Source organism: Cimex lectularius, unplaced genomic scaffold (genome assembly GCF_000648675.2).
Source record: "Cimex lectularius strain Harlan isolate CLEC.00 unplaced genomic scaffold, Clec_2.1 scaffold6, whole genome shotgun sequence".
Lineage (NCBI taxonomy): Eukaryota > Metazoa > Arthropoda > Insecta > Hemiptera > Cimicidae > Cimex > Cimex lectularius.
The window spans coordinates 2,607,539-2,844,737 of record NW_019392677.1 but is presented as its reverse complement, the minus strand read 5'-3'; the positions used below and the strand labels follow the sequence as shown (position 1 = coordinate 2,844,737).

Genomic DNA, 237,199 nt, shown 5'->3' with positions numbered 1-237,199 from the left:
ATTTCGACTGACTGATAAAAACGTTTTGAAGAATATTTAAATATCATGAATTTAGCTCTAATGCTTTTCATGTTGTCTATAAATCCAATAAGACAAGTTGTGTAAAGAATATCAAAGCTAAGAAAAAAATTAAGAACCACATTATGGAAAATATAAATCTCTTGGAATGATGTTGATCGGTCTGCTAGCAGTGGGTACGCACGTTTTTAGTTAATCCGCTTTAGGTTACTTCTTGTCTTCTATTGGGGGCAGATTTTGGTGTTCAGCAGCGAGTCAATGGTGATTCTACTGTCAGTACTACTACTACTAGAGTACTATTCTTATTTTTTGTAAATTTTTAGACTATCTACCCACTCTAGAGCTTTCACTATAGCCAGTTGCTCAGCCTGGTTGTTAAAGCACTGGCCACTCAACCGGAATACCTGTTCAATAATCTGCATGTTCTCTCCGAAGGCAACAAATGCGTAGCCTACACGCCATCTTTGCTGCCGTCAGTATAAAGCGGCAGTGGACACGCGACCTGTTGGGTAGACCCCACGTACTCCATTGGATGATCCTTCCCCTCGTGCCAAATTTTGTTTTATTTGAAATTTTGAACATATCTTCAATTTTACTTGTAATATAAAAAATAAATTCTGTTGTAAAAAAAATTGTTTTAAGCAAACAAATATGAAGGGGCTATGCAAGTTTCTTGTAATATAGTAATAATTTGGTGAATTTTTGGACAGTAAAACAATTTTTAAGATGAAAAATCGACTGTACAAATATGTACACATGATTAATATATCACACAGCACAACACTAGCACTAATGCCAGCACTACACCGGTAGAACACATGCTTTGAGGAGCCAGCCATTGCTGCCACTCAGTGTGTATGATTAAGGGTCAAGGAGGTCCCGAGGCCAACGTCGGTTGAGGCGACGTGGTGGTTTGTCAGGATGGGAATGAGTGCATAGGGCTCGAGCAGTATAGTTAGGATGGTTCGAAAGGTTGGTATGGAAGGTTTGGAATCTGGACCGGATTAGTTCGTTGACAAAAGGAATGTTGAGGTCTTTGTGGATAGTGAGGTTAGTGACATAATAAGGTGCTTGGACAATTTGTCTAAGGACTTTCGATCGGAAAGACTGGATGCGCTGGATATTGGAAGGCTTGGCAGTGCCCCACAGTCCCACTCCGTATGTCCATATTGGTCTTAGTAAAGTCTTGTACAGTGTTAGCCTTGTCTTAATTGTTAAAGTCGATTTCCGTCTTAAAAGTCTTCGTAGTAGTCCAAATCTTGTATTAAGTTGCTGTTTTTTAGTCTTGTGTGGGGATTCCACGTCAGTCTGCTGTCGAGATATAGCCCCCAGGTATTTGACTTGAGTGGAAACTGGTATCTCTTTGTTGCTGATGTTTGTTGTTGAAGCAGGGCAAGACAGCTTTTTCAGCGTAAAAGTACACTGAGTGCATTTTTCTTCGTTCAGTCTTGTCCTCCATTTTTTACACCAGTCTTCGATAAGCTCAAGGTGTTTCTGGATGTTGGAGGTAGCTTGGACAGGATTCGAGTTAGAAAATAGGATTGCGGTGTCGTCCGCGTAGGTGGTGATAATAATGTCAGGATGTGTTGTATAAATGATGTATAGGACAGGACCAAGGATACTACCTTGCGGTACACCGGCCTGTGTGTTTGACTTCTGAGCATTCATTACCGCACCTCACTCTGAAACAGCGATCAATTAGGTAAATTTCAATAAAAGGTAATAATGAAAGGGTAGGAAGCGCTTAAGTTTAAAAAGTATGCCTGGATGCCAGACCCTGTCGAAAGACTGTGCTATGTCTAAGATCGCGCCCAGGCAATACTCCTTTTTTCTAGGGCCGATGAGATGGTTCGACTACTCTAAAGATTAAAAGTAAAATGTAGAAAAACACTATTAGAATAATTCAACTTATAGGAAGTAATAAATAATAATAATAATAAATATCTTTATTTTCATTTATACAACATCACAAGGGTTTTAACTCTTCATTAGCTTACTATTCGTTTTCTTTCTGCATTAACACATTATTTGAATTATGTCTAGCCAATTATACTGCATATTGAACCACTATCAATTTACTCTTTGGATTGTAAAGTTTCAAATGGTACCTGAAAACATGGTTTTAAATTAGCATGTATATTATGCATTGAAAAATCATGAACCAAGATTTGGGTAAAATATCGTGGCAAGTTCATTATTTTAATTCTCAATTTTAAGCCAACTCGAATGACTAGAATTGTCAACACATGATATCAACAAATTCCATCAGAACCTAAAAAGTTTCTCCTAAAAATCATATGACTTTTTGGCTAACATAAAGGCAAAATAAACAAAAAATACATTAAGTTTGGCTTATCAAAATTTTTAGTAATAGGAAAATTCCCCATAAAATTTTAAAATCAGATATGGCTAATTGTGCAATGCATCGGCTACTCGATAATTGCGAATTATTTTTCAAAATTCACAAAAGATCGCTCAACTGTGCCGGAGATATGACGGAGATGATGGGCTTGGTTTTAGGATTGTACAACGAGGACGCAGATGTTCACGGGGAGCAGAAGACATTCACAAAATCTCTGACTAATTATGACAAAGGAGTGGATCATAGGTGGTGTTTAATTAATTTAAAAACTTTACAAAAATGGTGGAGGGAAGTCCCGAGAGGTTGGGGAATCGGTAATTTATTTACATTTAATTTAAAAAAAAAACCACTTTTATTTTTAAAAATCAAACTGGAGTACAAACAGCTTTTGCAAGTTTTGGGAGGTCCTTCTTGGTATTTAGCCTCATTTGTAGCAGCTGCTACTATTGGACAAAATTGTCTTTTATTCCAGTCGTGTTCCTTCTAATGGTTGGTAACGATTATTTTTTGTAAAACGCGACGGTTTTTGTAATTGCGCTATTAGCAGTTTGCTTCATTATATATGTACTTTATAATATTATTTTTATTCTTCAATTAAAAATGAAGGCTTCTCTGAGGTCGTAATAGCTATGGAAAAGCAGTCCGTGCGTCTTAAGGCTTATGATGTACAAACCGAGTAAAGGGATCAAGCCGATTAGTGTAGCATAACATGTGTTCATTCGCATACTTAACCACAGCCAAAATACGATTTGTTAGTTCCTACCTAAACGGCTTTAATGAATATCTGAAAATAACAGTTTTTACTTAACGGAAAAATTCAATGGTTTGCTCATAGGACCTTTCTCTCCACCATTCAGCCCCAGTGCCGGTATAAGCCCGACTGGTGCTGAACTGAAGTTACCTGAACTTAAACTTAAAATTATCTATAACAAAAACATCGTAGATTGTCCGAATTGTTGAAAGTGTCTGGGCCAGTTCCGAAAGCAGGCGAGGTGAGGATATTCTATGGCTTAGATCCTAAATATGCGGCCGTGGCAGTCGTCGGTCTAGGAGACGAATGTGTCAGCTACAACGAAGACGAAGAAATAGACGAATGGAAGGAGGCTATACGTACCGGGGCAGCTCATGGGGTCCAAGCCCTTCAGCATCTCCACATGAGGACGATTTCTGTCGAGGGATTCTCTCACGCCGAATCTTCAGCAGAAGGTGAGTCGGTTTTCTTAAATCGCTGGCATTTTTAAACTGGTTCGGTTAAAGGAGCCGCGATGGGAGTATGGATGTACCAAGAGTTAAAAAACCCGTTGGATCAAAAAATTATCCCGAGACTGGAACTGTACGACGACTGCGACTACACCGGTTGGCAGATTGGTTTGCAGAAGGCTGCGGCTCAGAATCTCGCTAGACAAATGGCAGAAACACCGGCCAATATGCTCACACCTATAACGTTCGCGCAAGCTGCTGTCGAAGTGTTATGCAAAGCTGGAGTCAGTGTAGAAGTTAAGGTATTTTCAACTAAATTGAGTTTTTAGCAACCAGTCATCAATGAGTACCAACGTATTAGAGAGCGCACTATTTTGGTGTAATCTACCTTTGAATGTTTCTAAAAATGTTAAGAATAGTATTTACAAAGTTTAGGATAGTGTACAATGATTGATATTCAATTTTCTATCAGTGAATTTAATTTTTATATGTTTTAACATTAACATTCAATTGCAGGTACGAAATTGGTCAAAAATCATGAGAATGGAAGCGTTTTTGATGGCAGCGAGAGGATCTTGCGAGCCTCCAATATTTTTAGAGACTAGTTATTATGGATGCGACCCAGACGTGCAACCAGTTGTATTAGTCGGAAAAGGGGTCACTTTCGACAGCGGTGGCCTCTGCTTAAAGTCGTGCCCAGAAATGAAGAATATGAGGGGTGAGATGTCGGGTGCGGCCGTCGTAGTCGCAGTCCTCAGGGCTGCTTCTGCCCTCCAGCTTCCCATTAACATTCGAGGCCTCGTGCCCCTCTACGAAAATCTTCCGGGTTCTTGCGCCATGAAGCCAGGAGACTTGATAAGAGCGCAAAACGGTAAAACTATAATGGTCGATTATACTGATTTCGACGGGAGGCTGGCTCTCGCCGATGCACTTTCCTACGCGTCAGTCTACAACCCCAGGTTTGTCCTCGACGTCGGGACCTTATCGAAAGAAATGACAGACCTTTTGGGAGCTGCTGCTACAGGCTGTTTCAGCAACAATGACCGACTATTCGAAAACATGAGGGTTGCCGCTATGCACACGGGTGACAGGGTTTGGAGACTCCCTCTGTGGCAGCACTACACTTCAAAGGTGTGTTTGTATTTTTTTAAAATATTTTTATTGCGGTGGATCCCAGGAACTGGAGGAGTGCCCTTGAACACTGCAGCTATACAGTTTACTGTACTCCTTCTTGGCTCCATTTTTTGGGAGCTTCCCTGTGTGAATTGAGTACCCAGTATGCCGGTGTTCTTGCAACGAAGAAACTCATTTTCGAAGGGGTTCGGGACCAAATTCAGGGTCGCCGAGATCCGATCCTGTCCCTGATATTCCATTGATGAGTGCCGTTTCAATTTTCATTGCGGCCACCGGTCCCCTTAGGCGTCAGAAAAAAGACCAGACGCGACCATGGGAATCGAACCCACGGCCGCGGGATCGACTAGCCGAAGCCTTAATCACTCGGCAACCACGGTCCCCGTGCTTGTACTGCACAGCTATATTCATAAACTTTTACAACCCAAACTTTAATTTAAACTAAATCAATCCGAGGAACAAAACATTTCTCCGATAAAATTTAATTTTTTTTCTGATAGGTGACGACGTCAGATATTTCGGATGTCGTTGATAAACAAATATACGGACTCCCCTGCGCCTGTGCTGGATTCCTCAACGAATTCGTCCCCGGGGTTGACTGGATACATTTGGACACCTACGGAGTCAACTTGTCTGCCGGATATATGTATCCGTACCTGAGAAAAGGCATGTCCGGGAGACCAACGAGAACCATAATAGAATTCCTAGCGCAGTTGGCCTGTGTCTCACATCAAGATGCTACGGAAGGATAAGCGAGAGATTTTGACCTAACTGGTACACAGCACACCGGCTTTTTGGAGTACATATTCAAATTTCTCCATTTAATTTTATTTGCCGACTAAAACTATCAATATGGTTTTCTATGATAGTTACAAAATTTACATGTCAACTTTTAACTTTTACTTATGTTTAATGGCCCATTAAAATCTCTGATTTTGCTTGTTTTTTAATGAAATTTTGTCTGGTTTTATTATATACTGTTTAAGCTAACTTAAAAAATAGTAAGGATTTTATCCCTTCATTTGGAGAATTAGGAGAATTATATAAATAATATATGAATTATGGAGTACACTTATTGAGATATTTTGACCAAAGGTCCGTCCAGCAAGTGTACGCGTTATGGACCACATATCCTTCTCTTGAGCGCAAAGAATATTGAATAGGATCCTTTTTTATTGTGGTATAATTGTGTGGCATGAGGGGCTCCTGTACAAATTAAAGCGTGTCCTTCCAAATACTCTCGCTTAATCATCCGCTCTTATCTAACAGAGTGGTTCTTTCGGGTCCGACAGGATCAGATTACTCCGAACTCTCTGGCCGCGGGAGTACCGAAGGGCAGAGTGCTCGAACCAATCCTCTCGTTTATACTGCAGTTGTTCCCACTAAACCATTCTTGCGTTGTTTACCGATGACACTATACTATCCTCTAACCCTGATCCTGTGGTTAAATACCACATGTATAGCAGATATGTGTAGACTGTAGACAATGGAAAAATGAAGATAAATGAAAGCAAGTGCGTTCATGTCACTACGAAACAAATCTCCTCTCACGTATTACAACAACGTTCCTATCCCAAAATCCGACTGCTTTCGATATTCTTGGATTCCATCATATTTAAGGTGGGATCAGCACATACGACTGAAACTACAACACCTAAACAGGCGCTTCGGTTAGGTCTACAACCTTAGAGGACGACAATCCAAGCTTTCGACGAAAAACAAATTTATAAAACGCTATTACAAACGATAGAACTTACTAGTTATCGTGGTCCGCTTGACCAATGAATATCTTTCAATGAATTAAGGTTTTTAGTTAAGATAAAAAAGTCAGTGTCACGAGCGGGATTCGAACCCACGATCTTCGCCTAGATACGCTGCTGCTCTACCACTTGAGCTATCGTGACCTCGATCCACTAGGACACTAACTTCCCATCTTAACCCAACCTTTTTCAAATGTCGTGTAATCTATTTGATTCTCGGCGACAAATGAAATGGCCACGGAGAGCTTTAGTGAAAGTATACTTAATTTTAACTTATTAAATTGGTTTAAGTAAGTTTTCGAGGTTATTAAGTTGGTAAGTTTTCGTGGTCCACTTGACCAATTAATATCTTTCAATTGATTAAGGTTTTTAGTTTAGAAATGGCAAAAAGGAGGGAAAATTAAAAAAAAAGTGGGGTTGAGATGGGGAGATGGGAGGTTGATGTCCGAGTGGATAGAGGTCAGGATAGCTCAAGTGGTAGAGCTGCGGCGTATGTAGCCGAAGAACGTGGGTTCGAATCCCGCTCATGACACTGACTTTTTTTCTCAACTAAAAACCTCAATTCGTTGAAAGATACGGTAGAACTGTGGGGCACGGTTAAGTCTTTCAAAGTCTCCAATCCTTTCAGCCTAAAGTCCTCAGGCCAATTATAAATGCTTCGTATAAACTACCCTTCAGAACGACCTTAAAATCCCATTTATGCAAAACATAATCCCTCAAAAATTTACTAACTTCCACGATAATCTCTCCCATCACCCCAATAGTCTCTCCGAGCTTTTGTCCCACAGAACCCATCCCTACAATCCCGTAAGGCGACTTTAAGAGGAAATGGCCTCGCGACCTCCTTTCTGAGAAGATGTTATATAGATACCTTAAAAATAGTTCCATTATCTAAGGTTTTGGTTGAGAAGAAAAAGCTTCACGAGCGGGAGGATAACTTTTTCATCTTAACCAAAACCTTAGATAAAACATATAATGAATTGAACAAATTAATAGGTCATTCACGACTGCTAGACATGTATGGATTGCTAAAACATAGGATTTTATAAGGAGTTGTTAATTTATTCATTGTGAATCAGAATAATAATAAATTATGGAATACACATATTGAGATATTTGGCCAAAGCCTGTTAGGGCAAATTTTGTCACACAGAATTTCCGCCTGAAGTTGGTGTTATTGGGAAACAACAGAGAAACCAAAAGAACCATTTATCTTGAGAGCTCTACCACTCCTTCTAAAAACCACAAGTTTTGAATTATTAAGGTAGACTGTTAAGTTCCACCTTGCACAGTACTGAATAACACATCGGAATACACCGTAGTACCTATATCTATAAGCATATCGTCTATGAGCAACGAAAAACGAATAGGACTCAAAAGATTCTTTGTTTAACGATCGAGCTCATCTGAAAACCATTCTGATGTATATTCTATATGCTTATGCACAGCCGAATCACCATACAATCTTTACAAGATATGGCCTAATTTGGCGGAAATCTCTACGCTACATAGTTTCAAAAATTCCTATCAATATTGTCACAGGCGCCGTTAAAAAAGTCGAATAAACAATAGAGGTTTTGCCATTTCTTCAACAACTCAAGTTTTATGAGGTTTATCAGTACAAATATGCCTAAGGTCGAGCGGCATTAGGTCATTAGAGGTGATAAATATATATTTCAATACGACTCAAATACATTCCAGAAAAAAATTTAATCACTGCGTCAATGCAGCTACTGCCTCTGTAATTAACTACATTTGGTATCTCCAGTAAACTGCTACCTGAAATGACGATCTTTTCACATAATAAGCTTTTGGTGGTTGCATTTTGGATGAAAAGAAAGAACAAAAACAAGCAAAAAAATTGGTCCACCAGGCGTTGAAAGAGTGGAGCAGAATCTGGTAGCGTGAGGCAATGATAAAAAAGCACGTGGCTCTGAGACTTGCTAAGTTGAGGGCAAGAAGAAAAAACGGTTTTTGTATCGTTGAGTAAATAAAACTCTCGACACGACACGCAAGAATGACACAATTACACAGAAGACAAACACTTTGAGCCCTGAAGATGATCTCAATAAAGCTCGAAACGTTGGCACGATAAAGAAAATGTTTTTCTGAAACCTACATCACACCAGACCGCATCTCACGATTTCTAAATAAATAGTAAATAAAACATTTTCACGAATTATTAGTGAGTTGCTAATGAAATAAACTAAAACTAAAATACTAAAGTACACTGCAACAATAACATTGTAATTTCAAAAATTTAACATTTCCGATGTTAAAGCTCTTTGGTGCGATATTACCAAACATATTCATTATATCGCAGTTAGATTCTGTTATGTAGCATTTAACCCTTGGCTAACCCGGTAATTTAAAAAAAACCTTAAACTTTATATCTTATAATAATTGGGACCAACATTAAAAAACATTTTCAATAATTATACTTTTTATCTAAGGTCTTGGTTGAGATGAAAATGCTAGTGTCACGGGCGGGATTCGAACCCACGACCTGCAGTTCAACCAGTACCAAGCTCTAATAGCTCATGTGATTAGAGCTGCAGCATATGAGTCGAAGGTCATAGTAGCACACTAGGTTTTTCATCTCAACCAAGACATTAGATAAAAATTATAATTATTGAAAATGTTTTTTAATGTTGGTCCCAATTATTATAAGATATAAAGTTTAAGGTTTTTTTTAAATTAGCGGGTTAGCCAAGGGACTCATACGCCGCAGCTCTAATCCCATGAGCTATTAGAGCTTGGTACTAGTTGAGCTGAAGGTCGTGGGTTCGAATCCTGCCTGTGACACTAGCATTTTCATCTCAACCAAGACGTTATATGTTATATAAGATAAATAATATATAGGCGTGACTACTAATAAATACGTCCTCTTTTTTGTTATTCACGTATTTTTTTTGTTTTTTTGTTCATTTTGTTTTGGGTTTTAATATATTATAAAATTTAGCTAAGCACAAGTGCAGGTGTAAATAAATAAATAAAATTGAAAAAAGTAGAAATTAAATTTTTAACTTTGTTTTAATGTTCACATATCATAGTCGGTAAATAGAAAAATGGTAGAAGTAACATGAGAACTATTGCCAAATTTGGCTAGTCCCAAACGAGCAAAGCTTTTATCTAACATTTGTTTTTTTCCTATTGTCAAAATTATTATTGACAAAATTATTTAAAAAATAAATCTAGAAATAAATACAATTTTAAGTATTTAAAATGTAATTTTTTATCATATGATATTTGTTATGAAATTATCTCGCCTTGTTGGTCTAGGTTTAATTTTTTCTTTTGTCTGGCCGACACCCATATATCCAACTAATTTAAAGAGAGGAAAAAACGGAGAGTCCAGCTCCACTCAGCTCAAGTATCCCTTTTTCGTCGGTATTCATAAGATAAAGGTTTTTGACCCTATGCCTATCTTATGCGCCGGGATGATCGTGGCAGAAGACAAGGTGTTGTGTACTTGCCATTGCATTATGTTCTGGGATAACTCACAGAAGAAATTCCAACTCAAGCGATGGCATTTGATCAAAGTGACAGGCGGTACAATCTCTTTCTCGAATCCTGAAAACTCTTCTCAAACGAAATCCATACGTTCTTGGCGAACACATCCGAGGTGCACCGCGAGATTTGACTATGATTTTGGGTTGGTGGATCTCGAAGAGCCTTTTCACATATCGACTAATCTGGTAGATGTAGCTCCTTTATTCAGTTCACCATTGTCACAAAATGAAATCAAGAGCATGAATGAGGCTTCTGAATGTACTGCCATCTCCTGGGATAGAATCCAGATTGGCCTAGCTTTATTAGAGACATCGGTTGACATCATTCAAGGAAACGACTGCAAAAACCTGCTGTGCTCAATGAAAAATTCCTTTTGCGCATTAAACATTCCTCCGACAAGTGGATCCTGTTCCATACAAAAGAAGGGAGATTTCATCCCTTGCATGGACACGGGTGGAATCGTTGTTTGCCGTCAGAAAGCAGTTGGTTTACTGGTCAGGCGATTCTCCTGTTCTGAAGAGGGCTTACCGGATATGGTCGCATTTGCTTTTCCTTTAACAGAGTTCATTAAAAACGAAAGCCCAATTAATTATAGCTTTATAAATAAGATAATACTGTACTTTATTTTATCTACAGCTGTTTATAGCTGTCAATTATTTTTTAACTAAAGTGTCCTTTTTTACATTTGTATTAAAGTGTGGAAGTTATTTTCACTGAATAGCCCATTATTTTTTTGTGTGACTATTGTTATAGACAAATCATAAATTTATAAACTTAAAATAATAAAATTTGTATTTATTTTAGGTTTTTCTTATTTCTAGTATCAATATTTTTATAAATAATAATTCTCAATTATTAAATTCTCTTTTGCACATATTAATCTCTTTTTTTAATAAATAATTAAATTTCTCTCTCACTCTCTCTCTCTCTCTCTCTCTCTCTCTCTCTCTCTCTCTCTCTTAATTGTTTCTTCCTTTCCAGCTTGGGAAAGTTGTTGTGATGAGGGGACGTGGATGTCCTGAAATATATGTTATATAAAAAAAGTGATTGTTTTGTTCGATATTTTTAAAAAACTTGACCATCTTTTAAACACTAATAAATCCTAGTCCTTTTAATATACAATAAATCCATTAATACAGATTGCCTATCTCCTCCTCATATCAATGGCTCTCCTATTAATTTTTGTTGGGAAGTTAAAAATCTTGGCATTATATTTAACTTCAAGCTTTACTCAAGCTTTTATTCTCTTAGATGACTTAGCTTTTCCACTCCACAGAAACTAGAATTATCCATATTAAATCCATCATAATTCCATTACTGTCTTACTGTAGCATTCTTTTTCACTTTCCTTATATTCTCAATCTGCTCACCTCCTTCAAATTGCTTATCATTCCTGCATTTAGTACTGATGTTGTTTTAAACCAAGAGATCATATTTTTTCCTATATTAACATACATCTTAACATAACATCTTAAAAATTACATCAAATAAATGTCCTCAATATATATAAACTTTTTTCCCACATTCCTTATCCAAATATCCAAACTATGGAATTTGCTTCATTCTCAGAGAGATGATAGTTTTACTGTTTCGAATGTTCTCTATAATCGAAATTCTATAGCTGTTGGGATCAAGCAATGGCTTCAAAAAGTTAGAAATATTAATGTCAGTTTATGCACTGTAAGGCGAAACTTTCAGAAGCTGGATTATGTGTGAGAAGGACTGCTACCAGTCCTGAACTTCTGACATGGCACCTAAACAGCTCAGTTGTTTTGCAAGAAATCACATCAATTGATCTGAGCAAGAGTCGACTCTCATCTTACATCTACATTGAGCCGTCGCTTTGCATTTGAATGCATGTTTCTTCCTCCGTAATAATCTGCAGATGGGATCATTGTCCTTTCCTCAGATGCCAGTGACTGTCCTATCACTCCTCTGAATTTTTCTTTTAAAATATCCAGCAAGCAAGAAAAAATAAAAATTATACCGACTGCATGTATTTACTATAAAAAAAACCTCTGAGTATAATTATTGGTGTTATGATTTGGGCAGGCATTTCTAGTGTTTGCACTTGATCTTCATCAAGGGTTCCCTAACAGCTGCGCGTTCCATTGAAGATATGTTAACAGAATTTATTCCTTATAACTAATTAACAACTGTTTTATTTTCACGCATGACAATGCAAGGCCATTGGTGACTACTTTGAACTGACTTCAATTCAAAGTTTGGAGTAGTCAGCATTTAGTCTCGACCTAAACCCTATCAAACACCTTTGGGAAGTTGTCAAAGGGGGTAAAAAGTCGCCCAGTGAATCCAGAGAATTTACAAGAATTGACAATGGCTACATTCAAAACTTAATAAAATCGATGCCACGTCGAATGCAAGTGGTGATCAATGCAAGAGGAAGAAATACTCTATACTGAATTAAATATTTTTTTCATTGTTTCCATATATTTTTTAGTAAAATTGTTTTACTCAGTTTTATTCATTATTTGGTAATGGTCATGAGGGTACTAGAAAGTAGGGTTCTTGCTCCCCAGGCACTGCAGCCTTCTGGCTTATTGTACTAGTTCCCTAGTTCAGTGCAATAGGCTCAATCCTTCTTCTTAGATGTATCAGGTCGCTGCAATTTCATTCCCAAGATTTTTTTTATGTGTTAGGTTAAATCTCCATTGAGCCGTTCCTTTGCATTCGAAGATGATATGGGTGGCTGTTTCTTCCTCCGTAATCATCTGCAGATGGGATCATTTTTGTATACACCCATGTTCTGTAGATGTTTTCTCAATGTCAGTGATTGGTTAATAGTCCTATCACTCCTCTGAATTTTTTAATTTAGTTATGTGTTATATTTATCTTTAAAAATATCCAATAAGGAAGAAAAAAATAAAAATGATAACGATTGCAAGTATTTATTGTAAAAAAAAACACTCTCAGTGTATATAATTTCGCAATTATTGTTAAATAAAGCATTCTATTGTTATTATGAAGTATTATATGTCTGTATATGTTTAGTTTAATGTTCTACTAAGATTTTTATGTATTATTCTTTCAATTTCTGGATAAACCTGATTGTTTGAAATCAAATGGTCGCGCCTTAACGAACCATTTCAGATTGAGAGGTTGGGAGTTCGGCTTTGAATTACCCTCAATTTTATTAATATTATTCTCATCGAGTAAAAATAAATAAATAATTTATAAACTGGAGGATTTATTATTTTTTTAACGAGTTGTTCTGTTTTGTTTTTAATGTGTTTAAGGTTTCGATATGTTATTTGACTGATATTATTCAGATCTTCATTTGTTTCATACTGTAAATATTATTGTGAAACGGTAACAATTGACTTGTCCGCTATTTCTTTTTTTGCTTTTCTTTTTTTGTAATTTATCGCATCTGGGTGTAAATCGAGCATATTATCCGTTCCTTTTCGGCTGTGGAGGGGCTGGATCTGGAAGGCGAAAATGTCAAATCGAGATTTTGAAAAAAGTGAAAAAAAGTTTGTGAAAAGCCCCCTTGGCAAGGGGATCAGAGGAACGGGCAAATAAACGCACAATAGAACGGACCGAATGTGTATTTAATCGCGCCCGTGTCGAATGAGAAAAGCGCAATAAAACGGCCGAAGGTTGTTGTCGACGATTTAGAGCGCAGACCTTGACGTCTCCTCTGTTGTCTCATTTCAGGTTTGACGGGCGTTAAACTATATAATTTTAACTCCGACTCGGATCATTTTTCCTCTTTTAGAGGCGATTTCGAGCCGAGTTTCTTTCTCGTCGGGCCTCCGGCTGATTTCGACGAGGCTGCCGTCTCCGCTCCGGATCGGCCCCTTCGCCACTTCCATAAGGTGAGTACCTCCTTAGGGTGGGAGTTTTTTCTTTCTCTATTTTATTTAAAATTATTTATTTTACTTATTCCCCTTGAACATCGCCGTCTTTTTTGACCGGTGGAAACGGCTTTTCCGTTTTTCCGGGAGGGTTTTCCGATAATTTTTCGCTCGCGGTCCGATGGCGTTTTCCAGCAGGTTTTCCCCAGCCACCGCTCTTCGGCCATTCCATTTAATTTTTATTAATAAAAACCAATTGCCAATATTTTTTTAACAATCAGTTTTCCACTTTATATCCCAGTTTTTCAAACCAATTTTCCCCTTTTGTGGCGCGACCTTATAAAGAATTTATAAATAACCACAACTCCAACCAATTCTACAGATTCATTCACTGCTGTTAATTTACGTACCATACAACAGGGGAGAACTACAAACCCAATAAAATAACTTATATAATTTTAAAAAAACAAAACAAAAAAAAAACAGCTAATTTACTTGTCCGTACTTCACAAGGTTATTTGGAAAGTGTCAATTATACATTTAAACGCAAATTTATTCCTTGTATCAGTCGCCTTCTTTCTTTAATAATTTAAGTTTACTAATCAGACATTAGCCATAATGGAAAATTTTGACCTTTGTGAATTCCATTAATTTGAGACATCTGACTGATGAGTTATATCTCCCTCCATTGCCAAGCAATACTTAGAGTAAATAGTTCTAACACTGGTAAAACATTTGATATAGAAATTACTTTGTAGGATGCGAGGAGTTTTCAAACTCATGCTGAACCAATGTTGAGTCACTTATTGAGTCAGTATTCACTCACAGGTTTGTTGAACAACTCAAACCTGTCAGTGATGAGCCTAGTAATTGACCCAATGACGGTTGGATATAAATTGCTTTATATAGCTTCACCAGGTTGATCAGATTTGCATAAGGTGGTGCAGTAAATAGTTCTAACATCCGTAAAACATTTGAGATGGAAATTGCTTTATAAAGTTGATGCTGAGTGTTTGCGTTGGAGTTGGTGAACTCTTGCTGAACCAGCATCGGGTAGTTCAACAAACCGCTGAAGACGGACCCAATATGTGGCCCATTGCCGGTTTAATATGAATTGCTTTGTAACTTCACCAGGTTTGGATTTCTCAAGATGGTGAATGCAGTTTATATGTTTGGTGTTGTTTTGTCATTAATTATGATTTTTCGGAAATCGTGAGAAGCAATTGTCATTAATCAAACGTTGAAATTTTTGAACTTATTATTTATGATAATTATTAATAATTTACTACCCAAGCTGAAAACGTGGTACAGTAAATAGTTCTGGCACTGGTAAACAATTTGAGATAGAAATTGCTTTATAGAATTGATACTGGGTCTTGGTTTGCAAGTCTATGTACTCATGCTGAACCAGCTTTGGGTTCACGCAAGGATTTGTTGAACTACTCAAACGCGTGAGTGATAAAGAGCCCAATAGGTGACCGAATGATGATTCAATATGAAATCCTCAGGTTGATCGGATTAAAACAGTTACGGCATGAATAAAATCGATATTGTATATCTCAAGATGGTAGGTGTTGAAATTTGTCTGTCAGGTTCTTTTGTTATTAATTTAACAGTTACAATTTTTATGAGGGTATTTCAACTATGAGATTATATGAACATTCATAGTTCTGACACTGGTGAAACATTTGAGATAGTAATTGCTTTAAAGAGTTGATGCTACGAGTTGGTCTGCACGTCAGTGAACTCATGCTGAACCGACATTGGGTAGTTCAAAAGAACCCACAAATGAAGATGAACTCATTGTGTGGACCAATGCTGGTTCATGAGTTCACCGACTCGCTGTAAAGCAGCTATGAAAAGAATAAAATCCATCTCAGGACGGTTGAAATATATTTATCTAGTTCGTGTTGTTTTGTCAGTAATTACATAGTGAAATTTTTGAATTGATTATTTATGAAGATATTGCATAAACATACAGTCAGGAAGTTACAATTTCTGAATGAATAGCTTTATATATGTTTGCTGTTTGAAAATGTCAGGCTGATTGTGATTGATCATTACCCTTCTCAATGTTTTCTCTCTTTCAATAAAAGAATTATTCTTTTATAAAAACAATTTACTCAGTAAAATGGAGATGTTATTTGATTTTTATTGATCTGCATGATATGGTAAATAGAATTTATTTTGATAAAATCTATGAATTTATCGTGACTAAAGATTGGACTTAAATTGTTTCTGGTGTTTATTGTTTTTGCTTTTATTTATGTGTGTGGAAAGTGTAGAAGTGAGTGAAAAAAATGGTCTAGTGTTGATCGGTTAACCATCTTTGTATGGTGAAATTTTCATATAGCCAAAAATAGTGAAAACGAAATGCATTTTGATTTTATTTGTGTGGGCTGAAAATAGTTTCATAAAAAGGATGATTCTACTCAAAAACTGTTTCACACAAACGTATTAATGATAAAATCATCCAGATGGAAGTGAGTTTTGTCAGGATGATCAACTTTAAATTTTCTCTTATTAGGTGTTTACATACTGTATGGATCGGTGAATGCAAAGGTTTAGGTGTTGAACTAGTGCTTATAATGTAACGTAATGTAAAGATCCAGAGACCCTGTATTCGTACCCCGATATACTTATAAATGTGCTTTTTCAAAAACACCGGCGTGCTGAGGGTATATTAAGTACAACCTCATAGTTCAAGGTTCTATGTGATATCTTATTGAACAATCTCACAATTTGTTAACGGAAAAATTATATACTTGTAACTATGTATAAACAGTAATTGACAGTTTGCACAAGTCTGCTAATAAATTAGTCTAATATTTATATGATCTATCAGACAGAAATGGCTGTCTTGTTTTCTCAGGATGATAGGACTTTTATTTTATCCGGTATAAACTATTTTCGCTAGTAGAAGAGAAACCAGTGAAATTTATTGTATCTTAAAATAGAAGTGAAACTGTTCGTTTATTTTGAATTTTTGATTAGGTAGCCTGGCTAGTAAGAGCAAATGTGCTTAATTAATTGTTGACAACTTTTGGGCATTGTGAATCCTGTCGTCTCATATCGGTCTGATTTGCATCTACGACCAAAAGTTATTTACTTTACCCCGTTATATACAGCAAATGTTATTTTCTCAGTCTAAAAACATCAGGTATATATATTTAATGTTGATAAAATCTGACAGATGGATAACAACTGCATAGTATTCTCACCATGTTTGACCTTCGATTTTGTCTGTATTATATTGCTCATTCTCACCGATTGAAATTTCGTGTAGGCAAAATAGATATGAAATTTGTAAGTTAGAGTGTTATCTTTGAGGTTTCGGTTGAACTGATTTCAAACTGTGTTTTCTTAGTTGGGATATATAATAATAAACACATCATTATTACAACAATATAACACATTATTGTTATTATAATTATATTATTGTGTCTGATAACCTAATTTACAAATTCCATCAGTTCTCAATGTAAGCCTTTCTCTAGGAGGTCCGAAGTCGTCGAATGTAATGTACAATATGCTGCAAGTGCCTTTAATCAGTTCTCTAGGAATATAAGTGACGATAGTTTGTAGAAATCATGTTTTCTTTCATCATTGTAAGCCTTTCTCACTGAAAAAATTATTTCCTTTTAACTATGTAATTTAAACCATAATAAAAATTACACTTAATAGGAACTATAAAAGATTTCTAATATGGACGGTAGAATGATTGTCTACTTTGTCAATTCGATGGACCTTGGAATTTTTCTAATAACATTTCTATATTTCTAACATTATTTTGGTGTTCTTTGTAAGTACGAATAAACAAAAAATATCAACCGCCGTTCATTATTTCATGGTGAAATGTACGCACATTAAAATATGAATGAAATTTATAAATATATTTAACTTGATCTTTTAATTTGAATCGTGTATTTCTGATTAGTTATGCTAATTAGAAAGATCATTTTGAGCTGCCTACTTTTGCTGTGTTGTTTATCTGACACTTTTTTGGCATTTTCCCATCTTCAGTCTCGGGCAATTAAACAACACAAATATCCCACACTGAAGATGACCAAAACACATCTGACAGACCATCACAGCGAGGGTAAACTGACGAAAATGATACGTAGTGACCTAATTACAGGTTCATCACCCTACAGACTGCACAGAAAAATCTCACAGTTGTTAAGGAAGAGCATGTTTACAGTGACTGCTCAGTCAGGAGTTATCAATGTTCATAAATAGGATTGAAATGGATTAAATTCATGAGATGCAATAATAGCAGTTTTTCAGAATGACGTATCTCGCAATTTATCTGATTCACATTGGTTTGTTGTGTTTGTGGCTAGTTGTTCATAAAAAAAAAAAAACAAAAAAACAACAACCTAGCATTCATTCTTGTATTTTTGTGCATAAAATAAGAGTGAAATTTGTGCAAGCTTAGTTGTAATCTTTGAAGTTGTAGTTGATTATTTGAGAGCATGTTGTAGATAAAAATCTATTACTCAGATAAATGAACTTTTATGACAAATTCTGACGTTTGTGAATTCTATTAGTACTTAACATTTGATGTCTGACCATCTATTACTTTATATTCCCTCCCTCACATTTTCAGTGAACAATTTTAAAAAAATTTAATTTAATTTTTTTAAATCTACAACTGTGAATTTACCAACTATAATAGAGATGGCTTGGTTATATTTATCAGCCTGGCACAGTAAATATTTTTAATTTATACAGTATATCAATAATGACCAGAAAAAGTCATAAATAAATTATAGTCATATTTTTTTCTATTTTTCTATTTAAAAGTAAATAAAAATATTTTAAAAAGTAATTGTTTTATGAAAAAAAGTGAATGTTTTATTCTTCGTATCCTCGCCTCATCAATTTTCTCTATCTGGCATTATATATTTTTCAACTGAGGAAATTTCGTACCTTCACTATTATTTTAATATACTTATTTCTTTGTCAACAAGTGCAGACAGAGTATCCATGCCGTATTGTTTATTTTTTATTGAGTACATTTATATCCACATTATTATAATATTGCTTATAAATGTAATTAACTGTATTATTATTATTATTGTCAATAAATAAGTTTTTTATTTATAATTTCACTTTATATGTTTATAGTTGTAATTTGCTAAGTAAGTTTTATCTGTGCCTTTATTTTCATTTTTTAAAAATTAAAAAGCATATTATAAAGGCCTTATTTTCTGGAGTGGACAACACTCACACAAAACCAATATGACACCACAAGAATAGTACCACACTTTATGCCCTGCAGAAGACGCGAATAAAGGTTGAAATATAAAGGTGTTTTTCTAAACTACTTCTTGACCACTCCTCACTTCAATAAATTGTGAAAAAACAGGTCTCTAAGAAGTACACATTTATTAAAGTTTTTTTATGTATTTTGATCAGGATTTCAATTTTATCTGATGTTACACAGTTTAAGGATACTTTGTAGATTGTCTGGTGTTGATTCTTAATTAGTGAAATTCAATGTTGCCAAAAAATAGAAGTGCAACTCGTGCGTTTGCTTTAAAATCTTGATTAGAAAGGCAAATAGTTCCAACGATGATGTATTCTTTTGAATGGAAATGTGTTTTGTCAGAGCGATGAGACTTGGATTTTGACTGAATATGTTTACATACTGTGTATGCATTCTATTTATAAGAGTGGAGTCTTTGAATATTTCATACACAATTTTTTTCTGATATGAAGAGGCTATAATTTAAAAAAAAGCAAAACAAAAAGCATATTGCATAATAAATGCCATTAGTTGATGATGAAATACCAAATTATAAAAAAACAAAAAAAAACAGTAAACAAATAGATAAAGTGGAAAACTTACTAATAGAACTAAGGGGACTTAACTAAAGATTTATCAGATTTTCGGAATGTGTATTTATAACAACTACTTTTATTATCAACTGGGATCTTGAGCATAAAGTTGAACAGATCCAATTAAATCTTAAAGTTAAAAATGTTTTTACTCATATATTTACCAAATAAAATTTCATGCTGAAAGTGCATATATTTTTGAGCATGAATGTACTTATTAGCATGAAATAAAGTGAAAACCATTGTTTTATTGTTAACTGACAAATACTTATACAATTTTTTACCCTAGGGTTTGTAGATTAGATACATATTCATGTGTATAAATTGAAATTAATTTACCCTCAAATTTTACACCAACTAAAAGCCAATAATGATTTCATGAAAGCATAAATATAAAAAAAATTCATAGGCTGATTAGAATGAATTGGTTGAAATGGCAAGGAAACAGATTTTGTGATTAATTATTTGAGGAAAATGATCTAATCTGATCTAGCGTTCTTAGAAATGTTATTCATTTATCTGTATTTATTAAATCTACTTTAAACTTATTGGCTGTTTGATTGTCTGAGGTTCTGTCTATTCTTTGCTTTCCTTCTCATTGAGACAGGTTTGAACTCAGTAATATTATTTGTGCTTGTTTGAATTGTACATTACAATTAAACTGATCGATTTATTTTATATGTAATTTGTACTTAAATATCAAGTAAATGGTAAGCATTTAGAAAATATGTTAGAATTAAGAAAGAATAATTTATCTGAAGCCATGAAATATTGTTTCTTTGAATTGAAAGAGTTTTAGGTATTTTTGGGATTTTTAAAGAGTGCTATTGTTACACATAATTTACATTGTTACTTATAATTTTGATCTCATTATTGATGAATGCACATTTTGATTAAAATAGAAATGTTATCTTAAGTGATAGCATGTGTGTTTTTTAAAAGAGATATCGTGACAGTGTAATTTTTTGTACATAAACTTTTGGGGCCAAGATTATGTGGGCTACTTGCAAAATACTAAAGGTATAAAGGATACTAAATTAAATTTTTTATCTATTTACAATTAATTTGTAATTTTGATATAATAAGCTGAATTACATGCCTTTTGTACTTGTAATAGTATTGATTAACTTCGCTATTACTGCCTGAATAACTTAATTATGTCACAGTTTGTGAAGGTCAATAGGTTAATTTTTGTCATTGAAAAGTTAAATCATGGCTATTACTTGTACAATAGGATTGTAAATAAATTACAATACTATTAGAAAAAAAAATTAAAATTAAACCATAAATTATATTTGTACTACATAGATTAACTAACTTATAAATCTGTTACAGGATTCAGAAGCAGAGTATCTCTCTCATCAAAATGCTTCTACTACTACACTTTACTCTTTACTCTAGAGAAAATCTGAACTGATTATTTAGGCTAGGTAGAATAACGTTTGCAACTAATTTTCAAAAATTAGTCGGTAGTTTTTGTATAGATAAACAGGATCAAATTTATCAATAAAAAAACAAACAGTGCTTTCATTTTGAAGTAGACAGTGTGTTAATCTTTGACTGAATTTAACACAGCGGTTGTACTTCGAATTTGTGGCTGGCGATGCAATGAGCAGTAGTCACCGAACTTACAGAAGGACATGTAACAATAATTTAAGTGTAGACAAAACAGGGAATAACAGCGGGACAACTGGTTTGTTTAGCGACTGTGATGAAAGCCGAGGTGGTTTCACATCGGCAGTTGGCTGTCGCTTGACATTACCATCAATAAGTAACAGAACCAATTATAACAGAACCAAATTTCCTAGAGATATTATCTGTAATAGGTAATAATTTATATATTTGATTTTTAAGTGGTTTTATTTGTGTTTAATTTTTTTTTTCTTTAGTGTGTTTTCTTCTCCTAGAGAACCAATTTGTATACAGAAGCCTTTAAAGTCACCTAGACCTAGAACAACCGCTTTAAAAACGGGGTCTAGCCTTGGACAGACTTCTTCAAAGGTATTTTAAGACTAATGAAAAAACAAAAACAATTACTAATTAACTTGAAATTAAATTTGGTCGTAAAATAATTACAGGTGTCGCTTCCCAAAGTGACAGGTAGAGGGAGGCGTGGGGAATCCCCAGTGGAGATAGGAGGGGACAAGAAGTCCTCCCCACCGCCCAACGATTCATCGCAGCCGGTGGAAGAGGAATTATCGGACAAGAAAGAGGGTAAGGGAAAAAACCGGAGGGTCAGAAAGAAGGACGACAATGAAGAAGTACAGTCTGAAAATGATGGCGGAGGAGCCGGGGGAACAGCAATGCTTTCTGTCAACCCTGAGCTTTCTGAGAAGCAAGCTGAGGGTGCTGACCCCGAAGTTGATGTTGGCAGTGAAAAAATGTCAACCCATAAAGAGAAGGCACAGGAAGAGGATGAGGAGAAAGCTATAGGAGTTTCTCCAGATGGAAGGTGAGTTATTATTTATATTTCCAAATTAATTAAATAACTGACTTTATATTTATTTCTGTAAAGGTTCCTTAAATTTGAGGATGAGATTGGGAGGGGTAGTTTTAAAACTGTATATAAAGGTTTAGACACACAAACGGGAGTAGCTGTAGCATGGTGCGAGTTGCAAGTTAGTAGATAAATTTATTATTTGTATACTCTTGAATTAATGTTCATACATAAAATTTATACAAGAATTATATTAACAATTACTTGCAGTTAATACCGCTTGTAAAAATAATTTCAGGAAAAAAAATTGAATAAAAGTGAACGGCAGAGGTTTAGAGAAGAGGCTGAAATGTTGAAGGGTTTACAGCATCCGAACATCGTCAGGTTTTATGACTATTGGGAAGTGACATTAACAAAACGGAAATATATTGTTCTTGTCACAGAACTAATGACTTCTGGGACACTTAAAACGTAAGGATTATTCATTAACTTGATGCGAAGCAAGCTGAATAATCATGGAATTTAATTTTATTATATAATAGATTGACAATTAATTTTCCATTATTTATTTTATTACATTTTTCTTATTGCTCACAATATGGAGAAAGAAAATAATTCATGTTTATTTCCAGCTGCTTCACATGAAAAATATTTAAATAGTGTGCTGAGAGATGATGAGAATGTGATAAATTCAATACTGAAGAACTAAGTTTGTACTAATGATGATTTTGTCTTATATAATTTATTTAGGTATCTTCGGCGTTTCAAAAAGATTAACCCAAAAGTACTGAAATCTTGGTGTCGCCAGATCCTCAAAGGATTACTTTTCCTTCACAGCCGTTCACCTCCTATAATTCACAGGGATTTGAAGTGTGACAATATTTTCATAACGGGGACATCGGGGAGTGTCAAAATTGGGGACTTGGGTCTTGCGACGTTAAAAAATAGATCATTTGCTAAGTCTGTGATTGGTAAGCATTTTTCTTATAATTATTACATTATCGTGCAATTTTTTGTGAAACGATTCAATTTTTTGTTTTTGTTACAGGAACACCGGAATTTATGGCACCTGAAATGTATGAAGAACACTATGATGAGAATGTTGATGTTTATGCTTTTGGCATGTGCATGTTAGAAATGGCAACTTCCGAATATCCTTATTCTGAATGCTCTGGTCCTGCTCAAATTTATAAAAAAGTGATAAGTGTAAGTCCATTTTTTTTTTCATAAGATCAAATGGTGTGAAAATCATTTTTCATTTTGCATTTAGGGCATTAAGCCACAGAGTTTTGATAAGGTTGAAAATCCAGAAGTTAGAGAGATAATAGAACAGTGTATACGACTGAAAAGGGAGGAACGTCCTGGAATCAAGGAACTTCTGAACCATGTCTTCTTTGCTGATGACATTGGTTTAAAGCTCGATCTTGTTTCGAGGTAATAAACTAGCTGATGATTTATTCTTTATATCAATAACTTTTACTACTTTAAAATGTATAGGGAAGAAGCTATAGCTGGAGATAGTTCTAAAGTTGAATTTAGACTAAGGGTTTTAGATCCAAAGAAAAGGAGTAATAAGTATAAAGAGAATGAAGCAATTCAGTTTGATTTTGATGTAGAAATGGATAATGCAGAGGAAGTTGCTAAAGAAATGGTTCGTTCATTTGAACAGTTGGTAAATATAATTAAATAAAAATACAATTTAAATTTATCTTTATGTTTCAGGCCAAAGGTGGTATTATTAATGATGATGATGCTCGCACAGTAGAAAAAATGCTTATAGCCCAAATAACATCTTTAAAGAAAGCGAGAGAAGATAGAAAACACCAAATTGAATGTGGTTGGTATATTTTATACATTTGTAATATTTATAATAAAAAATAAATGTGTATCAATAATTTTGTATGTTATTTTGATAAATATATTTTACAGCTTATGATGATGAGGCTGGTGTTATTGATGTAAGTGTTCATTTAATTTTTATATGCTGTGTACAACTGAAATTGATGATTTATTGCTTAATTTTAGGTGCATGGAGTTATGGCTGAAGGAACATACAGCATTTCAGAGCCAATAATGATACATGCAGACAGAGTCGTTCAAGAAGGGATGATGATGTCACCCTCTCAGCAAGAAAATTTTCTCCAAACACCAAACTTAAATCAATTTATTATTGATGAAAGACAATATGATATGTCAAGATCTGCTGGGGTCACTCCCCTTTTAGGGCAGTTGCCCACGGAGGCCAACTTCTCTTTGGATCAAGATGTTCACAGGATTTCCACTAGTCAACCGCCTGCGATGCAATTACAGTACGATCAGCAGTCCCAGGTGACACAGGATAATATGCAGCAGAGGATTTCTACTGTTCAGCAGCCGGTCCTGTCCCAGGTTCCACCTGAACACATGATTCAACCTTCTCAGGTGCAAGTGTCCACTCAACAGGAAAACATCCAGAGGGTGTCAACAGTTCAAACTCCACAGGTAATGACAGAAAATGTGCAGAGGGTATCTACTGTTCAGCCTCCTCAGTATGACATACAAATGGGCAATGACCCTATGCACATAATGACTTCACAGCACCAAACAATCCAGCAGCCGCAGCATTATGAAATTTCTCAAATTCAACAGGTACAAACACCTTTACAACAGTATGACAATCAACAGATGCAACAGGAAAGCATGCAGCGTATATCAACTGTTCAGCCTCCACAGTTGACACAACCGATATCGCAGATGACTCAAGTTCAACAAGATATCCAACAACAAAGAATTTCAACAGTGCATCCACCACAAGTGCAGCAGTTGAATACTGACAATTTACAACAGAGAATTTCTACTGTCCAGCCTCCTCAAATGCAACAGTATGATCAAGATATCCATCAAAGGATGTCCACTGTACAACCTCCCCAAATGCATCATTTTAATCAACAATATGAAATGCCTCAAGTGCAACAAAATGAAAATGTCCACAGGATGTCAACTGTGCAGGCACCCCAAGTTCAACAGATCCAGTCATCTCAAATTCAATATGAATCAAATGTACAGAATGACATGCAGCACCGAATATCAACAATACAACCGCCTCAACAGTATGATTTACAACAGATGTCACAAGATGCTCACCGTGTATCTTCTGTTCAGCCTCCTCAAGTTCAACAATTGCCACAGACAATGCAAAATGACTCAATGCAACAGAGAATATCAACTGTACAAGCACCTCAAGTATCTCAACTTCAACAAGGTTATTCTACGCCTCAAGGAGACAATTATCAGAGGGTGCCTGTAGTTCAGTCATCACAGTGTCAACAGCAGGTTCCTGATTGTATGCAGCATAGGGTGTCTACAGTTCAGCAACCTCAAATACAACATTACGAGCAACCCCAACAGCTTCACCAAGATGGAATGCAACAGAGGATGTCAGTAGTACAGCCTCCTCAGATGCAGCAGTATGAAACACATACAATGAATCTTCCTCAAATGCAACTTTTTGATACGCAACAGATGCAACAACCTCAGATTCCTCAATATGATAATAAACAGCAGACCCAACAAATTCAACAGCCTCAAATGTCACAATACGATGCTCAGCTACAGCAATCGCAGATGCAACAACAAATTCAGTCAGTGAATCAACAACAGATTCAAGCTGATCGTGTACATATTATGTCTTCAGTTCAAGTGCCACATGAACAACCCCAACGTATGTCAACAGTACAACCTCCCCAAATGGAACAAATTCAGCAGCACATGGCGCAAGACCAAATGCAGTGTATGACTTCTGTTCAACAACCACATCACCAACAACAGTTATCACAAGAACAGGTGCGTAGTATGTCAACTGTGCAAGCTCCTCAGATTATTCATGAACAAGTACGGAGCCTCTCAACTGTTCATCCTCCTCAAATTACTACAGAACAAATTCGTAGCATGTCTACTGTTCAACCACCTCATATACAACAAGAACAAATGAGAAGCATGTCAACTGTGCAGCCCCCGCAGCAGTTAACACAGGAACATGTGAGAAATTTGTCTACTGTACAACCTCCACAAATCACACAGGACCAGGTTCGAAGTATGTCAACTGTGCAGCCTCCTCATTTGCAACAAGAACAAATACACAGCATGCCAACAGTACAGCAATCACGTATACAACAAGAACAAGTACGCAGCATGTCTACAATTCAATCATCTCAGGTGCCAGTAGAACAAGTTCGTACTATAGCGAGCACACCTCAGATGCCACAAGAGTCTCAAGTTAGGAGTCTACCAGCAATGCAGCAACAACCACAAATTCCACAAGAACATGTTCGAAGTATGTCAACTGTCCATCCTCCACAAATTCAACCAGAGCAAGTAAGGAGTATGTCAACAGTACAGCCTCCTACAAATATTCAGGCTCAGATGAACCACGAACATGTTCAACACATGCAGATGCAGGACCAAATTCAGCTGACTTCTCATATACAGTCAGACATTCAAATGCAGCAACAAATTCAACAGGACCCAATGCATAGAGCATCGACAGTTCGAAGTACTCCATTACCTCCTGAACAAATGCAAGGAATGCCATCTGTCCAACAGTCTCAAATGCCTCCCATTCAACCGACACAGATTACACCAGAACACATGCATCAAATAAGCAATGTTCAAGTACAGCAAATACAACAACCTCAAATTCAAAACCAGACATTTGAAAATAACCAGCAGATCCAGTTAGACAACAACCAGATGCAGCAAATGATTTCATCTGTTCAGCATCCTCAGTATGATTCACAAACATCTCAGTTGGTTTCTCAAATCCAACAGTCTCAAATACCTTCCCAACAGCAGCAACATATTCAAGCAGAGATGCAACAGAGGATGTCTTCTGTGCAACCTCCACAGCTGTATGATATACAGCAGTTAGGAATACAACACCAATATCAAGACATGCATCGTATTTCCACCGTGCAAGCACCCAATTTAGATCCTTCACCACTTACTAACACAGTGCAGCCACCTAACATGTTATTAATGCCACAGCAAGTCGATCAAACTTTAAAGGACCAGATTACACCCCTTTTAGAAATGCCCAGGATGGAAAGTGGGGGAGTCTCCCCTATGGTCGCATCTGAACCGACAACAATCTCCTACACAAGTATGAGTTCTAGTCAACAACAGCCATCGGAACATTTTCCTATTCAGAATACATCCGAATCCACTACACCTCAGAGCCAGGAGACTTTACCATCTTTTCCGTTGCAACAGCAACAGTCATGCCAAACTTACCAAACCATTTCTCAGCAACAACAGCAGCAGCCACAAATGTTGGCACAACATTTTCCCACTCAGCAAATAATTCAAGAGCAACAGATCATGAATAAAGACTCTCCTGTTTATCATACTGTAAGTTTTAATAAGAAAATAATAAAAAAAAAAGCGTATTATTAAATAAATTGTTTGACTTTACAGCAACAAATGGATATGAGGCATGGTTTTCAACCATTGCCGAATGAACAGGTCCAACAAATCAAAGCTGCAGCCATTTCAGGCCAGGTTGGTTTTTGGTTAATTTCAATGTAAAAAGAGTAACTATAAAATCTAAAATCAACTTTACACAAAAGGGTGCAAAAGGACAGAGGAGTATAAGCACTGTTCTACCTCCTTCCACGCAAACTATCAGTGAGCATGAAGCAAACCTAAGAAGACACTCTGCTGAAGCTATCCCAGCACACTCGGATCTACCCAAAGCAGATGCCGTGGACACAACAGCGGAACAGGTTCGTAAACTTGTCATTTTTTTAAGCTAATTGGATTTATTCATTCTTTAAATAGAGAAGAACATTATCACAAAATTACAATTATGTACTTGGGTAGAAAAATTAATAATTATGCAACATCCATACTGAGTTCACAGAAGTGGGAAATTAGTTCCATTTCACATTAATGACACATTTTATAAAGTGAAAAACAATGGTGTATTGTTACTAATTGGTTATAAATAAATTTTGTTAATACATATATATAATTTTTTTTAAATTCATAAAACCAAATCAATTAAGTTGTTTAAAATTATGAAATTGTCCACAAAAGTTAGATTTTTATCATAAATAGTTTTTAACAATAATAAGTTTACTGTACAAGTTTTTAAGTTATTGGTTTTGTTATTCAAATTTGTGAATTGTTTTGCTTCTGTGAACTCAGCAGTGAAATATTTTTTTTACTTTACTATACATTCTTTTCTAACATTTCTTACAATTTTATTTTCACAAGGTGCTTCATGAGTTAAGTCTGCCTAAACTTGATTTTTCCCCAAATAGAACATAAATGCTTATATTCACACAAATGTATATTGCCTATTTAAAAAAGCCATTTTAATTGCATCAAAAAAGCAGCATGAATTACATTAAGATCTTTTAATCTAGAAAAGTATAATCGACTGAAATGTTTTATCTTTCAATCTAAATTTTATCACACAGATTAAAGAACTTACAGTCACCATTCTAGATACTTTTCGTAACAAAAGCTTTCTATTCAATGACAGTCTTATCAGTCCCATGCTATTTAACTCCGATTTGTTTAAATATTTTCAGTTTGATGTAACTAGGTTTTTTTTGTTCAATTTAATTGGTGACAAAAGTTTGGATGATTTTTCTTTGATAACTCGATAAAATGTTAACTAAATCCTGTAATCAGAATTCGATGGTTTGGTTCCTTTGTAATTTATATTACTTGAAGTTGTTTATGGGGAGACTTAAATTTGGTGCCATAAGTTTAAAATAGTTTTAGAATTTACTGTATCAAGACCTGGTAAAAAGAAACTGCTAGTTCAATTTTTTAAACCCTTGGATCCAAAAAATGTCAACTTAAAATTTAAAAAATTACTGCTCAAATTTAACTGCTAGAGGTGTATCCTTTCAAGAGTTGGTCTTCTTGAAAATACTTAGATACTTTTTCATCGCATTCTTTGTTTACAAATTACAATTTAATAATTTGTTAGTTGTGAGGAGCGGTCAGTAATAAAATATTTTAGTAAAAACATCTTTTTCATTTTCCCCCCTGATATTTCGACCTTTATTTGGGTCATCTTCAGGGCATGGGTAAGATACAAAACATTAATTGAAAAATACAATACAGGTGTAAACATAAATTTTGAACTAAGTATTTCAGGTCGAAACATCAGCTAAAAAAAGGGTATTTTTTTAAAATACTGTCCTAAAATCTTACTGCTCCTCATGTCTTTAACAAATTATTGAACAACTGGTCAATAAAAAATAAAAAAGTTACAATTTAACTTAGTCCCTGACTGGGGAACTCTAAAGCAACTCCTGTCAATTGAGTAATTAATTTTCAATTTCACACTCACATGCCTGCACATTCATATTTTTTTTAGTTTTTCTACTATTCTCAAATTTCCATTCTTTTTCTTCTATGAAAGTTTAATTATACCATATGTGTGTTGTAAATCAAACTTTATAAATAGAAAATATGTATCAATATAGTTCTTTTGTACATGGATCATGTAAAATAAATTTATTACAAAATCAAATGTTTATAGATGATAAAATATAATAATATTTTAATAAAGTATAATAATAATTATTAGTATGTATGTAGTATTTAGTGACTGTTAATAAGTTAATCTCAACACAGCACACAACCGTGACACATCTGCACAGAAAACACACATTTTGAGCCCTGAAGATGATCTCAATAAAGATTGAAACGTTGGTGTGATAAAGAAAATGTTTTTCTAAGCCTACATCATACCAGAATGCATCTCATGATCTCTTAATAGTCATTATTGGTATAATTATTAAATTATATTTATTAGTTTATTAATTACTATTATATATTTAATGATTTTCCTCTCTTATTTAATTTAGTATGTTTAATTTATTTTTATGCTGGGACATTTAAATCTTAATTTGTACATTCATTTTGACGCGAATTATGCCAAATTTTGAACTTTTTTTTGTTTATTTAAGAAGAGGATCCAAAGCCCAGATTAAAATTTATTTTCTTCTTCTTCTGTAATTATCATCCAATACTTATTTACATGTCAGTTTACAATTTTTTTTCTTCAAGGCAGTGAGGCCATATTAAATGTAAGAATGACAAAAGAGGAGGATTAATATTTTTGTCAAGAAATGTTAGACAGAGTGTATTAATCATAAATTAGTCTTCCAAATAAAATATTTTAATTAAAGCAGCAATGATTTTGTTTATTTCATTAAATATTTACTTGCAAGGATAAGAACAAAAGATATGTTCACGATAATGTTCTTCAAAATAATGCGTAGCCTAACGGCTCTGATGTAAATTGTTCTTACAGGGGTCAGAAGAAGCAAATGGTGCCTCTACACAGGATGGGTGATTATTCAATATAATATATTATAAATATATAACTGAAAGTACATTACTTTAAAATAGGAAACAAAAATTTGAATTGTGTTTTGGTGATGAAAAAAAAAAAAAAAATCAATTGCACCTTACTTTCTGTCATTATTTTAAATTATACAGAGCGATAGAAAATTTTTGTTTTTGTGTGCTTGCCAATGAACAGGGATCAAAGTGGTGGAGCTGGTGTGAAAAAAGGTCCTGTAAAACGACGCAGCAGAGCGAATGGGCCAAAACTGAGTGTACTATCTGCCTCTGAAGGAAATGTTGAGTGCCAGCTTGAAACTGGAAAGCAGAAGACGATTACGTTCAAGTTTTCTATGGAAGATGTTGTTCCTATTGATATCTCCAATGACCTCGTAAGTATACGAGAATGATAATAAAATGGCAGAAGGGTGATTGAAAGTGATTGTTTAAAGAATATATTTTAACCACTCTTAGAACAGATGACTCAATGTTAATCTTGACCTACAAAATAAAATCAATTTTAATCGTAGTGCCTGGTTATGGTGGAAATTTTGAATGCACATATTGCTTATTTACTGCTTTCAGTTCCATTCTGTAATTATTAATTTTTTGTACAAAAAATTTGAGATAAAAAGTCATGTATAGGATTGTAACCCATGGTCTTTGGTATCTGACGCTTTAACCGCCTGAGCCACTCATTGATCCCTGAGACATAGACTTTTCTATCACAACATATAATGTTTGCACAATTCCCTTTTTTTATTATCTTCTTCATTGTCTTTATTAAATGATTTTAATAATTATTAAATTTATTAAATATATTAATATATCACTTTGATGGTTTTGGTCTGTATTAAGTTTACCAAACTCTATCATGCATAATATGTAAAGAACATATTCTCATGCAATTGCACATTTTTTGCTAACTTCAACTGCAATGAAACTAAGACAGAAATTTAAATAATGGAAATGATATTCTTTTGATCCTACTTTATTTTGCACGCTTTACATTTTATTACTCAAAATTGCATGTTTTCAATTTTTTTTGATGATTTATGCATTTTTATCCTTAAAAACAATGTGTAAATACTTAATTTTAATGTGTAACAGTTTTAAGTAAACTGATATAAAGCAAAATTGGAGACTGCGATGGCTGAGTGGTTAGGGTGTCAGACTCATATTTGCCACGCTAGTGGTTCTGCGTTTGAATCCTAGCAGAGCCCTTGGCTTTTTAATTGATAATAGTATTAAAAATGCGTTATAAAATGGTTTGACTCCTCATCCACAACACCCCGTTCCTTTGAATGCAAGCCATAAATTAAAAAACATTGTGCAATATTAACTCTGCACTGTGCAGAGAAAAAATATGGCACAATAAAATTAAACTTGCTCAAATTTTTGTTCAATAATTGAGCAAACTTCGATAATCCTCACCTAACTAGGGGGTCTGCGGTGAAAGAACAATTAATAATTACAAACATAAACGTAGAATGAATAAATAAAATCAAAAATTAATGAGTAGTGAAAATGAAAGTTTTTTATTTTGCAGCACCAGTCATGTATTGACTTGCTTTAGCTATGAAACCGTGAAACAAATATCAGCCTCTTTTAAGAAAGTTTTGGATGAATTTGTTCAAATTATTAATTATATTGAAGTCAAGACTTTTCACTGTACTACATGACACTATGGGAAGCCTTCAGGTGGCTGTCTTATGGGAAAGCACTTTAATGATTATAGGAATTACGTTCTGTAGTCTTACCTCTTTTTATGGTCCTCAATGTCAAATCGGCCAAAGTGATGAGAAATAGCAATGTATACTGTATTTATCAGATAGTTTCTTTAAAATGAATGCGATGAGTCTATCTTTGCATGGGAAGAGTATCACAACTTTCGATGCTAATGGCAGTTCTCGACTTTAAAAAAAAAATCCAATTTTGGGTTGAATCTGATGAGAAGAGATGTTTTCCTGTGTTAAATGATTTTTTAAAAGGAAACAACTGGAGCTTGCGAACTGCACTTTGATTTCCCAACAGCTCAAGATACAATGCTGCAAGACCATGAATGAATGGTCGAACCATTTTCAGTTTTGGCAAAGCTAACTATATATCATCAAGTGAATATGAATGTTTAATAGACATTACACTCCACTTTCAAATCTACTTTCGAGTCCGATACCCCCATTTTTGGCTGCATCTGTAAAAAAAAAATTTTTTCAACCACTGAAAAAGCAAAACGTGTTCTTCCATTTGCCACAACTTACCCATGCGAATCCGGATTTTGTATCGATACAGCCATCTTAAGTAAAACTGAAACTGTTGAGATGCTGAATGTGTGTCCAGCTATAAAAAATTAAACACATCATATTCAAACTGTACAGGCTAAAACAACCTCATTTTTCCCATTAAAGCATTAATTATAATGTTCAAATTTAGTTTTCAATTTTGTGTTCCGGATTTTTTAAATTAAAGTTAAAAATGTCATTTCATAGTGATATCTCTCGCCATCACTTAATTAGGAATAGACTGGCTAATTTATAAAATTTCAATGTACTATGTTACTATAAGACTCTAATTTTAAATACTTAAATGCGAGGGGTCATTCCTAGATTTTGTTCTGTGAAAGGGGTCTACTGGCCAAAAAGTTTGGGAAGCCCTGCTCTGTACTGTTAAAAAGTATATATTGTGCAATATAATTCGTATAGGGAAAAACTGTAAAGCGAAGGAAATCCTCTCTCTCTCTCAGCAGGCAGGATTTGAGGAGAATTATAGGCCTCTACACAATGCCTTCTTAACTATCATCTGAAGATGATGGGTAAAGCTGATACGGAAACATGCTGGCTCTGTCAGGAGGAACTAGAGTACTCGACACATATCCTTTGTGAATGTAAAGCATTAGCCCATTTAGAGTACAGTAACTTTGGCAGAAAATTTCTTATACCAAGGAAAATGTTATACGGAATAGTGCACTTTCCAAGGTATATAAGCTAGAAAAAGAACTGTCTTCTGCATTGTTGTTGATTGTTGATTCTCACTTACAAAGCGAGTAACTAAAAATTGACATATTTGTATATCCGTTGTAGAGCCCGAGGAAGGTGAAATAAAACACCGAAAGCTTGGCTTGGTTTCATTACTTGGACCACATCCCTGATCCTGCTAAATATATTGAGTATAGTGGCTAATCCTTTACATCATCAAATTGTTTTATGTTTGATATATGTTGCATATTTCTCACTTCACTTTTATCAATTTCATAAGCAGAGCAGAACCATGTAAAAAATGTTGTTAGAAGTACCTTAAGTTTAAAAGTGGTAGTTACAGGGCTACCAGGATTCCAAGACCAATGGCAAAATTGTTGTTTTCATAGAATAGTTTAAAAAATTACTTCCAGTTGAAAAAATTGAAACAACCTTAGCCAGTAGCACTTTTGCCCTTTCTGAAGTGGCTCTAGGAATTTTGAATGGGATTAAGTAGCGGGTGAAGTGGAGGGAGAGTTTACAAAAAAAAAAAAAAAAATGGGAGGACGCAGGTTGTGCATGTGCTCACCCAGAAGGATAGGTGGCACGCTCAAGTTGCGTTAAACAAACATGTTAAAAATCAGCATAATCGATGTATATAAAATAAACTGCATCATAAGACAAGAATTAATTTTGTTATGAAATCAATCTTATGTTAAAAGGAAATGTTTTACCTTTATTACACTTTTTTTCACATTTTTAGGTTTTTATTGCGTTTTTGAATTTCGAGGCTTTCGTTACAATTTTGAAGGTTTTTTAATGCACGAAAATTCGGTTTTTAGTAATACTTTTTCAACAATAAATGCAAATAATTTTTTTTTTTTTTGGGGGGGGGAACCGCGGTAGCCGAGCGGTTAACGTGAGAGACTCTCCGCTCATAGACGCTGCAGTTGTTGGTTCGATTCCCACCGTCCCACGTCTTTTTTTCACGATCACTTCCCCCCATTATGAATACACATATAATAATCACCTTGGCTAAATATATATCGATCATAAGGCCATTAAAAAAAAAAATTTTTTTTTGAAAATGACAGTAAATGCATTAATTTATTAATTTGTTTCTTAAGAAATTCTCATCTTAAATGCTTTAGGTACACCTTATTGTACCTACAATATATATTTTATAAAACATCCTTTATGAAAAATAAATATTTAAAAAAAATTAAATTAAATTTTTTCCCCCAACAGGTGCAGAGGAAACTTCTGGGCTCTTCTCAGGCCGATCTCTTAGTGGAGCAGTTAAATGAAGTTATTCGGCAGTTGAAAGAACATCCGACAAAACTCCCAATTCTTGAACCACCTCCAAGCCCTGCAAGAAAACCACCATCATCTAGGGTAAGTACATTTATATTTTTCTCCATGTTGTTTACATTTTATGAGAATGCTTCTGTTGTTATTTATGTCAATGTTTCATAATAACGCCTAGCTAAGGGATATTATTAACAGTGGAAATAATAAAAAAAAAACTATAATTAAAACAATGCATTATATAATTGTTCAGATAGCGTATAAATAATCTCAGAATAAATGGCATTTAGATTGCAGGCAACAAGAATTTAGTTAAAAGTTTTTCAGACCAATTTTTCTTTAATGTTAAAAGTTAAAAGTATTATTGGATGAAAATGATGTTCTACTCATTGTTTTCATCCAATGAATTGTTATACTCTTTCCACCTTAATTATTTTAATCAAAAGTCCCACCATGTGTTGCCTTGAAAGTAAGGTCATACAAGTCAAGTTAATGTAAAATAGATAAAATTGTAAGCACTGCTGTTGTCAAATTTTGTTTGTTTTTGATTAATTTGAATTACGATATATATAACGTTATCTTCTACAATGTTTTATTGCAATTTAAATTTTTGTTCAAATTTATGTACATCCTGAGTGATAAAGGGTTAATTAGAAGTTTTTTAAATTTATTGACCCAAGCTAATAAAAATAAATAAATAAATAAATAAAATAAATTAAAAAAGAAAAAACTGTCTAAACCTTAAAGTTGCTATATTTTCATTACGGCAATTACTAGTTCTATTATAGTTTCCGCTGTTAATTTTACAACTTACCGGCAGAAGGAAATATGTGTTTACAAGTTATTACCTATTTTTCCCGTAACTTTTCCTTTATTTTCTCATATGTATCACAAAACATTTAAACACTTTCAGTTGAAACCAGTTATGTAATATTAATTTTATTATGTAATAAATATCAATAAAATAATGGACTCTGAAATACAAAGATAGAGGTGTAAGTTTGAGAGGTAATATTGTAGGTGCGGCATTGGTCGTTGACAAGGCACAGGGCTCTTGTCACTCCGCACAGGCACTTCAGATCGGTGAGTCCGCAATTCGTGACATAAAAAGCGAACGAGAAGTGAAAAAAAATAAACAAAAGGAAAAACATTGAAAGTGAAATGAGCAAGACTATGCTTTAACACGCTCTATATCTGCCTTCATTATATTCTGCCTATAATTAGTGTTTAATAATTATCATAGATAAATCGTATCTGTTGATAATCTGATTGCGCACAGTTGGTTGAAAAAATATATGAAAAAGTGGTTTCTTTGTCAGCGGCATATTTACCTGGTTGGCTGATGGTTACCAATGATGAAAGAAACCATCTAAATTAATTTATTAATACTGTAATTATTTATAGGGCAGTTTCATAGGTAGATTTTATATAGCATAAGTATATGTTTTAGTAAGTAGTTGAAGTAGTATAATTCAATAAAAAAATTTTTTTATAAGATTAGGTATATTTATAAAGTTTTGATTGTAACAGAGTAGATAGTTCTGTTTGTCTTCTCACCAAAATATTGATTAAAGTTAAAATTCCAAGTATTTTGAAGGCTCAATAAATTTTTTTGTTTAAAACAGAAGTGTTACCTTTTAAAAAGGCAATCACAAGAATTCTTCATATAAAAGTAATGAACATAATAGGAAAATGTCTAATCCAAAAATTGTCTTAGTGTATTCATAGCATTAGTCGATTATGGATAAATTGAGGATGCCTAATTTAAAATAATATATTTAGACTTAGAGTAGTTTAACATTTTGTCTTTATTTATTATTTTGGTGCCATAAGCCAAACAGGAGAGCTGAACATAGAACCAGTATCACAACTTACGCCTTGCATTGCTCATTTTCTTGACATAACTTGTTAATTTTGTACAGTCAGTTATCATATGGGGAAAAGTGGAAATTTGCTTTTCAGTTCACTATAGTATTTTGCCATTTATCATTAATGTTTATAAATATGCAAGTTTTTCTACAGTATTTCCACTAGATTTTCCATTGAAGATTGCCTAGTTTAGGAAATTTCTTTTAAAATTTTGATATCTAATGATTTTAATCGTAGTTCAAGCACATAAATCTTTTGCTAACATCCTTTTATTCCAGTATTTAAATTATTCAATATTTTATCACTTTTCCCATTTAATCAATATTAAACATATGAAAATTCCTTTCAATTGGTCTTCATTTTCTTAAAGTAGTTCTGATTGAAATAAAAATGTATATACCTAAATTAATGTTTATAATAATCGTCAAGAAAGTAATGAAGTATTTAGCTTTTACTGAAGCTTATAAATCACGTGTTTTTTTACTTTCCACGCTATGGAATTTGCATTGAGATTGAAAAGAAAAAATATTAAAAGAGCTTGCAATTGTCACTGTACTAATTTTACTTGTACTTTTTTTTCACTCTGCACAGCTCAAAAACAAAATTTCTTTTATTTGATGAGATTTTGTTGTTCGTAACATTGAAAGTAATGCCAATTCAAACATGAATAAATATTCTGTGTTCAGAATTATTCAAAACGTTTACCAATGGTGTAAAAATAAAATAACACGCTTCTGAATTTCTCTGTGGGTGGTAAGTATTTTATGGAAATAGTTATCTATTACTTCAGGTAATGTCGTAGATTTGCTAGAATATCTATCTTATTACTGATTTAAAAAAAAATTCAATTCTAAAGTAAATTATGCGAGTAAAGTAAATTGCATTCAAAATTGCTTAGTTCGGTTTGTTGATACAGCGAAAGCATTTTGGTTTATGGCGAATTCACGTTTAGTCGTTTGCCTTTCCAGAGTTTGTCTAACTGAAAAACAAGAGGTCGTTTCGGGAAAGAAGATGAAGAGTGTATTAAAACAAAAACTGTATATTTATACAATCTGTTGATCCTTTTATGACTGAATTGGAGAAGAGGTAAATCGGCTGTCAACTGACTTCAATAAAATGGATTTTCATATTATTTGTCAAATTTATTTTGGTTTATTGTAAATGGAAGAGCAAAATCTGCTGCCTGTTGATGCGATCTGTAATATGACAGCTTAAAGGATTAAGGCAACTGAGCTATTATTCACATTTCCAAAATTATTTTTAATTATTAGAAGTTTCACAGCTCACAAAAATCAGTGTTATTGTCAAATTAATAACTTTTATCACACTTAATCATTAATGTTAGCCTTTTCTTCAGGATGATGTAATACTTAGAAAATCGTAATAGAAGATTTTTTCCTTTTTTAATTAAAAATTGCAATATTTCAGTTTGGGTGATCCTATGGCATTTTTATTTTCAAGAAACATATATTTTATTTCTTGACATTGTATTAACATTTTAAAATAAGAGATTATTTAAAAAAAGTTGAATATTTCTTGAAAATGAAACGTTGAAATATTGTAATTTTTATTAAAAAAAAGTTCAAGGACAACAATAACATAAAATTAATAAATAAATGAAATGTTCATATACAGTATTTTATATAATGTATATGTAAATTTTAAATGTAAAATATAAATTTTTTTATATGTACAGAAACAACAGCTGAAAATGTCCCAACCACATTTCTCAAAAGCCACTGTTATAAAAAAAAATCCCTATAAACTACATACATAAAAATTGTCAGGAAGTTTCCCAACTTCATTAATTGGATATTCTAAATATTACATTTAATTATACTTTTTATGGTTGGGTTGAAAAAGCTAGTTTGACAAGTGGGATTCGAACCCATGACATTTAGCAGTGACACTTGAACTATCATGACTTCGATCCATTCGGACACCACTCCTCATCTCAGCCTACAACCTTTCAAATTTTTCCTCTTTTTGCAATATTTTCAAATATTGTGTTTGAATATTGTATTCAAATTCAATTCTTGGCGACATGTGAAATGGCCAAGTCGAAGTCACGATAGCTCAAGTGATAGAGCATCAGCGTATTTAGCCGAAGGTCGTGGGTGCGAATCCCCCTATTGAGACTAGCGTTTTCACCAGATCCAAGACTTTAGATAAAAAAAAGTATAATTAATTGAAATAATTAGCACAGTCAATTATGACTATTAAATAATATATAGATTAATATTTAATAACTTCAAAAGTAGCTTTTGAATATAAAAGGTAAGTATCTTAATCACACAGTCTGTCATATAATTGGTGAAATATTGTATTTTTTTTTGCAAAATTATCAGATGCATATACAACCATTAATTATCGGCATTCAATCAACAAATCTGCGCGCATATTGCTTTTCATGTTTCTGCAAAGAAATTCAGAGTACCAAAGAAGTGATAGTTAACACTCTCAGAATCACTTTATAACATTCAATGAACTATCATTAATTAATTAAATTATAATATTCTTTTAAAAGTTATCTTTTAGACTCTCAGAAACACTTTATAACATTCAATGAACTATCATTAATTAATTAAATTATAATATTCTTTTAAAAGTTATCTTTTAGTCGGCCCAAAGTCATTGCAAAATTTAACTATCTAATAGGCAAGCACAATTTGGTTTGCCTTGTGTTATTGCGAGTTTAGCAAAAAAAGATTTATGTTGTCACAATAAGACTGAATATGAAATATTTTGCAGTCAATAAAATTTACTGAATGTAATTTTTTTTTCCTGAAGACTAAACTCATCAGGTGCTTTTAACACTTTATCTTGTATAATTGTTAAATGACTATTGGTGAACGTTTTGAAGAGCACATTTTGAGTTGTATTATGGTAACTGCTGAAGAAAACTTCTTATATATTAAACTAAAATGTATACAACTGTTTTAGCTGGTGGCTTTTAAACAATTTTGTCCATAAGGATTGTTTTTAGGAATTGACTTGTCAATGAATTTCTTTAAAATTTCATTAATGGAATTTTGTTTTCATCTTTAACAAAAAAAAGGCATGTTGTTCAGCATGATTTCTGTTTGTCGAGCATGAACTAATTTTATTCGTATAGCTATATCATTTATAACGAACTAGTAATCAGAAGATTTAACAACCTTTTAATTGTCGCTCATTGATGGATATATCTTCAGCGCTGTTTGATATTTTACAGTTTTCAACATCTAACGGTCACTAAACCAATCTTTAGTCTGGAATGATTTTTTAGTTAGACTTTTTAGAAAAACAATAATAATCCTAATTTTAGAAAGTTTCTATACATATTTATGCATGGCATTATTCATTTCATTAACTTGTTTATATAGCAATTATATTTTTATAACTATTAAATGTGATATAGTCAGTTTCTGTTTATTTCTAATGATATTATTTGTGTTACCATTATTCTTAAGCCTGTTGAATAGTTATATTCTGTGTTTAAAAAATTTATAATTAATTATATACACATGCTTCTTGTTGAATAGTACTTTAACATAAAGATTTGGTTGAAGCCTTAGTAGAATTTTTTGTTTGAAGTTTTAAAATTTCAAAATCAGACTTACACTCATATAAAGTTTACATGTCATTCCAGCCTTTTAGATTGGACCGTCCTTAACAAAAATAACCGTGTTACAAAGGTTGCCTTCATTGTACTAGTGTAAATTTTGTTTAGCTACTTACTTTAAAAAAGATGTAGAGGTGGCAGTCATATTTTTCTAGGAGTTATTAGTGTCAAAAGACTATCTTATTCGTAAATATTATATTAAAACAAGAATTAAAAAAAGAAAAGAAGCTTTTTGATATTTATGAATTGTTGTGACTGCGCTCTAGTACTCTAGAGCACATTCAAGCATGAAATTGGTGATTTTTTATTTTATTTCAATTTTATTATTAAATCAAAATTCAAATAAGATAAGGTTTGGTGGCACTTTAACTAAACCATATATGTGGTGTGTGTGTGGTTTTTGCAGAAAGATGAAAGTCCTCCATCAGAGCTGGATACGAACGTCTCAAGTTCAAGCCCCAACAGTACCCCTGTATGTACATTAAACTAACTCATTAACTTTTATTATTACTATATAATTTTTTTTTGCGAATGAGTTTTATTGATATCTTTCCAATAACTGCTTTATCTTGTGTTAGACCCAGAATGTCCAAACATATTGATTTTTAATAACAATATCAGTAAATGGTAATTGGCTTAATTCTAAGCATTTACATGCTACTTCATTTTTTCTTAACAAAATATGAAACCTAACTAAATTGGGGATTTGTGGAGTTGGGGCGTGTTTTATTAAACAAATAAAAATATATATATTGTATATATCGTCTTCTTCTGTTGAATTTAATTAATTATAATAAGATGCTGAAAGAGTAGTGTTGAAACAAGACAACTGTTTTTCAAATTTATTTATGAAAAGCATTATTATTTATAAATTCCATAGCTAAACCTATATGAAGCCAGATAGAGGTATAAATCCAGTCTGTCATTCTTTAGGTTGTTTAATCAGGCCTGATTTCTTAAAACTGACAAAAAACAAACAAAAAATATACAAATAATTTTGCCAAGTTCATACATTGATTTGAGGATGATGCTTAATGTGTCAAACATGAGTTGACCATTTAGGTAGGGTCAATATTTTTTGTTTTTAGGCACACTGGATCTTTTGTTGAAAGATTCAGTTGTTAATAAATTTTATGATTGATGTATACCAATTTTACAGTTTTAGACATTTATGGACTCACTCTACATCTAATAAGTGTGAAGTTTGTTGTAGTCAGAAGAATATTTAAAAAAAAAATTAGTATATTGTACCAGCATGAATTTCATATTTCCAATACTCTTGTCAAGTTCTTACAAACAAAATGAAATTTAGTCTTGTGTCTGAATGTATAAAAACTGGTGAATTTATTTTATTAGCTTTTTTTTAATGAAAAGATAAAGTTTAAATGTTAAATAAACCATGGGAAGTCAACAAAATAAATAATTTAACGAGAAATTATAAACAAAAGGTACTTAATCTTAATCAGTTTGTACTACCATTTTATTTTATTTTGCAAGACGGCTTAATATAATCTCAAATCGTCCTGATGCTTATTCCATCTGTAATTTTTTCCCTTGTCATAGGTTGGTTTCATGGACTTTTTTCTTCGTATAATCATTGCTCATGAGCTTTAGTCTTTTAATGTTTGAAACATTGCAGAATTTAGCCTTGCCACTGTGTATTGCTTTTCTGTGACATATGTTGGTTGCAATGTTTCCCTATTTTTTTAAAATCCGCTTTAGAAAATTTTTATCATTGTTAATTCTGCTTTAATTGGTTCTGGGTTTCAATTTGAAATTTATATGGGTCGCAAAATGGTCTATGGGTTGTCAATATCTATTTTTTTTTTATCCTCTCATCATTCGTTCTGTTATAAAGTATTTATTTCATTCTGTTTCTATTTGACTTTAATTTCACTTGGTTATGGATTATAAATGATTGTGCTTGTTCCAAACTTCAGATTTTATTTTTAAATTTGTTGAAGTTCGTGCTTATTTTTTGCATGTACAAGGTTTTGGTAATAAACGTAGGTAATTTAAAATGAACAAGTAATAAAGATAAATAATGAATATTTGGCACCCCTTATTTGGCCAACTGACATATTTATAAGACAATAACATCTTCAAACATTACAGTTAGAATTTTCCTGATATGTATAAACATAAACAAGTTAACAAAAAGATTAATTAAATTTGATGTAAATTACATATACATATAGATGTACATTACATTATTAAGCACCTAAAAACCACAACATATTTATCAATAAATATGCCAAAAAATAATAGGTTGAAATAGATGGTAAGATATTTTTAATTTAAGAAATGAATTGTAAAACAGTGCTAATAAAATATGACAAATTCTTGGGTCTAGCACTTGTAGAATTTCAGTATCATTAAGTTACATGAATGATAATTTATATGAAAGAGTGTAATTTGTGCGATGTATCGATGAAATTGTTTATTTTGGTACAAATGTGTAAATCTTGTTTTATCTAAATTCATTTTCCAAAAGCTTTTACATTTACTTTGTTCTGTTTTATTTTTAATCAGTGAAATATGTCTTCCACCTATGTGTTTTTTCAAACCTCTTTGAGTTCAATTTTGTTCGTTTTGTTCATGTTTTTTCTTTTTTTCTTTTCCAGATGAGAAAAATATCTAGGTTTTTAGTTAGCCCTGTAGTTGAATCATCGACAAAAGTAAGGAAGCTAAAACTGAAGACTAATCTTTCTTTTCTTGTGTCTTAATAAATTATAACAATTTTTTTATTGTAATTACTTATGAAAATTCTTTAAACAAAATACATTTAATTATATAATTTTAGGTTGTTGCGCCAAAAGAAATATTAGAATCTGCTGAGCACCATGAATCTGACCATCTACCAACTTCTGGTGTGTGTAGTTTAAAACCAGACATAAACTGATTTTGCTTTGTATAATAATTCTTTCTATTTTAGTAGAAGCTGAGGAAAATGGAGGTGGAGGTGATGGAGATATGGGCTCTGGGGACACAGATATAAACACACACACAAAACTTTCACATCATAATTCTCTTGATAGTAGTAACAGGTTAGTGCTTATTTTAAATTCATCATTAATATGTGTAATAATGGTTTTTGGCATTTTAAAGAAATTAATGCTTTAATTTGTTACTTTGTTCACAAAAACTTTACAACACCTGAATTCAGTACAGCTCTAATTAGATGGTTAGGAATCCTTTTGCTGAAACAAGTAAAACAAGAAAACAAATTAAAGAAAATTTTGTTTTTTACCTGAGGCCTCTCAAATTTTCTAATTTGGTATTGAACATTGTCAGTACATAAGATATTTCTTGGATATGAAATACAGGAACCTTATTACAGTAGGACTAATGTCTGAAATCTTACAAAATTCTCTTCTTGGCAAATTGAAAATAACATAAGAAATCACTGTATATCATTGAAATTGATGGTGTCTTTTTTGACCATTTAAAATTAAAAGTTCAAAGGAGAGATTTTTATGTAGGTTATTAATGATTAGGCAATAGATTCAAGATTATTTCATTCAAGTTGAAATGGTAAATGTTGTTCTGGTATAAAAGTACCCAGCTTTGATAAATTAAAAAAAGTTGTCGAGCTTGAAAATGCTAGGCGATATCAGTACCAACTTGAAAAATAAATACTAATAATTTAAAATAATTAATACTTGAAATAAATTGAACTTTTCCCACATCTCAGCATACAGCTTCCGGTATGTAGAGAAGGGTTGCTCAATGAGTCCCACCTAATTGAAGGGTGCAACGCCTTGGCTCCATATATACTAATAATAATAAATAAATGTGCATGAGGTGAGATTGAATACAAACATCCAGGCTATTGCATTCGAAGTGGCAATGCTGATAAGCTTCACACTGTGCTCTATGTACCTTCTGCCAGATGGATTATTACACAGCAGTGAGGTTTCTGCCCTGATCAAGCATCTTCCACAACCGATTATGGTGTTGGGCGATTTCAATGCACACAACACCTAGTAGGGGTCACAGCGCACCGATTCTAGGGGCAGACCTAATTGGAGAAACAGGAATGGTCTTCCTAAACAACAGCACCGTTTATTGATTTTAGCACAGGAAGATTAGCAAAATTGACCTGTTTGCCTTACTATCCCTGGCAACTATGGTAGAGTGGACTCCATGTGGGAATCTCCACTTGAGTAACCACTTCCCATCCTGGGAGTTCAGTTGCGAGGGAGATGTACCGTGTTCTGGCTAGGTGGGTCTTGAAGCAAGCAAATTGGCCACTTTATCTTGGCCGCTGATGTTTCCTACCCTCACAGGGAATGTCAACAGAGATCTTCAACTCATTATTGAGAAGATCAACTGCGCCACAGGCTTATCGATGGACCTTTGGCCTCATGGGTTGACCTGTAGACCAGTACCGTGGCGGAGCGAGGACTACACTCGAGTGTATGTGGAGAAGAAGTGGGTTTTTTGGCGCTTTAGAAGACACCTGATGGAGGATAATTTGATTACATACAAAATTAAAAGAACCAGGGAGAGACGTATACTTTCTCAAGTCAAAAGGGAATCCCTTGCGAAGTATGTGGAGAGTATTCTCGTACTTTATCACTTAAGTACCAGGGAGGCCTGACAAAGGATCAGGGCTTTCTCTGACCGAACTAGAATTATTGAATAACTTAGCTATTGTTGCTGAATAGCAACATGCATAATTACCATCTTGTAAAAGCTATATAACGTATAATTATAAGAAAAGAATTATTAATATTGTATATATAAAAACTTTCAGTGGCCCAGTGACTATTGCAGATTTGCACCAAAAGCTAGTGCAGCTGACTTGCCAGCCATGTGAGCTTTCGCTGGGAGGGACGCCACCGTCCCACCCGGCCACACCACATGCTCAGTCCTCGTATGATACCTACATGCACACTCTGCAGCAGAAACTTGCTTCGATATCAATGGCAGGAGGACATGCAATTGTAAGTACAAGATTCACATTCCGTCAGTGAGTTATTGTAAAAAAATGGTTGTGCTTCCAGTCTGGAGCTTCCCCACAAAATACAGTCCATGGGCATAGTGGAGGGCCCTCAAGTGACGAAGCACTTGATACATCATCAGTATTATCAGTAGCAGGTAATAAGGGTTGGCTATTAAAATTTAAAAAGGGGCAATCTTTAGAACAAAAACAATTAAAAACAAAATAAATATATTTATTAAGTGTTTAAGAAATAATATTTTTCAGAAGCACAATTTTTTTTTTTAAATAAGCAGCCCTAATTCTCCTTCAGCATACAAATCTTTACAATAATTTGGGTGCGACAATTATTGGCAAGTCATTGGACATAACCAATAATATGTGCACTTGAATTATTGTAAAGATTTTGTAAGCTGAAGGGCTGCTTGAAATTATACAACTTAAAAAAGTCAACTGGTTGTAACTCTTTTAGAAATAATTGAGATGGGGTGAGTTATTCCAATCATTTTTTGAAAAATCTATGACCTACTCACAAAACTGTTGTTAGCAACAATCAGGATTTCGAGCATTAAATCAGATTGAAGAATTACAATGACTTGTAAATCCACTGTCAACACGACACTCCAATGAGAAGTTGGAATGTGGTGTTGTAATTCATGTTTTTTGCATGCTCAAAATTGAGGGGCATGAAAAACCAGCTTCTCATTGTAACGTCGCATTGGTGGTGGATTTACAAGTCTCTCCTACAGTTCACACCAAGGGATTTGTTTATAATTCTTCAACCAGATGATGAACATTTAATGCTCCTGATCATTGCAAACAGAACCATATCCTTTATATAAAGTTTTTGTAACTTTTCTTATCAAAAAAAGTAACCTATAAAATTTTTAAAAAGGAGCAATCTTTAGAACAAAAACAATTAAAAACAAAATAAATATATTTATTAAGTATTTAAGAAATAATATTTTTCAGAAGCAGAAATCAAATGTGAGGACACAATGGTCGCTGAAGGAAAAATGGTGACTTCGGTAAATTTACAAATTTTAAATATATTTTTACACTCAAAAGATTATTTTATTGTTTATTTTAAAGAATTTTCCAAGTTGTGTTGAATCAATTGTGGGCTCGCCAGTATCGAAAGAAGACAAAACTAAAAAAAATCCACCATCTGACCTCCAAAATCTTGAACAGGCAATTATTTTACTTACTAAAAATCTCTCTATACCTAATCAGTATCTTAATTTTAACATAGGATTGTATTTTAGGAGTTGGCCAAGCTGAGTAGTGGATATAAACGTGAAGGTGGCTCAAATAGTTCTCAGTTTTCTTTACATCTAACTGTAAGTTGACTTGGTGTAATAATTTAAATTGTAAAATTATTATTTTCCACTAACATATTCAACAGAAGGCATATTTTTCATAGATGAACACATTTCGATTTTTTTTTTTAAATATTTCGATTTATATATGCTCAAATCTGCACATGTACGTACATACAAGCATGTGCCGAGCTGAGTCTATTCGCTTTTCATAGTCCACTAATAGTTCCAGCTTTTATTATTTACAATAAACTGCCGGCAGACTCGAGAATCACCCAGTGTTGGCAGTCCAGTGACATAGCTCAGTCATATCTGTCCAGCCACCGAGGTTGTACTCCGGAGAGGGGGAGGGTGCTGTGACAGCCAAGTCAATCAGCACCCAATACATACAGTTCCATATCCATATTTTCTTTCTATTCCACGTTCTTTCCTATTTACATATTCATTCAATTCGGGTAGTGGAGTACTCGAAATTCCTCCATCCCCCTTTACACATATACAACCAACCTAATTGAGAATCGATGGGGGACGCTCCATTCGTGGTATCTCTCCAGCAGAAGCACTACAAGAGGGTCAACGGAAAACCTGTCATGGACCACAGTAACCATACTGAGTGAGTCTGTGAGACTAGGTAGGTAAAGCCACCATCGCCTTGAATCAGCCAAGCATATGTTAAATTGCATACTGTTCTGCCTTGTAAATGCTACAGTGTAGCAGGAGTCATCATGAAGTGGACGCACTCTCACAATACTCACATACCAAACCATTGTCAGTTGTATTACAGTATGTTCCAAGAACTTGGCTCGGTGGAGAGGATGACTTGGTTAACACAGCGAGATCTTTCTGGACGAGTACAGCCATTGCAACATGCCTCAACTATCGAGCTTATCAGGATGCTAAGAGAAATTCCTTGGCGTAGGTTCCATTTCACACACATATATTTCGCACGCATAACAATTGGAAGGATAACTGCTATTTCCTGGGATCTCCAGCTTCTATTTCTGGATTTGTAACTTTTTTTTGGCTATAGGGAATATTAATCTGCATGGCCTAGCCAGCTAGTGGGGCTACCACCTTAGGATGCATTAGCACACCTCTCACTTCTCGCTTCACCCTAGGGTTTTGCCCAGGTTGTGAGAGTGGGAAAGAAGTTCCCTAGGGGCGATAATCGTAGGGCATATGCGGATGGTGTGCTTATGCCAGTGTGGGTGTATTGTGTGGTATGTATGTTTCCCCCAGTTTGCATCAGGCTACCCATGACTTTGAGAAGACTCCTGGATCGGGCCGCTGATGAACCACAAGTCAGGGCAGCCCCCTAGGACTGAGCACAAGGAAGGATAGGCTCATGTGTGCAGTCACCCACACCCCTCAGACTTCCCTGGAGTCATTCAGCTCATGTAAAAGCCCCCCAGCAGACTCTGACGCCCTTGCCCGAGGGCAACTCTTTAACTATTTGCTTGGGACATAGCGTGTATATGATGTTATTGTATTGTGCCAGTGTAGGTGTGCGTAGTATGTGTTTTTGGACGCAGTTTACCCTCTTGCCTGGGAGCACATCTATTTTTTTAAATTACATTTTATTTCTTTTATTAGAGAATCAATTTTGGTTTACTCCCCCTGTTAGCTGTTTATTAGTGTGTAGGTTACTGTGGGACTTACACCCCAAAATCAATTTGTAATAATAATAAAATAAAGTTTTCTAAGTTAATAAAAAAGTTTTCTACATCTTTGAAAAACGTGCCTCCTGTCTATATTAATTAAATTATTATTGTTAAAATACTACGATCATATTTTTTTCCCCAATATTTAGGAAGGTGTGGATGATGGTGAACACAGTTCTCACGCTCCAGTTAGAAAAGTGTCGAGATTTCAAGTCAGTTCAGTACCTGAAACTGTTCCTCCTGCTGGTAAAAATTTGATTAAATGGATTTAAAATAATGGTTAGGATTTAAAACAATAATTATACTTTTTTATTTTTTATTTTAGATGTGTTACAATCTACTGGTCCCAATATTGCAAAAAGAGCAATAAGCAGTGTTCAACCACCTACCTCTCTCCCGGTGAGTAGTAATATCTAAAAAAAGATTTTTTTTCTTGTTCCTACACATGTTTGCAATTGGGTGTTTGAGTGGAATTTTTAGCTGTTTTTTATTTTTTCTTTATTTTGTCAATAGACTGCATGGCTATATGCTCCACTTCTAGCACCAATAGTAAATTTTATTGTTGTTAATTTTTTTCTTGGATATATCTACTGAAATATTTTACAAAGCATGTATGTTTTCAACTTAAAAAGGGGTTTTATGATTGTAATACTCAATTAAAATACTTTGCCATTCGCATGGGTTTTATTTTTTTCAATTCAGTTGTACATAAGGCAAAAGTGTGATCTCAGTGAAATATTGAGGAAAGGTAATGCATGTTTCTAAAGAGTTAAAAAAAATGGTTGTGGTTTTATTTTATTAATGATATGAAGGCAATTTATTTTAATTTTAATGTGATTATGGCATAGTATTAGCAACTATTTACATTTGGGAATCTGACACAATAAAAATATTCCTGCTTAAAACAAAGATTAAATGTAAGTTTATATTAATGTTTTATGAATGAATAAATTACAAATAAATGCAAAATAAACAATGAATTAAATGCAAATACACAAGTTTACAATCTAAATATTTACTGTTAAATATTATACTCAATTATTTAAACATAATTAAAATGTGGTGGTGATGTAATATTAGTTTATAATTTCTTAGATTGACTTAAAACAAACCGTTTTGCACAGTAAATTATTTAGGCATTATTGTTGATTCTCTTAAGGGTCACACATTTGATTAAATGGAAAATATATAATTTATTATAAGGAAAACAATGTGCTAAGAAAAATTGAAAAAAAAATTAATGAAAATAACAATTATAAAAACTCCTGTGCTTAACACTTGCATTGCCGTCAGTAAAAAAAAGCATGGTTGGTCGTTTTAGACCCAATTTTTTAAATGGAAAACTACAATAGTAAGGTGTTTTTGTTTTATTATATTTATTTATTAAAATTTTCATATGTAGGCGTGATAAAATTTTACTAATATTATTTGATTTTACATTACCTAACTATAACATTATAAATCTCTTAAACAACTTACACATACTTCCTTTTTGGTCACTACAATGTTTACCAGATATAAATTGCTTGTATTTATCATATTTGGTAATTATTTGGTATTTGGAAAGAACATTGACTGACAGACAAAAAAGTTTTGTTCTTTCTCTCTCCAAAATTCTTTCAAAATATCTGCACAAATAAAAACAAAAGTTTTTGCTTCAGTTTTATACCGAAACTGAATACAAACTGAAAAGTGGGAGCTTTGGGATAAATGGAACAACAAGATATTAAGCTTAACAGATTAGGGTGGGAGTAGTGAGGCTAAGCGTTTTTCCTACCTGAGAGTAAAGTACTGACTGTAAAGTAGACTGTAAACTTAAAATGTTTTATCGTTCGAAAAATTATAACACGGACCGTGATTGGCAGGTCCAAAAAAAGTAGGCATCTTTTTATCTACAAAATGAGCAGTAACAATTATTTGTTATAAAAAGTATAATGAATTGAAATAATTAAGTAGGCCAATTATGACTGCTAAACATACAAGGATTAATATAATTATTTTTATATTTGTTCAAAATTTCCAAAGAAAATTACTTCACATTTAGGAAAGACCAAATAGTGGAATATATTGGAAGGAAGATTAAATAAACAAATAAAATAAATAAAAAATAAGCACACAAGTAAAAAAAAAAATCTAGGTTTTGAAAGACTCACAACGGCTGTGCGAGTGTTAAGTATTTTCCATATTCTTAAGGTTTTTAGAGTTTTTAAAACCAAGACAAGGGGTTCGCATGTCAATACCTCAAACTACATACATTAAAACACCAGTAAATAAGCCTGCAATTTAATTACTTTAGATATTCATTACCCTGCTGAATGTTTTTGATCAAATGTGTGCATCTCAATGCTAGGAGCTTTAATTAAGAGAGATGATTATGTATTCACGAGTAAAGAAATTGCGATTCTGAGATTATTGTAATAAAACAATTGACAACAAAGCTACATGCAGGCTCAAACAAATTTTACCTTAATAAAAATATTAAGGCTGAACAGATTCCATGTGGCATGTCTGCACTGATGTGTTAAGACCTCATATTTATTAATTTATATAAAGTAAAAAAAAATATATTTTTAACAAGCAATTTACATACAAATACTAATACATGTGCACATTTTGCTGAACAATTTTCCATTGCACTGCAGTTGTACTATGCCTGTAGTCGATGAGATTTGAATCATTGTTAAGAACAAAGAAAAAAAAGTGTTCTTAAAAATGATTCCGACCGAATGAATCGATCCGTTGAATGAAATAAAAAGGGTGGACTCTGGCGTTGGCCAAGTGACGGGAACATTGCTGGAGACCGGACGAATTCGAGGCGAAAAGGGGTGGTTCAGAGTCAGAAGGATGGCAGAGGCGGCAGCCATGGCACAGAGAGGCGGCAGCCGAGGACCCTCGGCTCTGGTGAGATACCTTCTCGAAAATTGACTCCATACACTCCGTGGTTCTTCAGTAGTCAGCAGGTAAAAAACAGATTAGAAAAAAAAAGACTATTTGAAAGGAGGCGGATTAAGGGCATGAGTCCGTAACACTTTCTTGGCTTTAGAATATTGCTGTTTATTTGTTTAGGGGTGGTTATAATTCCTAATGTTTTTAATTAAAAAAGATACAGTTTGAAATTATTTTCATATATTTTAAAAATGTCAACTTATTTCACATTTCCTATAAATAATGTACATATATCAAAATGATAAAATGTTAAATAATAAACAGTGCATTACAGTCAGTCAGTACAGAAAATGGTAATAGTGTTAAAGATTTTGTCACAGTTTTTCAAAAATTTTTTTAATCAGGTTAATGGTTAATATTTTACAAATGTTTGTTATTTATTGCAAAGAAATGTCTTTATAGTGTTAACGTTTAAGTGAATTCTAACCACTCGTTAAAAAGAAAATATGAATAACAACACTAACTTACACATTTAAAGTATGTCATTTGATTATTTACATCTAATACTGCTAATTGAGTGAGAGGTTTAAAATAAAAAGATTTTATATTAGACTAATTTAATAAACAGTCATATACATTAAAAAAACTCCATTTTAAGATAATTAGGTAATTTAACATAATATAAACAGCATGTGTTTTTTTTTTGTAATAATAAATTATTTGAAGAGTTCTAAAGTTTGTAAGTTGTAAAATAAATCTGAGTACAATCTCCAGGATCCTTTTAATCAAGAAGAAGGTAAGTTTGTGTGGTTTTTAGATGCATGTAGTATTTGTTTTTGGTAAGTTTTTTTTTGAAAAGAGGAGATTCTTATGGTTTTGGAGGGGGGAAGCAGTTTTGTGAATGTAATCATTTGGTTGGAAGCTTTCTTTGTAGAAATTCTTTTAATTTATTTCCTATTTTTCATACTAACAATTGGGTTCGGTCAGTCGAGATTTTTTACATTAAAACTTTTTTTTTTCCAGGAACCTGAAGAGGAACCGATTAAAAACGAGACAAACAATGAAGAGCTGAGGACGCTGTTGCTCAGGTTTTTGTTTTTCTCATTATTTCTCATTATTATTCTTTCTTAACATTTTCAATCGTTCTAGGCAAAAAATGGAGTTGGAAGCTCTGCAAAAAAAACATAGAGAAGAGGTTGAAGCTTTATGCAGGCATCTCGCATCGACCACAAATTATGCTGGTAATTATCATTTCTAGTAAGTTTAAATATTTTTTTTTCTTTTTATTCGTTATTTTATATTTGTGTTATACAATTTTATTTTAATATTATTGCCAGGTGAGAAATGAAAAAAAGTGTTTTTAAATTCTCTTCAATTAATATAACGTGTTTTAGGTAACGGCCATGGAAGCATGGAAGGGTATTGTACAGCACCGCAGTCTCCTGAACAGTCATGCTCACGAGTAACTTCACCAAGCCTTTCGATGAATACTATTAATAAGACAGAATCAACTGATAAAAACTAACGCCTAGTCTTCTGAATTTCCCTTACTTCTCTCCTGATATATATTTGATTCCCTTCCCCCTTTATAGTTCGCTCAGACATATATTTAATAATATTGTTAATTTTATATATATATTTATTTAAAAGAAAGAATGTATATTAAATTTTTTAATTGTTTCTCATTTCTAATTCAAATATCCTGTATTTTTGTTGTTTAAATTTAAATTGTGAATGTAAGAAAGAAAGTGAGAACAAATTTAATTGAATAAACAGAGGTGTTTAAATAAATGAGCTTAACCGGATTTAAGAAAAAAATTATTTATTTAATATGATACAAAATAACTAGAAAATTGTTTATATGAGTATATCACACAATGTAATTAATTTAAAAAGCCTAGAATTTTACGCTTGTCTTATGCCTAGTCCAAAAGTATAAGTAAAGAACTGGGTTTTAAATACCCAAAAAATGTCATTTTAAATTATTTGAAATAGCAGAAAGATTTCCTGATGCTTACAGTTCAGTTTTTGTACTGCAAAATTGTAAATACAGGGGTCAAATTTTAGCTGCTGTTCTGCTTACACTTGCTTTCTTCTTTTTGCTGTTTATTTTTCAGGAGGTACTGAAAAACAACATTAGCAACAACGACGGAGAGAGCAAGAGCCCTTGTGTAGGTGTAATTTACAATACTGAAATTACAGAAAAAAAAAAACTGTGCCTAAAAATACACCCCTTGGATGTTTTGTTGGATTTGTATATGATATGTTTTTTCTTTTAATTTTTATTGATAAAATTAATTCAAGACTGAATGAAAAAAATAAATAAGAGAAGATATGAGGAAAGGTCTCTTTTTAGGAAAATATACATTTTCAAGTGACTTAGGAATTTTGGAAAAAAATAACTAAAGTATTATATTTGCAAAAAACTTTCTTCTACTGAATACCCTTTATAATTAGAAAATGTTATTTAAACAAAGTTTACAACATTGTATATAAATTAATTCCTCTTTTTTTCTAATTAAAATTTGAGTTTTTAAAACTTACTTGTATAAATTAATATATTCATTTATTTCAAGAGAAAAACCTAGTTTTGTGGAACATATATTTGAATTATATGGTCATTGTTTCATTTAGGCTTTATTTTACTGCATTATTAAATTCATTTACTGTAATATTGTTTATTGTTTTAATAAATTTAATTTAATGATTAAATTGAAATTCCATTATTTTCCTTGTACTGTAAATACGCATCGCATACGCTCGCTCGTACATTTACAGTTTAAAAAAATACAATGAAGGTGCAGAATTGTCAGCTATTAAAAACAAATTAATTTGAATTTATACAAGCATAAATCTGCACATGTATGTTTATATATACAAACATGTGCTGAGTTGAGCTTCTCGCAGTCCATAGGCAGTTCCAGCTTTTGTTATATACAGTTGACTGCCGGCAGTCTCGGTAATCACCCACCCAGGGTGTTGGCAGTCTGGGGGTAGATCTCGGTCTTATCCGCCCGGCCACTGGTTGGGCTCTCAACAGCTAGGTCAATTCAGGCCCAGCACATGCAGTTCCTAGATCCAAACGCATATGTACTCATGTTCATTCTTAAATACATTCATCCCTATTTATATACCATTCATAAAATAAGAGTGGTGGAGTACTTGATATTGTATCATCATCCTTTACACGTTTTACAACTAACAATTGAGGGTTGATGGGGTACTTAATATTCCACCATCTGCTCACAGACATTCACTCTAAAAATTCATTTACTCTCAATAAAAACTAGGTATATACACAACTTTTGTTACTATATACAACCCTGTAAGAATCGGAACAGCAACATTCCCAAGCACAATTCTCAAATTGGGTGGCATTCCTGCATGCTCTCTATATGGAGGCATTAATTAGGTGGGACACATTGAGAAACCTTTCTCTGCATGCTGGACACAAGCAGGCTTTGGCCCAAAAGTAAGTCTGTGCATCAACCTCGCATGGCTTATTCTTATCCGAGTGAGGATGACACTCCTTCTCTAGGATCCTCTGAGGGCCACCCATTGACTATCTTGATACATAAGAGCTCTGTCAACCCGACCACTTTTTTTTAATCATGTTATTTATTGCATTCTTAGTGTTGGAGGGCCGGAACGAGGTGGTTAAGAACGGAAATTGTAACATTTGGTAATTATTTAATTGTTAACTTGTACGATATGATTAAGAAACACTTGTAATAAAAAAAAGGGAACATGTTTAAATAAATGGAAATTAAAAAAAAAAGAATGTTTTCTAATTATATTTTAATAATAAAAAACACTTTGGTCATTAAATTTATTTTCATACTAAAATTATATTAAAAACTAATATTCAAGTAAATGTTAGGGGTTTTATAATTGTAACGTGTGTAATAAACTTAACAGTTTTTTTTTCTGTTGATGATTGGGTCGGCTAAGTGACATGGGTTAGATAATCCTAAAGTAAATAATATTTTCTGAAGGTCAATTCCTCTTAATTTTTAATACATTAAACTATAAATGTAATAATTCAATTTAAACTATTTCTATAATAATCATAATATTTTTTTTAAAATTAGCGTTGTTTTCTTTAAAAAAAATAATATTTTTGTAAGAGCAAGCTTTGGTTAACATGCTCATGAATTTTCCACTTTTCGATATCGTCCAGTTGAATAATTTCAACCGATTCTTAGGCAGATTTGTGAGAAATAGTCCTCAGAAATGGCAGGGATGAAAACTGGTCAACAACAGTGTCCAAAATAGACTTTGTAGCTTCTGAGAAGTTGATCACCATCCAGATGAGAAAAGCGTAGAAAAGAACAGACACCAGCTTGTCCAGGAACCACAGTCTAATAACAAAAACATTAAAACTTCTTACAAAAAACCCTTCAGTTCAGCATCTTCAAATTAGTTTTCAACTAGCTATTGATTTCATTTTGATCTATTATGATAGTAAATCATCTCTTAATCTTATTCCATATTTGTTAGATTCTTTTATTAAAAATAACGCTTAAGATGGCAAAGTTTGGCAACATTGTGATATTATTGGAAACTACAGGCATTTACAAGAGAGTATTTAAAAAATTAAAATTGAAAAGTTACAAGCATGTAAAGCATGTTTACAAAAGTGTTTACAAACTTACACAGCGAGGTTTCTACGACATCGAGGTAAGCTTTTGAGATCTTCCTTGAGCAAATACTGCCTTGCTCCGAGAATGCAAGACGTCAAGTAAGGGTCTACCTCTACCCTTTCAAAGTCCAAGTTGAAAACTTCTTTATCATTTTGTGACAAAGATTCTCGCATTCTTAAAATATTGTCATTTGAGAATTGCCACTGTCTGGTTGTAAAATATTGTAGAACTTCCAGGCCATCTTGGATCTTTTTTTGTACTTTCAGCATACTAATAAAAAAATAAATAAAAATAATTATTTAAAAATGAGATTAAAAATCTAAAGAAATGGACTTGCAATGTTTTCTGTGCAAATATAAAGAGGAGAAAGTCAATGAAATAAGCTGGAAGCCAGTGGAAGAAGATGACATTCATCTTGTGCACTGCCTTTGATTTGTAGATATTTCCGTTTGGATACCAAAGCATCCATTCGAAAGGGTTTTTCCAAGCACATATTTTTCCTCGTTCCAATACTTCTCCCCATGTTATCGGATGAGTTCCACTTTGTGTGAGGTTGTACACTGGTGTCGATTGAAATCTATATAAATAATAATTTTTTTATATTGGCGGTTGATATAAAATTTTTAAAAATTGACAAACTTGTCTTTATGTAGAGCAACATCTCTGGCAATGGCTATAATACCACTAATGGCCATGTCGACTGGTATCACTTCTGCGTTGTATTCACCATTACAGTGCATACTTCTAATCACACCCTTTCCTCCTCCGACCATAATACCCACTGGCCCGTTGAGGTTGTCCACCCAGCCTTCCAATGGGTCCCTCCAAGCCGGCGTTACTAAAAAGAATGATTTATAACAAAATAAAAAGCAATTAAATTTCTTTTTCAAAAAGTGTTACCAATTGATGGTCTGATTATACAGACTGGAAGTTCTGAGCTATAGCTATCCACCAGTGCTTCAGCTATTCGTTTAGAATATGTGTAAGTGTTTGGGTGGGGTTGGAGAAGACTATATACAAACTAAATGAGTTGAGCATAAAACTTGAAACAAGGAATACAAATTGTACCTACTCAGGTGCTATCTTTTCAAGCGTGGCGTCATCAAGCCAGTGGGTAAGTCTAATTATGTCTTTTGGGTCATGTGGAGGCTTGTAAACTTTTTCTTCCATTACATCAATATCACCATGACAAAATGCCGTTGACAGATGTAATACGACCTATAAATGTGAGAAGAGTTAATTTTTTGAAATACACAAGGAATGGCTGTGTTACATCAAGATTCTTCATCTTCTTGGACAGCTCAAGGACTCTCAAAGTGCCCTCAGTGTTCATGTTTATAGCATCTTTGAGTTTGGCGTCCAATTTTAAAGAAGCCGCTCCATGGACCACAATGTTAGTTTCATTTATCAGTCTCGCTTCGTCCTGTTGGCTTAAGCCGAGATTTTCCACTGCTACATCACCAGAAATTGCAACCAGTTTATTCAACTGATGTGGGCACTCTCTTCGTATTCTGCCAAAAAGCTGAAATATGTAATCTACTGTTTCAGTCACAAATATGAGAATACAGTTGAAATTGTAAAACATTGACATTTTAATAATTGTAATAGTAATTAGTTTCATTAGAAAGTTCAACAAATATTATATTAAATTTCTTGTTCTGTAAATCATACTCTATTACATTGAAATGTTATTTTAAATAGACTCACTGGTAGTTTGATGATGTCTTCAAGTCGTGAATCCGCGCCTTTACCTCTTTTGGAGCGCAGGAGAACATAAATCTTATCAAGTCCTGGGCAAGAGTACAAAAGTTTCTCAAGGAGTACTTTACCCATCAGCCCAGTTCCACCAGTCACAAATATACATTTTCCAAAATAGAAATCTGCCACAGGACTCTCCATGGCTGCGGAAAAAAAAAATCAGGGCTTGAGCATTGTGAAAGTTTTAGATATATTCACAGCAACAATGGTCAATTTCATTTTACATTATCGGTAGGAATATTGATGATTTTTTTGTAAACTTAATCTTGCCCTAAAGACCAAAAAAAATTTGTAAAAATAAATGATATTCTTGGTAATGATTTAAAATTAAAAGTTGGTGCCCCACAAGGTACAGTTTTAGGACCTATTCTATTCTTACTGTACATAACAACTTATTTAAAATTCCTCTAAATTCTGTGTCTTTTTGTTTTGCAGATGATATTGATTTTGTATTTGATAATACACCCATTGAAATTCTAATAACCTAAAAAAAAGGCTTAATTAAAAGCTTATAAAAGCATAGCTTGCATTAAATTTCTTGTCAATTAATATTTCAATTCAAATTTTGTATGAAATAAATAGATGAATATGGTGAGAAGTATGATATAAATACTTCTCAGTATGCTCAGGACTTGTTGAAGATGATGATGGATATAAGAAAGTGGGTGTTTTTGTTCCCTACCCAATACAGCCTTCTGGCTTATTGTACTTTCCTAGTTCATTGCAATTGACTTGATCCTTCTCCTAAGAAGTACTAGATCATTGATGTCATTGCTACAATTCCTTTCTCTGGATTTTCTTTGTATATAGGTTATGTCTCTAGCGGTTGCTTAGCATTTGAATATGGTGGCCATTTCTTCCTCCTCATTTCTTAATCTACAAATGGGATTATCGTTGAATATGCCCGCGTTGTTTACACGTTTCCACAGATGCCAGTGACCAGTAAATAGTCCTATCATTCGCCCTCTCTAACCGTAGCAATGAGCTTGACAGTCTTGTTCATATTGTACCTAGCACCTCTAGAGTTTATCTCTTCTTCTTTTGCTTTTTTGGATCCATTCCATGATGTAGGATGTTTGTTTTTATCCAAGAATAGGTTCAAGGCACATCCTCCTCTGGCTAGGGTGTCGGCTTTTTCATTATCAAAAATTCCCTTGTGTCCTGGTACCCAGGCTGTTGTGTTTCCCCAGGTTTTTTTTACACACTAATGTTTCATATCTGATCTTATGAGAATTTTTTTCTCAGTGTAATCTTTTTTAAGATTTTCCAAGACACAAATGTTAATGGCATGTATTTTAGACTGAAAGACCAAGGTGCACTTGCTTCTGTTTGGATATTTTGGGCTTGTACAGAAAATGCCTATTCCTGTTCCTTCACTTGTTTTGTGTCAGCTGTATACCAAATCAGCGAATCCGATTTCTTCCTAAAATCTTCTCCTTTGTAGACTGATGAGACTTCATAGGACGTTGTAAAGTGTTTTTGATATTATATAGTCAGTCCCCATTTCTAAGAATTGGCGTCTGATTTTATTAACTAATTTTTAATTGAAAGTATTTAGTTCCCATCCAGTTTGATAGTTTCTGGAGCATAAATAAGCTTTTCTTCTCTTCTCCTTTTATAAATATTTCCAATGGAGATAGGAGATAGCAGTGTTTCTAGTTCAATTGACTAGATTGTTTTTACTGCTATTTCCTGGTTGTTCAGTGAATGCTTTGATCTTAGGTTGTAAATAAATATGAAACTTTTTTAAACTTTATACAAAATTAATGTTTTATCACTCTGACCATTTTAAATTATCAATAGTAAATTGCAATAACACTAACATAATAAAAAGTTATAAATTACCATCTTATCAAATATGGTTTGTGTTGCATCATAATCAGTATTGTTTGTGTTTCAATAAACAAAGACCTTATAAGTAAAAAAAGTATAGTTTGAACCGATTGCCTAGTTTCCTAGAGTACCTAGACAACAGAACATCATAGATACATTTCACTGAGAATTTGTGGGGATGATAATGGGAAAGATTGATACAATCCATGTACCATAAATGAAGATGATTAAGATGGAATTAGATTAAACTAGATTATATTGGCATTTATTTTGTGGTTTCCCAGTTACAAATGTATTTTTAAAAATTTAAATTTAAAATGAATTGAAACAATTTGAAACATGAATTAAAATTAAGTAATTATTGATTATAACAAAAATCAATATTTAGTTAAGTATATTAATGATACAATATTTAATTTTCTAATAATAAAATATGCTTAAATTTTCTTAAACTGACATTAAATATATCCACTAATTTCGTGGTCCGCTTGACCAATTAATACATTACAATTAATTAAGGTTTTTAGTTGAGATGAAAAAAAGTTAATGGCACGAGAGGAATTCGAACCCACGATCTTCGGCTAGATACGCCGCTGCTCTACCACCTGAGCTATCGTGACCTCGATCCACTCGGACATCAACTCCCCATCTCAACCCCACCTTATGAGTTTTCCCTCCTTTTGCCATTTTTCATTTTTTTAAATTAAATATATCTATATTTTTAAACGAGTTAGCATATTTGTTGTTCTTGGTAACTAATTTGGCATAATTAGTTCTGTGGCAATGAATGGAGAATGTTATATGAATTCTAGAATGATAAGATAGAATATGAAAGTTAATTCGGTTAGGCATGGGCAATCAGTTAAGGAATGTAATAATTTCTATAAAATATGCAATAAAAATTTTCTTTCTGAACAGTTGTCACTCTCAGATCCAACATTAGCGATGAGTATGATGTATCTCTGTATTCTCCAATTGTTGTGTAAAGTATCAGGCGTAAAAATTGTTTTTAAACCCCTATGACAATCAATGGAGAATGTTGTATGAATTCTGGAATAATAAGATGGAACGTGAAAATTCAGTTAAGCAGTAATAGGCAGTTAGTTAAGGAATGTAATAATATGCAATCAAAGATTCCTTCTGTACCAAAGAATCATCAATTTCACATCTGGCAGCAATGATTATGGTGTACTCTGTACTCCAGTTGTTTTGTAATTTATCGGGCGGATCTTTTCTGAACCACTTCTATGCTGCAACGGGTGGATTGAAAGGGTGCACAATGAGGTGAAAAGTAATCTAATATGTACAATAAATCTAATAAAATCTCAAAGTAGAGGAAGGACTTTAAGATTTCCTGTTAGTAAAGCTAAGTAAGATGTAGATGTAGATGTAGATAATTTCAGGGTATAGTATATTGCGCCCTTTAAGTGCTATTGTATCCCCTGAGCTCTGCCTAAAGCACATTGGTGAGTCCTTTTTAATCAAGAAACTTGATTAATAGGCCCGGTTTCAATGGTTGAAGCTCTTCTACGGTCACATTATACATCCCAAAACATTTCCTCCTGCGGGCTAGTGTAGCTCCGCAGTTTGTTAGTAAATTTGTTTGTGTCTCTTCTGCCTCTTTGCAGAATCTGCATGTGCCATTTTGGATTATTCCAATCTTCTTTAAGTGTCTGTTTAATTTGCAGTGTCCTGTTAGGAATCCTATTAGGATTCACAGTTTATTCCTGCTTCCCTTGACACATTCTGTAATTTCTTTTCTTCCGAAATTGGTTAGAAGATGCTTGGATTGTCTGTGTCCAATGAGTGAATTCCATAGTTTCCTCATTTTCTTTTTGTCCTTCTGTCTGAGATACTCGTTAATAGTTGGGTTTCTATGCCACAGAAGGGTTCAGGTCCTGTCAGCTGTGTAGCAGCTCCTTGCCTTGCAAGGGTGTCCGCTTTCTCGTTGCCTTCTACTCCAATGTGTCCTGGGACCCAGCAGAGGCTGACTTTGTTCTGCATACCTAATATGTATAGTTCGGTTTTGCAGTTCAGCACCATCCTTGAACTAATGATATTTGAGCGTTGATGGCTACTTGACTATCTGGCATGATAGCTATATCCTTGTTTTTTACCCTTTACTTAGGTTGAGTTGGGTACATATTTTGGTTGCATGAATCTCAGCTTGGAAAATATTGGTGTATTTTCCCTTTGGTTCTGAGTATTTGGTTCCAGGTCCAAATACTCCTGCCCCTGTACCTTCTTGTGATCTAGATCCATTTGTGTACCAAAGGATGGTGCCATTCTTAAAAGAGGAAAGCTAAGTAAGTCACTAGTTTTTGAAATATTTTTTTAAAGCTCGTACTAGGAAAAAGTGAGAATACTAGTATAAATATGTACATATGAACAACTACACATTTTGAGCGTAATATTTCAGAGCAGTAGAGCTAGAAGGTGTTAAAAACGAAGTTGCTTCTTAGATTCAATTGCAACTAGGCAACTTTATTAATCGTTGGTCTCAACCGGTCACGTTTTATCCTTGATTCCATTCAGAACAATTAAAGGATATGTACGCGGCAATAAACGGTTTCATGAATAAAAAGGTGCTTGTTTCCGACGCTTTGCTCTCAGTTCATTACTTTCGATTTAAAAAAACTAGCTTCGACCTGTTCACGAACAAACCGGATTTTTCTCTAGGTAAATAGTTTACTTCCTGTGCAAAGGAATGTTCTGAAGCGTGAAGAGAAAAATGACAGTGGAAAAAGTAAAGCATAATAGTGATAAGCGTATTAACTGACAAAAATAGCTCAAAAACCAACCATTGGGGATATGGAAAAGCTGAATCATTTGACAGAAAACCGAGGATAATCGGTATACCAAGGTGGCAGGAGACGACTGGGTCCGTCCGCCACCACGCACACAGTATATCAGTATGCTTTTTGAATATTGTATATATAAAATAAATAAATTTATTCATGTTGGGAAGACGTCCAACTACACGCTGGTTGTCGCGGACGAGCGGTCAAACAACTTTATAATATTTTCTTTCATACCATTCTCAATTAAAAACCATGGGCTGTGCCGGGATTCGAACCCAGGACAACTTAGCTTTGTTTACCATAAAATGGTAATAACTTAATAATTAAAAACAAAACTGTACTGTAATTCCTTTTTTCTTTTACGTCTAGTTGCACATTGTCAATATGACACTACAAGAATAGAGTATGAAATACTTGGTTCAAAATTTATATTTACATCTTAAATTATATTTTTTTTCCAATCAACATATGTTTTGTAATTTTCCCAGGAGCTGAAGATGACCCAAAGGTCGAAACATCGGCAAAAAAATGTAAAAGTGTTTTTCTAAACTACCTCATTCTTGGCCGGTCCTCACGACTTCAACAAATTACGAAACAACAGACTACTAAGAAACACACATTCGAAATAATTTTGTATAAAAAAATCAGAAAGAGTCCAATTAAAAAAAGAAAAAGTCAGTTCGTTCGACAAGCCTCTGAGGACTACACTCCTTTTTAAGGACTTTACTCTTTGCTTACTTAAATGCTCAAATTTTTTGACTTTGTGAATTATTAATAATAGTTTCAAAGTCCTGTTGAAAGGTATACCTTCGCTTAAAACCCACTAAGACACGAGTTTTCCAATTTTATTTCAAATTGGCCTCGAGGTTTCTCGGGATTTAGCTGGTAACAACTGACTTATTACTAGTTTTGTTGAGAAAAGGAAGTTTTAAATTTAACAATAGCAATATAAAATTCCCATTAGATCCAACAAAATATGTATTTACCCAGGAAACTGCCTAAAAAAATAAATAAAATCAAAATAGAAGAACCTTTTTTTAACAATTTTTCATTAATAACCTGGAGGTCTCGAATTAAAAAGGAAGAATTATGATTTATTATATTTTTCAACAAGACAATAATTCAAAACGTGCAGTAAATTAATACTCTATAAAGCTCAAAAGCTCAACGATACCAAGCACTCAAATTTATTACTTTTAACAGGTTTTTTTTTTGGGGGGGGGGTAAACAGTATGAAAAAATGGAAAATAAAATTTATTAGTTCAATATGTATTTGTTGTTATATGTTCAATAAATATTTTGGACTTTCACCTCGAAGTGAAGTCATGATGTGCTGACCCTAGGTTCTATTCATCTACGGGATCGCGGTTGATCGGCATTCATCTCGGATATGGGGGACACGCCAAATGTCCAGGAGATCGTCGCTTCTATACCAACGGGCTCCAACAGGGTCTTTCGACAGGTTATTTCAGCCCCCAACACATGCAACTTATAATCTAGCCTAAAATTAACATCTATAATACAATCGCGCAAATAAGTACATTCATATGCACTCATTGTGGTTGGTTAGTCGGTAGAGTACTAGATAATCCTCCAACGACCTACGGACAATATTACTAAGTTTCCGCAATCTACCCTAAACTACAGTGCTGGAGGGGCGATGGTGACGCTATATTTCACCATCTCCCCTTCATTAATCACACTAATAAATACACTCACTCCGACAAAACACAGAACAACAAAACACATAAAACAGTTCTATACAATAAAAGAAAACCACGTCTTCTAAACAGTGGGACAAAGGAGCCAGAAACTCGCTACTGTGCTCGAGAACCATTCTTAAATTCGGCGGCATGCCTTTACGCTCTCTGTAAGGAGCCAAGGCATGACAAGCTTCTATTATTGGGACACATCGAACATTTCTCATAAGGGGCGCGAGGGGACCAGGAGCAGGTGCCCGTGTGTCAACCGCATAAGACCTATTCTTAATCGGGTAAAAACTATTCCTCGTTATCAACATAGTTGTTATTTTAGCTGAACGATTGACTGCATTGATATTGAATTCGTTTTTCATAATTAAATGTAAATTTGTAAAAGTTCTTGTTCTCATTAGAACTTTTCACTGTAGTTGTTACATAAACAATGATAGCATTGGGTCTCAATTAACAGGGGATGTTTTAGGAAAAAAAAGAGTAAAATGGCACTGCTGAGGAATAATTTTATGCCCCTTGAAAATTTCCGGATAGAGATCCCTCCGACGATCAGCTGATGTTAACGATTTTCCAACCCCCACTTCAGCGACCGCCCTCGAGTTGAGGGTTGCGGGGGTGGCAGTCTGTGTTTCACACACCGGCAAAACAACAACAAACCCGAAGTCACTATGGCTTCGCGAAACAAGTAAGTTTCGATTTTTTAATTTCTAATCTGGCCTTTTCCCACATTTATATTTCTACATTTTTGTCTCTGGTTTATTATAACAATTATAATAAATTATAATTTTAAACTTTCAAAGTAAATCCGGTGTTTATTTGTGTGAGTTTTTAGTGTATTTTCAAAAAAATAAAAACGACTAATTTGATCTTATTACAATTTTCTCTAAAACCATGAGTTTATCTTCTTATTACTAACAAAAGTTACTAGTTTTGTTGCAATTAATTAATGGAAACAGTAAAAGAATTGTCTAAAACAAATTTCTAACATAAAACACTATAAATTTATATAATAAAATAAATTATANCTTTAGTTTCATAGAAAAAAGAATTATTCCTCGACCCAACGCCATTATAAATCGAAAAAAATAGGGTGTATCAACTTCTATTTTCTACCCATTTAATTAGGAAACGATTAACTTTAACAAAAAAATTGTCTTATACAAAGCCCAAGTTAATTTTGGCTAGGAATCACGTGGTTGTGGTCAGATTTAACATAACTTCCTCATCTAGCTGGGAAATGACACTAACTTTGTTATTTTATGGGTATGCTTTTTGTAACAACAAGATGGTCCACCTCCTTTACTTCGAAAAAAAAAATTATATAAATAGTTGTTAAAAAAAAAAAAATATATATATATATATATTTTAAACAACTATTTACATAATTTTTTTTTCAAAGTAAAGGAGATGGGCCATCTTGTTGTTACAAAAAGCATACCCACAAAACAACAAAGTTAGTGTCCATCTTGGCCGTGTGGCTTGTCGGCAAGTAAACTTTTATTTTTTAAATATTATTTAAAAATAATACAAAATTATATATAAATAAACTTAAATTACAGCTGCAAAATGGTTATCTTTTAAAAGAAAATATGTAATGAAAAATTGAATAGGTTTTACAAAGGTGAGCCATATAATAAAATGTTGTAAAATAACCTAAGTAGTAACGTGTGTGTGTGGTGATTAGTGACCGTTAATCGATATTTATTTAGAAATCGTGAGATGCGGTCTGGTGTAATGTAGGTTTCAGAAAAACATTTTCTTTATCGTGCCAACGTTTCGATCTTTATTGAGATCATCTTCAGGGCCTGGGATTTTTTTACATTGTTTACATATAGCAATTACATTTTGGATGTGGAAAAAACTAAGTAGTAACTTATGTTTTACTTTTGTCTTTTAAAAATGTAGATGCTGATGATGGGGTGTAAATTCCCGAACGACGAATTTCCTGATTACACGAAATTTGGAAAATGGCAAAAAAGGAGGGAAAATTCGGAAGGTAGGTTGATATGGGAAGTTGGTGTCCGAGTGGATCGAAGTCACGATAGCTCAAGTGGTTAGGGCAACGGCGTATTGAGCCCGAAGGTCGTGGGTTCGAATCCCGCTTGTGACACTACCTTTTTCATTTCAACCAATACTTCACATAAAGATTAATTAATTGAAAGTTCTTTGGTCAATCGGAACGGAATTAAAATAAGTAATCAATTTTCTTTAAAAACCCCATGGAATTTTTTTTACACAAAAACCAAAAAGTTAAAAGAGAAAAAAATAAAGTAAATTAATTTAAATGATTAATAAACACAAATATAAGTTAAGATGTGAAAACAATGAAATATCAATTCAATCAAGTTCGACACGTGCTAGTTTTAAATATTTACTTTCCAAAAAAAAAAAAAAATAATTTCTATAAAATAATAATAGTTTTTAGCTCGAAGGTTTTGACGTTTAAGCCTAAATGCCACAGCCTATCCCGAAAAATGCATAATTATAAAATACGAAATCAAAGAACTTATCAGCAGGAATTCAACTTTCTCTTCTACAACAACAAAATAAAAATATGAGGAAAAAAAGAGAAAATATTATCTTAGAAGTAAAAAAAACACTTCCTTATTATAATTTTCTAAGATAGTTTCATTTAAATTTATAGTTTATTAATAATATGTATTTTATACATAGTACATTTATACTCTTGTTGATTGATATATTACGTGTATGTACGTGTTGTATAATGTTTAATTTGAATAGTTGAATGGTAAAAGTCACGAAAGTTAAAATGTAACAAGAGGAAATGAAAAAAGACCTATTTGTTGTAATTGTAGTAAGTGTATAATGATGTATAGTACATAATTGCAATAATGTGAAATCTTTCACTATTAAAATGAGAAAGTTCGTGATATAATTACATGTCACTAAGGCTTAACGATGGCTATAGCGTGCTAAGAAATGGGTCATAACTGAAAGTGGAATGAGCACCGGACCGTCTTCTTCCGGGAACCGTTTATCAACAGTTGCAAGCCAAGTGTCATTTAGCTTTCACGTCGATTTACTTTTTCACAATCATATTGCAATTCGGAAAGTATTCGGTATTCGAGTTCACTAAGACGGTTTGTCAGAGTGGGATTCAGACCTACTACTAACAACTCTGGTCCTTCGGAATTCTGGATATTCATCGAACCGAGATATGGAGAAACAGCGAAAGTGAAAGCCATAGGATTCCCTCTGCAATCTACGAGACGGCTTTTTCAGCCTTATCGATAAGGTCGTGTACGTTAAGAAAATGATGTCCTGCGCTCTTCGGTTCGACCATGGGGAAAGTTCATCTTTGTCAAACTCGACCCTAACTTATTAAGTATTCAAAGAACCCAAAATACCATTCTGGAGCTTAATCACGACAAGAAATGCCTCCAGCTTCCTAAAAATTACATCAATCAAAACTGGTCAAGATTTGATAAAAGCTGAAGTCCTCCAAAAACTTCCCAAAAAAGCTGTCGTATTTCTGAGTTCTTTATTTAATGCAATATTAAGTACTACTTTTCAATTAATTAATCTTTATGAAAGGTATTGGTTGAGATAAAAAAGTCAGCGTCACAAGCGGGATTCGAACCCACGACCTTCGGCTAAATACGCCGCTCCTCAACTGGTCACGATAGCTCAACTGGTAGAGCAGTGGCGTATTTAGCCGAGGGTCGTGGGTTCGAATCCCGCTCGTGACACTGACTTTTTTATCGCAACCAATCCTTTCATAAAGATTAATTAATTGAAAAGAAGTTATTCGGTCAATCGGACCACGAACTCTAATGAATTAAGTAACTACGAACTTTATTAGCTTTTATATTAAGCATTATTATTATTTATTATAAACAACCATCAAAAATTTAAAATCCTCTATCGTCTTACCGACCTACCTTAATGTTTTTAACCCGTTCCTTCTAAATTATTCGCAAAAGAATTATCTACATTGTTACTTCCAATAACATTTTACCAGACCACCAATTTGACTGTCATGCTCATTATTCTACTACTCATCAACTTCAAAGAGTTTCAGATTACATTACCTCACGTCTCGACCAGAAACTGAACGAGACTGGAGTGTTTTTTTAGATGCTTCTCAGGCTTTCGACAAGGCATGAAAGACTATTATACAAAAACTACCCCAGGTCCATAAGCTGATTATACAATCGAACCTGAAGGAGAGATTTTTTGCAGTAAACCAGGGATCAGAGACTTCCGAGATGAAAGAAGTGATTGCAGGTGTGCCACAGGGGTCGATTCTAGCTCCGCCGTTATATTCAATTTTTACTTCTGACATACCGACGAATCAGTATAGACACTGCCACAGACACTGATGACACGCTATTTTAACAAGTCACATCTCTTCTACACAAGCTTCCCTTACGTTTCAAAACCGCACATCAACAATGGAGCAATCTTTGGAAACCTTAAAGTCATATCAACTTTACACTCCGCCGTGAGATTTGTCCCAGGATATGCAATGATCTCTTCCTCAAACGGACAAAGTTAGCTATTTAAGACTTACATTTCATGCCCTTAAAATGCTTTACTACCTACTGAACCGACAATCAAAATTAACATTAAAAATATAACTTTCGATATACACTTACTTACTCAAACCTATTGGATGTACGGGTACGTTCATCATTTTTAAGATGGTTTTAAGTGATTCAGATTCGGCTAGAATCATAATTTTGTTGGAAGATTGAAGGAATCAAGCGTACGAGGCCAGGGTGCTTACCATTACCAGAACAACTGTCCGAAGAGCTTGCAGCTACCAACATACTCAAGAAGGCATCAAGTCGCCATCGTGTCAACAACCGTCTATGCCCTTGTTTTTCGCCTCACCTAAGCTATATATGGCTCTTTGCAGCTTCTTGGCTTGCATTTCTATAAAGCTTTTTGCTATGTTCTGTCTTTTGTCAATTAGACGGTCGCATCTCACTCCACCTGGCGAGCTCTTACTCACAGTATGTCACTGCATCCAGGATGGACCTCGCTCGGGATTTTAGGAGGAGAAGGAATAGGCTTTATGTTTCTTTCTTTCTCATAATCATAGACATCATACTGCGAAGGCACTGGCCTATGTTAGGCCGGCTAGATATGACGCGGCGTAAGGAGTCCATCAACAGTTGATTCATACATCCATCTCGTCCGGTCTCCAGCATGCCGCACTCCCACAATGGAGTGTCTTTTAGTCCAAATCCATGGAGCTTGGCTGAGAAGTCTTCATACAAGTCATGTCCAAGCGTATTTATGTGTCGAACAGCCGATAAGTATGCCTTCCTTTGGGCGTTTCCTAGCTGTGTTGCCATGCTCTCAGCCAAGAGGCGTCTTCTTCTGATCGAACGGGGACGCGGGGCTGGCATCCATTAGCCAATTCCCTAGCCTGGAGGTCCAGCGGGGTCGTCCAGCTATCACATGCAAGGCACTGAACAGCTCGGTTAAGTAAGAAATCACTCAAATTAGCCTGAGTAAGAATGACTAAATCTTGTTTTCGGAGGAGTCAAGGTTTCGTTTGAGGTCTTCTGACGGCCGAGTTTGGAGAACAGAGGAGCGATACAACCCCTCAACATTTTCACTACAGAGGTGATGGTGTTATGGTTTGGGCACACAATTCTATGGAAGGTCGCACAATCTTGATCTTCATCGGTTGTTCCCTAGCAGATGCATTGAAGATGTGTTACCAGAAGAAGTCATTCCTTATATGCCACTAATTGGCGACGGTTGTATTTTTATGCATGACAATTAAGACCCTACACAGCAAGCACCATTGGTGACTAGTTTAAATTCAATATTTGGAGTGGCGAGCATGTAGTCCCGATTTAAACACTATGGAACACCTATGGGACGAGTTGTCGAAGAGGGTAAAAGTAAAAAAGACTTAAAGGCTTAATAAAAACATGGCTTGCATCAAGTTACTTGTCAATTAGTATTAATAAAACATCGTTAATACATTTTTCCATTGTAAGTTGTGAATTATGGTGGATCATATTTCACCCAAAATTTTGTATGAAACAAAAAGATGAATTCGGTGATAAGTATGATGCAAATACTTCGCAGTATGCTCTGGCATTGATGATGATGATGGATACTAGAAAGTGAGTGTTTTTGTTTCCTACGCAGTACGGCCTTCTGGCTTGTACTTTCCTAGTTCATTGCTCGATCCTTCTCCTTAGAAGTATTAAGTTGCTACAATTCCTTTCCCTGAGTTTTCTTTGTATCTAAATTGAACAGTTGCTTCACATTTGAAATTGATATAGGTGGATGTTTCTCCCTCCTAATAGCATAACCGACTAATTGGGTCATCATTGAATATGCTTCATGAAAGAAGTTGTGTAGATTTTTTCTCAGATACCAGTGACTGATAGTCCAATCCCTCGGATAGGTCTCTCTAAATAAAGCAGTGAGTTGTTCGTCACTCTAGGTGGGAATTTTATTTTAGCATAAGCTTACTGTGACTCGCACCTTTAGAGTATCCACGTATCCTTCTACCTTTGTTGGATCCATTCTATGATGGATTCTATGTTTGCTTTTGTTATCCCAAGAATAGGTTCAGGGCCTATATATGGTCTTGCAGCTCTTCATCTGGTTAGTGTGTCTGCTTTTTCGCCCCAAAATTCCTTTGTGTACTGGTACCTAAGATGTCATCAGGCTGTTGTGTTCCCCTGGTTTTGGCTTGACCAAAACCATCAGGAGGAAAATAAGTTGGGAGTGAAGCATCCAAGACAAAAACACCTCTCTCTTTCCATGTATAATTGTACCGGGAAGCTTATTTGTAACGGTCCTGATTATTTACCGTACTTTGACAAGACAAGACAAAGGTTCTTATTCTATAACTTTGAGATTGATTATATAATAAACTAAATTAAGTAATAACTTGTTTCGATTATGTTTTGCTACAACACACAAGTGCTAGGTAATGGATATCGGACTTTCTTTTCGTTTAAATATCAATTAAGTGTCACACATAAACGAAGTGACAATTTCTCACAAGGCCGAATCGTCGATTTAAAAGTAAAAGCAACAGATTCTTCAGAAAACTGCAATTAACGAGAGCGGAAAGATTTCACTTTTTTCCTCGCGATGGCTATTTTGTAATTGTACAGAAAAAGTTTTTCTTGACACTTGAAAAGCGTTCAAGAGCCAACAACATATTAAACTTGTAAAGTGTTAATGCAGAAGTTTAGGTTCTACTATTCTAAAACAGAAGAAATTGTTAGAAATAATAAAGATGAAAATAAAGGTAAATAATAATAAAAGTAAAGAGATTTTTTCTGCATCTATTGATTCTATACCATGCGAGTGAGCTTTCCATTTAACGTATATATAAAGTATGTGCAACAGAGTTGAAACAAAAAGAGGACATCAACCTACGTATAAAGTAATAAATTAAAAGTAGAGTAGAGAGAAAGAAATTACAGTTGCTTAGGTATTTTTGTTTCAAGCATTGCATTTTTTACAAGTATTATTTTTTCTAATATAATTTTACGTCCTTTTTGGGGTTTATTTCACAACATTTATAAGAAAGCAGCAATTTTCAAAAAGTAATTATTGATTATGAAATATAAGTAGAGCGAGAAGAAAAAATTGCAATTGCTTAGGTATTTTTGTTTCAAACGTTTCATTTTTTTCAAGTATTTTTCTTTCTAATATAATTTTAAGTGTTTTTTATTTATTATGTTTTTTATTTCACATATTCGAAAGGTAATTATTGATCATAAATTGGAAGTAAAGCGAGAACAAAAAATTGCAATTGCTTAGATATTTTTGTTTCAAACTTTTCATTTTTTTCAAGTATTTTTCTTTCTAATATAATTTTAAGTGTTTTTTAGTTTATTTCACATATTTAAAAAGTAATTATTGATCATAAAATGTAAGTAGAGCGAGGAAAAAAAGTTGCAATTGCTTAGGTATTTTTGTTTCAAACTTTTCATTTTTTTCAAGTATTTTTCTTTCTAATATAATTTTAAGTGTTTTTTAGTTTATTTCACATATTCAAAAAGTAATTGTTGATCATAAAATGTAAGTAGAGCGAGAACAAAAAATTGCAATTGCTTAGGTATTATTGTTTCAAACTTCATTTTTTACAACTATTTTTTTTGTGTAATGTAATTTTAAGTCGTTTTTAGTTGATTTCACATGTTCAGAAAGTAATTATTGATTATAAATTATAAGTAGAGTAGAGGGAACAAAATTACAGCTGCCTAGGTATTTTTGTTTCAAGCATTGCACTTTTTACAAATAGTTTTTCTTAATATATTTTGAAGTCGTTTTTTTAGTTTATTTCACATGCTCAACAAGTAATTATTGATTATAAAATAAAAGTAGAGCGAGAAGAAAAAATTGCAATTGCTTAGGTATTTTTGTTTCAAGCTTTTCAGGTTTTAAAAGTATTTTTTTGTCATATAATTTTATGTCGTTTTTTTGTTTATTTCATATTTATAAGAAAGCAGCAATGTTCTAAAAGCAATTATTGATTATTTAGTGCTAAGCCAAATTTCCTTGATTCTAATTTACGTGTTATTGCTTATAATTAGTCTATTCCATCCAATCTCCTACTCAAGCATTCGTATTTGAATGATTGCGTGCAGGAATAGCGAAAAAAATTGTTTTGTCTTTGTTAGTGAACGACAATTCTGAAGATTATGCATACATATCAATTATTTCTCATGACCAATTAACAATGTAAATCATAGGCTTAGTTATAATTTAAAAAATTACATTGCTTTAGGATGTTTGCCCTGTATGAAAATTGCACAATGCTTATGTCCGATTTAGAAACTGGTCGACTTAAAATTACCCAGTTCTGAGGATTGTGTTCTCCGCGGCGGAGGATTTCACCGATTTTATGCGTAAGTGTTTTATTACTACGTGAAGACAGAGCAGAAGGTTGCAAGACGTTTACGAAATAGGTCTACAAGAAACCGAGAGAAAATGGGTCAAGACTCCGCCACGCTGAAAGAATTGACTTTTGCCTAATGTTTCAACGAAAAGGAGATGTCATTATCACGCCCGTTCCGCATCCCCTTGACTTTAATGGAATTGCACGGGACAAGTGCTGTCGGCATGTTCTGGAAGGCTATCTCGAGAATAAAATAAAAATCAGAATGGAGATTTATTCATCCCGTTGGCATTCCTGAAAGAAACCTTTTTTTAAACTTTGAAGGTTCTTAAGAAGTGCATAAGCTCAGCATTACGTTTAACTTGTGCCTCTCGCTGGATCTACTAATATTAAAATGCTAATGTATGCCGATGATGTAGCGCTTCAGTCCAAAAATCCGCGGTATCCAAAAATAAATATCTACTCGAGCAATTCTGCAAGATGTGGAGACCCGGTAAGCTTAGAAAAGTCCGAAATCATTTTCCATAACGGGACCGACAAGCGGCTGCAAAACAATGGATGTTTGGGCCAGACCATGTTGATATAGTAAATGTATATCAATATTTGAGTATGGACCTAGGTCCCACGGTTTTCCTTGAAAAAGCATGCGAAGAGAAAGGCAAAAGTTTGCTCTTCACCTAGTACGGAGTAGGACCTTTGAAGGCAGGGCATACCTTTTAAGGTAAAAATGGCAATCTACCAGGCCATACGGGCCAAATTATGCTACGGCCCGCATGTTTGGGGTTTTAAGGAGGTTAAAGAAGGCTACAAAATATATTTATTAAAAGGCTATTCAATCTGCCCGGATACGTGTCCACCTTCGTGATCCATCTGAAAACGGATTGGACTCTCTCTTTAAGGCCACTAGGACTATGTAACGAGCTTTAATATCTCCAAACCGCTTGTCAAAACTACTGGCTATCGAGTTAATTAAGGCGGAAACTATCTAGATGGGTTTGGCGATGAAGTTGGACGTCCCCATCCGTTTAAGTACTCTCCTAGTGCCAGTGAACTGCAAAACCAAATTAAACTTATTAGGTACGCAGAACAAAGCCAGCCTCTGCTGGTCCCAGGACACATGGGAGTGGAAGGGAACGAGAAAGCGGACTCCCTGCAAGGAAAGGGGCTGCTATACCGCTGATAGGAACCCTCACTATCAATGAGTACCTCAGACTGAAGGACAAAAAGAAAATGAAGGAACAATGGAATACACATTGGACACAAACAGTCCAAGAATCTCCTAACAAATTTCGAAAGGAAAGAAGTGATAGAATGTTTCAAAGGAAGCAGGAAAAACTGCGAATCCTAACAGGATTCTTAACAGGACACTGCAAACTGGACATTTAAAGAAAATTGGTATAATCCAAGACGGCACATGCAGATTCTGCAGAGAGGCAGAGGAGACTACAACGCACCTACTATCAAACTTTGGTGCAGCATTTGCACTCAGGAGGAAGTATTTTGGGACGTGTAATGTGACCATAGAAGAGATTCAACTTGACTAATCAAGTTCCTTGATGGAATAGGACTCACCGGTGTGCTATAGGCACAGAAGGGGGCGTACAATAGCTCTTAAAGGACGCAGTATTACACGCGACCAATACATCTACATCTACATCTAGTGTCAAAACTGAGGGAAGGCGCCAAGGCTTTCTTGGATAGACTCGCATGCTGTCACAGGGCGAAAATGTAAGATTTACTGTATGAAAGGACAAAGATGGCCAACCAGTATGGTTTGATAGAAGACGCAAGGGTGGACCTAACATGGCAAGATGTATATCAACCTGAAGGCAGAGACACTAAACCGTCTAGACAACTTAAAAGAACAGTATGAAGAAGACGGGAGGAGTTCCCCGTGCGCAATGCACGACAAAAAAGTATATGAGGTTACCTATGCGGAGTTCCGTTGGCAAACATGGTAAAATTTTATCTTTTTTAGATTTCTTTCTAAGGACGAAGCGATCTGGATGCTACGAAACGGCGGGCTATGCTGGCTAAATCCTTCGTGGCAGCCTGGAGATGCAGGAAGTATTACGTTAATGAATCTAATTTTTGAAAGTCGAAACAAAAATGACTTTTTATTCGATTATTTTGGTTGCTGCCAGAACTCTTGTCAAATTAAATTTACCTTATTAATAATATTTTATAAAATGTTCAAATATAAACTTTTGTATAGTCTCGCTGGTAAGTTAGGAGCGTTTTGGAACTTCACCATATTCGGCGGTTGTTCGGTACGACGTGTATGAAGGACACAGGAACGAAATAGCACAAAAAACATCCTCTGAAGAAAGCGAAATGCCGACTGACAAAACGAGAGGTTGGAGGAGATCAAGCTACAGTTCATGTACTTGCACAACTCACCATGAAGATTCATCAATATTATTTTGGTTAAAAAAATAGGAAGAGTCCAGTGGAATCGACTGATGTTACATGTACCAGGTGTTGTCGAAACCCCATCGCCTGTTGGCATTCCTACAGGGTAGGATTTAAGGTTGAGTTAGTAAACCCAAATGTAGAGGGTAAACTCGATCGAAAGCCTCTTGGACATAGAGAAAGAGTCCCGACCAGCATTCTTTCTTCTCTAGGGAGGATGATGTACACAACCCGATGGCTCTGTTGGTCATTGGAATGGTGACGCCTAAATCCAAATTGGTGGTCGGCAATTACCTTAGATGATTCGAGAGGGTATAAATTTCTTTATAAAGGAGTTTCAAGTAGTTTACCAAGAGTTAAGGACCTAAGTGTTTACGATTCTTAAGAAACATGCCGATCATACTTCATATGGGAATTTACATATTCCAGGGAAAATCAGCAACATCAGCGGCGAGATATTGAAATTATTTTACTATCACTTAAAGAAAAGTCTGTTTCGATTCAACAAAACAAGAAACGATCTAGGTATTGCATGCCCAGTGCATGACTAAATCATCATTGATAATCGTGACGCCTTCATAAACAATCGCTTCGCGTGTTTTAACGACCGGAATAAATACGTTTGTCACACTATCTTCTAATATCTCTAAATAAAATATTTTATTGCTTATTCCACAGCATAACATTTATAGTGCCAGAAGCATCACATCATTAGACCGAATTAGATCATTAATGAGAGAGAAAAACCAAAAATATTTAGATCGATCATGATCTAATTAAATGTTTTGTTTTAATTGAATAGTAATCATTTAATTTTGAAACACCTTATAGTCAATGGACAGCAAAATCCGACCAAACTTCCGCTGGTAAACAATATTTGGTATTTCACCGGTTCTTAGTATGTAAAAAAATTTAAAAAATCAATTATACACAAAATCACGAAGAGATGGATCGACATTTTACAGAGTAAACGCAAAATGATCGTGTTTATCATTTATTTTCAAGTATATTTCTTAAACAAAATAAAAGACATTCAGCTAGAAAATAAATCGAATAAAATCATGCCCCCACAACGTATGACCTGTGAGTGATTTATCGTTAAGTAATTTTATTACAAATAACATTAGGTTTTGTAGATTTATCGACCATCAAACAATGTTCACTTAGTTATCAGGGATGTGGTAAAATAAAATATTTTTAATTTTAAATCTTCGCCTAGCTTTCGGAACTTTATTGTACCTTCTTCAGGGCTCTACAAAAGGATATATTATACATTTTTAATTTTGTCCAATCAATATAAGTAAAAACATGACACACATTTTTGTACTTACTGATTTTTAGTCAGAAGTGAATAAACTTGAATTGTTTTATTTTCATGCTAACACTGAAATTTTTTTTCTCACTTTATTGAAAAGTTGAAGAAGAAAAATAGAGTGAGAAATTTTTTTTCAGAGTTACCATGAAAATAAAACCATTCAGATTTATTTACTTCTGACTAAAAATCTGAAAAACATTTCTCTCTTTATTTTTTCTTCACCTTTTCAATAAAGTGAGAACAAAAATGTCAGTGTTAGCTTGAAAATAAAACAATTCAAGTTTATTCACTTCTGACTAAAAATCAGTAAGTACAAAAATGTGTGTCATGTTTTTACATATATTGATTGAGAATTAAAAATATATAATATATCCTTTTGTAGAACCCTGAAGAAGGTACAATAAAATTCCGAAAGCTAGGCGAAGATTTAAAATTAAAAATATTTTATTTGACCACAACTAAGTGAACAAATAACATATTATATCTAATAGCTTAAAAACATCGTCATGGTTTCGTTAGGAGGGTCTTGATTTACTTAAAATTCCGTTCAATTTGAACATATACAAATTAAAATTTTAACTGCATAAAAAATATATCTCAATGGATATGCTTGTGTAATCTACCAATGCTGACCGGTCTTTTCCGTTGAGATACTCAAATATTTCTTCTCCAGTGAGTTGATCTGAGCCTAGACACTCCTTATCTTTGAGAACAACTGGACATACATCGATAAAATGGTACATGTCTTCCATAAACAATGATCACATTGGACATAATCCATCTTCATTTAAATAAAGTCTATGGAGCAATTTCAACCTTTCAACACGTACTTTTATGATTATTAGGAGATCGTGAGATGCGGTCTGGTGTGACGTATGTTTTAGAAAAACATTTTCTTTATCGTGCCATCGTTTCGATCTTTATTGAGATCATCTTCAGGGCTCAAAGTGTTTGTTTTCTGTGTAGATGTGCCATTTTTGTGTGTTCTGTGACACTTTCATCACGACACACAAGAATGACACATCTACACAGAAAACAAACACTTTGAGCCCTGAAGATGATCTCAATAAAGATCGAAACGTTGGCACGATAAAGGAAATGTTTTTCTGAAACCTACATCACACCAAACCGCATCTTTCGATCTCCAAATCATCATTGACTAACGGTCACTAAACACCACAAATTACGTTCACGGAATTAAAAGTGAAAAGTTTACTTAAATGGTTTTTATCTGAATCAAAATGGAAATTCAATTCCTTATAAAACATATTTTTTAATTCAACTATCATTTATAGGTGATTGCTTTATCTCCAAATTATACTTTATGTAATTTGTTAAACATTATCGGCCTATCATTAATATCAGTAAAGCTTATTCATGTCCCATACATGAAGATTCTTGAACTAGGACATGATCTGCGATTAATTCTAAAAATAATGGTACAAAACGTTTACAAGCACTAGTCTTTTTGCGCAAAACCAAGCATGTTTTCAAACGGCATAAGTGTGCAGTTATGCATTGAACTTTGTTTGTTTATTCACCGCCAATCGATGGGACATGTTTGCGTAGGATGCTGGGATTATATGAGCCTAATTGTGTTATGCGGGCCGATAACAATGGCAAACTCAACTGCTTCATCATTATGCACGATCCACTTTTACCTGTTAGAATATTGATCGTTTTCTTTGGTCAAACGCACGTGGTAAGCAAATAAGACGATGAATTTGTAATAATGAATATTGAATTGCTGAATGTCTTTGATAGAATAGACAAAAAACTTGTGACTTCTTTTTCAATATGTAATATGATTTTATTTGTTGAATAATCGTCCATTGTATTAAATTAAGTTTCGAAATCTGGAAAAAATCAAGTAGAAATATTTCAGTTTCAAAAACTTATAAGGAGACGTGGGATCACAAATTTCAATAAATTCTTTTTTTATATTAAGTTAAAAATATGACTATATCTGAAAATACTCGCTCGAGCTTTCATGCCAATGGGGGCTCTAGGAGCCGAGAAAAAACGAAGTAATTTTGATTTTTTTAAATATGGTCTGATATCTATTTTATGCATGTATTTCAAGCTTACTATTTTATTATTCGCTACTCGCACGATAAAGTCCGTCGGGTGTTTCTACACCTCAAACGCAACAAAGTTCGTATGAACCAGAAGCACAAAAAAACGAAAAATTTCGCGTAATTTTTCTGCTTTGGTTGGTTCATTATGTTTTTTCCCCTTTTTATGTATTTTGTTTGATTTTTAAGTTGAATTCTTCTTTTTTGCGCTTTTTTTATTAGATTAAATTTGGGTTTTCAAACTCGTGTATTGTTGTTCTTATTTTCGTTTTGTCTGTTAAGCGACGAAATTGGTTAAATTTTTCTGCTTTGGTTGTTCACTATGGTTTTTTGCCCCTTTTTATGTATTTTGTTTGATTTTTTACGTTGAATTCTTCTTTTTTGTGCTTTTTTTATTAGATTAAATTTGGGTTTTCAAACTCCTGTATTGTTGTTCTTATTTTCGTTTTGTCTGTTAAGCGACGAAATTGGTTACATTTTTTTGCTTTGGTTGTTCACTATGTTTTTTTGCCCCTTTTTATGTATTTTGTTTGATTTTTTACGTTGAATTCTTCTTTTTTGTGCTTTTTTTATTAGGCTAATTTTGGGTTTTCAAACTCCTGTATTGCTTTCTTATTTTGGAAATAAATTTTGTCTGGGGCAAAATGTTGAATTAGTAGATTAACTCCACTCCCCCCTTTTTCACTCAGTCACAATTTTTTTTCCATTTAGCATAAAATTTCTGCATTTTGGTTCGGTGGAGTAATTAAAGACCAGGATATATTGCTAGTTTATTAAACGAAGAGATTTCTACGAAATGTGACAAACTCTACCGTGCATTTTTCAAATGCGGTTGTAAATTTTTTACTAATTTTAAATTTACTAGTTTTTGAAAGATGTAGTGTTTGTTTTGTTACGAAAAATTAAATTGAACTTTCTAGAAGGGTGCCTCCTTAAAGGAAATTAACTCTGTTTTCAGTGCACATTTTGGATTTCCACAAGAACGGATAGTTCAAGAGCCTCGAGTAAATTTATGATAAAAACCGAAGATAGTTGAAATAAACAACATCAAATGTTGAATATCTGCGAAAGGGTTGAAATTCGGACCGTGGTTCATACAAACATTTTCGTTGCATTTGAGGTGTAGAAGCACCTGACCAACTTTGTCCTACTTTCATATACATAAAAAATTGTTACATATATTATCTATGACCATGACACCAGTATTGTCGTAAATAATATTTGAAAAGTGCCGGTGGCGAGCCTGTGCCGTTAGTGATTTCATTTTGAAATTTTGCATAACTTCTTCTGACTTCATGGTTTACTTGTTCTTTGTAGAGCGCGTAGAATTTCATTGTTTTTTTTAAATTCATTGAATGCACAGAAAATCTTATTTCTTTTTTTTTCTTTACTCCCACAAAATTCAATTTCTTCTTCTTTCATTCAAGTAAAATTTTTGCTACTCAGCTAATGCTTAAATCGAAAAGTTTTTAAATATTCTTATGTTTTAACAATGCACGTTTGCGTTCAACCGACTTGTCCGGAAAAAATTGTAAGGAAAAGGTCCAGGTTCCCGGTTCGAATCCAGCGGCCCTGAATCCAAACCCCAACATATTTACAAATGGCATTTTTTTAAACAACCCGAAAAAAATCAATCGTACCTGGAGGTTGATACGAACTCTGCAGAAATAAATAAAAATAAACAGGAGTTATATTTTAATACATCGTTCGTTGTTGTCTAGTTTCTCTGCTTATAATCATAATATCATCAATTATTGATAAAGACAGTCTGGAATCGTTCTGAAATTCAGATTCGGAATTTATTTAAATAATAGATTTACTGTACCAAGTTAAATTCTGATTATTGCTAAAAGAAGGTAAATTTAAAAGTGGTAGATGTGTAAAAATGAATATTTAATTATATTATCTGGACATGTTAATTTGTAATAAATCGACCAAATTTTTGTGTAGGGCACATAGCCATACAAATATTTTGAAATACTCTCTTTAAGTATGTCGGGTTCGAATGCAGGGCCGCTGGATTCGAACCCGGGACCTTTATCTTATGAGCTCCGTGTCAACTTCTAAACCGTTGCGGCCACAGACGCCCCCGAAAATGATCTCTGTTGTTTCCCCTTGCACGCTATTGACTATTAAAGACGTTTTATTTTTTATCAAATTCCTTAGAAAATATACAACAGTCATTAAAGGAAAAAATAAATTAAAAGGTCGTTATTCTCTAGTTTCTCTGCTTACAACCCTAATATAAACCAATTATTGATAAGAACCACTGGGTCGTCCTGAAATTCAAATACGGAATTTATTTAAATAAAAAAATAAAAAATAAGAAAAGCTAAATTTAAAAGTGGCAGATGTGTAAATATGAAGGTTTAATCTATCTTGTCGAAAGACTGTGAATTTGTAATATATCGGCTAAATTTTGGTGGAGGGGACATCAACGTACAAATATTTTGAAATAATCTCTGTTGTTTCCTCTTGCGCGCTATTGACTATTAAAGACGGTTTCTTTTTTATCGACTTCCTCAGAAAATATACATTAGTAAAAGAAAAAATAAATAAAAAGGTGTAATATTTTAATACAGCTATCGTGTTAAATTCGCAAGTATGGGAGGTTACTGTCTACTCGCCCTGCTTATAACCCTGATATTCACATCATCCGAGTGTTGTATTTTCTAGTCAATAGCACGATATTATTGACAAGGACCGACTGGAATCGTCCCGAACTTCTTTAAATAATAAAACCACTGTACGAAGTTAAACTAATGTTATTGCTAAGAAAATAAGAGTGATTTGTAAAAATGAAGGTTTATTTATAATTATCTCGTCGATGTGTTAGTAGAAAATGGCTACATTTTGAAGAGGGATCATCGCCGTACGAATCTTTTGAAATCACTATTTCCTCTTGCATGCCGTTGACTATTAAAGACTCTTTTTCTACAGAATTCCTCAGGAAATGTAAAATAGTCATTAAAGAAAAAAAAATGGTGAAGATTACTTGAGGAAAACCGATGATATTGATCAATTATGCAACGCCTATGATTTTTCCTCTTGTGTTGCATGTTAACACAGTTTAAAAATTTACTTACAAACAAACCCAAAACTTATAAACTTATAATACAGCGAGAGCCTCAAATTTGAAATTAAGCTTAGCTACTAGGAATGTTGCGTGTGTCCTCGAGAGTCAAAACGAGATGCTATTAAGCCGTAAGCACTTTGACCTTTCCTTCATCTCCCAGCTGGCTCGAAAACTAATTCTCACTTTAGAAAAAAATGGTTCTCCTAAATTGTTTTGTATTAATAATAAACTTAAAAGGTAAAATTTACTGTTGGATATTGAAAGTTTTTCACCATAGGAAGAAAATTTTAAAGGATGTTTTACACTAGGTAAAAATATAAATGATATTGATGTCTTATTTTTTTAAATCAAATAATACAGTTCTGAGTAAATATATGCAAAAGTTACTACAGGTAAAATTCGCCGGAATGAAAGGAGTTATTCACTGCCTAAACCTCAAATTCACATCATCCGACTACTTTTTTTTTTCAGTCAATAATCCAAATATCTAACCCCTTTCGAAACACTGTGTGGGGACAATCGATTTTTACAAGAGATCGTAAATTTTGCTTTACTTACTTCAATCAAGTAGTCGACGCTCCTGTAAAACAACGATTCACAGACTGAGAGAAAATAGGATGAAGGTCCTCCACCCCACTTAGAGGCCGAGGAGCCGATTACGACGGAAGGTAGAAGTGGGAGATCTCAAGAACCAGGCCGCAGTCTATGCTACCGCATAGATAAATATGTGAAATCACTACGGGTGGGACGCGTTTCTGATGGTATCTGGTCTGCCCTTTCTCGCCGGCTCTTGTACAATACACCCAGGACACACTCCGAGGAATTCTCCGTCATTTAAAATAATTATACGGAAAAGGAAAAACAAGCGACTGTAAGAGAATATGTAATAAGAAGACCTTTCGGGTGTTTGAGAATTGAATTTGAGCCGGATTCATCGTCGGAATAGACAAAAAGGGTTTCAACACGTTAAATTTTGTAATTGTGAAGAGGCCTATTAAAGATTGATTAATTTGTTATTCAAACAGTTAATTTAATAAAACCTACATTTACATAATACTTAGATGTAGGCTAATGCATAATGTAATTTTTTTTTATATAACATTTTAAAATCAGAACTTTAGTAAGGCAAAACTGAAAGATATTTTCATTTACCCGACAAAGGACGAAATATTTTCATAATTCTATTCGATTTCGTGGTCCGATTGACCAAATAACATCTTTCAATTAATTAATCTTTAAGTAAGGTATTGGTTGAGATAAAAAAGTCAGTGTCATGAGCGGGATTCGAACCCACGATCTTCGGCTAAATACGCCGCTGCTCTACCAATTGAGCTAACGTGACTTCGATCAACTCGGAACCGAAAATCGTGGGATCGAATCCCGCTCGTGACGCTGACTTTTTTATCTCAACAAATACCCTACATATTTTCGTAATTTTTTATCCGGAGAGTATAAAAGGTTTTTATTTTTATTTTTTATTTTATTTTACGAGGGTTCGCAACAGCAGAGGTTATATCAACCCTCGGGGTGCCGGTGTTTTTGAAAAAAAGCCCATTTGTAAGTATGTCGGGTTTGAATGCAGGGCCGCTGGATTCGAACCCAGGACCTTTACCTTATAGTGATGAGCGCCGTGTCAACGCCTAAACCGTTGCGGCCACCGACGCCCCTGTATAAAAGGTTTTGTACACTATGTAAAGGTAATCAACAAGTTATTAATGTTGCGTTTACATTTTAGGTCAACTATTAACATTAATTAAGGTTTTTTGGTTGAGATAAAAAAATCAATCAATCCCGCTCGTGCCATTGACTTTTTTATCTCAACCAAAAAACCTTAATTAATTGTAATATATTAATAGGTCAAGCGGACCACGAAATTAGTGAATTCAACTATTAACCTTTATACCTAGTTATCATGGAAAATAAAACGAACAAATACAAATGTTCGGTTTTTGTCTGTGAATGTATATACATGGTGGTTCGCTACTCATATGGCAAAATTTGACAGGTGCACATACAACAAAAAAGGCCGAAACGTGGCCCGATTCTCAACCTTTTCGCAGATATTCAATTTTCCCCCCAACTATTTACGGTTTTTGTCATAAATCTACTCGTAGTTCTTGAACGATTCAATTTTGGGGAGAAAACTTTGAAAAGAGAAGCACCCTTCTAGAACTTTTATTTAATTTTGGTCAAAAGCAAACAATCAATTTCTGAAAAACTGCTAAATTTAAAACGAGAAAAAACCTAAATTTCTAACCTCATTGGAAAATTTCACGGTAGAGGTTGAAGTTTTTCTGTGCATCTAATGAATTTTAGAAAACCGAATGAAATTCTACGCTCTCTAAAAAGAACTAGTAAACAATGAAGACAGAAGGTATGCAAATTTTAAAATGAAGTCAATAACGCCACAGCCTCGCCACCACCACTTTTCAAATATTATTTATGACAATATTGGTGTCATGGTCATAGATAATATATGTAACAATTTTTTATATATATGGAAGTACGACAAAGTTGTTCAGGTGTTTCTACACCTCAAATGCAACGAAAAAGTGCACAAAAAAAGGAAGAATTCAACGTAATTTTTCTTTTTTGTTTCTTCTTTCTTGTTTAGTGCTAGTAAACGATGAAGAGAGAAGAAATGAAAATTTCAACATGAAGTCGCTAACGCCACAGGCTCGCACCGGTACTTTTCAAATATTCTTTACGACTGGTGTCATACTCTTAGATAATATATGTAACAATTATTTTATTTTGGTTGGAACGTGCTGGTCACGCTGTGTTGGGATGTACGAAGTACGACAAAGTTGGTCAGGTGTTTCTTCACGAAAACGTTTGTATAACCACGGTCCGAATTTCAACCCTTTCGCAGATATTCGTCATTTGATGTTGATTGTTTCAACTATCTACGGTTTTCATCATAAATTTACTCGAGGCTCTTGAACTATCCGTTCTTGTGGAAATCCAAAAAGTGCACTGAAAAGAGTGTTAATTTCCTTTAAGGAGGCACTCTTCTAGAAAGTTCAATTTAATTTTTCGTAACAAAACAAACACTACATCTTTCAAAAACTGGTAAATTTAAAATGAGTAAAAAATTTACAACCGCATTTGAAAAATGCACGGTAGAGCTTGTCACATTTCGTAGAAATCTCTTCGTTTAATAAGCTAGCAATATATCCGTGTCTTTAATTACTCCACCCAACCAAAATGCAGAAATTTTATGCTAAATGGAAAAAAATTTGTGACTGAGTGAAAAAGGGGGGGGGAGTGGAGTTAATCTACTAATTCAACATTTTGCCCCGGGCAAAATTTATTTCCAAAATAAGAAAGCAATACAGAAGTTTGAAAACCCAAATTTATCTAATAAAAAAGCACAAAAAAGAATAAGACAACGTAAAAAATCAAACAAAATACATAAAAAGGGGCAAAAAACATAGTGAACAACCAAAGCAAAAAAATTTAACCAATTTCGTTGCTTAATAGACAAAACGAAAATAAGATCAATAATACAGGATTTTGAAAACCAAAATTTAATCTAATAAAAAAAGCACAAAAAAGAAGAATTCCACGAAAAAACCCAAACAAAAGACATAAAAAGGGGCAAAAAACATAGTGAACAACGAAAGCAGAAAAATTTGACTAATTTCTTGTCTTAACAGCCAAAACCAAAATAAGAACAACCATACGGGAGTTTGATTACCTACATTTAACCCAATAAGAAAACACAAAAAAGAAGAATTCAACTTAAAAATTAAGAACAGTGAAGAACCAAAGCAGAAAGAAACTTTTTGTCCTGTGCAAAATTTATTTTCCAAATTTAACTTAATAAAGAAAGCACAAAAAGAAAGAAAAAGGCAAATGAAAAAGAAACAGTAAACATAGCTAACAACCCCCCCCCCAAAAAAAAAAAAAAAAAATCTATAAGATCTCTACACTAAGCACAGACAAAAAAGGAAAAAAGAACAATATAGAAGTTGTAAAAACCAACTTTGAGCTAATAACCAAAGAATAGGCCAACATAAAAACCAAACAGTTCACGTAAAAGAGAGACAATATCGTGAACAATCAATTTAATTTGAATTTTTATCTTTTTGTGCTTTTTTTTAAAGTTAAAGTTGGGAAATAAATTTTGTCTAAGACTTTTTTCTGAAAATCCTTTTCCAAAATTTCTGATGTAGTAATTAAAGAAAAGGGTATACCGTTAAAAAGCTTATTAAACGAATAAGTTTTTATGAAATTTGACAAGCTCAACCGTGAATTTTTTCAGTGAGGTTGCAAATATGGTTTTTTTCTAATTTTAAATAAAGCAGTTTTTGAAACATTTAGTGTTTGTTTTGTTACCAAAAAGTAAGTTGAAAGTTTTAGAAGGGTACATTCTTACAGGATATTTAACGCTATTTCAACTCACTTTTTGGATTTACATAAACTTGAATAGTTCAAGAGCTACGAGTAGATTTATAACGAAAACTGATAGTTGAAAAAAACAAAATGTGTGGTGATTAGTGACCGTTAATCGATAATTATTCAGAAATCGTGAGATGCGGTCTAGTGAGATGTAGGTTTCAGAAAAATATTTTCTCTATCGTGCCAACGTTTCGATCTTTATTGAGATCATTATCAGAGCTCAGTGTTTGTCTTCTCTGTAATTGTGCCTGTTCCCTTGTGTAATTTTTCAAAAACAGCAAAATCTCACTGGCACTCTCAACACGACACGCAAGAATGGCATAATTACACAGAAGAAAACACTTTGAGCCCTGAAGATGATCTCAATAAAGATCGAAACGTTGGCACGATAAAGAAAATGTTTTTCTGAAACCTACATCACACCAGACCGCATCTCACGATTTCTGAATAAAACATAAAATGTTGAATATCTCCGAAAGGGTTGAGACTCGGAGCATAGTTTATACGGTGTTTTTTTTCATAATTGGGGCGTAGAATATGCTGGCAAAGTTGAATAGAGAAACACCCTGTGTAACCACACAGCCAAATAATAATAACCATAACAATATAACCATACAGCTAGGCACTTTCTGTCCTCGAACAGTCAATCTTGATAAAACTGTAATTATCGCTTGACCGAAGTGCAGTTTTTCTTTTTCGGTACCCCTCATACACCAGCCCAGAATTCTGTTCATTATATCAACACTTGTTGAAAAAATTAATCATTATGGATAATCTGTATGTCCGTTAAACCATGGTTTTATAGGCTACAATTAAAATTTGTAGTATACTATGTATATAAACTCGTATAAAAAAATGTATTTCCAGGGCTTATACATCCCAGTGTTTACAAAACAAATAACAGAGCCTATTCGTCCAAATATAGATTTTTTCACCTTCATGCCAGCAATTTATTATCTATCACGATGTTTAGAAAGGCATGTATTCTTGAATTTTTGTTTGTTGGTACAATGTAAGATAAAACAACAAAGCGGAATCAAGAAGGAAAGGGTTCGATGTTATGTTTACGATACCGTAATATTTTGAAGACCTTGCTGTGTCATGCTACAGGAGAATGATTTTATTTTTTACCAAGTCAATTTATTTCTTAACCCGTCAAATTCAAATGGACACCTCCAACCATGCCCTTGGCATTAGGAACAACCTCAACGCAGCCTTATTTGAACGGGAAAACCTTGACTCGCCCATCTTTTCATCTTCGCCAGTTTCGAATGATAAGGTTTCACAACACAAATGAAAAGTTGCAAACAGGTAGGAGCGAGCAGGAATGAGAAAATAGTTCAAGGAATACTCAAGTACCCTTGAAACGTCTTTTCAACTCTCAAAAGTATTTTATGAGAAAGTATTTTATGATTTTATTATAAAAAAATGGTACGCAGTACAAATATTTGGGACTGACTTCGACCCATCAGATCTTGTTCAAAGTTCATCTCAATTATAATTAATTAAGGTTTTTAGTTGAGATGAAAAAAAGTTAATGACACGAGCGGGATTCGAACCATTCATTTGTCGTCGAGAATCCAATCCGATTACACGCCATTTGAAAAATGGCAAAAAGGAGGAAAAACTCATAAGGTAGGGTTGAGATAGGAAGTTGAAGTCCGAGTGGATCGAGGTCACGATAGCTCAAGTGGTAGAGCAGCGGCGTATCTAGCCGAAGGTCGTGGGTTCGAATCCCGCTCGTGTCATTAACTTTTTTCATCTTAACTAAAAACCTTAATTAATTGCAATGTATTAATTGGTCAAGCGGACCACGAAATTAGTGAATTTGAAGTTCATCTCAATGAAAAGTTGACTGCACGTAAACTAAGCATAGGTTTAACCTGGAATGCTCTCATAAAAATTATCGTGTTCCTTAAATGCACAATATTGGTCTCCCTGAGGTGCTGACCCCAGGGTTTTATTTATCTTTATAGAGTGCTACTAATCCTTTTTTACACTCTTTAGTTTAAAAATTTATAAATATTTCATCCTTCCCAGAGCCAACTTGTCGAGAGAGTTAATTAGTCTCTTAAATTAATTAATTGATGAAGCAATCAATTTATGTAATTTCTTTTATCGTCGGTTACATAGCTCGAGTCTGGGGGGTGCGCCGCGCTCAACCATCCACGTTGTTCTACAGCCGTTCAGAGCCTCTGGAAGTTTCGGTCAAAGAGAAGGTGTGATCGACTGAATCTTAAAAACATGGATCTAACTCGAGAAGATCTTGCCAGGCAGAAAATTTGGGCAACGACGTACGTACTGTCCGTTACATAGCCCAAGTCCTAAATCCACGATGATCTACAGCGATTTAGGGCCACCGTACATCTCGATCGAAGAAGAAGGTACGGTGTTCAACGGCTAGAGACGATCGTTTTATTGCTTTCCTTCCTTCCTTGATTAGTCAAACGATCCTTAATGTAAGGGTGAGCTCTAAAAACAGTCATCGGAAGATATCTTGAGAGCCTATTCTCTCTCTAGGTGTCTTCCATCAAGTCTAGTCATCATCTACTACTATAGAGACATCGAGTAGGAAGGCGACCATTCGCAAATTGGCATCTTGCTTGGATATTGAAAATTGAGTGGTTGACTCCGCACAGAGTGGCGAATCCTGACGAAATTCTGTTCTGACGAGGATTTCGGACGTACTCGTTTGTACTACGTTTGTGCGCGTACAAACTTAATGAGTTTTATTTTCTTGAAAGTCCGTTGATCTATGGTTGATAGGTGGTGAGAAAACAGAGCATGTTAACCACTTATTTTCCACAAAAGACGAGAAAGGAGAGTTTCAAACTTATTGCTAGTCCCTTAAAAAAATGCATATTAATCCATGTATGCTTAGCGGTCATAATTGACCATATGAATGGTCCTTACGACATCGTGTTCTGACATGCCAAAGTAAACACTCTCATTGGCAAACAAGTATTTGTTTGTTCAGACAAACTAGTCAGAACAAAATTTCGTCATAATTCGTATCCTTAGTAACCGTAGTTACTCGTTAGTCACAGCCTTTTCAAACAAAGTCCGTTCAAGTATGGGATGGAATCAACTGTACCGAACTGACTATCGTACAGAATGGATCTTTGACTGCACTAGCGTACGTTGAGGAAGTCCTGGAATCTGCAGTCCTGTTCGTTTAATCTATTGGGAACAACTTTGTGACAATGCCTGTAGCTTGAGTTGTCGCCCATTACTTGGTGGATGGAGGAATTACAATCAATTGGCCAGCACGTTCTCCTGACATGAATCCTAGAGAACACTTATGAGACACGATAAAGAGGCGGTTAGACATCATTCGCCGCCTCCAAGAAGCGCTGAACAGCTTCAAACCGGTTTTGTTGAACAATGGGATTCTGTTTCACAATACAAAATCCGATAGCTTATTTGCTCTATGCCTAGGAGACTTAGTGCCGGAGGGATTAATACGTATTATTAAGAACAAAACAAGGCAATAAATAATTAGTTAAATTTAAATCATCACTAAATGATTTTCCGTTTGTTGGTGAATTTTCTTTGAAACAAAATATCGTTAACAAATTCAATTTCAATAACATACATATATTATCATCACATCACACAAAACATATAAAACAATGCATTATATTTCGTGGTCCGATTGACCAAATAACTTCTTTCAATTAATTAATCGTTTTATGTAAGGTATTGGTTGAAATGAAAAAGTTAGTGACACGAGTGGGATTAGAGCCCACGACCTTCGGCTCAATACGTCGCTGCTTTAACCACTTGCTGTCACGATAGCTCAAGTGGTTAGAGAACGGGCGTATTGAGCCGAAGGTCGTGGGTTCGAATCCCGCTCGTGAATCTAACTTTTTCATTTGAACCAATACAATATATAAAAAGATTAATTAATATAAAACACTCATTGCATTCCTCACATCAAACATTTCTACATAGTTAATTCTTCTACAGTTTGGCTTTCCTTTTACTAATTATCCCCTCTATATAATCCTGAAAAGATAATCAGGCAGAGCCATTACCCATTTTTACCCACTGTCGTCTCCTTTTACCTCAAAGAAGCCATATAAAAATGTTTTTCTTTCTCCTCCCTTCAAAATCCAAAGTATATAAACATAAAACATCGATATCTCACTGGCACTCTCAACACGACACAGAACAATGACACATCTTCACAAATACACAACAAATACTTTGAGCGAGTACAAACACTTTGAGTCTAAATTTTCTAGCATTGTATAAATTCATTTTTTCACATCCTACAAGTATTTGAATGATTTAAACAATGTTTATAAATCCCAAGCCCTGAAGATGATCTCAATAAAGATCGAAACGTTGGCACGATAAAGAAAATGTTTTTCTCAGCCTACGACACACAGACCGCATCTCACGACCTCCAAATAATAATAAAAGAGTTTTTTTAAATTAAAACTCATGAATTTATGAACTTATTTAATTTGTTTTATTTTAAAATAAGCTTGTTGTAATTAATTTAATAAAATACGAGAGGCCGGTTTTTTCTTTGGATGTATATTATAGAATTGAAAAATAAACGAACTATTGTTGTTGTAAACTACCATCATTAGTTATAAACAATACGTCTTTAGCCGTGCAAAATTGTTGTAGAACAATAGTCATGTTTGGAACAACTGGATGGCATTTCACTTCTTTTCAACTGAAACAATGATCTCGTGTCAATTTAACGATAGAAGTAGCGGCAATGACTGTACCGTATTCAGTCGTTTTCTTGTCGGATTCCTCCATATGTGTTTTCAGAATTTCTAGTTTTTCATTTGTTTTACTATTTTCTTTCCCGAGTAGTACAATTTCATTGCATGCATCACACACCCATGCAGGTCTCCTTTCAACGAGAATTTTTAACCAGTTCGCCCTAGTTTTGACCCTGCAACAACCATAGTGACATTTCTTATCAAACTTCGGGCATCCGAGAAACGTATCCGGTGTAACCGAGCATGCATCCCTGGTTCTCAGTATCACTCATGACGCTATATTTGTCTATGCAGTTATGTTTTTATGTATGTATGTATATAACTATATGTTTATGTATATATATATTTTTTTAACCTTTTAATTTTTTAAATAATTTTTTTTAACGCAGGGATGTGTCGGTCAAAGGATCGTCACCACATGCAACCACGCTCTGCTACCACTTTTATTATTACGGCTAACGCCAAGGTTCTTCAACCAGACAAAAACAATGGAAAACAATCAAACCAAAAAATGCACACCTTTACAATAATTTATTTACAATGAACAACTAAACAACAAAACCTTTCCCAAAGGGTGTAAATAAAATAAAATAAACAAATCTGCTGATGTAAGTCCAATTTGGCCGGTCGGGCCGTTCCCACGTGAGAGATGTCTTGCCGCCAGTGACAGTGAGTGTGGAGACGGGGCGGTGTCCACCTTCTAAGTCTGCTGCCAGCACTTTTCAAAAGGCGGAAGATGTTCGGTTTATTGCATGAGTTGTGTCCAGGCCTGGGCTAGCTCTCCCGTCCCCGCTTCGTTCCTCCTCGATCCCATCTCGCTTTGGCGGTTTGCCGGCCGGTGCGCTCTCCTCGTTGCGCGGGTTGTTCGTGATAACCGAATATATTTCTTGTACAATACACAACCGAGAAATGAAAGTAGATTTCTCTTCTCGAAAGTAAGTTCATGTTAATAATACTTACGGTATCAATCTATCAATCTATAACAAAGCTTTCATTTTATCTCGTATAGTATTCATAGGAAAGTTGCAACATTTCGATTAAGACATCTTAGTTGCTTAATAGTTAAATGCCGACCTATTGTCAAACATTGGTCCTAAATACACAAAAATAAGTCATTACGTCCGTATTATTTACATTAAATCCCGAGCTACATATGTATTTAAAAGTTATCTTGTTTAGTTTGGCAATGTTTGTCTATGGCTTTCCATTTTTTTTAAATACTTCTTTTGTAGCCTTTGAATGTAATACAAATATGATCACTGTACGTTTTTCTTATCACACGGTCACACTAATGCCAGCAGGGCACCCGGAGGATATGAGAAGACAGCTAGTGCTGGCACTCAGTGTGAGGGATTAAGGGGCAAGGAGGTCTCGAGGCAATCTTTGATCAAGGGGACGTGGCTTCGTTCTTGGGATAGGAAGCAGTATTGATAGGATGGATCGAGAGGTTGGTGTAAAACTTTTAGAATAGAGTACGGACCAGTTCGTTGACAACAGGAATGTTGAGGTCGCTGTGAGGTTAATGACGTAGTAAGGAACTTTGACGATTTGTCTGAGGATTTTTGATTGGAAGGATTGGATGCGCTGGATGTTGGATAGCTTGGCAGAACCCCACACTTCCACTCCGTATGTTCGAAGTGGTCCTAGGAGTCTTCGTAGTTGTGCAAGTGTTTTAAGTTTTATATGGGGATTTCACGCCAGTCTGCTGTCTAGTTATAGTCCTAAGTATTTGATTTGAGAGGAACTCGGTATTTCTTTGTTGTTGATGTACAGTGGAGGGCAAGTTTTTTTCATGAGTACGTTTTCCTTCATTCAGTCTTGTCCTCCAGTCTTCGATAAGCTCAAGATGTTCTTGGATATTGATAGCTTGAGTAGGATTCGTCCGCATAGGTTGCGACAATGGTATTGGGGTGTGCAGTAGGTCAGCAGTATAGATGTTATAAAGGATGGGACCAATAATGTTCCCTTGTGGGACGCCGGCTTATTTCGATCTGATGTAGAAATTAAATTTGTAAACTGAACAGGCGGAATTTTTAAACCGCTACAAAACGAAAAAAAGAGATGTTGAAAATAAAAACGATGTTAAACAACGACGACCAAAGAAAGAATAATCTGCCCTGTTTAGTAAATCAAAATTGTAGAAGATATTAAAGATTGTTGTGTTGTTACAAATAGATCCATTAGTTTCCGTAGTAAAAAATAAATTTATATAATGCTAGAAAATTTTAGATTGAAAAAATTATATAAATTCATTTTTTTTAAATCTCACATTTTCTAGAATTGTATAAATTCATTTTTCCCACATCCTACATGTATTTCAAAATGTAAAATATGTTTATAAATCCCAGGCTCTGAAGATGATCTCAAAAAAGATCGAAACGTTGGCATGATAAAGAAAATGTTTTTCTAAAACCTACGTCACACCAGACCGCACGTCACGATCTCCAAATAATAGAAAATAATTAAAAAAAACAACTAACTCACTCAACAAGTAGGCTCTGGAAAGGATGAAATTTAACTGATTTTCTTTATTTTTTAATCTCAAGAGGGGAAAACGATTGGTATATATAGTGTCCGGTTTTTGTCATATAGTTAATATAAATATATCATAAATATATTGAATATATATCTTTTCAGTTTTCAAACAATAGATAATAGTCTGAATTATTATTGAAAGAAAACACACTCAGTTTCTTCAAGTTTTATATTTTTAGAATAGGATAGACGATCTCCTTCGCTGTCAATTTAATTCGTAAAATCCTGAATCCTGAAACCAATGTTTTTTGTCCAAAAGAAGAAAAACAGGCGATTATGCAATGAATGAAACGAGGATTGAATTATATAGTAGTTCACTGTATCGAAAATCAAACAGAAAATCACAATATGTTAGTATATTTTAGCTAATGCCTCAAAGTAGAAATAAACCTCGGAAATGTCCGGAAATTTATTTGTTTATATGGTTTGCTAAATAATCATTTTCCTATTACAATTATGTATGTGACCATGTATTAATCTCATATCTCTTGTAAGTTCATAAGTCTACCTTTATGACCTAAACAGTAAAAATAAAAATCAATAATGAAGTCACTATTCTTTGGAAGAGAAATTGTTCATCTTTGACAAACTGTAAAGTGGGGAATTAACTCATTAACGAGATAATTATAACTGTTATATCGATGGTAATCGAGATCAACTGTTTTTAACAGCACTGGCAAAAACACGCGCCGTTTAAAAAAAACGATCTGTTGCTAATTATTTCCATTACACAATGCGAGAGAAACATGTCGCGAATGTTTCCCAATGTAAATAGGTCTTCTGTTATTTCATACGTGTAATTAACGGGTAACAATTTGTGTGGTAGTGAGATAACAATAAGGAAATGTCTGAGGATATCAAGCTCTGGGAGATTTCGCATAATCCTGCTGTACGGGGTTGGCGTTAAAACTAAAATTTCAAATAATTATACACAAAGATTGAAAAAATAAAACTTTCAAATAATTCTTCTCTTTGAGAAAAGCGTTAGAAATATTTATTCTGTTATCCTTCGTATTTCAAAAAATAAATTAAGCCCTAAAAGAATATATCTTGATTCAGAATTAAACGTTATTCTTAGGCGTGTCATAGACCATCAATTATATTGCACAATATTACGAATTGCGCAATATTTTTGATCGTTTAGGGTTAGTACTGAAGTTTGTACAATGATTGAACAAAGGTTTGAACGAATTTAATTTTTATTGCACCATGTAAGGCTAATATTGCGCAGTTTTTTTGGACTTACACGATAGCGGCAGCCAAATGTTGGTCTGCCATCTTGCAATACTAGGTCTTGCTCATGCGAAAAAATTGGCGTTTATGGGCCGTCAATATTACTACGCGATAATTTGGGATAATTGTGCAATGTTTCTGTAGGTCTAGGGTCGGCCTTAAGCGGTCCATAGACGGTCAATATTATTGTACACTATAGATTGCACAATAATTTGACGGTTGCCCCTTAACGTTCAATAATATTGTACAAAATTTTGTTTGTGAAATGAACTTGAATAGTTTGAAGGCGATATTGAAGTTAGTGCAATATTTTCCACTTGTTGATACTTCACAAACTGACTGATATTGCGCAATAATGCCAACAGACGGTGCAATATTTTCCAGGTTGTACAATATATTTTCAACTTTTCGTCAATCATGCAATGTATTGCACAAACTTTCAATATCGTCTACACACGATCAATTAAATTGCACAACCCAAAATATTGTGCAATAATATTGATCGTCTATGGGCCGCTTAAGATTCATTTGCTGAAAGAATTGATTTTTCGGTAATTTGATCATGAAACAATTTGTTAATTTACAAACAAATTTTCATTTTATACTTAGTCGTGATAGACTTTGAATGTGTTGATATTCTCAAAATCCAAAACCTCTTTTTTTTAAAAACACTTTAAAAAAAATTAACACATTACAGACCTACCAGTACTAACTCTCCTACTATAGTACTGACAGGAATTTTTCGGCTATTGTTAAAAAACAGAAAATTATAGTCTTTCGATGGGATGAAGGCGTGTTGCTAACGAGAGTTGATGTTTTAAGAGTTCTTTCATTGAAATAGTATTTGGGCTTTCAAATTTTCACCTCTCAACTTTCATTCAGCACCCCTCTCAGACTCAAGATTCACACTGCAAAATCTGCGCTAATTATATTTGGCAATCGTAAATTCAAGTTGTTTTTTTGGCTGTTTGCCGCTCTATACGTTATATTATTTTACTTACTTAATTCCTGTCGCTCATAGTGGAGCGCAGCGAAAGAACAAAGTTCGCCCACCCCTTTCTGTCAGCTGGACATCTCATGGCCTCTCTTCACGACTGCCTGACTGTCCTAAGTTCCCTTCCCAGTGATCGTATCCACCTTTGCCTCAGTCGATCAATCTTGCGTCGCCCTTGCGGGTTCCACTCAGGGGTACTTTTCTCGACCTAAGCGTATGGTCCAACCCAATTCCCTTTCTTTTGCATACTTCAGCTGGCCATTTCCAGAGCTTTACAAACTTATTTATTGAGGCCATCTCTAAGAATCCGCCGCAGGTAGCTGTATTGTTTACGGCGTCGTTGGCGTCAAGACACAAATTTTTTTAAGTCATCCAATAGAAACATTTTCTAATGAGATTTCGTGTTAATTATTCATGAAAGATCATAAAACACCATTAAGTGTTCCGATTTCATGAATCCGGTGATATGTTTCTTGTACACCATTGCTTGATGAATGTCTATATCTTATTTGGTAATGTTTATGTACGTGTGTGTTTTAGTTTTTTTAAGAATAATTTGTTTAAGCAAAACTTTCTCTTAACTGAGCAAACAGTTTGCCTAAAAGTAGACAAAGGCACACTTGGCTGTTGACGTTTAAAAATCGTTTCGTCAAAAATCTCAAGAAGCCAAGGAGAAATGGGCAAATAAAATGACAATCATTTTGCCAACACTTTTAGCTTTCCAGTGTCCGGATTAAAAACGGATGTTTTAATGTACTAATCAGTTTCCGGTACGCACTTTGAATTAATTAACCTATTACCAAATTGAACCGCTTTGTTCCGGCAGGAGGTTCTTTTTCCTTTTTCCGGTGCTCTCTTCTTTAGGCAGAGTTGACTTTTGTTCAGCTTTCTAAAAAAGTACGGTTAAGAAACTGCACGTCTCCTTCCTCTAACGAACAACAAACTCACATTAAAAAATTTCAACATTAATTTGTACCAACTACATGCTTGTCAAGTTGACAAATTTGTATGTAAACTGATAAATTGACAATAACGTTTCAATTAAAATAATCTTGAAGCATTTTGTTGTAAAATAACTAAGAGAGACGAATACCTAATTCACACAAGACCTAAATTGTCTTAAACAATAACATTTTATTATACAGATCATGTGAATCAAACAAAAATAAACGGAAATCTGAATAATATATTTAATGATTTATTGACAATATACAACCAATTTAAAAGGACAATAGAAGCCATCGTAGACATTCAAGAAAAAAACAAGACATCAGCGTAATGAATTAGCAACTTTAAACGTTTTAATGGAATCTGAATGGGCTAAATTATAATCGAAATGAAATTGCACAACTAATTAATAAGCTATATGTCGATATATTACGTTTACAGGAAATCAAAGTTCAATTTGCACGTCAGAAACTTCAGTACCCTACGCAAAGATTTCTTACATGGCCAAATTGCATACGGAGTTGTACGCATAATAGTCGGAAATGATATACCTTTATTTGAGGTTATTACAAACTTAAGTATACCAGCTAGTAACCATCAGAATTTTCTATACAGTTCACTAGTATATTCACCCCATGGTATATCGACCAAGAAGGTCTTACCTCAAGAGCTTTCCCATCAAACTACTTTGCTGGGAGATTTCAATGCTCACAACCATTATGAGTTGGGGATTGCTGTGGTTATAGTGGAAAATAGCTGAATCTTCCATGAACCTATGCAATTTAAACATATTAAATGATAGATCTGCCACTCATTTATGTTTTGGCTCTGGGAACACATCAGCTCCTTGACCTAGTCTGGCCCTCGATGATTCACACAGAAGTGATCGCTTTTTATTACTGATTATTCTACTAACGTACTCTATACAAGTCCGGCGATGAGAATATTCTCCCTAGATGGAAACATATCGGTGGGTTCTTATTCCATGGCTTCTTTGCAAACTCTGAAATATCTTTTTACCAATAGCTCTACGATGCAAGATACCTTAGACGAACTGAGACACCTTCAGCCACAAGGAATGCGTCTACTTTTCCTATGGACCCCAGACGATCCAAATTTTCCCGGTAATGAGAAGGCTGGTACAGCTGCTAAAGACACAGCTAGATTAGGACACCCCATTGTAGAATTAACCAGAAATGACATGATTGCAATCTTTAGAGATTTTTACAATGGCAAAAAGAATGGCACTCAGAGACAATAAACTGCGAGAAAGTAGATACAACAAAGGCATGGCCCTCGTTAGGTCGAGAAGAAGGGAGGTTTTCTTGAGCAAATTGTAAACTTGGCATTGTAGTTCACCAAGGGTCATCTAATAATGGCGACCCCCCCTCCACCGATATAATGGGTGTGCAATGATGTCAAGAATTAAGGACTAAACATATTTTGTTGTCGTGTCGTGCATATTATAATCTTAGAAAATTTATATAAATTTATTCCCTTCCGGGTACACCATATGAAATATTGGGAGATAACCAAGAGAATATTGCGAAACTATACCAATTTTGATCATTAAGATATGACACACTGTAGTATTGCCACCCAGAGTAATCACTACTACTAACTCTACCTACTGGAGTTAGTATATGAAGAGAAGATTTAGGACCCCTCTAGGTGAGTTGGTTCCCGGGTCAGTAGATGGTGTGCCTGGATGGGATCACTGTTTTCTTAATTCTTATGATGGTCGTATACACGTCCTCCCTGGGTAGGTGTCTCTTAGCAATAAGTGTAAGTGGCAATAAGTCGATAAGAAGTGTAATTAAAAAAAGTCCTTTTCAAGTCGAGACCAGTGTAATACTTCTCCCAACATTTCTTCATACACTTTGGTTACATGTGTTTTTAAGCACGATTTTGAGAAAGAAAGTCAGGAAAGCACGATTTAAGTTTAACAAGCGGGATTTTAAAAGTAATTGTAAGAAATTATTTGTACACACGTAAGTCTTTATAATTTCAACAGAATTAAGTCCTCAGCAGAATAATAGACTAGTGCACGCCATCTTTGGTGTTGGAATGGAGTCTGATCCTCTCTGAACACTCGCGATAGATCGCGCTTAGTAGTTAATCAGACCAAAGAAAATATTTAACAATCAGGAATTGGTTATATTTGATTGTTTTATTATTACTAGTACTAATCTTAGTTTTTTAAATTCTGATAAACTCAGTCAACTTCACAATGTTTTTGTAAATTTAATTGGTTTTAACAATAAAGTAATTATGGATCATGCTCTTCAGATACTGCATTTTGGAAAAGATCATTTTCACACATACCTGTCCGATTTTGACGGACTTTTAATTTAAATGTATTAATTACATTATAATGAATTTTTGGTTTCTTTTCTTTGCTGGTTCCTATTCATCCATGCCCCTAGGTGATATTTTAATGAAGAGCTCGAGTATTTTTCTCTTTATTAATGTACTGTAAGCCGAAACATCCTCAGCTGAAGAGGGATTTTTGGAATTAGCCCGAAATGCATTAATTTTAATAAATAGAAACAATATTGGAGTTGTTCAACAAAGTATCACCAATGTTCATGTTATACTATGACTCTGATGATGATGAAATTATCTCCATAACTTCAAGATCATAAAAAACGTCTTTACTAATTTATGTGTTGGCTATCAATTATTACTTATTTTTCTGTTATTTTAAATGTGATATAATATCTTTTTACCCCAAAAATTTTCCAACGCCTTCCCAAAAAGGTCATCATACTCATTATCCAACACATTGTACTACTTCATATAGGCCAATAAGTCTACTACCCACTTTGGGTAAAATTTTAGAAAAGCTCGTATTGAAAAGAATTCTTCCGATTCGAAATTATCTAAACATAATCCCCGACCATCAATTTGGTTTTCGCAACCATCTCTCAACTGTCCAACAGCGCCTTTGCGTGGAAGACATTAGTTCCTTCTCCCTTAAGATGGGCCAGTACCGTTCTGGGGCCTTTATTGATGAAAATAAAGCTTTCGATCGAGTTTGGCTTCCGGGCTTGCTGTTCATGCTCAAATTACCTCACTGACCGATTTTTCCAAGTCATCGAAGGCCATTCCATCTCTGCATATTTCCCTAACCATGCTGGTGTTCCTCAGGGTAGCATTCTGGCCCCCACACTATTCCTGGTGCTCACAGCTGACATGCCATCACATCCCGAAACCACCACATTCACATTTGCAGACGATACAGCAATTCTCTCTAGCAACTCCGACCTTGTCATTTCCACTCGAAACCTCTAAAAACACCTCATACTACTAGAGCCTTGGTGTAAAAAGAAAAGTATAACGTTTAACACAGACATTACCTTCACTCTCCGAAAAAAGATCTACCCCATGTTTTCTTAAATAATATTCCCTTCCCAACTGCGGACAAGGTGCGGTACCTCGGACTGTACATACGGACAAACGCCTGACGTGGAATCTTCACACACGATTGAAACGTCAGGAGGTTATGACACCATATAAAGCACTAGCACGACTTCTTGACAAACGTTCTAATTTACCTCTCAAAAATAACAAGCTGCTTTACAATACCATAGTTAAGCCGATATGGACTTACTGACTGAAGTGTGGGGTTCAGCCAAACACGCCATCCGCAGCATTCAAACTGCCCAGTCCTTAATCCTAAGAACAATACTAGATGCTCTATTTTATGTTTCGGACCTAACTTATAGACTTTCGGTCAAGATGAAATCCGTTCGCTACCGCAAATTTCACAAAATGCTCCCAACTACCGTAAATCAACACATCAGAAATCTCGCGTCCCGACGAATCCCCTCCAACCCTCCCCGCCGTCTGAAGAGACAATGGCCGCAAGATCTCCTAGGACGTGATGGTGATGATAGTGAAAGTGATACTGACACAAGTATCAATTAAACAAACAGTATTTTAGTATCACTGGAGTTTAATACCAATGGGTATTTTCTCCACTCTTTTTTTTAAATTTTGTATATATTTCCTTGCTCATTTTTACTTGTTACGCACTGGAAAGTGCAGGATAGTTGTAATGTACTACAAATTTAAAAAAAATTACCTAAAGGTCTGCCCACTGCATAACATACTAGGACCGTGTCAGGCACGAAAAAAATAACAAAAACGCTCCGGTCACTACTATGACCACTGCAACAGATGAACCGCGTTCTATACCCGTATGTAACGCGTATTTAAAAACGTTTCGTAGCCGTCCTGCTTCAGTCGCTGTCGTACATTTCTTTTTTAAAAACGCATCGTTTGTGAACTTTTGTTTTCTTGTATGGAGTGAATTTGTTAAATAAAGTATGGCTATTAGAAAATTATCTACGAGAATTGGTCATGATTACCATTATTTTGGTCGAGGAAGAGGAAAAAAAGAGACTAGTTGTTGTAAATTGTATAAAAACTCGTAATTACAAACATATTCTATTAGTTGTTCATCCTCCATTTTTATTAAGACACAAACAATCAAAATACGATAGAACACAAACACAGATCTCTTCGTCAAATGCAAGAACTTGTGCGGAACGGGACAGCAACACAGTAGGCCGGATGCGCACAACGGTCACGTGTCATACCCGGAGCGGGCCGACACCTGCAAAATATTATTGGCAGCCGATTTTTGACTGAACGCGCACGGCACGGTACGGTGTTGGCCGGTGACGGAACGGTGTAGTGAGCATTTTCTAATATTAAATGATGTAAAGAATATTTATTTGCATGTGTTGGTACGGTTACGGTCCTAGTATGATACGTTCTAGTGGGCAAAGACCTTAAGGGAATTTTTTGCAACCGGAACTAAAGACATATTTTCCTGGACAAACACCAAAATCCAAGAATTAATTGCCTCAGGGTGCCGGTGTTTCTAAAAAAAAGCCCATTTGTAAGTTTGTTGGGTTCGAATGCAGGGCCGCTGGATTCGAACCCGGGACCTTTACCTTACAGTGATGAGCGCCGTTGCAGCCACCGACGCCCCCTATTATATTGCTATTATTGAATTTTTCCTTATTCCACAGTCTGATTTTCACGTCTCTAACTTTATAAACATGCGATTTATTCAAAAGCGGAAGTTCAACTAAGTTCTAAACCGTGAATCTCGTCGTCCAGAGAATAGTAAACTAGTTTCCAATTTTAATTAACCACGAAGTTGAATTGGCTGACGCCCAACCTTGTCTCAAAGTTTGCTTCATTCAAAAGGTTGACTACCTGAGTGGTGAATCTATAAATTGTAGGTTTATGGCAGTTTAATAATGAATTTAAGTTTTTTCCTTGCAATTATCATGTTCCGAGTTTTAAAAAATATTCTTTATTAGCGTAAATGGGATGACTTTTAATTTAGTATGATCGTCTTAGTTTTGTACCTCATTTATACAAAGCAGACAATAACTGACAGATTGTACTGAAAATGAATAGAAAACAGAACGTAATTATTTAATATAATACCGACAAACTGTATTGCTTTTTTATAGATTTTCAGGCTGCTTTCGGTACCGATCGTAACCGATTAATGTTAAACCTTTATAATATAGGCAATACAGGAATTTCTTCTAAATTTATCAGTGTTTTGGAAAAAATGAATTCTGCAGCTTGTTCCGGCGTAAGTGATAAATGTGTTATTGTTGAATTGTTTCCAGTGGGCAGTGGGGTAAGGCAAGGAGGCCTTTTAAGCCCCATAATTTTTTCCTTGTTCTTAAGTGTTTTGCCAACGATCCTTGAAGCAGGAGCTAGGCCACGTTTCATCTTCCCTAAATCTAAATCTACCTCATTTACACATAGCAGTCAATAACTGGCAGATTGTACAAAAAATGAATAGAAAACAGAACGTAATTATTTAATATAATCCCGATTATAGATTCCGAAAAGCAGTATTGGTTTTTTTAATAAATTTTCAGGCACTTTCGATACTATTGATCGTAACGGGTTAAGGTTAAACCTTTACATTATAGGCATTTCTTCTAAATTTATTTTTGTTTTGGAAAAAATGAATTCTGCAGCTTGTTCCGGTGTAAGTGATAAATGTGGTATTGTTGAATTTTTTCCAGTGGGTAGAGGGGTAAGGCAAGGAGGCCTTTTAAGCCCCATAATTTTTTCCTTGTTCTTAAGTGATTTTCCAACGATCCTTGAAGCAGGAGCTTGGCCACGTTTCATCTTCCCTAAATCTAAATTATTCGGAAATCGTGAGATGCGGTCTGGTGTGACGTAGGTTTCAGAAAAAAAAAAATCTTTATCGTGCCAACGTTTCGATCTTTATTGAGATCACCTTCAGGGGCTGGGATTTATAAACATTGTTTACCATTTCTAAAAGTTACGTTTATGTTTTTTTTGTTGTATGTGTAATATTTTTGGATTGTTGGCAACAATGTTTGTAAATCCAGGCCCTGAAGATGATCTCAATAAAGATCGAAACCTTGGCAGGATAAAGAAAATGTTTTTCTGAAACTTACGTCACACCAGACCGCATCTCACGATTTCCGAATAATCATAGACTAACGGTCACTAACTGACAGATTGTACTGAAAATGAATAGAAATGCAGGTTGTTCCCCCGTAATTGGTATAGATGGTATTGTTAAACGTTTTCCATTGGGCAACGGGGTAAGGCAAGGATGCCTTTTAAGACCCATAATTTTTTCCTTGTTTTTAAGTGATTTGCTATCGATCCTTGAAGAAAGAGCTAGGCCACGTTTCGTCTTCCCTAAATCTACCTCATTTATACATAGCAGACAATTACTGACAGATTGTACTGAAAATGAATATATAACACAACGTAATTATTTAATATAATCCCGACTGATAAAATCTGGCCATTATTTGTTTATTTAATTTTACAAGTTTTTGGCATTTGCTCATAACGGATTCAGTCAAAACTAAAATACGTACAAAAATAGATAAATTGTATATAAAGATGAGACACAATAAATGTACAAAATATAAAAACGAGGTAGATCAAACATCAATAAACAAATGGCTTTTTACTCTAGCTCAGAGCTGCAAGCCGATTTAAAGATGAAATAACATCATTGAAAGAATCAGCAATATTTCCTGTTCTCAGCAGCCCCAGCATTATGGTCTCTGAGGATCCATAATTCGTCCTGTACAGCTCGACACTGAACACCTCATGGCGTCCTCAATTCCCTCGAAGGGATGTTAGGGGAAAAGCGATTCAAAATCTCAAGGGATTCAATGGATCATTGAGCACACTCAATCCAAAAGACATAAATGCCAGACTGAAAGACGCCAATTGGAGGGTCGAGAGTAGATCCTCATTTTCAATGGCAAGATAACAATGCCCCGTCTTATACATTAAATATTTAAGTGCCTTTGATTTGACCCTCTCAATAAGAGCTCTATCCTTTTCATAGTAAGGAGCCCACTATAGCTATAGCACCATGTTCCAATATGCTTTACATCCAATATAATACTCCATATTCCAATATAATTTACATTAAATTACTAAAAAAACTAAAATTTTCTAGTAAAATATAGGGATTCTCTGATGATACAGCTATACTTTTTCTAACAAGAATTATGATGATATAATAAAAATATTAATAATGAAAGAATAGTAATTGAAAAATAGTTACATAGTAATTTCTTACTGTTAAATACACTTAAAACTAAAATTGTTAAATTCAAAATCAAATCAATTTTGTCAAATCAAAACAACTTAAATCAAAACATTCTTGTGTAAATTCATTTAACTATAATTGCCTGATTATACTCTTTTCTAAACAAGTTAAATATTTGGGACTAATTTTTGATAGTAAATTAAACGTTGAGTTTCGTATTAATGCCTTGATGAAAAAATTAAAAAATTAAAGAAATATCCAGCTAGATTTAATGAGGTCTGTTTATTCTGTATTAGTACAATCGTTGATATCATATGGGGATCTCAGTTTTGGGTGGTACCACAAAACCTACACTTTCCCCAATAATTTTATTGCTCAAAGTTGTTTAATAAAAATATTGTTAATAAATATAGATAGGGATAATACAGGCGGCCGCAAGGCCTACTGAACCTCGACCTGAATAGATCTATTGTGCTCCTCTGTTATATATAACTCACTGGCCAGCCTCCACAGCTTTGGCAGCGGTTCCTTGGTGTAGTATCTTCCTTGTGGGTTTTTCTTGTATTAGTTGCAAGAACCGGCACATACATAGACCTTCTCAGAAACATAAAATGTCTTCTGCGGTCTCCTCCTCTTCCTGGCAGTATCTGCTCAGTGTTTCTTCTGTCCGTACTCCCATCCGATGAATGTGCTTTCTTAAGTGGCAGTGTCCTGTCTGGTTGGTCCCTACCCACAGGGACATCTTCCCTGTGGGCCCAGACAAAGTCCGACCATCAACCCTGATGCTTGGGGGTAACCAATAATGGAGGCTATATCCCTATTACCTTCCTTATCCTTCCTACCCCTTTCCTTTTCCCTCCCTCTCCCCCCTCTGCTTTGGCAGAGGATTCCTGGGTTACTGAACCCGCACCCCTCAGTGAACGGGTGCTTCAGTAGGGAAATCTCCCGGGTGGGCGATCAGTCCCACCTTAAAAATAATACTGAATCACGGGAGTGGAGTATCCAAGCGGCTCCACTAATTGAGGTTGGACTCGTGGTGGTCGTGGTTTGTACACAAATTGTAACTTAGCTGGAGGGTACCGGCCAACCGGAGCCGGAGATAGAGTGCCTTCTCTATCTCTCCGGGGGTGGTGAAAGGCATGTCTAAAAGGCTGTGCTGGAAACCACAAAACTGCCTTTTTTAAGGAACATGTATGGATATACCTTTTTTAGGCATTTCTGAACTTGGTTAGTATGGCACCATCTCGCTAGCCAAGGGATGTGACAAGTCTATGCATGTAAAATCTTCCTGGTGTTCTTTCAAGAACACTAGGCTTCTGAGAAGTCCCCTTGGGATTAAGTCCGAACGTTAAAGTCCTCATGGGTAGTAAAGATGGGAACATCTGTCCTGTTAGGAGTTCAACCGGAATCCTGGTTCGGTTGCGGTTGCCTAACAATAATTCTTTCGTAGTTTTGCGGATGGTTAGAACTGTAGTTTCTATGAAACTCTTCGCGTGCCGCTTGCTTGTGGTGTTGTTCCACCAGGTTTTGGACTCGTTAAGGATCCATTTGAACATGTATCCTCTTTTGTTACAGGCAGTTAAGCCGCAGTAGGGTTCTGGGCTCAGAGAGTCTACACATTGGCCCCCTTTTTTCCATCATGTCAACCTTTTTGTTGCCTCTATGCCCCGAATGTCCAGGGACCCATGCCAGGGTCAGGCCATTGGTGTCGCTGGCTTCCATCAGGGCCTCCATCCAGTTCCAAACACTTCTTGCCTTCGCCTCACATGAGACCCTAAGTGCTGCCTGAATATCAGAGAAAATGGCTATCTTCCGGGAATGCATTTCTATCCTTTTTATTTCTCTAGCTCATTGTACAATCGCTATGATTTCAGACGGAAAACTGTAGCATATTTACCTAGGTTTACGGTCAGTTCGGTTTTTGGGTTCAACCCTTAGACTCCAGCCCGTATCCTTGTCCATTTTGGAGCCGTCAGTAGAACAGTAGGAGTTTGCCTTTAGCAGTGTTAAATAAACATAGAAGGTACAACACAAAACAAGTCTACATTGATTTTAAAGCGTTGAAAGTGAAACAGTTACTTTTGATGTATTCATGTATTTGTACTTATAAGCATAAACATTTACCCATTATGGACTTAAATTACACTACAAGAGCAAATGCGTTAATAAAATTCATTGTTCCCAAAGTCAACACTTTCATGCATTAAAGCAATGCATATAATGTAGGATTAACATTTATGAATGTTTTTCAAAACAAAATTGATATAAATTCCTTTCCCTCATATGATCAATTTAATTTTTTTTCAAAAACATATAATTAAAGAAGAGAAAAAAGAAATATACTAATTTTTAAAGTAATACGTACTAATAAAATACATATTTAGGTTGTTAATTTTACATTATTTTGTTCTATATTATCTTTTTTTTTTCAGAAGAATGTATCAATGTACAACAAATAAATTGATTTTTATCGTGTCTTGTCCTCACTGGGATGAAAAATCATCAACTCATAAAAAATACTTTTGTTTCTCTCCTAAAAGCGTTCTTTGACAGAATATTTTTTATATGTAATATATTTTTATTCTAAAGTTTTATAATATGACTTTCAATTTTTCCCCAGAAATACCCTGTACTTTTGAAGAAGCTAAAAATAAGAAAGTTCATTTGTTTGTTGCGAACTGAGCCGATTCGAATAGCTGACTGAATGTTTGTGTGAAGTAAACTTTAAAGCACTTGTTTACACATTTCGAATTACCATTTTTAAATATTTATTTGCAAACATTCAATGAGCGAGAAAATGAAACAATGTTAGTAGGCAATTAGTGAAATTAAACACCAAAATGCTTGAAAGATTGCAGAACGAAAATACAATTAGTACTTTATTTTATATATACAATTTGTACAACTACCAGGATAAAGTATGACGTTAAATTTTACTCAAAATAAACACTATAACATAAAAAAAAGACATTTATAGGGTGTCCTTTTTAGATGCCGCGCTGAATTTCTCTTGACAATGACGCTATCAAAAAACAAACAATGTGCTTAAAATTTTTTAGTCTAGTTTCAAATTTTTCTTTTTTGGAGAAAAATTATACAGGGTACCTAAGGCCAAATTCAACTTCAAAATGTTATATTCGACACTATACATCATTACAAATCATTTTAAAAGAATGTTTTGCGCTGAAAACGATGGTGCATCGAATTTTAAATTATTAGCGCTTCTCAATAGAATATTAAACATTAATTAATTACGGTTTTTAGTTGAGATGAAAAAGTCAGTGTCACGAGCGGGATTCGAACCCACGATCTCCGGCTAGATACGCCGCTGCTTTAGTACTTGGGCTATCCTGACCTAGATCCACTCGGACACTAACTTCCCATCTCAACCCCACCTTTTGAATTTTCCTTCCTTTTTGCCATTTTTCATTTTTTTTAAATTTCAACTAAAAACCTTAATTAATTGAAAGATGTTAATTGGTCAAGCGGACCACTAAAACTAGTGAATTAAACGTTAATCTGCTCCCCGAGCTCTCTGCGGTATTCAAGTGCACAACTTGTAAAACCAACCAAGTCTGAGGAATCCTGGAATTAAGCATTGCGATCAAACACTCCAACTCTAGTAGTTTCTACAAAATGAACTCGAAACTCTGAAAGAATGGTAAACAGCCAAAAATTGTCAGACCTCCCTCGCGCAGAAGTTGCACAGTGAACAGCGCTTAACATAATCATCTCTCAAAGGGAAGTATTAGGTAGTTCACACCTTAGTTCGAAAAACAAGCTTAATCTAATAGAGGACAACTTTGACTTTTTATTGGTTAAATCGAAAAATGTCCGAATCAAGTTGTTTCTAGAGCTGAAATCTGGAGGATTTAAGAACCGTATCGGTACTATGTCCAAAATGTATGATTCAAAAGTCGAGAATTTAAAGAACCATTCTTCATGGTTGTTAAAGAAGAATGCAAAGTTAATATTAAAATCATGGGCTAGTGAATTGAATGCCTTAAAACGGAAAAAACATGATTATACAATTTACCATTATTTTTATCCCTACGAAACAGATTAACGGCACTTGCAGCATATAGTACAGTTCGAAGACTTTGGACCCCCACCTTAAACCAGCAATTAACGTTAATTATATGAGCTGCCGTAATTTTCGGAAATCTGTAGTCTGGCAGTATGAGTGTCCGGCTTAAATATGAAAGATTATTCGTTGGTGTAAACGAATAAAAGTGGCCCTTAGTTGCGCGTAAAATTTGCTAGGTGAAATAATTTAATAATTTAAATAAATTTAATTCGTAGGAATGTGTGGTGTTTAGTGACCTTTAGTCAATTGAGAGATCGTGAGATGCGGTCTGGTGTGACATAGGTTTTAGAAAAACATTTTCTTTACCGTTCCAACGTTTCGATCTTTATTGAGATCATCTTCAGGGCCTGGGATTATAAACATTGTTCGTATTTTACAAATATATGTAGGATGTGGAAAAAAATATAAATTTATACAATGCTAGAAAATTTTAGATTAAAAAAATTAATTTATACAATGCTAGAAAATTTTATATTAAAAAATTAATTTATACAATGCTAGAAAATTTTAGATTATAAAAAAAGAGTGAATTTATACAATGCTAGAAAATTTTAGATTAAAAAATTGATTTTATACAATAGTACAATTTTTTTTAGATTCAATCTAAGTATTCGTACTCACTGAAAGTGTACACGGAAAACAAACACTTTGAGTGAGTACGAAAACTTTGATTGTAAAAATTTTCTAGAATTGTATAAATTCATTTTTTTCCACATCCTACTTGTATTTGTAAAATTCAAACAATGTTTATAAATCCCAGGCCCTGAAGATGATCTCCATAAAGATCGAAACGTTGGCACGACAAAGAAAATGTTTTTCTAAAACCTACGTCACACCAGATCGCACCTCACGTCTCCAACTAATAATTCGTAGAATTTCCATTTGGAGAATTTTGTTAACTATGACGCTAGTTCGATTTTTGGCCGTCTGCTCCCAGTTTCACTGTTGTCAAATTAGTCACAACGCAGGAGGAGTCTTGCAAATTTAACAACGTGTAATTTCCCAATTGCGCCTTTCTGAATTAACGCAATTAACCATGATCAATTGGTATTTTTAAAGGTCCTGTGTAATTGAGTTAATTCACCTCAAACTAAATGGAATTGAAGGCATTACAGAAATTTGCCGTATGTTCGGACGAGAAAGCCGAAAACTTTTGAAATCCTAAAGCGTTTTTTCTCGTTTAGTTATTCGAAAAGGTTTATCCGCTCTGATTAGCCAACCTTGATATTAAACATCCTGATTGTGTTGTAATAAGATTGCAGTAGATCTTTTTTTAGACGCTACGAAAATTATTGGTTAACGACGGTCACGCGAAGGAAGACCACGAGATGGAAGAAAGAGCCATTTCAATCTTTAAAGTGAAAATGTTAGAAAGGATTTATGTAATAATCCAATACAGGACCTGCAAAGATGCCCAACCATAATTGCGTATAATTTTGGCAGATGCGGAAATTCTGTTTTATTCTACATTAGCTGTATTACACGTCGTTGCCCTGCAAGATAATAAAGAGTTTTATTTTACACTTTATGTTGTTATTCATACATTATTTTAGGTATGTATACAGCGCCCTTATTACAAGGCTGAATTTCTTTAGAACAGATTACCAAAAGAAACGAGATTTAATATTATTTAGTATAGTTTTAAATCTTTGCAGGTTAAGGTTTTTAGTTGAGATAAAAAAGTCAGCGTCACGAGCGGGATTCGAACTCACGATCTTCGGCTAGATACGCCGCTGCTCTACCACTTGAGCTATCGTGACCTCGATCCACTCTGACACGAATTTCCCATCTCAACCCAACCTTTCGAATTTTCCCTCCTTTTTGCCATTTTTCAAATGTCGTGTAATCTATTTGATTCTCGGCGACAAATGAAATGGCCCACAATGATAGAGTTATCAAAACTAAAAGGTTTTGGACAAATTCGTGGAGACCATTGAAAACTATGTTAAAAGTCCAATAAGACATGATCAATGCTTTCGTGAAATAAGCGTTTGAGTAGCGAGACTTCCAAATTTTTCAAAGCTGAAAAACATACTATGGTGATGCTAAAATACTATTTCCAAACCTAGAAACCATCAAATTTCAGAAAACTACTCCATTAAATATCCTTTCTAGTCGTGTAATTTCTTTTTTAATTACTTTGTCTAAAGATGACGAAATTGATGAAGGAAAGGAAAAACGTGGTTGAAATTGGTAAGGTGGAAACATAAATAATAATAAAAAATAAATAGCTTAAGGAAATTTTGAATTAATGAACTAAAAACGTTTTGAATCATAAAACTCTTTTATTCCGTGGAATAATAAACAATGATCCTGTAATCAAAGTTGCAGTCGTGTTGGTAATAAGTAAACACTTTCACTATTTCGGTTTCGAATTGAAAAAACGTTTAATCAATTCATTATTCATTCAAAATCTTAAGTTTTTTTTATTTTTTCCTCCTTACCAATCCTTCAACCACGTTTTTTTCCTTTCTTTTATCAATTTCTTCATCTTTGACAAAAGTAATTAAAAAAGCAATTACAACAATAAAAAGGATATTAAATGGAGTACGTTTTCTGAAATTCGCTGGGCTCCAGGTTTGGAAATATTAGTTTAGAATCACCATAGTAAGTTTTTCAACTGTCAAAAAAATTTTTTTTTTTCAAAGTTCTGGCTACTAAAAAGGCTTATTTCACCATCGTTTAAAGTTTAGTATTGATCACATCTTATTGGAAATTTAACGTAGTTTTCAAAGGTATCAACGGATTTGTCCAAAATCTTTCAGTTTTGGAGTTATCATTGTTTATTTAAAGCAAGGTCTTGAAATCTTAAAAAAACAGAAAAAGGGGAATAACTCCGAAACCGTTGAGATTCGGGCCATAGTTAATTAGAACATTTTGGTTCCATTTTGAATGTATAATCTATTGGCAAGGTTTGTAACACGAGGAGCCGACACCCTGTATAATGTGTAATTCTGGCAGAAAAAAAAACGAATAAGCAGAAAAGATGATGGAATGAGCAAACTTCATCGGCAAACAAGTACTTCATCCCACAGATCTCAACGAGAAATCTCACAATCTGTTAATAATTCGGACCTGAGCATAACCGTAACATTTTCTAACTGTGTCAATAGACCGAACGACAATAAATCTGGAGTTAGTGACCATCCAGATCGGTTGGACTATACGGCTCGTTAAGCCACCTTTATCTGGTCACGTTCTTGTCCCAGTGAGTATAATGATGTTCTACGACGACCAAGCGACCTTCTACTAATGCACCTATCCACCGGGAACGACCGAAACGATTTTTTTGCCACGGCCATTTGTTGGTTCCACGCTAACACACTTTACGGTTAGATTTTTATTGCTGGAACAGATCGGGTAGAATCGGCAATTTGGCGGCGCTTTAAAATAGTTACAAGTTTTAAAAAAATCTGCGGTTTTAGTTTTCACTTTGGAACGAACATATGCAAATATTGGTCTGTAACGTGTGATCAGCAGATTTTCAAATAAACGAATTTTACTCTTGGTTTGCTTTGAATTATTCATCGAGACAATATTTTCAATGTCAAGGTTTTCAGGCCTGAATTATTATTTACGAGGGGCTATGTGAGGTTTTGTACAAAAATAGAAGACAGAAGAGTTTTCAACCACTTTTACCTATCGTCCAGCCGGCAATTAAATTAGTTGATATTAACCTTCAACAATTTGGAAAATAATCTATGTTATTATTTTGTTTATAGTATAATATATAAGAAAAGTTATAATCATTGGAAAAAGTCTCCAATTTGTTCTCCGTTCCCATTATAATTTCGTACTAATTGTAAGTTATTATCAATATATTAATCCATTTATGTTGTCTAATTGACCATGTTAATTTTTTCAATTAATTATTATTTTTATCTAAGGTCTTGGTTGGGATGAAAAAGTTAGTGTCACGAGTGGGATTCGAACCCACGACCATCGGCTCAATACGCCGCTGCTTTAACCACTTGAGCTATCGTGACTTCGATCGTATTGAGCCGAAGGTCGTGGGTTCGAATCCCGCTCGTGACGCAAGCTTGTTCAACTCAACCAAGACCTTATATAAAAATAATAATTAATTGAAGTTATTATCAATGCTCTTGCCGATAAAAACTTCATTAATTTTCACGACTATTTTTACGTTTGATAGGATGGTGATTTTTTTTCAATTTGTCATATTCAAAGCAAAAATCGACATAAGCAATTTTCAAAGTGAAGATCTTCCAAAAATATAGTAGAAATAGTACCTTCGACTGGAAAAGACCGACATGTATTTCAGCCTTTAGGGGTTCGCAAGGCACCGAATTTTGAAATTTCTGCGAATTTTGTGTGTCATAAGCTGACGGTTTGTAGAAACGTTATTTTGTAGCAAGGTTTCTTTATTCTGTGTCTTTCACTGAAATCTATCCAATAATACATTATATATATTCAAACTTTCATTTTCCAACTACTTTTCCCTATCGTTCAGCCGGCAAGTAAATTAGATAATAACCCTTCATTAATTTCGGAAATGATCTAAGTTATTATTTTGTTTATACTATAATATATGTATAAGAAAAGTTATAAACATTTGTAAAAATTCTTCAATTTGTTCTACATTCCCATTATAATTATGTGTACTATTGGGTTGTCCGGAAAATAATGCAGGATTTTAAGTTTTCATTAAAAAAAATCTATATAAAATATTCTGTTTACGTTTACAGGATTACNCTTTAAAGTAACTAGTTTCTTTTTTTTTGTTTAATACCAAAATCCTGCATTATTTTCCGGACAACCCAATAATTGTAAGTTATCAATGCTCTTGCCCATAAAAACTTCATTAATATGTTTCATTAATTCTCTCAGTTATTTTTACGTTTGATAGGATGGTGGCAATTATTCATATTCAAAGAAAAAATCGCCATAAGCAAGTTTTTAAACTGTAGTCTTTTCAAAAATGTACCTTCGACTCGAAAAGACCGATAAATATTTTACATTTTTTCACTTTTCTTTTACGGTTGTTGCCTTTTTATATTTCCCTTGGGTTTCTTTTCAGGAACTAGACAACCATCAAAGTCAATTTATTTTTATTCATATCGATTTCGGGGACATCAGCCTCCTCTCATCAGTCAACATAATAAAAAACTATCTGAATATTTTAAGCAAACTATTTATATGACATTAGTTTTAATAACAATTTTTAAATTATTAGAATGCGAAAGGTATCTCCTTTTTCTCATTATTGTAATTTAAAAGTCTATCCAATAATATTTTATACCCAAACGTTGATAAGTATATTCTATTGCTTGAACTGTTTTGAAATTCAGATTGTATTATGTGTAATAATTAATTATCTAATAATTATATGTTTTAAAAAAGTAGTACAATTAATAATATCGGTAAGATGGCAATCAGGGTCAGTGAGGAGTCCGGCCACAGTGAAATGCAATGTGTTGTTTGAGCAATGCTTTTTTTTCTATTTTCCTTTCTAATATTTTTTATTCTCAATGATGAAAAGATATACAAATCACTATTTATATTTGTCTAAGGATCTACTAGTGCTTAATGACTTTTGCAACAATATTGTAACGTGTGTGGTGATTAGTGACCATTAATCGATAATTATTCAGAAATCGTGAGATGCGGTCTGGTGTGATGTAGGTTTCAGAAAAACATTTTCTTTATCGTGCCAACGTTTCGATCTTTATTGAGATCATCTTCAGGGCCTGGGATTTACAAACATTGTTTACATTTAAAAAATACATTTAGGATGTGGAAAAGTGAATTTATACAATGCAAAATATTGAAACGACTAAAAACAAACGTTTTTCTTATTAAATTAAAATTATAAATTATTGTAAACGTGAGAAATTAATTGTGTTCCATTATAGTTGGAACAATTATTTTTTAACTTTTGAAAGTAACATGTGGAGACCACAGTAGCCGAGTGGTTAGCGCGACAAATTGCTCGGCTCGTAGACCCCGCGGTCGTGGCTTCGATAGTTCGATTCCCACCATCCACGGCATCCTAAAAATTTCTACTCCCCCCCCCCCAAAAAAAACTAACTTTTTTAAAATGGTCTTTTACATTGTATTTCAGAAGATAGGAGGCGCCGGACGATGTCTAACTCGTATCTTTACCATGTCCTAGAACTGTTCCATAGGATTCATGCCAGAAGAACGTGCTGACCAATTCATTGTGGTAATCCCTGCATTCTCCAAGTAATGGACAACTCGAGCTACAATGCAGTTGAGCGTTATCAACCATTAACACGAATTTGCCCCCAATAAATGGAGCGAACGGGACCACAACTAATAGAAAAATTCCTCAATGTACCTTAGTGCAGTCGTAGGGGCATGGACGTTGATTCCAACCCAAACCATAACTGTCTTTGACTCACGCGTGGTACATGAAGAAAAGCGAATAGATGAACGGTGGAGTGAGTGCGGTGTTCAATCCTTTTAGAAAGATAGTTCCTACTCACATTAACTTGTTTTGCATCGATCCGGATTTCAAGCTTTTAGCTCATCATAAGGTTATAGAACTCCTTCAACCTGATGATGAGATAAAAACTCGAAATTCAGATCTTAAAAAGGAATGAAGCAAAGCGTTCACCACATGTCCAAACCCGTACTCATCTGTGAAGTTCCCCATAGATGAAGAGTCCAAGCGAGATGCTCATTTGCGAATAATCGCCTTTCTACCCGATCCCTGTCCAGTAGTCGATGCGGGAGGTGTAGAGTTTAGAGACTAGGCTATTTTCAAAAATCGTACCGTTTGGAGTTGACTGCTTATCAAGGGAGCATTAAATTACGGTTCTATAGTTTAGCACAAGCAAAAAAAGGATCGTCTCTAGCAGTAGTGCACCGCTGTAGACCATCGTGGAAGGTAGAGCCCGGCACCCCCAATAAGTGGGCTATGTACGTTGACCTAACCATGTACCCGGGCGAGATCTCGTCCTAAAACCATATATATTATGCAGGGTGGGCGACCAAGACCCGAGGGGTTAAATGTCTGGGTAGACTCGTACCTCATCCCTAAAAGGTCCGGGACTTGGTCGGCTCACGTATCCTGCATAAATCTCTTGGACTTGTTCACAAACCCCAAGATTTTGGACCTTTTTATCTCGGGGAGTGATTTGGTGATGTCCGCTCCTTCAAAGATTTCAAATCTGGACCTTGCATACCTATCACACTCTGCGAGGTAGTGCCTTGCCGTTTCTTCTTTTATTTCGCAAAAACGGCAAAAGGGATCTGGTAGAATACCTATTACGGAGGGGTGTCTTCTCAGTGGGCAGTGGCCCGTCAGGATACCTATCATCCTCCTAATTCCCTTCCTTGAGATAGAGAATAGCCATTTATATTCTGCTGGTTTGATCACCTTAACGAACTCTTTCGATTGCCTGTGTCCGGGGGATAAATTCCACTCCCTAAGGAATTGTTTCATGCCCAGTTATTAATACTCTCTTTCGCTGTGCTCATAGTCTCATGCTTTTAAGAAAACAATTAAAAATTAATTTTTTAACCATATTTATTGCTTCATCAATGAAAACAATCTAAAAACAAAAAATTAACTCACTCGACAAAAAGAAAAAATTCAATTTTTACAAGGCTTTAAAAGATCTACAAAGGAAGTAATGTTTTTAGTGCTAACTTATCAAATCATTGGACGACATAGATGCGTTCTTGGACTGATGATCTAGGAACCAGATATCCTGTCCACATGTGATAAAAAAAACCGCGTTTATTGCTCTAACTCTAAAGGTCTTAAATCATGGTACCGTTAAAAATTAATTAAATAGGAAATCCATCTAATAGGTTATTAACGATAGTCTTTTATTATATGCCTCATATTTAAAATCAGATCTCAACTGTATGCACTTGAACGGTCAAAGGCTTCGAATTAAGAAAAAAACAACAACCTGGAACGACCGGATCGTTGTTTTCTAAAAAAGACCCTCCTCATCATTTAGCCGACAAAGAGATTTTTGCTGGAATGTCCTGTTCCTGCGTCTTACCTGTCCTTGCACCAACCGGTTCATGTTGAATCTGGGCGAAATTCTCAATTTTTACATTTCGAATCACTGGAGGCTGCCAAAAGCTAATTGAATTCAGCAAGCCAAAAAGTGGTGAATTATAAAAAAAAAGAAAAAATAGTTAAATCAATAAGTTAGGTACAAAATATACCCCCCATAAATCTAATCAATAATTTATTTGTATTTGATTCTTCTTGTGCTCATCTTTATATTATATTTTGTTGAAGTCGTGAGTGCACAACACTTTCACACAAAACCAATATGACACCACAAGAATTGCACCACACTTGCCCTGAAGATGACCCGAAAGGTCGAAACGACGGCAAAAAAATGATAAAGGAATTTTTCTAAATTACCTCATCCTTGACCGCTCCTCACGACTTCATCAAATTAGGAAACAACGCATTTATATTATATAAAACTCCACCCTGTAATAAAAGTAACTTTTTTATTGTTGTATTGTCAAGCAGATGATCTTTGTATTTTTTCTTAGCGTGTACTATTATGGTGATGTTTTTGTTTGATAAGCCAATAAGAAAATGCTGAGTTTACTTTTTTATTTTTAACGTTTCGGCAATTTTTGTGTTATAATCGTGCAATTTTTTTAAATAAATATACCACGTTATATTTTTTTAGAAATAACTAGCATGGCTACAAAAGTTACCTTAAAGGGTGCTAAAAATTGTAACCACGCTGAACCGGCATTGAATCACTTGGTATGTCTTCACTCGCGGGTTCGTTGTTACATGTTATTACTAAAATTTTATTGTAACAATCATTATCTTGCTTTAGATTTTAAAAAGGTTTTACTCGTTGTTAAGCTTGGTTATTTTTATTTCTTATGTTACTTCAGAATAATTTATTCACACAAAATAATTAATCTTATTTTTTAAAATAGCATGAAGTTTTGCCATTTCACATGCTTTATTTGTAGGAGTTATCTGTTCTTTATGAGCAAAAATCAAGTTGACGGAGAAACAAGGATATTATCCAGGATAGAAAATACTTTTATCAACAGAGGTGATCGTTCAGTAACGTTGTCTTGGTACAAACGTTCAAAGTTTTTTTTTCACAGATCAATCAACAAGACTTCACGAAGAAGAAATTTTACTTGATGAAAAAGCGTTTCGTTTCACCATGCTAGCCCAACCTTCACCGAGACGGCAGATGTTTTGTGACTCGAGACGTACAGGTGTTCGAACCGTACTTCCACCCTTTGTTTCACTCAAAATACAACGCTAAGAGTTAGTTGTGTTTTCGAAACAAGCGAATGAATTTTCATGGGTCGATGTGTTTATACAGAACGAGTTAAAAATATCAACTATTGGCCAGTTGAGGATATAATTGAAAGAACCTTTAAACATCCTACCTTTCCTTATTACTTAAAGCGTTCGTCCGAATCAACCTTCGCCAATTTCGTTTTTTCCTTTTTCCCTACAAATCAAAACGGATTTTTTTCAATTGGGCAATGTGAAGCATAGTGGACGTAATCGCCTTCTTCCGACAGAACAATGGTCTCCGTTTATCCACGCCTTTCTGTGACACCTTAATGTGAAAAAAGAAGCATGGACGTTTTATAAATGATTTATCGAGTCTTTCAGATTGAGATTCATGGATAGCCAGTGATAAAAAGTACTTTTAACTTACTTAAACAAACCATTTATTTCTTACGAGGTATAAATATGACTTTTTTAAACGGATTTACCTAAATGATTCTCTCGGAAACATTCTTCACAACTTCCTATAAAGTCTCAACGGACTACAAAGGACAGCAAGAACACAGGAGAGCATCAGATACAATGATATGGTACACAGATGGCTCCAAAACAATCGAAGGAACGGATCAGGCGTTTTCTGTACAAGCCCAAAACATGAGCAATCAAACTCATTAGGGAAGAATACTTCGGTCTTTCAAACAGAAATACATGCCATCAATGCTTATGCTCTGGAAAATCATAAAAGAGGTTACACTGACAAAAAATCCTCATAAGATCTGATAGCCAAGCAGCCATTAAAGCATTAGCATGTAAAAGAATCACATCAAAATTAGTCAGTGAATGCATCCAAAATCTCCAAAACCTGGGGAAACACAACAACCTGATGATATCATGGGTGCCAGGGCACAGGGGAATTTTGGGTAACGACAAAGCAGACAGTCTGGACAGAGGAGGATCTGCTTGACCGTACTAGGCCCCAAACCTATACTTGGGTTAACAAAAACAAACATCGCAGAATGGATCCAAACAAAACAAAAGGAGAAGTGGATAAACTCTAGCAGTGCTAGACATAGTAAACTTATGGTGAAACAACCCTCATCAAGACTGGCAAAAGCATTGCTACAATAGGAGAGGGCCAAACTCAGAGAAGTGGTAGGACTACTAACCGGTCACTGGCATCTGAGAAAACATCTATACAACATGGGTATATACAACGATGATCCCATTTGCAGATTATGTAATAAGGAGGAAGAAACAGCCACTCATATCATCTTCGAATGCGAAGCAACAGCTCAATGGAGATTTAACCTAACGTACGGAAAAAACTTAGGGAATCAAATTGCAGCAGACAGTCAATGACCTGATACTTCTAAGGAGAACGATTGAGTCTGTTGCACTGAACTAAGGAACTAGGAAGGTACAATAAGGCAGAAGACTGCAGTGCCAGAGCAAACCTCGCTTCCTAGTATCCTTTTTACCATACCATACCTAAATTATTCGCTTTTTCTCCTTTAAAGATTGTTGCGGTGTTTCAGGGGTCTATTCTGGGTATGACCTTTTTTTAATGCATTTCAATGTTCCTTTACACCGACTATATCTGCTATACGTAACATTTTATAAATTATATCATTATTATTTTTTATACCATTATTTATTTATTAAGCATAAGAGAGATGTTAACAGAGAATAAGAAAATAGATAGAAAAAAATTTAACAAAAATATGTATTTCTTATGCCAACCCTCAATAAGAACATACGAAGTACAGAGGGTTGGAGTTGGTTAGTGTTACATTATATTAAGCAAAACAATATTTTTACGTCAGGTCATGATATGAGCAGATAAACTATAGTTCACACTTGTACAAACTGTTGATTGGAACAACAATTTTTTTTACATATTTTAACAAAATGAGAAGAACTTTAAATATTACAAATAACATGCTTTATTAAATAATTTTTGAATTTATTAACATTACTCAAGTCATAAAAAATTGAATTTAAATTGAAGTGCAGTTTTTAAACTAACAATGAAGGCACGTTTGGCAGAAAGTTCAGAATTAATTTTAGGCAGGAAATGTTTGATTTTTTAGATAAACGAGTAGTATACATATGCAAATTATAGCTATGTGTTTTAACTTTAAATGTATGAATGCGCCAAATAGAAAAACATTTACATTAAAGACATCAAATATTTTGAACAATTCTTCAGAACTAAATCTTGGAGGCACATTTCGTATAATTTTAATTACAATTTTTTGAGCAACACAAACGTTACGTTTTTTTACTGGTATTGCCCTATACTATCGCACCATATTGAGGGCATGATTGACATAAAGCAAAATATACAGTTTTTAGAGTGTGAGGATCAAGAATATTTCTCAATATTTTGAATTTATAAAATAATTTACGAATACGTTTGGTGAGAGTTTCTAGATGCATTTTAAATTTCATATTGCAATCGAACCAAATTCCTAAATATTTAGGAATTTGGTTCGATTGCAAATTAAGTTACAGTGATGAACGCCATGACAACGCCTTATCCTTTGCGGCCACCGACGCCCTCACCTTTTACTTTTCTGTCCTATTTAAATAATCGTTAGATCCAACTCATAGAAATGTACAAATTTACCTATATGAACGATTCAACACCATTACTGTAGTTAGAATTAGGCCTTTTATTAGTAAAAAAAATCTTTTATGACGGATTTAGGTGTTAAAAGCCGAAATCGAGAGTAATTTTCATCCTTTCTTGTACCACCAACGGAGCGTTTCCAGTAACACTAACCCAAATGATCAGGGGCCTTTACGCTGGGGCTGCACACAACACACACAACCACTTTCCTTCCTTCGACCAGGCCAACCGGCTTGTCTACAACATCGATGCTCATTTTACATGAGGAAGTAATCGTGGGTACAGTTTTAGATATAATGGCTGCAGAGTCTGCTTTACGTTAATTTATGACGAAGGCCAACAGAATTTTTTAATTGTATTTACTGTAGTTAACTCTTCTCAAAGAAAGAGGATAAAACTACCTTACACCTGACTGTTATTTACCATTAATTTGATGTGAAAATTATTGTATTGAGTTTTGTTAAATTAGTGTTTTCGTAGGTTAGAAAGGACTTTTAATAAACCAGAAGTAAATAAATCAAACCACAACACCTCAATTGATTATTCTTTTTATGTAAGGTCTTGGTTGAGATAAAAAAGTTAGTGTCACGAGCGGGATTCGAACCCACGACCTTCGGCTCAATACGCCGTGAATCGAAACGTCACGATAGCTCAAGTAGTTAAAGCAATAATTGAGCCGAAGGTCGTGGGTTCGAATCCCACTCGTGATACTAACTTTTTCATCTCAACCAATACCTTACATAAAAAGAATAATTAATTAAACTAATTAACATGGTCAATTAGAACACTAAACATAAATGGTTTAATCATTACAATGTTTAGACATAATATTCATATGGATAGAAGATAAAGAGGTTTTTTCAATACAACGAATATAAAGTTAAACAAGTTCAGGAAAAGTTCAGTTGGTTCAGTAAAATAATAATAGAGGAATTAAATAATTGTATGTGAAGGATGTCATTTGCGGATTATTCTGTCTAACGGTGGGTTTTTGCCATAGTTAGTATGGTAGCGTGGAATATAAAGAAGAAGGTCCTACGCTGTCTATGCTGATCAGAAGTAGTGGAGAAGTTAATATTGCTTAGAAGTTGAGGGCAGTCAATGTATAAATTAATAAGTTAAAAAAACTAAGTGGAATAGTAATCTTCGTTTTTTTTAACAGAATTAAGTTTAACCGTGATTGAAACTGGTCATAATCGGAAAGACTTATTCCCAGATTAAAGGCAACCACTCTTAAAAATTTATTTTGTACTCTATGAAGTTTACGATTTACCTGAGCAGTGTGTGGATTCCATACTGTAGAACAATATTCAAATCTCACCATAGAGGAATAAGCATTAGCATGTAAAAGAAACACAGCAAAATTAGTCAGTGAATGCATTCAAAATCTCCAAAACCTGGGGAAACACAACAACCTGATGATATCTTGGATGCCAGGGCACAGGGGAATTTTGGGTAACGACAAAGCAGACAGTCTGGCCAGAGGAGGATCTGCTTGACCATACTAGGCCCCAAACCTATACTTGGGATAACAAAAACAAACATAGAATCCTCCATCGCAGAATGTATCCAAACAAAACAAAAGGAGAAGTGGATAAACTCTAGCACTACTAGACATAGTAAACTTATGGCACAGAGGAATTTTGGGTAACGACAAAGCAGACAGTCTGGCCAGAGGAGGATCTGCTTGACCATACTAGGCCCCAAACCTATACTTGGGTTAACAAAAACAAACATAGAATCCTCCATCGCAGAATGGATCCAATCAAAACAAAAGGAGAAGTGGATAAACTTTAGCGGTGCTAGACATAGTAAACTTATGATGAAATAACCCTCACCAAGACTGGCAAAATCATTGCTGCAATTGGAAAGGGTCAAACTCAGAGGAGTGGTAGGACTACTAACCGGTCACTGGTATCTGAGAAAACATCTAAACAACATGGGCATATACAACTATGATCCCATCTGCAGATTATGTAATGAGGAGGAAACAGCCACCCTATCTTCTTCGAATGCGAAGCAACAGCTTAATGGATATTTAACCTAACGTACGGGAAAAACTTGGGGAATCAAACTGTAGCAGCGACAGTCAATGACCTGATACTTCTAAGGAGAAGGATTGCGTCTACTGCACTGAACTAAGGAACTAGGAAGGTAGTAGGTACAGTAAGCCAAAAGGCTTCAGTGCCGGGGGAACACAAACCCCGCTTCATAGTATCCTTTTTCACCTTACCATACCATATAGAAATAGAATAATGCCATGGAATTTACCTCTAAATCTTTTGAATATCGTGAGATAAAGCGTAGCGCTTTTAAATTTGCATGTTTTTAATGTAATCAATGTGTGTATTAAAATCTAATTTACAATTAAAGATTACACCAAGATCATTTGGTTGGTTTTTGAGGATAAATAGGAGCTGTTTATGTTATAATTCTAAGTGATACAAGAATTATATGTATAGAAACTCATTTTGTTTTAATTTTGATTTGAAGAGATTTGAGTACTACTTAAAGGCGAAATTAGGAGTTGAGGATAATGTCTACTCGAAAAAATGTGACAAACGGACAAATGCTATTCTCAACTGATTTCCTGGATGGACGAATGTCCATGAATGCCCAGCGTCAACTATTTTAAACATTCACACGACAGTGTAATAATAATAGAATGTATAATCGCTGCATTGCTGCGATTTGATCAAATCCACTGACCGAGTATTTATTGTTAAAGATGCTAACGTGGGGGGGGGGGTTCTGTAGATAGCGCTGATCCGTAAACGATCCTCGGCCGTACGGAAAGCCGGCTCCCGGCTGCCAGTCGGAAACGCGAATTCGTTGAGAAAGGTTTGTGCTCGCCGTCATCAGAAAAGAAACCCGCGAGAAAAGGCACGGCCCGACGATCCGTCACTTTTGGGCCTGATTATCACTGAACGCTAGTACACTTTAAAAAGTGAGTTCCGTTAATTTCTAAATCAAAGTAAATAAAAAAAATCGCACTGCAAAAAAAAAGAAAATATATAAATTGCTTGCAAAAGTTGACCATTTATTTGTTTTTGTATATGTATATCTTCATTCGTATGTTTTTTACTTTTATACTGTCACATATTTATACGTAATATATATGGTTCCGAGATAACATTAATCGCAAACGCTTCCGACATAGCGGATAGCGCAAATAGACGTCAATCAGTGCTGATCAAGTGATGTATTGACAAATTGGATGACAACACAATAAAAAAACTGTTTTTTCTGGTTGTCTATAACGCACATTTTGAAATCCCATTAAAAAAATTTGATGATTAAAGATTCATTTTCATAGAGTATAGGTATATATAAGAGTATAGGTATTGGAAAACAACCCTACGTTGAAAATAAACAGTTGGTTTTTTATAATAAAAATTTTGGAATTCGCCTATTCATTTGAGTTAAACTTTTCAGGGCGTAACAATAGATCGAATTTATCAGGTCTGTAAATTTATCGACAAACTAGAAAGTGTTGTAGTTGGGTTTGACCTTAGGTTAATAATTATATTTAGCAAGATCTTAATAAATTGACGTTAATTATGACTTAGGCATTTCTTGTTAATAGACTGACCCTGAGTTTTACCTTTTCCTCTTTGTTCTATCGCATACACGATAACAATTCTCACATGGTTTTTCGAAAAAGCATATCAAGTAAACTTGATGTTTAAGTTGTATTTAGTAGAACTGATTATTTTGGAACTGGCTCAGTTTGGTTTTGCAAAGAAAAAGGTCTGTAGGATGACATAATAATAATATTTTGTAATAAACTTGAAATAAGGTTTTAATTACTGGCCTTGCTTATTTTTGAATTGGCTTATTTTAGTTTTGAAAAAAAAAGTTCATACATAATTTGATTTGGAGTAATATGAAGGGATTTGTAAAAATGCCGGAGATTTTTGAATTTCATATAATGCGCCAATTTTTAATTTTTTTTTTTAAAGAAACAGTAATTCAGTTTGTTCGGATTATATTTGAATTGGAATTAGTAGAGTTTTTCCTTTGAGTTGTAATTTCTATGTCAAACTTGTTAAATGTAAAATCACACGTAAACCTGTTATTTTATTGACCACGAGCCGCCCATTGTTTTCATGTTGTGTCAATCAATATCTTCCTCTCTTCAAAAATATCGATTTTGATTCAAGCGTCATTCGAAACCCCTAGGCCGCGACGACATAAACACAAACGAATTGTTCGAAATTCAGAACTCATTTATTCCTTTTTTTTAAGAATAAAAAGAAATGAACAATTTCTTCTTTAATTCAGTTTTTGTGGACGAAATTGGTTGTTTTGATTTTCAAGATATTTTCACGAAGTAACCCCCTTGGGCGTAATTCGACGACTTTCTATTCAGGGTAAAAATATTTGTAACTTCAGTGCTTTTAACATACAGGTTTCTTTTAATTCGGTTATTTTCTCGAAGAGGAAAAAATTCAGATTGACAAATATTTATATAAGAAAATTTATCCTAAAACATTTTATAGACCGTTGAATAAGTTAAAGTTTAACTTTCAAGAATTTCTGAGTCATTTTAGTTATTATATTTTAGGACATCTTGGATAAACTTATTGATATAAAAGCTCAAACCTGCACATGCACGTATGTAGCTTTTTTAATTTACAATAAATTACCGGCAGGCCTCGAGAACGACACACCTCGGGTGTTGACAGTCTGGGGTCCGTCCTCTGCCTTATACGTCCTTCCAGCCACTGAGGTTGGACTCCGGGGGCTATCGACAGCTAGGCCTAAATACAAACCTATTCACACCGTCATTCTTAAATACGTTATTTACATACCATTCACTAAGTTTGGTTAGTGGAGCAATCGATATCCCTCCATCACCTATATACTTATTATAACTAACCTAATTGAGGGTCGATGGGTATTCAATATTCCACCAGCGGCCTACTCACACTACATATTCACGCCAATAAATACGTTCACTCTTAACTCTCACTGGACCCAAAACGATATATATAAAAACAGTTCGTGACTGAGTGACAGGCAACGCACAGACCAAACCGCTGGATCTAAAAAAATTCGGCAGTGCATTCCTATAATGACATCGATTTTTTTTTACAATATATAGACCGAAGTGAGCTGAAGAATGGAAGAATTTAAGAATCGAGACATTATGTTAGAAGGCCATACTAGCACTGCATCGCATTAGAAAGGTACATTAAAACAGCCTAGCGGGGATGAAGTCGCGGGTCGCTAGTATACAGTAAAACAACCTTTCCTCCAGGAACCCAAATATTCGCTGCTCTGGTCAAGCACAATTCTCATATCGGTTGGTATTCCTACTTGCTCTCTATATGGAGCCAAGGAATTACACCCTTCAATTAAATGGGACATATCGAGCAACTTTTCTATACATGCCGGACACAAACTGGCTTTTGCCCAAAAGTAAGTGCCCTTGGATCAACCTCGCATGGCCTATTCTAAATCGGGTGAGGATGATCCCACTCTTTCGAATCAGATCCTCCGAGAGCCATCTTGAGCTCTTGATTCATGAGAACTTGTTTGTCACTCAGGCTCATCGACGCTGTCAATTTCTTTTCATGTTCTTTATTACATTTTTAGCGTCAGAAGGCCGGATCGCAGCATTGCCGCCTCGTCCGCCTTTTTGGATCAATTTCATGACATATTCTGCATTTTGAAGTTTGTCGTTGATCGAGTTGTTTCTTTAAACAAATTTGAAAATAAATACGACTGAGCATTACGATTATTTTTTCTTTAAGAATTATTCAAACATTTTTTAAATCCGTTATATTTAGAGGTCTATTGAGCAAATTACATCTTCAATTAATTAATCTTTTTATGTAAGGTTTTGGTTGAAATGAAAAAGCCAGTGCCACGGGGATTCGAACCCACGACCTTCCGGTAAATACGCCGCTATTCTACAACTTGAGCTATCGTGTCTTCGATCCACTCGGACACCAACTCCCATCTCAACCTACAATCTTTCGAATTTTCTCTTTTTTTGCCATTTTCATATGTTGTGTAAACAGGATTCGATTCTCGGCGACATATAAAGTGGCCCACGTGGAGCTGTTTTTTTAAAATATTTTTTTAAATATTCTATAATTTAAATATTTGTATGCATTTAATGATGTATTCAACCAAACTAACATTAATTCCCGTCTACGCTCTTATTTCACAAAAAAGCAGCTTTAAGAGCACAAAAATGAAATTGTTAAAGATTTTTGTTGGTTACAAAGTTAATGATAATTATTGTTGCTTTCCTTACATCATTCAATTTTTTAAAATTCGTAATGTGTTTTACGTTGCTAAGTAAGTCTATAGTTATATATTATTTATAAATAGGCATTCTCTAGCCAATTAAAATGCTATTAATGTTATTATGCGAAACATGTGATAAGAGCAGGATGCCGGTCTGGAAAATGGCTATCGTAATCTTCATATGTTCACTTCCGTTGTTCATTAAGTTCCATCTTTATTTTAAATTGGTGTTTCTGTTCGATGTACATGAACGGACAATAATTAATGTAAAATGTGCCAAGAACCAAATGATCATAATCATTAGGAAACCAATATTCTTAAAAAATATATTGTCATATTACGTTTATCTGAGAACTGTTGTTTTCGGAATAATTGCAATTCAATTAAGTCAGGGTTATTGTAAAAAAATAGGTTGAAAAACGTGGAAAATTATAAAACAAACGGATTAAATATCTATAAAAATCTGACAGATTTTTATGTCTGTCGTCAACTTTATTGTCGGAAACTAATGCATCGTGTAAATAACATTTTCCAAGTTCGCATAGAAATCAAAGGAAAAGATCGTTTTTTTGGCGGATAATCTGCGCAGTGGTTGTCGTGCCGTAAACCCGTTCGCTTCTATGGAAGTACATCAAATTACACTTTTACCAACTCATCGCCGTTATTCGACATTTGCGATAGTATTTCTTTGATACTTTGCCTTTCAAGCACTCTAGGTTTCACTCTGAATAATTAGGTATTTCCTGTTTTGAAAATAGCGAGTTTTATGTAAAAACAACAAAAACTTTTTAAATTAATATATGAAAATCCAATTTGGGAAGAAAAGCATTTCTGGGCGGAGAGTTTACAAGAAAATTTGCGTTTTCCGAATAAAATTAGATTCTGTACCATGTTCTCGCAGAGTCGTTCGGCTTTTCGCCATCTTCAATCGTGCGCTAATAAATAATATTCTAACACTGATTTATTATAATTTAACAGAATCTCACAATATTTTAGATCCTCTATGCTGATCATTCGGAAAAATGATCTTTTAATCCATCGGTCTTAGCAGAGCTAAAGGGAGTAGAAGATTATACGAAAGGAACAGGAACTATCTGTAATTAATGAACTAATGAATGTGTCACCTTGTGATGACTTCATGCTACTGCAGTTATTATTGAGCACACTGATTCAGAAAAAAACAATGCTTTATACGCAAAAATCCCTGGATCCTTTATAACAAATTCTACCATATTCGTACCAACTGTATGTAATCATTTTTACATATACAGCATAACAACGTGTAAACCTATTTATTTATGTGTGGTGATTAGTGACCGTTAATCGATATTTATTTAGAAATCGTGAGATGCGGTCTGGTGTGATGTAGGTTTCCGAAAAACATTTTCTTTATCGTGCCAACGTTTCGATCTTTATTGAGATTATCTTCAGGGCCTGGGATTTACAAACATTGTTTACATATAACAATTACAATTGCATTGTATAAATTCACTTTTCTACATCCAAAATGTAATTGTTATATGTAAACAATGGTTGTAAATCCCAGACCCTGAAGATGATCTCAATAAAGATCGAAACGTTGGCACGATAAAGAAAATGTTTTTCTGAAACCTACATCACACCAGACCGCATCTCACGATTTCTAAATAAATATTGATTTATTATAATACGCGATATTTATTATAAATATGATATGAGATGCCGTCAAAATGATTTAATTGGGTGTAATGATGTCCGAATATATTGTTCAAGACGAGGTTTTCTTTTGGCCAACTTATCCTACGAAAGTCAGTCTCGGTCGTATGTACTGACTTTTGCTTTATCAAATAACAAATATACATTGTTAATAATGTGGAAATTGAAAAAATTGATTTTTCCTTAAGCTTGAGAGTCAAAAAATAATTGACAATGATTATAAAACACGATGATAAATGTAATACAAAAAGATAAGAAAATAACAGAATTGTTGAAAGAGGAAAACAAGAATAATTTTAACTGCTGATCCAGTGAGCGCTGTTAAATCCTTGTCACTGAGGAATTCACCACTGATATAACACGTAAAAACCATTAAATACCACTAACAGAACTGATATCTCCGAAAGCTCCAGAACTGGGCGAAAAAACGTTGCCACGCTGAAGCGTAAATTCGGCGCAGATATTTTGAGTCTCTTTTTTGGATGTCATTAAAGGACAAGAGAAACATCGCGTAATGTTGCCAATCGAGAAGACAATGATAATAACGAGACACAAATGTCACGTCATACTGACGAAGCCCAAATCTGACAACAAGCCTAAAAACGCCCCAACCATCTAGTAAAAATCACACCATTTCAAAGTACCTTTTTAGACATGTTACAAAACAGAGACCAAAATAGACTAATTGAACAGTAATAATTATTTCTCTCTAGATGTTCAAAATAAAAGATATTAAAACTTAGAATTTAGAGTCTCTGTTTTGAATTTAATTCAATACATCAAAAAGAATGCTCATCCAACTCAAATAAATAATTTGATCAGTAACAATGGTCGCAATTCAACATCAAGGACGGAATCTGTTGGTTGGTCCTATAGCTTACCTCGGTTACACATAACTATAAATACACGTCTTTTATTCTTAAAATAAATAATAAAATTACTTTTTTCCCTCAGGTACTTTGGAATATCACAGTTAAGATTAGATTATATTTTTCTAAATTGTACTTTATATAGTTAACTAAACTTACAAATGCTAACTTCCAACACAAGGGAGAGACATGAGACTCAGGTGGCTTTTCCGTTACAAGTGATCTACCGTTTGTTATAATTGTTTTTTGTAATCTGTTTTTGTAAATGATATAACATGCTTCTAACTGTGATATTTTGCTAAAATATATAGGCCCTGATGATGAAGAGACGATGATGAATCGTCGAAAGCCCGGCAAAGACTTAAAGAGTTTGTCGTTTCTGTTGTGACCTCACTGAAGATCATTTTGTTCAAGTTTAAAGAATTTGTCTGGATGCTATACTCTTTTTTTCATATTGACTACTGAACTGACCAATGCTCAAACGTTCTAAATGCGATTTATTTATTTACGGTTTCCCAATCACAAATGTATACAATAAAAGTATTAGTACAATAAAAGTAGTAAAAAAAAAGAAAAAAAAAGTCGGTGGGTGGCCGCAACGGTTTAGGCGTTGTCACGGCGCTCATCACTATAAGGTAAAGGCCCCGGGTTCGAATCCAGCGGCCCTGCATTCGAACCAGACCTACTTAGAAATGTGTTTTTTTGTCCAAAAACACCGTCACCCCGAGGGTTGATATAACCTCTGCTATTGCGAAACCTCGGAAAAAAACAAACAAAAAAACTATATAGTTAGCAATGATTAATTATAATAAAATTCAATATTGATTATATTTTAATTTTCTAATAATAAAATTTGCTTAGATCTGTTTAGGTGTTGAAGTTGTAAGCAGGCAGAAACAATCAATTATTTTCTAAGAATATTTTTAAATCATCTGCAAAAAATAAGGTCATAACGGACGGAAGAGAATCAGGGATATCGTTTATATAGATTTTAAACAGAAAAGGCCCTAAGTGCGACCCTTGAGGAATTCCACAAGTTGCTTGAAAACTATGCGACATTACTGATTTAAATTTTACTTTAAGCATTCGACCTTTTAAATAGGATGCAAAACAATGTAATAAGTTACCATGTATGCCTAATTTTCCTAATTTCTGTAGTAGAATCGTATGATCAACATTATCAAAATCTTTTGAAAAGTCAGTGTAAATACCATCAACTTGTAATTTGAATAATAACGTTTTTAAATATTGGGTTTAAGGTATTTAATATAATAATATATTTAATCGATTGATGACCAGTGCATTCTTTACGTTTTTTACAACTTCATAGATCTTAGATACAAATGATCTCTACAATATTCAATTTTTACAGCACAACTGTAAAGACATTTCCGCGTGATCCACTCAGATTTGTTGATTGGTGGTCGAAGAGGAATTCAGCTCGCGAAATTCCACGAGCGAAAATTCTTAGGTTTGTCCCTAGAAATTCCAAGCCACCAAATGTCAAAAGATTTGATTTATTCAAGTCATAGATACCTGGCCACTTTTTGCCGTTTTTATTAGTTCTAACCTAGTTTTTCTAGAAAAAAAACACAGCCACATTCAGGTTAAAGATTTTCCTGCTTTTAGAAGTTTCGTCACATTCGCTGTAAATTAAGGTCACCCAGAAATTACAAACAATTTTTTTTTTACCTTACGGTATAATAGAAAGGACTGTATTGTTATAAAACACGAGAATAAGAAGAACTCCATTTCAGATTACTTGGTCGTTCTGCTTAGAGTGTTTATTTTAAGTCTTTTTACCAAAATGTCACTTGATATAAATCAAATAATTGACAAATATCGAACAGGAGGTTGTTGATATTTTGATTTTTTCATCGTTTAAGATTGGCACAGGAATGGAAAATGGCCGAGTCCGCGATAAACGACAGTTTCCCGACTTTGGTTTCTTGAATTGCGTAATGGCACTTGTTTACTTATGATAGCAATTTGGAGATTTCCGCTTTGTAATTTCTACAAAGGAAGCTCGTACCCTCAATCAAACGGCCAGTTTTTTTGTTCAATTTATCTAGAAAACTGGTCAGATTGAGAAAAAAACCCTACGAAATTGGACATACCTATGGCAACATCATCTGTGACTATCCTAGCCTGCATATACTCTCCTCTTTGTGATTTTGCTACCTTCAGTGGTCATTATGTTAATTAACTGGAACGATAAGACGGGAAAACGGTTTGAAAGAAAATACATAAACATTACCCGCATTATCTCTTATCACCAAGAGTCATGCGATGCCTTGAAAAAAATGCTACACTTTAGTTTTACAATTCTGAGAAGAAGATTGCAATTATCTCTATTGCTCTATTGGCAATGGTACTACATTAGCCCAATGAAGCATAAATCGACAAAACACAAACGTAAAGCGAATAGGGTCAATTAACGCCTTATTGCACATCCTGATCACGTTCTAATCGAACTGCTTTGGGAAATGCCAGCCTTGGAGACACGTTCGTCCTCCACTTGAATTTATATTTGCTACTTCGAGCTTCAACTTTATAAATAAACTATTTACCGTAATTTCATATTTTATTATATTAATTGGGCCCTTACGCCAGTCATTCCGCGGTCTTAAACTGTTCTAGTTAGGATAGAAATAGGATCAATAATTATTAGTGAAGAGGTGTAAATTATCTTCTAATACCGCGAAACGTTTGACAGCCAATGCATTTTTTAACTACTTTTATTTATTATTTATAACCGTAAATGTTGGATTAAGTAAATATTTTTGATTTATACTGATTGTGCCGTTTGCCACAAATCAACAAATCTGAGGGGATCACGTGGAAATGTACAGTTGTGCTGTAAAAATAGGATATTGTAGAGATCATTTGTATCTAGCTATGAAGTAGTAAAAAACGTAAAGAATACATTGGCCATCAATCGCTTAATTATATTATTATATTAAATACCTTAAACCCAATTTACAATCTTTTTCCGAAGGACTACAGGTTGATTGTATTTACACTGGCTTTTCAAAAGCTTTTGATAATATTGATCATACGATTCTACTACAGACATTAGAAAAATTAGGCATACGTGGTAACTTAGAACATTAGTTTGTTTCTTATTTAGCAGGTCGAATGCTTAAATTAAAATTAAAATCAGTATTGTCGCTTAGTTTTCAAGCAACTTCCGGAGTTCCTCAAGGGTCGCCCCTAGGGCCTTTTTTGTTTAAAATCTATATAAACTATATCTCTAATTCTCTTCCATCCGTTATGACCTTATTTTTTGCGGAATATTTAAAAATATTCCTAGAAAAAAATTAATTGTTTCTGCCTGCTTACAACTTCAACATGCCTTAGTAAAATTTAATAATTCTTTTAAATTCTGACAAATGATCAGTTATGACTTTCGATAAAACAAAATATCCTATCATATTTAACTACGCTATATCAGACTCGCTCCTAATTTGGCGTGAAATTGTTAAAGATCTTGGCATCATTACTGACGGACAGATAAACTTTTACACACACATTAATAAAACTATCGCTAATTCAAATAACACTTTAGGATTTATTGCATGTCATACTAAATATTTCCATGATCCAGTTAAACTTAAAATTTTATACACTTCCACTGTATGACCAATGTTAGATTATTGTTCACCGCTTTAGGCTCCCTTTCAATCCACATTAAATCCTATCATTAAATATTAACCGTTATCGTTAATGCCAGATCTGAAATTGACGACTCTTCTGTACAGAAGGAATTTCTTTGATTGTATAAATTATTACATTCCTTAACTGATTGTCCAATACTCCTTAACCGAATTTCATGTTCCATCATTCCAAAAGTCAAATAACATTCCCCATCGATTGCCGTAGAACTAATTATGCCATATGCAGTTTTATACCAAGAACAACAAATTGGTTAAACTCGTTCAAAAATATAGGTATATTTAATGTCAGTTTAAGCAAATTTTATTGTTCGAAAATTAAATATTGTTTCATTCATATAATTCATAATGAATTTGATTATAATTAATACTTGATAATTGTATAGTGTTAATACTTTTCGAATTGTTTCTATTCATTCTAAATTGTTTTTTGTTTTTTTTATCATTATAAATATTTCTAAATTTATGTACAGTTATAAGCTATATAGTTTTAATATATAAATTTGTAATTGGAAAACCATAAATAAATAAATATAAGAGGGAGGACCTGCAAAATTAAATATGTCCAAACTAGATTGTCGTCAAATTTATTAGTACGAATTTAAACTTGGGCGAAGTACGGCCCAAACGGCGCATGATTAAAGTTTGGGGGTGGTAAGAATTAGCGAATGCACGGTGTAGCGATGGCTTCAGAGATTTCGATCTCGAAGACGGGAAGGGTCGCAGTAGGCCTAGACGACGACCAACTCAAACCGTTGATTAAAGAAAATTCACATAAGAAAAGACGGGAAATTGCGGAAGAGCTTAGTGTTGTCCACTCAACCGTTGTTCGCTATCAGGAGCAAATTGGTAAAGTAAAGAAGCTCGACAAGTGGGTACTGCACCAAGTAACCAAAGCCCAAAAGATATCGGACGCTTCGAAATTTGCACGTCTCCTCTGTTGCGCCACCAAAATGATCCATTTCTCGATCGAATTATCAAATAATGGTTTAGTGGTTGGCGTACAGGTTAGTGGTTGGGGAAGGATGAAGCGCCAAAACACTTCTTTCCGAAACCAAATCTGCACAGAAAAATAGTTGCGGTGACGGTTTGATGGGGTTGTTTACTATAATTTCTTCAATTATGGTGAAACTATCACAGCTGAGAAATACTGTCAGTAAACAGGAAACTGCAACGTCTTTGTCCAGCATGGTAAACCGTAAGGGGCCGATTCTTGTTCACGATAACACCAGGCCACATGTCGCATGTCCCCTGCGGAAACATAAGAACTTAGGGTATGAAACCTTACCGCCTTCAAACTTTCTAGTTCTTAGCTGCTTGGCATAGGGCGCAATGGATCGATAATAAACTAATACTTTAAAAAATAATAAATAAAATCTCAAAGCTCATCCTGTTTATTTTTTGTTTTCTGATTTCGAACATTTTTCCACCCGACCCTGGATGTAAAAATAAATTAAGGATAATGAGTGACGGAAAGTAATTAATAATAGATTTATTCATTTGAACTTACGACGTCAGAATGAGAAAACAATCTGAGGAAAAATGAAGGTCATAGTAAATTTCATTTCTGCAATTTTTCACTTACTAAACTTGAATATTCACAACTGCAGCTCCAAAACTAGTAACAATTAACTTCACGGATGTGGAATATTTTGATAAATTATTAACTTATTTTATATTTGATCTAAGAAAAATTAGTATATTAAGTTTTAAATCTGGAATATTTTCGAGCTTTATTTAAGTTGTACATGATCCAATAGATACTTTCAGTATATATCATTGTAATTTTTCTCTGAAGCTGTTTCTAATTTCTCAGGAACACAATTTTTTATTTATAGAATAGAATAGAAATTATATATTGGCGTTCTATACAAACTAAACACTAAATTGAAATAAATATAACAAAACCTAGGGCAAGACTTTTTTTCAATGCAAACGTACACTAAGTACATTTTTCGTCATTCAGTCTAGTCCTTCATTTTTTGCAACAGTCCTCGATAAGTCTAAGGTGTTCTTGGATGTTGGAGGTAGCTTGGATAGGAACCGCGTTACAGGACGAAATTGCGGTAACGTCGGTAGGTGGTGATTTCAACAGTAAGTCAACAGTATAAATAATATAAAGGATGAAAACAATAATGCTCCCTTGTGAAACGTCGTCTCTCTAATTTCCGAGAACAGTTGCCGCACCTCACTCACCTATAAGACTGCTGTCCGTTAGGTAGGATTTCTAGATAAAATAATAAGGAGTGCGCAGTTTATAAAACATACCCAGTTGCCAGCCCCTATCAAAAGCTTATGCTACATCTAGGAACGCACCACAAACAATACTCTTTATTCTTTAGAAGAGAGGAGATACTGTAGACAATGCTTGAACCCTTGTTGGATCGTAGCATGATGTGGAAGGAGCCGAATTGGTGAGAGGAGTTATTTTATGAGTATCTATGAAGCTATAAAATGAGTTTTTCAAGGATTTAAGAGATTGTAGTTAGAACGCTGAAAGGTCTATTGGGATGATTGTGGTTGGGAGTTTCTGAGCTTTAGAATAAGCAGCTAATAAATTTTTAATTAAGAAAACCATGGGGTCCATGAGGTCTGATATTCAGCCAAACTCAACTCCTTTCAGTCGAAAGCCATCTGAAAAATTACCAATGGACCGTTCCAACACAATTCTACATAAAAGCCTTGTAGCTCAACAGCTTACCACCCCGGCACATCCATAAAACGTTTTTGACTTGTAGCTGATCAACGTGATATTATTACATAACTTGTAAATAATGGTAATTACAGTGAAAGGACTTCATATCATAGACAAACTCGTCTTTTGTGCCAATACCATTTCATGCTTCATTTATTTCTGTAAATTAACAAAAAAATTCTATTACTTTCAATTAATTATTGCTTATGTAAGGTATTGGTTGAAATGAAAAAGCTAGTGTCACGAGCGGGATTCGAACCCACGACCTTCGGCTCAATACGCCGCTGCCCTAACCACTTGAGCTAACGTGACTTCGATCCACTCGGACACCAACTACCCATCTCAACTTACCTTTCGAATTTTCCCTCCTTTTGGATTTTTTTTGGAATTTCTATTACTTTATCTTGGATCTTATGAAAATCCGACAACCGTCGCTACTTTAATCAAAAAATATTTGAACAAAATATGAGTTGTATACAGGAAAATCACAACCAAAAATGAACAACGGCTTTATTTGAAAGCATAAAAAAACCCCTCAAATTACTTTAATAGAAATCGAGGTTTAATTTGACTTAGTTTCCATATATGCAAATGGGCACAGTGTACATTCGTTGGTTATGTGGCAAGTACCATTAAATGTCATTTAATTTAGATTTTATATTTGTAACGTCCTTTACTGTCTCTGCCGACTCATGATTGGTTTTTCATGTTTTATAATTAAAAAAGTAAAATTGTTTAACAGAAAATCAGTGTTCGGAAATATTTCAACTTCCGTCTGGTGGCACCCGAATTATGCCAGTTATCTTTCAACACAGTTAAGCGACAAATGGTTAGGGTTGGAGCAAGGACTAAGGAGACGTCTCATTTCTCCCACCCGGCACTAGAAAAAGGACGATTCTGCCTTTCTGTGGATACAGGGTGAATGACACCTGCAAACCTCAACGCGGAACAATCTTAACGTACCATTCCCAAATGGAAAGAAATAGAAGAAGGAAACTCGAGACGAAATTCATCATTCTCCTGACCCACTTACAATCATAATAGAAAGAAATATTCCCACGTTTGTTATTAAAGACAAACAATAAAATAGTAGAAGAAACTCTATTATGCAATAATGAAAACATAAACAACGAAATGCTATGAAGGATATAAAAACTGAAAATCTAGTCTTAATTGTCGTAATGCTTAAATCCTTCTCCGAACTTAGGGACGCATTGTGTATCGTCTCTTATCAAACTTATCACATGCTTTTAGCACCTCCATATCCTCAGTAGTTCCTAATTTTCTTCATTTAAAACACTACATTAAATAAGACGAATATAAGTTCCGAACAAAGAAGAAACAATTCTGACAAGACGACACACTTTTTACAATTTGTGAAAAGACCTTTACTAACAAAAATAACAAACCCTCACGATTGAAATGATCGGAGCGGCCAAGGTTGAACTTTGTAACTCCGACCGTACTTCATTTATTATTATAAATCGCATGACAGAAGAAAAAGTCGTGAATCACGGTCTAGAAAGATACGTGTGTAAACCAAGAGCCGTGAAAAGGAAATGGTGCAGGTAAAGTGTTGTATTGTGATATGGCACCGTTTTCCTTCAAATGTTTCCTTTCCTGGCGAAATTAGTTTTTACGATGAACCTCAATCAAAACGCCTTCCTTCAACTGCAAAATTACTTCACTATTGTAGCCAGAATTTGTCAACCTCCATTTGATTATACACTGGGGCTTTAACGTAAACTTATATACGTCGATATTTGGAATATCAGACCAAATTCATGCAACGCGAATACAAAAAGCATGTTGATGTCTGCTCAAATAGATTCAATTTTGATATATCTGGATAACCTTACAATTCAGCTCTTGGTAATGCCAAACAATTCAATAAATTTGAGTATTATGAATATTTTTTACGAAAAATATCTATTTCAGGTATAATGCGCATATGCATCTGTCAGCTTTTCAAGTGGGGAACTGACTTTAAGCTGTATCCCTAAAAAGCTAGCAGCGAGGCAAACTCCCTATACATCTTTCGCATAGACATATGAGTTACCGGCTTCCATAAATGAAAATGTATCGAACATAAATGTGTTTGTTACGGTTTTTTCAAAATATTTTTTTCTTCTGAAGTAGATGTTTTCCAATTTTAATGCTTTTGGGACTCGAATTTCCGTGTCGGTTGTGTAGAACAACATTTTGTAATAGAAGGACTTTAGAAGAAAAAAAAAAGATCTTAAATTCAAAAAATAATTGTATTTTGTAGTTCGTCTTTAATCGTTTTGAAAATAGATAATTTTTGCATCCCGCTTCAGATTAATTTATTTTCCCTCTTAAAAGGTGATTTTCTTTAACATGCGTTGACCGGTTTTTAATTAAATTCCTATGCTGCTTATTTCCTGTGGCCTATTTGAGAAAGTTTTGCGGACCAGTTTAAAATCAGGCAGGAGTTAAATAGAATAACCAATAAATTACAAAAAACAAAAAACTCTCTAATGGCAGGAAATTATTTCATAACTCGGTGCCAGATCGTTGGGTGGTTTTGGTCAACCACTATCACCGTTCATCGACTCAGTTAAAAGTGAAATAAGTTCTTCAGCGTCGTTCCTTTACCGTAAATTATATATACTAGGTACAGTTTATAATCAAGGCCGATTAAACGTTCAGCAATTACCGTTTAAAAAACTCAAATTCGAAATCGTCAATTTATATACCAGGCAGAATTGGAGCCTGAGGCTTAAAGAAAAGAAAGGAGAGGAAAGTTGGCAATTAAATAGAAAATAGGCACACATATTTTCCTTGTGTAAACACCGTGAAGAATTACAATTCTATTCCCCTTAGCAGTTTCATCGGAAACGTCATGATCTCTTCACGCACCATTTCACCGCTCATGCCCCTGCCGAAGGAAACATTGGCCCTAAAAAGAGTCGACTTTGTATCACAAAAAAATCCTAATGTTTTGGAGCTCCTGAAACCTGAAGGTAAAAAGTTTTTCTTTTTTCCTGACTAAATCTTTCCCGTAGTCGTACATCCTTTTGAAACATCCTTTATTATGTCACTCGTTCTTTGAAAACTATCCTAACAAATGACACGTTGCATAAGTTTCCTGTTTGAAAGAAGGATGCAAGTATTTCCAACTTCATTCAACGCAATTCGATTTTTTAAAAATCACTATAATCTCAATAAACATTTAGTGTAATTTTTGATAAGAAATAATTACTTTTAGAAAAAGAATGCTTAGTAATTATGTTTTTCTAACGAGCAAAACACGTCTTGGCTTAACAATGGCCTATTTTTAAGGAAAGACGATACAAATAAGAAAAATGTTTTAATCATTTGCGCAAACGGCGTAATTAACATCGACTTTGTTCTCCGATCCCATTATATTCTTGTGTGCTTGTTTGTTAGAAATGTCCTTGCATAAAAAAAGGAGCTTTGTAGTTTATTTCGGCCTTATTCTTCATACTAGTTTTACATCTTTCAACCAGCTTGTGGATTCAGTTTCCAGGGGAAAACCTTCTCAGATCATAATTAGTTTTCAAAGTGTTGTCCTTCCAAAACATTTGGTTGATGTGGCAAGTAGGATCCATCAAGGATATAAGGCCCCCTCTTCAATTTCTGCGAATTTGCCTTGCAACATGTTTTGCAAATGTTTTCTTGTACTATGGGTACCCTATACATAGTAGCACATATTACAAATGTGGTCGCAAGACTTTTTTTTCACTCGGTCAAACCACTAGCACTATTGCCAGCGTTGCACTCGGAAGACCAACGCCTTAGTAACCAGCCAATACTGGTATTCAGGGATCGTATCTCTCTGTTGTTGATGTACAATGGAGGGCAACGCTTTTTTTTCAATGCGAACGTACACTGAGTGCATTTTTCTTCATTTAGTATTGTCCTTCACTCTTTGTACATTCTTCGATGAGCTCAAGGTGTTTATGGATGTTGGAGGCAGTTGGGTAGGAAGCGCGTTAGAGGACGAAATTGCGGTAACGTCCGCAGGTGGTGATGCAATAGTAAGTCAACAGTCCTTTTAAAAAGATAGTTCCTACTCACGGAAGTTGGTTTCAACGATCCGGATTTCGAGCTTTTAGCTCATCATCAGGTTGTAGAACTCCTTCAACCTGATGAAGAGCTAAAGCTCGAAATCCGGATCGTTGAAGCCAACTTACTGTGAGTAGGAACTATCTTTTTAAAAGGGTTGAATACCGCACTCACTCCACCATTCATCATTTCTAGTAATTCAACAGTATAAATAACATAAAGGATGGAACCAATCTCTTTGATTTCAGACGGTTAGGTAGGATTTCAAGATAAGATAATAAGGAGTGGGCAGAAAGCGTTTAAGTTTATAAAACATGCCCAGTTGCCAGCCCTATCAAAAGCTCGTGCTACATCTAGGAATGCGGTAGCGTTGTAAGTGATGATGATGGTATTAGGGTGTAATATGTAAGACAGCAACATTTAAAACTCAAAATATTATTTTGCATGACATGTGAAGCTGGTTGTATAAACTATAATTAGGGACCTAATTGACATATTGAACAAAAAATAGTGTTGACTCCTTGGTGAGATTGCATAACAACTTGGCAATACGACTCTTTAGTCCCATAGTATGATTTTTCGACGTACACTTTACATAGCGGGTACATCATGGGTACACATGGCGTATACTTTAAGGAAATCATTAGATGTCCTATGGATGCAATTTGACCATACGAAAAAGGTTAAATTTCACTACGCTATTATTTAGTGTGCTGATTACCATTTAAACGATAAGTAGATCCAATTGTGTCTCAGAAGAAATGATATATGATTTTTTTCTTCTTGCTTTTGATCTTGAGGATTGATTAGGTCCCAACAATGATATAAATTGTATAAACAAAAGTGTTAATTACGGGCTGTTTTCTTTATTATCTTTTATTTGTATACTTACTGTAAGGGGTGAGGCGTTTAAATCATAAAATTTAGAGTTAATCCGTTATCTGTTATCACGCCATGTCGATCTAAATGAACCCATTAAATACGAAACACGCTATTAATTTTATCCGTTTGTTGAAGAAATTAAGTGTTAGTTTATTACATTTGAATCGATGCTTTCGGTTAAATTACCTCGGGACATGACGAATTCTGAGATGTAATTAATTTATGAATAGACCGCTTCTTTTGTGGGTGTGTATTTGAATGGGACATGGTCCCGGGATGGATTGCTTTCATATGTCATTTCATAAAAGGAACCACAAGTCACTTAACAACTCATTACCGTGTGAATTTCTTCAGGTCTGACAATAAGTGCTCCTGCTAGTGCGGTGGTTTTCAACGTGTAGTAATGACGTCGAGGAAGACATTAGGTGTCTCTGAAAGTTTTGAGTCCATTTTTTATTATAATTAATAAGTTAATCTTATGTATTTTTCAAAATTGTAAAGTGAAAGTTATACTATCACGTCGATCGAATATGAGATGTTAATTGTTTTCATGACATGAACAATGATCGTAATACATTGTCAGTTTTTCGTCGTTGTTAAATTTCTACTTTGCAATGAAACATGTTCTCAGGAGAATATTTTGGGTGTGATAGCACATCCTTAATTACAACAATTTCGGTCATGACACGCTATGCGAAGCTTTGGGTTGTCTAGGAAGAAAACAATTGATGGCTCCATTAAATTTGTCAAGTTGAGAACGGTATCTGATGGAATTGACCGTTTCGTTCTCAGGAAGCAATTCACAATTGAAGCGATCAACGATCCCACGACCTCCCCCTCCCTGGTTGCTGATTGTCGATTAGAGTGTCCGTTTGGCTTTCTCCTCCATCGATGTTTTATCATAATTAATACACTTTCCATTACATGTTTAATTGATTCATTCGTTAATTTCTATCGATTAACTAATGAAAGTATTTATGCATCCATCTAAATATCGTTAAGGAGCAGCTAACATTAACCCGGCGGGTAACCGTGACCGTGCAGTCAGTGTTACAACTGCTGCCGACGTGATTTGTCGGCTTCACTTCTTTCTTATTTTGCTTCAATCACAATCAGATAAATCACAACCAGCTTATTGCATGAAAAGTTGGCCATTTTACTGATGAAACTGGACTTAGTGGACAGGATCACTGTGGCGTCACGGCCACGAAACGGCCACTTCACTTCATAGTGTAAATCGACCCAGTCTTCAACTTTTTTCTTTTTGTTCTATTTTTTGAAATATTAATTTTCGCTTGGTTTCTGATAATTTTCTATCAAATTGATTCGAAACGATCATGCTAAAGATTTCTGTGTTTTGTCAGACTTTCCATTGTTGACAATCGATTATTATGAACTTTTTAAGACATCTTAAATTCCACATCTCGATTGTGTTCGAGGAGGAGAACGTTTTATTACAATTATGATTCACCTGGGATAGTGACAACAGGGAGATTTTTTATTATGTTGGATTTCGATACGGTCCGAGAAGAATAGGGGAAAAAAGGACCTCGACAGTGAAATCATCCAATTTCACGCCCCTGAGCTTACCTTGAAAATTCGAAGAATCCGTTTGTCATTGTCAAGTACTCATTTACGTTTAGAAAACGGGTGCCTCACCTATGTTATCTATATAATCTTAAAAATTAATTAAGATAATAGAACTAGATTATTCATAACAACAACGAACTGCCCAGTGATTACCCTGGTATTTGGTCTTTCTTTGGTATTACGAGGAGATAGGGGAAAAATCCAACTTCTAACTCTTCACTGGCCACTGAAACTGACTAACTCTAAATTCCAACTGAATCGTGACCAACTAAACATTGTCAACCCAACTCTATACAACTACTCACTCCGCCAGTGACTGACCAGTGACTAGGTTTTATGGGGGGGCGTTCTTCCCCATTGCAGCTACTAGGGCCCAAGAGTTGAACGGGCACGTAAATCAATAATTAGCAAACGCATTCTAAAATAATTTATTAGTAAAGAAACAAACTTTTTTCAGAATAAAAATTTCATCAACCATGAGCCATGCATTTACTTCCCCGTATACGTCCCGGATGACGTTTTCCCAACTTCCAACTGAAATTGCAAATCAAAATTATCGAGGTCTCGAATCGTTGAAAAATAATAACGTTATAAACTGTTGAAGTTTTCATCTGGTTTGACATATTTAAAAAGTAATGTGAGGGAGCTACTCTGTAAAGAAGTTGATCCAAAATGATCATTTGCAAATTTCATGATTTTTGTGCAAGTTAGTTTATGAGTAGACTGGAAATTTTCAGAACAAAAGTGGAACAAAAGAAAATTCTGTGCTAAATCTAAAAATGGGGTCAAAAATTGGTAAAAGTTTTGTTGGAGTGGAAACAATTCATGTTTTACGAAAAGCAACGAATTATTTCTTAAATAAACACTACAAAATCGTAATTGAACGGATTGACATAAAACCATGAGGTTCCTACTCCACTTTAGAGGTACTGTCGCCAACAATTTCCAACACGACAAGCTGACCACCTTGTATATACAACAAGCCTGTGTAAATTCTACCCAACATTTAATTCCATTAGAGTTCGTGGTTCGATTGACCGAATAACGTTTTTCAATTAATTAATTTTTATATAAGGCATTGGTTGAGATAAAAAAGTCAGTGTCACGAGAGGGCATGAAAAGTGGCAAAAAGAAGGGAAAATTCGAAAGTGGGGTTGAGATGGGAAGTAAATGCCCGAGAGGATCGAAGTCACGATAACTCAAGTTAGAGCAGCAGCGTATTTAGCCGAGGGACGTGGGTTCGAATCCCGCTAGTGACACTGACTTTTCTTATCTCAACCAATGCCTTATATAAAGATTATTAATTGACTAACATTTAATGTTCGTAGAAAAACTTTAGCCTTAATCATAAACTTTTATACTGAAAATATTTTATAAAAAGAAGTTATTTCAGAATAAGTCTATAACGTAATAATTATTGACCAGTGTTTAATCAAAGAGAAAATATATCGGACCTTCAGATATTTTCCTTTGTTTCAGAAAAGGCTATATGTTTTACGTTTTTGATTCCAATTAGAACTAAACAATATAATTAATGTGGTAATTGCAGTAAAACCTTGATGGTGATGACGTACGATGAAATATGAAGGTCATCAATAAAAACAATCCGCTGAAGACATTATTTAATTCATTACTTTTTACTTAAATAACAAAAGTAATTTAATATAGAATATCACCAGTATAGAAAAATAAGAATTTATATTTTTATACTAGCTTTTACCCGCGACTATGTTTTAATGTACCCCCATGCGGGACTATGTTTTAATGTACCTTTCTAATGCGATACAGTACTTTCTAATATAATGTCTCTTTTTTTCAAATTCTTCTCTTTTTCAGTTCACTTTGGTCTATTCATGGTAAAAAATTGTCCATATGATCCTCTTAGGGATGGAATTTCAAAATAAAATCTTTCTTATCAGCTATTCGTGTCATTGTAGGAATGCACTATCCAAATTTCTGCTATTTAGATCCAGGGGTTTGGTCTGTGCGATGTCTGTCAGTCAGTCACGGAACTTTTATATGTAAATGGGGTTGGAATTTCAATAAATTCTTTCTTAGCGGCTATCCATGTCATTATAGGAATGCAATGTCGAAATTTCAGCCCTTTAGATCCAGGGTCTGTGCGATGTCTGCCAGTGAGTCACGGAACTTTTTATGTATAGATGGGGATGGAATTTTAAAAAAATTCTTTCTTAGCGGCTATCCATATCATTGTAGGAATGCACTGTCGAAATTTCAGCCCTTTAGAGCCAGGGGTTTGGTCTGTGCATTGTCTTTGTCAGTCACGGAACTGGTTTATATACAGAGATTGTCATGTTTTGTCTTCAGTTTTTGCCTCTAAGATGTTTTCCCTCAGAGAAAATTATTTAGGCTGTGGTGTGAATTTCCTTTGTCAAGTAATTGTTTCACAGCGATTGAATTCAAAACTGCGTCGTAATCGCAAACAATGGGCAAGAAAATTAAAAAAATCTAAAAGACGAACTTGGCCGTCTGGCGGGACGGAGGGTCCGCCAACTTCGACATTCTTACACGTACGAGGCGAAAAGTAGAAAAAGAAGCAATAATAGCTAGGGAATCCGTAGATTCTCTTTCACCCAGGGCTAGGATTTAAACGTAAAGTGCAATTACTTAATACGGATTGCGTGCGATCGGCATGGGATTCCAGGGATCTTTCTACGCCTTCGCCACTCGGGGCTTGAGAACCGTCCAGAGGGCCGGCCGTGAATAATTCACAATGTTTACCCTATGATTATAACTGCCTAAGTCACGATCGGGTACCGTGTTTTTAAAATGATATCCTCGTCTTACCTTCTCCCAATCTTTTAACCATTTAAACAGCTTGTTTTCTTTTTGGAAATTTCACTTTTTAAACAACGATTTTCAGTTCCGTATGAATTAGAAATGAGAGAAACGGTGTTTTTAAATGAGTACTTTACGAGCAAAATAGGCTTTTAAGATGCAATGAATGTTCGAACGGCCAATTCAGGAATCTGCAGGTATGCAGGAAACTGAATGGTTTTTTATTAGTTTCTCACGGCGCTTATCATAATTTAAAAACTAGACAGCTTGTTAACTACTCCATTTCAATGCTTCATGCCAAGAGTGAGTGACAAGAAGGATTAAATAATTTTATTGAATAATGCATATCAGTAATAAAAATTTCAGAATTTTAATTTTACATAAGCTCAACTCTGCACATATTTATGAATACGTGCATGCATATAATTCAGCCGTATTTTGGAGTCCGGGGTCATATCTGGGTCGTATCCGCCTAGCCTAGGTTGGTCGGGCTCCAGGTTAACACTTAAGTCATTTCATCCCCCAATGCAATCAGATCCCAAATCCGTCCACACTCTCACTCTTAATTATTTAGATACCATTCATTAATTCGGGGAATTAGTTGATATTACTCAACTCTTAACTAACCTAATTGAGGTTGGTGGGTAGTCAATATTCCGCCTTCGACCTTGAACACCACACATTCACGCTAATAAATACATACTCTTTCAATACACGCCAGGTACACAAAACTATCTGTACTATAAACAAGAAAAGAACCTGTTTCCTTTAAAAACGGGAACAGGGGATCCAAATATTCGCTACAAGTACAGTTTTGATATTATGTGTACCGTTAATTATTGGGTTGTCCGGAAAATAATGCAGGATTTTGGTATTAAACAAAAAAAAAGAAACTAGTTACTTTAAAGCAATGTTCTTTAATCAAAATAATTTCCCATACTCTCAATACATTTCTCCCAACGTGTTGGTAACTTATTAATTCCGTCTGAGTAGAATTCAGAATTTTTAGAATTGATAAAGTCAATAAATGCATTTTCCAGTTCCGTTTGATTTTTGAATATTATGTGTTGTAAGTAGTGGTCCAGGTGTCTAAAAAAATGGTAGTCAGTAGGCGAGAGGTCCGGAGAGTAGGGTGGGTGAGGCAAAGTTTCATAGCCAAGCTCCAATAATTTTTGTGACGTTACACGTGACACATGTGGTCGAGCGTTGTCATGCAACAAAATGGGCCCTTTCCGATTGACCAAAGAGGGCTTCATTACTGCCAATTTCTGATGCATGGTATTAATTTGGTTACAGTATGATTCAGCATTGATGGTTTCGCCAGGATTTAAGAAGCTGTAGTGTATTAAACCAAATGAAGCCCACCATACCGTAACCATTACCTTTTTTTGATGAGTTGGGGGCTTTGGAAAATGTATTGGAGCTTCTCCTTTGTCGAGCCACTGTCCAGAATCCACTTTTCGTCACATGTAACAATTCTGGCCAGAAATGGGTCATTTTTGTTTCGACAAAGAAGTGATGCACAAACATCAAAGCGCTGATTTTTTTGGCGATCGTTTAATGAGTGTGGAACCCAATTTTCGAGTTTTTTCACTTTTCCAATCGCCTTGAGGTGGTCAGCGACGGTCGTTTTACTGACTTTGAGTTGCTCTGCAAGTTCTCGAACAGTTGTTTTGGGGTTTTCTTCCACCACTGATCGCAGAACATCATCATTAAGAGAGGAAGGCCTTCCACGACCTTCTTCATCTTCAAGGCTGAAATCTCCCTCCCGAAATTTTTTAAACCACCTTTGCACAGTGCACTCATTAACACAACCCTCGCCCCAGACTTGGTTAATGTTTCTAGCCGTTTGGGCTCCGCTTCGGCCGAGTTTAAACTCGTAAAAGAAAATCGTACGAAATTCTCGCTTTGACATTATAAGGATGACTGAATTATTTCCAAGTAGCGGAATGCTACAGAGGTAAACAAACAATATCATACAAATGAGTAATCCTGTAAACGTAAACAGAATATTTTATATAGATTTTTTTTAATGAAAACTTAAAATCCTGCATTATTTTCCGGACAACCCAATATTTCCGACATTAGTTGGCGTTCGTACCCGCTCTCTATATTGAGGCAAGAAAGATCTAATATCCTTTCTACCTTTGCCGGAAACATACGCGGGCTTCGGCCGCGTGTCAACATCGTATGGCCTATTCCTAATCGGATAAGAATCCCTTTTCCACGATTCAGATTTCCCGAACGGTTCTTGATTCGTACGAGTTTTTGTAAAAAAAATAAAAATTGATTTTTCGCGTCAGAAGGCCAGATCGCGGTGGTCGGGTAGGGAGATTGGGACGTCCCCTACAGACCTGTGTGCCCGAGTACCCAGACAACCACCTCCCTTCGGAGCATCTCTTTAACAAGAGCACGACGAAAGGATCCACATAAGACCTGTCACGGACACCATTAAGCTGGGAACAAACCTGAAGCAACGTAACGCGACGTGACCTGACGCCAATCCAATTTTACATAAGATTGTTCTATCCCTAATCATAGATTCGACAATTTGGGCCTTGAACTAGCTTTCTGATAAAAATTACAATTATAAAATTAATTAAATGATAAAAACCCACGTTTTAATTTTTTTAATTGCAGAACCTAGGGCCATGATGTGCCAAAAAAAAATTTCAGTTTGTTTATGGAACAAATAATATTCCATGATACGAATGCAACGTTATAAAATTATTGTACCAATCTTTCGATCTGATGAATCAGATATGCAAATGATCTTCAAGAACAATTTCCGCTCGGGGGTTGATCTGGGAGTTGGTGTCTGAACCGCCTTTGGGTCCGTTTTCACTCGCAGGCGTGTGCCGAAATTGTTTGAGTTGTTCAACAAACCCGCGGGTGAAGATGGAGCCAATAAGTGGCCCGATGCCGATTCTTCAACGACAGTTACGTGCTATTTCTCAATTGCTACGATATTCTTTGAAATCTCCGGATGTTTTAGATTATTTGTTCAAAATATCTTTATTATTTTATATTATTGTTGTAGTTTTGAGAATTTTCTTAATAACCCATGTAATAAAATACTACTTAAGCAATTCCATAAGCCAAACAAAACTCGGCAATATGACATTGATTTTTATTGAATCTAAGCTGGCTAGACTACATTAATTAAATAATTTATTGAAGTTATAGTTAGAAGGGCTCATCTGTAGTATAATGTTGTGGTTGATATCATTGTTTTAAGTAGTATTTAAAAATGTTAAAAAAATTGTATTTGTACATTGCATGCAGTTAAAAAAAACAATTGAAGATTATCATCATACTAAGAATCTTTTGTCTCGGCATGCAAAAACCGTTTAAGAGAATAAACTGGCCTTAGGTTCCTGAAAGTTCGGAAACCTTTTTGTTATTACAGAGATAATAGCGGATCCACAGGATAAAGTGTGTACGTGTGTATAGTTGAACATAAACGGCAGGGTTGTTAGAAAAACAAACGCCTGGATCTGAGAACGTAACAATCGTCGTTTAACACGCCAACGGCCCCACATTGCCGACGATTGTTTGCTTATCCGTTCCTCAACGTTAAGGCACATACCGAGCGATAATTGCAGGCTTATTTGACAATTTTATCGTATTGTTGACGTGCCGGAGGAAATAAATACAATGAAGGAAAAAGCCTTTTAACCAAAACGGGAGTCGTAAACTACATTTCTGCATTAATGAGATCACAAAACCCGAGACGATGAAAGCTAAACGATTCTGGTCAAAGAACACAAAAAGAAAATATCATTGTGTAATATTTTACGTAAATAATTCTTATAACCGAGCATCGTAATGAAATCGAGGCTTATTTCCCAGGTTTTACAATTATTTCCTGAAACGAGTTCTCATTGAAGTAAGATTTTCGAAATAAGTCCCTTTGTCTGTGAAGAGTCAAAAATGGTTATCTCTTCCAGCTTGCGAACGTTTTTATATTTTTACCTTGATAAATTGTTTTTATGCAAACTCTTGCATCCTACAAGCCATGCAATTTGATTCTCTAATAAAATGTTTTAACCTCTGATTGAATAACATATTTAATATTCTAATTACATAATCAATTAATATCCGAAAGAAAAAGAGCTAGAAACTTTTAGCAAAATACTGGATCAGTCATTGACAAACAAATGACTAACAACTTTTGACTACTATAATACTATGCATAGTCAATTCATTAGATTTCGTGGTCCGATTGACCTTATCACATCTTTCAATTAATTAACCTTTAAGTAAGGTATTGGTTCAGATAAAAAAGTCACTGTCACGAGCGGGATTCGAACCCACGACACTCGGCTAAATACGCCCCCGCTCTACCACTTGAGCTATCGTGACTTCGAACCGTATATAGTACTATAGTTACTACTATATGTCCTTTTTACATAGCCCGGCTGAATTTCATATAAATTTTCAAATATATATAAAAAATATATTTAATATTTTTTAGTCTAGTTTTAAATATTTACATTTTTTTGGAGAAAAATTGTACTTCACGCCCAATTTAACTTCAATATTTCAAATACGATCCCATACATCCGCACACATCATTTTAAAGGAATTTTTACGCTGAAAACAACGATGGAATCTAAAGTATTATTACTATGGAATATTACAGTAAGTAAGTATACTACTATGGAAGTGTACTATTATGGAATATTACTATTCTCTTCTACTAAAGTAAATATTAATTGCCTTTATTGTTTACATTCTGTCATTGTTTGTCAAATTCGCATTATGAGAGCAAATCTTAATTCCTGGAAGTAAATAAATTTTACAATAGTGCCTGTTTGTTACATTCAGTATTCCATTCAAAATGAACATACGAACACATTTTTCCTATCTTGCTCGCAATATGAGATACGGATCAGTTGCTATTCTATCACCAAGAAACAGGAGCTGAATATTACTGAATGTTTCTCTAAAATCCGAATTCCTCTCTCCGAAGTATTGGAACGGTTTTTTAAGTTTTTCAGCAAATAAAATTAGAAATGTACTACGGACTTAAAATTTTAGGCCGTATCGCTCTCCTCTTGTCCAGGGACTTCAGGACACTGATTTGCCAGGCGTCTAATGTTCCTTGCACAAATATCGATTTGGGAGGCTGAAGAAAAAAATAAATGCGAGTTTGGCAAACAATGGCAGAATGTAAACAATAAAAGCAATTAAGATTTACTTTAGTGAAGAAGCAAATTATTGGAATAACAACGAATCAAACGAAATGCATTGTTTCAAACTTTTTGCCATAACTTTGCCATTTTTTTGACCAATTTAAAATCCGATTGCACCATTGTTTTCAGATTAAAAAATCCTTTCAAATGATGTGTCAGAATGTAAAAGTCGAATTTGAAATTTTGAAGTTGAACTGTATAAGATACCAGTATAATTTTTCTCCAAAATTTGAAACTAGACTAAATAATATTAAACACGTGTTTTTTTTCAAAGCATCATTGGTTCAAGATAAATTCAGCCGGACCATCTAAAAAGGACACTCTGTATAAATAATACGAGTAATACTATTTAAACAACAATCATAACTAGCATGTTTTAAAAGTTTGTGAACAGAGGATGATCTCTTCTGGTGTAGTAATAAACTTATTCTGTCATAGTGTTGTCTCAACTCCCCTCAGGAATGTTGATGTAGTAGAATCGTTTCTGAACATTTGCTGCAAATCTTTCCGAGGTATTCAAACCTTATGACATTCGACATTTAATACGATAAATGATGACCTGTCCCTCTAACTTCCTTAATTTTCGTCTGATTTTGATAATTTTTTAAAAAAATTTCGTTATGTACTCTAGCTTTTAGATGTTTCGTGGTTCGTTAAATAACTTTTTGGTTCGTTGTTTTTTGACATAAAATGTCCCGTACGTATATTTTTTGAGACTCCCGATTGTTTATTTTGGATTTCAAAACTAGATCATTTTTAAGATTTTTTGCGTTAGTCCGGGTTGGCTATCTTAATTTTTATAGAAGTTGCCGAAATGAGAGTTTTACTAGGAATTGACACTTTCTCGTCGTTCCCGACTGGAGTGTTTTTAGGCATTTAGCAGGCTTTCGACCAAAGTATGGTATGTGGGACTATTCTACAAATTAAAACTATTGAGACTCCAGGCCTATTATCTGATTATACAATCATACCAACAGAAGAGATTTTTCGTAAACCCGGGATCAGAGACTTCTGAGATGAGGGAGGTACTGGCAGGTGTGTCACAAGGGGCAATACTCGCTCCGCTGTTGCACTTAATTTTTACTTCTGATATGCTCACAAATCAGCGTGCACCTACTCCCACATAAACGAATGACATCGCCATATTAACAATTTACTCCTGTTCTAGTTTTCCACTCAGAAATCGTATCAATTGAACACTGCTCCAGAGAAATAAAAAGACTAGGAACATATTCCAGGATGATTTTGCAAGTCAGACTATGCATTTCCAAAAGGGAACAATGCGATTGTTGCAACTGAAATGATACTAATGATCAAAATACAAATGTACAAAAAAAAAATTGATATGCACTTGGTAGGACATACCACACGCGTTTTGACTTTCGCCATAACGAGAAAAGGACTGTACTATGAACAGCTAACCCTGTTTGGACCTTCTAACAGAGCAAAAACTGCCTTTACTAGCTAGCAAACAGAAAAGGTGTAGTCTTTCACCACGACAATGCCCGCCCTCACGTTGCTTTGAGAACCAAACAATTATTGACGAAGCTGAATTGGAAAGTTTTATCACATGCCCCATACTTTCCGGACATTTCACCTTGTGACCACTATTTATTTCCGTCATTCCAAAATTTTTTAAATGGTCAAAACTTCAAAATCAATACACATTTGTGGATGTATTTGTTGCTTGATCGTCTTTCTGGTGAGAGGGAGCCTGAGGGTGAATGTCGCCGATCCCCCTTTTCATTTTTTTCCTTCAGTGTTTACTTAGCAAACAGCCAACTGCGCTGCCGTTTTATTGCTGAAAAACACCTCGTTCTTATTCACAAAAATGCCACGGTATACAAGTTAATTGTTCAGATTAGACATGGTATCTTTTTGAAGCAAACACATAATGAACAATAAACGAGTCCAATAAAATCGGCAGATTCATAATCGATTTAAACAGACACATTTTTAGTTTTTTAGAATACCTACAGCTATAGCTGTTCGTGCTCGTAGAGAACATTTAATCACGGACTCTCCTCTGAAGACCGTCTTCTTAATTCAAGGTTGGATAGTTACTTCTTAAAGTTATCCTTGGTAGACTGGAGCTACTGAGTTGGAGGATATGGACAGCCCAGAATAGATATTGTTAAAACACTTGACAGTTTCATAAATGGATGGTTTAAAATTATAAATAAGCGGCAGCGTTTGTGGGTAGAAAATTCATGATGATGATGAATACCACGAACCGAGGTTTGTGATCCTCTCCAGGCACTTGCGCTTTCTGGGTAATTGTACCTTCCTAGTTCCCTAGTTCAGTGCGATTGACTCAATAATTCTTTTCAAAAGTATCAACTCATTGACTGTCGCTGGTACAATTTCATTCCGTTTTTTTGTATACTAGGAGCCGTTACTTCGCCATTGAAGATGATATGGGTAACTGTTTCTTCCTCCTCATTGCATAATCTGCAAATGGGATCATCAATGAATACGCAATGTTATTATGCGTTATTATGTTAAAATGTATAACATTTTCTCGTAAGCGTTTTCTCCGATGCCAGAGACCGGTAAATAGTTCACTCCTCTGAGTTTGGCCCTATCCAATTGCAGCAGTGAGTAGGCCAGTCTTGAAGAGGGTTATTTTTAGCATAAGTTTTTTGTGTCTAGCCCCCCCCCCCCAGAGTTTATGGAAGTTGTAGAGGGTACGGATCCTCTTCAGTTTCCATAAGTTGGTTTCTGGGTCTTCCGTTCCAAGTTCCCCCGGTGTTTTGTTTTTGTTTTCTTTTGGTTAATCCATGTGATTCCCACAAGTATGAGGGATCTAAAGGTTCACACCGGAGGAAGTCTCTCTCAAGGGGTCACCTGGTACACTTGAGGCTCCTTACATTGGGGCTGGATTGTGAGATTAGGATTGTGAATGGGATAGGAAGAGGAGAAAGATGTGGGGTGTAGTGTTTAGGAGATGACAGACCCAACACCTGTAAATGAGTTTCCGTCTGTTTGATTATCAGGGTATACCCGCATAAGCTTCATGAAGTTAAAAAGTCGGAGTTGAGTATCATAGGCTATTAGAGTTACTATTATATTCCAATATGAAGAGCTTAAAACTTTGAGTACATTGCAATGTAAACAGTACAAGTTACAAATTGGGATGGCGAGAAAATTTATGTAATAATGCAAATTGGCGAAACTATTTTCTATTCCTACAAGACTTAATTAGGCAGTTGTTTCATAAAAATAGATAAATAATGATGGCTTCAATTTCTTTTAAAATTAAATGATCCTCTTCGGTGAAAGTTGGGAAATTTGGGGGCAGGGGAAATTGGTGGATTACTGGGATAAATATCCGAAATAGCCGTAACGTTTCCGTTTGGGCGGTTAAGTCAATTCGCTAGCATGCTCAATCTCGGAAATTAACTGTTGGATCTCTTTAATTTGAGGTGAAGTTCTAGGTTTCGTCCTTGACAATGATTCGCGAGGGTGGAAAGTTTATAGAGCGACCCCGGGCGCCCCCACTTCGGCCCTGCAGTGGTTAGGGTGGCACGACTGGTGCCGTTCCTTGTCGGGGGATGATTTTCACTGGGGGCGGCAGTTTGCGGCCAGCATCCCACTCGGTATCCTCAATTTTTCTGAGGATGCGGATGCCTGACCTTGACATCCCGAGGTCGCGACAGCTCTTCGAGTCCGATGACAGTTCAGCGCCTTGCCTCGTCTTCGTGACAGATGACTCGACCGTCATACCCGAGCTTCCGGCTACCTGCATACTCAAAATACCAAAATCTTCACGGTACACTACTTTAATACTCTGGTAGAATTAAAATGGCCTTCTATTACGTACTTCGCATTACCACAAAAATACTTTGTTTCAACACAATTAAATACCCAAACACAGTTTTCAATTACTTTCAAGGGTAAATAGTTTTGGGTAGTTATTTTGTTAAATGACTAGTATCGCAACAACCCATCCTTAATATAAAACATGGTAGAGCTCTTTATTTGGCCCTTTTTCGATAACCTTTCTTTTCATCAATAAATAATTAAAATATATTTTTCTAGGAGCAAACTTTTAGAAAAAAAATACGAAAACAGACATAAAACAACAAAAAGATACACAATTTCTATATAAATCTATGCATTAAGTATCAAAATCCTTGAATCCAATAATTAGTAATAATTAAGGGTTAAAAAGTCAGTGTAAAAATAATGACTACTCCTAGTAAATAATCTATCAAATTTTTGATTAATTGAGGGGTTTTAGTTCAATTTTCAAAATGTTAATTTAATAAGACTTGTCGGTTAAGGGAAACAATGTGGACATAGCTTGGTTTTGATAACAGAGTTTTGTTGTTTCATTATGCAATCACTCAGCAGAAAATAAATCCTCAAATGAATGCTTTTACATTCAGAAGGAGGTTTAAACTGGCGTATCGATTACTTCCGATGATCTGTCAAACCCACCGCTCACTACCACAACAAAATGCTAAATCGGTTTGTTGAATAGAATTTTAAGATGTGACGTTGATTTTCTCTTTTGACTTGCTTGCTGGTTTTTTAAAAATAATATTTACCTTTTATCGCTTGCTTAAAATATCTGAATGGAAAACATTCGAATCTTGTTGAGTCTGTGGTATGATTTCACTGGATTTGCCAACAGGTGAGTTTAAAAAAATATCTTTTAGCCTTGATGAGCTTTCTTTCCTTTGGAAAATTGCGAGACGCGGCCCTGTGCTGATCGAGTTTTCACGGTTGAAAAGAACAGATTGACTTTTGATTGATCGTCCACAGTTTTTGTAAGATTCTTTGAACGGCTTGCTCAATATTTCAAATTAAACATTAAGCCTGTATTTATTTATCATTTATTAATTATTTATTATATATTAACTTGACCTGATGCTTATTTGAAAATCTTTGTCACCTACAATCACAAATTTTCAGAAAGTAACAAAACGTTATGTTAAGAATTTTAGAAATGGTGGCAAACCGGGGGGGGGGGGAAACGGTTTTTTAGTGGCGATCAGATTGAAATTGTCAATAGATATCTGGGGATGGTGGATCGACAGTATTTTTCGGAGTAAACTTTGCTATGGTTTTCTAGTTAAGGAGATAAAGAGTATAAGAAATTGAGCGAACCCACAGGTTTTCCTTTCAAAAACACTTCCTTATTTCTTATGCCACCCTCAATGTTTTCTACGCCTTGAAACAGGCCTCAATTTTCATTGATAGACTAAAATGAATAATAAATAAAAAAATAAATAATATGACAAAAGGACGCTACCCAAACATATTACCGAATAAAATGATCAGAAAGAAAATTATTTTTTGTAACGATTTATAACAACAAGCAGAATGGATTTGGCATATCGGAATCAATTTTTAACACTTTAAACTTCAAACAAAAGTATATTGAAACTGTTCTACTTAGGATTGACACAATTCCAATATGAATTTTAAAAATCAGGCCAATATAAGAGGCTAATTTTCAAATGCAGAAGCGATCCACTAAATTTAAACGATACATTTTTCGTAAACTGTGTTCCTTACGTAGTAAAAAAGAAAATCTTTTTCATTTTATAGCAATATGCTTTGAATTGGGTTGGAAAAAGGAGCCTTTCAATGATGTGGGGAAAACTGGTTGGCTTTATGTAATTTTCTTATTATTAATTGCAAATATAAAAGTTTTTTGATAGTAGAATTCAATTATTAATCTTATTACTCCAATTTAATCACTAAAGTGTCTCACGCTATTTTTAAACTATTCTTGATTAGTCCATGTGTTAGTACTATTTTGTTTCTCAATGCTTTAAAAAAATATTTTTTTAAATTCGACGAACAATTAGATCGTGGTGAGAAATGTGTTATTTTTATTAACTTTTTCCTTTCTACATCGTGTAATGAAAGTTTGAAAATAAAACATTTATAAAAAAGGGTTGAATAATAAAAATAGCATGAAATTTCTGTTAAAAGTATTAGATGTGTCGATCACTTTCTTAACTGTTGAATGAAAAAAATCAAATTCAATTGTTATTTCCAAGCTTTCGACATATTTTAAGGTCTTCATCAGGGCAAAACAATCCTCAAGATGCCTACAAATTAACGTGTAATTGTTTTGGTTGATAATTCCAAATTTCTTCCAAGACTAAAACAGTCCCAACATTGCCAAGGACTGTTACCACTGTAAGACACAGTTCTTGGCACCGTCTTCAAAGAAATTTGAAACTATTTATTAAAAAATTAATTATGCCTTTCTGATGATGACCTTAAAACAGATTATTGGCAGATAACAATTGAATTTGTTTTTTCATTCAGACCAAACCGCCATCCACATAATTCGTGAGCTAAGAAAGTGGTCGACACATGTAACACTTTTATCAGAAATTTCATTTATATTTTACTACTCAACCCTTTTTTATAAATGTTTTATTTTCATACTTCTATTAAATGATATACAAAGGAAAACTAATATAAATAGCCCTCTCTTGCCGTGAACTGATAATGATGACCTTAAAATATGTCGAAAGCTTGGCAGATAACAATTGAATTTTTTTTTTTCATTCAGACCACACTGGCATCAAGATTATTCGTGCGTTAAGAAAGTGGTCGACAAATCTAACATTTTTAACAGAGATTTCTTTCTTTTTTTACTATTCAACCCTTTTTTATAATGTTTTATTTTCAAACTTCTATTACATGATGTACAAAGGAAAACTTTAATAAAAATAACCCTCTCTTGCCGAGAACTGATGATTAAGTGATGACCTTAAAATATGTCGAAAGCTTGGCAGATAACAATTAAATTTTTTTCATTTAGACCATACTGACATCAAGATTATTCGTGAGTTAAGAAAGTGGACACATCTAACATTTTTAATAGAAATTTCTTTCTTTTTTTACTATTCAACCCTTTTTTATAATGTTTTATTTTCAAACTTCTATTAAATGATATACAAAGGAAAACTAATAAAAATAACCCTCTCTTGCCGTGAATTGATGATGAAGTGATGACCTTTAAATATGTCGAAAGCTTGGCAGATAAAAATTGAATTTGTTTTTTTGTTTTTTCACTAAGACCATACAGACATCAAGATTATTCGTGAAAAAAAGAAAAATTATATAAATTAATTGGGGAAAATACCTGATGTTTTGTATGACAGTAATTGAGTAATTTGTTAAAATTACACCTGGCTGTGAAACTTAGTTCAGTTATGTTAAATTCGTTAAAACATTTTCTAGTTATCTTCACGTTTTAAATTTATTATGCATTCAGCAATAGAACCACAGAAGATTGATTTGGGAAGATCAAGAGCTTTGAAGATAAACTTAATAAAATCTTACGATTAGTTGCAGCAACTTTGCCCTTAAAAATTGTCGCCTTCGACAAAATCCAATAGAAGGGAACCGAGAGGAAATAGCTGCAAGAAAGCTTCCTCTTAGCACTAATACTTTTACTTTAGTTTTTGGTGGGACGCTTCCGGCAAAACACAACCACCCCCCGTGTGACCTTATTTTGGAGATTTGGACCGGGGGCATTGCTCCTTCTCGGCAGGCGCTTCCGCCCCCACTACGTTGTTTTTTCGTTTCATCGCATTGGGACACAGTTGCTGTTGCTTATGTTTAGTCTTTTGATTTATCTCCAAACCTTACTTTCACCCAGGGGAAAGAGGGTCCGCTTTTTATTGCTACCCTTTTACATATATTCTTTCTTCACGACACCACAATTTCTTTCTTACTACTTTATAACCTAGGCCCAACTGGAAGTTAGGCTTGTCATATAAAAGTTATAAAGGAAAAAGGGACGAGACTATTTCCATGAGTTCACATCACAAATGAATAAATTTTGTTGCTTTTCCTTGCCATAAAAATTAAATGTTTACCATTCCATTCTCTTCCTCTTTTTGTTTGTTTTTAATGTATTAAGACCCGTCTCAAAGGCTGTAAGGCTATTTCTACTCACAAACTGTTAATTATTTGGACAAAAGTTATCACTTTAAGGTTTTATTAATTACAAAAGGACACTACTGGTCTTATTGGTTTATTTTCTTTATGGATCTGGACTGTTGAACCAAGGAATAGTAACATCATTTTATCTACTGTAGTTCAGTTTTTGGGATAAATTTTAAGCCTTTGTTTAATAAATTGTGTTCATCTCGGTTTAGGTCCATGTTCGTTAAGCTTATAATTCTTGGTTAAAATGTATTTATTTATTTTTTCTGGGCGGCAAACAGATGGGGGTGAATATTGTCTGTTCCTCACGTTTTTACTATCTCGCATTTGTTTTATTACCCCTATGTTTATCCCTTCCACACGTGATTAAAATAGTGAATTAAAATAGTATTCGTGATATATGAAAGAATATCTTACCTAAACTAAGCTAAATTTGGAGGCCCCTAAGAATTCTCGATATACTGCTCTGATCCCACCACTACCACTGCATGAAAATTATATATAGCCTTGCCCTACGGTTTGGAGCCCGACAAGACGATTTTCACGTTAACGATCTCCCTTCATTCGCGCCAATAAATACGTTTATACAAAGTAAAAATCACGCTATCCTAAGTTATGCTGAACTGGCATAGGGTCACTTATTGAATCCGTCTTCACTCGCGGGTTTGTTGGATTACGCAAACGCGTTTCGGCATTGCACCATGCAAGTAATCCAAAGAACCCTCGGGTGAAGATGGACCCAATAAGTGACCCTATGTCGGTTCAAAATGAGTTCACCGACTTGCAGACCAACACCCATCATCAACTCTATCCTAAGTTAGCCTAATTGGTTCGACAGGTCTGTGAATAACCTATATTGTACACATACCTTAACCATTCATGCAAACATATACATTCACACAATTGGGCAATACCAGGGTTTTTGATACTACGCCAATGACCAACCTACTTTCATACTACAAATATATACAAAACTAGATAACCTAGACTTCTTTAGTGGGTGTGTATGTGTGTGAGGGTACTCGATATTTCATCACAAACACACTGTAACGTTCACGCTTATAAATACATTCACTCAGATTAAGGATATTATTTCTAAGTGTATCGACCACTTTTTTACCCACGAATAGTCTCATTACGGTATGGTCATAATGAAAAAGCAATTTGAATTGTTACTGCCAAGGTTTGGACCTACTAGCCGATTTCTAATTTCTTTGATAAACGACTCAGTTCTTGGCAACTGAGACGTTCTTCAAAGAAATTTGAAATTGGTCATTACCAACTTAATTATGTCAATTTGAACACATTTTTAAGATTGTTTTGCCCTGATGATAACCTTTTAATAGGTCCAATCCTTGGCAGTAACAATTTACTTTGCGTTTTCATGAAGACCATACCGTGATGAGATTATTCCTGAGTAAAATAGTGGTCGATACACCTAACACTTAGAAGTAATATCCTTAATCTGAGTGAATGTATTTATTAGCGTAAACAATATAGTATGCTTGGGTGTGTTTGTGATGGAATATCGAGTAATAGGTTGAAAGTTTGGCAGTAAGAATTGAATATGGTTTTTCACCAAGACCTTACAGTGAGCCACATTATTCTTGGATATTATTTGTGCCTGCGTACGAAAGTGCTCCCTATATGCGTCTATATACGCTTATATGCTAGAATTTCTTATAATCACCCCTAAGGTGCCTTAGAAGTTGTTTTAAATCTGTAGGCCATTATTCTTTGCGGGACTAATCCTTCTCATTCTACCAATATGTGATTTACAGATACTTGTGCTTCGCATAAAGGGCATCATCGTGATCTTTCTTAAATTTTTCTTAATTGGTGTTGATTGCCTTTATGGCTATTTGTAAGAATCCCAAACTGTAAATTTTTAATTTCCTTATCCAGGTATTTTGTCTCTGGAATATTATATCCAACAACGTTTTTATCATTAGGCCGTCATTGTCGTGTGAACAATGACCTCGAATCAGATTAAGAATTAGTATATTATTGAGGTAATGAGTTTGTTTTGACACGAGTCTACAACGAGGGTCTTCCCTTTCATGTATCTAGTTTCCATTTTAAAATTCAAATCCCAGGGGAAATTAACTCCAAGCCTGAAAGCAATGAATAAACAACGGCCAACTATCATAGGAGTACTAACAAGGGAATTTTCCATAAAGTTGGTCGTTTCAGATTAAAAGAAATGAAGTGTTTTTTTTTTTAATTTAATATTATTAATAATTGCTTTTGGAATATATTAAATATTATATTTTTTACATTTAGAATAAAGTTAGTTATTCCCGCTTATTATGGATAAATAAATGGATTTTGATGAGGTTCTTCTCTTTCATGAAATTTACAAATGTCTATACATATTAATATTTTTGCTTTAAATTACGGAAGAACACTATCTATAAAGCATATGACGTGCTATTGTTAATTAAAAATGCTATTATTAATTAAAAGACTTTACATTTTATACATTCTAAAGTATGAACTTTGAATTTAAAAAAAGATGACAAATACTTCATTTGGTTAGAAATCTGATAAGCAGCTGAGAAAGTTGAGTAATTACATGTATCAATGTAACATGTATTAGGGGGGCGTCGGTGGCCGCAACGGTTTAGGCGTTGACACGGCGCTCATCACTGTAAGATAAAGGTCCCGGGTTCGAATCCAGCCGCCCTGCATTCGAACCCGACATACTTACAATTTTTTTTTTTCAAAAACACCGGCACCCCGAAGGTTGATATAACCTCTGCTGTTGCGAACCCTCATAAAAAAAGGACATTAGGTTCCCATGTTCCACGAAAAGTTAGAAGCAGTGGTGGCGAGAGGAGGAATACATTCGCCCTCTGTTTTGAAATGTGATCGTTATTATAACTAAATCAAATCGGAATCTATACCCTTGACATTGTCATACTACTCAGGGGAAAACTCGACTCAACATTAAAAGAGCTCATCCAAAGCTCACTAAACATGGTTGAACAATGGTGTTCATAACGTGGACTTAAAGCAAACCCCTCAAAAACTACTCTAATTGCTTTCACCAAGAAAAGAAACAGAACACAAGGCCTACGCTTTTATAACGAAATGCTGCACTTACAAAATAAGTTTGCATAGGTATAATCTTGATCAAAGGTTAACCTGGAACCATCACCTGCAGCATATAATCGCAAAAGATAAACTATCGCTAAAGACAACAAGAAGAACCCAAGACAAATCTTGGGGAGTAAAACCATAAATGGCCCACTGGCTATTCGCGGCGGTAATAAATAAAATAACCTACGGGTCACTAATCTGGTCGGACTAACTTTCCATCTCAACCCCACATCTGAATTTTCCCTCCTTTTCGCCATTTTTCAAATTCAAATACGGGGTTGTGATGGGAAGTTGGTGTCCGAGTGAAAAGTCACGATAGCTCAAGTGGTAGAGTAGCTGCGTATCTAGCTGAAAGTCGTGGGTTCGAATCCCGCTCGTGACACTGACTTTTTTTATCTCAACTAAAAACCTTAATTAATTGAAAGATATTAATTGGTCAAGGGGACCACGAAAACTAGTGAATTATTACTAATGATTTAAACGTTTGACGAATATAAACATCAACTTAGACTACACAAAATTAATAAATTTGCAATACATTTTACAGAACTGTTATAGTTATTTATCATAATGCCAAGCATTGAGAGATAAAACTTTTTACAGAATACCCCAAAAATATCACCAATAAATAATTTAAAAACATTTTTTCACAATGAAAAATCTTATTATATAATATCAAGGGATATGAAAGAATATATGTAGTAACAATTTTAGCTAAAATTGAATGTAGTTTACAAATAAACTATTGAGTATTACACGGAAAATATTACGTTTGGACACTTTTTCATTCACATTACTTTTATTGATACTTCTCGTCTCTCTTTCCAGTTGTCTACTTTAATTCAACTATCTTTGATAACACAATTTTTTGTTGATCACGAATCTCGTCAATTACGCGATTTGCCTGTTCTATTTTTTCAAATCTTTTGTTATTGGAATAGTTGTGAACCTCTTATTATCATAGATGAACTAATGACTGTCGTCCACCTTTATCGTTGGATGTTGAAGCAAAAATGCAGTTCCCAGGATGTTAGAAAATCACCCTCATTGTTTTCCTTTTCCGTTATGAATAATTTATTCCAACTGGGCGCTTCTTAAGAAGCGATTTTTGTTCGACAAGCCTTTGTTTTCACATAGATAGCACGTTGATAATTAAACTGATTATCTCTTTTTTGTAATTGATATTAACTTAAGATCAAAAATTTTATCTAGTGTTTTTTATGTGGTATCACAATTAGTACCAACCGATTAGGATGAGTTAAAAAATAGTGATCATTAGTTAACTAAAATTTATCTTTACTACTGTTTTATGAGCGTGGAATTTCCACGGCCGCTGCCATCTGACCTCAGAACCTAGGACTTGGTCAGCAATATGTATGAAATAATATTGGTTCTACTTTAAAAAATATATATTTACTATATTATCCTACTACTTATAAATAGTCTAATATGTAAAAGGCAGTGTTCACATATTTTGCTTGCTTAAAAATTATTGTCGTGCAGTCAGACGAAATTATAAGTTTGGCAAATTGCTGAACGTGTGTCCTCACTTCAATGAATCATTTTTTTTTAAAGCTCAAATATGCACACGCATGTAAATACATGCACGAGTGTACGTGTTGAGCCCATCACTTCTCTCAGACCACCGGCAATTCCAGCTTTTGTAATTTACAATAAATTACAGGCACTCCTCGAGAATTGAGTGTTGGGGTCAGACCTCCAGGGGCTATCGACAGCTATTTATATTTCAGCCCAGTGTACAGGATTTTCAGCCTACACGATCAGTTTCTAAACCAATTGACACTCATTCACGCTTACATTCTTTCCTATTTACAAACCATTCCACTCAGTTAGGGGGTGAAGTATTCGATATTCCTCCACTATCCTTTATACCTATTATATACCTAAATGAGGGTCGATGGGGTACTCAGTACTTCACCGAGGCTCTCCTACACTACACATTCGTAACAATAAATACATTCATTCTCAACGTACGCTAGGGAATCAAAACTACAATTATTATATAAAATAAAATAACTCTTTTTCTTCCAAGAATCGGATGGGGAGGCTCAGTTCCTCGCTACCGTGCTTATGCACTATTCTCAATCGGGTGACATTCTATAAAGTCCAAGGAATTGCATCCTTTAATTCGGTGGGACACATCAAGCACTTTTTTCCCCTAAGTAAGGGTCCGAGTGTCAGCCTCGTACGGCCAATTCTTAATCGGGCTATCGACAATGTTCTTGATAACTCGAAAGCTTCTCTTCCAGCCCACCAACGCTACCACTTCTTTTAATCATGTTTTTAGTAGTAGATAATTTTGGGGTTTTGGTATCTAATTATCCAAGAGTATATTATTTCCCATTTTCTTTTTTTTATTATTGCCTATTAGTTAGATTCAAAATTAGAGATAAGTCCAGTTTGAACGAAAATGATCTATTCCTTCGTAGAGTCGTCTATGTGAACTTTTTTTCGGTTGACTTAGACTTTGATTTGACAAAAAGGTTTTACGTAGCCTATACTCGAAAAGCTACATTTATTTATTCTCTTAATCTATTTTTAAGCTATTTTGAAATAGCTTTATTTTTGAATCTTCGTTTTTATCAACAGTGCTACGCGAAAACTTCTTTGCCTATCCGGCCACCAAAGCTACCACTTCTTTTAATCATGTTTGTAGTTGAGTTGTTTGTAGTTTTAATTACGTTTTGGGTATCTAACTATCCCAGAGTATATTAATTAGCATTTATTTTTTGATGTTAGATTAAAAATGGATAAGACCGGTTTGAACGAAAATGATCAATTTCTTCGTCTAGTCGTGTCTGTGTGAACTTTTTACTCGGTTGCTTTAGACTTTTGACAAAACGTTTTTACATAGTCTATACCCGAAAGCTACATTTATGTATTCTTGTAATCTGCTTATAAAACTTTATATTTAAATCTTCGTTTTCCAATTTCTGAGAGGTTTTTCATTTCGTCCTACATGGTTCATGAAGAGAGAAAAACGTCTGGCTTACTAGGCTCTCTTTTTCTCCGACCCACATTTTTAATTGGCGGAACGCTAATTTTCAACTCGTTCCACCTTATTTCCAGAATTTAAATTAATTTCCCTTCCCATATAAAAACTCCTGCAAAGCTGAAAATCTTCAGTATAAAATCACAATTAAAATTAAAAAGAAAAACCTTTTTAAAATTAGTAGCATTTTATTACATAACGTAGGTTGTGTGATTGTTCGAGGTAAATTCGCTTTTGAAACAAAAACCAAACCGCTATCGTTGTTGGGAGTCAAAGTTTAATCCCGAAGTCGAGATAGTCTTGAATCCGCGGGCTCAGCAAAAGAATAGCTCTGCACGTCAAGCGGATGTAGCTCAATATCCGTTTTGCCAAACGATTAATCACTCAACGGACTCAATGAAATAATGCTGCTACTCGAACTCTATAGCGAAGTGTGTTTTTTTGTGACACACGATTGTTTAATAATTTGTTGGAGTCGTGAAGAATGGACAAGAATGAGGTAGTTTAGAAAAATATCTTTTTCGCGCAACTATTTCAATATGACACCACAAGAATAGCATCACACTTTATCCCCTGAAGATGTCCTGAATAAAGGCCCAAACGTCAGCAAAAAAAATAAATAAAAAAGGTGTTTTTCCAAACTACCTCATTCATGACCGCTCCTCGCGACTCCAACAAATTGTTGCATTGCGAAATATCACAAAACCACATTTAATGCATTTACAGTATATTTATTTGGAAACACAATAAATTATTTGATTTTTGAAATGATGAATAACAATTAATTTAAGAATAAATAAAATTTTGTAGTACACTTTATTATTTCAAACTGTGAACAATCTGACGGTTCAATCAACCCTCAGTTGGTTTCAGACGAACAGTGATTGAATAAAACAAACGGAACTTGTTACTAACTTCAACGTGGTTCTGAAAAGTTTGCTAACTTTTTAAAGTGTGAAGTATTTGATTAACTCGAAATGAGGATCTTCAGGTATTTATAACCTAGGCGAAAAGTAAAACTGATGTGTAGGACCGTGTTTACCGAGTGGTTTTGGCGGCATCAGATTCCTATTGGCTACGCTACCGGTTCTGAGTTCGAATCCCTGCATAGCCTTTGAAATTCTATTTGAAATTCGGAAAAAGGCTTGTAAAGTAGTTCTGAATCGACACGGCATTCAACGGGTAGGTAGGACGTTAACGTTAAGTCTTCCTATATGATGGGAAGAACTTAACGTTCCTATTTTTCTATATTTACTGGGCGTGTCTGTGAGTATAAGAGAAGGTTTTGTCTTAATGACTTCTTACTTATATGTTCTTTGAAGGTCAAAACGTCTAAAATTTCCCCTTATTTTCTAGTCTATGTTATTCTTTAGTCATTAATTGAAACGTAATATTATATTAAACTCCCTTAGATCACATTTCTCCATTGAGTTATAGTTTACAATTATCCACTGATCAAAAGGAATTCAGTAATTTTAAATCGACAGAAAATAGGTAAAAAGTCGGAAAATAAGTTTAAAAATGTAGAAAAGGAAAAGTAATCGGATATAGAAAGCAGGGCTATTAATGCTATGTTAGCAAGGTTTTGGATGCCATTTTGATGGCCTTTTGTTCTGTATTTTCAATGTTACATAACGACTCATTTTTAAATGTGTACCGTCTACACATTGGTTTTTATAACGTTTGTTTCGGCCTTGTGATGTACTGGTTTAACATAAAATATACGAATATTTTTTGTATTAATATTTTATATGGGTTTTTGTTAAAAAAAAAATTATGATTTTTTAAAAAGATTCTTTACCTATTTAAACATTTATTTCGGCGTTTCGGGAATTTACACCCATCATCAGATTCTGCATTAAAAAACAAACTAACAACATAAGTAAAACAAAGTATATTAGTAGTTTATATTTTATTATAAAGCTACATATAGTTCCTTTTAATGTATATGACCATTTTTAACTGTAATTTTAGTTTATTAATATAAAATTGTGTTTATATATTTGTATAAAAGTATTTTTAAGTACTATTTATAAAAAAAAGTTTACTTGTCGACAAGAAGCATGGCCAAGATGGAAGAAGGTTACCGATCGTTTTGGAGTTAAACATTTATTTGACATTTTGGGAATTTACACCCATCATCAGAAACTAAATTTAAAAAACACAAGTCTAACAAAGATATAAGTAGTTTACAACATTTTATTATAATGTTATAGACAGTTTCTTTTAAAAGATATATGATTCTTTCGCAGTTTTCATTTTATTTATTTATTTTTTTTTTTAATGCGCAGTTACGTTAAAACCATATTTTATTTAGGAAGCTATTTTTGGTGTATTTATACTATTTGTTTATAGTATGCATTTAGAAGAAAATTAATTTTCAAATTTGGTATAATTTTTATTAAGGTTTTTTTTAAATAAATCTTAATATTTTAAAAGTTTGCGCCAATATTCAAAACGTTTAAATTTTTAGCTTTATTTGTGCATTTTTTATTTAATTTTTTAAATTTATTGTTCTTAAATATTTTTGATTTTATTTTTATTTTTAATATCGGGAAATAATGGGGACATTGTGTTGTAATTAGTTAAAAAATAGTTTTCACTATTTTTAATAATATACAGGGTGTATCAACTTATATATTACACTCGTTTATTTCGGCAACGGTTACTTTAGCAAAAAATAGTCTTGTACAAATCGCAAGTTAATTGTGGCTAGGAATCGCGTGGTGGTAACAGATTTAACATAACTTTCTCATTTAGCTGGGAAATGACACTAACTTTGTATTTTAAATGAGAAGCCCATATTTTTATTGGACAATTCGATCCTAGAGCTTATTTTATGCCATTTGTACTGAAAGGAAAATTTTGATAGGATCCGCTATTTCTGAGTTATGCCCGATTTTTTTTCTTTTGTAAGCAAAAAATATAAGCTAAGCATAAAAGCAACCCCACGATCCATACCCACAACCCTAAGATTTAAAAAAAAGAAAAATGAAGAATAAGAAGAGCCATCAATATTGACTACCTTCTTAGCCAACAAAAGAAGAAAGTGAGGTTTTTCGATGTTTACTTTTAATATTGTATGTGTGTTTTATGTATTCCAGTCATTTTACGTTAAATCAGATTAATATTGGAGCTAGCTCAATTCTCATTTTAAGAAAGATTTTTTTTTAGTTGTTTTGCAAATTAATTTTTATTGGCAAAAAGTTTAATTTTATTTTACTATTTTTCAATTAATTGTTAGTTTTTCTTTCAATAAATAGTTATCATTTGATTACCAGTTCAAATTAAAAATTATTTCTTTCAGTTCTTTTTCCAACATTGAAGTATTCACGAATTATTCGAAACGCTTTAAAATGTCCTTTCCGAGCTCGATGAGAAAGTTATGTTAAAACTGTTCCCACCCTGATTCCTATACAAAATTAACTTGGGGTTGTATAAAACCATTTTTTGCTAAAGTAAACCATTTACGAAATAAATGGGTGGACTATAGAAGTTGATACACCCTGTATATGCATTCTAAGATTAGTCTTTTGAAAGGGTTATGTTCAAAATCCAAAGTGTGTGCGTCAAAATCAAATTTTTAAATTGAGTGTATGTTTTGGGCAGTTTATAGGTGAGAAAGGGCAATTTTATTTTTTTAATATATTTTATGTCATTGCCGTGGTACTTTAACATTCATCATAATTAATTGGGTAAATTTCATTTTTTGTGATTTATCTTTCTAGTAGCTTTTATTGGGGTGTACATAATATAAATTTTATTCAGATTTTTAAATTTTAACGTTTTATCATACTTATGCCTTTCTACTGTGTCTTGTTAGGTTTCGGTGAAAGTTGAATAATTGGGAAATCTAATCCTTTGAGAAAAACACTTCATTTCTCTTTGGATTTTTCTTTGTGGTAGTAATCAATTCAAGGTTATTTGGGGTTTTGTCGACGGCAGTTCAGTTTGTTTGTGACATTAAAGTCAATCCAGAGCCTTTTGTATGTTGATTTGTTTTTTCTGATGTGCATTTGTATAAATAAATATTTCGAACGGCGATTTATTTGGGTGTTTATTATTTAAATTGTTGACTCAATGTGCTTTTGAATTGAACACAGAAGGATTTTCTTTTGTCAGATAATGCTAACTGTGGTTTTAGAAGTTAGGGTTTTGTTGAACAAAGTTTCATCGGTGTTACGCCTCTTGCAGAACCTCGTATTCAGACCCCGTAAAGTTCAAAGTGCGTCTCGGATCTCGAGATAACAATTTTACTTTCCCCGCACCGCATTCTTGACCTTTACGAGGGGTTCCGTTCACCGTGTCCGTCCGGGATTGAATCCGCAACATTCTTAGCCTGGTTAATTTCATTCCGACGGTCGTGATCTGGACCACAGACCGCTTCATATCTGGAGAAAGAACGCATTTCGTCGTAAAAGCTATCGCTGGATCAACCGCAGGGAAAATGGAGCACCTTTATACCAATTACTCTACTGGCCTATTGATACATCTTTGATCCACAACACCGGGAGGAAAACCAATATTGTTAACCGAAAGGCTTAATGTAAACTTTGATTACAAAAGAAATGAAAGTTGATTCTAATAATTGTTTTTAATTAATTTTATAATGATGTTATTATTTGTTTGCTTTAATTTCTGTGCAGGATTACAAGAGGTCTGGTCTGCTTTTTGTTTAGGGATGGTTAGGTCGTGGTCCACTTGACCAATTAATATCTTTCAATTAATTAAGGTTTTTAGTTGAGATAAAAAGTCAGTGACACGAGCGGGATTCGAACCCACGATCTTCGGTTAGATACGCCGCTGCTCTACCACTTGAGCTATGTGTGACCTCGATCCACTCGGACACGAACTTCCCATCTCGACCCCACCTTTTGAATTTTCCCTCCTTTTTGCCATTTTTCAAATGTCGTGTAATCTATTTGATTCTCGGCGACGAATGAAATGGCCACGGAGAGGTTTAGTGAAGGTATACTTCATATAAACTTATTAAATTCACTAGTTTTCGTGGTCCGCTTGACCATTTAATCTAAGGATACTAAATTAGAGAGATGCTGACTTGGGTATACATCAAACCCTTTTATACTCTAGACACTTTAGAAATATAAGCAATAAATTTTCGTTTTCATAAAAATCGTACATGCTACAAACAACCATGTTATTTATTGCATAAGTATTTTCATCTATAAATAATCTCATGCGAACTGGAAAATCTCAATTGTATGATTATTCTTTATTTTCCTATCCCAATACAGTTTGCCAGATAAAATTCTACTCCTCTGAATGAAAAATTTGTCTATAGCGGAATTATAAGATAAATTTATTATTCTTTGGAGGTCAATTAAAAGGTTTTAATTGTTTTCACCTTGTAAAGTTATTCAAATTGGCAAGTTCCTTTTTATGTTTTCAATCCTAGTATTTTCATCACGAACGATTCCCTTTCTTCCTCAAAATCACATTCCCTTCCTCTCACTCTCACTCTCACTCTCTCTCTCTCTCTCTCTCTCTCTCTCTCTGTATGTGTGTGTGTGTGCTTATATGCACACGCACGCACATGCACACAACACACACACAGCTCTTACACATACACTTATCCCCCCCCACACACACACACCACGCAAGCTCTTACATATACACTCTATCCCTCTCATTCTCTCTTTCTCGCCCACTCTCACATCGTCTACCTCTCATTATTTACTTTTCTTTCTCATTTCTTTCACTGTATGAGTTTTTTCAGAATACATGAGGAAAATGTGCAGAAAAATAATAAAAATTAAAATATATTTTTATACGTGTGGTGTTTAGAGCTACATTTTTATACTTAACAACATTAACCATTTATTTTATACTTAATACATAACCATTTATTTATACTTAACCACATTTTTATACTAATACTTAAACATCCCTAACCATACTCCCTTTTAATAGTTAAACAAATCTTACAGAAATGATGAAACAGTATTTAATTGTTTATGACAATTTAAGTTTTCATTTATGTTCTTTTTATATTAGAAACTTTATTTTCACTTATGTATTTATTTAGTTTTGATCTATATTGGATTAAAAAATATGAATTAATACAGTTTTTAGGTGAAATTCGCTTTCATACATGTATTAAATTATAATTTTCGTTTGATTTCAGGTAAGTCTATGTATTTTTAAATATGAACTAGTCGAAAGAAGAAAATCATAAGCTGGGTTATTAAAATCTGTAAGTATACCTAGCTTTAGAAGACAGACAAGCTTGTTAGATACCTACTAAATCAATAAGCAAATTTCCCAAAAATTGTTCTATACCGTAAGAACATGGTAAATTGTGGGAGGTGTCGACCAATTTTTGAAGATTTCCCAATAATCTCGTCGTTACATCGTGGTTTGTCGCAAAAGTGAAGCCGCAAATTAAACCCATTGTCCGTCTCGTTCTGCACGATGCGCTATCCTTGAAATTATTTCAACAGCCATTTGGTTTGAATTTTTCTCTCTCATTCTATCCTGTCAGCAACGACTCTAACTGGCATTTTATGCACGTCAAAAATTCTTGCAGCAACCCTCCCAATCAAAAGATCCAAATCTGACCGGCCGCACCCATTACGCGTACGCGAGTAATTGCGACGCGAACCAAGAAATACCTTGAATTTAAAAAAGAAAAAATAACAATGCAGATAATTAGCAGCTTATTATCAACGTCAATTATCTTGATTTGCATCATTTTCATTCCGCAAAAAATTAAGATTGATTATCTAAATTGTACGAGGCTATTTATCATCGTTTATTTACGATGATACATCACGTTTTGTGTGACAGGAGGGAGGTAAGGTTCAAAAATACAATAATCTGAGGGAATCGGAGTCATGTAATTTTAATATAGCAATGCATATTAAATTACAATATTAAGGTTGAAGTAGTGAGGAGCGGTCAAGACTAGTATTTCAACTACTTATTTACCACCGGTCGATAACCATCACACATTTTAATGTAACACTTGTTCAGACCGATTTAATGGATATTAAATTAATTAATTAAGTGCAGATATGACAGTCCATTTTTGTTATTTACAACTACAGATATTGTATTAAGTAAATATTTTCGATTTATGTTGTTGATTGTGTCGTTTGAGACAGTTATACGAGAAGTGGCCCAGTGACAACAGTCCTTCAAACTGAAAACTCGATAGTCACTTCATTGAGACGGTATCCGGCCCACTTTTGCTTCAACAGTCTTGGAAGATTATCTGGTACGGTTGGAAGTGATAATTGTCGGTAGATTATTGTGGCGAATCTGTCATGCAGATCCAAAATTGAAGATGGACAATTGTCGAAACGCATCTGACAGGCCAACCCAGCAAGGATGGGCGGATCAAAATAATTGCGGAATCACAGATTGACCGAACAGATAGGAGTTAAAAAGATCCATTTGAAGTAGTAAACAAAACAAGACCGTTGTTTGCTAAACTTTCGGGATTTATTCTTCCGTAATGAGGGTCTAATTTATAAAAACATATATTCAATCCTGGTTGAGATGGAAAAGTGTCACGAGCTGGATTCGAACCCACGACCTTTGGCTCCCGGTTCGAATCCCGCTCGTGATGCTATCTTTTTCATCTCAATAAAGACCTTAGATAAAAAGATTAATTAATTGAAATAATTAATATTGTCAAATATGACCTCTAAACATATGGACTTATATTCAGAATTAATTTAATTGAAAATATTACATTGTAATTAGTTAAGGGTTTTCAGTTGAGATAAAAAAGTCAATGGCACGAGCGGGATTCGAACCCACGATCTTCGGCTTGATACGCCGCTGCTCTACCACTTGAGCTATCGTGACCTCGATCCACTCGTACATCAACTTCCCTCTCAACCATATCTTTTGAATTTTCACTCCTTTTTGCCATTTTTCAATGGGTTCGAATCCCGCTCGTGCCATTGACTTTTTTATCTCAACTGAAAACCTTAATTAATTGTAATATATTAATTGGTCAAGCGGACCACGAAACTAGTGAATTGGATATTACATTGTATTGATAATTAGTTCATAAGTTTTTTATTCATAGTTCATAAATGAGAAAAATTATCTTATTCAAAACTAAAGAACTCAAACTTAGAGATCAATTTTAAATTTAAAGTGAAACTTTAATCAATTAAAAACAAACATTAGTAAAGCAAACAACGTTAGGTCTAAACCAAATCGTATGACGAAAATATGCTGCCAGCATAGCTCTTCCCTGGTTGAGGTATTTCTTTAAATAAAAAGCACTAAGCATATAAGCAATCCTGCGTGTATACCATACAGATAAATACCCAAGTTTATCAGTTTGTTGTTGTTGTTGGTTTTGGGGGTTAAGTGAATGCGAATTTATTCTTTTACGACTTTTTTGCAAAGTTATTTTTACATTAGAAAATTTTAGAGTTGTCAAATATAAAAAGTAGCTTCACTAGTTTTCGTGGTCCGCTTGACCAATTAATATCTTTCAATTAATTAAGGTTTTTAGTTGAGATAAAAAAGTCACGATAGCTCCAGTGGTAGAGCAGCGGCGTATCTAGCCGAAGATCGTGGGTTCGAATCCCGCTCGTGACACTGACTTTTTTTTATCTCAACTAAAAACCTTAATTAATTGAAAGATATTAATTGGTCAAGCGGACCACGAAAACTAGTGAAGCTACTTTTTATATTTAGATAAAAAGTAGCCATTTTGTAAGTAATAGTTCCACAGCCTAGTCCCCAATCGCTAGGATTGAGTCCAATCTATTTTGTTCTATTAAAGAAAGTTTATCTGTTTTCTCCCACGTAGTGTCAAAATCAAATTATTTTGAATAGATTATTTCACTTTTAGATTTTAAGAAAGGCATTTGCTGGTTTTTTTAATAAGAAGAGGTAACATTAAACTGGATCAAACATTTAAAAATATTTTTGTTGAAAAAATGAACTTTTGCGTTGTTTAATATTCTCGACTGGACATTTGTTATTTCCTCTTAACCGGTTTGATTATTCTTCCCATTATTGATAATAATTTTCTGACAGTCTTTCGTTAGTTCATATTTCAACATTTTTGTTGTGTACGTGCAAAACAAAAGCAATATGAAAAACCCCCGGACGTAATTATTGGACAATTGATACAGATGCAATTAGGAACTATGTCCAAATCAAAGCCAAGGTTCTTAGGTGAATTGTTCCATTGCGCCATATCCGTTAAAGATTCCACCTAATTGTTCTTCCTTTTTTTATCACCGGTGATCTGCCACTACGTTAAACTTGCGTTCACACTTCCCTGAGCCGATTCGCTCTTTGAACTTCAAATTTCCCCCATTTCCTATCCTAAGATTGCGCACTTTTCTATTGTTTTGAATCGGGGTCGTGTTGCAATTTCAGTTTATACACTCATTTGATAAAACAACTTCCAAGGCAATCAGAAATTTTAAATTTCATTCATTATCTTTTCGTGAATTTGTTTTAAAAGGCAAACACGTGGAAAGAAATTGTCGACAATACTAAATTGATTAAATTTTACGTTTTTCAATGTACAGGGTGACCAGAGTTTTAGTGCCTTCTAATTTTGTCTCAATTAATTAAAATATCCAAAAATTGAAAGAAAACTCGGTCATGATTTATGAGCGTACTTATCATATGCTGGTTATGTATTGTCAAATACAAAAGGCGTAATTACCGATGGGCTGCGAGAATTGATAGGCTTGTGCAATCAATAATCAGTTCAGTTATCAGTACGTATGTAAAATGTCTTATTTTCTTTTACACCTTAATATGAATACATTAATGAACATATAATTTACGAGAGATATAATACATTATTTAATGTTCAAATTGAAGGTGTGTGATGGGTGATATAGCAGGGTGTAACTACAAATTGTGGAAAAGTTAAAAGCTTTTTACACATTCATAAAAAAATTAAATGTGTTAACGAATGTAGAGAACTTGATATCTTGACAAAGATTGACAAATCTATCGAAATCGAACAACTATATTTAATAAAAGCTAAATGTAACGAAGATTTTATAGTTTCGATCTCAGAAACTTCCTAAGGTTTAGTAATTATTTTTTATGTAAAGTATTGGTTGAGATAAAAAAGTCAGTGTCACGAGCGGGATTCGAACCCACGACATTCGGCTAAATACGCCGCTGCTCTACCACTTGAGCTATCCTGACTTCGATCCACTTTATATCAACCAATACCTTACATAAAGATTAATTAATTGAAAGATGTTACTTGGTCAATCGGACCACGAAATCTAATGAATTTAATAAGTGAAATGAAGTATATATTCACTAAAGTTCTCCGTGGCCTTTTCATTTGTCGTCGAGAGTCAAATAGATTACACGACATTTGAAAAATGGCACAAAAGGAGGAAAAATTCGAAAGGTTGGGTTGAGATGGTAAGTTGGTGTCCGAGTAGATCGAAGTCGCGATAGCCTTGTATAAAAATTAATTGAAAGATGTTACTTGGTAAATCGGAAAGCGAAATCTAATGCTATACTACTAAGTCTAAAAATCGTGGATGTTCCGTTGCAAAAATTAAAAAATAAAACTGATTTTTCATAGAGAAACTTTCTCAGGTGGATTATTTACGCTGTTCGACCCGAGTCGGAAGCTTTCGATGGTACCCATTCATTGTAAATGTGGGCCATTAAGTGGTAGGCTATGCATTGTTAAATATTCAATACCCGTTTTTAATCAATCGCCCGTTTTATAATCACGCACGGCTTCCTTTTGAAGAAAACATTTCAACGATCTTAAAGGATAGATCGTTTATTATTTTGAAAGGATATTTCTTTATAGGACAATAAGAGAAAAAAGTCGCAAGGGTTTCAAAGCGATATCGAGGGTCTGTAATAATCTGCCAAGATTGGCTATTATATTTAGAACGGTATCAATGAAATTACAACATCCTTCAAATTATCAACTCCGGTATCTACTACCATGAACAAATACAATCATGATCATTTTATAAAAGCGACAGATAGTTTTCATTCCCAAGTGCTCCCAAAAAATTAATAATATGTCAAATCAAAAAAGATCTCCTTTCAAATAAACGAAAAATATCGAATTTTGTTATAAATTTAACGAATTATTGCTACTAATCTTTTTAACTGGTTGTTCTTTGAATGCTAATTGCTTTGTCGTTAAGCTTAAGTGGCGATTTTAATCAGATTGGCTCCATTCTTACAATTTTTATGGTGCATAGTAAAGATGCAATTAATGACTTGGTTCGTTAACAGGTTTAGAAAAGGATATTTTAACGCAACAAGAACAAGACTGAGGAAGACCGACAGTAACAAATCAAACAAAACAAAAACAGCCGTAAAGATGGTAGGTAGGTAAAGATGATAGGTTTTTATTATGTTATTTGATTATTTTCAAACGTTACACTACCTAGTTATCTTATCTTAAAAGGTTAAAAACATGTAGCATATACGCCGCAATCTATTACGTTTTGTGGACCAGATTTTATTACTTTTTGTTCTTGTTAAGACGAGTTACAACCGGCTGCCGTTCGCCTAGATCAAGCTACAAGATCTTTAAAAAAGCAACCTTTAGAACAAAAACAATTAAAAACAAAGTATTTATTACGAAATTTTATTTAAATATTTAAGATTGCTTCGCCGTTAGTAGCATATATGAGAAAGTGAGTAAAACATAAACGTTAAACAGGCGATAAATTTAATAGTATGCATGTTTGTAATTTTAACTGCGGTTTAACTTGGCCGACTTAAATCGTTTCTGAAACTGTGAAATTAAACCTATAATCTTTTATTGTAGTTTCTTCGTTTTCTTTTCGGTTTTTAATATTAGGGATGTTGGCAGTCTTTTGACGGCCGTGACATTGAACGAACAATAGAGAAACAATGCTGTATTCTCTTCGTAATAATTTCTCGCACAATTCGTTTTATCATCGATTCTGGCTAGTTTAAAATTCAAGATAGAGAAAAACGTGTGGTTATGGTTGTACGCTTGCGATAACAACGGTGCAAGGACGTTTTAATCATTTCTACAAATAGAACTTAGATTTGAATTTGTTTTTTATTTTAATTTACTTTCGAATGCTAAATTTCTCATAGCAAAAAAAATTAACATGGAACACTTGACTTAACTTATCTAGCACAAAAACATAGCATATTTTTTTGCTCCACAGAATCTTAAAACTTTATCAGTATATTATTTCTTTAAGGTATTCTAAAGAAAATATCATCATGCTTCTGCCAAACTACAAATTAATTCAGTTTACGGTTTCGGATTAGAAGTTATCGAGGACTCAAGTGAAAGCCACTTCGGAATATTGCTTAAAATCTTCGATGGGAGAGAAACAGACATTTTGGCTTATCGCTTGATTCAAGATAAATTCCAACAAATGCGGAAGTACTTATGTTACCGGTAGACGACTTATAGTGGTCACCGCTTCCTCGATAAAACTAGCATTATTTCCTACGAGAAAAGGGTTTAATTTGTTTACCGCATTGGCATTATAAAACATGTATCTTGAATGTAATATATAGCTCTAATAATAAACTGCCCATAAAAGATCGATCATCTCGTTTTTGAACGAAAAATGGCCAACTTTGTAAATGCATATTTTCTCAGCCTTTTAAATCACAGAACTGCGCTAGATTTTTTTTTGTAGAAACTTTTACGCAGATCAAAATGGATTGTTTAAGTGTTTTCTTAGCTTCAGTCATTCATAAGTAAATTCAAAAGTTCTGGAGCATGTCGATTCTTGCACTTTTTATGAAATTTCAAATTGAGTGTGGAGGCCGGAAATCGTTCTGGAGCGAAGCCCTTTAGCATCGAAAGGAAATTTTAATAAGCTTTCAATTGGTTACCCTCCACTTTGCCCGATTTCTGAACGATTTTCGAGTTATTCACGATTTTTGGACATAAAGCGTGGTTTTTACATGCTCATGGAAAAACAACCGATCACTCTCTCTTTCCCGATTTTACCGAACATAAAACTACCTTTTGAATGCATTATTCGAAGCCAAACTGCCACAGAACACCTTGGGAAGGAAATTTCCGTGATGAGGTAAACAAGTGGTTATCGACAACAGAAGCATTCCGCATCATAAAATGTCAAAGTAAGAAAAGTTGTAGAGCGTAAAACTTGGGAAAACAAGACGGTTCGAAATTTATGCATTCTTGAAAAAAGGAAGAGAGAGTGATCGGTTTTTTCCGAGAGCACGTAAAAAAAAACACTTTTTGCCCAAAAATCGCGAATAACTCGATAAACGGTTGAGAAATCGGGCAATGTGGAAGATGACCAATTGAAAGCTTACTCAAATTTTCCTTTGCTATAGGGCGCCGCTCCAGGACGATTTCCTGCCTCCACAGCTCAATTTGTAGTTTTCGTAAAATGTGTAAAATTGACATGCTCCAGAATTTTTTAAATTTACTGATGAAAGACTGAAGGTAAGAAAAGATTTGAAAAAGCCATCTTGTTCAGTGTAAAAATGTCTACAAAATGAGACCTAGCGCAGGCCCGTAACTTATATAAGCTGAGAAAATATGCATTTTCAAAGTTGGCCGTTTTTCGTTCAAAAACGAGGTGATCGATTTTTTTTCATGGACAGTGTATATCTATAATAAACAGTTTTTTTTTTTTTTTTTTTTTTTTTTCCAATGGATACCAGGGACTGGAGGAGTTCCCTCCTGAGTACTGCAGCTGAGCTGTACAGCTTATTGTACTTTATCCCCGGCTCCATATTTTGGGGGAGGGCTCGCAACACAAATGTGAACTTGAGCCCCCGTTGTACCGATGTTCTTCCATCGAAGAAACTCATTTTTGAAGGGGGTTGGGACCAAATTCAGGGTCGCTGAGATCCGATCCCGCCCCTTCCATTGATGAGTGCCGTGTCAATTTCTTTCAATTGCGGCCACCGGTCCCCTTAGGCGTCAGAAAAAGTCCAGAGGCGACGGTGGGGATCGAACCCACGACCGCGGGATCTAATAGCCGAGAGTCTGACGCCTTAACCACTCGGCTACCGCGGCCCCCATAATAAACAGTTAAAAGCCTTTATATTAAGTTTCCATGAAGGTTGGAAGAAAATAAATACAAAACTAACTAGTCAAGAATTGAAAAGTACACACAAACTATTTTTAATTTTTTAATATATATATATATTTTTTTTTAATTTCTATTTTTATTCTTTAACAGCTGATGTTAAGAAAGTGAAGGTATTTAAAAAAAATAGTTTTAATGCTTTGACTAGCAAATTAATAAAAACGGTTAGGACAGAGTGAGTTAATATTGATTCGCTAGTCGAAGCATTTAATTGATTATAGCGTCGTAGGTTTAAACTACAAATAAATCGAGTTTAAATTCGTATACTGAACATTACAATATTTATTAAAATGGATAACACTTATATACAACGTAGCTGCGCATATATTGATCTGGCAAGAAAGTAATGTCGTTTTTGAATTATAGGATTAATTAGTTCAATATTTATATTTTTTGTCTGTATTGTTTTCGTTTACAGATACACTTATTTAATCCATGAATTGAAAGGCTTTATTTCTCTTCCGTTTTTGTTTTCTAATATGTAATCATGTCTTTGGATGAAACGCAGGTTTTGTTTACTTTATGAATTCCAAAAAGGGAACAATGCAACTGTTACAACTGGAAATTTGTGTGCAGTGTTTGGTACTAATGCTGTAAATATTCGTAAAGTCCAACGGTGGTTTGCTCGATTTATAAAAGGAAATTTGTTCTTGAAGATGATGCGCGCAGTGGACTTATTTCTGTTCGACGACAAACAGTTGATGCGTGTACGTTTGTATTTTGTTTAGCAATGTCACGCGAACAATACGTTTTGAGTTTCAGTTGAATCGAACGAATAACGGCGATCATAATTCACTAGATCAAAAAAATATACGTCTTGCGTACAAGAAAATATGTGATAGCCCTTATTTTACTAAAGGGCGGATGCCTTCTGGTGAAACAATTTTCCCAAGGAAATCTATTTGTTTAACCGCGAACTCCAATTTGGACATTTTAAGTTTGAACCAGCAACAGAAGTGGTTCACATACGTGTCATTAATGTGAGGTTTTGTCTTCAAATCTATCGAAAAGAAGTTTGTTTCAGGACGACATAAATAAATCTTTGAAAGATTTGGGCAGCGTTGAGAAGCGGAAAGGTAGGTGTATGTATAAACCGACCACATGGAGTAGTAAGCCCCGATTGGATCAGGTTTAAAAACATATTATCTGCCAATTCCAAGTGAAAATCTGAGAGATGCGAAATGGGGCAACGTCCAGGATAAAAGATAGGTCGTCCCCGCACGGGCGCCAGCTACCTAGAAATCATCAAGTCCAGGGCTGTTAGAAGGTACATCTCCAAAATGCAAGTACATAGTTTGAATTTCGTGCGAGCTTTTGAGGCTTGGCAAAGACTGGACGTCTGCTGATAACAATCTTTTTAATGATGGCACGTCAAATGATTCCATGAATAGATTGGGAATTTTTTATTCGGTGAACAATTGAACCAACCCAAGCTAGTTGAGGTGCAATATCACTGTCGAAGAGACTAGGATTTCTAACGTTTCCTATTAACCTATATTAAAAGATTTAAAAAAAACAGACCCCAAGAATGGAAAAGTGTTATCGGCCACAATAAAAACCAAATAAAGTTTCGTCGCAATCAATGTGGTCACGCGAGAGCCGAAGGTAGAGATCGGTGAACCAGTTGCGGTATAGAGAAGTTGTGCCTGGTCGCGTCTATAAGTAGGCTTAAACGGTAATACAGACACAGCCGCACCAATATTTTACCGAATAACCGTAACCAGATAACACGGTCTGTAACATATAGCACAGCTGGTGGATAATGGTGTTGGCCCCATCGTTTACTGATATTATGGCTAGTGGTGGGAGTTTTCCGTCTGCTTTATGGAGATGTAAGAGAAGCAAAAAGCAGTTACTGTGTTTCTCAGGTTTTTCACAAGAAAAACATTTATGTACACCATATTAAATATATGTATAAAGTTACATCCGGAACGTCTGCTTCTGTCATCATAATAGATGACGCAGACTCAGCAACTCTACGGAGGTTATATTAGACCCTCTCCAACCATTGTCAAGAGGGACTCATACAGGACTCAGACTCGGAGTTGAACCGCATCTTAATCACGACCTCGTCCTAATTTTTATTTCACAAGTTATTCACTTTTATGTGAAGTTAATTGTAAACTTTAATAATATATAATAAATAAATCTTTTTGTACAAACGAGTGTCGTTCAGTCAAATTTATCTTATATGTTAAATTTACAATAATAATATAAAATACAAAAACAAAATTATTGTAGATGCTGATAATTGGCAACCACGATTGAATTAAGAATAAAACATTAGAACTGTCATTATGTAGTACTGGTTTATGTTAAAAAAACAAACATAAAATTCACTAATTTCGTGATCCGCTTGACCAATTAATAAAAGGAGGGAAAACTCATAAGGTGGGGTTGAGATGGGAAGTTAGTGTACGAGTGGATCGAGGTCACGATAGTCAAGTGGTAGAGCAGCGGCGAATCTAGCCGAAGATCGTGGGTTCGAATCCCGCTCGTGCCATTGACTTTTTTATCTCAACTAAAAACCTTAATTAATTGTAACAACAAAAAATGTTAAGGCGTAAATTAGACGTCGAATAGAATGAATAAACACAAAAATTTAATCGTGTTATTAGCGTCTAAGTATTTGTAGATTTCTAATAGCTCTTTTAGGATTTAACATTACTTTCTGCTTTTTTTTCCAAATGTTATCGAATTTAACAAAAATATTATCAGTACTGAGCCTAATGAAAAATCTTATTGTGGGTGTTTAAGTCATTTTTTTCGGTATTAAACATGAGAGAGGGAGATCGGTTTCGCGAAGAAATAAAACTCGTTGAACTCCCTTTCAACAGAAACCCACTTGTAACCCCAAATCTATCATATCCTCTAATAGGAATTCAACGGCTTTCAATCATGGTGCATGAAGTTTTATACAGCGCTAACCACTGTCTTTTGAGATAAGAGAAAGGGAGGTCACTAACCCCGCAGCTTTCAATAGAAATAACACCGAGTTATCTAAACGTATTCCTTGGCACAAATAAAATCCTTTTTAACCTTAGAAGATTCATAAACGTAACGGCCTTTAAAGGACAAGGTTCTAATTAAAGACGTGTCTAATTATTTGATTCACTCGACATGAAAAAGTTCCAGCGCTGAAAAGCCATTTGTGAAGTTGAGTTGTACAAAGTTGTTACAGAACTGTTTTATTTACCTCACGGTTAAATGTCTCTAATTTCTTCAGACAGAACTATAAAGGATGCTGTAGCGTATAAATTGTGATATTCAACTTCACTCGATCATTTACCCTTCTACACTGACTCACTGTAATACGGTTTTCAAAAAGGAAAAGCCACGGAAACTTTATTTCTGAACTTCATTAAGTACCTACATAATCAAGTAAATCAAAACTGCTTTATTGTAGGTATCTTTGAGGATTACAGTAAGGAATTGGATACCATTGTAAGTTGTTAAAAGGCTAATTTCATTGAAAACACCATTAACATTTCCAGAGCTATTTAAATACTAGACAAGGGTAAAAATTGCCGATCAATTCAGAGATCTTTTCAAACTTAATAGAGAAGTTTCACAGGATAATGTTCTAGAGCCTCTCTTGTTTTTATTCTCTATTTATGTGAACGAAATGAATAAAGCAATAGGTGCGGACAAGATTTTTCTGTTTAGACATGGCACTATTGTCGTCTATCTCAAAAGGTCAACCATTCTTGAATAGATTACTCATTTGGTCTCATAATCAAAAGTTATTAATTAATCCTTAGACAGTGATCATGATTTTCAAGCATGTGCAGACTCATCTTGAATGACAAGACATTTGAGTTTCGGAGTTATAATTGTTTATTTGAAGCAAGGTCGTGAAATCTTAAAAATCAGAAAAAGTGAAATATCTCAGAAACTGTTAAGATTCGGACCATAGTTAATTAGGGCTTTTTGGTTCCATTTTGAATGTAGAATCAACTGGCAAAGTTTGTAACACGAGCTGAACATCCTGTTTAAATAATTCTAATAAGGGGACGGTCGGTGTGTCACGTATATTGACAAAACGTTTTTGGTGATTCTACACTCCAAAATAACGGACAGTATCCGCCACTTCTTGTGAATATGCCAATAAAAGGTTTTTGAAAGGTGAAATTTTCCGTTTTTTTAATATTTTTATTTCGCCGTTCTACTTACTTATAACAACTATGTGAATACATCATTTTACAGCATTTTTTTAAATGTAGATTTTTACAATAAAAGTAGAGTAGAAGCTATCGAAGTTTATCAATAACCAAAACTTTTCTAAAAAACTAATATTTTTCAAGTATACTAGGTCCATAATTCTTTTAAAAAGTAATATGAAATTTCGTTTTTGTACCTCTAGAGACCCCTAAATAAAATTTTTTGTTTGAAATAAAATTTATTAAAATTTATATTTATTTTGAATTAAAATTTATTATTTATTTATGTAAAAATTAAAATTTTTTCACTTCTATAATTTTTCCGATTTTTAAGAAGTTCTCGAAATATCTGATCGAAACGGCTATAATTAAAAAAGTCTAAAAGGATTCAAACGTCAAATATACCATTTGAAAGAAGCTGTTTAACGACGTATGTAACATAAAAATATATAAAAGATTTCTGCAAGAAAATACATAAAATAAGAAAGTATTTTTGTCAGAAATTAACCTCGTTTTTTTAAATGGAAATAATAATCCGATTTTAATGTTTCATACAGTTATTATGACAATTTCTTTAAAAGGAATTATCACCAATGAAAAGCAGACCATTAGCTTTTGGGAAAAATGATGTTAGAGCTTGCACTAGGAATGTCGCATGACTGTCGTCGAAATTATCAGTCAAAAAATTAATTTTCACCGATTAATAAAGTGTTTTATAACGCTAGCCATACCATTAGATGCATACATAGGGAAATATGTTATTTATAATAATATTGTGTTGTTTGGGAGTTTCACATTTCTCTACTTTGTTAAATCTATAGGTCATTTTCAATTGTAATTTTGTAAACCGAGCCCATAACGTGTAAGTCCGTTGTGGGCACCAATATTAGGATATAATTCTAAGTTTGAAGTGCTTAAGTACTTCCACCGGACGTTTCTTAGTGCTCATTGATTTAGGTCGTTTAGGGAAACCCACGAGTTTTGTTAGACAATTAAGAAATGCGATCTGACAAACAGCAGAAAATTTAATAAATGATCTATATAAACCTTAATAAAACAAAGTTAAAATTGAACATTTTGGAAGAATCTTATATTTTTTTTATTAATTTCGTAATCCGATTATCTTTTCTTTTTCATTTTTGGTTCGGTTATTCTTTCTTGTGCTTCACTGAGGTTTGCAACCAACAGACAGCAAAAGCTAGGACTGCGGTGAATGAAAGGTTGCCGTTCCGGTTTCCCGAATGGGAAAAGAGCGTTTTGAAAATATGCTTCATGGCATCGGCGTCGGTGCTTGTCTGCTGTCAAGAAAACGGCCGATATGCTCATGGATCTCCGCCCAACGTTCCGCATATCCGGCCGGCCGTGGAGACCGATCATTTCCTTACAGACGGCTGCGACAATACGACCCCACAAGGCAGTACTGCACTGCGGGCTATGTATCGTACGCCTTGATTATAAAAGCTTTTTTTACTTTTATTGATTTTTATTTACAAAAAAAATTGTTATATCTATGTTATATTTAAGCCATGATCAAGTGTATGATAGTAGATTTAATGCGTTACAATATGAAACTATCTATCAACTTCCTCAGAGATTATTCATATTAGGGAACATTTTACCGGTTTCTATTTTTTCAACCAACAATTGTTGCATTCAAAATCCAACTTCTAACTCATCACTGGACCCTGACCCCTGACAACTCTTAATTGTAACTAACTCGTGATGAACTGATCAGTTATTACCCAACCACTGACCGCCCAGTGACTATCCTTTTTGCAGCAAATTTTGCGACCATCCGCGGAGGGCTCTAGGGGTCTACGTGTGGGCTTTCTTCCCCATGGCATATACTACCCTCTGCCTTCACCATTTCGCATTGTTTGAACTTTCCTTTGTAGGGGATTATTGAGCGTTCAATGAAGACACGAAATGTGTTGCTTTAAATTTTACTTGTCCCCATTCTATTTTTTTTTTCTCGAGGGTTTGCAACAACAGAGGTTATATCAACCCTCGGGGTGCCGATGATTTTGAAAAAAGCCCATTTGTAAGTATGTTGGGTTCGAATGCAGGACCGGTGGATTCGAACCCGGGATCTTTACCTTACAGTCACGATCGCCGTGTCAACGCCTAAACCGTTGCGACCAACGACGCCCCCTCATTCTAATTGTTCAATAAAGTTAACACAGCTATCTTTACACAAATAATTATTAATTAGTTATACGACTAATTAGTTATACAATAAGTCGTTTCACCACAGATATACTCAATTACTTCGTCAAGCTTTTGAGGAAAATATCTCGTTCATGAATACTTTGAAACTATTTCGAATGATTTACAATACCTTACAGATATAAACATATACTTACAATATTAAAAGATGTCTTCAATCAAGCTTATAAATTTAGCCTAGTAGAGATCTAGATCTACTATCCGTCCATTCTACATTACAATTGAAGTGATATCGTCCACTCTACAAGGCTAAATTTATACATTAAATATTGTTGAGCTAGCATTTTTAATATTGTAAGTTGTAAGACTATTTTTAGCCATGTAAATCATTAAAAATATTAACCTCTATTGATTTAAATTTTGTTTTATTTTTTTCTGAAGGTTGTAGTTCTATTATAGGTGAATATGATGTTGGGGATATTGGAAGGCGAAGACAACCTCAATTCTACGTCAAATATAAAAACTTTTAACAACTATTAAAATTATTAAAACAATTAAAAACGATTAAAACTATTAATTTAAATTATTAAAACTATTTTGTAGTTATCTGGCATATTTTAAAATTCGAAAGGAAAATTTTTTTTTTAATTTTAAAAGATACCAGATAACTACAAAAAGTTCCTGTGATGTTTTTAATAGGTAGTACCAAAAGGAAATGCGTTAGTTCGTTAAGAAAAAGTGTCTTGGCTCTGTATAAATTATAAAATATTTTCGTTCTCAGGGATTCAAAATCCATAATTAGTGAGTGCTTATTTTACAAAGCAGCTCGCAATATTTCCATTGTTCGGTGATGAAACAATGACTGAACGCACTGCCCAAAGTGGTTCAAAAAGTTTAAAAATGTACTCTACCAAACACAAATGCATGACCTTTTGTTGGTGAATGGTCTTATGCTGACAGCCAATAACGACCACCAAGTGTTAACTGTAAAGGATGCACACTCTACCCAAAAAAATGTTTCTACTTTGTTCGATGGGAGCAGTGAAAGGCCAATGTGTAGATACTGAAGTTCGTCACCGTTTGCTCTGCTTCCACGTCTTAACAGTCGATGTTCGATGTAAGATAAGGGAAATGGGTACATCGCTTACGTTTAAACACTCTGGAGAGCTTACTTGTTGGCACAAATATAGTTCTATAGAGTTCTTTCGTGGTCATTCAAGACAGAAGTTTATTTTCCATTTATTCCCAGGAGCAAACTTTTTGAAGCACTTTTTGTAATATCGTTAAACCATTGTTTATTAGCTTCCTCGGTAGCTTACGTACCAAGCATAAATTCACACAATAAGCACGCATAAATAATGGCTTATGAAGCCACGAGAAAGAAAATATTTTCTAATCTAAGTGAATTGTTCAACACACTTTTTGGGTATTACGTGATGTAAAAATCTAATTATCCTATGTAAAAAGAATTGTTGGTTTATGATATTAAAACAATAGCAAATGCACTACTTTTCTGGCTATCTGTTACTTCAATAGATTTCACCGAAAAATAAATAAATGATAAAATATACTTCATTTGGGATGTGTTGGAATTAACCAAACCCATGTGCTTTTTTCTTGTTTTATTTAAGATATCGATTTCGGGGGTCATCCAACTCCCCTCATCTGTCTTGGGTTTCTCGCTTCTGATCCGGAAACCAATTCACTCTTTACATTCACTTGTAGTTCGAAAAAAACACATCAAAACAATAAAACTCAAGGCTGATAAGGGGAGGCGGATGCTCCCGAAATCCATCTCTTAAATAAAACAAGTAAAAAGTACATGGGTATGATTAGTTCCCCATATCCCAAAACCGGCTCGAAAAAAGAAAAACAAAAGTAGATATGAAATATGTTATTCAATTCCAAATTGTACACAGGCCTGAAATTTTCTGAAATCTGCGTATGCATAGTAAACTATAAAATGAATAATTTCTAAATTAGTAGCGTCATTATCAAAGTTAAAATAATAAATGTAAACTCCATCTACTAAAAAAGTTAAATTCTTAATTAATACGCCTGGTTGAACGCAAGATACTAAACCTGAATATCACTCCAGTTAAGCTGGTGCTCTAAGGTTTTGTTAGATTATAATCCATACTTAATATCGTAAAGTCGTTACAATGAGAAATTTTTTTAAACAAATTATTAATTATTCGACAATTGTTAATACTGAAACTTCTAGTTTTACTATATGATCGGATAGCCAAACAGCTACTAAAGCATTAGCGTGTAAAAAATCACGTCGAAATTAGACACTCAATGTATCCAAAAGCTGGGGAAACAACAACCTGGTGATACCAAGACATAAGGGAATTTCGGTCAACGAAAAAACAGACACACTGGACAAAGTATGATCTGCATGGCCATATGTAGGCCCTGAACCGATTCTTGGGTTTACAAAAACAAAACACGAATCCTCCATCACAGAATGGATCCAAAAAGGCAAGGGAGAAGTGAACAAAATCTAGAGGCACAGTAAGTTTATGCGAAACCAACGCTCACCAAGACTGGCACTCCCACAGTGAGGGCTAAACACACAAGATACTTAGGTTTTTTTGTTGGCTACTGACATCTGAGAAAACATGTACACAAACTGGGTAAATTGAATGATGACCCCATTTGTAGGTTACACAACGAGGAGGAAGCAACACCTATATCATTTTCAAATTGAGAAACAACGCTCAATGGAGACATAATCTAGGATACAAAGGAAACCCAGGGAAAGGAATTATAGCAAGATAATCAATGACCTAGTACTTCTAAAGGCGGCTCCAATCATGCAGTATCCGCCGTATGCCGCGCAAATTGACTAGTTTGGATGTACGCTCGGCTATTCGCCGAATAACAACATCCGGTGCTCGCCGTGCTCGGCTTTTTGTCGGTTTTCTTGTCCGCTTCAAAGGGCACGAATATTCGTTAAGTAACCGCACTCAAACCATCCACACATTCGGGAATCACTATAACTTTACATACCTTTATCCTACTGTCAACTGTCATCAAAATCAACAGTAAGCGTATACCTCTATTTGATACTATTTATTTTTCATTAATAAACGATTGCTAACTAGTATAGATGTTTTAATTTACACAATAACAATTATTTTTCTTATGGACAATGCAACAGTTTTGGAGTTCCTCGATGTTTACGAAACAGGACCAATAATTTGGAAAACTTCTCTTTCAAATCATAAATTGTTTTATAAATAAAGCAATAATAAAAAAAATATAAATAAATATATTTTTTCAATTAATTTGTAGGCACTGCACAAAATAGTAACCGCAGTTGCAGCAATGACAGTTTCATCACGATTTGTAGTAAGTTGAGGACTCCCACGGCATTTGGAAAATACGTATTCCCTGTTTCCGCAACAAAACCCGCATGTGTGTATACGTAGGTACACTATTTCGCGAATGCCAAGACCACCATCTAGACATCTAGAGATTTGGCAAATATTCGGCGGCAATCGGTATTGGGCGAATACCGCATGTCTGTAGCCTCCTTAAGGATCTCGTCGACTGCTCTGAACTACTAACGAATTAGTAAAGTACAATAAGCCAGAAGGCAGCAGTACTTGGGGAACAGAACCCCTCCTCACTAGTAAGCATCATCATCATCATCATCTAGTTTTATTGGTTCTTAAGATATGTATTATTTTTTCAAATAATTTGCGAACTAGAAGACATTTTAATTTGAGGAGTGCAATTAAAACCAGCCAGTGGCCGTGGTATGAAAGTTGAAATAATATATACATCCAAACCAATTCATGTTTACCATCTTTTATATAAATTATGTCTATACGGCATTGTAAAATGAATTTTCTTATTTCTACGGAGGCTGGAGTAATTCCAGGGTAGTATTATAAAGTTATGAATCATCTCGTAAATGAGGATTTTGTTCCTTTTATCTTTATTAATGTTTTAGGGATATGAGTTTTACATAAACAAAGTCTTATTAGTACTAGCCCATGTTGAATAATGAATTCTTTGAACGATATGTTATAAAATATCAATTGAGTGAGTTGTTTAGTAGAGTGCGTAGATCCATTTATAACGATTTCACATAAATTTATTGCATCTGTAATGTGTGAATTAGTCGCTCATATATATACAATTTTTATATTTTTTGGACCTTAAATTTTGTTTGTATATAATTTTTATTTTCTATTGACCTAGTCATATACTACTATTTAACTCCAAATTATCACTTCATTCCAACTCCCTCGTCCGTGACCTATCCACACTTTTTCTCCCTACCAATCCCCCTAGGAGGATGAGGCGTCACTGGCCTCACGGCCAACTGCGCACATCCATCGTGTTCATGTCTTGCAGCCATAGAAGTTGCCTATTGTTGGTTATCACTGTGTGGCTCACTTTCACGTTTGTCAAATTAATTATGCTGTTAAATGTGACCTATCTATTGCATACATGGATGTAGTTGCAGATTAGCAAAAATTTTAATAAAATTACTTATGCTTCATTTGGCGATACATACAAGTAAAATAGGAACAGAAAAGATACTATTACTCCTGATTCATGGTATACAGTATAGAATATACCAGCATACATTATTTCATGGAAAGTTACAATAACTGCCTTGCGTTGGGAATGATTTCGAATTAGGGGTAGACTGCCAGCTTGTATTATTTAATACAAGATAATCTTTATCAATCATCACAGAATCAATAATTTATTAAAATTCGATAATCTACGTTTTTCTAGAGACTTTTTCCGTTGATTATGTCGTAAAAGGCAATTTATTTAGATAAATGGATTTAATGGTTTAAGATGATCCTGGGTATATGACTTTTCCTGTAGTCAATCTTTAATTTAAACAAAATTCCAACAAGATTTTTTGTAAATGCAAAAGTTGTTTTTACGTTTTAATTCTTTAAATTTTTGAACAATGAGATAATTTATTTTTTATTGTACAATTAGTCACCGTGCGTCTCCTTTTATCAACTAACGATGTATTTACTGATAATGATAATGTAAAGTTACACTTGTCACATTTACTGACAGTTTCCTTAAATAAAAACGTCAATTTGATTTGTAGATTAATGTTTCAAGATTAGGCTATTTACACATTTCCAAAATTGGCGTGATAAAAACCCAAGAGGATGACGTAAAAGTTAGATTCAACCATTGAAAAGCATGTTTAATCAAAAGACGGTTTATTTATATTAATTTAGCGGGTAATGGGTGAAATATGTCCATTGTCCATTGTAAAAATAAATTGTTTACTCTAATAATCAATTTTCATTAATGTTTTTATCATAAAAAAGTTAAAACTTGTAAGCAGGGCAATTGGCAACTACTTCACAATAATTTCAGCATATGAAAGTATAAGGTTATCACATTTAGAAGCAAAGACTTTTGAGAGAATTTCGTTTTCTGTTCTATGCTCGTTCGTTACGTAGCCGCAGGTGGCAGAACGGTAAAAAAAGAGATTTATCATATATATATATATATATATATATATAATGTTAGAAACACTAAATACTTTTTTAGAAATAAACAGGTAGTACGTGAAAGGAAGGGGTTGTTTAATCTCGCCCAGGAACATCGGGTACTCTGGGTGAGAGTGCGACAACTGAGGAGTAAAATTTACTTATTAGCGAGAATGGAGTTGGTTGAACACAGACCCTAGGAATATCAAGTTCTGTGGGGAAGTGAATGTGACCAGACTTGTAAAAGGTGTTGTGATTAAGCTAATTTATTTGAATGAATGTAATTTATAAGATTCACTAATTTCGTGGTCCGCTTGACCAATTAATACATTACAATTAATTAAAGTTTTTAGTTGAGATGAAAAAAGTTAATGGCACGAGAGGGATTCGAACCCACGACGAAAAACTAAAACTAAAAACTTTAATTAATTGTAATTTATTAGGGTGAAAGGAAGGGGTTGTTCAACCCAGGCCCAAAGAATATCCGAGTACTCTGGAGGAGTGAACGTGACCAGACTTTTATATTTGTAAAAGGTGTGATCATGTTAATTTATTTGAATGAATGTAATTTATTAGCGTGAAAGGAAGGGGTTGTTTAACCTCTCTCCGAGGAATATCGAGTACTCTGAGGTGAGTGAGTCACATCTGAAGAATAACATTAAGTTATTAGCGAGAATGGAGTTGGTTCTACCTAGGCCCGAGGAATATCGAGTACTCTGGGGGAGTGAATGTAACCAGACTTTTATATATACGAATGAGAAGCTAGCAGTAACAGATCGATGCTCTCAAATGGCTACCGGTTGAAAAATACGCGTGAAAGACCAGAAAAAGAAGTAAAAACACCTAGAAGGCCAGCGAGGACCTCAGCTGCTTGTTCCCACATTGTTATTAAGATATAGCATAATTTCGAACATTTGAAGTTGGTAAATGCCCAACTCTTGAAATTTAATTTGTTTTATTTTAAGTATTCAATTTATTACAACTAACCGATATGGGGCAACAAGTAACTGACTTGTCTTAAAACAAAAACGACATTGATAACTTGTTGTTTACATTTATAGTGTTACTAATCCTTTTACACTCTTTAGATTAACATTAAAAAATATATAATTTTATTAAAACTCACGCACTTCTGATTTCTTTTAATTTGGTTTAGTATGTTGTAATTAACTTAACGATAAAAAATACATATAGTTTTTTTTTTATATTTGAGCGTACATTAACTACTTAATGATATCAACTATCCACTACAACATTGTAATGCTGGTTAGCTCTTCTAATTTTAAGTTTAGCTCATTCTCAATTATAACTTAATTGCTAATTAATTATTGCAATCTAGCCAACGTCGATTCAATAAAAATTCATGCCAGATTTCTAAGGTTTGCTTACCTTGGGGAATTTCCTAAGTAATATTTTATTATAGAGAGTGTTAACCACATTCTCAGAACAACAATAATATAAATCAATAAAGTTATTTCTGGACATATAATGTAAAAAATCCGAAGGTTTCATCTACCATCGTAGCATAAGAGAAATACCACGTATTCCTTGAAGATCATTTGCATATCTGATGGATTTTCTGCCTAAAAACTTGTACAATAATTTTTTAGCGTTTTGGCATTTATATCCTAGAGGGTTAAAGTTTCATAAACAACCTGAAATTTTTCCTTATGGGGTGGTGTGGCAGCTGTGTGATATAGCACACCAGGCCAATTGCAATTAACAAAAAAAAAAAAAAAAAAAAAAAAAAAAAAAAAAAAAAAAAAAAAAAAAAACACGTGGCTTTAAATCATTTAACTAATTATATAGTTGTACATAGTTTATATCAGGATCAAAAACAACTTGCTGCAAGTGTCTTTAATCGACGACTAGGGGTAAGCATAACATTATATGATTTGTAAAATCATATATTCTTTCATAATTGTTAAAATAATTATTAACTTCTAGCAACATCAAATAATTACTTAGAATCAAAATACCCTTTCACCTTTTTGTAGTCTAAATTATACTTTTCTCTAAATTTAAGTTCTGACTTATTTCTAAGTGGCTGTTCCGGAGTTTAAGGTCACGATTACCTCATCATTAAATTTATGGAATTCTTGTGGAGTTGTTTTATATGCCCGAGTGACGATGATGTTAGGATTCTCACTTCAAAATGTTTTAAGATTTTTATATCCATTTCACCAACCCAACGAAAAAATAGTACGGCGTAAGAAAAATGCGCCATTGTTGAAAATTACATTAAGCAAAAAATTTCGATGTCAATTTCATTCAGCATATGTTACCAGGAGGAACAGTTGCATACTAACAATAGATACTATTATTGATCAAGATGATTACCAATTGGATCCTTAAATCTACACGATTTTTCTGGGTTGCCACTATACATCATTAATCTGAAGGTTGGTGTTCCCATATTTTAGAAACATTGACACCCTAATGTTTTACACGACCCTGTTTGCAATGATAACAGATTGTAGTCAAAAGATTATTAAACGATGTCGTGGAAGTATCAAATTTAAGTGGAAAATTCAAAGGTGAGGATGTGCTAATACTACTTATACCACCAGCAGATATGCCATTCCAATTCAAACGATAGGAATTTCCAATTAAACTGGGGAACCCACGATAAACAATTTACAAGGTCAATCATTTTAATTGTGTAGATTGAATATAGAGAATCCATGTTTTTCTCATGAACTATACGATGCACGCGCCAATGTACGAAAACAAAGAGAGTTGTTTTTATATTTGCCAAATGGAATCACCAATAACAGGGTATATTTAAGAACATTGCAACGGACTTAAAGGTGAATACAACAATAATTACAATCTAGCAATCAAAATAAGGAGTAAAATAAAACTTTATTATCCTCCCAGGCAACCTCTGGTAATACAGTTAGTTCTACACTGAGAGGCTAAAAATTGGCATTCTTAATACTTGTAATTATCTCTTCGTGAATCCTCCATTGAACTTACAACAATATTTCGTCCGTTTTAAAGATTAGAGGTAAATAAAACAGATAAAATCTCCCACTTGTGTTTACAATTGGATTTTGTAAATAAATTTTTCAATACTCAATCTCATCTTTGTTGGTTTAGAGCTTCAGATTCGGCTAGAATCATAGCACTGTTGGAAATTGGAAGAAGCCATCGTATGTGGCCAGGGTGCTTAACATTTCCAAAACAATTGTCCGGAAAGGTCTTCCATTGCTGCCAAGATACTGGAGATGACTCCAGAAGGCAAGGGTCAGGTCGCCATCGTGTCACAACTCAGAGAGATGATCGTTTTATTGTTTCGAATGTATTTGCTGTTGAGATCAAGCAAGGACTTTAACAAGTTAGAAACGTTAATGTAAGTTTAGGCATTTAAGGCACAGAACAGATTGATTAATTTTCGCAAGAATTTCATATGGACTAAAATCTTGTTTTAGGATTTGTGACAGCCAAGAGGGTATGGAGAAAAGCTAGCGAATATATCCCCGCAACATTTTCACTCCTGAGAAACTATGGAGATAGTGGTGTTATGGTTTAGGCGAGCATTTCTATGAAAGGTCGCGCTAACTTGATCTTCACCAGGGTTCCCTAATAGCTATATATTCAAGATAAGTTATCAGAAGAAGACGTTCCTTATATGCACTAATTGGCGGCGGTTTTATTTTTTTGAAAGACAATGCAACGTCCCACATAGCTAGGATCGTTAGTGATTATTTGGAACGGCCTTCAATTCAATGTTTGGAGTTTGGCTATAATGTAGTACTGATTTAAACCCTAAAGATCAACTGTGGTGTGAGTTGCCGAAGAGGGTAAAAAGATGCCCAATGGTGCCAGAGAATTTGCGAGAATTAAGAATGGCGCTGTTGGATGAAAATATTCCATAACACTACATTCAAAACCTCATCAAATCAATGCCACGTCGAATGCAAGCGGTGATCAACGCAAGAGCAGGACATAATCCGTACGGAATTGAATTTTTTCTTCGTTTCCATAGTAACATTTTTGGTAAAATCTTATATTTTCTTTAAAAACAGATCAAATAGAGAACAAAAAATATAAACTATAACGATTGCCAGTATTGACTTAAATAAAACGAGGGTGGCCACTTTTTGTCTCTCAGCGTGTATAAATGGTACGTACTCCGCTCCTATTTAATATGTGCCAACGGGACAAAATAATTTTTCTTACCAAAGTATGATTTTGTTACTTTGTAGACATCAGTGAGATATAGTAGTACTTAGAAATGATGTAAGGTGGGGTGAGCATGGTCATTTTTGGGAAAGATAGAAAGAAAGTTAGTTCTGTTCTTACTTCTGTGAGTAGAACTATCTTTTCCAAAAAGTGCAGCATTACTTTGTCATCATTTCAGACCTTTCTCGACATTTAGTCTACGTCTCTGTGATGATCAATTATTGAATTATTGATTGAAATGTATGAAAGTTCTATAAAAGAATATTACAGTTGTATCATCCGAACTATGGTATATCATTGGTGCTAAGAGAAAATTTGAAGTTTCTGTTTGCCTAAGATTAATAAATAAAACTGCAATTCAAGGCCGACACGCTTAATGACAGTGTCTTCACATTCAACGGTATCAAGTTCTGACTTTAGTTTAAAAATATACCGGCAAACACTAAATATCAATTAAACCAATGAATGTTTGTAGTAGGTATTTCTTTAATCTGTAGTTGCTGTTTTAACCTTTTGGGTAACACAAACAATAAATGAAAACCTCTTTAATATCTTACATGCCGTAAAAAATCGATTCGTAGAACATCAAAGATTGAAAGATAAAGTATTTTTATGATATGTCCTTGAGTTGGAAACATTACATTCTCGACAAACAAACCGCCTCTAAGGCGGGGCTTGATTCTGGGACTACGAGTTAATTGTCGAAATTACGGAAAATGACAGCCTTTGCTGGCTGGCAAAAGCAATTTGCTACGGAACATGCGGAATGCAAAGGACAAATCAAATAAGAAACAGAAAAATAACAAGTATCTTCCAGCGAAATGGAAGTTTGTACCTTACTGTCGGTTATCCTACCTCATTTGTAATAAAAAATAATACAAACAAGGTGAAAGGCAAGTTATAAACAAGCGCAACAATCTAAAAATTCTATACATACATATTTAACTCGATATCAATTAATTCTTTAGTTATAAACACTGTTTATAAATGCTGCCACGAGGCATTTGTTCCCAGTCGAAGTTTACCATTTGGGTTTCATGCTCGGATCAAAGGAAAAAAATGAAATTATGAATCGACTTCTGGTGATGTGATATATTATTTGAAACCAAACAAATAGAAAAAAATGAAACTCGAAAGACAATCAAATGGAAATTGTAGCAAGAAAGAGAAAGAGAGAGAGGAAAGTTAAGACGAGGGCAACTTGCTTATGTATTCGGCCAGTTCGCGCAAGACCTGTGCCTCGCCAGTCCCTCAGGAAAGGGTTAAAAGTTTGTCTTGTCCGGATAAAGGACCATGAATATTTAAATGAAACGAAATTTTTTTTTATTACACTAAGCCACCAGTCTGGATTAGATCTTAGAGAATCACTGATATAAAGAAAGCCCTAGAATGTAAAAGCTTTAAAAAAAAATAAAATAAAAAAAAGACTAATACTCAGATTCGTTCGACATTAAGATTGGGGTACCACAAGGTAGCATCCTAGGCTCCGTGCTGTACTTGCTGTATACAAGTGATCTATTACCGAAGCAAAAAATAACCGTAGCGACATTTGCGGATGACACAGCTGGCCTCTCAGTCGAAAATTATACACACGTACCCACAAACATGTTAATAGCAGTCACTAGCATCCATGACTGAACAGATAATCAAAAGGTCAAAACAAATCATAAATCGCTACATGTTAATTTTACAAATAGAAAATTAGTTAGCAAATCAAGCGTCTTCAATGGTTGAAATAGTTCCATCCCAGAATTCACATAAATATTTAGAAATGAAAGTAAATAAAAATATAAATTGGAAAGCACATATCAAAAAGAAAAGGGAAGAACTTGATTTCAAGTACCGCCGACTTTATTGGTATTGGTCAACAATTCCCGGCTATCAGTACAAAATAAACTATTATTTATAATCACATATTGTAACTTGTATGTATGTATGGCATTCAAATCTGGCGGTGTAACACAAAAGAAGCAATACAATATGGCAGATGCTCCTTGGTATGCTCGCAATAGCATGCTTACAAGCACTTTCTACGTCTTCTAAGCCACCCGACACCGAAGCCACCTGCGACATAGTCATCACATCGTAAGAAGACTGAAGAGGACAAAGCCATTTGAGCTAGTTCTTTAAAACGTTACGAGGTGAACTCACCTAGATAAACTATGACGTTAATGTGTAGTCTAAAGTGTATTTATTACCAAATTAGCTATTGTAAAATTAATATCTGGGCTCATTTGACAAGTTGTAATAAATATTTTGTACAGAGAAGGAAGCAGTTGTCATCAAACTGTTGACTACTTGTTTATTTGGGTCCCAATTTGTCTTCCCTACATTGCCCCGCACGGCATATTGTCAGAGATGACTGCAGAAATCGATTCACCATACGGAAGCCTGCCCCTTGTGCTTGCTCACCAGGCAAATTGCTAACGTGCTGTGAGTAAACAATGTCGCTCATAAAAAAACAACAAAAAAACTTGAACATTTTGGGTGAGAGAAAGAAGTGTTGTGTTCGACTCAACAGTTTAATTAAAACAAATGAACGAACGAAAACGTCTTGATAAATGTGTAAAATAATTTGTCTACAGTAATTGAATTTCTAGATCTTAAGGAATCCTTTGCTCCTACGTTATACAACGATTATGCCGAATTCGTCAAGTAACATTTCAATCTTTGGCAATGTTGGGAGAACAGTCTGTCTTTAAAAAAAATTGGATATTGTCTGTGAAAAACATAATTATGTCTATTTGTAGATATATTTAATATCATTTTGTTCTGATAACGGCCTTAAAATAGGTCGAAAGCTTAGTGGTAACAACTGGATTTGCTTTTTCAAGACGTGATCTAGAGTATTCGTAGGAAATTTAATGAACGAAAGAAAATTATGAAAAATATTCATTGAGAAGACACCTAAAGTTTTCATTAATTGAAAATAATTATGCAAGTAAATTACGAATGAAAAAAATGATCATCAAAGGGCAATTGGTTAAATCTGAGAATCTGAGTCTTGTCTTTTATAGTTCTGTATGCGCCATGGCGAAAACGAATACGTGTTCCTCACTGAAGATGGTGCAGTGCGGATACGCTTTTGTATAATTCAAGAAATCCCCGAATAAAGACGGACGCAATAAATGACCCAATCCCTGGTCAGTATGAAAAGGAATATCTCTATCATTTTTTTGGCACAATGCGAAAATTGTCTCGAGACACTAGAAATGTTAAATGGTAGAGACTGGCATTTTATACTTTCTGCAATGAGCATTGAAATTTAGGTGTAAAGAAGTTTGTACTCACTAATTTTCTAATATTGCTAAATTAAAAAATTTAAATACAGTTAACATTATGTATCAAAGTAAATATGTATAAAGTGGGAGGTTTATGGGCCGACAAACAGCCCATCTGCGAGTTTTTCTTCTTTTTCTAGTTCTTCAAGCGTATTTGTTTTAAACAGCAGTCATTTGAGCGTCTCGATCTGGTCTGGTTACTGACTCTGCTTTTATTTGAATACTACGTCGGTATCCTAAAATGCAAATTTCTCATATGTACCTCAGGTTGTCTACTACGGAATACAATTTCAACTATACGAAATATTCAATGTATACTTCACCTCAAACATAAGTCTGATCACATTCGACCCCCCCCCCCCGGTACACCATATTTCTTCGATCAGGGCAATAAATTACATTTATTCAAATAAATTAGCATAGTCACAACACCCTTTACAAACATAAAAGTCTGGTAGCATTCACTCCCCCAGAGTACTCGATATTCCTCGCAGCAGAATTAAACAACTGCTTCTGTTCACGCTAATAAATTACATTCATTCCAACAAATTAACATAAATTCAACACAGACACAACCAAAAATAAACGTTATATCCATTTAAAAATCTCTATAGCCCTGAGGTATCTGAATAGCGATCTGTGCCTCAAGACTACGCCCAAGCTTGACGTTATGCTAAAATATTTTCTGTGTACGTGAAGCCAATCGAAAAGGTAGTTTTAGGCATAATCCAAGAGATATTTCTGTCTGGGTTAATAGGATAAAATGCTCCACTTCTCATACTTTATCCCTTAATCCTGCAATGTCGTGTTTTGAGATGACATATAACATTGCAAACCTCGAATTTGTAAAAACTATTAATTTTAGGGATTTTGAATTGACTTTATAATTTACATAATTAAACATCAATTAACTGTAACAAGTTGTTGGTTGTTTTGTATTTTTCTTAGATTATTTTGGAATGGTTGGTCTTTAAACAATTCACAATTTACGCATATTTAAATAAATTAATAGATAGTATTTGAAGAGTGATACTTCACTATTGGACGGAGGTTTTGTACATTTCTAAAATAGGAACTGTTGTTAAACCCTGGTTATTTGTTTTATACGAATTTATACAATATTGATGCCCCTCATACTATTGTTCTAGCATGCTTCGTGATAACAATCTTCTCTATAAAGATTGACTGGAGACATATTTCATGGTCAGCGTCATGGCCGGATATGAATTTTTGTCTGTACTGCTCCTAAAACGTAATGTATACCAGGATGTGAGTCCGGTAGCATTCAACCGTCGTATTTGGGTTCGGGCGAAGAATAAGTAATCCATGTTGGCCTAAGGTGAAAACTTTGAACAGTTCTATTATTCAGATTGGCTTTGGCACTGAAGGTTTATATATATATATATATATATTTTTTTTTTAAATTTATACTTCATTTATTTACATCCACACATCCACTCAATATTTGTTATATAAAACCAGCAGATTGGATGATTTCTATTTGCGAGTGTGACATTAATCATTCACGAGGTCTCTGATCAATATTCTCTTCAGTAGCCTAAGTGATAATTGTGGGGAATGGAGTAATTATATTTGTGTGTATATGTGATAGTGTAAACGCACTACGGAAAAGTTTAAAATAGATTCTAATGTCGTAAAATCTTTGAATATAGGAATATTTCACCGATCTGTAAATGTAAATCGTACATCGTTTCAGTAGGTAGTTAAGCATAATAAATCGGTTGTTAAGTGCCTGTTTTTTAATCGTGGTGCGGATTCCAACTTAGCCTTCTATTAAATATAAGTCCTAATAGGTAATTTTGCCAGTAAAAATTGTGTAAAACAGCTGAGCGAATATTGACCCCTAGCAAAAAACACTTCTTCTATCTCGGAAGTCTTCATGAGAAAAATTTCTCCATGGGTATGATTATATAATCAGGTAATAGGCCTGGTGTAAAAATAGTTTTTGTACGAAAGTCCTTCGTGTCATGCTTTATCGAAAGCCTGAGAAGAATCTAAAAGCACTCCAGTCGCGTACAGTTTCTGTTCGAAACATGAGGTAACGTAATCTGAAACGCTGTGGAGTTGATGTGTAGTGGAATGATAAGCTCGAAAGACAAATTGATTGTCTGATAAAAATGTTGTTGGGAGTAACACTATTGCAAATTCATTTTTTGAATAATTTAGAATGAACGGGTTACACACGTTAAATTAAGTCGGTAAGATAATGAAGTATTTTAAATTTTTAATGGGGTTTATAATAAATAGCAATTCTTAATATAAGGGCTAATAATTTAATATAAGGATTAATAATTATAAGATGATAGGGATAAGTTTGGTAAAGTGCGTAGTTCTTAGTATTGCATTAAATAAAGAAGGCAGAAATACGACAGCTTTTTTGGGATGTTTTTGGAGAACTTCGCTGTCAAATCGTGACCAATTGATTTGTTTTTTGGGAAGCTGTCACATTTCTAGTCTTGTTTAAGCGGATAATAGGCCTGGTGTAAAAATAGTTTTAATTTGTATAATAGTCATTCATGCCACACTTTGTCAACAAGCTTTTTAAATTTGTTGCGGACGATTGTTGTTTAAATAGTTTTATTTCTTTTTGTGATTAATTCAAAAGTTAGTTGTAATTTTGTTTGATGTTGAATGAACTTGTTGATTGTATATTCCCAAAGGTTTCTAGATGGTCTCTATTCGGATATTAATTACCTTATGTGCAGAGGATATATGGGCGATTTGCTTTTTTACAAGGGGACTAGGTTGGTGGGTCGCGGATTTGGACGAAACTATTTTTGGTGATTCTACATTCGAAAATATCGGACACGTATCTGCAACTTATTGTAAATAAGTTTTGAATAATGCATAAGCTGTGGTTTCGACAATTTTTTGGTTAAATTGAAATTTCCGTCTTTTAACATTTTTATTTCGCCGTTCTACTTGCTCAAATTAACTATGTAAATATATCATTTTACAGCATTTTCTATGTAGATTGAAATAAAAATATAGGAAAAGATAACCAAATTTATCAATAAGCAAAAAATGTCTAAAAACCAAATATTTTTCAAGTAAATTAAGTCATACGTTTTTTCCAATAAAACTAATATGAAAAACCTCTAGAGATCCCAAAAAATAAAGTTTTGTTTGAATTTAAATTTATCGTTCCAATTTTTGAGGAATTGTTATTAGAATATCTGATTAAAATGGCTATAATTCAAAAAGGGCTAAAAATATTTTAATGTCAAAGGAACCATTTGAAAGAAGAGGAACTGCTTAAATAATATGTACAATTAAAATATATAATATATTTTTTATTAGAAAATGCACAAAATAATAAAATTATTTGTCAGAAATTAACCTCGTTTTTTCTTTTTTAAATGGAAATAATAGTCCGTTTAATATTTGATAATGTTAAAAAATGCAATTTATAATTTCTTTAAAATGAATTATCAACATGAACAGCGGTCCATTAGCTTTTGAGAAAAATGATGTTAGAACGTGCACTAGGAATGTCAGTCACCAGAAGAACTTCAAAATTATAAGTCAAAAAATTAATTTACATAGATTTCCGCTAATGTCTGTATCTAAGGGTTTTATAACGCTTGAATCACGATAATCAGAACAAATCCAAATTTTGAACATTTTCTGACCTACTTTTCTTATAGAATGTTTGTTAAAATATGCTATTGGGTTGTCCGGAAAATAATGCAGGATTTTAAGTTTTCATTAAAAAAAATCTATATAAAATATTCTGTTTACGTTTACAGGATTACTCATTTGTATGAATGTCAACACTTATTAATCCTCTTCCAAATGATATTGTTTGTTTACCTCTGTAGCATTCCGCTACTTGGAAATAATTCAGTCATCCTTATAATGTCAAAGCGAGAATTTCGTACGATTTTCTTTTACGAGTTTAAACTCGGCCGAAGCGGAGCCCAAACGGCTAGAAACATTAACCAAGTCTGGGGCGAGGGTTGTGTTAATGAGTGCACTGTGCAAAGGTGGTTTAAAAAATTTCGGGAGGGAGATTTCAGCCTTGAAGATGAAGAAGGTCGTGGAAGGCCTTCCTCTCTTAATGATGATGTTCTGCGATCAGTGGTGGAAGAAAACCCCAAAACAACTGTTCGAGAACTTGCAGAGCAACTCAAAGTCAGTAAAACGACCGTCGCTGACCACCTCAAGGCGATTGGAAAAGTGAAAAAACTCGAAAATTGGGTTCCACACTCATTAAACGATCGCCAAAAAAATCAGCGCTTTGATGTTTGTGCATCACTTCTTTGTCGAAACAAAAATGACCCATTTCTGGCCAGAATTGTTACATGTGACGAAAAGTGGATTCTCTACGATAACACTAGACGTTCTGGACAGTGGCTCGACAAAGGAGAAGCTCCAAAGCCCCCAACTCATCAAAAAAAGGTAATGGTTACGGTATGGTGGGCTTCATTTGGTTTAATACACTACAGCTTCTTAAATCCTGGCGAAACCATCAATGCTGAATCATACTGTAACCAAATTAATACCATGCATCAGAAATTGGCAGTAATGAAGCCCTCTTTGGTCAATCGGAAAGGGCCCATTTTGTTGCATGACAACGCTCGACCACATGTGTCACGTGTAACGTCACAAAAATTATTGGAGCTTGGCTATGAAACTTTGCCTCACCCACCCTACTCTCCGGACCTCTCGCCTACTGACTACCATTTTTTTAGACACCTGGACCACTACTTACAACACATAATATTCAAAAATCAAACGGAACTGGAAAATGCATTTATTGACTTTATCAATTCTAAAAATTCTGAATTCTACTCAGACGGAATTAATAAGTTACCAACACGTTGGGAGAAATGTATTGAGAGTATGGGAAATTATTTTGATTAAAGAACATTGCTTTAAAGTAACTAGTTTCTTTTTTTTTGTTTAATACCAAAATCCTGCATTATTTTCCGGACAACCCAATAGAAAAGCAGTATTTTGTTAATTAATCTTTAAATTTTTAAATCATACCAAAATAGAATATTCTGCGAATTTTATTTGATGTGATTAATACACCAAAAACAATATTTCTTTAATCACTGAATAACGATTTTAATTTTTTTTTTTTGCGACACCAGGGCCTATTCACAAGAAGTGGCGGATTGATTCCGATATTTTGGAGTGTAGAACCACCAAAAAAAGTTCGGTCCAAATCCGTGAGAAACCCCTTTGTTAGTATGAGATAAGGAATACACGTTGCATTTCGAATTGTACTGCTTTAGAGAATGAATATTAAAAGTGATTGATGTTAGGTTCATCTCATTTTTAGTCCATTTTGACCAAACATCTCGTTCAATACTGAATTAAAAAAACTAATATTATTTCATGAAAATACTTTGAGTCTTATTTATCAAAACATTTCTGCAGATGTAAAATACAAACAAATAAAAATCACTTAGCATTTTGTTTCCAACAATCCAATTTAGGTCGGCATATTTCTACCCTGGCTATGATGTCACAAAGTAGTAAAGAAATCATCGCTCAGTGCTCATTCAAGCACGGCCAAGTTTTGGAAGCCAAAAGCATGTGGAATCTTGATTATATAACAGTCTAATCGAATTGGGGTGGAAACCTGTCATTTTGTTTGCCCTGATGTTCTTCAGCGTAATGAGGTGGATATCCTTGACAAAGAAGTATCTCTCTCTGATTATTTATTTAATACAGAGTTGACGAAAATTTACATGACATAAGGATATTACGTTTTAACAATACTTGGATTAAAGTTCAAATGGAGGTCCCTTTTTTAATATCATCCTCCAGAGTAAATCGAAGAAAAAAAAATTATAGATGTACAGCTATTTTTTACAATTCAGTAAAATGAATACAATATACAGTATGTATTGTACACCGGTGAAATATGAATTCATTAAATTGTGTTTTTAGTAATAAATAATAAGATAAAAATTAATACGATATTTTCAATATAATGTATTTTTAAATAAAATTTTATATGGAATTAATTGTTTTCCAAAATATTTTCTTCACTACAACCGCCAATAAATATTAATTCATTAAATTAATTTGTATTTAGATTTATATAAGCCCAAATTATTACGAATGTACACATACATACACTGTATATTAGCGTGAAAGGAAGGGGTTATTAAGCCCGTCCTCAAAGATTATCGAGTACTCTGGCGTGAGTGTGTGACGTCTGGAGGGCAAAAAGTAAGGTTATTTGCGAGAATGGAGTTGGTTAACCCCGTTACGAGAAATATCGAGTATTCTGGGGGAGTGAATGTGACCAGACCTCTATGATTGTGGTGATGTATGTACAAATATATTGTACGTTTCATTCCGCAGTTGACAACCTGAGTAAAATGAGAGGAGAGCATTTCAGGATATCGAAGTATTAATATAAAAGAACAGAGTCAGTAATAGATAAGATGCTCAAATGACTGCAAGCTGAAAAATTCGCTTAAATGGCTAAAAAAAGACCGGAAAGAGAAGTAAAATCACGCAGGGGGCCGGCGATGACCTTAGCTATTCATCCCCTAAGCATCTCACATTATTGTAAGCTCAAATATGCCCATGTATGTACATAATACATACATGTAAAAAGTTGAGTAATATTTCGAGCAGTCCACCGGCAATCCTAGCCTTTGTAATTTATAATAAATTACAGGTAGGCCTCGAGCATCACAAACCCGGGTGTCCTGGGTCAGACCTCGGTTGTCCGACCAACCACCGAGTTTGGGTGCCGGGTGCTGTCAACAGCCTCATTCCTAAATATATTTTTTCCTATTTCACTCAATTAGGGTGGTGGAATACTCGATAATCCTCTATCCCCTTTACACCTATTACAAATATAACAAACCTAATTGAGGGTAGGTGGGGCACTGAATATTCCGCGTCAGCCCTCTTAAACTACACATTCACGCTAATAAATACATTCACTATCGGCAGGCATTAGGTACACGAAACTGCCAGTACATAATACAAAAACTCTGTTTTCTCCAAAAATCTGAACACAAAGATTAGCTGCCGTGCTCGAACATATTTCTTATATGGGGCGGCATTTCTACGCGGAACGACATTCTTTTCAGTAAATTAATGTTTGTTTAACAAGTGTTGCTCAAGAGAAAAATAACTAGTTAAATTTTTTATTATTAATGAGGTGTTGCTAATTGTTTTTCCATGACCAAATGTCGTTACATCACTTACTTCACTTTAAAACCGTTGCTCAGTGCATTAATATGCATAATTTAGCTTGTTTAAAGTTGGTCAAAATGTAAGTAATAATACATATAAGTAAGTAAAAATTAAACATTTGTACTTGCTCTAATTAATTATACATTTTATGTAAGGTCTTCGTTGAGATAAAAGAGTTGGTTCACTCATCGTGACTTCCAAGCACCAGTGGTTAACGCAGAGGTGTAATTCAGCCGAAGGCCTGTTCTAAGGGTTCGAATCTCGCTCGTGACACTAACTTTTTCATCTCAACCAAGGCCTTAGATAAAAAGTATAATTAATTAGAATAATTGATACGGTCAATTACAACTACTAAACATAAATGGATTTGTACTTGCATTGATAAACCCACCTTAATCTCAAGTATCAATTTAAAGAATTTAATTTTGATTAAGTGTTTTCACTTTCCAATGAGTACTTACTCTAAAATTAGAAAAATTACGTCTTTTAACAATTTATTAATTTTTAATTTGTGACGTCAATTTTTTTTTCTTTCCCATCCACCTCCCCGCCGTACCTAAGGGAGACCCCATACCGGCGGCATTGTGACGTCAATTGTTGAAATTTATTAACTGATAACTACCAATTACTAATTTAATTACCATAATACCAACTATTAATTGATAACCAATAAATAAATAACTACAATATTTTCTCAATATCTGAACTTACAAACGTCATATTTAAAGTTACCATCTTAACAGTTAAACGAAGAAGAAATTTTTTGTTTTTAAATTTTCTGCGAGCACCCTGGGCTCTGTTTGCCGTCTGATTACCTTTTCAAAACTACCAATTTTTCATTTTTTTCATCAACTTTAATAGGGTACATAATAAAGAAAAAATTATACATTTGGTACGAATTGTCTACAACACAGGGAAAATATTTAAATTTATATATCTAAAGTTGTTGCTATAGGCACCCTTGAGGCCCTGTTTAATAAGGGCTGCCTGCAATACAATAAGTAAACTGGGTTGAGGAGAAAAATTGTGAAAATATTTGTAATTATACTGCACAAAAAATGGGTAATTTTTGGACGGACCTGGGTTCGTCTCTCAACGGCTCTAAATTCAAATCCGAAATACTTCTAAATGGGACTTTTCAGTAGAAGGAACCCCGAATATGACGTAATTGAATTAACACCGGAGAAACAAAATCTATGTAATAATGCCACTTTACTCTTTTAATATGCATATCGATATTAATATAATATACATAGCGAGGAAGTACTTTGTCGACCCGCCTTTGTTCACTTCTTGAATGGGTTGTTAGATTATACTACAAAAATACCTATGCGTTTGTAATTTAGATAAAATTCAGGAGGGGGCGAAGCAATTTTAAACGGAGGGAGCATCGTATATTGACGAAATAATTGCCCCCGAATCCAGCCAAAAATGTTTATTTTTCGGTCTTTAAGGGTGGTAAAGGATGCCTAAAACAAATCCAAATGGTTTTTCATTAATTTTTTTTGGTCTCCTATATTGATGCGCCATATATATCCATCTTCATGGTTTGTTTGAATGAACTTAAAAAGCCGCGCATATTTTTCATGGAAAAACATTGAATGTTGATATGTAGCATAGCCCTTTCCAAACCCCATGCTTTCCCTAACCCTATCCAAGTGCACCCTTTCGCGTCTGCTTTACCTCAACAGACATAAAGTCGATGACGCGAAAATGTTAATACAAAATTTCTGTATCCAGCCCAAAAGCATATCCATGATAAAAAGATATGATTAACAAAATAACATGTAGGTTAAATACTAAATGGCGAAATTCCAAGAACGCGTCTGACAAAACCAACGAGACTGGACAGATCACGATAATCAGAAACGATCAAGCTATTGTTTCATAATTTTACTTATCTCAATGCAAGTTACATAGCAAATATGCTTGGACTTTATTTTGTTAAAATATGCAAATTATGCGTATCATCGTTATTGTGTACAAATTTTATGAATTTTAATGATCATAGAAAAACTATATTAAGGATTCCATTTCAGTTTGATATGGCCACTTTAGTACTTATAAAATATGTGTTCTTAATGACCTGCCATTAAACATTATCTCTTAAAACCACCCTGCTAACCCCAAGGTCTGATAAATCCTATCCTCATTCCAACCAATCGTCTTTCAAGCTCAAATATCGTGTTTGCCTGAAATTCGGCACCCGTGCTTAGCCCGGGCCTGCACTATTCGTTATCATCCTGAACTCTTCTGTTGAAGGTCTCCGTCCGGAGGTGGTGGTGGTGGAAATATAAACGTCGGCGACGGAATGGATTTGACACGTTACAGGCCATCGCTTCATGCGCACGACTTCACTCCCGGTGGAAACTCAAGGGTCGTCATGATACGCAAGAAGGAACAGAGAACATTCGCATCATCGAAAATCGGACAGGTACGTTGGTTAAATATATTTTATCCCTTATTACTGTTACAAATTACAACAAATAATATACTCTGATAACCATTAGGAAAAATAACAAACACACATTTTTTAAATTATTTGTATAAACTGAAGTTAAAATTAGTTTGCATTAAAGTACGTTCTAATGAGCATAATTGTCAACAATTTATTTCATATACTTTTTATAATTAAAGGGTCATTTTTTATTGATGCTGTTAATTAAATTTTAGTCCATGTCCTTTTTGAAATAAAAATGATCAGGCTAACTGTTTAGCTCTAAATAATTAATAGGAATTGGACCTCGCCAATTGGGCTCATTGTCCACTATTCTTCTTTCACCCTCAAATTACAAAGGACGTGTGAATTTAATCATTGAATAATGATGTATAATTAACAAATTCAACTGGAACGGAAGTCTATGCTATGAAAAAAAGCTTGGCTGAATGTAATGAGTAATTGTGATTATGCGACGTCAATTAAAGTCAATTAACCTATTCACAGACAACTAGTACATTTTATTTTATTTTTGAGTAAATGTTGACATGAATCTTTTTCTTAGAGAAACTTAAAATCATATCATCCAAACGCTCAAGTTTGCCCGTTTTTGCCGTCCACGAACAGATAATACACTTACTTATTCTTCTTAACAATTTTCCATATCATAGTCTAGTTTGAAGATATAGAAAAGGACATATATAATACATGTTAGTAATATAAATAAAAATGAACGTTTAGACATTAACTATTTTCCATTTTCTTTTAAGAGGAATTTATCAACCAGAATGACGAATATTATGTAACTTTTCACATACAAAGCCTATTAAATTAATATAGATTAGCACGATGACAATTTCTAAAAATACATTTTATCAAATTGATAATAATGAATTACTTAATAATAATTAATGAATAAAGTAGTTGTATGAAAATTCTTCATAGACCAAATTTATTTATTGTTTCTTAAGAATAGTAAGTACTAGTAATAAGTAGTAGTGTAATTACAAAAGTCGGATGAGGCGCTGAAGCCTAAAGCCGAGATCGCAACCTCCGCACTTAACCCCTTTCGCTAAACATGCAACAATTTTTTTACGAGGGTAATTCAACTACGAGGTTATACGAACCCTCGGGGTGCCGGTGTTTTGGAAAAAAAAGTATGACGGGTTCGAATGCAGGTCCGACGGATTCGAACCCGGGACCTTTACCTTACAATGATGAGCGTCGTGTCAATGCCTAAACCAGCCACCAACTCACCTCCCCCTCCCAAAAAAAAAAAGAAGTGATTAACAGAATGTGGCATCGACGGTGGGCAGGATCGGCAAAGAAACTCTCATACATCAAGAATAGGTGGCTTTCGGAAGATATGACCGGTATAAGGACCGCATCTGAGTACGGTATGTGGAGAAAGGTTGCTACATGTGTCCCACCTAATTGAAGGGTGCAATTCCTTGGCTCCTTATAGAGAGCGTGTGAGAATGTCACCCGATATGAGAATCGTGCTTGAGCACCGTAGCGAGTTTCTGGGTCCCCTTCCAATTCTTGGAGGAAACTGGGTGGTTTTATTGTATAGTAGTAATGATTGTTTTGTGCCCCTAGCGTGTGTTGAAAGAGAATGTATTTATTGGCATGAATGTGTGGTGTGAGAGGGCCTACGAGGTTCAATTCTTTTTATATGTAATAGGTGTAAACGGTGATGGAGGAACATCGAGTACTCCAATACCCGAATTCAGAGAAATTTATGAAAATAAGAAAAAATTCATTTAACAGTGAGAGAGTGAATGGACTAAGAATTGATTGCGTTGGGGGCTGAAATGACCTAGCTGTTGATAGCCCCTGGAGTACAGACAAGACCGAGGTGTGCTAACTCTCGGGTTGGGTGATTGTCGAGGCATGCCGATGAATTCGAGAAGTGATGATCTCTACTCTGTACACGCATGTATATGCATGAGCGTGCAGATTTGAGCTTATCTAAATCAGTAATCAGTAGTCACAGAGACAATATTTTGTATTAGCGTTAATTTATAACCTGGATAGAGAGTTATTTAGAAGTATAACTAACCCTCTTTAGTACTTTGCGTGTAACTTTCCTCACTGCCTATTTCTGGACGTCCCACAACTCAAAACAACTACTTAACAGTGAAGAATGTGTTTTCTTGTGCGAATGGTCGATTTACTTTAGCGATTACCCTTGGGCTCTAGGGACGCTTGTAGAAATAAAGACAGAACATGTTTTTCAACGTGTTGCTTATCTTGTTTGTTATTTTAAGATATTAAAAACAATCTTTTCAGTATCGTTAATCTTGACAGCAATGTGTCGTATTTTTAATTTCAGTTACGATTCGAAACTAATAATTTCAATGCAAGTTTTAGGCGTTGACATTGTGCTCATCACTATACGCTAAAGGTCTCTGGTTCGAATCCAGCGCCTCTGCACTAATGGGCTTTTTTCAAAAATACTGGCTCCCAGTAAAAAAAAATTTATTCATTCTGATTCTTTAGTGTTTTTTTTACTAATCTTTAATTATTTTCAATATTTTTAGGTAATACTTTTTATTAAAATCACCAGACTGTTTATATCTACAGAAGAAATACTTTTGGATGCGAATAAAACTTTTTTTACATGATTATTCGGTGATCGTGAGATGCGGTCTGGTGTGACGTAGGTTTTAGAAAAACATTTTCTTTATCGTGCCAGCGTTTCGATCTTTATTGAGATAATCTTCAGGGCCTGGGATTTACAAACGTTGTTTAAATTTAACAAATACATTTAGGATGTGGAAAAAATGTGAATTTATACAATGCAAAAAAAATATTTTTTATATTCAATCAAAGTATTTCTACGAGTGAGTAGAAATACTTTAAATGAATATAAAAAATATTTTTTTGAATTGTATAAATTCACTTTTTTCCACATCCTACATGTATTTGTTAAACTGAAACAATGTTTGTAAATCCCAGGACCTGAAGATGATTTCAATAAAGATCGAAACATTGGCACGATAAAGAAAATGTTTTTCTAAAACCTACGTCACACCAGATCGCATCTCACGATCTCCGAATAATCATGGACTAACGGTGACTAATCACCACACACTTTTTATTACAGTTTTTTGGTGTTTAGAACAATAAGACAACCCATTTTTCCTTATTTTTTAAAATTCCTATTAGATAACAGATTTTTTTTTAAGGGGGGGGGCACTTTTCAGTCTTCCTCCTTTAGTCGACGAATTAAAATAATCAGTAATACTAATTAAAAAATGAAATAAATAAAAAGATCAAAGAAAAAAACCAGATACATTATTATTACAAACAACTAGAACTGTCAAAAATATGATAACCAAAAATGAAGAAAGTATTACTATTATATAATAAAATAGGTTTTAGTATGATAAATATTAAGGCAACGTTACCATTTTTGCAATCCACATTTCATAATTGATTGCTTATTACACATGGTTTAGATATTTTAGCCAAATTTAGCCGTATATTTCTAAAAGTTCAAATCGATAGGTCAACAGGCTGATATGTTTGTTTGTACGTAGACCACTAAATAATGCAAAAAAAACGAACTCTTATAACCGAAATATGTAGTGAAATCATCAATGATCAGTGATCAAACGTTAAAAACTCAAAGATCATCCAATAAATTTATTAAAAAGTGGATTAATTTTTATTTTCTTCTTATTAAAGAGTTGGACGGTGGTTTTAAGGTTCTTTAAGCCGGATTTAAAGGAGCAAATTATTTTTAGGAGACGCACTTCGAGACACTGACGAAGGAGACGGTCCAGACCTTCCGGGGGAATAAGATCGAGCGAAAGATCACTTCAGAGACCAGGGGATCGCCCACGATGTCCAGCGACCTGCTCCAGCAACTAAATCTACATCAGCTGAATCTGTTAAATTTGGCCGAAGGTGGGTGTAGAATTTCACGATTTTATTTGTCGATCTTAATCTACTAGTCCTGATCTCACGTATTCCCGACGTATGGGACGGGAGTGTTCGTTCCTTGGGGGATGTAAAATTTGATTAACAAAATTCAGCTGTCCTCTTTCAATTTCACTAGTGTTTTTAGGTGCCTAAATGTCCGAGGTATAAATTAGTACACTTTCCAAGATCGTACAGGATTTATTTTGAATACTAATTATCACTTTTAAACGAATGCAATAACCCCATGATCGAGTGGGTCGTCAAGAAGTATTTACTCGTTTGTGTGAATTTAGCTAAAGATGAAAAAAAAATTGTTTAAATTTTTTTTACAAAAGCTATACAATAACTTCCGAACACAAAACATTTTTCCCAACAGAGTGCTCAGATTTAGTGAATACCATAGGCACTGATTTGTTGTTATTAACAGAAACAGCATTTATTAAATATATCTAACTTGTTTTGAGTTTCATTCCAAAAAGGAGTTAGTAACACAAGGTCGTCAGCGTACATCAATAAATTTTTACTTCTATGTAATTGTAATCCGAGAGTTAGTGACAAGTTGAGCTATATTGGACAAGAACAGAGAAAATAAAAAGGGACTTAAAACTTCACCCTATAACACCCCTTCTGATACCGGAATTCCTTGGGAGGAAAGGGACTCTCCGTCTCCGAACTTAATAACATCATTACCATTCAAAACCCTAATGATCTCCAGTAACTTTCCGCTAATTACGAAATTATAAAGTCTGTACCATAGTTTAGTATCATCTCACGTAATCATAATTGTACAATTTTCAAACTTATTTATAGCTTTTGATTATGGATGAAAAATATGCAATCATAGTAGGGCAGAAAGTAATTGGAAATAACAAGGGGGTAGAAAATTAGAAAATTTCAAGGGCAAAACTTGGACATTCGACCGCTATGTGACAAATGGGAGACCCTGACACCCTAACATCCACGGCCACTGGTAACCATAAATAATAAAAACGTCGAAAAGAAAGTGTTATCATTAACATGATTTGGAAAGTATTATGCAAACTTAAATTGTCGACTTCTACAGTTAAAAAAGCAAAGTTAAAACAAGATGTCATGTCTACATGTCTAAGATAGTTATGTAGTTTTAATTCACTTTGTTTTTTCATATCTACATTTTAACATACTACAGCAGACTATATTAAAGCTTACAATTGAACAATAGTGGTTGTCATATGTAAACGTAAGGTTTTATAATCAATTGTTTTACCTTTCGAATAGTTTGGGTCTACGCACTTACCCATGATTTATTGATTATATTTGACGATGAGTACGGCGTATTTAGAAAAACCATATGGCTTAGTGGGAAGCAGGTGGAGGAGAGATAGATTGACTAAGCCGGGAACAAAGTAGGAAAGATTGTAAGTGCTAGGATTTCTTGAGTACGGTAGCAAACATCGGCAGCTTTTGACTTGCTTCGACGTCATTTAATTTGTTAAATGCAGCATCGGGCTTTACTGTGGCAGTTGACTCGAGCCCTTTCATGGTATAAATTATCACTGAGTTCATCTGACGGTAAGTTTTTCAAAAACACTATTTACACTTTGGGTATTTCTGATTCGAAACTATTTTAAAGGTAAACGTGAGAAAAAAAAATCACGGTAAAGTAGCACCAGTTATAATTTGTTTTGAGAATTTCACATATGATCAGATATCCAATAATCCACGTGCCAGAACCACTAAGCGACGGATGTTCGCCATTTTATGTCAGATGACGACGCGCGTTAAATAATTCCAGAATAACGAATGTCAAACTGATTGTTTAGTAAAATATTTTGTTAAATATATGTACATTTTTTGTACCGGATTTTTCATTATTCAGATAATATGGCCAAATGTTTCTTCTACAAGGAATGATAATACATTATCGAAAAACCAATGAAAAATAGTGCTGGGTACTTAAAGAAGTTTACAATAGCAAAATATTGGGACAAGGACTTGACAATAACTAAACTGTAAGAGCAATCCTCAAAAGAAAATCTCTTGAAAGAAAGAACGGCCGGAAAGAAAAAAAAGAAACGGAAACACAGGATTGGAATTTCCGATATTCACAATAGATTAAAAGTAGATTTTTAAGTGTTTTTTTAAATTTATAATAATTATTCCAAAATAAAATTACTTACGTAATTACAACTGTTTTCTTTTCAGTTATACCTACAATCTTATTAGTTAAAACTGAGTTAACGAGCGCATATCCGACCTTTAAATAACTGCAGTAGACATTCAAAATATTTCATGTTTAATTAAATGTTGGATGTTTTCATTCATCCGGTGTAGGTTTATTTACATTCCGGGTCAGTATTTTAATTAATACGCCAAGAATAATTAAATTCATGTCTTTTTTAAATATTCATACAAACATTGAATCGTTCAATCGTTTTTGTGTCTACCGAAATATATAAGGCATACTCTCAATTTTAAGGAGAAAATTTTACCAGAGCCCATTGGTTGTTTATAACATTAATTACCGAACAAAGCCGTGATGGGAATTGTCGGCGGACTTCTTGGGTATATATACATATAAAATATCCCCTTTTATCCAACTGTTACGACTTGTCCTACATTTACCGCCGCTGAATGTCCTCATCATCTAAATTGGCTTGAATTAGACCTCGGAAACGGGCGGTGGTCTGCCCTCATGAGGTCAAATATCTCGCAATTCGTAATTTTGTAAACAGGCTACAAGAAAAACTGCATTAATTTTAGTCTTGGTTGACTGCATGGCCTCTAGTTTTGACAAATTTGGTCTGGTGTGACATTGAGGCAGCACATCAAATCAATATTCCAAAGGGTTCAATTGTTTAATATTTAATTGATATTAGTATTCGATCTGTGTATGGTTCTCATGGAATTTTTATTTTAGATGATCTACAGAAAAAGCCATTGGCATCGAATCTGATTCAGACAAATTCAAAGGTATCCAAATAATAATTGTTTAAAAAAATATTTAAATTTAATAACATTGCTTGTAGATTACAGATAATGTAAAGCAAACTCAGTCACCGGCTAAACCCAAGGATAAAAAAAAGGTCGAGTTCACTGGCAGGTTCACAGCCAACTTTGCCCAAGAGTGCTTAGATGCCCACAATGAAAAACGAGCTATCCACAAAGCCCCACCATTAAAACTCAGCAAAGAAGTATTGCTTTTTATAGTGCTATTTGTTTAAATATCCCATACATCATCTAAATGTATTTTTTTTTTTTTAGATGTGCAAATTCAGCCAGGAATGGGCTGATAAACTTGCTGCTAGTGGCAGAATGCACCACAGGTAAACCATTTTTTTTTCTTGGCCACTTCTTGGTCATGAAGTTAGTTTAAGTGTAACTAGTATTTTAGAGGTATAAAAGCTGTTCTTCTACCCTGACGCAAAAAAAAGTGGCCACCCTTAAAATTTTTAATTACCTCTTAGACATTATAGATAAGAGGTTACTCAAGAAGGCGTGGATCAGGTCACCATCATGTCACATCTCAGAGAGATGATCATTTTTATTGTTTTGAATATACATTGTAATCAACATTTGACCAATGTTGAAATCAAGTAACGACCTACAACAAGTTAGAACCATTGAAAATTTGCGTACTAAAAGGTAACGACTCTAAGAAGCTGGATTATGTGCGAGAAGGCCTGCGATCGGTTCAGAACTTCTGACACGGCACAGAACAACTCGGTTAAGTTTCACAATAAATCACTGTGATTACCCGGATGTTTGTATTCAGTCTCACCTCATGTGAATGCATATTTTCTCTCATTAGTATGGCCATTCCTTCATGTGCCCTATCAGCTGAAGTGTGCCCTTGGGCAGATACAGGTCTCCTGAAGGATTATCATGTTCCTTGACAAGGAACTGCAGAATATATATCTCTTGTTTCCGATTGCTCTATAATTCCACTGCACAATTGACTCCATTAGTCACTTTTATTTAGGTTCTCTTTCCACAGGTTTGGGCGAGGCCTCCCCATCCTCCACCCTCGTTTTGTTTTTCTGTGAGTTGGGTTAAGGGAGGTCTCTGATTCTATGGAGGAGCCCAGGTCTATTATCCAAGTTGCCTTGGATATACTTAGCTTCCCACCAAGTTGATGCCACTAGAGGTGGTCCTTGAGGGAGTCCAGCCACCAGTAGGATTTTGAACTCTGGTTTATCCAACCCATTTGAAGTTTGAGAAGACGTTTTTGACCTTGCCTCAGTTTGGGGATTGGATCCACCTTGGCTCCCGTTATAGTTCTGTTTAGGGGTGGTTTTTGATGCTGCAGAAATGACATCAGGTTTTTTCTCCTTTGCTTTATGCAATGGCCTGAGCATAGCTCCCTGTGCCCTACTACTACAAATGATTTCCCTGGCCTCTGGTAGAAGAGACTTTGAACAGTTTTCAATCGTTGAATTCCGTTTTCCTCCAGGAGGGTAGGACAAACATTAAATTGTCCAGTGTGTGCTCCGACTCAGTTAATGCAGGTTGGAGGGTTGCTACACGAATGATTTTCTCTCTCACGTTCGCAAATCTTCTGCAGCATAAAGGGTGGACCTTTAATCAGTATAATGCAGCCCAAATCTCATCGGGAGTGTCAAACATGAGGACTAGACTATTACATTGGAAGAGAATATATTTATTAAAGTGAAAGAGAGGACCAATGGTGGAAAGTATGTGTGAAGGGTGGGTGATGGAGGAATATCGAGTACTAATTGAAGTGAACCGTACATAAATAGGAAAAAATGTATTTAAGAATGAATGAGAGTGTGTGGCTGTTTTTAAAAACTGAATGCATTAGGGGCTGAAATGACATTGCTGTTGACAGCCCCTAGAGCCGAACCTCAACAGAAGCCTGACCCCAGACTGCCAAAACCAAGATAAGTGATTCTTGCGGCCTTGTTATGAGAAGTCATAAGTTTGATTCTGTACATTTGTGTATGTGTGCAGAGTTGAGCTTATATGAATCAGTTATCAATGAGTGATAAAACAAGATACATTCAATCGACATATTAAATTATAAAGTATTGATTATGAAATTTAAAAACTTGTAAACTGTAATGAATTAGTACATATATGTTTGAAAACGATAATTTTCTGGTTTCAGAAATAAATTAAATCTCTCTAATTATTTCAGGCCTAACAATTCCTATGGAGAAAATCTATTTCTTAGTTGGTCATCTTCAACTCAAGAGATTCACGGAATTGATCCTGTCGAAAACTGGTATGCTGAGATAAGTGATCATCAATTTCACAAGGAACCAGTCTCATTGAAAACTGGTATGTGTACCAAAAAGCCGATTTTCCCATAAAAAATAAAATAAAAAGTGCATACTTTTAATGTTATTTTTTAAATCAAGGGCACTTTACTCAAGTGGTCTGGCTAGAGAGCGCAAAACTTGGAGTTGGAGTAGCAAAGAGCCAGGATGGAAAACAAGTATATGTTGTATGCAATTATGACCCTCCAGGAAACTTCATTGGCTCTTTTGCTGAAAATGTTCCCCCAATTGGGTATACAGCTAATTTAAAACCGCTAATATTTGTAATGTTTTATTTTATTTTTTTATTTATTTTTTTGGCAGAGGATTTCCAGAAAAAGCAGAACAAACAACTGGTTTGTGTCAGACAGCAAAAGAGTTCAATGATGAGATGTTGAAGCTACACAACGAGTACCGTGCCAGGCATGGAAGCCCTCCACTCAAGCTGAATGAACAAGTATTTCCTTACCAATTTTTCATTACTCGACAATCACTCATGCATCAACATTACCATTTTTTATAGATGTGTGAAAAGGCTCAGGATTGGGCAGAAACATTGGCCAAAACATCTAAGCTTGATTCAAAGAATGACTCAGAATATGGCGAAAACCTCTTTTGGACTTCAGCTTCTAGGCAATGTGCTGCAAAAGATGCTTGTGCAAGCTGGTACAATGAGGTTAAACACTTCAAGTATGGTGTAGAGCCAAAGGCGCTCAATGCAGGTAAAATACTGAATGTCATAGCTGCCGAGTTACTTATGTCAAATATTTATATGAGAAATAAGTTCAATCATTTGGAGGAGTAAAAGTTTCACAGCAGATCCTTTCAATGAAGAAACATTTTAATTGTATATTTAACCATCATAACATAGTTTTAGAGTTATTGCATTAATGTAACCATTTCAGACTTCAAGTGGAAATTATTTTTAGTTTTAGTATGTTATTATTGTAAATAATTAATAATAACTTGTTGATATCGAAAAAAGTTTTTTTCTTTTTTTTTAGGTTAAACTTCAACAATTTAATTGTTAATTGTCTTCTGTTTGTTCTATCTTTCAATATAATTAAAGATCTATGTTGAATCATTAATTGGTAGAAATTTAATACATCTCAATTTGTTTAGATGTTCACATTCTGCAGCTGTTGATTTGTTTATTTTCCTGGTTTCCCCTAAAAACTGGAAAGATAGATTGTCCAAATTTTTTGTAACTGAATTTTAATTTTCAGATTTACAATTTCTTGTGCAAATAAGGAAAACCCCGAAATCAACAGCTGCACAAACTGCACGAGGCTACACTACAAGTAAAACTACAAATATTTTCTAAACAATATTCAATTGGGCTCTTTTCTTTCTATTTTGACTACATGTTTCTTTAATTAAATAATTTATTTGTCAAGGAGGATGGACTTATCTGAATGGATAAGTTTCTATTACCATTTAATAATTGTGAATTAATATGTTTTTAGGTCATTTCACTCAGATGGTGTGGCGGGAGACCAAGGAGCTTGGAGTCGGACGAGCCAAAGGTCGTGGTGGGAGTCTATTTATAGTGGCATTTTACAAAAAGAGAGGCAACATCGTTGGACATTTTGGAGCGAATGTTCTGAGACCCTAAGGAACACTTCCAACACCCCTGCATAAGCTTACCAAACCCTGACACAATGTAATCAAACCTGACTCATAGATTTCTAGACTGAAAATATCTGCTAGAATAAAATTTTAATGAGCCTTTGTAATAAAATGGTGCCATTATTTTTTTCTTTTCTAATAATTTGAAATTTTAAAATCAAATTATCATATTTAGTAACACCCCATCTAATCAATAAGACTGTAAACATACCCTAATAGTATATCTCGATAATTGAATTAATGGTATTTTGCACTGAAATTTCATTTTTTTAGTATACCATTCACTTTTTCTTTGAAATTCTATTGTAATTTGAATTTAATTGCATATATTACATATTATATGTATATCTGTATAAATGAATATTTCAGTTTTATTCTTTTAAATTAAACTTAAACTTAGTACAATTATTGATATGCATGAAAATATAATTAAATATGCATTGATATCTAATATATAATCTTTTTGTACTATTTTATTCATATTTTTAAAATGTTATTACATTTGAAGCATTCAATGCTGTATCTTGTTAAGACAGTACTATGTAAGGAGGATATAATATAGCACAAGACTTATAAAAAATCAAGCTTTTTCTAATCAAATGCTCATGTGAGTAATTCCAAAAAAATATTGAACATTTGTACATTTCTGATAAGCTTTATAGCAAGTGTAGATTTGACAATCTCAAACAATAATCTTAAAAAAATGTCAATGTAAATAATAATTATAATTCTTTATATCATTCCTTTCAAAATATTAATCAAAATAATGTCCACTTCTATGAGACTGATGTGGTTTTTCAACAGAACTTATGTGCTTTAAGAATAGTGCATTGAAAGATTGTTTTTGTACTGTTTTCTACATGTGGAGGTCTCCAAATTTGGGAGAGAGTGATATTTGAGCAAGGTACGTTCAATTGTAAAGGGTTATTAGGGTCTTTTGCACAATGTAAAAAAATATTGTAAATAATTTTGCCCGTTGTGTTATCTATTTATTGGAATTAGCCAATGTAACTTTCTTGTGATTACCACATTGTTTTAGTTTTGCCTCAATTGTTTTTAATGTTAACTAGAAACACAAATTGTTATTTACACTAGTTTAATATTTAAAAAATTGTGTTGTTAACTATAATCAAATTATTTATTTAAATTAATTATTCTTGTGTAAAAAAGAAAAAGTTGAAACCCAAAGATTAGATTTAAGATAGCAGGTCAGACTGAATCACTCCGATCGAATGGCAATTTCAACATTCCTTAGTGAATATAAAAATTTAATATAATTGTCTTCAATTTATTCTTTAATATTACATATTTGTAGCTATTAGTAAAGAGATTAAACAGATATATTGTGCCTTATTTCATTTAGAAACCATAAATTAAAAATTTTTTTGAACAGGGTTTCAGAAAAATGTATTAAAATGTTTAAAAAAGCTATCACATTGCATTTTGTTACGCGCAGGAATTTAAGGGATTTTTTTGCTGAACCCCATGTTAATGTATTTCAGCAGTTAAACTAAGGGAAGGCTGAAGAGGGAAGGTGGACGCCCCTGAAATTGATACTGAAGAAAGGTAAATAAAGTTTTAAAAAAAGACAGACTACAGATGTGGAAAAAAACCCAACATACTGTTAAAAAATTGTTTAAACTATCCTTAATACTTTTTATTTAAAAAAGCGATGCTGTCAGCGATACATAAGGTCCAACCGAAGATAACAGAAGTTTATTTAAGAAAGAAAAAAGAAAGAAGAGAAAATGAATTTTAACACCAAAAAATATTCCTTAAACTCAATCCATATACATTGTCTTTCAAAGCAGGGTTGCTCTTCGGCAAATAAAAGACAGGAAACTGAACTATCAGAGGTCAAGGATCATGAACTGGACTGGCCAGAAAAAAGTTTTAAAATTTGCCTTATAATTGAAGAGAGGGCTAAAGCTAATTGGTCGCTTCTAATAATGCAAATGCTAATGCCCCACCAAATTTTTAAAGCATATCTTTTTAAGTTCAAAAGAGCAAACAGGCCATCATACCATTTTATATGCCATCGTCAACCACAAGAAAGAAAAAACTAAAAGCCTCAATCTCAAAAAACTGAACACCTGACTTGAATCAATTGTTTCATAGTTTCTAAATTGTTTAACTCAAAGTATTTTTTATTTATTTTGGTTTTTATTTTCTATTGGCAAAATAAATAAATAGACCATAATTGAAAATCATCTCAATGCATTGAAAGATGATGAAGAAGAGAATGATGATATGCATAACAACTGCACTGAAAACAACCAACGTTTTGGATGCAATCAAACGTTTCCTACCTTTTTTTCTGTTACACCGGCATAAATGACAAAACCTTTGAAATTTTGAAACATCCGCAAAACTTACAAAGGAATTACTGGAAGGTGACCACAAGTGAACCAGAATTCTGGCTGAACTCCTGACAGGGCACTTCCACTTAAGAAAGCACATGTACCTGATAGGAGTACAGACAAAAGAAACACTGTGTAGATATTGCCAGGAGAGGAGGAGACTGCAGAACACATTTTATATTTCTGTGAAAATCTATGTAGGTGCATGCTCTTGCAACTAGGACAGGAAAACCCAGAAGCAAGATCCTACACTAAGGAGCCGCTGGCAAGGCTATGTATTGTTGATTAACAACTTAAGCTGGTCAGTGAGTTATAAAAAACAGGGGAACACAGTAGCTCTACTGAGGTCGAGACACAGAAGCCTTGTGGCTGCCACTGTTATCCCTTTGCTTACATTCCTATCTCAGACATGTCTAATATGTAATTGAATAAATACATTTTGTGTTTAATTTTATGTTTATGTACATACCCACATACACATTTTTATACATTTTGTTTTGAAACAAATTTTGTACATTTGAAACTGTGTTTTTATGATTTCCTGGTAATTGTGCTTTCCCGGTTATAGCGCTGTGTTGCCTTGAACCTCAGAAGAACGTTATAACAGAGTTATACTGTATATGTATAATTTAAACATACTCTCGAATCTGTTTTTCATTTCTTAGCAGAGTGTTCGATCTCAGATTGAAATTCGCTTGCTTCACTCTGTCAAAGGGTGAAGTTCTGGGTTTTTGGTTGGGAGGGTTCAAACTTAAAGATCTAGGCCTTTGATTGGGTTTGTGAGGCAGGCTTGGGATAGGAGAATTTAATTTTTGATTCTATTATTGAATATNATACAATTTTTTATTTTTTCTCTTTTTTGTAATGCAAATAGAATTTTTGTAGTTATTTATTTTAAAATGGCAACCTACAACAGACGGATATTTCGATCTATTTTGTATTTACTGTAATGTTTCTCTTCTCTCAATTGTATTTTGGTTTAATTGTAAATATAACAGTTCTTCATTCATTTATTCATAATTTAAACTATGCTTATAAATCCCAGGCCTTAAAAAAGACCTCCATAATGACGAAACTTTGGCAGGATAAAAATTTTTTTTTCTAACCTACATCTGATCAGACCGCATCTCACGATCTTAAATATCATTAACTAACTGCCATCAGAAAAATTAAAGTTTTATATGTAAAGATAAAAATAATTAAACAAATTTTTGAAAATATTGTTTTTGTGTTAATGCGTGTTAGGTGTGCTGATTGCTACTAAATACAAGAAGGAACCTAACCTCGCAAACTGGAAAGAATATTAATAATAAAAAAAAGCAAACAATAAAACAAGAAAATTTCTTTTTGCGATGGTTGAAAAGAGGGTGTGTTCACTGAAATAATTGGACTGTATTTGTAATTAAAAGTATAGTAATTAAATAAATAATCAAATGAAAATAGAGACTAACCTTGAGCCGTTGCTTCTTGTTGCTCGGAGGGGTGTAGGGTGGAAGAAGGCGCGGAAAAAGACGGCTGGGACAAACCGGAAACCCTTTACCTCGAGTACGGCAAAGACGAAAAGAAAAATAAGTAAAATTCGCCATCACGATCTCCAATGGAAATAAATTTATTACTTTTTTATCAAACGGATATTATTGCCCGATAATAATGCATGGAAAGTTAAAATCGCACTGTCTGGACTCTCGGGCCCGAGAAGAGAGAAGGGATAAGGGGAAATCACCTGACTCAAATCCCTTCAGCGAATCACAAACGAGCTCGGACAGGATGGTCTGCTGCTTAACTCCTAAATTAGGTTTTAATTGCAGTCTGTGTTCATCTGTGGTAGTGTTAACACCTTGTGTCATCTTCAGGGTAAAAAACAAATTTTTCCAGTTCTTTTCCTGTGAGTACCGATTTAGTATTATCTTTTTTAAAATTTTTTATTTACAGTTTTTATTTTATTTCACAATAAGAATCATTGGGGGAGTCGGTCCCTCGGAATCTGATGGAAGTCACAGATTCGACCTTGGGCCGGAGCCGCCTAATGGCGACTGCTTTGCGGTCAGACATTATATATTTCATGAAAAACCTTCAATGATCAATGATTATTTATTTATTAACACAGACGGGCAACTAGCCCATTTACAAAGACACAACAATAATAACAAATCTTAAGTTGTAAAACAAGTCACAACTCAAAAAAAAAAAAAAAAAATTACAGGAGGGACAAATTAAAGTTGACTTTTTTTATTTATGTATTAAGTACGGTTCTCAGAGTTGGGTTTTTATAGTCCATTGTACCCAACATTTATGTTGTAAGACTTATTTCCTTACTTAAGTCGAGAGGTAAAGTATTATTATTGGTACTGGTTATTCGGAGATTGTGAGATGCGGTCTGGTGTGACGTAGATTTTAGAAAAACATTTTCTTTATCGTGCCAACGTTTCGATCTTTATTGAGATCATCATCAGGGCTCAATAAAGATGAGAACATCGAAACAACTAACGGTCACCAAACACCACACATTATTGGTACTCTTGTTTCTAACTTGTAATTATGTATATCCATGTATATGGACAGTAAATAAACACTTTTGAAGGTTTTGGCAATAAAAACTCATGATCCATCAATTTTGTCTTTCGTTTCTTCAAGACAAGCGAAAAAACAAAATTTTAAATATCTAGCTGTACTCCCCTAAAAAACTACCTATTTTTGAGATGTGACACTTTTCTTACATAGTTGGCTCTCAGTAATTTAAGTTAGTTTGTTTGCTCTAATGATAATGTTGGTCAATGAATGACTGTAAGGGAGTAATTTATTTTTGATAGTAACAGACAACATATCGCACACCCACAAGAAAATTAACACAACTTAACAAAAGAAAATTTTATATGAGAGACAAATGGAAGTTTACTTTTTTTTTACTTATGTATTAAGTACAGGCAATTACGGTTGTCGGCTATAAAAACTCGCGATTCATCAATTTTGTCTTTCGTTTCTCCAAGACAAGCAAAAACCCAAAATTTTAAAAATCCAGCCGTACAACCCCTAAAAAACTACTCATTTTTGAGATGTGACACTTTTCTTACATATTTGGCTTTCACTAATTTAAGTTAGTTTGTTTGCTCTAACGATAATTTTGGTCAATGAATGACTGTAAGGGTAATAATTTCTTTGTGATAGTAACAGACCACATATCGCACACCTACAAGAAAAGACACCACTCAAAAAAAAAAAAAAAAAAAAAAATCTTCAATGATTATTTATTTATTAATATAGACGGGCAAGAAGCACATTTACAAAGATATGATGAAAGATACAATAATAGTAACAAATCTAAAGTTATAAATATACCAAAACAAATACTGTTCATATAAATTATATATACATTTAACATATATAAACATATTAAAAAACTTATGCTTTATAAGAAGAGATATACAAAAAATATTTACAATTGTATAGTCTGTGAAAATATTTCTTTGTGCAAGTTTGTTTGTGTTGAACATATCAATGGTAGTATGCTTATTACCAACAGATAAAATTCTAGAAATGCCAGAGTGAAGTAATTATATTTTTGAGTTTGGTCTGAAAAAGGAAGGGAATTTCGAGTGTTGTGAGAGTTGTCATTGAAAATGATTAGGCTTAACAATTGAGTACTATTAATTTTGCTATCGATAAGGCTATAGAGGAGAAGAGAATCAGTTTGCTCCCTTCTAAGTTAAGGGTTAAGTATAAGTGAACATAGGAAATATCCGCGGAAGGAATTTTTAATTTATAAGCAGCATACCATAAACATTTAGTTTGGACTCTTTCAAGTTTCGTACAACGATATGTTTGATAAGGTGACTAGACAGGACTTGCAAACTCTAAAGGACTACGAATTATGGAGCAAAATAAATTTTTTCTTGTAAATCTGTTTCTAAAGTGTTGAGTATTGCGAATCACAAATCCTAAAAAATTATTAGCCTCATATTACTATATAGGTTACATGCTGGGCATTTGTTGCAATTGGTTACCAAAATATGATAAATTAACTTTTTATTACATCTAAAAAATGACATCGCAAAGCGTTTATCAAAATTAAGTTTATGCCCATTTTTTGAACAATAATCAATAAAATTAGAAAAGCGGTTTGAAGCACTTTTGTGTCATTATCATTATTAACTACATGGTACAGCTTGACATCGTCAGCGAAGAGCAGAAGTTAATAAGTCTGAGACAAAAACTCAGTAACATCATTAATAAAGATCAGAAAAAATAAAGGGCTTAAATGAGAACCCTGGAGCACTTCAGATTTTGTGTCGATAAATTTAGACAAATAATTATTAATTTTTACTTGAAGCTGTCTATTATTATTTTTTTATTATTATTATATATTTAAATATTTTATTTATTATTGAATTATATTGGTATTGTTATTCTATTCTATAGGCTGTTATTAAAAGTTATTTTTTATCTTGACTATGAAGTGTTCCATGAAACTCTTATGAACTTCCTAGGTCCCTAGTTCAGTGCAACCGACTCAATCCTTCTTCTCAGAAGTATTAGGTCATTGACTGTTGCTTTTACAATTTCATTCCTTAAGTTTTTTCTGTTTGCGAGGTCTCCTTTAAGCCGTTCTTCTCATTCAAAGATGATATAGGTGGATGTTTCTTCCTCCTCATTACGTAATATGCAATGGGATCATCGTTATATATGCTCATGTTATGTATATGTTTTCTCAGATGCCAGTGACCGGTTGATAGTCCTATCACTCCTCTCCAATCGCAGCAGTGAGTTTGTCAGTGTTGATAAGGGTTGTTTTAGCTAAAGTTTACTGTACCTAGCGCCCCAGGGTTTATTCACCTCTGCCCAATGTGTCTCCTTTTTCGTTACCAAAATTCCTTTATGTCCTGACACCCAAGATATCAGGTTGCTGTTTCCCCAGGTGTTGGAGATTTTGGATGCATTCATTGACAAATTTTATGTGATTTTTTTACACCTAATGCTTTAATGGTGGTTGGATATCCGATTTTATGATTGATAATTATTTTGCCAGTTTAAACCCTCTTAAGGCACATGCATTGATGGCATATATTTCTGCTTGAAAGACCGAAGTGTACTTCGCTAATGAGTTTGATTGCTCATATTTTGGGCTTGTACAGAAAACACCCGATCCGGTTTCATCGTTTGTTTCGGAGCCGTCTGTATAACATATCATCATTGTATTCGATGCTCTCTTGTGTTCTTCCTTTCCCTTATAGTCTCTTGAGACTTGACGGATCATGTAGTCATTCCCCATTTCTAAGAAAATATGTCTGATTTTATTAATCATAGTTGTGTGCCCGAATTGTTCCCATCCAATTTAATTTTCCTAGAGGCAGGTTTAGCAGAGTTTCTAGTGCACTTGTAGGGGTTGTTCTCGTTACCTCTGTGATACATAGGTTTGGCAATCTTTGTATGCTGCCTAGAGTTTGGATAGCTACTGTTTGTTGAGCTTTGGTCCACCGGATTAATTATCCATTAGGTTATTTTGGGCTCAAAGGGGGTAAAACTGTCGAAAAACTTTTAAGGTTCAAAATGAAATTGAAGATGAAATAAGTAGCAGGGAATATCTAGAGAAGAGCTTCCCAAACTTTTTAGCCAGCGGACCACTTTTACAGAACAAAATCAAGGGGGAGGACTCCGCTCATTCAAGTATTTAAAAATATAGACTTATAGTATGTATTAAATTAATGCGTATAAATTAGCGAGCCCATTCCTAAAGGAGGGGGAAATCATTATAAAAATAATGAAATTTATTCAACTATGAAACCGTTAGTTAGACATACTTTACTTGATATATAAAATCCGGAACACAAAAATCAAATTGAGCAGAACGGAAGATTCGAGCCAATTTCAAAAGTAATAATTTGATCATTAATGGTTAATGAATTAATGAGAAGAGTGAGGTTGTTTTAGCCTGCACAATTTGGATATGTTGATTGTAATACTTGACAGCTGGAGACGGATTTCTGGCTCTGCATCTAGACAGATTTGGTATTTAGTTAAGGTGGCTGTATAGACAGAAAATCCGGAATGGCATGGGCTAAATTGTGGCAAATGGACTACTACCTTCTCTTCGATCTAGACTTCCTATGGTCCTAAGCCACTGTACACCATCGTGGATGGCAGTAGAGCCCCACCAATGATTTGGGTTATGTGACGGACGATATGTCCGTTGCTGGCCAGAGCTGTACTCTGGAGAAATCTCGGCTTAAAAACATACTTAAAAAAAATATTTTTACCAAAACTTATCAACTATTCATCTAGTTATGGAAAATAAACGAATAAATAGAAGTGTCTGGTTTTTTCTTTGGTTATAAATGTTTAAAATGTGAGCTATGGGATTATCCGCGTTAACCGACTTAGCTCGCATTGAGTTTTATTAGCACGAGGGTGGCTTAAGGTCGGAAGTTTAGCGTGACACTTGGAGGATGAGGAAGAGCATGCGCCCTCATAGCCGCCTCCACCTGTTGCGCCGCAGCGGCTCGCGTTTTACCCTCAGTCAGGGGGAGATGTCCCTACCAGTGGAGCTCCCGCAGGAGATAATCCCGCTACCCCCGAGATACCGGCTGAGAGACCTAATCTTGGGAGATTACGCCTTCACCGACGATGGACAAAGGTAAGGCCGCCCCCTTCGAATTTGTGCAAAAGTGCTTAAGTGCCAGTGAAGTGCCGGGTTGAAAGCTCTACAGGGTGCATTCTGTTTGATAGTTTCATGTTAAATACTAAAAACGTGAGTTTTTGTGAAGCCATTGTTAGATACTTAGTAATTTAAAGAGATTCACATTAAAAAGACAAAAAATTCGCGACGTTTCGACTTATTCTTATGAAAAAAGTTAAAGCTATTTCATATTTATGCGAATTCACCCAACTTTCAAGCAATATATCCGCCTTTATCAGGACGGTACTGAAAATTTCTTATATGGAAAATTATGATCCATAAGAATAAGCGTATTACAAAACAAGATAGACGTTCCTGATGGTTTAAAACCGTGCGAGGGAGTCTAGCACATAAACTTAAATAACTAAAATCTTTCTTCCGAGTATTTACAATTGTAATAATAAAACATAATTGAATGATAATAACGAAAATATAACTTGCAAATATGTACATCATTATAACCTACAATGCACATAACTCAATAAATAAAATAAACCAAAATACAGTAAATATACATAACAAAACTAAAAAGTAAATTTTAGATTTAATTTACATTCTTATTCTTTGGTTTCCCGTCTGAGAAAGCTCTTTTATAAATTTAGAATTTTACGCAACTTTATGCAAATTGAACTCTTAAGGGCAATATGTTTTTGTTTACACAATCCATAATAGCCTACGGTATTGTTTCCTGGGGAGGTTCTAATTAATGCTACACTAAGATTCTGGATAAAACTATTTTATCACTTCTTAAAATTAGTTGACATAAACCGTAAAGATATAACACGAAAGAATTATACAGTGAATTTAATTTTTTTGAAGAGAGGATCCTTATTCAAAATTTCAATAACTATTCATTATGCTTTTGTAAAGATATATTATGTTTATTTCTCTGATCTTCAAAAACTCCTGTTGTCTAGTACAAGTTTGCTTTTTGACAGCAGGCAAGAATGTACCAACATATTATTTTTTGTTGTAAATTTATATGTAATAACATTTTTGCATATAAAGATTTATTATTATTATTAAAAGTAATTAATAATAATAGTAATAATAATTAAAAAAATAAGAAAAAATACATGTGTCTCTTTTGTTTTGGGTCCAATCCTGAATTCGGAGAATCGAAAACAAGGTCCCAGAGGTTTTTTATGATCGGACCTGACTACAATTATTTAATTTATCGATCAGGCACCTTTTTTTCTAAATATATTCCATTCAAACCAAAATAAATACGTGACCAAAATGTTAATTAAATTTAAATTCTTTATTACAATTTATTTCCAAATCAGAGTACAATTTCTTTTATTAATTATTATTTTTAATTTAAAGAATCTTTTATTCTATAATAAAACCTATTTCAAAATCGAATTTAATTCTCGTTTTATAAAGAAAAGTCAAAGTAAAGGAAATTGTTATTATTATTAATTTTTGACCACCAATTGGAAAATACAATTAATATTTTAACATAACTTTTAAACTCAAATGATCTCTTTTAGTTTTCTTTATAAAAATTTAATTTTTGTTACAACCCTTTTTAAATTAAAATACAATTATTATTTTTTGTTTTGACGTCAAAATATAAAATTTACTCATTTGAATTGTGTGCACACCAAATTTTTCTACATTAAAAATAATCAGCTCTTAATACACGGAAAGCAGAAGGGGAATTATTGTTTTTTTGACTGAAAAAATAGCCCTTTCCTAGCTCCTACTCCTTTCACTGTCAGATGTGTGTGGAGGGGCATGGCGGTACATTCAAATCTAAACGTGACACTTGCTTGCAATAATTATGAGGAGTTAGGCCAAAAAACAAAGGTCCGTGATAAAGTTGGTTCACGTCCTTTGGTTTTAATGTATTGCTATTAAAAATTAAAATGATTGTGTTCATTGTAGGCCATATTAACAGCTGAATTAGAGTAAATCTTCCAATATTTTTCCAGTAGTAGGTAAAATTGTTTTTATTAGGATTCTCTTTGTTTTTATTTATATGTTAATAAATTTGAGCTTGTTTTATTTGAATTATGGTAAAACAAAATAAGGTCAATGATTGAGCAGAAAGAACACTACACATTGTCAGAAAACAAAACGAGAAACGAACACAATACATTTTCACAAAACAAAAAATATGACAAGAATCATTTATAAACTCATCAAAGTTTGTTCGATTTTTTGGCCGTATTTATGATTGATAGGAAAATAAAATAAATAAAATGTCCTGTTACAAGTAAGAGCAACAGCGAAAGAGGGGACTTTACTTCTCGAAAATATTGCTATTGTATTTCGGTCCTTTGGCATCTGCTTTAGTATGCATTTTTGCCTGCATTTTCAATGCACCACCTTAGAGGGATGTAAATAATGGGATAGGATCTCCAACTTAAATCCCTGCTTCGCCAGGGTATTCACTCTGCCGAGATTTTTTGTAAAAAGAATATCTTTTGGTCGCCGTAAATATAATAACCTGATGATACATAGAAAAAAGGTACCATGAAGGTTAAAGCCTTATAAAAATTGTTATTACCGTTAAACTCGGGGAAGTACAAGCGAGGGGTTTCCTCATGATATTAAAATCCTCCATAACACAAACCTCCATAAAACGTTTACTATTACAGAGTTTGTTTAGGGCGATGTTGATAATTTTCTCTATTTTTTCTAGTACAAATCAGTTATTTTTTAACAGTTAAAAATATTTTTCTTAGGTCTGTTAGCTATTTTGAATAATCTGGAAACTCTCGGTACTAGTGGGTAGAAGTTATACAAATATTTCGAAACTTTGGATTATTGTTGACATTTTTGTTCGATTTAGTTTAGTAAGTAACAGTAAGTTTAACAACATCTACTTACTAACGGCAAGCGTTCTATATTTTGTAAAACTTTTTTCTATATTTTAACTTATTATTTTTCACGAAAACTCCATTAAATGAGTAAATCCTAATTGTGTAAATGTTTATTGTCCCATAGTTGACCAATTATAAAGAACAGATTAAGTAAAATAACATCTTATTTAATCTTAAAATATGGCTATGTTACTTAGGAACTTCGGACAGTAAATTGCACTTTACCAGACAAGTTTTTTTCCTGTTATTTCTTCTGCTTTCAGTTATTCAAAATTTCAAAAATGTCCACAAGCTTCTGGCTTGTAAATGGTTATATTGAATGTTTCGTAAGTGATTTTTCGAAGGACAGCCAATGTTTAGGAATCGACATTTAAAACATATCAATTACTATCACTGATGCTCCTTCAAAAAACAGTACAATTCGCTTTAGACTCGTTTATACCATGAGAATGACATATAATGAATCGAAGAATTATCGATATAATCCGTCAAGCTATTGCAATGAATACCCTCATCTTCCAGTTTGGATATTAAGGTAATCAAATGTTTGATTCTGCTACCATGTCTATTCAAACCACCAAAATCTTGGAAGTGAATAGCCTTAAATTGTCTCTGCACTGGGACACTCGAAGAAAAACGTTTTTCCTTTTCCTTGCATTCTGGACAGAAAAAGGAGGTATTTTATACTTTTCGGTTCATCACAGTTCATTCAGTAAGGAACTACGGTGATCGAGCGGTTAGGATGTCCGAGTCGTATTTGCCACGGTGCGAATCTCTGCAGAGCGGCTTTTTAATTCATAATGGTATGAAAAATGTAAAGTGACCTCTGGTTCACCTAGATGTAGACCTCCTGTCAGGGATTACATTATAAGTCGAACAATTGGAAGAAGAACGGAAATGATTTTTATTTATGTTGTACATGGACTAGGACGCAGTTCAGGGAACAACGTTTTTTAGAATGAACACGTTTTATATTGTAGATAAAAATTTTACCATTCTTGTGAACATTTACGAACAATCGTTTGACATCTTTAGGGAGCCTGAGGAGGATAATGGTATCAGATCTTCATCTTAAGTCGCTTGCTTGGCCAGTATTTCTATGAATTCGTTCTACCTGATTCCAGGTGGCGCTGATTCAGGCAAAATGTCCAATTTATGTAAGCTGATTCGAAATAAAAGTACTCTTTGTGCAAATTGAACTGATGTTATCTGGCACTAGACGAAACTTTGTTTTTTATAATATAGATACATTTTCTATGGAAATAGAAATGGCGTACATTTCAGCGGCAAATATATAGGACGGTAGAGTGTATTGTTAGGAAAATCTTAAAGAGGGTTATAAATAACACAGCATGTTCCGAGGAGGATCTTCTGAATAATCGTTTAAGTAAAGTGCAGAAGGAGGAAAAAATGCTTTATTATAGTCCGATTGTAGAACGAGAGGGCGTTTATTTTTATCTACCAAAAACAGTTCAGGGATGGAAGAAAGAAAAGCTTGTACAACCGAATGATCACCTTTATCTGCCAATATCTTCTGTTTGAGATAATTAATGCACTGTTTCTGATTATTGAGAAAAACATTCTTAGACTAGAATAGGTCCTAAAAGTACTAGGGAGCACTTCCTTATTGCGGAATGTATTATGTTTTTCTTTGTAAATCAGATTCGCATGCCTGCTAGTAGCACATTGAGGCAAAGGCAAAAACTGAGTGATTTGTGCATTTACATATATATAAACTTTGTACGGTTTGTAATTATTCTAAATTTTTTTAATTAATATAGTTAATATTTCTATTAATAGTTAATAGTACTTATACAGGATAAAAGGTAGACAACTTACCTTCTTATCGTCTTTATTCATTAAAAATGTATTATAAGCTTAAAGTAATTAGTCAAAACAAATTTATGACGTATTTTAGAGCAGTTCGCAGAAAAAACGGAAATCTGTAAATTCTTATGTTTGTTTGTTGGCTCCGTGTGTTCTTATGTTAATTATTGAGTTAAAACCTCTCACACTCGACATTAATCCAAAGACGCTTGTGAACGCAGATTTACAAAGGCCAAATCTATTTAAAACTCTGTCCTGATAAAATCTAAATTTAGAGCAGTCAGATAATTGAATGAGTATTCAATTATGTAAATCCTTCAAATGTGTATGGCCAGTGTTATTCACGACTGTGATGCTAAAACAGTTTGTTTACAATTCACGATCAACAAAATTAGATTGATGATTACAAATATCCGACAGGTATGATAACTGAAGTGACCTTTCTGCACGTGGAGCTCGACTGGGGAAGAATTTATCGATTTTTCTGTGCGTATCGTGGTTCCAAAACTTTTATTCTAGGTATTATGTTTAGCAGTTTTTAGTTCAAATCTTTCAAGAATGAAGAAATAGTGTAGGACGTAAAAATTATCACGTTGATGTGATATTTAAATTTAATTGATTTAATTCTTTCTTTTTAGCTATTTTTTTTTATAGTTTAACAATTTTATTTTACCTGTTGTTTTTTGACTGTTATATTTTTACATATATATTGAAGACAAGGGTTATGACTATAAAGTTTAAATTAAAATTGGGAAAAGTTCATATTTACCAGGTTGCGCGTAGGTCATACCAAGTCACACACGGTCATTTCATAATGAGACCACTCAGATCTCCCGTTTTTTGGAGAAGTTATCACGGTATAACGCATAATAATAGACTGTAAATAACTAAGTCCGCAAAGAAAGAACTAGCACATTCCGAATAACGTATGGGCGGCATTGCAGAGTGCACAGGTCGCTGATCGATTAACTCAGGGCCATAAATCGTTTAAATTGTATTTGAATCATCATGATTGAATTTGAGTAACTTCATATACGTACGAATGTATTTATTTGCGTGAATGGAGGGGCTTATCCCTAATTGCCCCCAGTAATATTGACTAGTCGGGGGTAGTGTGAATGAATTATTGTATGTTTATGTATAACTTTTATCGTGAATGATAGGGCTTATCCCAAAATACGCTGAGTAATTTCGAGTACTTAGTGTAAATGAATTTTGGGTGTGAATGTGACATATATATATTACTGAAGATACTCATCCCCAAGTACGTCGAGGAATACTCTGACATAGTGGAAACGTAGTCTGTTGTGTGAATGAAATTTATTAGCGCGAACGGAGGGGGAATATCGCATACTCCGGGATAGAGTGAATGCTTACCAGATATTTCGTTTTATTTATTATATGTATGTGTTTGTTATTTGTGTATATATCCTCCATTGACGAGGCCTTAAGGTCAATCAGAGAGGCCTGCAATAAGTTAAAGAATAGAGAGAGTTGGCTACAGTTATATCATACAACATCACATATTAGCTTGAAAAATAGGATAGGTGATGACCAACGTAATTTACCGGTGCCCCTGAAACTAAAAAAATGGTGTTAATTATTAATTTACATTCAGTCTTTTATGTTACACATGGAAATCCTTTGAGCTTTTATGAGAAAAAAACACACACACCTAAACAAACCAGAAACATTTGATCGTACAGTGCTTTAATTAAGTTTGTCAAAGTTGGTCGTATTTCCCAAGAGAATCATTGTTTAATACCCGTCGACCTCATTGCATTGTATGGTCAGAGTTTCTAAAATGGGTTTTCTTGTTAACAGAGAAAACTGAACATCTGAGAGTTGCTATGATGAGGTTTCTGTATTCCATGATCGGAACGTTGAAATCTTATAAATTCACTAGAATTGTTCTAAAAGGCCCATTGATGAATTTCTTTATGCCAACTTGTTTAAACTCTATCTTTTACAGAGAGCTTAATCTATATGGCTTAAATCTGCATCATTTTGGCACTCAGAGATTGTTACAGAATTAATTAGATTAATTAGATCAAATAATTTTTAAAATTGATATTAATGAATTCATCACAATTACAACAAAATACTGTCTTTTATAAAGTCTTTCGATGGGATGGGTACAATCATTACTTTAACTAATATAGCTAAAAATCACACACTTATTATGGAATGATAGATATCAAAATTAATAGCAGTAATTGATTTTATGAAGGTGTTTTAATTATGAAAATTTCCAGGAACAGTAGGTATGGAAGCATAAAATGTATTCTATATGAATAAGTAAGTATGTGGGCAAAAAGATAATGTTTAGAAAATCGAATTGATATTTTTAGAAACCGAAAACAAAAATCACGCAAAAATATATTTTAAATCGGTTTCTCGTAAGGTAATCTTTATTGATTTGGCTAGATTATTTTAATTTTTTCAAGCTGTGATTGGACTTAAAATTGTAGTTAAACATAAAAGTTAAAAAGTATATTGGGTATGATTCGTATATGTATAGACATACAGATTTTTGTAATGAGCCTCCCACGCATTCTGAGGACCAATGGGGTATACGTTATTCTGCCATTTGATCTCTCACTTACTCATTCACGCAAACACATACATACACACTGTAGAGCTAGCTACACAATAATTAGATATAATATTTACAATATTTCTAGATGGGGAAACACTTCGATTCCCTTAAAAATCGGAACAAGGTACCCAAGAACCCACTCTCGTACCCAAAGGAGTCTTTACGTCGGGTGCCTTGCCTACTCGCACCCTGTAAGGGGCCAAGTCACTCCTCGGCCAAGATACACTGAGCACCATTTCTCTACAAGCGGGGCATCTGCGGATTTGCTCCAAAAGCAGGTGTCCGTGTGTCAGTCGGGTATGGCCTATCATCAAACGGGCGAACACGATCTTTTCCTTGTGTTTCAAACCTTCGGTGGGCCATCGCTCACAGTCGATCTGCCACGTTCTTTTTTTGTTCTTACCAGCGTCACCGAGCGAGAAGAAGAAGATTAATATTGTTTACATATGTAATATTTCAACTAAAAATTTTAAGATTGAAAAAAAAAAAAGGTCCAATTATTTTAGAAAAGGTTGAATTTAGTCAGGAAAAAGTAAAATGCGGTTGGTTCAGTTTAAAAAAAGGATAATTTTATTTGGAAAAGGAAGAATTTGGTGTCGAAAATTTATAGTCAATCCATATTTCCTTATTGGACATAATTGATCATAAAATTATTCCAATTAATTATCCTTTCTATCTAAGGTTTTTAGTTGAGATGAAAAATTAGTGCCACGAAGCACGATAGCTCAAGTGGTTAGAGCAGCGGCATATTAACCCGAAGGTCGATTGTTCGAATCCCGCTCGTGACCCTAATTTTTATCTCAGCCAAAAACCTTAGAAAAAAAGAATAATTTAAAGATTATGGTGGAATGCTTCCTCGGTGATAAAACAATTTAACCCTCCTACCCAAATTTCATAGTGTTGTACTAAAGTAAAAAAAAACAAAAAAAAAACAAACAATCACCGTAAAGAGTCGTGGGAAACTCGCCTTTTTCCCATCATTCAGTTTGTCTGTATTGAGATTCCGAACTGTAAGCTGTAGTACTCAATGAACTGTTAATAACAGTAAGTGGAAGTCCTTTCGATATCCCATATCGCCCCCACGTTACTCCGAACAATAGTCTATTTTTATCAACTGCTATAAAACTCATCGTTAGATATTTCTAATGTAATTTCTTTGCAGAGAAACTAAAAATTAACTAAACAAATTAAACCGTTTTAAAACGTATTTACTTTTTATTTAAAAGTCAATAAGTAAAAAATATAATAATGTGATGATTGGAGTCGATTTAAAAACGGGAAAGCGTTCGGAGCTATTAAACAAAAGCTGTAGAAAAAATTGTAACATAACAGAACATGTAGGTATTCGAGCGAGTACAAATCATAACCGGGAAAAATATGTTTTTGAGAGTGTTATTTGTTTCAACATTATTGAGTAATCTGCCATCTGGTATCTGCTGTATGATGAGTTGCAATTTAACCAATTTTCGTTTAAAACAACCTCTTATACTTTTTAACGTTAGGTTTGAATTATTTTGATTTAGATAAATTTTATATAGTACCAGTGGAAATCGATTTCCTCTCCAGAGGTTGACATCTGACATAAAACTCTTTCGACAATGTTGCCTCATTTCCGTAATCTTTTATTATTCATTCCTATTCATGACGTTCTCAAAGTCCAAGTGGGTTTATTAAGATCGATTTATCGATATGACACGCTTACACGCTTATTGTCTCACGACGTACTTTACGTGTTGGAGTTATATTTAGATCCGATTTCGACCTTAGTCTATTTTTTAGTAATGTAGAAATTAAATATGCTGTCTGATTTAGAGAGGTCTCAAGACCTTTTGGTTACTCTAGACTTAATGAATCAGACATACAAAACTATTCACTTCATGGCGCAAGAGCCTCTCCGAGAATGAACAACTTGCGGTGAAGTAATCACCATCAAGCATATTCTGACATCATGTAGTTTTGTAGAATACCTTAGGGTCAAATATAGGTTTACAATTAACGTGACCGAAATTTTGAAAAATTCCTCATATAACATGAGAAAGCTACGTGGATTTCGTACAGAAACTGGATTGACAGATAAATTCTGAAAAACAAAGAGTAGGAGAGTGAGATGGCTTTGAGTTCGGGCAGGTGAAGGCGGTAGATTTGTAGAATACCTTAGGGTCCAATATACGTTTATAATTAACGTGACCGAAATTTTGAAAAATTCCTCATATAACATAGAAAGCTACGTGGATTTCTTACAGAAACTGGATTGACAGATAAATTCTGAAAAACAAAGAGTAGGAGAGTGAGATGACTTTGAGTTCGGGCAGGTGAAGGCGGCTCTTGTCGATGTCCTTCTTATCTCATACTCTCATTACTTCATATCGAATCAACGCAGCTTTGACCCATCATGGTTTTTGGCCTATTTTTTATTATAAAAAATTTGTTTTAACGGCGGGCTACCGACAATGGGGTCACATCAGCCCCCAATGTACTGTGAGGGCCGATGGGGTACATTCCGTCATCGGCCCTCTCACTTACTCATTCACACAAAAAGTTGGGATCACGACGAGCGTGTTAATAATTTTATATGAAAGTCCTCTGTATCCAATAAACTTTGTCAAAAGCTTCACAGAATTGCATTAACTTTTGTAATATGTACAAGATGTCTTTTATGTTTACTACGTACACGAAAATATTCGTTCGTTAAACAATATTCGATTTTAAACAGCTGCTGGGTCGAAGTATTTAATTAAAATAAACTTTTAATGTATTAGTAATACGGCGCTCTGAGGGGGCCCCGGGCTGCGCCGTTGACTTGCACAGACTCAAGGCTTAATGACCAATAAGGTTTCAGCCTTTAAATTATAAAAAAAAATGTATTAAAAAGAAGCGAAAAAAATATTGGGGGTACCTTTTGTAGAAAAATACATCGCCATGGCATCTAAAATTATATTATTATTATATTAAAATAATGACTATCATGATTTTTTTCGGGCCGGCAAACTACATTGGTTATCGATCGCTCTCAATTCTTTTCCTGTCTTTCTCGAGTTTTAATTCTTCTAACTTATTTTAACGTTTCTCTGGACAAGTTTATAATGTTATAAGACCACGGTAACCGACTCTTGTCTTTATAATATTGCTAGCCCTCTATACGTCAGGGTTCCTCAACTTAGGATATAACAACGAACACATACATAAATAAATAATAAATAAAAAGTAATAGTCTGGTTGGCATTTACTAGAGTGAGAGAGAGAGAACTCGCTATTTCTCGGGGTGATTGAGGATTAGTTCCACATTCGCGCTAATAAATGACATTCATACTACCCCAGAGTACTCGATATTCCTCGCGGTAATTTGAGATATACCTCTATATTCAAACAAATAGATACATTCGTTCCAATAAATAAGACATATTACATACATATAGGTATAACGATCTATACACAAATACAAATATTTACATTTTACATAGTATTTGTTTGTTTAGACTGTGTACAAGTAAAA

The 237,199-nt window shown here is 34.3% G+C and overlaps 4 protein-coding genes and 1 long non-coding RNA gene across 16 annotated transcripts; 4 read left to right on the top strand and 1 right to left on the bottom strand.

Moving 5' to 3' along the window:
* The first annotated feature begins 2,291 nt into the window (after positions 1-2,291).
* LOC106673925 (cytosol aminopeptidase-like) lies at positions 2,292-5,666 on the top strand. The gene is made up of 5 exons (XM_014406317.2): positions 2,292-2,626; positions 3,324-3,586; positions 3,638-3,882; positions 4,097-4,711; positions 5,212-5,666. Exons 1-5 carry the CDS (start codon positions 2,424-2,426, stop codon positions 5,461-5,463), a joined length of 1,578 nt encoding a protein of 525 aa, XP_014261803.1. The 5' UTR covers positions 2,292-2,423; the 3' UTR covers positions 5,464-5,666.
* A 7,629-nt stretch (positions 5,667-13,295) lies between these two features.
* On the top strand, positions 13,296-53,628 carry LOC106673775 (serine/threonine-protein kinase WNK1-like). 9 transcript variants are annotated; one of them, XM_024225528.1, is made up of 34 exons: positions 13,296-13,823; positions 20,982-21,472; positions 21,536-21,647; positions 21,725-22,098; positions 22,162-22,264; positions 22,382-22,554; positions 22,834-23,054; positions 23,132-23,289; positions 23,354-23,517; positions 23,581-23,734; positions 23,806-23,920; positions 24,013-24,041; positions 24,109-27,468; positions 27,535-27,618; positions 27,687-27,842; positions 30,398-30,435; positions 30,629-30,821; positions 34,632-34,778; positions 35,712-35,774; positions 40,571-40,636; positions 42,789-42,842; positions 42,968-43,034; positions 43,103-43,211; positions 44,924-45,113; positions 45,174-45,267; positions 46,082-46,137; positions 46,202-46,300; positions 46,375-46,449; positions 48,239-48,335; positions 48,415-48,488; positions 50,846-51,049; positions 51,999-52,063; positions 52,125-52,216; positions 52,370-53,628. In XM_024225528.1, exons 2-34 carry the CDS (start codon positions 21,255-21,257, stop codon positions 52,498-52,500), a joined length of 7,335 nt encoding a protein of 2,444 aa, XP_024081296.1. In that variant the 5' UTR covers positions 13,296-13,823; positions 20,982-21,254; the 3' UTR covers positions 52,501-53,628. The 9 variants fall into 9 exon arrangements, with proteins under 9 accessions (XP_024081296.1, XP_024081295.1, XP_024081297.1 ...); XM_024225527.1 differs by having other exon boundaries at positions 43,100-43,211; XM_024225529.1 differs by having other exon boundaries at positions 43,100-43,211; positions 52,125-52,232; positions 52,370-52,463.
* A 1,150-nt stretch (positions 53,629-54,778) lies between these two features.
* On the bottom strand, positions 54,779-82,099 carry LOC106673808 (putative fatty acyl-CoA reductase CG5065). Its single transcript, XM_014406098.2, has 9 exons — positions 82,013-82,099; positions 57,326-57,519; positions 56,892-57,140; positions 56,691-56,836; positions 56,519-56,628; positions 56,258-56,456; positions 55,956-56,195; positions 55,631-55,888; positions 54,779-55,336 (listed from the first exon to the last, which is right to left on the bottom strand). Exons 2-9 carry the CDS (start codon positions 57,515-57,517, stop codon positions 55,177-55,179), a joined length of 1,554 nt encoding a protein of 517 aa, XP_014261584.1. The 5' UTR covers positions 57,518-57,519; positions 82,013-82,099; the 3' UTR covers positions 54,779-55,176.
* Positions 64,376-218,758, top strand: LOC106673807. Of its 4 annotated transcripts, none has more exons than XM_014406095.2 (12): positions 64,376-64,407; positions 206,428-206,599; positions 210,355-210,517; positions 213,432-213,484; positions 213,541-213,705; positions 213,776-213,837; positions 215,670-215,812; positions 215,893-216,043; positions 216,115-216,247; positions 216,314-216,512; positions 217,017-217,091; positions 217,257-218,758. In XM_014406095.2, exons 1-12 carry the CDS (start codon positions 64,391-64,393, stop codon positions 217,403-217,405), a joined length of 1,482 nt encoding a protein of 493 aa, XP_014261581.1. In that variant the 5' UTR covers positions 64,376-64,390; the 3' UTR covers positions 217,406-218,758. The 4 variants fall into 4 exon arrangements, with proteins under 4 accessions (XP_014261581.1, XP_014261582.1, XP_014261577.1 ...); XM_014406096.2 differs by lacking the exon at positions 64,376-64,407 and adding an exon at positions 122,660-122,808; XM_014406091.2 differs by lacking the exon at positions 64,376-64,407 and adding an exon at positions 153,180-153,346.
* On the top strand, positions 210,524-212,696 carry LOC106673809. The gene is made up of 2 exons (XR_001341432.2): positions 210,524-212,083; positions 212,145-212,696. It is a non-coding gene; the product is annotated as an uncharacterized LOC106673809 (long non-coding RNA).
* Positions 218,759-237,199: the final 18,441 nt, after the last annotated feature.

What these genes read in the sequence shown, in the direction of transcription:
- LOC106673925 (XM_014406317.2), top strand. Translation starts at nt 2,424, where the DNA reads ATGGCTAATTGTGCAATGCATCGGCTACTCGATAATTGCGAATTATTT. An exon ending in CGCCGAATCTTCAGCAGAAG is followed by an intron (nt 3,587 to 3,637) that starts GTGAGTCGGTTT and finishes GTTCGGTTAAAG; the next exon opens with GAGCCGCGATGGGAGTATGG. An exon ending in GAGTCAGTGTAGAAGTTAAG is followed by an intron (nt 3,883 to 4,096) that starts GTATTTTCAACT and finishes ATTCAATTGCAG; the next exon opens with GTACGAAATTGGTCAAAAAT.
- LOC106673775 (XM_024225527.1), top strand. Translation starts at nt 21,255, where the DNA reads ATGAGCAGTAGTCACCGAACTTACAGAAGGACATGTAACAATAATTTA. An exon ending in AAAACACCAAATTGAATGTG is followed by an intron (nt 23,921 to 24,012) that starts GTTGGTATATTT and finishes TATATTTTACAG; the next exon opens with CTTATGATGATGAGGCTGGT. An exon ending in ATGAGGCTGGTGTTATTGAT is followed by an intron (nt 24,042 to 24,108) that starts GTAAGTGTTCAT and finishes GCTTAATTTTAG; the next exon opens with GTGCATGGAGTTATGGCTGA.
- LOC106673808 (XM_014406098.2), bottom strand. Translation starts at nt 57,517, where the DNA reads ATGGAGAGTCCTGTGGCAGATTTCTATTTTGGAAAATGTATATTTGTG. An exon ending in GTTGCTCTACATAAAGACAA is followed by an intron (nt 56,196 to 56,257) that starts GTTTGTCAATTT and finishes TTATTTATATAG; the next exon opens with ATTTCAATCGACACCAGTGT. An exon ending in ATATTTGCACAGAAAACATT is followed by an intron (nt 55,889 to 55,955) that starts GCAAGTCCATTT and finishes TTTTTTTATTAG; the next exon opens with TATGCTGAAAGTACAAAAAA.
- LOC106673807 (XM_014406091.2), top strand. Translation starts at nt 153,195, where the DNA reads ATGCGGATGCCTGACCTTGACATCCCGAGGTCGCGACAGCTCTTCGAG. An exon ending in AAAATACCAAAATCTTCACG is followed by an intron (nt 153,347 to 206,427) that starts GTACACTACTTT and finishes CTTCTGTTGAAG; the next exon opens with GTCTCCGTCCGGAGGTGGTG. An exon ending in GAAAATGTTCCCCCAATTGG is followed by an intron (nt 216,044 to 216,114) that starts GTATACAGCTAA and finishes TTTTTTTGGCAG; the next exon opens with AGGATTTCCAGAAAAAGCAG.